Genomic DNA, 288358 nt, shown 5'->3' with positions numbered 1-288358 from the left:
AACAAATGATTTCGGCTGTACAGCCACAGCTATATTAAGATCGATATAAAAAATTGATCAATGTCATTCTGACGCCGCCAGGTTTCGACTAATCTCCATAAACATCCGTCAATTTATCCTTGTTAGGTTAAGCATCCCTCGAAGGTTTGGTCGATTTTTTGCGTTATTTTTTTGTTTTTTTTTTCGGTTTGCCGTCTACTCCCAAGATATTTTCATAATATCGCATGGATGTCACGAGTCGTGACGTTTTCATCAGGTTGGCTATTAAGCGGATTGATTTTGATGTTTTATATTCTCAAGTTAGGTCGACGGCTTTTTACACAATATTATTGGGAATGATGGATTTTGCGTTATTAAATTTACATGAACGCCGTCCTCTCACGGTAAGCTCTAAAATATCAAGTCCTCGCCAAATATTTAAGATAAAGTTAATTTTTTTACACTTCAGTCTTTCTTTAATTTTAATTTTACTGTTTCTAAGAACAAAAGTGATACTTTTGTTTGTTCTAGCTTAGTCTTTTATATAATAGCTATATTAATTATAAATTTAATACGTCTCTTTAAGTGTGTTTGGTCTTTTTATATCATCTCTATTTGGGTTAAAGCTATAGCAATTATTAGGTATACGCGATTGAGAAAAGTAATTAAGATATTTGGCATCCACTACTAAGGTAAAAAATAACTTTTCTATAAAAGGTGAGCGGGTTATTTATTTTTCCTTTTTAATACTCATTGATTAATATGAGGTTTTTGAATTCCGGAAGTCTGGATTTACCTTTAAAGCCTAATGGATAAGTTTTTAGAGTTTTTCAGTTAAGTTGGGTGAAATGCATGGTTGCGATATGATGGACAAACTATAAAATGAGTTATAGATAAAAAATGTCAGTATATCGTTGATTTTTTGTAGAATGTTTTTTGTCCCAATGTGCTGGTGCTGGCGGGATGACTAAAACGATCTAAGAGTTATTAATTTTAGTTGCAAGATTATGCTAACGAGTTAGAGAATAATGTTCTGAGGAAAGTTATCTTCAAAAATTTCAAGTTTCCAGTGATCGTCACATGGTTTCAGATAAAATTTAGTACTCCAACGTTAACAATAAAAATACTAATCCTCCTATTCCTATTCATCCTCCAGTCCTATCAAATAAACTTATCATATCGTAGTAAAATTTAAAAAGTAGAATGGTGTAGTGAATGAGAGTAAGTACCATACATTCCCATAAATGGAGTCGAAATTTCAAAATTCATATTGAATAACCAGATATGGCGCTATACAAATATTTCACTCTACTTCAGATAAGTCTGCCGGTAAGTCAACTAAAAACCTATTTATTCAAAGAAAGCAAACACCGCTTTATTTCCTAAATTACTGGTGCCGCCAAATGTTAACTCATATGAGCAGGGTCTGAAAATACACGCCGCAATTTTCGGAGTTCTTTGTACGTTGAGGATTGAACGTTATTCCAGGCATAACCGTTTTTAATTAAGCGCACAAAGAGATATCGGAAAGGTGGAAAATATGTCTTAATTAACAATTTAATTAAGATCGAAATGGGTGGTTTAGTGAACGTTTTAGTGTCGTTGAAAGTGAATAGATTTTGGGAGCTCTCTGTGTATTTAATGACTACAGGATACGTTGACCTAGATGCATAATTATTTTACAAATTCTTTTAAGATTACTTTATTTTAGTTAAAATTTTAGAATTATTTTTTATTGAATAAAATAAGATAGTAGTAAAGCGCGGGGAAGGTTTACGTGGTTGAAAATATGGAAAAATTGCGAGGAAAATTGTACAAATAACCATTTTGTTTCTTCAACCAAAGTGTCACTTTCACAAAGGGTAGACATTTTTGCTGGTTGTCAAATATTCATAGCTACGTTCTGAAATTTATTTTGAGGCTAAAGTTGTTGTCTAAAATCCACGATTGAAGATAATTTATCGCCAATGGCCTTTTAAAAAGGCATTCTTTGATAATACATCAATTCGATAACGTAAAAATCAAGTTATAATAGTGTGAAATATACTATGAGTATATATTAACGATAGTTTAGAGCCGTATTCTAATTGTGGTCGAACAAATATTTACCAAGCACAGGTTTGAGAGATGTAATGACTGTTTACGGTAAAGCATAAATTTAAATGCTTATTAAGTTATTATTTATTGACAATTTTTTAAACATAATTTTAAATCCCTATTTGGGCTACCTTATTTACTCAATCATACAGTATTTACATAATTTTTATTATTGCAATTGGCTAATTTTAATTACAACATTATGATAGGCTATATAAAATTGATATTATGAAAATGACTATAAATTCTATTTTACGCATGGGTAAAATAAACCGTAACTTTTTATTAGTGTACTGTATATGCATTTCAATCGATTTTGAATATATTATGTCCATTAATATTTATCCAGATTTACTCGCGTTCATATACGATAGTATAACATAATTTATTGCTTACAAAATATGAGATATTTCAATTATGATAAACATCATGTTTTATAAAGTTGTTCAAATTTTTTTTTAGTGATTGTGTAAAATTGAGGAATTTAAGCATCATCCATAATTTTCAAACTGTCCTTGCAATACAACGGTGTCAAATTGGTATACGCTTCCAGGTAGGAACGTCAATGTATATTGTTATATTTAGGTCACGATAGGCTTATAGGCCTGGTAGGCTAAATCCCATGGTCAGAAGAAGCCACCTATCGCGGTCTTGTCTTCGAGCGCAAGTTTAGGTGGAATTCCCAGATTCAAAGGTCCCTCCAGAAAGGTCAAGGTATTGTTAATTTGCTGTTCCCGCTTATCGCCTGGACCAGCAGGCTTCCTCTCTTAATAAAATCTCTCCTGTACAGGATGCTGGTTCAATCAGTCGTTCTATACGACTGGGGACGTCTATATAAAATGCGTCTCACCTAGCTAGGTGGAACGTCATCAAGTCTTTCAAAACAAAATTCTCAGGATTATAATCAATGCCCCCTGGTTCGTCAGGAAGAATCAAATTTATATGAAACATACGTCCACCAGTTCGCGATTTTATGTCCGCGTTCTACTCGAGATATTTCTCCTCTCTGCGTTTCTCGGACAATAGATGTATACCGAGCTTGCCGATATTTTAGGCCAATAACTCATTCGGCTCTTCTTGGCCTTATTCTCTCACAGCAGACACTATCCCGTCGTGCTCTAATTCCAAATTGTCTCAACCTTCTCCGGCGAGCGATTAACTCATGTACCGCAAGCTGGGTGGTGTGATAACGACGTCATGTCCTTGCCTGACCCTTGTGCTTCTTGACGGTGTTACCTGTTAACGGGTACCCTCCTTACTGACAGTAGGAAGTACCAGTTAGGGTCATTGGATTAGCTGATAGGGTGGAGTTTTGTGGGTAGCCTAGAGGCAGTGTATAAATAACCAGTCCAACTCGCTTATTCCTGCGGGTCTCCCCGACCAGGTATCCGTAACAAGATTCCTTTTCCCGGATTCAGGCCAACAGAAAAAGAAAAACTAACAGTGCGATTTGATTCCACCTCCATGATGGTACTAGAACAAAGAATGTGTCGGCTTGGTTGGTGCGGTGGTCAAGACGACAGGATAAAATTCCTACTGTTGCGATAGTCGCGGGTTCATCTCCTGCTGGGACATGGTCGTAAATGTATGTTTGTAACAGTTAATGGTGACATTCCTTAAGGCAAGAGTGCAAAATCCGACAAGAAAAATAATCCCAATCGCGCCAGTCGTCAAGCTGGGTTAGGTCGAAGGTGTTTTGCGATAATTTCTGGTCACTCGCCAGTCGGTAGACTTAATGCCGACAACCGTGATTCGGTGCCCATGTTAATCAGTCACGATAAACCATATTTAGTGAAAGGAGACTAAAATTTCACAAAAAAAATAAGGCTCGATCGAAGTTCGACCACAGATGGGGATTTTAAAGCATTAGTATTTTTATTACGATAAAGTAAAATTTTAAACAATTAGCAGCATTTATCTGAGAAGATGATATTGTCCTTCATCTGAGAAATCATTATTTTGTTAACTACTTTAATAGATTTTAATTAATATGTTAATGTTCAAAATATTAGTTATATTTTCATATTTAAAATTGTAATTAAAAAATAAATTCCCACACCTGGTGTATGCGCAAGAAGTTCCCGGAAAGTTTACTTTTTGAATATAAATGTGTATCCAGAAGGCGAAATATATCCCTATACGGCATAAAATTCGCGTGTTTTGCCATTTAATTTCACACTTTATTGTTTTAAAATAAAAAAAATCTAGGAAAATGCAGTGACATGCTCATAATTTCAATTTTAATACAAATAATGTTTCTTTATTTAATGTTTCTGATTAATAAAATTGATAATAGATGAGTTTGATGTCATTTCGGTGCTTTAATAACCCCTTCAATCAATCGAAGAAATTTACATGTTTACATTAGAATCATTAGTTATCATAAATCATCTGAATGATCTCCATTCGCCTTTTAAACAAAGTTGGTTAACCAAATATTACAGTAACTGTGTTGCAAACCCTGTCAAATTGGTACTTATCATACATGCGTATTAAAAAAAAAGGAAAATGAAGGACCAAATGCAGCTCTTAATCCAAATTGTATAGTATTACTCGCCATATATACATATAAATCTTTCTTAACAAAAATAATGATGCTAATTTGCTGAAAGTCACCGATATAATAACCTATAAAGACACCAAACTTACCTTAAAATATTAATAAAATCGCCATTTCGCATTCAAAGAAAATTGTTTATTATATTAACAGAATTTTATACATTTATATATATATATATATATATATATATATATATATATATATATATATATATTATTATTATTATTATTACTCAATATTTAGGCAATTATATATTTTCTCATTTTCCTATATTACCTACTTTACTGTTTGATCAAATATACAAGAAGACACACAAAAGTGTTCTACATTTAGTTCAACATATTTAAATGGCCCCCTTCCTTATCTATGGCCAATATGATATATTGATGCCCTACAAATTTTGCTCAAATATTCATCTAATAATATACGATAAAATTATATTGCCCCTTCTCCATTAGCCTGTGTTTTTTCAGTATCATTTTGTATTAAACAGAGATTTGTATGCGGTATGAGAAATTTATGCTACGCCAGGAAAAAATCCAAAACAAAATAAATGGCTTATGAAAAAAATAGAATAAAATAAAAGCATAGCTGGCGAAAACCCATGAAATGGGATTAGCGCACATACAAAAATGCAAATAATTTTGTTTCGGTCCCATTTAATTTCAAGTGTACGTGATAATAAATGTTCGCTTGGCTAGCAATAAAACGTCGTTTGTTTTAATGTAGTTATATTTTCTAATTCTCCCGTTTATGTTACAGGTAAGGCTCAGAAATGCTCTATATGCTGGAATTATTGGTACTATTAAACGGTATGTAATAATATATTCAATGTGTAGTGATTGTTAATATACTCGAACTTAAAAAATGCGATCTATTTATAATACACGCTTTTCGAAGATCAGAATGTTTCAAAAATTTAATTAACCTTAAAATTTTTTAGAGATATGAAAATTATTGCATAATAAGTATATTATAATTATAGGAATAGGAATAAAATATCCTAAAATAATATTAATGATATACTATATTATAATATATATGATATTAAGTTTTAATCAGTACATTCATACTTACAATTTCAAATATATAAGTACACATTTTAAATAAATATTTTATATCCAAGTTTGTCAATTTAATTTTTGCATATATTAAAATATTTTTAGCATATTATTGCAAACTTATTTTATTTACAAATCCATAGCGACCTTAGTCATTAAAATATTGTATATATTATGATAATTTGCGCCTTTAGAATGCAACAAAAGCAGCTGCAAGCTTTAGTTTAATAAAAGGGTTATAAAAAGTAAAGTACTCAACATTGCAACTTTTAATCCGATGGGACCTTATCTTGTTCATCTGCATCGTGTAAGAAATATTTACACTCAAAAGTCAAACCTTTTGACTTGCCTGTTTTCTCGTTCAGTAAATTAAATTTTCTGAAAATCTTTACTAAATTTTTACACCCTTTCACTCTGCTCATTTGTAATCACTGTACGATTATATCTTATGGCTATATCATGTCTGGCAAGCTCTTTCTATTTTAAATATAATTTCAATTTTGACGGATAAACGTATAACAATTAAACCGTATACCTGCGCAGTATGAGAACACATTTAGATCAAAAAGTTATTTTAACTCAATTTACCGCTCTTCTTATTGCTTGTAAATTTAAGTACCTCTGTTATTCTAAAAAAATTATGTTTTATTTTACCACTTGTTTTCCGAGGCAGTCACGAGGCTTTCTTGTCTTAGTTTACTCGTATTAGAATAGATTGGCGAGCACAAAATTAATTTTTACTACATTAATTTTAGCATATTTAAACTTTGTTGTGGGAAATTGTTCTGGTGCTAAAAGAGTATGAAACTATTGTAAATAATATAAATATTATTATTTGAGACGTATAAAATTTGCATCTATATTCAATCCATTGATATTTATATCGTAGATTAATTTAGAATCAAAAAGTAACTCGGCAGTACAAAGAACCTCAAAGAATATAATTTAGAAAGTAAAAACTTTTTTAGGTTTAATAGCATAACTGAAAAAAAAGTCGGCCAAAGTTGGTTTCTTCTATATCAAAATAATTTTTACCACTTTTTGTACAAATTAATTATTGCTAACCGTAATTGACCGTAATTTACAGTCCTTACAAATCTATCTTAACAAAACTCGTTTCAAAAGCGTGTCTGAAAATCACAATGTAGTAACTGAACTTTTAAGTTATAACAGTTTTACCATAAAAGTGGCAAAAAGTCATTGATTGAAATGGAGAAATAAAACCATTTTTCAATTTTTAACAAATTTTCAATGGATATAAACTACAGTTAATTATAAAGACAAAATAGTTGGTAGGTTAAAGCCGTTTTATTAAATTTACATTGTACTATTCGACACCATGTATGAGCTAAAGTTCTAGACCCGTATTATGCATTTTATCCCCTTTTATGTGGCATAATCCACCTAATTAGAAATTGTGTATCCGAAGCGTATTTTATTTTCATTGGAGAGCATATCTACCTTTTACTGTTTAGTTCACGTTTCCTTCATTGCTGTGTTTCTCTGTCAAGTCATTTTGATATCACTCTATTCCTCGTTGGTTTATTATGATAATATCTGTGTACATTTTTATTGATTAAATTAGATTTAGTCATTTAATATTCCCTAATACATATGCCACATCTACAAAACAGTATTCATTATATCCTTATACATTCAAACGAAATGCTCATACATATTCTGGACAATTACGCACATATTTATCCACAGAAATCTACAATACCATTTTTTACTGTTATTCTAAGTTAACTATATATACTTATCGTTAGTTATGTTCGCTCTCATCACACTACCTTGTTAATTATTAGCACTGTGAATAGAATAAAGACTTGGTTCATAAGTCTAAATCTCACTCAGTCACTAAATTGTTAGGAAGGGAGGCAACATTCTATCGCCTATGTCTAATCTACATCTTATCTTTTTCAGGCCTAATTCTAAAGCAGTAAATTATATAAAATTCAACTAAAAATTTCATTTATATTTACAGAGTAACTGTTTGAAACAGTGTACTCTTTAACGTCGTATTTTTAAAACTTAATTTATATTTTGTCCACACGTCAACGTTGTTTGCTCTGCTTTGGTGCATTGTACATAATAATAGTTGATGGTTTCTGCAAGTTATTTAACAGTTGATTTTCAAAGCAGAGGAAAATATAATATGGTTCATTTCTTCATAGTAGTCGTCATTGGAAATGGAGGAAAATACTAAATCTGCTACAGAAATAAAATAATTACTATTTCCGGCATGAATAACGATAATCAGCAATTTTTCTATGAACTATTTTAAGTCTTTAAAATATTTTTATTAGCGTCTTGCCAAGTCAGATTAAAGGTTCAATTTTTAAGTAACGAAATTGGAATAACCAATATTTCTCAGTTTTGTTATATGCTTTTAAAAATTATACTGTTTTAAAAGCTATAAATATCTCAACCTATAAATATCTAATAATAATCTTTTAGATTTCAGATATGAAACTACACGCGTGAGATAACAAAACATTAAAAACCTCTATAAATAAAATGTTCCCATCTGCAATAATAAAAAGTTATCTCTGGAAAAGTTCTATTTAATGGGAAAATGTCTGATTTAGGCTCTCCTCTGACCGAAACTGTTTATGCATGAAAAATGACACGAGACCAACATCTGCCCATGCCCTCGCTCTTTATAAATCCTTGTTTTTTTTCTATATATACATGTATATATTATATGAGGACGCTTCAAAGGAAAAGCGTCTTTCCTTTGATAGTAGGCACCATGTGCAAAGGTCTTGGGGGATATTTTAAAGAAGATTTATAGCCTGTAAAATTTCTCCAAAGTGAAAATGGGACGGGGTTTAGGGCCGGAATATGTATTGTAATGTTTTTTTAACGTTTTATATAAACGGCTTTTATGTAATTGCCCCCGGGATCGTTTTAGATTAATTAAATGTCACCAGTGCTAGAAAAAAGTGGGGGAGGACGAAAGGGAGAGACGGAGAGGGAAAGAAAGAAAGGGATCGTTTTCCATGACTGATAGATTATTGTCGCTAGAACCATTTATTTGAAAATTTTCTAGGTCTTTTTTTCGACAGTGATAAAACGGAATATAATGGATGTATATTTTTGTGCTTGTTTTAAAATAGTCCAGTTTTATCCAATTAAATTAATTAGTCAGTTTAATCCCTTGTCAGAAACAGTTGTTTTAGATGAAATATAGTGCCGAGATATTGTTTAATTTTGGAGTCAAACTAGAATGAAATAGCAACAAAAACTAGGGATATAATTGTAAAAATATGTTCGGTCAGTTTTGAAGATATTGGAGATTTATGCGTCCCTTTGCGTATTTTAATGTGAATCACAATATAGTTAAGCAACAAATTAGATCTGTTTTAATTGTGATTTAATTTTGTACATGTAACAAAATTTTATTATTATTTTTTAGTGCTTGAGCTCGGTACCGGTAAATCATTATTTAACTTTTTTAATATATTTCGCGATTGTAGAAAAAAAATCACTTGCTTGAAGATCTTTTGCTAAGTTTTATGTTTTTGATAAAATTCTTATTATTAATGTGCAATAAATCTGCTTTAGCTCGCCAAGATCATACTTGGAAAATTGTATTATAGAATGGAAATAGATTGACTAACAATTACAAATAAATCCTAAGAATAAGTGCTGAGGAAGTAAGTATGAATGTATGTATATAAGTTATAAAATTTGAAAGTGTCTTAAACATATTGTATATTGACAAAAACACAAATATGGTAAACAATATCGCTCAAATATTGCAAAACCCAAATTACCCAATTCGGTCCAGCCGTTCTCCAGTGGTCTCCAGTGAGACTAATGATCAGCAATTTATTATTTTGTATATGTGGAAGATTAATTTAAAAAATGAGCAAGAACTACTACATTCAAATTCAAATATTGAAAAGCTATTATAACATTTTAAAACAACAAACAAAAGTATATTTTACAAAGCGTTTAGTAATTTTGTCATATATATATAGGAGTAATTATTTTACTTTATAGTACTAAGATATTTCTTGGCTTGGTCCATCCACTTATATAATAGTGATGTTTACTTAGGTTCTAGGTCAAATATCTTGCTTTTTGAAATATTACGGCTACACTCTGGTCTACTCACCCTGCTGATAAATCAAGCTGGTTGCTCACTCCTTCAAAAAACTTTCAATGATTTTGGACTACAACTGGAGGGTTTCAGGAGAACACTGTGCGAAAAACGGCCGAAATACAAGCAAACACAAACCAATGTTATTCGTCAGCGTGACAACGATCATATGTTTCTAAACAGGTGAAAACGTACTGGGAAACATTAAAATTGGAAGTGCTACTTCCCCCTCCTCTCTATACTCCAGACCTTACTCCTCCTAGGGGTTACTTGTCCGATATAGCAGTTGCGAGCTGTATGAGTAGCGTTTCACTTATTATGAAGATTCCAAAAAATAAGGCGATCCGTAGATTGCCTCCAAAGATACATTGTTCCTTCAAGATAGAATCAATAGATACCCTGAAAGAAGAGGAACAAGACTGGCTATCGATGGACATAGTAACGAGTTTACACAATAAACCTTTAAATTCAAAAATATTTAAAACTGAATTCTGGTATATAGAAACTATTTAGAATATAGTAAAGTACATAGAAAATTGCAATTTTTTAACGATTATTTACATCAAATGTGATGTATTTTCACCAAAAAATATCACTGTTCAAAATATATCTATTAGATGATATGCTAGCGGTGTATATATTACGAAAATGTATAGTAGGTTTAACATTTATTTTATAAGACTGATTATCCATTAAAAAAGGCTTCATAAAGTGTACTAATTCAGACTGGGTTATAATAATCAGCCTGGACCATCAGCAAATTGCCCTTAAAATTAGGGAACCTTGAGAACTACCAGTTATGCTTTGAATTTTACTTTCAATTGTTAGTTCTATATTTTTCATAAATATTTTCCCTTGTAACTGAACTGCAACCATCGATTTCTGTAGAAATTTACAAGTTTTTTAACGTGTTAGCTGACATCCAAACCAATGATTATTGTCCCTCTAGTTCCATATTTCTATCTCAAAAGCTTCTGAATGCCTACCATGCAACAACTCATTCTGGTGGTAAATTACGCTGGTTGGTCCCTGGTTCAAAGAGGTTTCCTCTTTTAAACATACTGAACGAATACCAATCACGTGACCGAATTCAACTAGTTAAAATTTAATAGCGATATTTTCGATTAAATAATAAGCTTTGCTTTAATGAAGTCTTCTTAAGGGGATTTATGTCAAATTATTCGGAACAGAATTATATCTTCAATGTTTACGGTAAACGTTTTAGCGGCGATGTCGTTCAGTGAATATAATCAGGCACGAGACGGATGGAACTGAAAGGTTATTAAACCTTTATGCAAATCTCGGTTCGTTTACTTTGAGATCTTAATAGATCGTACCATATTTCCCATGCGAAATATAACATTTTCGTGGGAATTGCGTTAGAACCGCTAGTGAGGCGCCTCGGTTGCCAACAACAAACCCGACACCTGGAATTTCGTTACCGTTTCCATCGACCACGCTCACGTTTCATTCGGCGGAAACGAAACTGATTCCGACGACGCCAGAACGAATGCAAAAAACAACAAGGACAAATTGCATCAAATGCACAAGTGCGCTATGCACCGCTGATTTTTTTTCTTCTTATTTGTTGGTGATGCTTTGTTACTGTCCCGTTTTTATTTTCGAGCGAGCATTTCGAATGAGTTACGTTCACAATGGTCGCGGGGGTTGAATAGGTTTAAAATATTTTCTACCTCCGAGATCCGAAATCCCTTTATCATCGAAGTTATTGGTTTGGTTCAGTATTGTTTTATGCTTATTTTTCTCCAAAAAATGCATAATAAATTTATTCTGCTATCACATTATAGTAACTGGCTAGAACCAATTGCTCCTTTGCTGATTTCGCTTCGGTTTCAGGATGCTTTCGTTAAGATCAGACGACTGAGATACGACTGGGATTACGGTATTTTAATTATCCACCGCATGAGATGAATGGTTAAGGTTTTGATCAGTTGGTTTGCATGTTGTAAGGTTCTAACGGAGAACCTCACGGGGTATTTGTGTTTTTAACAAACCACGGGGCACTGAGAAACGCGCGATTTTTTTTTATTTGAATACTTGGGGTAGCGCAAGTTGTATCTCGGAGGCGTACTTGTACCTTACCTATGCTCCATAGAGGCAGACTGATCGGACCAGCACTTTATACAGAGTCGTTTTTTGGGGCAGAGGAAGTTTGCCTTTCTGCCTTTGGCTTAGGAAATAGCGTGTTGGATTTGGGCTGATAATTAGAACCTGCGATCGAACTGGAGACCGAGATATGACATCTTTTGGAGTGAAAGGATAGACATCTTTTCTATTAGGAAAGACACGAACTCTTTCTGACCATGGAACAGAATAGCCAGAAAAGAGTTGTTCCGGTTAATTTGCAGTCGTCAGAATTTGTACACTGCTATCGCCTGAGTGAGTTGTGCTTGAAGTCTGTTTCTAGTAGCATCGAGCCTATAATCGATGGAAGAGAACTGTGTATCGGCTGCATAATTTGAGGAGTGGGAAATCAGCCATGTAGCTTTTTCGGCAAGTTTGTTAAACTCTGAGCATGAAGTACTAATGTAAATAGATATGGAGTATACCCGTGCAGCTATATCAATGTTGTAAACTACCACAAATATTCTTTATATTTTGACAGTTAAAGTCTTTCCATTTATTATGGTGATTTTTCTACCCTTCTACCTACCCTAAAAACTAATGTTACATATATTATATATCTGTATTAGTTTGAACTTACATTCACGGTGTCGGAATCTACGTTTGAAAATTGTTTCTTTTATATTTCTTTATCTAATGCGTTCATGTATTAGGTGCTTGCATATGTGCTTATTTATTCATCACATAAAAGTATATATACGAAGAGCATATATTTATAAATTATTTCCCAAAATAGTTCTAAAAGCGTTTGAGGGGCTCCAAGACGAGATTTCCAAATATTAAACAACAAAAATGGTGAAACATATAATGGCAGACACCCTCTATCGATTTCAACATTCGATACTGAGAACGAAGATCCGAATGCATTACTCGATGAAGTCATCAATAGGGATAGCTACGGTCAGATTATGAGTAAGGTCGAGCACTGTGAGAAAAATGGCCAGAATACGAGCAAAGACAAAATAATATTTTTCTTCAGCATAGAAGCTATATAGAGTATAATAAAGCATATAGAAAGTTGCTATTTTTTAATGATTACTTACATCAAATGCGAAGTATTTTCACTAATAAATATCGCTTGGATAATATACTTGCCAGATATACGTTACGAAAATATATATTAGGTTAAAAATGTATTCCATAAAACTTTTTCATAAATATATTTTTTTTTTGAAAATGAACTTCAACGGTCAATTTTTTTAACGCCTTGGCTGACTGGATGTCATGGTCAATGATTATCCTCCCTCTAGTTTAATATTTATTTTCATTATCTCAAATGCTTCTGAGGGTCTACCATGCAAAAAAATAACAAACTCGCTTTCTTTGGCCTTTAAAAGATATATTGAATGTTAGTTCAAAACGGGAAAACAATTAGGAGGATTAATTGATAAATATTTAGCAAAGATTAACAAAAAATATATTTCAACCGAAAGGTTCGAAAAATCGAAAGAATAAAATTAATGGTTCTGAAAAAATCACAGATATGAAAATTGTTAAAAGTTATGATTCTTCAATTAAATATTAACGTTCGCTATTAAAAAATATATAATTTTTCAGATAATTACTTCAATATTTATTTTGTTTTAATTATATTTCTTTGTTTTGTCGTAGCAAAATTTAAAATTGCAATAATGCAAATTAGGTTTTATTTGTTTATTTTGAAAGACTTACAAAGATATCGAACTTTAATAATCGACTTAATTTTAAGGCATTATATTAGTAGGCATTAGTATCTAACCAAAAAATATTAAGTGCATTTTATTAGTTCATGTTATATATTATATGCGACGTTGTAAAATACATATGACAACTCCTTTAAATACATCTCAAAGAATTATATATAAATCTACAAAATCTATTAATTTGATATAAATACACCAATTTGAAAATATGCACAGTGCACCGAACTTACTTCTTTGACTATGAAACATACTCCTTACTTTTGAAAATTGTTAGCAACTATCAATTTATCACATTTTAGATGGATAAGCCTAGAATACCACAATGAGCAGCTCTATTTGTTTTGTAACGATAAAGTAAAGAGAAAAGAAAAACACCTGTAGTAGGAAGCGTATCAATTTTTTTAACATTAATTGAACTGATTTAAAAGAAGAAATAATATCTATAAAAATTGAAAGAAAGGGAATAATATTGATTTGCTTGAGAAGAATTGCAGGAATCTGACATAAATGTGTTTCCACTTATATATTTCACAATAGTATCTTATAAAAACTGGTGACTGCTAATGCAAAAAAATCAACGGTCCGATAAACAGTAATGATGAGTCTCTGCGCACAAAGGTTTCAATTTCGTAAAACTGAAAGCCGGCGAGCCAATATCCGCGATAAAGACCGCGTCGCGTATACTTTCAAAATTACGTTCACTTCACTCCGTCGTCTACGCCGAAAATTCCAATAGCCACGACAAAAGCCAGCCCGATGCAATCCTCCCTCGATCAGGCCCCAGCCGGCACTTATTTTTCATAAAGAAATTCCACCAGAATACCGGCCCCTATCGGTGCAACGTGTTCCGAATTCGTTTCACATTCCCAACCGACACGGACGTCCTCTAACGGTCACAAAACGAAAGCATGGACAACTAATGCGAACAAATTGATAGAGCTAGGATAAATCACTTGTACATTGCTTTTGTTTCGACTGTAGCCAGAAGGCTTTAGTTTAGAACGTGTATGTCTTTAAAAAAATGTTCATTATATATTCTTCAACATGATCAAATTTAAGAATTTATAAATATAACAAGATGGTCTCAACAACACAATCTACCCGTTAAGGATAATGTTAACACTTGGGTCAGGAACGACAATGAAATAATTTTTCTTTACACTTAAAAACCATATTTGCTCTATTCCTCTCCAAAATATCCATAGGCGAATAGAACAATTTAGCTGACTCTATTAACATTCTACTTCAAATGGATCCATCACGCGAAAAATGTACAGTTAGGGGAGGAAAACAAACTATTATAAATGAAATTGATGCTAAAGTATCTCCTGGATTTGCTATAATAACTAGAAGAAACTTACAAGAAGCCACAGAAAAGTTCTTCAGGTTAATAACATATATATTTAATACCATGTTAGGTTTAAAATACTCCCCTAGAAGGCACCGTGACCAAAATCACTGTGGCTCTGAAAACAGAGAAAAATCAGATGACGTTTTCCCCTAAAGTTCTATAAGTCTGATACTTGTGGCCTCCAAGGGCTTCGAGAAACTATACATCAAGAAGTTCAAAGTAATCACAGAAGAAATAAATGTCGCTTGACAGCGTCAAATTGAGTTTCCGATCAAAAACGGAACAACAGATCAAGTTTACAGATACGCCGACGAAATAAATAAAATCTTAACGATAAAAATATTGCTCAGCTACATTTCTCGATATATCTCAAGCATTTGATAAGGTGTGACACACTGGACTTTTCGGCTTCTGTCCCATTCATACATTCAACTAATAAATTCGTATTTCACAGACAGATATTTTATTCTGAAACAGGGAGAAGAATTCACAGAACTACATCCAATGTACACAGGTGCTCTGCAGGGATATAACAGATAAAACAATGGGCCAAGAATCTCCTGTATACGACTGAGGTACCGAACTCAAACACAACTACTGGGGAATCTTATGCTGACGGTGCAACGATTTTATCATCTCACATGGATCCAACATCCAACTTCATCTCAATAGAATCCATTTGTGGTGGAAAACATAGCATGTCGAGTTACTAAAGAGATAAAACAATGTTATAAATAAAATAAAATAAATATTCTCTCCTCTTTGCCTAACTAAATGCACAAAGGCGAGTTTCACTGACGACGGATGCAAAATCGCTACGCAATGGTGAAAAAATGATGAAATGAAATACAATTACGTCCGTAATTAGTAAATCGTATGTCTGGTCTGGCAATTGTTATTCAGTCATGGGACTCAACTGATGAGCACACGACATATAAGAATTCTACTGTTGTTGATTCTTGACTTCTACTGTTAATACTTTTTCTTCCTCCTTAGTTCTGATTATTGTTTCTATTCCCACTGTTTTTGTTTTCAATTCATGTTCTGTTCTTAGTTCTGTAATTCCTGCTTATTCTGATCATTATTCTCGATGCATAGTGTATTATCGCTAAAGCACCTTCCTTGGGTTCTTAATGGTGACTGAGAAGGTTGAAGGAACCATCTCCTGCATTCTGATTCGTTCAAAATTTAGGCGAGGGAAAATCTCTTCAAGGTAACAATATCTCTTCTATTAGATCTAACTTCTTACACGCTTGGTCTAGCCCCGATACCTAAACACCCATTATCCGGAACATTCGACATCGAAGCGATCTTTTTGACATACTTTTTGCTAGTCACGCGTTTTCTGTTTGCTCGTTACCTTTCTTATCTTAGCCTAGCTTCACCAGACATTCAATACAATGCGATATTTTAGTGTCTCAGGTCATAATTCTTGTCCCATGTCACAGATATTACAAAAATAGTTAAATGATCTAGTAAGGTAAACCTCTAAACTATACGGAAGAAAAAACATTATAATGAACGCAAAACTAACCACATATCTTAAATATAAATAAATATAATTATAAAGGAGACAAAATCTACTTACATGGCATTAAAACTGAGTAGAAGGACTTGTCCTCCGGTGGTAAAGTCATCCTCCTGTATGACAATGCTCGATTACATGTTGTAAGATATATTATTGTAGATCGATTGGGAAGTTCTGCTCCATCTAATCGACCACCATTCATGGCACCTTCTAATTACCTCTTGTTTATATCGACGCAGCAAGGTTTGGCTGACACACGATTTAGAAATGCTAAGAAGTGCGGATTTATGATTAAGATTTTCATGGTACCTTCTTCTGAAATTTCTGAAGAATTTTCTTACGTATATAGGTATTAAGAGTAAAAAAAACGTTGCATATTATATAGGAGCCGATTTGAATCTTACCACTTCACAGTATTTGTTGAGTGCCTAGAAGCACATCTCGACGACAAAAGAGATGACTCGTTACAATTCGTTGATGTAGGTTTATTCGAGGAATCCTAAGTACATAAAACTGAACACGAGAAATAGATTTTATTATTCAATTAATATCATTATTTAATATTATTTAAGTCGTCGTTTAACTTTCACAGAGTAGAGACGTGTTCGCAGCGAAACGGTGTTTGGCCAGTGAAAATAAACAAAAGTGCAAGATCTGTGTCATAAATGCAGCGTTAAAAAAATGTTTAACAATAACATTTTAAAGACTGGTCAAAAAGTGAAAGTGTGATCGGAAAAAAGGTCAGTACAGTAGAAAATAAATGCCAAATGCCATAAAACGTTAAGGGTCGAAAATTCAACATCTGGGCCACAAATGCGGATAGGATAATTTGAAACATGAAAATCACAGTATTATTTCAACAATATATTAATAATATGGAGAAGAACACTGTACAAAAAACAGATAAAATGGAAATATCGACATCAGGCGTATTACATATTGCAGTCTTGAATGTAGAGAACACAACCAGATCCCAGAACGAACAGGCACTCTACAATGCGTGGATGAACGAAAAATCGGCACGGGAGAGTCTTGATATTGCATTAACCAATATGCAAAAAACCAATAAATGCTCTCCAGCTACAACTAAATAAACAAAGCTCTGAGGTCAAGGACAAAACAACGATAAACCAACAAGTCAACAAAAGCAGTCCAATTGTTACATTCGAAACAGATGAAGAAGAATTGCAGAAAGAAGTAGGCTGGATAACGATTAAAAATAAAAAAAGAAAAGCTAAATAATTATCCAGGATCTTCACCACAGCAAAAAAAATAAAACAAATTAATAAATAAAATAAAGAAATTAGAATGCCCAGGCCACCCCCAATTATCGTAAGTAATGTTACCAATTTTGACTTGCTATACGAAACACTGAGGTCCAACAATATAGTATTCAAAGCAACGGTACTAAACAATGGACAAATAAAAGTGAACGCTGAATGTCGTACAACATTCGTAAAAATAATGGATAGTTTAGAGTTGCTGAAACTGCAATAGCACTCATAAGAAGACAAACAAACCAGAGACATCAAAGTTATGGCAAGAGGGCTTCCATCAACAGCTAAAAGTAAAAAAATTATCGCAGAACTAAACCAAAATGGGCTTAAATGCTTAAATGCGACAAATATTTTAAAAAAAGAAAAGACCAAAAATAACAAAGGAGAAATTTTAGTCCACAAGAAGCCATTACTTCTATTTATGTTAGCCTTTGAACATGATACGGACACAAAAACCATTTTTGGTATTAAAAGAAATTTAGGGATCGAAATAAAAATCGAACCTCTACAAAAATCGAACTTAATACTGCAATGCAAAAGATGCCAATTGCATGCACAAATAGAAATTCTGCAGAAGAGAACCTAGTGTAAAATGTTCAGGTAAACATATCACCACAGAATGTAGAAAACCCAAGAAGCATTTGGAAGAAAATCGCAATTATCGGTACATAATAAATTGCTACTATATAAGCAAATATTGAAACCTATATGGACATACGGAGTTCAATTATGGGGATATTCTGCAAAGAGTAACATAAATAAAATACAAATGTTTCAGCAAAGTCCTGAGAGGTATTGTGGGTGCACCCATATATTATAGGACTGATTATCTACATCGAGACCTTCAGATGTCCACAGTCAGTCAAGAAATCAAGAGAATTGTAAGGGGACATGAGGAAAGACTCCATTCTCATACGAATATTGAAATATTACAACTATTGGATACCACTGAACAGGATACAGACTCAAAAGAATTAAACCATCTGATCTTGTGTAGTGTTGTGTACGGAGGTGAATATATATTAAAAAATTCAGCAATGACATGTATAAATATTATTTCACCAGAGACTGAGATAGAGCCGATGAGTCCTCCTACTTATATAACTAGATTTAAGGTATCATAAAGACAAATTGTAGGTTAAGCGGAAACGACTAGAAACAATATATTAATTAAATAATAAAAAAATTATAATAATATAATTTAATTCTGAAACAAACATTTTTGTGAAAAAGTATTATACATAAAGGATATATTCTAGCATGTTTACTTATAAGTCGTGATATGTTATATATCGATTTTACAATAGAGTTTATAAAAGCTGCAATATGCAAAAAATGTACTCCATTGAAAAATATAATAGAGCCAAAAGTGGCTTTAAAAATAAATTGGGAAAATAAATATGTTCAAAAGAAAATCGGTAAAATACAGTAACTTGGAAATATCTTTCATAAAATATAATATTTGATATATAGTTCTTTTCGTATAGCGAGAAGTAAATTTAAGAAGACCTGAGAATGATAGATGTGATTCTGCCGACACATTAGCAGAAAAAACTAAATCGAATTTTTTAGATTGATTTGAAAGAATGGAAGAAAATAAATTAAAATAAAAAATTAAGTAACCTTTCAATATTGTGAACAGGGTTTGAATTAACCAATTATGGTAATAGCTGATTAAAATTAGAAACAGAGTTAAATGCTTTTTAATTTGTAGTAGTTTAGAGAAGAGTATAAAATAAAATTTTAATGTCTAGGGAAAATATTGAGACAAGAATTATGGGAAAATATTTTAGGAATATACTGCAATACTGGATATGTTAAATGCTGCTGTTAAGTTCACGAAAATGATTGAAATTTTCATAAACAAAAATAAAAAGCGGATTTAGTTATAAAGACGACATTGTTTTTAAGAAAAATTTGCCGCAGCTTTAGATTTATTCGTATTACTGTTTATTTGTATTTATATGTATTACTGTACCTGGCTATTGAGCTATATGGTTAGACAAACTTCAGTTCACTGATTGTAGTGATTGTTAGTTGACTATTGGTTTTATTCACATATTTTTCCATCTAAAGGGTGTAAAAGTTCAAAACAATTTTCGGAATCTATTTTTTATCCGCTTGGAGGGATCAGTGAATAAAATTCGTTTTCAGATTTGAACACTCAGGAGTTCCGCAAGGTAGTATATTAAGTCCAGTACTATATATTCTGTACGCAGCTGATCTACCTATAACAAAAATAACCACTGTAGCAATATACAAAGACGACACGGCAGTCTTAGTCTCTCATGAAGATCCAGCTATTGCGTCCTACAAACAAACATAAATTAAATACAAATGTGGCTAAAAAGATGAGGTTTAAAAGAAAATGATACAAAATCGAGTCAAATGACTTCTATGCTCCGTAGAAGAACAAGTTCTCCACTCTATAAATATAGTTATCAACTGCCGCAAGCAGAGGATACTAAATATCTTGGTATGCACATAGACCGATGCCTAACTTGGAAGAAACACATGGCCAAACGGAAATAACTTGGATTTAAACTCTACCAAATGAATTGACTGATTGGGAGAAACTCCAAGTTATTATTAGATAACAAGATATTATTGTATAAATCTATAGTCAAGCCTATTTGGTCATATGGAATCCAACTATGGGGAACCGCTAGTAAGTCTAATATATCCATCATAAAACGGTTCCAAAATCAAGTGATGTGTGCTATCGTCCATGCTCCATACTATGTCAAATGAAGTTATACAACACGATATTCCTCTAGAACTAATAACGAGCATAATTCAACGTTTGTCTGAAGTAGTTTGAAAGAGTGTCAGTTTATCCCAATGTTCCAGCTAAATGTGTGAAGTGACAGTGAAATGCGTAGAATAAAACGTATAACACCATCCGATCTGATTATTGAATATATATATATATATATATATATATATATATATATATATATATATATATATATATATATATATATATATATATATATATATATATATATATATATATATATATATATTATATATATATATATATATATATATATATATATATATATATATATATATATATAATTTTAAGAATAAAACTAATCACACTACAGGAGATCACTTAATGAAGTGATTTTCTACATGCCATGTACATATAATATAAACATAACAAATATTTATTACCCTCTGGTCAGACTGTGGAACTACTAAGAGAAATAAAAGAATTTCTGGATGAACTTATGCTAGTTATGTTTAATCTAAAAGATAGGCATTTGTTAGCTTCGGAAGTAAGATCTTCATAAAAGCATTATCAAAAATAAACCAATGTATTACCTTTCCGTAATTATATAAAATAATTACACCTAATGTCAGTAATTTTGCATATTGAATTTTCCACGTCACTGCTGCCAACTAAACTTCCGAAATGATTAATGTTACATAACCCCACGTCTGTATTAATTTATCCAACATTCGGCTTATTTATTGTTTTCACGCAATCATTACATAATTTAATTTACTCCCCCAGTAACTTTTATTACTAAATATAAAACAACTATTCATCAGCAGGAGCCAATTTAATAATGTCCTAATTTGTTTGTGTCCCGGCGTTAATTAATGATATTACATCGGAAAGTGTCAAAAGGAAACATTTGTTACTTTTTTTTGGGGCCATTACATCGTTAATTATTCATTATTATTGTGTGATGTTTTTGTTAAATCAATTAAAACATAATGTATTTAGTAATTGTGTAATAGATATCTAATAGGTTCTTTTTTAGTTTTTACATTAAATTTGACCTGAAATCAAAAACCGCAGAACTGGAGGTGCTTGTATTATGTGAAATTTTCACTCATTAAAACCTCCTTCAGCAACTACAGCTGATAAAAGTGAGAGATAAGAGGATCCAGCGGGACGTAGATGTCTATTTTTCGCTGTTGCGATGATCAAGGGGATGTAGAAAAAGAAAGCAATGAAGAAAAGTGGGACCGAACCCTTGTTACTGGAAAGCCAGGAAATCGGTCAAATCTCAAAATAAAAGTTTTTCCACGATTATAAACTTATTTTCCAAAATAATTGGAAGGTATATATCCGGACTCTTTCTGTAGACCATTCTGTACACCTCAAAGAAACCTACAAGAACTTAGAACTGGTCTTTCGCGAATTAAAATATAAGACCACGGTTGATAGCTTCGCTGCGATATTAAAATGTGCATTTTGTTCTGGCAACTGGATGGGTTTACCAAATTCTCTTGATCTCTGCAATAGTGGAGACCGAACATATCATTGAGTCATATGTCAGATAAATGAAACTATAAATCTATTTCGGCTGGAGTTCCACAAGGTAGCGTCTTATGACCTCCCCTGAATCTGCTCTACACTATTTGGAACCTTTGGAAAATGACATGTCTCTGCCTAGGGCAGTAGAAAAAGTACAAATTGCAGTCAACAAAATCTACAAATGGACGAAAGATTGGAAAATTCAACTTAATAGCTTCAAATGAGTTCATGTTAATTTTGTATTGCGGCGAAATAATAACCACTTAATTATATCACTCAATGGGTGCCGGATTCCTCAAGTAAAATCAGCTGAATACCTTGGCATCAATCTGGACGGTAGACTAAATTGGAAACATCAGAGCCAAAATAAAACAACTATATTGGTTAGTCGGAAGATACTCTCAGCTTGATCCAAAATCAAAGAGATTCATTTATCAGATCATCATAAAGCCAATTTGGACTCATGGGGTGCAAATATTGGGTGCACTAAAAATTCGAATCAACTAGCCATCCAACGCTGTCAAAACGTAACGTAACAAGATAAAACACAAATAAGATTACTAAATCATACTAACGTGGAAGCAACACCACCACTACTGAACAATGCTTCAATATTGAAGCGAACAAAACCATACGAACTTATGTAAATAGTATACCTTTAATGTAAACTATAGCTTAAGTTATTATAATTTTATAATTGAGGAACACATATTAATGTATTTACCTCGCACTCGTCTTGCTTGTGAATTAATTCAAGTATAAATAAAATTTAGTAATAAATTAATTTATAATTAATATTGGTCTCTTAGAAGCAGAGTCGAAAAAGGTGTTTTTGTCGGATCTTGAAACTGAAGGTGTCTTCGTCGTTTTGGAAATTGTTTTGGTAATTTGGAGCATGTAAGTGAAGAAGAGTAGGATCAATAATTTCACTAGGGCATTATAGAGGTGGAGAAAAGATACCAACAACAATGGAGTGACTCAACGATATCAGACTACTCTCGGACACTTCAGATAGATCTTTCACATTCTTCTCGCTAACGAAAATGTAAAAACTGGGGTCTTATTGGGAAGATAATGTTTTAGTGAGCTAGTGAACACAAATTAGATCAAAGTAAACATAATTAAGATTGAATCGAAATTAGGTGTGATCTGCGACATTGGCTGGGCAATATATAATATATTATTTTACATTAACGCTTGAATAACGTTAATGAATAAAAATATATATGTGTATAGCAAATTATAGAATTTATGTTCAAGACGCCGCCTACATAATCCGTGAAACTCATTCAAGCGATAATTAAATGAAATCGTTGGCGTCTGTAAATATCGGTACTTTTATTCAGGTTTGTTCATCCGTTAATAGAAATGAAGCCCAATGCAAAAGAAATTTAATCGAAAAACGCTTGAAAAATATAAGCCGGATTCGAGCCAGACGAAAAATAATTTACGTCTATTTCCGAAAAACGCTTGTGATTTGTGAAAAATGTTTGCATGTTTTTAGTGATGTTTATGATATTAAGGGGATGATATATGGCTCACTGATTTTCGTAGTTTATTAATATACGATCAATAGGTACAGATATTAGAATTGACGCCTTATGTTAGTTATTGACACAATTAGTAATATCTCACTGGGAATTTTAATACACTTTCTCACTATTATTATTTGTTAGCAATTTGATTCATTTCTTAATATCAACTGATCTTAATATAAAGCATATTCAAGAACTGTTAAATTTTAATAACGTACGTTTGTTAGTAGTTTCAATTCATGAAAGATATTGGGTTCTGCTATTGGTGGTAACCAAGATAAAAACTTAAGTATATAGCGTTTACGCAATTAGTTGTATATAGAACCAAATAAATTATGAATTGTTTCTATTATCCAGGTTGTTTGCTAGATGCTAACTCTCCAGGACTTCTAGCACTCATAGCTGAAAGAGTGATTATAGTATTTCTGGTCATGTTTTGGAGATATTTAATGAAGTTTTATTGAGAATTCTGGATTGATACATTAACGGGTAGTACCTTTATTTATGTTAAAGTTTTATTTACTAACTTTGTTAAAGTATGCAGGAGACGATATACGTTGCATTGAAAAAAAAGGTACTTTTTGTTTCTCGATAACTTTAACTAATCCGTCAAAATTTATTTAGTTTAATGTATTTATCGAATTTACTAAACATTTTAGATTGAAAAAACATAAATGAAGATTACCAAAATCATCGGTACAAATTGAAAGATTGAAAGATAAGGTACAATACGTCAAGTACTTACTAGTAAGGATCTGATGCTGTAGGTTTGGTACACGATTGTTGCTCTGATACTGATGAGAATCTATCTCAGCTGAATCTGGCTTCATTGACTAAAAATTTGGTATTAACAGAAATTGCTTTAATATTCGGATTTATTACTGGTGAGAATTGTTACTTTAATGATGTGCCTAGGATTTCTTAAAATATTCAAATATTCAAGAGCAGTATGCGTCGTGTACTTTACTTCTAATGTTTACAACTAAAAGATTCTTCCACCAGAGACTAAAGTGTAGATGAATGGATGTATTTTCGTCTGCTATACGTGTTCTGTTTTTCTAAATGGGCATAATTTACCTGAACCTTTACACTACTATTACAGATATAAAACTAATACTTAAACCATTTGGCTTTTTAAATAGATTTTCAAAAAATTAATTTAGCAATGAATAGCAAGCATGTTGTCTGTAAATTTGAGTTTAGCTTTGACCTACTTATAAACCATCCGAGATTGTTCTTCATTGCATTTTATATTTCGACCTGAGAGCAATTAGGATTACCAACATTCCGCAGCATAAACATATATATGACCATGTATCCTATATATATATATAGGAACCTCAAATACCCCATAATCTATTGAAAGCTTGAAGAAGACTAACGAATTTATTCTATCTTTCTGCGTAGTTATTATTAAATAGTTATGCGATATGAACAAATAGGTAAATAGGTCTAATTAGTTTTAGGTATTTATATTTTACTAATATATTATATAACTTAAGCGATGTAACAATCAAATATGATTTTACTTTACATGACATTAAATGCTTGCAATTAAAATTTTAAAATTTCAGTTCAACATAAATCAAATCTATCACCCTTTTTTTGTTAGGATAATATTTTTCTCGAATAATAGCAAATGATAAAGTATATCTTATCTCATTATTTATTTTTATTACACCCAGTAGAGGCAATAACCCAGAAAAGGATCAGTCTCCATCTTACAATTTTTTTTAAACATATTGAAGGCGACGTAAGTTTGAAGTTACTCAAAGAGTGAATAAAAATTCCGACGCGCTATCCGAAAGGAAAATCATAATACCTGCAAGCCCTTTAATCCGCCCTGCGGACCCTTTTTTCTTCACGATCCCTTTAACATAAATTTGGAGATTAAATGTAGTGAATCCAGTTTCGTTGAGTAAGGCGCGCCCGAGCCTTTTGTATAAACCCATTTCGGTTTTGTATAGAGGAATCTCGGATCGTAAACATGATCTTTTCACGGGACGTTCTTAAGAAATGTCCGGAAAATGGCCTCCGGTCCCGGGAGATATAAACGCGAAAAATTTCGCCTTTTTTTTATTCAATAATATCGAAGAAATGTCTGTTTTTTTATTTATTTTATAGCTGGTGGGATATTTATTTTACGTAATATGAAAGATCTCCTTACAACATCTTAAGTAAAGGTATCGACATTGATGAAAAGCTTCATCACATGCTGTAACATTATCCCTGATATTATTTCTTTATTGATCCTTATATGGATTACACACTGCTTTCTGACTTTTTGTTATGCTTGAATTATCAATAGCGTTTCTGTCAAACTATATGTAATTAATTATTGAAATTAATATTCTTCATCTATGATTATTTAGTATTTAATGCTATTAAGTGCAATTAATTTGAAGTATTTTATGTTGCGATTGTATAGGTACTAAGCAATCCTTAGTCAGCAGACCCTGTGCATTCATGTATAATCGTGTCCTCATGGCCGATTTTTTTGCAGCATACTAGGGAAGCAGTTATTTGAGGTTAAACTTCTGATAATAAAAGTTGTCTACTGTTTCATAATTTTTTTCCATGTTCATCATTGTATTTTTCGTGTTTACTAGTGGATATTAGATTAGTGATTGAATATTAAGCATGTTTGAAGAAGGAAAGGACATTTTTAAATTAACTACTTGGTTAGTTGATATTTAACTAAAAAATATGAAAATATTACTGAATATTGACAGAAGAAGAAGAGAAGCAAAGGTATAAATAAAAATGTTTATATAAATTTACAAATCGGTGCGTACGATGAAGAAGAACTATGAAATTAGTTTGGATCCACTTACTAAAGAGGACGCCTAGTTTTGGTGAGAATCTATATCTTGCTCTAACGGCGATTCTGTCGTCGGACCCAACTGCCGGTAACAAAGCGACTGGTAAGAAATCTACCATTCTGCTTGATGCTAGCTTCTATACGGATATATTTTTCCAATGGAGATGCTTTCTGCGATGAAAATGATGAAAATCGTCTATTTTCTGATGACTGTGACTGATTCGATGAATGCATCTTATAGCAGAAGAAAGGTTATGGCAAGGCTGGTTCAATAAACACCAGCCCGATTCGTTCAGATTTTCAAGGGGAATACTCTTCTAACTGCTACTTTCTCACTTGGATGTTATATGTGCGTTGTAAATTATTAAGAAGCTCGAATATTCAGCGGTAGCGTGCCTTCTTGAAGTGTTATGGCTACAGTTACAATAGAGGATCTTCTGTCAGGTCTACATTGTTTGGTTTGTTACACACTTCGTTTAGTGCCTGACACCTCTATCCTCATTATCTAGAACGCCTATATTATCTTTTAGATTTACGCCTTTTATTTCATTCCCTTTTTGTATCTAAAGTTTATATTGTGAGTTTTGGGGTTTCCTTTTTTGCTTCTTTCTCTCAATAGTTTCCATCGACAGTTTCCAAAAGGTGCATACGGAAAGATTATATAGAAATTACAAATTTTGGTGGAGGATTCATTATACTAGAATATCAATATTCTCATGAATCATTGATGTTTGTGCCATATGATATCAAATATTCTTCACCAACTCTCGCCACTGTTTTATTTTTCAGATTGCTTTCTTTGAAAAAACAAAACTTTATTCATATCAAAGTTTGTGGGACATTCGTTAATCTTTTAATCTAAGGCGCCAATTAGAAAGAGCTAAATAATAGTCTCGGTTTTTAATATTTCGTCTCCTCTACACGGACCATCTTGGAAAAGCAAAATTTTCTGTAAATTGACTGATTAGGCTTATTTCTTAAAACGTAGATTCCACTTCCTTCTTCTATATTAGTTGGTGTTGGTGTTGCTCAACTATTAATACTTTGTTTTTTCTTAATTATTTCTAAAACTATATGTATCTGTAATGCGTGATATATAATGGAGAAATTATTTAAATATAAATTTCTTATTAACTAAATTGACTTATCAATATTTCTCTGATTAGGCTCATCAGACATTATTCGTTCGAATGTTTTACTATTGCTTTTTTTAATAACATAGTATTTAGTCATTTTGTTTCACAAAATGTTCGATTAATAACAATTTATGACAAAATGGCGTAAGCTTAGAGTTGTACATCTACTAGTACTATCGGTTTCTTGAAAAAGTTCTATCATTAACCTTTCTCGGCATGTAAATAATTGGTCTACTACCGTGTACAAATTACGTTATTTACCGAAAGGAAATAGATATGTAAATTAGATAAAGCGAAAGGAAAAGGTAACATAGAAAAAGGAAGGTAAAAAGATAATAATTTTAAAGTAATCAAGCGTTTAATTCGATCGCCGTTGATCTAACAAATATGCGCATCCCCTTATCTGCCGAACTAATAGCATCAGAAAAGAAAGGAATAGGCAAAAACGCGCGAAAATTGCCAATTCCGATCTGGAAATTAGATTTGGCCAAAGAAAGAGAGCGGGTTTTCTTTGTACGTACCCGCACACTCTCGCACACGTACACAAGTATACATACACGCTCACACACACACCTACAACGTTGAGAAAGCCGAACTGGACCCGTCAATAAATGGATTTGGCGATAAATCCAGATGGTTTGGAAACCATTACGCCGGACTGACCGTATAAATCTTTAATTGATGTGTTTGTGTAATGTGTAGTGTCAATGTCGTCTGCATGGGGGCGACCTCACCGCCAGCCTGGATCCTTTGTTCCTATCGGGTTAATTGAACGATCGGCCGTTCGGCTATGAAACCATCCTAAGACGCACCAGAATTAATAGGTTAGATGGTTTTCTAGTTGAACTGAAAGCTAACATGCAAAACTAATTTACGTATAACATATTCCTAAATCAAAATGCAGTGGAATGGTGCATTTAGTTAAAAGACGAAATATTCTGAGATCCCGTAAAAGCCTGTCTTTTTAATTCATATGATACAAGTAACATAGTATCAAAATAGACATGGCAAATCGGTGCAAGATTTTTCGAGCAAGAGAGGTAGCAAATCTTTGACATAGTTTATGAGATTTCATAATATTATATAATAATTTATTATAATATAATAATATATGATATTATAATATTGTATGTAATAACTAAATTCTTGACTATTAATTTATGTGGAACCTAAATTATGCGGTATACATCTTCTTTTAATATTTACTATTGCATTTAGTTCCTTAGTGATACCGCAACATGAAACATGCGGCACATCTCGACATTTTAAAGATTATCATCGATTTGTCAACGACTTGTCATAGAATGGTCACACAAGAGAACATCATATAATTTTTGATGAGTCTACATTATATATTTACGTTTTTGCCAGTGAAAAAGCAAAATAAGATGAAGGAAACTTTCCGGAATCATTACCTTCGAGACATTATCAGTTTTGACTGATTAGTATGTTAAGCCATAGAATGGCGCAACCCATCTCGAGACCCCTGTGGGGGCTGCCAGAAGATTGGTAATGGTCGTCAACATTTTATGAATATATTATGCCTCTATGCTACATACCATACGCCATAAAGTGTAAGTATAAAGAGTGAAGCGCCGTGACTTAGAGTTTATTTGCAATTTCCTGCTGTCCAGTCTCTCTTCCGTCCACTCAGACCGTAACGTATGCAAAGTGTGAAGATGCAAGTTTTGCACTTCGATGGATGACGCCCTCTTCGGGGCAATTCATCGGTTTTAATGAGCGTTTTCATGTGAAGTTATAGCACGTAACAGTTGGCCTGCAATTACTCCATTTTCTCTTCGAGTTTTGTCATGTGACGGTGAGTAATTCGATCTTTAATATTTTGTCAGACCTTGGTACTTTTTGTAATAAGGTATATGTTAACATTACAGAAAGCCTTTCTTTAAAATTACACAAAAACAAAATAGAAATAAATATATTGATATATGGGCTCAGAAATCATAAAATATATTACTAAAACGTCACAACTAATTTTTTACGCCAGGTTTATTTTAAATTGATGTATTACACCAACTTTTTTATGTTGCAAAGTTTGGAAAGGACAATAACTGAAGAAAAAATATTCGAAGTAATAAATTGATATTTTGAAGCAAAATTGCTTACCTGGGCAAATTTTGTTGCAGTTTATACTGATGGCGTTGCTGCATCAATTGGTACGAATAAAGGGTTCGAAGGCTTAATTCAGAAAATGGCGCCTCATGTAGTATTTAATAACTAAGTATGATTCATCGGCAAACTCTTGTTGCAAAAGTTATAAATGAATAGTTACACGACAAATTACAAGACGCTGTTAGCGCAATTTACAACATGATAAGCAAAACCTTCAATACTCGTCTCTTTCTAATACTTTACAATGAGATGGGCTCTATCTGCGGGACATTACTGTTACACATCGAAGCCAGATAACTTTTATTTGGGGAATTACCAGCGGGAGACAGGTATTTCATTTGAGAAATGAAGTGTAAGTTTTAGTCGAAAATAAACATAAGTTTTTATATTTTATAAATGAAGTTTGGCTAGCAAAATTGTTCTATTTAGTTCAAATTTTGGAAAATCAAATTATTTACTTAAATTTGAGCTTGCAGAGTAGGAATTCAACTATCATGACTTATAACTCATAACTAACTGAATAAAAACAACACCGGAAGGTTTCCTTGCTTTAACTATCTTATCAATGAAAATAATAAAGATATATTTATAATTAGAAACATAATTTAGAAACACATTAAAAAGATAAAGGAAAATTATTCGATAAGATTCCAAGTTTTTCCTGAAAACGATATTTAATCTGAAATTGTAGCACAAGTAATTTAAAGTATTTTAAAACAGAGCTTATTATGACCAAAGTACTAAGGACAAATATATTTCAAAGGGGCCTGGCGTTGGTACTAGTTAATGTAAATGAGAGTTGAGAACTTGACAACTTAGCAAGCTGAGGAAATTAATAAACAAATTATATCCCTGAGATAGATAAAAGAAATAGTTTTGTACCAAACTGAACAATTTTAATAATGATTAAGTCATTATAACATTAATGGTAATTAGATCCAATTACCAATACGACAACATTACTTGCAGAAATAGTAGTATTTCGCTACTAATTTATAGTATAATACTGCTTGCCAAATTGCCCAAAAGATATTTTTAAAAAAACCTTTGAAAATTAGACTAAGGTTGGCTTCTTTACTACATATATCAAAACTAGTAGTGATGGAGCTTTGATACGAACATTATCAGCCTGTAGTGTATACCCTTCCACGAAAATAATGTTATAAAGTTTCACGGAAAAACATGGCGGTATCATGTTGAATGAACGATATTGGTTAGGCAGCAATCTAGCTATCGATTCCTTCACACTCACTTTTATTGGTCTTTTTGCAAAAATACGTCATTCTGTTCATTCGATTAACGTTAGTAAACATCTGCCTTGAAAGTTATATGGGTACATAATAAAAACTAACACTGATGGAACGGTGATACAAATATTATCATATATCACATTTGTTTGGATAAATTAAAAATAAAATTAAATGTGGAGCAAACACTACAAACAGAAATTGACCAACCCAATGACCAATTGAAATGACAAATATAAAATATGGCGCTATCATATTGAAAGAAGGATGTTGGTTTGGCATCAAATTGGTCATCCATGTCCTTCCACGAGAATAATTATACAAGGTTTTTTGCAGGTTATCACAAACATTCGTTTATGTGTGGAGTAAACGTTAGAAACAAAAAAAATCACAGGTTGTTGTCATGACTAATAAACGTAACAAATATAGATAGCGACCATACTGTCGCTTGTTTAAAAAAAGGAAAATAGTATTCATATACATAACAAATCATAAATATGCTATTTTAATTCATATTAACGTTGATGCAATACAAGCAAAATCGCTTTCCAGTTCAAAAAGTTTCGAACACCTTTCGATGGGTAATATTTATGATTTAATCAATTTTAAAACACCGTGTAAGAGCAATATTACAATATAGAATTAATGCGTATAAAATTTATAATCCACCACCGTTCGAACCACCACAATCTGTACAACATACATTAAAACCTTGGCGTCTACCCTCCTTCATTTAATTCTCGAATCGGGGGAAAAACCCATATATTTCCGATATTAAAGTAATTATTTTACGCGAAATAAAATATGGCGGTGCAGTGTCGCGTAATTAATATTAGTTTATGCCATTTTATATATATTTTAAAATGATCGGAATATTTTTGACATTAACACGAATATCGAACAGGAAAAATTATAAATATCGTTTGGCTTTTGATAAATAACTAGTTTTAATTGGCTTGCGTTGGAACGAAAATTGCTTATCTTATTTGTTCTGAATGATATAATGTATTAAAATAAATAATCGTTGTTTTTCGTGAATATTAATGTTTTATTTAAAAGCATTATAAATGAAATCTTGTTAAAGATATTCGCTATTACCAGTGTTCCCCTTTGCACAAAGGTCTTACGTTTCCATACATCCAGTAAGTTGTTTTAATAAATCATTATCACATGTTGTAGAACAGTTATGAATATAGAATATAATCTAAAATACCAATTAACTGACGTCCTTAAAATGTATAACGTCGTAATGTTGCCGTATCAAGTTTGACTTTCAGTTTAATTTGGCACTGACATATTATAAAATTTTAATGTAAATAAAATATTGAAACAAAAATAGTGTTATCAAATCAAATACAACTCATTTTAACATTACAGTAGATCTATTCCACATATTTTAGAAAGACTTAAAATACAATTATATATATATATATATATATATATATATATATATATATATATATATGTATATATATATATATATATATATATATATACAATAGAGATACTGCCAATAAATATTTAATGTTGTGTTTTTTTTGTCTTCTGAAGGCCTAATCCAAAAACCTAATTAGCAGTTTTATATCCAAGTAATGTCTTTTATTTTTATGAAAATTATTTTTACTTTTTTTGGTTTATTTCTCTTTTCCTACGTTGCTCTATTTATTTCCTTGCCAAATAATTTTGATATTATATATTTTCCATTATTTTCGTCCATTACTACCTGCGTGTAGTTTGCTTGCAAAATTCTACTCAGTTCCTCTATTTATTATTAATATATCCGGCCATAATATTTATAACTAAATTGGTATCCATTCTTTCGTCATACATTCCACGCAATTGCTCAATTACGTTCTGAATAATTACACAAATATCTCTAACCTATAGTTTTTTCCGCTCTTATCACTCTAGCTTGGTAACTGTGAACATTGGCCCATATGTCCACATCAAGGAAGTTGCGTTCAATCATTGTTCACTGTTCAAGACAATCACAATATCTAAAAATTGAAACAGAAGAAGGTGAGACATGCAGTACTAACTTTTATTCAAGGAATAAGAGACGTCCAATAAAAAGGCACTTATGATACATAATTCCAAATTTATAATCAAACACAGGAAGATGTCTCAGGTTCCTCATTATCTCAAATCTAGAAATAATACCTTATTTCTAACAAATAAACCCATTAAAACAATCAATGTACGTCATCAAAATTTATGACTTCAGCACGTCACAATATTGCCACAACAATTTAGAATTTTGGTTTACAACGTTTGCCGGCTTATAACCACCAAACATTAACACTAATGTTTTAGAAATGTTTAGAGGCATTCCAGAGCCTCCACAGACAAGCCCCTTTGTGTGGGGAAGTTCAAATCAAAGGTTTGTGAGATATGGAAACACCCTCCAATCAGATGAATACTGAATGAATAGTAGCCGCTATATTCAGTCAAGATTAACAATTAAATAACCTCAAGATTTCAGTCACTTTGCTATTTTGAACGGAAACATCTAGAGAGTAATTATATTTAGAAACTCTCGGTTCTTTATTTATTCAACAAATCAATTTCATTATCAGTAACACTAACACGAAACACACTCGTTATGGGTTCAGAAGGGATATCACGCTGAATCAATTTGTTAGAGACGTAATATTCTGGAACTTGTGGAGGGTAGCTATGTTTGATTTGCTAGTTGTACCCCACAGTTCAATACAATAGGTCTAAATGGGCCTAAGTACTGACTTATAGAGCAAAACCAAAAAAAAGCAATAAAAAAAAAGTCATGTAATGTAATTTATATTTACGTATTATCAGCCAATACATTTGGTTTAGTTAAAGCCCAAGCTGTTTGCCTTTGATCACTATATATTTTTTCCATGTCAAACGTCGGTCAAAATGCATTCCCAGATATTTAACGTTATCTGCTTGCAGAAGGTCTTGATTATTCAATTTTACTGAGGGTCATATTCTCCTACAAAGGGTGAGTATCACATGGGTATATTTTGTCCCGTTTGCTTTGATACGCCAAGTTTAAACCACAATTCGACTTTGTTTAGATGAAGTTGGAGGTTTCTTGCGGCTAATATTGGATCCTCGTGTAATGATAAAACCGCTGTATCGTCAGCATATGTTGCAACAGTAGAGGTTCTTGAGGTCGATAGGACAGCTGTATACAATAGGTATAAGAATGGGCCAAGAACACTAACCTGTGGAACACCCGAGTTTATTGGGTGTATGTCAGTGTATTCATCACCCTGTTTGACAATAAAATCTATGATGCGACGTATGATTTCAGCAGTTCAAATGTATGTATCAGTATGTATGGGGTAAAAGCTTCTTCAATTTAACATGCAGTCCAGTGTACCACACCTTGTTGAAGGCTTGAGATATATCGAGAAATGCAGCAGAGCAATACTTTTATAGTTAAAGTTTTTATTAATTTGGTTAACTAATCTATGTATTTATTCTGCTGTTCCGTGCTTATTAAGGAAGCCAAATTGATAATCTGAAATAATATTTCTCTTCTGCGATTATTCTGAGTTTCTTAATCTATAGTCTCTCAAAAAGTTTAAAGATCACAGGTAACAGGTTTATAGGACGATAAGAGGACGTCTTCTGTTTTTTTCCAGGTTTAAGGACCATAATGATTTGAGCCACTTTTCAAGTTCTAAAAAGGTGGTTTTGTTTTGTTGAAAATATTTGGGTTGACTCTTATAATAACTGGTGAGTGAACAGATGATAGATCAAAGCATGATTTAGCTTTGCATGTGTTGATGATAATATTTTTTGTAACAAAAAAGTCTATGGTTTCGGGAGTTTTATTTCTATCTGACCGCCAATGTGTTAGCTCACCAATTAAATTTATCTAAATAAATACCAACCAAACCAAACCAAACCAAAAAATTTACCCTGTGCTGCCGAAAATTTTGATGAATTCTTGGAGTAATAGACGCAAAATAATATCTTTTATATATTTTGGCAAATAAATATAATCGGCTTTTATAGTGTCAAATAACTAAAAGCAGGAATAACATTTAAAATGCAATTTTAGTATCCCTTCCGTGAACGTCCGAGCGCAATTAATAATTACATTAAAAAATCGCACGATATACACGAGAGTAGGTAAAAAAACACCTTATACACATCCATTTTCATTCTGGCTATCGTAATAGACTATTTTGCATGTTCCTGCCGTCGATATATCAAGCAGGACGGAGAAATTTGAAAAATGCCCCGTCGCCAGTGTTGAACTTTTGACGGATATGAACCCGGTAAATATTTACGTAAATCATTTGGACGTCTCCTCCGTATATATTTGCGAAAAAGGTTTTATAGGAAAGACAGTAAATCATGTTGCGGGGGGGAAAGCCGAAAGGACCTATAAAATTTCACTTCGGCAAATAGACGTTATCGGAGTCGTCACAGTTGTCCGACTTTATTTGATCTGCGAAGATCAAACAGCTACGGATATCGTTAGCCAGATGGATAGATATTGTACGTTCGTAAATACACGTAAATGCTTTGACATTAATAATGACATGGAGATCTACATTGGTTTTGTTGGTTCTCATTAATGAAACATGAGGCAATTATAGAGATTAATTTAAACTGTTCACAATTCCACAACATATATGTTCTCCCTCTGATATGTCGTTAACCAACGTAACACATCAAAACTTGTATGCCAGAATCCAATATGTAGCTTCAATATATGCTGTACTGATGACTGTTACAAGGCTCTTAATAATCGAATAATTTATTAAAAAGTTAATTTATTATATTAGAAGTTAGGTATTAGATGCTTGCATGTTGTTTGATCACTTTTTTCACACTAAACTATCTTCTATATATTGATCGACTTTTGTCGAAATTTTTGTCTACCTTCTGAAGATAACCGGGACACCTGAAGTTGTGAAATCGAGTAAGAATTATTAGGTCTAATGTTTTTGTCTACTAATCGCTAGAAATAAACGTATTCCAATAAACCGCAAAACGTCCAAATCAAGCAACCTGGTATAGCCCTTAGATTAGTGACACAAAATGTACTGCACCTTCCTGATCACATTATATTCGCAGCAATACTTTATGGCCTTGAATATTCTGCTTTGGTTTCAATAAGTGGGTTCTACTGGAGTAAACATATGTCTTTTTATACTTGGGTTTATCTTAGTAAAGCAACTTAACGTAGTCAGTCGCAATATGCTACTGGAAACTTCTCTTTTTAAGAGCACTGTCAATATATTTGCTTGATAGTAATTTTCCCACTTATTTCTATTATTTTTTCCATAAAGGTAAACGTTTGGAGAGAGTTCATGCATGAACTCCAACGCTTTCTGAAAAATTTTTGAGTGTTCGAGCTGGGTTTTCATCCAGTAATCATTGTTATTCATTGTCTTTGAAATCTTTCTGTCTTTTAGGCTCTTTTTTTGCGATTAGATTGGAGCAAAAATTGGAATAATATAGAGCAATATATAAGGTTTTGAAAATGTTTGATAAGCTTCAGCAACACATTTCTTCAAATCAAATAATGAATAAAGTTGTGAATATTTATTCGTTCTAGCGTTCTATTGAATCTGAGCCAATAATATTAAATTATTAAAATAATATTTAAAGTGACATTCTATGTAGAGGAATGTCAAAATCATCATCGAGTTTAGGTTAGGTTGTTTAACAATTGTTTACGTTTATACTTCGTATTTTCATCAACAGATATCGGCGATGAAAATACATGGGAACACCTAATATATGCAAGTATAAAATTATTATTGCTAAGTAGTTATTATCTAACACAATAAGCAAAATATTCAAAGTTTTCATTACATACATTGATATATAGATGACAGAGTCAGTCAATGTGCTGCTGGCAACATCATCCAGCTTGATAAAGTGCTACCTTTACCCTAGTTGTTACTAGGTCTTGATTTTAACTCGATATGTATACACAATATTTTATACTATCTTCTTCACTGTAATAGCGTAAGGGTTAAATATGAACCACAATTGCAAGCGTATTTTCTTTATGTTTGTATTTGATTAACTACCTTCGTTGTAGTTGTTGAATTGCCAATGGGTTAAGCTTATTCGTATGCCAGTTAATTTATTCTTCCTAAATGACTAGTTATAAATGTTTAGACTCTCCTTGTTCCTCAAATTATTTGGTCAAAATATCAGTTATTTTGAAACAGGAATCTATGTTATCCGGACCATATAATTAAATTTTTATTAATCATGAGCTATTAGCTACCAAATATTTTATGCTGCTAATACTTTATCTGCATGTATTCTTGCCTTTACTTACTTTGCCTTGGTAACAAATACAGTTACTTTACAGCCTATTGGAATTGCTATTTATATTAATTGACAGTGCTTAAGAATGACACATTATCACCCTAAAAATAATTAATTTCATTGATACACTCTTGTTTTATTAATCCAGTTGGAATGTTATGAGAATAATTGCATCGAAATCTTCACGAGATATTTTTTTTTGCCTGATATACATATATATAACTTGTATATACTGTAAACAACACAAATCGCGTTTTGATTTTAAACGTTTCTAAAGAAGTTTACGTTACCTGACATTGTTAAGTTTCAAATGAAAACGTCACATGGTATCTGACAATCTTAATGTATCCAAGGACATAGATATAAATTAGAATGTGTGTATAAATATGGCGATATATTAAAATTTGACGAAGTAATTTGAATTGAAGTAATTTTACTAATTTTCGTAATTTAAAGTAATTTTATACTAAAAAATAGACAAACCTGACCATATAAAAACTAATATATATTCAATTGGGGATAAACAGGAAGGTATGGCCTGATAGTAAAATCCTATATAGCCCTTCAAGAAGTGGCGTTTTTTCCCCCGCACTCAACAACTTTCGAGCACTACGATGTAAAATTTGCGGGAACTTTTCTAATTAGTCAATGCCATACGCACTGAAGGCGCTCCGGAACAGATGTACATGATTCGAAAAAGCGATTTCCCCGCGTGCCAGTTTCCTAAGAAAACTTTTTTACCTAATTAGACGGAAAACGGAGTTTGACTTTTCGAAAGCATCCGCAGAAAATTATTTCGATGCCCTCAGTTAAATGTTGTTTTTTGATTTTTTGTGTATTTTATTTAATCAACGTTGATTAAGTCGATACATTGAGCGTGGTATGAAATTATAGTGTGTTTTTCTAATATTTTCTACGGCTTGAACGAAAACAGACTATAATTAGAAGTTATAATATAATAGAGTTTTTTGAATAATTAATATAGTTTTAATTACAAATATATCACTGGTATTAACAAAAATCGAAAAACTGAAAACATACATCATGGAAGTTTGAAAAACTACAAATGTAATAACACAGATGGGCCAAGATATAAATACACACAGAAAATATCTTGGCAAGAAAACCAAGTACATATTGGAATATAGGTGTAAAATTTTGTAAATGTAGGTCTGGTTGCTGTATGTAGCAAAGAAAGACACTGACAATTAAATAATAAAAAATTGTCTGTTAACTCATAGGGAGGTGATTAATTAAAAAGTTTGTTGGAAACTTAAATAATTATTTGAAGATTATCTGATATCTCTTATTTTTAGCTAATTAACTGAAGAATTTGGAACTTGAAGAAACTCTTGGAGCTAGTTTACTATTTGAGCATTGATAAGCTCAAGGAACTTAGAATTTGTTCATTTAACTTATTTTATATATTGCATATTAGTATTTTGATTATTGGAAATATATATTTTGGAAGACTATAAATAAATAATATTTCGATGCTAGATGACTGATGATGATTACGGTAATTTTGAACATTTGTTCAATAATAATTAATAGTAAAGAGTGTGGTAATATCATAGTAAAATCTACAAAATTAATTACTCATCTAGCATATTATATATTAATCAAATTGGTTAATCAATTTCATACGTTTTTAGGAAGTTTTAATTTATTTGTAGATCAATATATATATATATATATATATATATATATATATATATATATATATACATGTATATATATATATATTTATATATATACATATATATATATATATATATATATATACATATATATATATACATATATATACATATATATATATATATATATATATATACTAGCTGACCCGACAAAGGTTATTTTTGTAAATAATGTAAATGTAAATAATTTCTAGAGAATTTCTAGTGTAAAAAAAAAATCTAACTTATTGGTAAATATGTGGTATACGGGTGAAAAAGGTAAGTATGTGGTATATGGGTTAGAGCGCTGTGTGCGCACCAAACATTAATTTTTTAATTTATTATAATTTACTTTAAGTAATAATTATTTATATCATTAATTCATTACATCATATTAATCTCTTAATGCCACAGCATGAACAATATTTTCTATTATCCCGTATTTACCTAATACAAACAAACTTGACGGTTTACCCACTGGAGAGCATGCAACGTATAATTGTCCGTGTGAAAAACATAGTGTGCTCAAATCTAAGCTACAAACAGACATTATTTGGTCTTGGGATTTATTAATAGTTATTACAAATGCCAATCTAAACGGAAACTGAATAGCCTTAAATTGAATTGGCACATCTGTGGGTGTAAAGGTATTCGTGGTATTAATATATTTTCACCTCGAAACTTGCCATTTGCCAGGAAAACGGTGTTATTGTCGTTATTCTAATCTCATGACTTCATTGGCGTTCAGCTCGTATATCGTCTAATTCTTCTTGACGCAATTGCGCCATTCTCACACGAGCTCCAGTATTTTCTTCCTGAAATTGTTCTTCGGTTCTTTGGGCTCTTCCATTTAAAATGCTCCTAGATTTTGTTGGCATTGTTCACTGTACAGTACAAAACACACATAAATAGAACTTATTGAATTATTTAATGTTAAAAATTATGAAGTTCTTAGAGCTCTTATGAGTATATACAAAAAAAATCCCAAATTTAACTTTCACCGAATTCGTTTTTCAGCATTCCCAACAGTATTTTCGTTATAAATAAGAAAGAATAATTTTTGATTTTATAATAAACCTTTAAAAATAATCTATAATTACAATTTAATAGCCGTTGTTTGGGGGAGGTCGTGACACGTGTTGAGTATATAACTTTCAAAGTGATAACAATTGATGTTATCCAGCGGGATAAAAAAATGATAAAAATTATTAAAATGACTATTAAAGAGTTTGGTGATAGAAAAGGTAAAATTTAGGGTTATATGTATTTTTTAATGACACATAATAAAAAAAAATTATCCAAAAAATTTTTAAGTAGACACCCCTTATCACCTAGGAGTTTGAAAGATAGTAGCCGATTCTCAGCCCTACGGAATATACATAAAAAATTTCATAAGAATCGCTCAAGCCGTTTCGGAGGAGTATGGGAACGAACATTGTGACATGAGAATTTTATGTATAAGAAGATGAAAATAACCTGGTGAATTTTGTATCACCTACCTCCATCTTACAAATTTTCTCTGACAGTATTAATAGCTACTTCGTCGGTAGACCTTAAATTAAATCTTCTCGGCTGTACACCTGGACGTTTTGTCAGGTCTGGTTAGGATCAGAGCAAATACTATTTAGAACATTTTAATTAAATTGTTATTGTGATGAAGAATCGTTTCCAATTATTATTTCACTCCAATGTTGGATTGCAGACACAACGCATCAACGCACATCAATTCTCGCATCCGGATTACCTATAAAATAAATTTATAAGAATTGATGGTTTACAACTGGTAATGGTAAATGGGTGTTAGATTATAGGTTTATTTACAAGTCATATAGGTCTTGTTATCTTTTATGTTATAATATATTGAAAGTGGACATTTGTTACTTTTCTACCGGAACAATATAACCCAGCAGATTGGCCATATGCCCTACAATATTGGCAAACAACTATCATTTCCACAAAACTGATTTCTTGACACCATAATTTATTTCTAGGTCGTAGTAATCGCTGCTATTTTTGATGTGCACGAACTCATTGCATTTTAAGTCCTACATATCCCCTTCTTTTTCAATCACTCTCGAACGAAATGGCGACATCAATATGTGTTATTCATATTCTGCCTCCCACTGGTTATCAGTGCGGTTAGCAATGCAAGTAGCTAAATCAGATCATCTTCTCAGTATTGTTAATAGCAAAAGTAAAGAAGGTTCTCGGTCCCTATTAAATCTGTGACTAAATAATAATAAATGTGAAATAGATATACAAAGTATGCTTTACCATAGTCACTAACCGTTTCACCCGTCTTCTTCGAAATTGCCTTTAGCAAAGAGTTATTAAAATTGGATCTAAGTTACGCTCGGAATCCCCGTGTAAGGGTCCTTACGCATGCGCCATATGACAGTTAGTTACGGCGGGAAATTTAAAAATGTTTAGTGAGAATTTTAAAAATTTGAGCGGGAAATTCAAAAATGTATAGTAAAAAATGTTAGCGGGAAATTAAAAAAGATCTGCAGTTCGGTCTATACAATCAATTTTCTGAACTAAGGACCAACATTTTAGGAGGATACTACTCCAGCAGCAAAAAAGAACCTTATTCAGTATCTGTATTAATATTGTTCTAGAAGGCAAGCAGAATATCTTCGATAACAGTTTATATTCTCTGCCACTGCATTTCAATAAGGATAAAACCATTAGTTTTTCATCCAACCTGAAACAAAGCTGATGGGACAGGCGGAGTTATGTGTGAATGAACATATGAATATTACGTTAGAACGTTTATTCTCTAATAATTAACATAAGTTTCTTATTATATACTTACTTCTGGGTCTTGTTGGCGTAGAAGAATCTTCTATATATCTATCAGCCTCAAAAAGCTTATGTGATTGTAATATTGCCATTGGGGGCATATTTTTCTTGTCTTATAGTAAAAGTAAAGAATCTCAATAAATATTGCTAAATTATTTCAATGCAATAAATCATTGCTATTTAACAAAATACTTTCTATTTATATTACAAACAGGAATTACATCTTGTTTCAGCCATGGCTTTCCACATTTTGGTCTATAGTCTTCATCTTTAAAATGGTTACAAACTTTCTTGGACCTACATAGGAGATCATAAGAGATCCCCTTGAGGTTTTCTTTTTATTACACTAATAAACTAAAATACACAGAATAATCTAAAGTAATTGTTAAATATATAAAAAAACACAACCGAAAATCTTCTCGTAAATAAACAACACAAATTATATCACCTAAAAATGGCCGCTGACTGCTTATATGTGTATGAAATATAAATCGTGATAAAATTAAACGTTAAATTAAACTTACAACAGTCAGTGTAGAGAAATTATCTTCAATATTTAACACATTATATGTTCTAGTCGTGCTTTTATAATAATGGGCGACAGTTTTAATCAGAACTCAAAATTTTTAGTCACCAAATAAATTTTTGAACGAACTCATAAATATATGACAACCAACAAAAGTGTCTATTCTCTGTGACAATGATATTGATGACAGTGAAAGTGACACCTCCTATGGTAGAACAAAATTGTGGCATTTACCATTTTCTATATCAATTATTCCATATCTTCTCACGATATACATCTTCCCTCGTCTCCAATATATATATTGAAGTTTTCAAATTTTTTTAATACAAACATATGCCAAATTGGCTATTCTCAAGTTCGACAGAGATTAACGAATAACAATTAGTTTTTTATAATCTTTTAGTCAAGGCTGTTGTTTTCGACAGATAAGAACTTTTAATAAGGTTTGGGGAATTTAGAGGTAATGATTTTCATTTTAACAAATGTACTATTAATATAATTAAATTATGATCTCATTTAATTAATTGCATTTAATTATAGAATTACTTCGGAGTGAAATGATGGAGCCATCCATTGTTACATATCGACGCAAAAACTCAGGTATATTACGCTTAATCATCTTCAAACGCTGCTACGAATTCTCAATTCGTCATTGTTTTTGGCCAAAAGTGAGCTCGCGCGACACCCACTTTGCACATAGCTTTCTCATATATAAATACTCTTGAATGATATGATGTACACGTTCAGTTGATATCTTGAGTGTCTGCAACTTCATTCAATTTTAATTTACGATCATTCAAAATCATTTTGTGGATTTTTTAAATGTTTTCGTCCGTAATAACCTCTTTAGGGTGTCCACTGCGTTCACTGTCTTCGGTGCTCATTTAACCGCAATCTAATTTCAATCTTTGGTGGTTGATTTTCCTGGGGCAGTGTCCGGAAACTCGGCATCAAGCCAAGTTTTTGCTTCAACTATATATTTTCCCTTCAAAAAGTAATATTTTATCAACACGCGAAATTCCTTTTTATCAATTTTTTTCACAATAACAAGAGTTGTTTCACTCAACATTCTATAATTCATAAGCTAATGATCCTACAGCTGGGAAATTTATAGACGCATCTTTTGAGTGTTAAGGCTAACTAAAAAACATATAGATTTAATTCTAGCAGCGCCATCTATGTATCAGTCCGGGAACTTTTCAATTGATTTGTTATATATGTTATACGTTCAGTGTAGAGAAATTAGCTTCCATATTTAACACATTATATGTTCTAGTCGTGCTTTTATAATAATGGGCGGCATTTTTAGTCATCAAATAAATTTCCGAACGAACTCATAAATATGTGACAACCAACAAAAATGTCTATTCTCTGTGACAATTATATTGATGACAGTGAAAGTGACACCTCCTATGATAGAACAAAATTATGGCATTTACTATTTTCTACATCAATTATTCCATATCTTCTCACGATATAAATCTTCCCTCGTCTCCCATATATATATTGAAGTTTTCAAATTTTTTAAATACAAAAATATGCCAAATTGGCTATTCTCAAGTTTGACAGAGATTAACGAATAGCAATTAGTTTTTTATAATCTTTTAGTCAAATGCTGTCGATTTCGACAGATTAGAACTTTTAATAAGGTTTGGGGAATTTAGAGGTAATGATTTTCATTTTAACAAATGTAGTATTAATGAAAATGAATTATGATCTTATTTAATTAATTGGTTCAGACGTGAAAAATATACTATATACGAGAACAAAAAAGCATTAGTTTTACTCTTATTAACCTTCTATATTAATATACTTTTATTTTGTAAACATCTCCCCAAATAAAAGATCAATTAAATAACAATTTACCCTGAAAGGAAGTTCTTGAATTGCAATTCTACAGGCCCTCATCGGCATCGACGAAAATTATAAAAGTTGGGGGACGTGTATTAAAAGTTATCGCTCGGTTTTCCTGTGGAAAAAAAAGGACCGGAATAACTTTTTGTTCCAGTTATTTTGTCAGTCTATAATTTCGGTCGTTTGGATGTCTATTTTTATTCGTTCGTCGTCCTTTCTTATTTAGGGCGGAAAATTTAAAATTTATAAAGCTAATTTTGGTTCGGAAACAAATTTTTTCTTACTACAAAAATACTTCGAAGGACATTATTATGTTTTACATTAATGATTATAATTTTAATTATATATATATATATATATATATATATATATATATATTTCTGTTGGATTATATATATATATATATATATATATATATATATATATATATATTCCAACAGAAAATCTTTTAATTCACTTTAACACATTATTTTATTTTAACGGAAGTTTTCCAAGTTTTGGAGACTTCAGATTCCTGAAGATAGTTGCAATAGAAGCTGTATACCTTTATTTGCAATTTCCCGTCCAAATTCTAGTATATATATTCTAGTATCTATATATATATATATATATATATATATATATATATATATATATATATATATATATATATATATATATATATAGATATATATCGACGGAAAAACTCAGGTATATTACGCTTGATCATCTTCAAACGCTGCTACGAATTATCAATTCGTCGTTGTTTTTGGTCAAAAGTGAGCTCGCGCGACACCACTTTGCACCTAGCTTTCTCATACCCAAATACTCTTGAAGGATATGATGTACACGTTCAGTTGATATCTTGAGTGTGTGCTATTTCATTCAATTTTAATTTACGGTCATTCAAAATCATTTTGTGGATTTTTTAAATGTTTTCGTCCGTAATAACCTCTTTTGGGTGTCCACTGCGTACTTCTGCCTTCGGTGCTCATTTCACCGCAATCTAATTTCAGTTTTCGGTTTTTGATCTTCCTGGGGTAGTGTCCGAAAACTCGGCATCAAGCCAAGTTTTTGCTTCAACTGTATATTTTCCCTTCAAAAAGCAATATTTTATCAACACGCGAAATTTCTTTTTATCAATTTTTTTCACAATAACGAAAGTTGTTTCACTCAACATTCCATAATTCATAAACTAATGATCCTACAGCTGTGAAATTTATAGGCGCATCTTTTGAGGGTTAGGGCTAACTAAAAAACATGTAGATTTCATTCTAGTAACGCTATCTATGTATAAGTCCGGGAACTTTTCAATTGATTTGTTATATATGTCATAAGTTCCCCACAATTCGTCAGGTATATATCTATTACGCTTTCGGGCGTTATTAGGCCTGTCATTGCAATGAAAGAACAACTTTTTTTTGTTGTAAGTAGTGTATGATCCGGAACAAACGTAGATAGAATGATCAAAAACAATTGTCAAATTGCGTAAGGAAAAACCAATGTTCACATCCTATGCTGAGTAGACACCTGAGCATTGATGATAAATGAATACAGAAAATTTAACATACACATGAACGAAACTGATTTTGGCAAAATAAAACTGCCGAAGATGGTTCAAAATCGATGTATGAGATATATAAGATATCAGAATCATAGAGTTGACTCAAAATGTCTCTCCCATATGTTTTCAAGTAACTTTTGTATTTGGTCTAATACTGATGCCTTCATAGCCAATAGTGCTCAAGGTAATTTTCCAGGAGTATAAAATTCATATCGGAGCAGGTATTTCACTAACGAAAGTTCCCTGGACCTTAAGTTGGACACTTAAGTTGGAAGTGGATTCTGTTTAGCAATGTCGTAGCTAGTAAGGAGGCACTGTGTAAATTAAACAAAAAAACCCTGATTCTGTGTTTTACCTTATAATGAAATCATACTTTACTAACAACAGATATTTGACTAAACCAGAAGAAGTTTTAGTAGGAACAAATCAAACGGAAACCGAATTTAAAGATATGTTCTAGAACTTTTAACTCGATTTTAAAATCCAAATATATCGTGATATTGTTAAAGTCGTACTATGGCAAATATAAAGACAAACTGCACGCGAAAGTTTTGGAATAGATCAGGAAAGTTTTCGATAAATATCAGTAAAGATCCATTAAATTGCGGAATACCGTAAACTGTACCGCCCAAAGTATACAAAGTAAAAATATCTGTCATCTTCGCAGGGGCCATATCCCATGACCAAGTTTCGTCGCCGAACTTTGCCAAATCTACTTAGAAGTTGCAAGACGCCGTCGAATTTGGAATCAATCTGATTTTTGCGCCTTTCCCGGAGATCGTGGACCAAAAACGTATAGTTTGCATAGAAAATGTCTAACAAATGTCGTAGCTCGCATACTTTCGGTCGGTCCTCCTTTTTCCCGACCCGAAATGGAATTTTTCTCGGTAACACTTTGGCTTTGAAATAGTTTCCTAATTTATTATTCTTACAGATACGACAACTTTATTTCCGGCTCGTATAACTTCCATTTAGTTTCGTAAGTATCAATAAAAAGACTGAGTATGTGATTGTTATAAAGATTAATCAAAAGTAATCAATAACAGTAACAGTAAATAACACTCTAATAGATAATGGAGTTAATATTATTGTTTTTGAGATGTTGATATTTTTTAAATATTCCCCTTTTCCTTGCTTCATACTTCTATCAAAATATCTTTAGTTATTGCTAGCGGGGGCTACTAATACTACTAGATAAACTTCTTCATAAATTGAGACGTCGAAAACAATTGGTGAAGTTCTACGATAAAACTAATTTACGAAATTTCCGATTGTACCAATAAAACCTATATTAAGAAGAATTAAGAAATATTAGTAGCTCTTAATTCAATGTATTGGCTCATTTTTATAACGCGATGGTTTATTCCAGTTTGTTTATGATGCAATTTTTGTGTACATTCAGCATTTTTGTGACGTATATTGTTTTCTACATAAATATAACAAGAAAAAGTAATGAACGCATTTCTCAATAGCAAAATCACATTGAAAGGAAATGTGATTATACTACATGAAAGGGATCTCCATTTTACGATCAAATCGTTGACAAAATCACTGATATTAAAAATGTTTTTCCAGTTACACCAGCAGAATCTAAGAAAAGAAAATCCACCAGTTTAATCATTTATTATCCATATGACGGTAGGCAGATTTTGTTGCTGATTAAAAATGGGAATTAATGGTTTTGTTAATGTTTCGAAATCGTATTGGGTTTCTAACAGTACCTCTTGATTAATTGTGTTGTGCACTAATGCACAACGCACAATGCACAAATGCACTAATGCACAATCCTAAGCGTTGCCTTAATACTAATTGTATTAATACTTTGTTGATAAATAGCAAGTACATGTTCTCAACTAAGATTAATGTTTCATTGTCCAGGTCTTCCTTCAAAAGTTAGAAAACTATCAACATTAAATCTTACGCGCCAGAAAAAATACACTATGTTTTTTATATGTTTTTTTTTAAATTATTTATTGTAGTTCGAATTGAATATTAATAGCTCAGATATGAGAAATCTGTAGTGTTATAACCAATATGTTATAAAATTTGAATGATGACTAATTTTGAAAACACTATAATAGTCTATTGCATTTACTATTTCCTAAAATATAGTATTATTACTAAAAATACCGTTTTCAGGGAGAAAATGTAAGTATTATATATCAACGTTTTCTCTTTCCGGTATTGGTATTGCAAACGTAATTCGCGTTGATTGGTATTTACTTATTATGGACTGCTGCATTTTCTGATTTCGTCTTATGAACTAAATTATCAATTTCTACCTTTTAAAACCTTTAATACGATTTTATTAGACAAATTGAATATTTTTGAAATTGTTGGTCAATGTCCCCTCTTTTATCATAATTCTTTCGATTTTTGCACAGAGATATAGTATACGGATCATTGTAGTGATTTTACTCTCAAAACCTAGAAATATTATTTTTCCTATATATTTCATGGCAAACTACTATATTTTTAAATTTTTTATATATATGTATGCAGTAGTCAGCACTTTCTCTAGATCTTGGTAATATGGCTACTTAGTCACATTATATGGTTGGACTTTTAAAGCTTTCCACGCAGACTTCCATAGATTTTATTTTGCCCGATCATGCATTTCATGAAGATTGTTTATGTTGTGCTCAAATGTGTAGATCACACGCAATTAATATAAATCATATTAATTTCGTTCTAGTTCAGTTCCAACCTTCGTAGGGTGAAGACGTATTTTCAATTCGGTCCAAGCTATAAAAACATACCTTTTTTTAAAAAAACCCAGTATTTTATTACGGTTATTTAATAGAGTGTTAAAAACGCATAACAGATGCGGCTATCCGTCTCACAGTGGACCTAAAGTGTAGTGAATACGTGTTTACGTGACCAGACAAAAGGACTGCATCTCATTTTTATTAGTGTTTAAAATTATTTCATCTTATTTTACAACAGTCCTTTTGAAATTCATTTATAGTATTTATAGTAAAAAACTAGTGCTAAAATAATGTAAGTGAAAAATGAAGTGCGTGAAATAAACAATGTATTTATTTTATTTTTTTATCCTCTGGAAGTAAATTAAATAAAATATTAAAAATTAAAAAATGGCAAACCATAGCGATTCAACCAAATCACCTGCACACTTTGATATAAGATTAGAACAAACAGCAATAACGCAAACTCCACCATCAGAATGGACTACAGTCATTAACAAAAAACGATTGAGAAGTCCAGAAGAAGAAATCGCGAGGAAACAAACAAGAATCAGTGACTATTGGTTGCAGAAACCGATAGAGACAAAAAACAGTTTTAGCAACCTGTCGGAAGAAATTGAAGAGAACATAAAACCAAGCCCTGAAAAAGTTGTTCCGAAACCACCACCAATAACAGTCTATAAGGTAGGAATAATAAAAAATATCCATGACTTATTGAAAACCATTACTACGAACTACACAATTAAAACAGTGAGCTATGAAACAATTAAAATCCAATTGTTCGAAGCGGATCACTTTAAAGTTCTTATAAAAGAATTGGATGAAAGAAATACCCAATACCATACATTCAGGCCAAAATCCGAGAGAACATTTAAATTCGTATTAAAAGGATTACATCACGGGACGGACTTTAACACCATCAAGGTAGCACTAGCTGAAAAAGGCCACGAGGTCGTAAATATTCACAATATACGACATCACACGACAAAAAAACCTCTGCCTATGTTTTATATAGACATAAAACCTAATGGAAATAATAAGGCGGTGTATGAAATCACCAAATTGGAAAATAATATTATTAAATGCGAACCACCACATATAAAAAGAATTATACCACAATGCACAAGGTGTCAAGTGCACGGGCACACAAAGACTTACTGTCGCAAATCATATAGATGCGTAAAATGTGCAGGAGAACATAAGACAGGAGATTGTACTCGTAAAGTTCGCGATGAAAAAGTGAAATGTGTTAACTGTAACGGAAATCATCCAGCGAACTACAAGGGTTGCGCAGTTCACAAGCAACTACAGCAGAAACTCTATCCTGCCTTAAGGGAAAAAAGGCATCAACAAAAACAATCCACTACTACCAATCTACCACTACCCACCAGAACAAGTCAACCAGACATAACTTATGCCCAAATAGTTGAAAATGGTTCAGCACAAAAACGAGAGACAATATCTCAACCTACTGAAACTAGCAACATCTCAAGATTAGAAAATATGATGGCCAAACTAATGGATCAAATGAGTACGATGCTTGGTCTACTCACAACCGTCGTCAGCAAACTTGCCTAATGCCTGAAACCAATAGCTACAAAATCGCCGTCTGGAATGCCAATGGGCTCCAACAACACGCCAGGGAACTAAAAATGTTCGTAAATGAACAAAATATTGACGTTATGATGGTTTCCGAAACACACTTTACGGACAAGAATTATCTGAAAGTTCCTAAATATAAGCTTTATCATACAAATCACCCTGATGATAAACCACATGGAGGTACAGCCATAATAATTCGAGATGATATAAAGCATTTCGAAAAAGAAAAATTCCGCAAAGACTACCTGCAAGCCACCAGTATAACCATAGACGAAGCCCATGGACCATTAACAATTTCTGCGACTTATTGCCCACCCAAACATAACAACAAGGCAGAACAATTTCAAGAATTCTTCAGTACGCTAGGTAATAGATTTATAGCAGGAGGAGATTATAATGCAAAACATTTAATGTGGGGTTCAAGAATAATAACCTCAAAAGGTAGAGAACTGCTCAAAGCCATAAGGAAAGATAACTTACAACATATCTCTACTGGTGAACCAACATATTGGCCTTCAGACAGAAATAAAAAACCAGATACAATAGATTTCTGTATTACAAAAAATATTGATCCAAAAAAGTGTCAGGCAGAATCATGTTTCGACCTGTCTTCTGATCATTCACCAATAATAGTAACAATTTCTTCAAAAATTACCATCAAAGATAAACCCCCTTCTCTGTGCAATAATAGAACTAACTGGCCCTCATTTAGAGAAAACTTAGACCAAAATATCTCTCTAAACTTACCGTTACAAACTGAAATGGATATAGAAATAGCAGCAATAAATCTTACAAAAAATATACAGGAGGCAGCATATTCCGCGACTCCCAACAGTGATACATTTCCAAGAAAAAATACACATATATCATGTACAATACAGAAAAAGATAGCAGAAAAAAGAAAATTACGACGAAATTGGCAACAGCAAAGGACTGAAGAGAATAAAAGAAAATTTAATAGGGCCATAAAAGAGCTGAGAGATCTAATCCAAATTGAACAAAACCAAGGCATTCAAGAATACCTAGAAAACTTGACATCAACTGAGGCTACAGACTATTCGTTGTGGAAAGCAACAAAAAAGCTTAGGAGATCCCAGCAGCATAACCCACCTATTAAAACAAGCGAAAATAATTGGGCGAGAAGCAATAAAGAGAAGGCCGACATTTTCTCAAAACACTTAAAAAATGTTTTTAAACCTTTCCAGTCTCAGCTACATAAAGATGACGAAAATAAAATTACTAGCTTTCTAGATTCGCCATTTCAAATGGATTTACCGCACGAGAAATTAACGGTCAAAAAAGTTAAACATACAATAATGAGAGAGATTAATATTAAAAAAGCTCCTGGTTATGACTTAATTACTGGCAAAATTTTAAAAGAACTATCAGAAAAGGCTATAAAACTATTAACATATATATTCAGTGCTATGCTACGAATTAATTACTTCCCTAGTATCTGGAAAGTAGCTAAAATATTAATGATACTTAAACCAGGAAAAATACCAGAAGATGTGACCTCCTACCGACCTATAAGTTTATTACCAATAATCTCGAAAGTTTTCAAGAAATTATACATAAAAAAACTAAACTATATAATAGAAAAAAGAAAAATTATTCCAGAACATCAGTTTGGCTTTCGCAATAAGCATGGGACTATAGAACAAGTGCATAGACTTGTAAACCAAATAAACGCTGACCTAAATGCCAAAAGATATTGTTCGGCTGCTTTCCTAGACATATCTCAGGCTTTTGACAAAGTATGGCATACGGGCCTGCAGGTTAAACTAAAGAAACTTCTCCCTCATCCGGACTATCAGCTACTAAAATCGTATCTCACTGACAGACATTTTATTGTAAATCAAGGCTATGAACATACCGAATTAAATCCCATATATTCAGTAGTTCCGCAAGGTAGTGTACTGGGTCCAGTACTGTATCTTCTGTATACGGCTGATCTGCCCACCACAAAATTAACTACTGTGGCAACATATGCAGACGATACAGCAATCTTAGCATCCCATGAAGATCCAGTCACAGCATCAATAAACCTACAAACCCACCTGGAGCAAATACAATTATGGTTGAAGACATGGCGCATTAAAGCCAACGAATCAAAATCCACGCATATAACGTTTACCCTGCGTAGAAGAACATGTCCACCAGTAAATATCAATCATCGTCAACTCCCCCAAGCAGAGCATGTTAAATATCTTGGTATGCATTTAGATCGACGCCTAACCTGGAAGAAGCACATACTCTCTAAACGGAAACAACTAGGACTAAAATTATATCAAATGTATTGGCTCATTGGGCGCAAATCCAAGTTATCATTAGATAACAAGGTATTGCTGTATGAGTCTATACTCAAGCCCATTTGGACTTATGGAATTCAACTATGGGGTACCGCTAGCAAATCTAATATATCCATCATTCAACGGTTCCAAAATAAGGTGTTGCGTGCCATTGTTGATGCTCCGTACTATATTTCAAATAAAGTGATACACCGCAATATTCCTCTAGAGCCTATAACGAGTGTAATCCAACGTGTTTGTGTGAAGTACTTCGAAAGAGTGTCAGTGCATCCCAATGTACTCGCTAATCAGCTAAATATGCGACGTGATAGTGAAGTGCGTAGACTAAAACGTTTAACACCACCTGATCTGATTACTGGACATATGTAGAGTTTAGAATAAGCATTAGAATAAGTCTAATTAATTAAGATAATATTTTGTACAGAAGATTGCTTAATGAAGTGATTTTCTACATGCCATGTATATATAATATAAACAGAAGAAATACTTATTGCCAATAGGGCAGATTGTGGACTCACGAAGAGTAATAAAAAAAAAAATTTCGTTCTCTTTGGATGTTTTAACTGGTCATTGCGTTATTCTTGTAAATTGAATCTAATTATATACAGGCTTCAAAATTTTGTATTATATTGCATTCGAAAATATTCAACAATTAAAATATCGGTATGCCTCCCTCAAATTCATCGATTACACTCAATTCCTCATGTCTCAATTGTATCGCTCCACAAAACCGTTCTTTGTTCAGCTGCAACGTTACCGAGGATTTAAATTTGGTTTTAATTTTTTTTCTCGTTCTTCTATTTGGACATCTCAGAAAAAATTTAATTTGCTATAAATTATATCCCAAATATTTTCCTAAAATAAATTTTCAGTTTCAATATTGGCATTTTATTTAAGTGATGTTTTTTAATTTTAAAGCTATAATAATCTAGGCAGATATTATAAATCTTCAATGAGATTTTTAAAACATAATATATATAAGAATTTACATAATTAAAAATGTAAGTTATATTTTATAATTTTATCGTTTATTGCTTCTATTTCCGTTTTATTGTCATTAATTTAAATATTGTACTAATTTTACTATTTTTTCCATATAGCTTAAAAGTTTCAAACTACGTTAGATGCATAACAAAAAAGGACAATAAAAGCTCAAACGGATAGACGAAATGGAGGATATACAATGGAATAACTTTTGTGAAATGGCCGACTATTCTGGCGATAATGTTTCCTGCTTGTCGTAGTGAATTTTCACAATAATAATAAGATATGGTCGCTGTATTCTTTAAGATCTTTAAAGCATTATTCTAAAATAGAAAGACTTTTTTTTATTGTAGGGCCTCTGTAATATATATATATATATATATATATATATATATATATATATATATATATATATATATATATATATATATATATATATATATATATATCTATATTTGTTTCTTAGATTAGTAAAATCAAAAGCGTTGTTGATTTTAATCATTTGATAAAATGACGGTGGATTTTCAGAGAATTAGGAACACAAGAAACATTCAGGACAATGGCGAATTCTGTACGGGTTTTATAATAAGCAATTTACACAATAGGAAGTTGATCATATTCTGTAAATAACATAATATATGATAGTTACGTACTATTCTCAGATGATTTGGCAAAATGATTTTCTCATGTACGACGGCATTTGTGTACATTAGACAAAATATAGGTGATATTTCGTCAACATACAATCCAATCCAACAAATGGTTCAAATAATTCAAGTATACAATTTTGAATCAAGTGTACAGAAATCAATATAAGCTTCATTGTTATATTTTAGAGATTCCTGGCGAATATAAGTTTATATAGTCTGGATTTATTGCTTAATACGGGTTCAGAACCAGGGTTCTCAATATTAATTCAAACGATCGGCAAGAAACTAAATTAAAGATTGTCTTTGATATTTTAGACCCCTGATTTTACACAGCCTGATTAGTAATAGAATTGGGATGGTGATTTCTCGAAAGTTACGCTCTTGCCTATGGGAAAGAATAAATGTAACATTACATCTACTCTTAGACTGTTAATGTCTCACCACCTTAACCACTCATATTGGGGTGTTCAATATCAATAATTATTTTTAAAATATTTTATTTGATTACAGTTTTATGTATTTTTAATTTTCAAGAAAATCATAGCGGCTTACTGTCATAAATTGGTTGTTTATCAAATATTGTTACTGTAGAGATATATTGTACACACATTTTCGAAGCACGGTCAGCTTTAATATATAGCACATTGCAGTAAACGTTTTTTCCTTCTGTCATAATCGATTAAAGTTGTTCTTGATATTAATTCTAAATATTCGGAATTTTCCGGCGATTTCTATGAACTCGAATAGAATCGTTGTACTTGATCTTTGGTGTTTTTGCATTAAGAAATGTGTGATGTTTTATCGTTTGTTAACGATAAAAGGATCGATACTCATAGACAGCGGATGGTAAAATATGCAACAAAGATCGTAGTTAAATCTAGGTAACCTTCACAAATGGTTCTTACGTCAGTGTCGATGCCAAGGAAGGTGATGAACTGATCTGAGGGGATTGTAAAGAAATTATTCATCATCATCAACTGCTCGAATCAGGTGAACCTATTAATTCGACTCTCTACTCTTAACAACTAATTCAGTTGATACAGGTAGACATCACAATGCTTTAGACTACACAAATCTTTAGTGACTCGGAAAAAATTAAGAGAAATTAGCTGGAAAGTTTTTATTGCTACTTGCTCGAGTCTCTTACTTCTTAAAGGCTTATGAAAAATATTTGAATGTCTACAGCGGTGCTATTATGGTTGTAACAGAAAGGCGGTAAAAGATAATCTATGAAACTGGCACATATATGATTGATTACTATTTGAAATATATTTGAATAGATTAATAAAAATTTAAAAAATCGATATTATATTTTGGATTGACCATAAATTATTTAACGAGAATGGAATACTAAAGAACTATTACAAGATATTTTGTAGATATCAAAACAGAAATATAAATTGCTTTATAAAATCTTGCTTCTCTGTTTCTATGTATTGGGTATTAGCGTTTTATTTTAAACAATGTTTAAGTACACTAACATTTCTGACATTATTCATCCAAATTCTACCAAAGTACCCTAATTGTGAATTTATTTATACGGATTACTTTATATCTATATAAGTTCTCTATAGGAGTAGGTGGTGATGCTAGGCATCATAGTTGTCACTATAAATTCTTTAAACTGCTCTATTTCCACTATTCTTACTGCTAAGATGCTCGCAATAACCTTATACACTTTCTTATAAACTCTCTTTCTATTAATATCCATGCAAAATCCTAGTTTATCTGACTAAACTCACACAAGTCAATGCAAACTATCGATAATATTTATTCTTCATATCCACTAGTGGTGCATATTCTTGAACTATACAATATGGCTACCTCTCGACAAAACAGCATTGTATTTGTTATGATCCCCAACCACAAGGACATACCTGGAAAGGAGTTTTCTAATAACTTCACAGAGGGTGCCAAACAAATACAAAGATTATTCCGCATTTGCAGATTTTATGATCCTGCTGCAGCTTGAATGGGATCTTCTGGAGAAGGACTATCTATCCTAATTGTTAGGAACCAGTGTTCGTGATCGATAATTTAACAAAATTCCGAAAATTGTTGACTTTAAATATCATGGCTTCTCTGATTCATTGGTGGTGTTTTCTGGCCTCAAATTCTGCCAAAGTTATGTCATTTCCTTAAGGAGATCGATCTTTATTTGAATGTCTAATTTTGCCTTGCTCATAGCTTTATCTTAAGATGAATTTTATTTATACATAATTTTACTCATTTATATTAATTACGTACATGTTATTGATTTTATTTATTTATTTTTAAATTCTAAACATTGGAATGTTTGTTTTAATGGTCAGGATTCTCTTGAAACACGCAACATAAGCAACATAAGCAACATTAATGTTTCTTAGTTTATGTTGATAGTCTCAAAAAAAATACTAAAGGGTTGGGCAGGCTCTAAACAAATAGTATTAATCAATTAATTTTCGAAAAGTAAACTTTTTAACGCACTATTGTATACTTAACTCACATTGAGAATTATATAAAATAATAAAACAAATATTTTTATGTTTCAATTCCATCTCTAGCAAGATCTTTAGTGCAAAACAAAAAAACCTGCCATGTGTTGAAACATTTCGTGTACGTAGACCGTCAGATGGCAACATCAGTTTAACTCAATTACATTTATGAAAGGCAACTCTGGTATTAATTTAAGATATTCTCGACCTTTCGTAATATAAATAGATATAAGACGCATAAACTTTCTGAAATTACTCCGGCAGTTACTCGTTAGTCAAATTGCAAGACGAATATCTCTCGAAACGAACTCGTTATACGCAGCCGGGTATCCCATCGTATTTTATTAAAGGAAAACAAGCGGCGCTTATCGGACGTCTGAGATAATTGTCGATAATTTAAAAACAAGGATCTGTTTGCAAGGAAAAAAGTTAATGAAGATGGTGTTGTTTTAGGTGGGGGGCGCCTGTCGATGTCGGTCGGCTTAAGCACGGCCGAATTGTTTTCGGAGCAAATGGTTCTGTTCTGCGAGAAGGCGATTCTTTCCCGTCGAAAAATTTCGAGAGTTTACTTAATTAAGAAAGGGGGTTTGTCTTTCAATTAATACCAGTGTTTATAGTCCTCTTGAGTCGATCTCTTGAAATAATTTCTTGTAATTTATTCCGCATATTTGCTTATTTCCAAGAGTAGAGCCCGTTTTTGGATCTCATTGATCTCATTCTCTTGTTAATAATAGTTTAAGACTGATATTACACTATTATTATATTAGGTTCGACCACCCCTACATGTTTTAGTATATGAGAATAGCTGAATGTCAGAGGAAGCTAATTCTGAGACTACAGGGAGGTGAACAATATGCAGTATACAATTTCTTAGTCGAGCCCAAGCTAACCTAATTACGACCAACAAGATTTTTTTTAATTTGGTTATGTTGGACGTTTCTGTTGTTTATTTGCTCGTACTTGATCGAGAAGGAGATTTAGTAAGGACCACGCATTCCAATTAGTACTATAAATATTTGAGGAACATTGGTAGAATTTAAACTAGAAAAACATTAAATCAAAATAAAATAAAATGTTTATCAACAGATACTTATTATCTACTCAATCAAGTAAAATTTTTTTAATATACCTGCCCCCATCATTAATAATCTAATTAAAATAATATAACGAAAAGTTTTTAACTGTCAATATCGATGTAAAACCATTAATATATTCAATGTATTGCTTCACATGTTATCTATCAGATGGTTTTTTCAACTGAAGGGTTCTTTTTGTTTTTTTATATATCTTGATTATTTTCTAGTAAGATTATATTTTTTGAACTAATAGCAATTATGTACCCCAAAACTATATATATTTGATAAAAAATACGTAAGACATGTATAGCCAATTCAAAATAGCATTGACACGGGAAACGTCGCAATGAGATATTCTGAGTTTTAGTACATTTAGGCTCTGACATGTAACAAAATTTTAATATAAAAAAAATAATTGAAAAAATATTCTATTAAATATAATATATTTTAACATTATAGTGCATGAAATGCATTTATTATCGAAGAACTTAAAACTACAATTAATCTTATAGCCACAATAATTAACAGGTTATAGAGTTATATTATTATATATACATTGACCTTTTTTCCACACTAGTATCGGTAGGGTTCTAGACGTGTTTTTGTATGTAGTGGTATCCCGCGGAGGCCTAATCCACTTAATTAACAATTGTATATCTGAGTAATGTATTTTACTTGAGAGAACATATTCATGTTTTACGCTTAGTTCTTGTTTCTTTCGATGCGATGTATCCTTGTAAAGTCATTATGATATTAATATATTTCTCTTTAGTCTATCCTGTTACTATCTGTATACATCTTTCTTGGTAAAACTACATTTAATCACTGCATTCTCCTTAATGCATTTGCCATATCTGCAAAACATTTAGTGTTATTTCTCTATTCATACATGTTAACCAAACGTTCATGTATATTCTGAACAATAACACTCATTCTCATAAAGCTTTCACACTCTATAATACAATTCCCTACAAATAAAGTATATTAATTGTATTCTGACCTTGAGTGGTTTCCTCTTTCATCACCCTGTCTTGGCAATCGTCAGCATTGGATCATAAACCAAAATTTATGTCACTTTCAGAAATACTATTCAAGTTAATAATCAAGCTGTTTATTTCCAATCTATTAAAACTTGCTCAAGATTCTACCATTTGTCAATTTCTTTTTCAGTGTGTCTGATCGAGCTCATACAAACCAAAGGTATTATTTTCGACAATGCCCCTTTCCATAAATCCAGACAGTTCTGGTTTGAATATCCTCCTCGACCTGAATATCTATTGTAATAATTCTTTGCAATACCCCATATGAACTCAGTTGGATTATAATTGCAGTGATGGAGTGGAGGGAGACACTGTGGTCATAACACTCAGTAATATGATCTACTATGTATGTTTCCTCAGGCTTAATTCCAAAAATGTAAATTACATAAAATGCAAATCAATATTTCATTTATATTTACCGAGTAATAATTTGAAATAGTTCATTCTTTAACATGATTTCTCCGAAACTTATTTTATGTATTTTAAGCCATTCCTTAATTGCAGCCTTTGTCGATGATATATATATATATATATATATATATATATATATATATATATATATATATATATATATATATATCATATAGTAGGTAGACATGGTGCATTGTACATAACAATAACTGATGGTTCCTCCAAGTTCTTTAAAAGCTGATTTTCAAACTACCGCAAAGACAAGTTATGGTTCATTTCTTCATGGTAGTCACCCTTGGACTTAGAGAAACACTATTTCTGCACCAGGAATAAAACCATTCCTGTTTCCAGCATGAAGAACTATATGTCTGCAATGAATAAATGTTATGACTAACAAAACCTAATCGATAGTTATTCCAACGTTTACCTTTTCCAACTAACCTTTGTTGTCTTTATACTATATTTATTATCATCTTGCCATGAGCACCCCATTGTACCGTTCTGAAATATTCATGGCTCTTTTAAATATATAAATTGATATAATTCTTCCTCGATTTTGTTATATTTTTAAAAATTGTATTCTTTTAAAAGCAATCTCTGGAAGTTCCATTAAATCCCTTCATGGGTTATCTTTATACCACCTAAATCATATATTATCCAACAACATATGAACGGATCTTCCACATCTCTCAAATAGCTGTATATCTTTTGGATCTTTGCGGATTAACAATTTTCTCTGAAATAATTGTATTGAATTACGTTTCGATTGAAAAAACTGGTTTAAAAAAACTGTATTATACATTTCATATAATTAATCTCTGAAACACTAAGATTGATTTTGATTCATCACCTGTTTCGCGTAAACACGGTTTCCTTCTGGCGAATTTAAGGTTATATTGTTTTTTTTTTGAGGTATTTTAGTGACCGTGTCCGTACTAATATACGATGCAGCCGCAAGACGCAAAAAATATGTTGAATAAAAACCGCGGCGATTGCAATTTTATTAAAACAAAGCGTTAAAACAATATTTGCCGGTTTATAACCCGTAATTATAAAATTTTTAAGAATTTTCAGAAGTTTACAGACCCAAAAGTGGTGCCTTATGATGTTTATGCAAGAAGAAACTTGGGCAGCTCTAAAAATTTAAAGACAACTAACTGAACAATATTATCGCATATAAACGAAGCTGTAACACCAAGTTACCAGCCAGTAAAAGGACGACTCGCTAAAATAAAATGCATTCATTGCAAATTCAACTCAAATTTCCAACAGAAATAACATATTTTTTAGAAATAGTATATAGATTACAATTATTACACCTATTAATAATAAAATAATTGTCTAACACTTGTTTTCTTATGAAGTGAAAAAATGGCTAAATCATGATGGTGACATTTTGTTTATCAGACATGGCGTGAAAGATCCATATTATTCATTTGGTGGATATAAAATATAGTATATAAAATTAAGTTATTAATAAAAATGGCTAATTGAAACTTCTAAAAACCTTTTAAAGACTCGGTTTAAAAGATCTATGTATCGATTTTGATTGTATCGTCGTTGCAAAATGGCGTTGGATTAGTCGGCAATTGTTTCGTCTTTCTATTAAACGAAAACAAAGTTCTACCGAAAGCCAAGACACTGGTCGATAATGTAAAAAGAAGCCGGCTTACAAAGCGAAAATTGATGAAAAGTATTTTGTCTTAACAGGCAGTCTATGATGAACTATCTTACGGTGAGTTTTTTAGTTCTTATAATTGTCTTGGGTAAATAAAATTACTTTTTTTTAGTAATTTGAATTTAATTATCAGTAACGTAATATTTTTCCTGTCTTAACACTAAGATATTTATAAAATAAAAGTTATATTTTGTGATATAAAACAAAATCGTAAAAGCTTTTGTAACCTTTATGTTAGCAATATTAATATCTAGTGGGTTCATTTTTCATGTATCACAGATCAAACATTGAATCTCTTCAGTTAGACAATGTAGTAGCAAGAATCAAAAGAGTAATCCGGTGAATATAGAAAATATGTTCCACTAAGGGGCGAAGGTCGCAATATTGCAAAATTAGGTCTTAATATTTCTACTGAATTCTTTATTTATTATCGAAACGCTTTAATCTTTCTACTAGATCGCCTTTTAATTTTTCTAATGATCAATGGTAGGGACTCTACGGCAGTTTTATTAAATTAGCTACATTAAAAAAAATTACGTTATAAAAAATGTCAAACGAGTAATATTAACTTTACATTTTTTCAACCCTTTTAAATACATGTTTTTTAGTCAACCCTAACCCTCAAAAAACATGTGTATAAATTTGACAGCTGTCGGATCATTAATTTGTGAATTAGAGCATTTTAAGTGAAGCAACTTTTGTTATTGTGCACAAATTGATAAAAAGGAATTTCGCGTGTTGATAAAATATTGTTTTTTGAAGGGAAAACATACCGATGCCGAGTTTCCGTACACTGCCCTAGGAAAATCAACCATCAAGTATTGGTATGCTAAATTCAGACAGTGCAGTGTACGCCCAAAAGAGCTTGTTACCGATGCAAGAATACAAAAAAACGTAAAATGATTTTGAGTGACAGTAAATTGAAATTTATGAAATAGCAGACACTCTAATGATATCAACTGAACATGTACATCATAACATTCACGAATATTTGGGTATGAGAAAGATCTGTGCAAAGTGGGTGCAGCGCGAGCTCACTTTTGGCCAAAAACAACGACGAGTTGATGATTCGGATCAGGCTTTGAATATGATCAAGCGTAATAAACCCGAGTTTTTGATCGATATGTGACAATGGATGAAACATGGCTCCATCATTTCACTCCGAAGTTCAATCGATAATCCTCCGAGTGGACTGCACAAGATGAACCCGTCCCAAAGCGTGAGAAAACGCAACAGTCAGCTGGCAAGGTTATGGCGTCTGTATATTGGGATGCACATGGAATAATTTTCATTGACTACCTTAAAAAATAAAGGACCATCAACAGGGACTATTATCTAGCGTTATTGGGCCGTTTTAAGAACGAAATCGCCGAAAAACGGCCGCTTTTGAGGAAAAAGAAAGTGCTGCTTCACCAAGACAATGCACCCTGTTACAAGTCAGTGAAAACGATGGCAAGAATCCATGAAGTGGGCTTCGAATTGCTTTCTCACCCAACCTATTCTTCAGATCTAGCTCCCAGCGACTATTTCCTGTTCTCAGATCTCAAAAGAATGTTCGCTGGGAAGAAATTTTAGTTGAATGAAGAGGTGATCGCCGAAACTGAGGCCTATTTTGAAGCAAAGGACAAATCGTACTACAAAAATGGTATTGAAAAGTTGGAAGATCGCTATAATCAATCTGTCACCCTTGAAGGGAATTATGTTGAATAAAAAAACAGTTTTTCCAAAAAAATATGCTTTACCATGGTAGGCCGGGGACTTTTCAATTGAGTTGTTAATACGTTTATTTGATAAATATTGTTTCATTTTTTTAATTATATATATTGGATAATAATTAACATAATATACAATAGTTAAGAAAGGTATATTAAAATAATTTTCTTAACAATCATTAAATGCATTAAACAACTATGTTTATCAGGTCAATCAATAAAGTAACAATTGTTTAAAAACATAAATTACCGAAAAAAATGTAAAGATGCATAATTTCCACTAAATGTAATATCCACAATAGACCATCAATATAAATTATGTGGTTAGTTCCTACAATATTTCTGTATATTTTCATTAACACATTCGAATAACCTACAATAAATCCTTACATTTTACTCCATAATTCTTTTCAGATTCGAAATAGTTCTGCCATTACTTATTTGATAAAAGCGCAATTTACCTATTATGAAATAAAATAGCACCTTCAAGGTAATAACTATCATATTCACTCATCCTTATTACGGTATCGTTTTATCATATTATATTATCACGTTATCATATATCGTTATTCACTCATTTTTTTAACCACTTTCTCCAATTTATTACATACATCACAGTTAATTTTTAGCTTTCGTTACTTTGTTGCTTCCAGGATTATTTTATTATTATATATTATATTATTATTATAACTTACTTACAAAAGAGCAATTAAAACACTGTAAATTTTTTATATAATCATTAATATTCTTTATAATAACCCTTTTAATTCTTGATGTTTAAATTATTGTATTTATTAACTGCAATAATGTTAGTGTTATCACGTTGTTACGTGTTTAGGTATTAATATGAGTAAAATTTACAGAAATATCTTAACAACCCTTACAAATACCTCTGATAGAATGTTATGCTACGTCTCCAGAATTACAGTGTGTACATAACAACCGATTCTTCTAATTCTCAAATTTTGTTACTGTATATTAGGATGAAATTTGGCATATCATATTTTTGCTCGCAGATCAATACACATTGCGGTAAACCGGAATAATTTCATATCTACAATAACGTAAAATATTACTATATATAATTACATTGTTCTTAATAGATTTCTGTCCCAACTTAGCATTACTTTTTAATAGTTCCTACATTACTGGGGTATTCAAAAGTAATACATCTTTCAATTTCTGAATTATTTCAACTTTGTGACAGATCAGCTTGTGTTATGTACCTTAGTTTCCCATAATACCCATGAATTTTAGAAATTAAGGAAATAGAGATGGAAAAGCACAATTATGTTTTTATAACCCTTTGTTGGTTTCATTTTCTAACATTGTAACATGTAATTGGATCAACATGTATTAGATATATTTATTAACTGTAATTTTTGGTTGATGATTTATTTATGCATTTATTTACGAAACTTGAGATTAACTAAGTAAAAGTATTAATGATTAAAATTTACAGTTACTTTCAATAAAATGTTTTATTGTACCAGGAGAACTATTTGGAGATTCTTGTGTGCTATGTATTAAATTCAAATGACTTAAAATTTAAAATGGGTTTCTAATAATTATATTATGACTCTGAAAAGATTATGATCTTGTGGAGAGCGAGAACAAATTATTCTTCTGTCCAGGCTGTTAAATCTAGGACAAGATGTTCGCATATAATATCTTTCTATATAGCCGGTACATTAATTTGCTGTTTAGACTAAAAATGTTTTAACTCTGTATGATGTTTTACAATGTATTATATTTTGTTTATGATAAGTTATGTGTAAAAGCCTAGGGAGCATTGAAAATGAAATAGTATTATTTAAAATTAAACCAAATCGTTTAATAGCACAAGTTTACAAATTCGGGTAAACGTTTGGATCCGTGTAGATGAGATTGCCTTTTAAGGTTATTTGGTGCCCTGAACTCAGATCTTCAAGGAGCCAGGAGAGCGGTTACAGCAAGATATGACAAAAATCGAAAGACGATACCAAGGATTTTGGAATGAAGGTATGATGAGCGAATACTACTGGACTCTAATGCGTAAAACTGATACCAGGCAGTGTAAAATACTCAGTTCAACATCTATTAATTTCTATTTCTGGTTTAAGCTCCGTTATCTCGTTCCTTTTCGAGATAACCTATTAAAGCCGCAATCAATTTGTGACCCTGAATAATTATTGTTTTCGGCATTTTCAAACAAAGTAATATGATATATAAGGCAGCATATTAAACTTTATCAAAATAAAGGGCTAAAATAATGTTTGTCGGTTTATAACCTGTAATAATTATAACTAAAATTTTGAATATTTTAGCGTACATCTGATAACCGGACGGCGACAAGCTGTCAGACGTAAGCAAAATTCTTGAAAGCAGTAGTGATAAGAAGTTTTAACTCTTACCTATACATTATTACGACTGTATAACTAACTGTATTTTTTAGATATAGTATAATGTTAAAATAAATTATGTTAGCAACATTTTTGTTCAATCATTTTATTTAGATTAGAATTTTTTTATATGTCAAGGCCAAACTGAATTAAAACTCCGAGTTGATGCGGCAACATTGTAATGTTTTAACGTCACAAATATCTACGACGCATTAGTAAAAAAACTTTGGATATACTATAAGCCTTAACCAGACCAAATTTTAAAAAGAGATTTAACTATTGGCATAGCGTGCTATTATATAAAATATGAAAACTTAAAAATAGTTAATTTCACATTAAGAAGATTTTTGGTGCTAGATGGAGTCGTTTCTTAATTTATGTTAATTGGATTGGCTTTAGTGTTTGATTCGATAGTAAAACTCAGGTTATTCTGTTCCACCGCAAAAAGGAGTTCCGCGTCCATCACCTCCGAATCGATAAAGATTCTATCGCCTGGCTCCAGAAGGTATCATACCTCGGTCTCCAATTTGACCGCAGGTTCGAATGGTCAGCCCATATCCAGCACTCTCTCTACAAAGGCAATGGTCTGTACGTTCTACTGTCTCCACTCCTTTGCAGAAAAAGTAAACTTCCAATCCCTCAGAAACCGACTCTATTAAATGCTAGTCCGTCCAGTTTTCCCCTTCGGAGCACAGGTGTGATACAGGTACGTCTCTAAGAGACAACTTGCACTACTTCAAGTGTTCCAATCCATAAAAGTCCGCGCATTACTCAGAGGTTTATGGGGCATTGAATAAAGGTTTATCCCGTTCGCGAAGAGTTTCACGAAAGTCAGTGTAAGGTTCTCCCTAGGCACTTTAGAACACGAATACGTCTTGATCAGTTGTAACCCAGGGTCTCTGTCGCCCGCAAAACACTTCCGGACCTAAACCAACATCAGCAAAAGACCATTTGGTTTTATCTTGTCATTCGGGAACAAGAAAAAAAAACCATTCAAAATTACAAGATATTGTTGTATTTATTAAAATGAACTTAAAGGTAATTTATCTTTATTTCTGTTTAACCTTTGATCGCCAGTTATCCATAATTTCGTTCATAAAAGTGTCGTCTTTATGATTTATGAAATATTAAAGATATAAACTTAGAAACTCCACTATAAACATGTTGATCTAGACAGGAGCCCGCTTATAAAGTCGGCTCTGAGAAAAAGCGGACGGTTGGACTTTTATCGAACGAAAACATACCATTTTATCAGACCGGATAATTCTCGATAATTGAAAAACAGCAATCGGCTTTTGCCGACAAAAAATAACTTAATGAAGAGGGTGGTGTTTTAAGGAGGGTTCCCCAATTTGGAGGAGAGGGTATCGGTATCGGCGAGGCTTAAATACCATCGAGTTGTTTTCTAAGCAAACGGCTTTGTTTAGCAGGGAAATTCGGGATGTTTTTTATCGATGGGAATTTCCGAATAACATAGAGAAGGATTTATGATAGTGGTTTAAAATTTGTTTTAATAAATTTATAAAAAATAGAAAATAATTAGAGCGAGAGGTGAATTTTATGATAAAGTTTCCTCTAAGGGATTGCTTGATGAATACGTTAAGTCAAATATATTTCTTTATCTTCATGCTAACAAGGTAATATTATAGAACTTTTAAGAGAAGTAAAGGAGCTAATTCATATCTATTTTGACTACCGAATTGAACAATATGAGAAGGTGTTTGTTCGTGATGCATTTTTTATTGCTGACGTCTTCAGTTAGTCCAGAGGATTATAATAATAATATAATTATTATAATTATTTTTTTATCAGCCGGAGGACTACTGTCATCATATTGATGGAAAATCAATCAATTGATTGCTGCCTTTGAATCCTCACCATTGTAAACGTTCTCTTGGAGTCACTCGGATTTCTGACATTTCATTTAACTTTCAATTCATCACATTGTCCTTTATAATCTTAATATCATTGTCTTTAATTCGATAATTTCAAAGTGATCATTTTGTTATAAGCGATAAAGAACAGCCTGGAGGAACAAAATGTTCATAGACAATAAATTGCAGGATTTATATGAGTAAAACCCTGCTCACACATTTAAAGAATTCGCAGAATTAGCAGTTGATGAGACGACTATTTTCAGAGGTCCATATGCGTTGAAAAAATCCAATAGGGTTCTGTTAATCCTCCTGAATTAACAGAAAATGCCATTTCGAGCCATTTGAATATTACGATTGCACTACTTGCCAGACAAAAAAGAACTGTTTCCCATAACCTGCTGAAACTGGCATTGAAAAACGGATCCACTGCGATAATTTCCAGCTCATCATGAGCTAGTCCAGCAAAGCTCTGTTATACCGAAACGGATTATACATGGGAAACAATAAGTCTTTTTGTACATATGGTAGGATTAACAAACTGCTGTGTATTACGAACTATATGTATTACGAACCAAATGAAAGTGTTACTGTATATATCCACTAACATCTACTGAAAGCACTGAATGGCATATTATTACTAAACTACTAGCAATAGCCAGTAGCAGACAACGTTCTCAGTCGTTGTGAAAGATACATTGTACGTTATTTGTAGGGCAACAATTTAATGTGTCTGTTTTAAATTTTAACTATTCTCTTTGCCCTATTACGAGAGAAACATGATTAACGTATAATCATCTAAGTCTTTTATTCTATGTAATTATATATACTATATTATATAATATATTATTATATAATATATTATTATATAATATATTATTATATAATATATTATTATATAATATATTATTATATAATATATTATTATATAATATATTATGGGCGAAGTGCGACTACAGAGCGATCACTAGTACTTATTAAACGACATATACTTGTTTCCAAACTTTTATATCTTACATTTCATTAAAGTAAGAACGAAAAAATACTATTTAAATAAATGACGACATTAAAGAGAGAGAATTGAAGCGAATTGAAGCAAAATCTATAAAATCGCGCTTTGGTAGTCTAAATTGATCTATTTAAGTGATCGAATGACATAAACGTTAAATAAAAATGATAAGTTGTCCTGGTAAGAAAAAAAAGAGACTAATGCCCATGGATTCAGATAAAACCCTTTCCGAACCATTCCAATATATCCTTAATGGGGTAGTTCTCCATTCGATCTGGCAGAAAAAATACACATAAAAAAATAAATAAATAAAATATATAGATATGGAGGTTGTGGGGTCGCGGGCGGTGAGGGGGACGCGGCGACGAAAGCGTTCGTGGGTGACCCCGTTACAGTTTGGGAGTTTTCAATCGTCTTTCGTCCGTTTGCAATTCAGATTCCCGCGGCTGGGGGAAGAGCAGTGGGGGTAGACTGGTGGCGTGACGGTGTTGTCGTCGCAGCCTGATCGAATAATGTCGATTTATTGAACGTCATAAAATTGAAATCAAGTCGATGTGACTGAAATTTTACGATTGACGAGCGAATCGGTGGCTGTAACCTGACGCTATTTCCGAAACAGAAATAAGAAATGGGATAGTTTTTTCTCTCCGTTTTGGGGATATTGTCAGCGTGGATGTAACGTTTATATCATGGAAATTGGAATTATATTATCATCATTCGATTCTTGTTATAATGTTGAATTCAAGCCGTATTTTATTGAAGCAATTTTATATACATTTAATACACAGTTTTATTTTGAGGGGGCATTATTTATATCTTCAGAGGAATTAAACCCTCTCGTATATTCAATTCCGCAATGGCTGAGTTAAACATAAACTAACGATTACTCTAATAAACAATAATCTGAACAGCTCTTAAATGACTGAGCGTCGGCTTGGTTGGTGCACTGGTAAAGGTAACATGACGATCCACCTACTGTTGAGGTAGTCGCTAGTTCGAATCACGTTAAGGTATGGTCACACATTTTTGTTTATGATTGTTTATAATTTTGATTGTCCAAAAGACAAGAGTGCAAAATTCGACAAAAAAAAGATGCCAGTGACGCCAGTAACCAGGCTGGATAAGACCGGATATTTTCTGGGATGATCTCCAAGTTGGCCACTCGTCAGTCGGTAGACTTAATGCTGTGGTTCGGAGTCCACCTTGAACATTAGATCCACTCCAGATAAACCCTCGTTTATAAAAAGGCGACTTTAAATTTAAACAAAAAATTACAGGGCAAAATTCAAAATTAAATATCTATAGTTATAAACTACAGTAATGTTTAAGTACATGGGATAATTTTACGTATAAAATACAACATTGCACAAATTTCTCGTGACCATTGTGTATAAATATTTCCTAAAAGACAGATAGTTCAGGAATCATGAGCACATACTTTCCCCACTACATAACTTTCTAAAAAGAAACAAAAACAATTGTTAATTCATCATATGTGATTTAATTTTGTTAAAGCCACATCGTTTCCCACATCAAACTTATTTGGTGGAACTTGGTTACTACTAATACTACTAGACCTGGCTTATTTTCGTAAAACTAAGGCATACTTACTCTACCTAAAATCTGTACCAAATAGTGACAAGTTTTTTTAATTCAACAAACTTTTCTCGTTGCACATGTCACTACGCTAAATTGTAAGTATAAAGTGGCAAATTTTTGGTAATTATACATTTCTTAACATGTGCAATTCACCATACCTAACAAGTCAAATTGGCGTTTCTGCACTTTTTGCTGGTCTTAATGAAAGATAGGTCACGAACAACAATTAAACGTTTGCAAAACCTAGATTGTGGTCTAAAAGTTTGGTGTTGTAGATGTGGTGGATCAGAAAGGAAGTCATTGACCATGAGCTACTTTCTCCTCTGTGAATAATAGCAAAAAAAATCTTATATGATGGAAACACCCAAACTTATTCATGATCCGACAGAAATTGCAGGAGCTTCTTTGGTTTTGATGTATCTACCGTATAATCTAGATACATCATCCTCTGGCAATATATATGATATAGTTCATAGCGTCAATCAATTGTTTAGATTGTTTGCGGCTGGTGTGGTATTTTGTTCTATCCTCTTGGACTTACGTTTGGTTGGGTTATGGTGGGTATATTCTGATGTGCATATGTCCCTTCCTTTAACTGCTCGGTGATTTCGTTTGATAATTATACGATACCAGGGCCATATGTTGTTAATGTGTTAATAATTTCAAAATGTCTCCGATAAAATTTGTTCATAGAATATTTATTTGCGTCGGGAGCAACTTCATACGGTTACTAACACAAGGTGTTTGTCTAAAATTGCTTTCTGGTAGATATTTTTAATGGTCTGTAGGTGTACTTCTGTATTGATACAATAATTTAACGATGAGTGCGATTAATAAATTATTAGTTATTAATTTATTTATTGTTAAATGTTTTTTACTGCGAAATGATTGTTATCTTTGTACTAACGTTTTGGTTTAACTAGCTTTAACGCTATAGCAATAATATTTATCAATTGCATACCAAATCTCAATACCAAACACTCAAATGAAAATAAATTAATATATCCATGGACAGTGATGTTTCTGGATTGATTTTACATACAGCCAATCGGTAGAGTTATAAGAAATAAGATAAAGATAAGATATAAATAAGATAAAAATAAGATAATAAGACCAGAAAGTTGTAACTTCGACAAAGATATTCATAGATTCTTGTAAATATTTACTCGCTGGTCACTGATGAACAGATATATAACAATCAAAAACTGCCGTTTATTTTTATCAAATTTTTGGCATTCAGAAATCTAAACACTTCCATGTTGACGTAGTTCTGGAGTATTTTCTGATGTAAATCAGTTAGTCTTCTGGTCTATGATCATATCCATTTCTAGATTGCGATGAGAATACACAGTGTACATGTCAAGGCGCATTCATAATATACTTTAGAACTTTATTTTGTAACCTTTGAATCACTTCATCAACATCATCATCAATCTATTGCCGGCACTTGGGCAGCTACTTCTTAACCACTACTCTGCTGTTCTATTCACAGTTGGCGGTTGAACAGCTCTTGTGGTCTCGGATAATGCTAGTCTCCGATTCTTTAGCTTCTTATGATTCTGGTCCATCTTATTTATGTATCGTACATCGAAAAGGTCGATTTTGTCACAGAAGTCTGAGTAATTTGTTCAAATTTTATTAGATGCACATGCCCAAATCACTGTAATCTACATCTTTGATTTTTTCTTTAATTGTGCAGTGATATTAATTGTCCATACGAATGTTAAACAAATGATAATTTTAATTTACGCTGAGGTGCCTATTCTGGTAGAAAAATGGGCAAAAGTCAGTAACATATTCAGTTATGGTCTCTGCTATTTCTCTGTTTTTTATTTATTATTATTTCCGACAACGAATATATTGGTTGCGCAATTTGATATTCATATTTGGCCATTTTAACCGATCTACCAACATATCATAACATATCATATTCGAAACTTTACTAATTCTCCTATCCACATTATGAATACAAATCACAAGTGCATTAGATCTCTAATCAAAATCAAAATTAAAATTGAAATAAAAATATGCTTGATAATTAATTTCTTGTTTATTACAGGGAATATCCGTTATTTGTACGTAGATTAAAGCAATTAAATTAAATATCTCTTGATAAGTCCCACTAAACACCGGTTCCAATCTAAATTAAACAACATTCAAAATTTCGTTCATTAACCGGTCCTAATTTATCGCGTAAAACTAAAACAAAAACAGTGTATCAGATTGGCCCAGATAGCTAATGATAAAATGGCCTGATGCATATATGCATGAGAATGCATTCGCAATAAAAGAAAAAATATATCTAGTGTATTTAATGGTTCGATCCATGGATAGGGAAAAATACTGCTTCGGGGCCATGATTTGTCCACAATCTGGGTAATAAAAACGAGAAACCCGAAGGCAATAATGGTCGGTGGGAAAAAAGTTTTTATTCATGGAGAATAATTTAGAAACACCCGAATCGGTAGGAGAAAAAAAATATGTGCGCAGAACGGATTGGAGCTTTCAATGCACGGATAACTGTAAGGGCATTTATAAAATAAATAGGATCGTTTGTGTTAGGTGCGTATTAGTGTTAATGGTTCACAATTGTGTTTCTGAGTTAATTAATTGATTTATAATTCTACGGTGAAAGTTAAATTGATTTTTAATCCGTTATATAGGTAATTCGAGAAAGTGTGTTGAAATTAAGAGCGATAACCTTAGTGCAGATTACACCTTGAAATATTTCATTATCACAGTTTGGTTTGTAAATCTGTGTTGGTATAATTAGGATGATGTTATTATGTTTGTAAGTATGTCTAAATTATCCCCCAAACTGATTATTTATTTGTTGAAAGAAAAATTAAAATTAATAAAATAAACGTGTTAAAATTTAAATATAATAAACGTGTGTAATAAATTCCAATAAAACAAAATATGTCCAAATCAAGCAACCAGGATTGTGGGTAACTGGCAGATTGGTGACACAGAATATATTAACCAATATTTTACGCTCTGGCTGAGAGTCTGCCAGTTCCAACTCGTATACCGTAGACTATTCATCGTTGCGTTTACTGTTACTGCTGAACGGTACCAAGACATGATTGGAAATCTTCTTGTTTCTGAAATGGAAGAGCAAGGACAGGAGGACATGTGGTTTCAGCAAGATGGGGCCACATCACACATCGTTCAGCAAGATCGTTCAATAATTCAATTATTTAAAGACGCTTTTCCATAAAAACTAATATCGCGAAGTGGGGATTTAGCAGGGCCAAATAATATTCGTCACGAAATTGAAGAAATTCAGCCTCAGACGTTACAGGATATCATGAAAAATGCCTTAAAAAGATCCAAGGTTGCATTACGGTCACCATTTAGCCGATAAAATTTTTCAATCATAAGGACAAAAAAATAAAGCCCAAAAAACATTTTATGAAAACCAAATTTACTTATCTCTTCTTTGAGCAAAGTTATATGCAATGAAAATGGTGGCGTAATGTACGACACAACAATAGCGATACATTTGTTTTATAAATTGAGATTGTAGTAGGCATATCTAATGTAGGATGTAACTAAAAGAAATATTTTGAGAGAATAGATTAAAAATAATAAATACTGGCTTGGTGGCGCAGTGGTAAAAGCGATGGGACAGTACTTCTACTGTTGCGATAGCCGCAGGTTCGAATCCTGCTGGAGCATGGTCGTAAATTTATGTTTGTGATTGCTTAAAATTTGTGAATGTTCTAGGCAAGAGTGTAAAATCCGACAAGGAAAATGATCCCAGTTATACCAATAACCAGGCTGGGTAAGACTAGATGTCTTCTGGGATGATTTCAAAAGTTGGTCACTCGCCAGTCCATAGGCTTAATGCTGAGGACCGTGGTTCGGAACCCCTGTTAAACTTTAGGCCCAGCCCAGAAAAAGCCGTATTTGGTAAAAGGAGACTATAATAATATAATAATGATAATAATAAATAATATCAGTTTTCAAATTATATTAAATTTCATTAGCTAAAGCAATCTCATGCTCAATTTAGAATAAATAATAAAACGTTCGTTATGTAAGAGGAAAAATTAAAAATTCGCGGATTATATACATTTTTCAGAAAAAAAAAGATTTGGAGAAAGAAACACCTTAATCTGGATGGTTTAGGGCTCATAGATAAGAATGTTTACAGCGCCATAAATCAAACGTATACAGTATTCAGCTCACACACCGCGGTACACTAACGCAGGCGAGGGGATTACGTTCGTTTTTTTCTTCCCCGTTCTCTGCAAACGCAATATTTAAATAAAACACGGCGTCTCGCCATTTCGACTTAAAAGAGAGCATCACGACAACGTTTCTCCCGTATCCCGGATTGTTTCTCCTCAGAGAAATCACGTAGTTCCCGGTCTCAAACATTCAAACAGTGTTTTAGCCGGGAACCTTTTTCGCTGCCAAAGGGCCCCCGCTGCTTCGCATTCCATTCTGCATCGTCACAGGTCGGTTTGTATGCCGGCCTCGAACCACTCGTAGGCTTTGGATTATTGAGAGGTAAATATTTCTTTTCCGATCGGTTTAGACTCATTCTCCTTTTGCTTAAAGTCGACATGTCAGCTCTTTTTTGCAAGGTTTAATGCGTGGTCCATTATTCAATTTCGAGACGAAAAATAATTAAATGTTTACATTGTTCTCTCCCAAAAATCTATGAGGGTTTCGTGATAACTTTATAAAAGACTTTCAAAGTTTAATTAATAATTTTTTAATAATTATATAATATATGTCGGATCTTTGTTATTTATAGTAATCGAATATATACAGAGCTGTAAAAAAACATATTTAATTTAAGTATAATTTACAAAATACTATCTAGCATGTAATAAAAATACGAAATTATTTCATCACTCTCCTTGTTCGCAAAACTAATAAAATTATTATCTTTACTAGGATTGATGGTCCTACGAAATATTTCTTTTTTTTCTGATTTGCCTATAAGGAATGAATTGTGCATAATTTAGAGTTTATTTCGTCTCATATGTCGTAACGCTTCTTTCTAACCAACGCATTTTGTATGTGGCACCATTTATTTGAGGCAAAAGTTTTTAAAAAAATACTAAATTTTAATTTAGCCAAAAACTAAGTTAATGTTGATTTACTTTTCATAAGTTGCACAATAGAATGGTGAAGGGAGTTCTAGCATCTATGTGAGTCAGGGATATCTAAGGGAATTAATATCCAAGACAATTTTTTTTTCTTCAAATGTAATTTTAAACCAATGGTATTTGAAATAATTACAGTGTTAACTCAGCTTGGAGTACTTGAAGCCCATGTGAAATTAATAAAAGTTATGAAAATGAAGTATTTAAAAACGGAAGCTTTAAAGTTGTTTTAAAACTATTTTATTTTACAGAAAGAAATGGCGAGTTGTTCAAATGACGGGATATACGACATTGTCGGTTAATTCTATTTAAATGTAAAGAAAACCCTTAAAATATAAACGCATGGCCCGTCATATCTCCTCATCAGAAAACAGGCCGAGTGTTTAAAATATCCACAGTCTCCTTAATAAAGTTCAGATGATCAGAATCGCAATATTTCTACCCATATGTCCATGGCACACCAAGAATATTTTTTTATAAGGTTTCCCAAATTCCAAGTTTTACTATCAGCATATTATAATAGACTACAGCTAGGCAATTGAGACACTGCTATCTGCCTTTGTTTTAGTAATTCTTGATTCTTTCGTAATTATAACAGTTTACGAAGACGACCATATATTTGGATCTTATTTTCTTGATGAGTTTTTTAAAAATATTTTCAAGTCTCCTTTTTGCCAACGAGGGTTCATCTGGACTGGACCTACTATTTAATGTAGGCTCCGATCCAGGGCCCTCGATATTACTGACTGGCGAATGGCCAACTTAGATATCATCCCGGAAAACATCCGGTCTTACCCAGCCAGGTTACTGGCGTGACTGGGATCATAATCTTTGTCAGATATTGCATTCTTATCTAGAACAATCATAAACATAAATTTACGACCATGCCCCAGCAGGATTCGAATTTGCGACTACCGCAACAATAAGTAGACCGTCCTGCCACTGCGCCAACCAAGTCGGCTTTCTGATGAGTTGTCGCATTTCGTACAAAAACAAGTTACCTAACTTTGTTTGTCTTAATGAATTTAAAAGAGAGCACTCTTTGGTTATCTCCAAAATCTTAGAGTGTGCTCTTCTTATGAATCCTGCAGAGCTAAACAGAAGAAAGATAAATGAGAGCTAATATTACGTCGTTGGTTATGATAAAAAAGGCACATTATAGTATTTTGGAATACACACTATATAATTTAGTGCTACAACGATTTAAAATATACTTATATATATTGCTTAAGAGCATCATAGATTTTTAGATACTTCGTCCGCCTGGTTTAATGTCTAATAGTTAGGTTCCAACATAGTCAAAATTGATATAGGCCAATTAAGAGTATTTCATAACAACATCTTCTTCAACATAGTTTTGTTCGTTTTCATTTATCTATTCCTGTCATTCTGGTCTTAATTGCACTCTTGTGTAAATGTGCAACTATATTTGTATAGAGTTATCTCTTGTGGATAATGACATTATTTAAGTACATTCATTATTTCAATAATCAATGCACAATCGAAATAGAAATTAATATTATATATTACACTTATTACAATTTTATGGTCATTAGGCCACATATACATATTTAAATATGTAGTGATCAGCCCCAAAAGCGATTAGCATAAAGAACATAAAGACATATCTGAAGAATAGACACTTAAAAGTGTTTAAATGCTGACTATGAAAATTTGCTACTATTACTATTATATCTAAACAATTATAATTTTCTTCCTTGATAAATTTTCCTGTTAATATTGCCAAACAATTATTTATGCAATATGCATACATCCAAAATAATTATTATAAAACTATCGGTTGAATTGGCAAAACAAGGATGCGCTTCATAGACGACATCTAAAGCGACAAAAAATATCGGTCTAGATAGTTGTATACTGTTAATGATAAAATATTTAAAGCCTTACGGTATAATTGTAAATATATTGGTTTAGAAGGAGTCACTGTATACGAATATTGGTTAAAAACTGATAATACGTTAAATATTACCAGATAAAAAATACATACTGAATAATTTAGTTCAGTGTACTCTTATTTAAAGATAAATTACTTAACACTATATTTTACTTAATGCACTAAAACTATTATGATATATAGACGTAATATTACGATGAAAATTTAATTTAATATATTAATAGTTAGCGGTAAAATGATAATTTATCATAACGCAAATATTCATTACCACGACCTAGTTATCTCGAAAACAGGCTGGAGTTTTGGAACTTTACCACTAACAGGGGATTCAAAATGTGCATAGTTGATGTACAGCTGAGTCACTATGGCATTTCTTTGTGCTATATTTTAATATAGGACGGGCATTATGGAAACGATCGGCGTTCGGCGGTTGGATGGATAGTTTCAAAATAATGTGCGGGTTAAAATATAATCCTCACCCTCCCGTGGCTTTTATTAAATAAAATGTAATGTGTCAGAAAGTTTGCTGTATGTTTCACGGTTGATTGGCCAACTGGCTGTTTCACCGCCATTGTTCACCTGTTGTTATCGCGAACAATATCACGGAATTAGGATTAAAAATAACTTAATTAGAAAATATAAAAAACAATAATTTTATAATATAACTAATAAGTAACATTTTATCTGTAGCATCAGAAAACTGAAATTTTCACACTCGTTTTTGTCACATTTTGGAATCTGCTTTTTACCAACTAGGATTTATCTGAACTGGATTTACTGACGAGTAACCAATCTATGAATCTTCCTAGAAGACATCCATTTCTAAGCAACCTGGTTAATGGTGGGATAGTTTTCCCTGTTGGATTTTACACTCTAGCATTTTTCAGAGTCACAATTATAAACAATCACAAACATCATTTTACCACTATGCACTAACAGAATTCGCACCTGCCACTATCAACTAATAACAGTTACCCTAACCCACCTGTCGTCTTGACCAGTACACCAACGGAACCAGATAAAATATTTTGAATACAAATTTAACAAAATATTTAAATATTTAAAACTTAAATAGTTTCTATAATACATAATCTTAGAAGTTGTTATAATCCCAACCATTTAATTTTATTTGTTTTACGATAACTCTTGTAATTTTTGCTCATATGCATATTCTTATGCATATGCATCTTATACATATCTATAACCAGTGTAACATGTGGGTTTTAGTCGAATTTATTATGGAGTTAAAGTTGCACCAAATTAGATTTAAGTAGGTATTCTCAGGGTATTAAATGTCTTTTAACAATCCAGTATCACCTCTGGCCGGCGCTATCGCCAGACCTCAACTAAATTGGGCTGTTTGTTATAGGGACGGTTTGGCGCAGAAATGGACTAACATTCCGTTAAAAATATTCCCAAACTCTATTGATCTAATACGGGAACAATTGCAGCTATTTTGAAACCATGTTAGCACCTTGTTAATACAAAATATTGCGTATATGTCAAGTGTTGTCCGCCTTCGATATATCAACCAAAAGCAAAAACACATAACCTATCTGACCACAACATGATGACACCAAAACGTGCGCCAATTAACAAGTAGCATACAAATTAGTTGCAATTCATTATGGATTTTTTTCACAATAAATGGTAAATTCTCTATTGAAGAAGGAAACAAAGTTATTTGAATTCGCAATATCATATTTGTTATTTAAGTTCAGTTCCAACCTTCGTAGGGTGAAGACGTATTTTCAATACGGTCCAAGCTATAAAAAGATACCTTTCTTTAAAAAAAACCCAGTATTTTATGACGGTTATTTAATTGAGTGTTAAAAACGCATAACAGACGCGGCTATCCGTCTCTCAGTGGACCTAAAGTGTAGTGAATACGTGTTTACGTGACCAGACAAAAGGACTGCATCTCATTTTTATTAGTGTTTAAAATTATTTCATCTTATTTTACAACAGTCCTTTTGAAATTCATTTATAGTATTTATAGTAAAAAACTAGTGCTAAAATAACGTAAGTGAAAAATGAAGTGCGTCAAATAAACAATATATTTATTTTATTTTTTTTATCCTCTGGAAGTAAATTAAATAAAATATTAAAAATTAAAAAATGGCAAACCATAGCGATTCTACCAAATCACCTGCACACTTTGATATAAGATTAGAACAAGCAGCAATAACGCAAATTCCACCATCAGAATGGACTACAGTCATTAACAAAAAACGATTGAGAAGTCCAGAAGAAGAAATCGCGAGGAAACAAACAAGAATCAGTGACTATTGGTTGCAGAAACCGATAGAGACAAAAAACAGTTTTAGCAACCTGTCGGAAGAAATTGAAGAGAACATACAACCAATCCCTGAAAAAGTTGTTCCCAAACCACCACCAATAACAGTCTATAAGGTAGGAATAATAAAAGACATCCATGACTTATTGAAAACCATTATTACGAACTACACAATTAAAACAGTGAGCTATGAAACAATTAAAATCCAATTGTTCGAAGCAGATCACTTTAAAGTTCTTATAAAAGAATTAGATGAAAGAAACACCCAATACCACACATTCAGGCCAAAATCCGAGAGAACATTTAAATTCGTATTAAAAGGATTACATCACGGGACGGACTTTAACACCATCAAGGTAGCACTAGCTGAAAAAGGCCACGAGGTCGTAAATATTCACAATATACGACATCACACGACAAAAAAACCTCTGCCTATGTTTTATATAGACATAAAACCTAATGGAAATAATAAGGCGGTGTATGAAATCACCAAATTGGAAAATAATATTATTAAATGCGAACCACCACATATAAAAAGAATTATACCACAATGCACAAGGTGTCAAGCGCACGGGCACACAAAGACTTACTGTCGCAAATCATATAGATGCGTAAAATGTGCAGGAGAACATAAGACAGGAGATTGTACTCGTACAGTTCGCGATGAAAAAGTGAAATGTGTTAACTGTAATGGAAATCATCCAGCGAACTACAAGGGTTGCGCAGTTCACAAGCAACTACAGCAGAAACTCTATCCTGCCTTAAGGGAAAAAAGGCATCAACAAAAACAATCCACTACTACCAATCTACCACTACCCACCAGAACAAGTCAACCAGACATAACTTATGCCCAAATAGTTGAAACTGGTTCACCACAAAAACGAGAGACAATATCTCAACCTACTGAAACTAGCAACATCTCAAGATTAGAAAATATGATGGCCAAACTAATGGATCAAATGAGTACGATGCTTGGTCTACTCACAACCGTCGTAAGCAAACTTGCCTAATGCCTGAAACCAATAGCTACAAAATCGCCGTCTGGAATGCCAATGGGCTCCAACAACACGCCAGGGAACTAAAAATGTTCGTAAATGAACAAAATATTGACGTTATGATGGTTTCCGAAACACACTTTACGGACAAGAATTATCTGAAAGTTCCTAAATATAAGCTTTATCATACAAATCACCCCGATGATAAAGCACATGGAGGTACAGCCATAATAATTCGAGATGATATAAAGCATTTCGAAAAAGAAAATTCCGCAAAGACTACCTGCAAGCCACCAGTATAACCATAGAGGAAGCCCATGGACCATTAACAATTTCTGCGATTTATTGCCCACCCAAACATAACAACAAGGCAGAACAATTTCAAGAATTCTTCAGTACGCTAGGTAATAGACTTATAGCAGGAGGAGATTATAATGCAAAACATTTAATGTGGGGTTCAAGAATAATAACCTCAAAAGGTAGAGAACTGCTCAAAGCCATAAGGATAGATAACTTACAACATATCTCTACTGGTGAACCAACATATTGGCCTTCAGACAGAAATAAAAAACCAGATACAATAGATTTCTGTATTACAAAAAATATTGATCCAAAAAAGTGTCAGGCAGAATCATGCTTCGACCTGTCTTCTGATCATTCACCAATAATAGTAACAATTTCTTCAAAAATTACCATCAAAGATAAACCCCCTTCTCTGTGCAATAATAGAACTAACTGGCCCTCATTTAGAGAAAACTTAGACCAAAATATCTCTCTAAATTTACCGTTACAAACTGAAATGGATATAGAAATAGCAGCAATAAATCTTACAAAAAATATACAGGAGGCAGCATATTCCGCGACTCCCAACAGTGAAACATTTCCAAGAAAAAATACACATATATCATGTACAATACAGAAAAAGATAGCAGAAAAAAGAAAGTTACGACGAAATTGGCAACAGCAAAGGACTGAAGAGAATAAAAGAAAATTTAATAGGGCCATAAAAGAGCTGAGAGATCTAATCCAAATCGAACAGAACCAAGGCATTCAAGAATACCTAGAAAACTTGACATCAACTGAGGCTACAGACTATTCGTTGTGGAAAGCAACAAAAAAGCTTAGGAGATCCCAGCAGCATAATCCACCTATTAAAACAAGCGAAAATAATTGGGCGAGAAGCAATAAAGAGAAGGCCGACATTTTCTCAAAACACCTAAAAAATGTTTTTAAACCTTTCCAGTCTCAGCTACATAAAGATGACGAAAATAAAATTACTAGCTTTCTAGATTCGCCATTTCAAATGGATTTACCGCATGAGAAATTAACGGTCAAAAAAGTTAAACATACAATAATGAGAGAGATTAATATTAAAAAAGCTCCTGGTTATGACTTAATTACTGGCAAAATTTTAAAAGAACTATCAGAAAAGGCTATAAAACTATTAACATATATATTCAGTGCTATGCTACGAATTAATTACTTCCCTAGTATCTGGAAAGTAGCTAAAATATTAATGATACTTAAACCAGGAAAAATACCAGAAGATGTGACCTCCTACCGACCTATAAGTTTATTACCAATAATCTCGAAAGTTTTCGAGAAATTATACATAAAAAAACTAAACTATATAACAGAAAAAAGAAAAATTATTCCAGAAAATCAGTTTGGCTTTCGCACTAAGCATGGGACTATAGAACAAGTGCATAGACTTGTAAACCAAATAAACGCTGACCTAAATGCCAAAAGATATTGTTCGGCTGCTTTCCTAGACATATCTCAGGCTTTTGACAAAGTATGGCATACGGGCTTGCAGGTTAAACTAAAGAAACTTCTCCCTCATCCGGACTATCAGCTACTAAAATCGTATCTCACTGACAGACATTTTATTGTAAATCAAGGCGATGAACATACCGAATTAAATCCCATATATTCAGGAGTTCCGCAAGGTAGTGTACTGGGTCCAGTACTGTATCTTCTGTATACGGCTGATCTGCCCACCACAAAATTAACTACTGTGGCAACATATGCAGACGATACAGCAATCTTAGCATCCCATGAAGATCCAGTCACAGCATCAATAAACCTACAAACCCACCTGGAGCAAATACAATTATGGTTGAAGACATGGCGCATTAAAGCCAACGAATCAAAATCCACGCATATAACGTTTACCCTGCGTAGAAGAACATGTCCACCAGTAAATATCAATCATCGTCAACTCCCCCAAGCAGAGCATGTTAAATATCTTGGTATGCATTTAGATCGACGCCTAACCTGGAAGAAGCACATACTCTCTAAACGGAAACAACTAGGACTAAAATTATATCAAATGTATTGGCTCATTGGGCGCAAATCCAAGTTATCATTAGATAACAAGGTATTGCTGTATGAGTCTATACTCAAGCCCATTTGGACATATGGAATTCAACTATGGGGTACCGCTAGCAAATCTAATATATCCATCATTCAACGGTTCCAAAATAAGGTGTTGCGTGCCATTGTTGATGCTCCGTACTATATTTCAAATAAAGTGATACAACGCGATATTCCTCTAGAACCTATAACGAGTGTAATCCAACGTGTTTGTGTGAAGTACTTCGAAAGAGTGTCAGTGCATCCCAATGTACTCGCTAATCAGCTAAATATGCGACGTGACAGTGAAGTGCGTAGACTAAAACGTTTAACACCACCTGATCTGATTACTGGACATATGTAGAGTTTAGAATAAGCATTAGAATAAGACTAATTAATTAAGATAATATTTTACAGAAGATTGCTTAATGAAGTGATTTTCTACGTGCCATGTATATATAATATAGACATAAGAAATACTTATTGCCAATAGGGCAGATTGTGGACTCACGAAGAGTAATAAAAAAAAAATATTTGTTATTTTTTTAAATAAATTTATTATCAAAACTAGTTTGTTAAATTAAGACAATTTGTTAAATTTATTAAATATAAAATACAGACGCAGGTAACACCTATAAATTTCACCAGTATAACACAGCATTTCTCTTCTTACATAAACTTTTTCGTTGGGAAAAATGCACGCGGTCAGTTCGGTTGAATCCATTCGAAACACACATACACCGAAATGCGATTTTCTTTATTCCATTTATGCAGTTTTACGTAGTTGCTGGTACGCAATATGCATAAAGTATTTTATTTTATATCCTGAAATGTCGACATCAAAAGGAATATTTTTGCCGCTGCACCGAATTTTATATGTTTTCATAAAAATGGAGAAGCCGGGTTAGCAATTCGGTACGGTTTATTTTACTAGAACATCCTCCACGAATGTGTGCAATGGTGGATTGCATGTACAATAACGGAACAGCCGCAACGAGATACGGGAGTTGTTCTTCGTATAAAGTAAACAAAATTCAGAGTTTAGGATCGACTTTTTTTTGCAAGCTAACTAAAAAATATGAGTTTGTATCGTTTTGAATGCAAATTTAATTTGATTTTCAGTAGATAACTTCTAAAGACAGGCTGGATTATATTTTATTAAAAAACATATAGTCCATTTAAAGTTTTTTAGTAATGCGTCAGTAACTCTGAGTTTTAGTTCAGTTTGTCTTTGATATACAAGAAAATTCTAATCTAAATAAAATAATTGAAGAAAAATATTATCAAATATAATTTATTTGAACATTGTAGTACATCTAATACATATATTACCGAAGGACTTAAAACTACAATTAAGAAGACAGGTATAATAGTTTGTAGGTTATATTTGTTTTGTTTACATTGAACTCTTTTCCACATCACCCATGAGGTAGAGCTGCTAGGTGCGTTTTTTATGTAATGGTATCCCATTGAAGGCCTCTCAGAGAAACGTATTTTACTTTCATTCGAGAACATATTTACCTTTATACGTTTGGCTCTTCTTTCCTTCGTTGGTGTGTTTATTTGTGAAGTCATCTTGGTATCACTGTATATTTTAATTCTTCTGCTACTAGGTGTGTACACAATTTTTCATAAAATTGATTACTGAACTATTTCTAATTAATCTACCATATGTACAAAACAGTTAGTATTCATTCTCTCCTCATACGTTCTAACTTAATGCGCATGCTTAATTTCGAACAATTATAATCAGATCTGTGCACACAAATCTTTCACACCCTACAAAATCATTTTCGACAGTTATATTCAATTAATTATGTGCATACCTTTGAAGACAATTTTTTGAAAGAAACGACATTCCTCTGTTTCAGGAATTTCCAGCATTGCACAGCATTATCACATATCCTCAGTCACTTTCAGTTTCCCACTCATTGCCCAATTCAATCACTAAACTGTTAATTTCTCTGTTAGTCTGGCTAAAACATGTTCATGATTCCACCATTTATCAATTACTTCCTCTGTATGTCTTATATAATTCATCCAAAGCGAAGTTGTTACGGCCAGCAATGTACTAACTATTAACTCTAAATATCAACTAATTATTAACAAATAAAATGACCAACAAAACCTAATCGAATGTTATTGTAACTATTAATATTTTGCATCAATTTTTGTTGTCTTTACACTTTTTTTGTTACTGTCTTGCCAAGAATTGCAACCATTTTGAAATATTCAAATTTCATTAAGATACACAAATTCAAATAGTTTATCTTCCTTGGTCTTATTTTATGCCATTAAAAAATTAATTATTTTAAAGGCAATGCCTGGAAGTTACATTAAACCTCTCCGAGAGTTATCTTTACACCATTTAAACCCCATGCCCTGTAGGAGTGTAGGAAATCATGTCTTAAATTCCTCAAAAAGCTGCATGCCCCTTTTTTACTACTCTTTATGTATACTTTCCAGACAAACAATTTTCGCCAAAATAATTTTATTAAATTATGTTTATATCGATAAAATAGTTTGTGTACTTACTGTTTTTATATATTTCGTATATTTGGTCCAGAATAGAGCCAATATCAAGATGGTCAAGATTCGTCACCCACTTCATATTGAGACGGGTTCTCTTGGGTGAATTTAACGTATTAGTCTTCATTTTGTAGGCGTTGTTATTCACACTACCCACACTAATATTTAGCGCGACAGCAACCCGCTAAAAACATCTTCAATAAAATTATCGGGACTTACTACTATACATTAGACCAACTGGTTTGATACTTTTGAATGACTGACCTGTTCTGGTATAGTCCAATGGTTTTAATACTTCGGTATTGATATGAGAATTGAGTGTGTCCACATGTCTCCTTGCTCTTATTTTTCTGCGTGAAAGTCGCTATACGCCTTTCCATTCTTGCTTGTATTATAGTAATTTATTACTTACTGATAGTTGCGATTTTCTGCCAATTAATCAATAGTTCTTCCCTTGTCTTCTGCATTTTCCTTCCATCGAAGTTTTGCATCAAGTTTCCGAAACTGTTAGCGTTGTTGCATATGCAATGATTGTATTATTTATTGTTATTGGGCCTTGTGGAGTCTGATTATACGTGAACTGCACTTGCACATATTTACTTTCGTTAATTTTTATTTTCAAAGTTTGGCTCTAATTATTTATATAGTCACTTGCCTGTTGTAATATTCGTGTATCTTCTTCGCCATTATCTTCAACAGCAAGCATCGCAGTATCATCAACAAATGTAGCCACCGTGATAGTTTTGTATTTGTGTTATCACATGTGTAGAGTAGGTAAGGTATTGGCCTAATACGATTAATCGATAAGATTTTCCAGACTCAGAACTGTTTTTTTTTTGTATTAAGTATACTTCACATGATGTTTATTTATCTATTTTATCTATTAATTTGGACAGAATGCACGTATAGTTAGTCAGTAAAGTTAATTGTTAAACAATACGTATAAAACAGTATGAAGTAAAATAAAATACTGCCGTAATATTTAAATATATTTAAGGTTGGATTTGAACAACTGCCTTATCTGTGAGGGGGCTGAAGCGAAAAAAAAACCAGGAAATGACTTAGACCCGAAAAACTTACGACCTGCCCCCCAAGTTCTTTTTCGGTATCAAAAATTACGAGGGCTTTTTATAAAAATTAATGACGGCCACATAAAAATTTACTCCCGCGCAACGTTTTCGTCTCATAGACGATTAATTCTGGTTTTGTAGCTCTCTTTTACCACTCCCACAGTATCAATTAACACGAAAAAAAAGGGATTTAAACCCCGAACGCATAAATGTGCCTTTTCTTGCCCGTAAGAAAAAAGAAACACGTAAAAGTTATTTATTCTTAAACTTGTACCTGTCTAATTTATTTAATTTAATGCCTCGGGAGGCAGTTTCGTTTTTTCGGCCATTCCCTATTCAGGAAAAAGGATTGTTTGAAATAAAATCGAGGAAATGCGCTGCCGGAGCATATATAGGAAACGAATAAAAGCTCGGTGATAGAAAGTGTAGCTTAATTTTAGAAGTCGTCTTTTATGAGGACATAAAAGGTTAAATGCTTCGGAAATAGTTAGTATGTAGTTCCAAAATAAAGCAAATAGGGATTCAACATTCTTAGATTTGAAATGAGGAATATTAGTATCAATATATTAATAGGTTTACCAATTTGAAAAAATTTGACATTTCAAAACCCTTTACAGAATACCCTTTGTTCCATTTTATGAATTGTTTAGAAGTAATATATTATTGCTATTTTTGATCTACATTATGTTTAAATGTTAAAACGTTATGACTGAGAATTAATAATTAATAATTATGACTAATTATTCTAGAATACATTATCTAACAAAATGAGACATTTTTTTCATACCCTTCATATACATTAAATTAATAATTAAAATACAAATAAAACCAATATCAAGGCGATTTATTGGTGGAGATCTGACTATTAAAACACAAATATTAAACAGTGATTTAAATTTTGTCAAAATTAGCGAAGCACAAAAACAATGTTTTCCAGTTTATAAACTGTAATTACTATCACCAATTTTTTGAAGAATTTTGCAGACTCTTGACAACTAGGCGAATATTATAGGTTACATGTTCGTATGCATCAGACAGCATTGTATCTCTTTATAACTAAGACAAAATGAGAAAACGATTTTACAAACTGCAAATGGAATAAATTTGACGTCATGATGACGTTAGTTCACTATCACTTTGGGCTGCCTCTAGAAACATATTGTAGGACTTACTATAATAATCACGGATTTGAATCCTGCCAGTGCATGCAGGTACTTCATGGCATCTCAGTTACGCCTGTGCCCACGCTGGGTAAGACCCAGATACGACATTAAACTATTATAAATACACCCTACCCTGGTAAAAAGAGGAATTTAAATAAAAAATGGAAGAAATAATAATAAGAATAATTATATCGAAAACAGTAGTTTATGGCGTCTAATATTAATATTATTTAAATATCATATACCATATACAATACAATAGAAGTGATAATAAAATAAACTTTAAGTTTTAGTTTCGAGTAGAAAATAAGGAGAAATAGTAAACTAAAAAGTAAATTTTCTCCAGCTTTTGAAACAACTGTGTTAACTTTTGACTAAGAATCAATAATTAATGACACACTTTTTTCATAACATTCATATACATTAAATAAATAATTAAAATACTAATAAAACCAATATCAACGTGATTTATTGGTGGAGATCTGACTATTAAGACACAAATATTAAACAGTGATTTAAATTTGTCAAAACTAGCAAAGCACCAAAACAATATTTGCCAGTTTATAAAAAACTCTAATTACTATCACTAATTTTTCGAAGAATTTTACAGACTCTTGACAACCAGGCGAATATTATAGGTGACATGTTTGTATGCATCAGACAGCATTGTATCTCTTTTTAACTAAAACAAAATGAGAAGGAATGTATGGTCTGGTTTCAAAACGATTTTACAAACTGCAAATGACGTTGGTTCACTATCAGTTTGAGCTGTCTCTAGAAACATATTGTAGGACTTACTATGATAATCACGGATTCGAATCCTGTCTGTGCATGCAGGTTACACCTGTACCCACGCTGGGTAAAACTGAAATACGACATTAAGCTATTATAAGTAAACCCTACCCCGGTAAAAATGGGAATTTAAATAAACAATGAAAGGAATAATAATAAGAATAATTTTATCGAAAACATGGTAGCTTATCCCGTCTAGCATTAACATTCACCAGAAAAATAATCCATAAGCTCCTTTCAAACGCATCAAGTGCAATATGGTTAATTGATAATGATGTTTTGTTTTTACAGCCTTATGATTATCCACATTTGATTCACTACGCTAAGCAAAGTGTTCTTTGTCGACTATAAAATTAATCGTTTTAAAATGTCTAAAGCAGCATTGACTTAATTTAGTTTGTAGAGTATGAAGCGTGACAATTTTTAAAAGTGTTTATCTATTATTAGTTAATTGCATGTATTCTGTTTTTTTTTTATATTAAAAAGATCAGTATTATATGTTAATCGAGATATTTTTCATGTATTATGTATTATAGTATTATGTATTACATTTTCTCATCCTTTCATCGCAACATGGCGATATCCTGTCAAAAGAACGATGTTGGTTTGGAAAGGATTAAATCTAGCGTTATCCGCTATTGATGGTATTTATGCAACACAACGTCCTTTAAATCGTTGCCTTATTTGTGATAGACTACATCACGCTCGCCTTACTATATTCACAGCAACACTTTATGACCATGAATATTCCGTTTCGGTATCGATGTGCTAGCCTGGGCCAACCAACGACTTTTGGTTTGAGATTGTCATATTTGATTCACTTTTTATAGATACTTGTAATGCTCTAGTGAAATCTCTTTCATTTTGCCAGAAAATCAAATAAACTGCGATGTGGAAACTTTTCGAAGTGGTACTTTATTTCATTTGGATTCTTCTGATAGTGTGTATATATTTGTTAGCAGTGGTTAGCATTTGATTGCTCAAATGCTAAGCTGTCTGAAAATCATTTGAGATTTTGAGCTGGGTTCCCGTCTTTAATATAATTATTGTCTACAAAATTTACCTTTCTTTTCCAAAAATTGTCGTTTTTTAATTGTTGATTTCATAACAATTATAGATATGAGGAAGATCACTATAAGTTTATAAAACGTTTTAGCGGCTTTCAACATTCTTCAAGTCAAACAATAAAAGCAATAAATGGTAAAATTCTATTTTAATTATTAGAATTTGTGCTTATTAAGCGGCTCAATAATATTAAATGGAAATCTCTTATTTTTGTAGATATATACCAAAGCCATCGAATTTAACGATCAGGTTAGATTGTTTACCAATATCATTTTCACAAATATATATCACTGATACACTGATATCACTGATATGAAATACATGTAAAAATCTATTAACTTTGACGTTATGGACCCTCCACTACCCTTTCAATGTGTTCTGTTATTCCTTAAATAATTTCCAATGTATATTTTTTTGTATTAACAGTTGGACTTTTTATATAAGAGTACTAGTTCATAATTTACACTATCTACTCTAAATTCCTTAAAGCTAATTGACAATCGAAATATATTTCATGAACCATTTTTTAAATAATATATTAAGTTGTGATCAATTTTTCGTTTTTTTTTTTCATTATGGGTTCCTAATTAAATGACTCCATCTTCCGAACCACCCTGAAACATCTTATAGCCCGGAGTGCGATTCTTTAACTTACAAAAAAGAAGTTGCAATGAAATTAGCTTCGACTTCATTTCATTTCGTGCCGAGCCGGTTTGGCCTTCCAGTCGCCGTTTGCCGGAAAAGAAATTCCTGGAATAAAGGGAAAACCGGGCTTAAATTAGAAGAAGAAACGGAATAGCAGAGAATCTTTGATGTACGGGAAAAATTTGAATTAATGCTGCGTGGTCCATTTATGCTTCTTTTACATTGGCCTTTGTTTCAAGTCAAGAAAAGGATTGGATGTAGTATATTAATATATGTTCGATGAAGTTTCGACATATATAGATGATTTAAAATTATTAAGGATTCTCAGTTAATTTTGTAAGATCTTTAGTTTTATTTCTGAATTAATTTCTTTTGTAATATTGCCATATAATAGTAATATTTTATTTAATTTACTCCCTAGAATAAAGAATAGTGAAGTATTTTGTTATCCATGCAATATTTATAGACAAGTAGCATTGAATGAATCTGATGAAGCATATAATTTCAAAAACTAAGGACTATATTACATGGAAAAAGCCTATAATTTTTAGCAGGACAAGGCTATGTCTTTATGTCATCACTCCTTTCCGTAAAATAAAATTGTTTTGTAAGTAAAATAAAATATTCTGTTATTTTTTAACCCTTTGCCTATTAGAAGTTATATACTTGCTGAGCATAAAAGAATTCATCAGATCTATTATGAATAGCAGATTATGGAGACGTTTTCTGGTAGTATGTTCTGTGTAATGCTCTTTGTTAAATATTAACTTCTGCTAATGAAAATCCTACTATAATTCATCATTATTTGTAGGGTTAAGGACTGCATGTGGTGTACTGTTAAACTATTGGTTAATATAGTTTTGTACTTGTTTATATGAATAGTTTTTTATTCTTGATGATTCATACAGGATACCAATCACAACCGTTAAATAGTAAAGACTAGCTGATGACTAAAGATGCAACAATGTAATTAAGTCACGCAGAAATGTATCGTATACCTTATTGGATATCGACAGCTTCATCAATGGACAATTGGGATGCCGTGAAGTATATGTAAGATAAATACCACACTCAAAACAGATACATATTATCAACCCTCGGAGAGCTGTTGGAGATGGTCGCTAATGTATATTATAAAAATAGCGTTCTAATATGCTTTGTCTGCCGTTTTATCGTTTTCTTTGGTAATCTCAATCCTTGTTAATAGGGATAGGATCACTGGTAATAAAGCTTCATAAACTATTTGGTTCGAAAATCGCACAGTATTATTTTAGAGCTTGAATGGGTTAGTGATTTTAACTTTAAATCTTAGGAAAAGTTTTTACATAAATGTCAGATTAGTAGAAGTGCCTCTGATATTTTTATCTTGATGGCTACCAAAGGGTAATAAATAAAAATATAGATACAAAGATTTAGGTGCAAAAGCCGGCGCCTTGTCTGGAAATCGTATAGTTTCAATAGAGTAATATATAGAGCGTTAACTTAATACATATAATTTCAGAATTGTTTTGCATGGTCTCAGCAGAAAGGCGCTGATAATGTCGTCTCGCAGCATATCGTTGGTTAGTTTAAATTAACATTACAGGCACCCACAAAGAAAATATTTTATTAGGAAGGCATTTCATTGCATATCAAGATTTAATAGAGTTTCTATATATTTGTACCCTTATATTGAAAGTATAACAGCACAGCTGAAAGTCTGCTTGTTAATATTTCACTTATTAGTTTAGCACAAAATATACCGGAGCAAGGTAGAGGAGTTAAAGAGACAATTTAAGGATCTATTAACAATATAATAAAACAATCTTGAGATACTCTCTTATCTATAAAATCATCTTGTTGATTTACAAATTGTATGATTTTATTTTGTAATAATGTATTTTTTAACATCATCGTTCAAATATCAAACAAAAAATCCCACCTTTTAGGAGGACGAAGAGCTTTAAGACAAAAGTATTAATTATAGGTATCTTAACCATACATTTGTTTCAAGGAAATAAACCCCCTCAATATAATTAAGATTTTAATTCGTGGCACTTAACAAACACTTTTCATAGGGCAACAAAATCTTTTGTACGAAAACTTTTCATGTAATATATACACTTTAACATTCAATGTAATTTTGCCATCGCCCCATTTGAACACTTTTTGGGTTTAAAGTGTCGGTAATATTTTTACAGAAATACGGATCAATATCAGACACACAAATGGCATCATAAACAAACCATAGAACCAAACAATCGGATTATAGAAATTTGCAAATAAAATATCTTTGTAGGGAAATTCAAATAAACCTATCGAGAAGTGGTCTCAGAGTCAGCATTAGTTGGACCACGTAAAATATTTCCTCGGTTTCGCCTATTTAAGTAAAACCTCTATATATACTCTACGATATTCACGTGAACATACAGAACTGTCACTCAACGTAGTAACTATATAATGGAGCTTTAAAAGTTCTACTAAAATAAAAAAAACAGCAAATTCTTCAAAGAAGTCAGATATTATACTAAACAAAATAAACATGAATCAATTTTAGTACCAAATAGATTGCGCAAACGCAGAAACATAAGAACGACTAAATGTTGCAAAAAAATATTAAGAAATATTTATTAGCGATGGACAATATTTCGACTACGTAATTTTTAATAATAAAACAAAATAGAAACATATCGTCAGCATCATTTTACAGTCCTTATATGTAAATATATATAAATAATTTATGTATAGTATACCTAATTATATGAGATTTTTAAGTAATTTTTCGCAACATTTTCATTAACTTAATTTACAATAAAAGGTTTAATTTATGTATGAAATTGACAACATTGACCAAAAAATGGCTGTACAGTAAATTTTATCTTACAGCTCATTAATTCTGCGTTTACGGTTCGCTTTTATTACGCCGGCAGCACCAATCAACACCAGAAAAAGCAGATTGAGGGCTCAACTGGTCCCTGACACGAAAAATGTGTTTTTTCTTCGGCGGAGCCAGAGAAAATCGTAAAACTGAACCGTAAAATTTAACCGATATCACCAGTTTAATTTATTTAATTTTCCGTAAAGGTCCTTTCCGCTATTTTCTTTTCTCTAATCAGGAAAAAGGGGGGATACTTTAAGTTGAAAACAGGGGAAGGAATGAAAGCTACTCGGAAATTGGCGTGTCGACGATACAATGTATTTAAAAACCTAATAAAAATGCAAGTTAATTTAAATATCGTAAATTTTTGCGGTCATAATTCCGTTCTTATTTCATGAATCAATCAATCTTGTCGTTATGTAATAATAAATTTTCTTTCGATGGTCGACTCAGGCATCGGTTGCAGTGAATTTCGGTCGATTAATAATGGCTCTGTTTGATTTAAGCTTATTTAAGCACAATTGTATTTATTTCTATTAATGGAATATATTCCCTGAGAGTTTTTATTTCATTCGATGATTTGTGATGTTGATACAATATGCTGAAAGGGAAATTACGCTAAAATATAAAGTAAATTGGAAATATTTGACATGTAGATGGTCTTTATTAACCAGCGTCTTTTATACTCCTGTCTATATACAATCACAAAAAAAACTTAAATTTACTACCATGACCTAGGATGGGATTATAACTCGCGACTATAATATCAGTACGATAATAATTTCGTCCTTTTGCTAATGCTCCACCAAGAAAACAAGATGTTTTTATGGTATGATATATATATCTCCGCCATAAATATCACAAAATAAATTGATATTATATTTTGTGATAGCAAAACGTAGTTATTTAGACTTGTAGATATCTAAATCACTGTCATTTGAATCTTAGGTTTAATTTCTCCACTACACTGATTATATCGCCTTAATAGAGTACCTTTAGCCGTAGCTTTTTATTAAATCAAATTAAGAGAGAATTGCACAGAATTGCCTAAGCAGCTTATTTGAAATAATTCTAAAAACAGATGTCAATAAAAATAATTGTGTTCAATTATAGAGAATTAGTTAAAATAATTAGTCAGCAGGTATTTTGGAGTTTGATATTCGTATTGTGAATCTTGGTCCTTCCTTTATTTACCTTTAAGACATATGGTTCGGCAATGCAAACTGTGTCGTGAAGAGTGCTCGAAGCCTCAACATCTTGATGGGAGCTTATTCCGTAAAAGTTTTCTGTCTTCAATTAGAGAAGCGATTGCTTGAAAAAACTGTTTATTGAAATCATGATTTTCAACTCATTTTAATAGAGGCTTAGATTAATTCAATACATCTCCTCACTTATTTATCTCATCTATATCTATATCTCAGCAGCTGTTGTATCAACTAGAGAGCTCCAATCTTTTTTACCTTACCAATGTGTAAAACATATCTTTCTGACGTTATTGCATGCTATATTTTATGTTTTTGTTTCCTTTTGTACTTAAAAGCCCAACAAAATTCAATAAACGATCACCATACTATTAAAATTAATGAGAATATTAGTTCGGTTGTAAATTAGAGTCAGAAGCAAAATAAGCATGATAGTTAAAATTCCATTAGTTTAAAAGCTCTACTTAGTAAGCTGTATAATTCGTGTAACTGGACATTCACCAATATTTTTAAGCACTGTTTCGATATTAATAGTTGTACGGCATATTACTAGAAGGCCAGTAACTTTAGCATATCATAAAGTTTTCCTAAATTCTTTAGTTACTTCTCAATCAATGCTTTGCCGTTGGTGCTGCAAGTCTTCCGTTCTGGACTTGGTCAGATCAGTATCAGTCCCCGATTTTTCAAATCGCTTTCTATAATCTTGAATCATGTTTCATCCATTATATTTTCAAAGCTGCTTGCTGGGTTTATCTTCTAAAATGTAGATCTCTCCGTAGAAATTTGTTGGCAATTATATCATCATTCGTTCGATAGACATTGATAAAATAATTGCAATCTGCGTTTTCTAGCTTGTTCCTAGAGCGTCCATTGATTGCCGCATCATAAGTGAATGACTTTACGTCTAATACTTTCAAGTTAATAAATATCAGAATATTATAGTATCCAAGATAAGCGTTCGAAAAAGGCAGATTCTATTGTTGATTGTCATATTTCCTCTCTTCCATGCGACCCATCTTAGAGAAGCAAGAGCGCTTGAACCCTGGCCGTTTCGGTTTATTACTTCAGCAGTAGATGCCAGTTTCCTGGATTGTATTAATATTTCGAAGTACTTGAATACCTACACTTGGTATAATTCCACACTGTTCATTGTTTATTGATAGTTTTCATCAACCAAGCTAAGTAATGCGAACTATATCATGAAGTATGCTATAAATCTTAAGAAATAATTTGCTAAATATAGTGAACTCATAGAGAGAAGAAACGTAATAGCAACACACCAGTTTGGTTTTATTAACAAGCCATCAACAATTGATCAGGTCCACAGAATAACAGATGTTGAAAAAAAATTAAAATGATTTAAAAATCCTATGAAAGTAAAAAAGTGTGCTCAGCTATATTCTTAGATGTGGTCCAAGACTACCATAAGGTTTGGTATAAAGGCCTTGTTCATAAACTACAGAAAATGTTACCAAAACAATACACGGAACTAAAAACGTACATTACAGCCAGAATGTTGTGTGCATGTGCAGTTCATCTACAATCAGACCGTAACATATAAGTACCAATAACATTAAATAATGTTATCATTCCATATAGCAACAACGCTAAATATCTTGGAAAGAATCTTTATGTAAAAGTTCGCTGGAATGAACACATAAAGAAGAAAAAAAGAACTGGAATTGAAATATAGGAAAATGTATTGGCTAAATTAAAGAAAATCACAATTATCAGTACATAATAAATTCCTATTATATAAACAAATATTGAAACCTATATGGACATACGGAGTTAAATTATGGGGATATTTAGCAAAGAGTATCATAAACAAAATACAAATTTTTCAGAACAAAGTCCTGAGAGGTATTGTGGGCACATACAAATATTACAGGACTGACTGCCTACATCGAGACCTTTAGATACCCACAATCACTCAAGAAATCAAGAGAATTGCAATGGGGCATGAGGAAAGACTCCATTCTCAAGAATATTCAACTTTTGGATACCACCAGAACAGGGCAGAGACTCAGAAGAATCAAACTATCTGATCTTGTGTAGTGTAGTGTAATGAGGTGCATTTAATAAAAAATACAGCAATGACATGTATAAACATTATTTCACCAGAGACTGAGATAGGGCCGATGGGTCCTCGGATATAAGACGAACCACTAGTAACAATGTAATAATTAAATAATAAATAAAATATATGGTAAAAGTTAGAGAGGTCAAATATTGCATAGCATCATATCGAACCCTATTGCACCATCAGCCTTTTTAGAAAATATCGATTTAGAGATTAAAGGATTTTAAAAATTATTTCATACTCTATTATATCGTAATATTTATTGGCTTTAATATAACAATGCAGTAATGATCGGTAAAATAAATAAATTAGCTACAACAGTTCTAATGTATTGTAAAAAATTACATAGATAAATTTAAAAATAGTTATAGTTATAAACATCTCACATATTCACAACTCGAAGAAAGGATTTTAGGAATATGACTTTTTAGTAATAAAAAGTGTCCTTTTAGTTGCAATGCGAAATTACGTTTATTGGTAATTGGGAAAGAAATTATTCCTAAAGTGTCCGTGATTTATACGACTCTGAATAATTATCCAAATTAGTATTCGAACGGGGTAAGTACACGAAAGCAATTAATATAATTGCTTTTGTCGTCGAATGCAAAATTAGTTCGCATTTAAAGACAAAAGCAAAAAAGATCGCTCCGACCGAATAACATGCTACGCGACCCCTCTAGAAATGAGCAACAAAGTTCTTTCGGAGGTACCACGTTCCACTTATTAGATACAAATGTTTAATTGACAATTATTTTGATTGATTAAACTGTTTTAATTAAAATTTAGCTTTGATGGCTGGATACAATAAATAGACAATTTAGTAGACATATTACCCCGTCAATTATGACATGTCTGAAGCAAAATATAGAACGGAGCAATTTTTTGAGATCCTTTATATTTGAGAAAATAGGAGCAAATAACGGTTACACAATAAGAATTACTGTCTAGGTACATCTCTAAGATCGCTAATATATATTAATTTAAACTGTTTTAATTAAATGAATTGTCTAGTAAAATTAAAACATTATTGTTACTATTGTTGTTTTCCAAACAGTAGAAGGAACTAGAAAGCTAAAAATTCGTGCTGAAAATTCTCATTTACCAGTTTCCTGATTTCTTGAGTCCCATTTGAATGTTTCAACTTACGTCTAATATCGACATCAAGAAAATCATAAAAACATGAGTATCTGGTATCTGAATATCGCTGTGTGAACAGTAAATCAGGAAATAATACATTATAACATAAAGTATAAGAGGAGACTTGCACAACATACCAAAGAGCTGGCCTTGACACTGAGTACTATGCGAGTGAGATAATACAAGGACAATATCGCGTGAGGCTCAAGAGTTGAGACTTCCCCGGTCTCAGAAACATAGTTATGTTGAAGGATGGAGGCTGTGTCCACAGGTGACTTGGCGAATAAATTAATCTCCACCAATTTATTCAACCAGCAACTTATACAATATTGATTTATTTAATATTACAACTGAATTAGTAACAGATATTTAGAGTACTTGCAATTCACGAGAAAAACCAACACAAAAGGGCAATCTATCACGATTAAATCCCCAAGATCGGACTGCGGCCTATTCATTTTTCACCGAAAACTCTAATTTCTGTTAGAGAGTGCATTAATTTATCAGCAAATAGAAGGGAATCCCATCCATAAATTCCGCCGAAATCAGATGGACGCTATTCAAATCGAATTGAATAATTAGAGGTCACGAGGTGGTTCGGGCTCTGCCGTCGTACACTTTAGAAATTTATGTTCGGCCAAGTGGAGATTCCGTAAAGGAAACTCGGCCTTCAGCCCAACGAAACAACCTCCTTCGACCCTAACCGCCCCCTTTGCCCGACCGCCGCCTGTTTCATCCGTCGGCCAATAAATAATCGCAATTTCTGTCGGCACGATAAATTCGCATTCGAATGCAAAATATCGCGTGTTTGTCGACGCGGACACGCTATTTTTTGCCGTCGTTGCAGCTCCTCATTATGCCACATCTATCGTTCCGGCCACGGTACAATTTTCCTTTTGCATCGTTTCAGGTAACCGCTTTAATTTACCTCGAGGCCAGAACGGACTTCCGACAGCTCGAGACTCAATTTTTTTCCATCTCATTTCATATGTACACTTGGTGAAGGTCACTTATTGTTTCTGTTCGTTTTTTAAACATATATCACCACCAATTTATATATATATATATATATATATATATATATATATATATATATATAAATAATTTTTAAAGGATATTTGTTTACTTTTGTTACAAAAAAACGCAATAAAACAAACATTACATAAAGTACTTACAAATAAAAATAAATCGATTAAACTAAAATTAAACAGGAAAACGTCGATTGAGAAAATAGTCGGGCGACACTTTTGAAATAAATGAAAAAAAGTACCTGAGCAACCAATTTTCGAGAATAAGAGTAAGATAAAAAGAACGTTAAATCAGCCGTATAATTATTAAATGAATTATCGTCTAGGTTGATTAACCACGGTGATGATACTGATAAATAAGGCCAATTGACTGGTAATTAAATTTATACGTCCGTCTGTTGAGTCTTCATTGCCGATAGTGATAACAATACCTAAATGTATCATTAGAGAATAATTATGAAAGACAATAGCGATATCTGATAGTAATAATAAACTGTGCTTGGATGAAGCATGACATGTGCACACGGTACGAAGGGACAGCACGCGACGTACCAGCTTATATCCTAACACTAACAATAATGACGTGCAATGAGATCAAAGGATAACGCGCGAGATCTACTGTCACTAAGGCTAATAGGCTTCGCTAGGATTTAGCTGAATTTTTAAAATCAATAACAAATTAACAAATGAACAGTACTTTTTCTAATGCACTCACTTCTCCAACGCCAGCTATAATGGACGTGTAATGCGTATAAGGGAGAAAGCTAAAAACCACACGCTACATACGCTGCCATCAAGTGCCAGTGTAAACAACTTTCGGTGGAATATATATAGATAAACGTAGTTAGTCTGACGGTCGCGGCTGCATAACTGAACTTTCATAGAGCTCGAAAGGCCCTTGGGCCTGCTAAGTTATCACATTTGGCAAATGCAGTTCGAGGAGGGGCTAATGATATTGCCAATTAAGGCAATTGTTCTTGTTGCTGGGTGTCTGCAAGGGTGGCAGATCTCAATCGACCAGAGGTCACAACCTCGCTCTTTTAGTTTCTTTACCGTTATGTCAATTTTCCCAGAAACATAAACTTACCAATAAAATATCAATTTACCCTTAGGAAATGTTTCGATGTATCTTTGTATAATAATGTAATGTAAATTGTTCATTATGTATCTTTGTAATACTGAGGATGTGAGCTCCGTTTTTGCTAAACTATGGCCGACGTAGATCCGATTAACAAGGTGAGATCCGAAAGCGGAGCTCCGGTTTTAATCCCCGCTTCTTTTTAGTGATTCGGAGTATATAAGGTTTAAAATGCGTAATTTTGCCGGAGCTCAATTTGTTAAAATTTTAATATTTTTATGAAGATTTAGGTTTCAGAGTTCACCGTAAGGGAGCCAAATAAAAATATATAGGGGCCATACAAGATGAACTCCGATATAAGCGGTAACATCGCGCGAGAATCGCTTATTAGTCATATCTTACATTTGAGTATTAGTTTCATAAAACAATATGAAAGCCTCTAAAGGAGCCAATTGTTTTGTATTATCAATTTGTGTCATTCCGACAAAAATGAATATTGATAAAATATATTATGTTGATTTTTATTTTATATTATTTTGAATTTTATTATAATGTGATTATATAATATTATATCTTATTAATAATGATCATTGAATTTAAGTGGTCTATAAAATAGAAGGAATTAACATTAATTAACATTAACAATCAACGATAACAATGATCTCTTCGTCGATTGTTGATGAATTAAACCTCCTGTCAGATGGTCTCAGGTTCAATATTATTTTGAACATTTTGATTAAATAGTTGTTTTGATCAAAAAACCTGTGTAGTTCTTGGACAATAGTTCGCTTCATTATTGGATTGTTAGCAGAATTATATAATAAATTTGTAAGTTTGGATAAACTGCATCTGGTAGTGGTAACAGTAGTCCTAGTAAGCATTTGCACTATTATCTGCAATTATCTAATATTTTGTTAATTCGTTTCTCATGCAAATTTGAATACTAGTGAAATAACCATTATGTTTCTGAATACGGACATAGAAGTGGCTGGAATCCCAGAAATAAATGAGCGCTACGTATTTGGTCGTACCAATTCTGGCAATTTTAGTTTTCCATTGGTACAACATAACCCAATAAATTTCTGTTGAGCGTTTTATTTAATCCTATATGTGACTAGTAGATATGCAAAATTGCTAAACATTGCAAGAATAAAAAATGGCAGAGGGTTGATTTGGCTAATTCACCTATAAGTAGCTATTATGCTAAATTGTGTGTATATGGTAGAATATGAAATAAGTGTAGTAAATAGGTTAAATTAGGTTTTTTTTTATTTATATTTAGTTATTACAATGATTATTATGTACATATTTTATTTCAAAATGTTTTTTATTCTGCTTTAAAAATCTAAGTTTGATTTTTTCAAATTTTTAGTGTCCCTTATTTATTTTTCAGATATTTTTGTTCCTAAAAATAATTTATATTTATCAGTTAGACTTTATCAATCATTTGCTTTACTACAATTAAAATTTTCAAGTTACAAAATAAACTTCGAAATATAAAGCCTTTGCAATATTTGAATAATTGAACAAACAATTTAAAATTACAATGTCTTAAAACAATTTATTTTGAGCATTCATTTCCCAATATTAATTGCAACTGTAAACTTCCTTGTATTTCTTTGTACAACAAAATTGTTTTGTTTTTCTGCGTGAATAGAAAAGTCGCGAAAAAAAAAACAATAAAACCCCGTTTTTTATTATTTAACCCACCGTGAATAAAGAACGCAACCAAAACAAAGAAAGTTATAAGTGGAACGGCAAAGACTTCTTACAGGAACTGGCATAATTCGTCGCAATGGTCGAGCTATAATTAGGACTGTTGCGGGGACTAACTTCAGCGTTCTAAATAAGAAATCTCAAGTGTTTTTGCATTTTTAATTTACGACCAATTTATTAATATTACGGCAACTCTGAAACGTAGAGAGAAAACTTAGGAACTGAAAAATAATCTTTCTAACATAATTAGAATAGCAACGAGAGATTATAAATATATACGCTTGCATTGATAAAATCTTGAAAATTGCCATCCTCAGGTCTTCTTCAATTTATTTTTGTTTGGTTTCCTGTTGTTGATCGTGATGGTTGATTAATTAATTTTGTCCTTCAGATATTATTTACTTAAGTATAATACTCTCCATAATTTTAGGAAGCTTTGCAAGTTATCTCCAATGTTCAAAAATAATTTTCTATTCTATTAGGTACTTGCATGTATGTTCTTTACCGATATGAATTAGTAAAAAACAAACCCAAAATATATAGGCCTCTAAATAGGTTTGAAGGATTTTTTTTCATTTAAATCATATTATTTATCCAACAATAGCCGCTACATTTCCTCATCTTTAGGGTAGTTTACAGATTTCGTCTCAAAAGAACCTCGTATCTTTTGAGGTTATTCAGGAATCAACCCATTCTTTTGTACCTTTGTTTGGAGAATATGGGGCTGCACTTCCCATTTTAAAGTCTCCAAGTATGGTTTCACCAATTTTGTAACACTTCATCAGTATTGTCATTCTGCAGAAAAATTAATATTGTTGTGTCATTGGTCGTAAACTGGCTGTTTTTCGTGCGGTGCTTGGTTCAAACCCAGCTTGACCGTGAAGAAAGCTCTTTATTTGGGTGTCAAAATTATAATTTTTAAAGCGTCAAAACCTGTATTCATATATTAGAGCCGTAAGTTTAACATAGTTTTTTATGACCTTCAGCAACTTTTTTCTTCATATTTAAGTAACAAAATCGCCAGTAAAAATTCAGACATTTTCGACGCTCTGAAAAAAAAATTGTTTATACTTACTGAAAAGTCATACTGAAAAGTGAATCCTATCAGAGAGGCTTCGACACAAAATACTATCTACCTTCCATTTTAAATCTTTTGAAATTATTTTGTAGGTCTAAAAATCTCATCAGTTTTGATATTTCTCTACATGAAATAAGTTATTCTATATATACACGCGTTAAACAAGAAACGACCAAATTATATTTTTGAAATCTATTATTTTTATTATTTAATTATTTTGTTTAGGAAAACCAGGAAACACTATTAAAGACGTATAGTGATGCTGTTTCAACATATCTCAATAATCGGTTTTTATATCAAAGATTCTGAACTATAGTTTTGACAGAAAAGACGAGGAGTGGCCTGGAACACCATACAAGTTTAAAGATAATGAATTGCAAGAATTATTGTACGCTGCACTTCGAATGGGATGCATTCAGTGTGCCCATCAGTTATAACGCTTTCTTTCAATCTATGCTGCATTCTTTGGCTGGCACACGGTTTTAAAAAGCAGAAGTGCGAAAAGACATCGATTATTTGATCAATATCAGAAATATGGTCTCAGAAATATGATCGGAATACATGAAATAATTGTTATACTAACTATTTTACTTGCAATATCAAAGTCCAAAATATATAAATAATTTTACAAGAATAATTTTTCCGATTTGTTTATCCTACGTAGACTTTGCAACTCATTGTAGACTCGTTGAATTTCTTCGAATTCTATTTTTGGATTGGCAGGGTTGTGCTAATTTGTCTGCCTGTATTGAAGATTTCTTCAATTTTATGTTTGTTAACAATTCTGCTCTATTAAACTATGAATCGTTATTATGAACCATAGGCAGTTCGTTTTATATGTTGGAAATAAGTTTTTTCTAACAGCCTTTCTTCCACTTTTGTGGTATATTCTGCATTATAGTAAGTATCTGTTGCACTTGTTTTTCGATTTCCTCTTTTTATATCCAAAAAAGAAACTTGTTATCGGTTATACTAGAGCATTATTTTGATATTCTTCTCGATGTGTCCGTATAAGGAAATTATAGATACTATTGGATTATTGCCATTTTTTAATATTTCGGTGTAAAGTTATTTATTACTTTATATAGCACTGAAGATATAGATGTTTTTTTCAGCTTTTTTAATCCTTTCTTACTTAAACAACGCAAAGGTATTTTTAGTAAGAACTGTAAAGAATTGTCAATTTTGTCCTAATAGAAAGAAAGTGTGAACATATTTAGGTACTATTTTTGGAAACATTTAAGTATATTTTAAGAAAACTTACCAGTTCTTCGAATAATCAATAACTGCAGGCAGTTTACTGTCATCTTTGTTATTCACAAAACTCTTAACAGAAAGCAATTTTTCAAGATTCGAAAGAGAAAAAAAGAAAAGAAAGATTCTAAAAGAAAAATTTAGTTTAGTAAATAAACAGATAGATGAATTGACAGATGCAATACTTGCAATTTTCCTTACTAGATGCAGTTACCTTTCATTCATTTGGTTGACAACATTATAAACTCTTCCAATGTTTTTTTATTTTATTTATGTTTTAATAGAAGCCGTTTTCTTTGAAATACATTTGCTTTCTAATTGGGAGTCAGAAGTCTAAATTTGGCCAATAAGCATGATGCTGATAACAATAGTTAAAATTTAATACACCATGTTACATTAATTAATGAATATTGCATAAACGTTAACATATTTTGTGCATAACGAATCAGCAGTGTGTACTGTTTTAGTTATTCCAGTTATCTGGATTCGCTAATTAGCAATTTATAAGACGTTTACCTCAATTAAGCTAATTTGTATCCGATCGAATCGAAATTAGCGTTATAACGGAAACTAATTTATTATATATCAAATTATTCGAGGTATTTAGTGGTCATAACCGCAATACTAACCGTTTACCTTTATCATAATCAATAAATTAATATCACCGGGCGGTAATCAGAGCATTACATAATATTAACTACCTCCTCTATCTTTGGTATTTTTTTATCTACCAAAGTGAGATGCGTAAAAAAAGGCCCATGTTACTCTAGACTGAAGCCAATTTTTGTTTTATTACAGAAGCTGAAGAAAGTTTAAGTGGCAAAAAATTTCGCGACTTTCTTCACGAATGGCCAACACCGGGCACAGGACCATACTTTGATACCTCAGTGGAATCTAATATAACTGGTCTTGTGGGCAACACAGTTTTACTTCACTGTCGTGTCAAGAACTTAGGAAATCGTACGGTAAGTTAAAATAGTACTTATTGTAATAGGTCATTAATAATAATATAAGTGTAATAAGTGTAAACATATTAGTAATTTACAAACAGGTTGTCAATTATTGTAAATATAAACTAAATTCATATTTGGCCTATAATTAGTATAACTAAAGCAAAAGTAATTACCAATTGAGCACAGTACCATACTGTACTATCGAATCGGCATTATTACGTGTTATTGTTTAATGTTACACTAGTACAAAATTGGATCATATGGTATGCTGGAGCTAGACCCTTAATGCTAATGTTTAATTTTTTTATTAATATCTTAGAACTTCAACAATCTGGCCATGGGCAAAATGTATTATGTTATTTCAATTATATAATATAATTATCCTGACATGTCGCTCACACATCCTGACATGACTTATAATATATAATCTAAATAATATAACTATAAAATATGGTTTATAATATGATTCCAATGTCCGCTATAGTATCCTTTGATGACTTGTATTCAACTAATCCGACTTTCAAAGACTTGGATGTTTATGTTTGTTTCAACGACCAAAGCCCAAAATCTGTAATAAACAGTGACCTTTCGGGAACACATGATCACGAGATTAATATCGTGTGATTTGGGATTATTTCATACTTGGTTACTATTCTTGCTAATATAACAATGACCCGGGCTTCTAAATCATGTTTTATGGAGAACAAATAAAAGTTTTGCTGGGAAATGTTCCAAATTTAAGCCTGTGAAGCCTGTTCTTGTGCTACGGACAGAATTAGAGATATTAGTAAATACAACATTCAGGACAAATTTTGTTAAAATTTAGTTCTATATTGCTAGCTTCCTAGCAATTTAATATTCTAAAATTAATTAGTAACATTCATGACTTCACATACATTATGAAATATTTACTCACTGCACTGTTGTTATCTTAATTTACGTGGCATGCACGTTCACGTTCATTCATTCTTCTCACGTATCACCGATATCAAGTATTTTAACTCCTGCATTTACTCTAAATGAATCCCGTTGATACAGATAAGTGACAAACAAAACTGAAACTTTATTTATACACCGTATAACTTCAAACGTTTGAAGTATTCAAATAATACAAATAATTCAAATAATTTAAAACGTTTCAAGTTACAATATCATACTCATAAATCAACTTATTTTGAGCACTCATTTCTCGATATTAATATTAACTGTTATAGTTCCTTGTAGTTCTTTGTACAATAAAAATATTTTGTATTTCCTCATAGTTAAAAAAGTCACAAAATCCAATAAAACCCCTTAGGGTAACTTATAGCGAGATATCTTAAATAACAACTTTCTCTAAAATATAGTTTTATGTTACTTGCTTCCTATGATTTAGGATGCTACTGGCAAATTCAACATAGCCACCCTTCACAGTTTCCGAAATAATGTGCTATATGCCATTATCGGCTGTATGATATGGCCGTGATATATTTGTAACAAACTAGTTCAACGCTATATCCCTAGGGAGTGTGATTCAAAGTTTCAGTGTAAATTACTCTGAAATACTCTCTCACCAACGCACTTCTAGCTCCAAAATGTATACGGTAGATTATTCTTCGATTATGTTGTACGCAAATCAATTACGAATGCGTCATTTTTAAAATCAAAATCTGGCAATGTCGTATCGCAAAATGCCTAGTGATAATTTTGCAACGGAAAGCATATCCCTACATATTATATTTGACACAGTATAACTTCAAATTTTTTAATTATTCAAATAATTTAACAAATCGATTAAAATTATAATGTTTTAGTTTTAGTCCTAAAACAACTGATTTTGAGAATTAATTTCGTGCGTCGTGTATTGAAATGAATGTTGCAAAGCATATTAGCAATTACAAAATAGCTCATAGTACTTTAAATGCTCATTTGCTGGTGAGTTGTTAGTTTCTACGTGGGAACGAAAGTAGGCAAATTAAAGATGTGCTATCTGCAGGATTAAGAATGAGGAATGCAATAAATAAGCAAAGAACGGTGCAATTTTATTTATGAATTTAGATTTAGATTCCATGCTTTGAATTTATTACTGTTCTGAAAATAATCTTACTTGTGATACTTTATTATAATGTTCAGTGGAATATTAATTTATACTTATTAATACTTTGTTGATTATTAATTAATTTAAATTAGGTTCAATTAAATGGGATTTAAATATGTTAGTGAGGTCTAGTCAATAAGATAGTGAAAACAAGTTTTACTAACCTATCATTATTAAATTATTCTCTTTACCCTTTTATGATAGAAATATTATTAGTGTAATACATTCGATCACTAGTAAATTGCTATTATATAAGCAAATATGGGGTTGCATAAATAAATCTAATATTAACATGATGCAGGCTTACTAAAACAGAATTCTTCACCGTATTGTCAACGATTTTTGATACATTAGAATTGAGGATGTCCATAAAGATTTAAGGGTACCAACGGACCGCGAAGAAATTAAACAATTTAGGAAATACATCAAGAGAATGTGCGTGATCATAAAAACGTCGAAATACTACAGTTGCTCGATAACAGTGATACAACTGATAACAAAGAATGGCTTAGACTAGTGGTGTTGGCCACACAAAAAAATATGGAGATTTCGATATATCGTTTTCAATATTTTTAAAAAATCGATATATCGATATATCGGAGGAAGAGAATATCGATATTTTTAAGAAAAAATAAAAATAATGAAATATTAGCTTCAAAAACAAAAGCTAAACCTTTAAAATTACCATCACTAAAAATTTTATTTTAATTTATTCTGAAAAAATATCGATATATCGATATATCGATATTTTTTCGGCATTCCCAATTTAGACAAAAACTCTTGGAATTGATATAGTTATTTGTTCACATAGTAACTAGTATTATGTGTGATATGTGTAATTTATATGACAAAAATCATTATGTTCTATTATACTTAAATAGAACTAAATATAGGTCGGTGTATTAATTTTCCAATTCAATGAAATTTATCAAATAATTATGGCGTTTAATTTTTGCACATATTTCGATATCCATCAAACCTGAAATGTAATTAAATACGCATTAAAATCTAATTTCAAATAGAAGGTGGTATCGTCGACAAATCAGATATTTAAAATTTAATAGCCGCATTATATACGCCATATATTGTTTTATGACAGCATACAAATTTTAATACCTGAAAAGTACACTCAATAGGCAAATCTACGATAAATTTCAAATATTGGAAGCCCTAATATTTATCAAAATGTAAATTATGAGCTGCATTAATACGAATTACGTGGCAATTTTCAAATTAACATTCATCTTTTTTTTGCTGTTGTTTTAGCGTTTCAAAATCTCACAGGGGAAACATCACAAATATTCCCCTATTTTCATATTAAATGCTTTGAACAAATTATTCCGGCCAGACCGTTATTGGTTTAAATATGTTGAATATATTTGGTAAATGCCGATATTGACAGCTTCTTTAAAATCGCTAAAGCTCTTTCATAGATATAAAGGATGTATTCTAGTCCACAAATGCGAAAATCGATATTATAATTTTTAAAAGCGCAACTGCATTTACCGTTGGCAAAAATATCGCCCGAAACAAAGAAGCATTCCAGAACGAAGTGCGATTCTTCTCCAGGAAAATGCGCGCCCTCGTACCGCGTGTCTCTCGCTCGATACAATGTGGGAATTATGGTGGGAGGTACTAGAACACCCTCCCTAGAGCCCTGATTTATCACCCTGCGACTACCTCATGCTTGGACTGAAAGCAATCCTCGGAGGTCAAAGATTCAACACCGACGACGAGGTAGAGTAGTTCGCGCCCACGTGGCTGTCCAAGTTGCCCAAGAAATTCTTATATATGCATAACTAGTGACGGGAAATACCTAGAATAACTGTACATTTTAGCAATTTTTTTCAATAGTAAATAAACATGTCTGACTATTTGTCTCAATCATATTTCAACCACCCTCGTATTAGTTCCTAAATCAACGAAATATGAGATTGTTAAAAATCTAAGTTATTCTCTAATTAACTCAGTTAATATAAATAACTTTGCTACAGAATAGAATTCAATTACATTTTTGTTCTATTCAACATAATACAGATTTGTTTAATTGAAATATTATAATAGAACGTTCTTAGAATTCACGGAACTGTTATTTTATCCAATATTTATGAATACAGCTAGCACAACGTAGTTTAATATTCTTTTGCTTTGCCATATAATCAACTCGAAGTCTCGTTTCAATGAAAATCTCATATTAAAATAATGTATATATCGCGAAAAGGCTGACGCTTTATGTGAAAAGTTCAACAGCGACAAAGTTTTCATATCATAAGTTGAAAATCGTCGACGTGTTTGAAAATACAAAAGTTGGATTTTCTCGTTATTTACTTGTATTAATATTATAAGTAATAGTTTGGATTTCATATTTTAATGGAAATTCGATATGAATTAGAATTGATTACAAAATAGTATATGGAAAATCCCAAAGCAGTGCATTCTGCATTTTATCTGAGTTTTACTAATTATGCAATTTACATATTACATTAATAGAATATATAAGGCGTCATTCATATACAATGGAACTTTAGACATTTAAATAATATTAGTGATGCTTAGTCGTCCGTCTGGATTGTAGTATTCATTCTACGGATACATAATTAAAATAAATTGAAAACATATTTACTAGCATATCAGGTGTGTTGGTAATTACGACTCTTTGTAACAGATTTCTCTAGTGATAAGTATGCAATGTTATGATTGACGCTTATTGTTCCCATATATATTAGTCATTCTATCATACTGAAATTAGACCAAAACCTATACAAGTTACGTTTCGCCAAAATATTGGCGTTATAGTTTTGTACTGTACTTTCCAATTCTAACTCATTCCGTCTATCACCTTTTCCTATCGATGCGGCACGAGATAACACTGAGTAGCAGTTGGTTGGTTTCGAAGGAGTTAGAAAATGGCTCGATGAATCTTGGATTTATTAAAATAAATCCATATCTTGAGAAATTATTTAATTCCTACAGTTCGACAATTAAATTACAAATAACAATTAATATAAAACAACAAAAATTATAGAACTGCCAAAAATCAAAACTTAACCTTTTAAATATTGTCATAAATCTAAACTAAATTCTAGTCATTCGTTAGGACATAGGATTTTTTAAAAATATATAGCCAGGGTAATATGTAATAATCCCAGTAAATGTCTTATATAAAAATTATTTCATCCTCTTATATGAAAATACTATCTTAAATATAAGCATGATGCAAAAATTTTAGAAAAATATTTTTTTGGTCATAATACATGCATATTTAAAATATTAATATTTATAGGGCAACTGTTATTTGTATTTGGTATTATACATGTAACTTCTCCAACTAATAGTCAACACTTGATGTTGTATTAATAAAAGTTATCAAACATCCATCAAAAAACACTATAAAAAGAATTTGTTAAAAAAATAGTAAAATGAAAATTATTGTACAGACAAACACTAGTTGTAAAAAAGAGTTATTTGTTTATAGAGTTTTTTTGAGAGAGTTCGCATTTATAATTGTTAAGTAAATTATTAAATTATGCTATATAACTATTATATATACCGCGTTTATAAAAAAAACAACTTGAATATAATTTGTGATAGAGGGAGCTATTTCACTGAACGCCACACATTTCAAGAGAGCTATTTTAATAAATTCCGTTTCGTCTAATACAGTGAACATAAATTATGAAAAATCCTCTGTAGTTTACGTCCCAGAGCGCAAAATTAAATTAATAAATTTGGTAGGAAGCCGGAAGATTTGCTTTATTTAAGTGAGTTTCGACTTTTTGATAGGGATATACCCAGTTTTAGGTTATGTAGCACAGTTGTCCCGTTTCATATTTATACACCCACAACTAGCAAAGTCGTAAAGTTTCCTCGTGTTTTACCATGTAATGAGAGGGAAGATGTGTTCCAATGAGAATAGCAAACTGGAATAACATATGTACGTACTTAATATTATTTTGATAATTTTGATTATGTAATTATTTTGAAGATTTTATGTATATTTAAATAAAAGTTATTTTACGAAAACATATGTATCAAGAGTTAATATGTTTTATTATGTTTATTAAATATATTATAATAGTGAAATCATATTTATTATAAAAATTGATTCAACAAGTGTGTCTAACATATAATTTTTTGTTAATAATTAGCAGGTCTGACAGACGTTGTTCTTTCAGAGCATTGTCTTTATATATGAGTTAGTAATCCCCCAATTTATTAAACTTTCTATCATAAATAGTAAAGAGAATAATAAAAAAATGTGTTACTAAAACCTATTTTAATAATATCTTCATACAGCATTAAGAAACATTAATTTTTCATAATTTAGAAATTCAGAAAATAATTTAGGAAAGGAAATTACACAATAAATTATTTATTCTTGTCATATCTTACTGATTGATGAATAATTAATAAAATGTCAAAAGTGTAAAATGGCATTTATATAAACAGATTCGAATCATTTACCTTCCATGACACATATGACATTAACAGTACAGACTACCTTAATGATAGGAATATCCGTTACCAATGCAGGCAAATTTTGAATAAAAAAATAAAATCAGATTTAAAATATAAAAAAATACTTAGTCACATCTGACAAATTCCGGGTTTGTCAAGGGAATATACAAAATATTTTGTAAGTGTTACATGTTAACAATGACCTGCTATACATGAAGGTGAAATAAAAAAAGAAAATTTATTTTAAATATATTAAATTTGATTACTAACACTAATTCATCATTATCTGGGGAATGATTCTATTTCAGAAATGGTATAGCTTATACGTTATTTAACCATATTTGTGTACATTGAAAAGGATTTCAATTTTTTTTGGAGGAATTTCATTTAATTACGCCCTTGAACAAATTTTTTTTTTAGTTTGCAAGTAAAATCCCGTGAAGATTTATTCTATTGAAAGACGGGAATATTCGTTATTTTTAAATTCCATTGCACTGAAGTTGACGAGTAATGTGAAAAGTTCAGGCTGTTAAAAAGTTTTGCCTTTAACTTCAATATTGTCTACAAATTTTAAACTGCATAGCTTAGTAAATTTTTTTCCAAGTATTTCTTTTCTCGTCATGTGTAGTAAATAAATGATATTATATAACATAAATATGTTATTAAAATATCACTTTTTTCATGGGTGTGTGTATAATTATCAACAATATAAAAGTTTTTATATCATCACGAGTTTCCTCTATACTTGTTTACGAATTTCATCTGTTTATTTGACTTTTATCAAACAATTACTAAATTGACAGCTGAATTGAATATATTTTTGCTTTTTGTATAAAAATTAATTTAATGGTAATATGATTATTTTGGAATCTCCTATTCACTATTTAGGGTTTACCTGGCGTGTGGCCACTTAATATTAATCTTACAAATAATTCTCTCTTACCAGGCGTAGTTAATGGCATAACTAGGATATTTCTCCCTCATCGAAATCTATACTCTTGTTAATAGATTATCACAATTAAAAAGAATCGCAAACATGATACATTCTCATGCAGTGATGCATGATTCGAACCCTCGACTATGACGGTAATGGAAACTAATAATAGGTTGAAGGTCATCTGGATTCTTTAACAACTACGATGACAAGTCAGCAATAATAAATTTAATAATTTCTTAATGAATAAGTTTTAAATATTACCCATCTCTTCTACAAGTTTGATACATTTCTAATAGTTCCTGAATTCAACACTGAAATCAGTTTAGAAAATCTGGATTTACAAAATTCAACCCATTTTTATGTATTTTTATGAAGCAAGTCTTTCAAACAAGTAGGATGCTAAAACATATATATAAAAACAGCGGTTGGTTATAACTTTATGTTTTATGTACATTATCTATTGGCATTCATTACTCATGTTTAACTACTAGTATTTACTTTCTGCTTCGCTTTTGTTTTGTCAGTGCAACTGATAGTAAGCTACTTGCAGCTGATTGATATTAGAACTTGTTGATGCTATCCATGCAAGCTATGGACTTAGTTGTTTCTTGGAGCTGTAGACGGATAATTATTTTTAAAACATAAATAACAACTTTCGACATTTTCAGTTTTCAATTCTTCAAGATATTCAAATATCAAATTGAAAAAAATTCTACGATAAGTTATCAATACTCTTTATGTTAAACTAATCTAACCACTAAATCAACTATCCAATATCATATATGAGGTTACAGGTGAATAATAAAGATTACTAACAATGGAGCAATACATTTAAAATTATATAATGGGGTACAAGACAAATGTCCATAACAAAGAAAAGTTTTCACATTATCGTACCACTACAACTATCTTGGACAAAGAATTTTACCTAATTAACTGATATTTAAATTTAATGACTCGCTGAGTATATCTAAGGATTTCTCCACTACTATAATGTAGGGACCCAAAATATCTTTGATATTCTACGTAGTATAATGCTGGCCTGGTCATTGGGGTGGCTAGAATACGTTTTGGGTCTTCGTACAATAATTTTCTGTGTCCAGTCTTTAGTTGTTTATTAAGTATTGTTAAGTTTACTTGTAGGAAGGAAATAAAAATAAAACAAAAATGCCTACCTAAATGGCTATAAGTAAAATTATATTTAAACAGCTAAAAAAAGGTGGGGAAAAAGGTAATATGTAACTCAATCGAATTTTATCAAATAATCAGTTGATTTATTCATTGTCCATCTGTCAAGTCTCCATAATGTTTTAAAATTATTTTTAAAAGTTTCTAGAAACTTATGACATTAAGAATATCTTTATATATTTTATATGATTTTTGAAAGTAATCATCAGTTTCTCCTACTTCTGTATACTAATAAACACCCTTTCAGGATTTTACATATAAGAGTCACCACTTTTAAAAACCTAACCCACTATTAACATTTTTATCTAGAGCATGAGTTGCATTACTAATTATGACTTATTAACGGCTAATACGTTGATCTTCATGATTCTATTTATTAAAATAGTGATAAAATTCTTGACAGAAACATTTTATTATCCATACAATCCGGCGTATTTATTGAAAATAAAGACTACTGTTATTTAAATTGACATTTGAGACATTGAGATAGAGTTATTCTGGCGAGACTATATTATTTCAGGGAATTATTATTGGGCTATATTGGCTAAATGAATTACAGTCCTCCCAACTAAACAGCCAATACACCTCATCAAAATTTATAATGCAACGTTGCCGCGCCAGATTTAAGTTTTCGTTTCTTCTGAGTACTAAATACTAATGTAAATAAAATAACCAAACAAAAATAACATTATAAAATATAATCTGTTTTAACATTGTTGTACATCTTATGAATATTTATTTAAGAGCTTAAACTATAGTTAATTAAACATCCACAATTGTTTGTAGGTTAAAGTTCGTTTTATTATATTTACACTTACCTGTGACAACGGTATCGATCAGAACCATCACAAATCGAATTTTATGATCGATCTATAAAATTTCAAATAATGGTTACATGTTCGGACGCATCAGACTTCATTTCGTCTCATTTTAACTAGACTTGTTAATTAATAAAATTAGAAAAGAAATATTACGAGTTTAAAAGGAATTTTACCTTTTTATAAACTGAATTTGGCAATACGTCCGACGATGGTTGACATGCAGTAGCTGTTTTATTATAAGGACTATATTTCCAACACTTAATAATATAGTTGTAATTAGCACCCATTAAGAAACTATACGGTAACTGAAAAAATTAAAAAATACCCATTTTTAAATTCAAGTCTATAAAAAAGGTAATTTCTTGTTTGGAAATTAGTTTTGCTTTTCTAGACTATTGAATAAAAGAAATAAATTTCCAATAATTATTCACCCTTAAGCAAATAAAAGAGCAAGAGGAAGGAAATATAAAACTGGATTAGAAGGGAAAGAAGTGAAAACTATCTGAAATATTTATTGGAATTCTTGATATCGTTTCCTTTTTTTTGTGAAACGTAAAAAATTTTATACACGAACGAGAATTTCGATATAATAAAAATTTATATTCATTGTCTGTAGTTTATATAACTGAGAAAATAGCTCTTGAACAGTTCAAAAATTGTCCCGCCTCTCCAAAGAAATAATAAGAAGTCCCCCCTTCTATCGTTCGGTAAACGGAATAATCCTAATGAGTGGCTTCGACAAAGAAAGTCCAATTTAAAATTTGCCAAAGACGTCGAAGACGAATTTTTCGACGAAGCAAATTTAATCAAGGCGCAGGAGAATGGCTTTACGAGCGAATTGCAATGGGCGAATATTACAAGGGAAATCCTGCCGGTTGACTTTAAAATTAGGGAATTTTGGCAACGAAATTCAGGAGGCCCTTTCGGTAGTCAGGTGGCCCCTCTCGAACAAACACGAACGATTTCTAATTAAGAAGCGACAAAAAGGAACTCGACTTTTTGTCGGGGAGCGAAAACGATTTCGGATATGGTGAGGTTCGAAATGGAACGCATCATCGAGCCGACGGATCTGGTGGCGAACGTAATTAACGAAACTACGGTGCATGTCTCTTGATTGAATTCGAATCTCAAACTCTATTAGGTGAAATTGGATATCGAGACACATACGTCTGCGTTGCTTACCTAACAACTCCACTCGTCGATCTTCACGGAATTGTTCAACCTATTGTAATGTCGTACCCCATTTGGTTTAGAATATAATTATAATTTTTATGTATTGCTACTTAAAAATATCACTCAACTACAGTAGAAGCAAAGGTGCCTGAAAAAGTTATTGATCATTTCATAGAGTCTCTAAATCTGCAAATACTGAATTTTTTTGGCTGTTCTGAACGTTCTTTGCCTTCGTTGACAAAATCAACAATTTTTGAAATGTCGAAACCAATATTCACATCTTTAGATCGATGAAGCATGGTTGCTGTAAGGTTCACACAGCATTTGAGGGCTTTCAGGCCTTTATCACCTTTTCTGCTTTTTCATCAAGTCGAAGTAAAAATGTTAAAGTTGCCGAATGTAATTTACTCGGTTCAAATTCAGACATTTTGAACACACTGAAAAAATATTTTGTTCACATTGCCATAAGTAGACATATATTGAAAACTGAAGTCTGTCAGTGAAGCTTCATTTTATAGGCCCAATTTCGAAAAAATCACTTTTGAAATTTGGTTTTAGAGGCCAGGTCATTAAAGCACCGATATCTGCAAAAATAATTTAAATTTAAAAAAACACATTGAAGAGAATATTTCTTGAAGGGTTAACCCTTCGGACATTTTTATTGATTATATGAGGTCTCATAAAATCTCATATATAAAACATAGTGTTATTATTTTATACAGATAGGTGAAAAAATACATTCTTATCAAAAACTATATAGTGTTTAGTTACTACTTAACGCTGGTAGTAAGTCATTCAAATTGCTTTTTTTTTGGAAAATGCTTGGTGGAGAAAATTAACTTTTTATAATTACTGGATATATTAATTACAAAATAATATTAGGTATTCGCATCTATTTTGATCAGCAATAGGTTTTGGTAAAAAAAATTATCTACCAAAATTAATAAGTATTAAATTAATAATATTTAATAATTCTCTGTATAAGTAAAATTTTCTATATGGTATCAGTGTATAAGGGCGCTAATCATGGAACGTCCAGAACTTCATTTTCAACATTCATTTTGTTGAAATTTTGTTGTTCATTTTATTTTGTTTTTTTTTGTTGTTGTTTTATATGAAGAAATCTATACTCCCATCAAAAACGTATGGTGATATTGCTCTATCATATCTATGTCACTGATAGAGAACAGTCCGATGGATAAAAAATGTTCGATGATAATTAATGAAACTACGGTGCGTGTCTCTTGATTGAATTTGAATTTCAGACCCAATTAGGTCATGTTGATTGGCGAGACACATATGTCTGCGTTGCTTACCTGACAACTCTACTAGTCGATCTTTACTGAATCGTTCACACTATTGTATTGACGTATCTCATTTAAAATTATAGTGATCACCTCAATAGTAACATTTTGATGACAGAGCATAGTTGTCGTACGCCTCACAAAGATTTTGATGCCCTTCAACTGCTTTTACTCCTCCGTGACTTTTACTGCATGACTATGAATAGAAGAGGCTGGGAATACCATAGCATCCGTAGTTAATTTTGGATATAATTATTTGGAATTGTAAATATGTTATATGATATTTTAAGCGAGGCCTTTAGTTCTGAGTGAGAAAAATATTATAATAGTTACGTCTTTGTTAGTTCTGTTTCTGGTCTCAATGTGGTTCTGCTTCTATGTAAAGGATTAACCAACACTGACCTAGAAATTTGCCATATATGTGATTGTATAGGTACGGAAATGAAAATGTTTAGTAGTTTACGTGTGATATTACCAGAAACTTAGAATATTTCGCAGAATTTAAGCAAATTGTAGCTAAAAAAATGTTTCGAAGGCGATTATTAAGATTATTAATATAGTTATTTTTCGGTTTCTTTATGCCAAAAATAATTGGTAGTTTTAAGACAGACATCTGGTTACGCATTTTACAGTAATTATTCAACACTGTTGTATTGGTGGGCAAGTTTTTAGTAAACTGAACACAGATTCATATTATTTGAAAGTTTTTAATGGCTGTAAATGTATAAACACTAATGTATATTTACTTGTCGCTAGTCGCTTGTTGTAAACGCTAGTAAGAAGAAACTATTTACACTTTTCTATAATATGTATATTTTCTTCCGGTTTAAGTTTTATAAAAATTAGACTCGAGAACACCAGTGATACACTGTGGTGATCTTCCATGAGTATTTTATTCCATATCAGTTTATAATTCCATGCCTTCAGTCTAGATTAAGCCAGTTTAAGTAAGATCTCAGAAACAAAAAGTTTGTTTGCAACTAGACGTTCTCAAATGTGCAAAACAAATATCTTGCGAAATGCCTTTTTACGCCATCCAATTTTGCCTATATTTAATGCTAGCTTAAGAATTATTACTCTCAACGTTATTATTGGATTGCAATATTTAAAGTAGTTAAAATTTACCATATTAGACATGTTCAGAGACATGCTCAGAAACTGTAAGGAAAAACTATCCCAGTAACGCCAATAAGCAGGCTAGATAAGTTCATGGTTCTATGGTCTCTAGTTGTTACTAGTAGGGAGTATAGTAGAAAGTTATTTCTAAAACTGTGAACTATATCACTATTATTACACATAAAAATATTTTATTGATTAAATATATCATAAAATTTTAAACCCAAATAAAATCAAATAATAGGTTATGTACTGAAGTGTCAGCGCGTTGTCTTTTCGCAACAATAATGCCCTTTGTAAAGCTATTCGGTCGTAACGAGTCAATTCTCCGTATCTTCCGTGAAGCTCCTTAATTCCAAAGTCAACACGGAGGATTTCTTTTGTAATTTTCCTCATTGCATTTCACCAGTAAAACGATTTCTTTCGTTTTTCTGATTAAATTTGCCTCGAAAAATCGTCGTCGATGTCGTTCGCAATTTATAAATTGAACTATCGTCGCCGGATCCATTTACGGAGACTTTTGCTTTTTGCAGTTCGAGTCTCCGAACTATTTAACTGAATTATGGTATCAGTTTTAACTCTATCAAGATTAAAATATGGGAGACCCTTAATATATATTAGACGGGCTATTTAATTTTAAAGTATTTAAAAAAAAAATGAAAGGCCGTCAAATACTGCATATGGCTATATGTCAACAATATGTGGTAATATTCCGGTATTTTTTTATATTTCAGTTCTAAGGTATATTTTAAGAGTCTATATAATAATATTGGGAATTTTTATATAACCGCTAGCTTTTCCCATCCTTCAAGAATTTTACAGATTCCATATCGAAAGAACAATGTATCTTTTCAGGTAATCCACAAATCGACCCATTGTTTTGGTATCTTAATAATAAGTAAAGGTTAGAGCTCATATATAGCAACAAATAGTAATCAAATGATAAAAATATCACTCAACCACAGTAGAAGCAAAGGTGCCTGAAAAAGTTATATTATGAAGATATGTTTATATTTTCTATAGAATCATGGGCCTATAAAATGGCTTTAAAGGTTTTTTTTTATTAGAGTGTTATTGTGAAATATCGGTACAATATATTTTATTCAAAATATTGGCCATCTATAACCGCTAGCTTTTCCCATCCTTCATGAATTTTACGGATTCCATATCGAAAGAACAATGCATCTTTTGAGGAAATCGACAAATCGACTCATTGTTTTGGCATCTTAATAATAAGTAAAGATAGAGCTCATATGTAGCAACAAATAGTAATCAGAAGGAGCTAGGTCTGGAGAATAGGGCGGGTGAGGCAGCACTGCACTTTTTAATGCTTCCAAGTATGTTTTCATTGGTATTGCAACATGTGGTCGAGCTTTGTCATATCTAATCAAGAATAATGCCCTTGGTAAAGCTATTCGGTCGTAACAAGTCAATTCTCCGTATATTCTGTGAAGCTCCTTAATTCCAAAGTCAACACGGAGGATTTCTTTTGTAATTTTCCTCGTTGCATTTCGCCAGTAAAACGATTTCTTTCGTTTTTCTGATTAAATTTGCCTCGAAAAATCGTTGTCGATGTCGTTCGCAATTTATAAATTGAACTATCGTCGCCGGATCCATTTACGGAGACTTTTGCTTTTTGCAGTTCGAGTCTCCGAACTATTTAACTGAATTATGGTATCAGTTTTAATTCTATCAAGATTAAAATATGAGAGACCCTTAATATATATTAGACGGGCTATTTAATTTTAAAGTGGAAGGTAAAGGTGAAAGATTTAATGGAAGGCCGTCAATTAGTTATATTAAAATTGTCTGATGTAATGTATTATGATATAACATTGGCTATATGTCAACAATATGTGGTAATATTCCGGTATTTTTTTATATTTCAGTTTTAAAGCATATTTTAAAAGTGCATATAATTATATTGGGAATTTTCATTTTACATTTTCATTTCATTTATATGGTGTTCACAGATACAAACCATTAGAAACATATAACTAACATGAGGAACACTTATATAGAAGATTTAGTGGGTGAATAAAACTTAATATATTGTTATTCCAACATTAACCAAATTACCATATATTTCCTGAACAATTACATACATATCTATGCACACAGTTATCAAACAGTTATCATATATTAATTATATTATTACCTCTAGTTGTTTCCACTCTCATCACACCATCTCGGTAATTCCCAACGCACTGAAAAAATGTTTTGTTCACATTGCCATAAGTAGAATATATATATATATATATACAAACCATTAGAAACATATAACTAACATGAGGAACACTTATATAGAAGATTTAATGGGTGAATAAAACTTAATATATTGTTATTCCAACATTAACCAAATTACCATATATTTCCTGAACAATTACATACATATCTATGCACACAGTTATCAAACAGTTATCATATATTAATTATATTATTACCTCTAGTTGTTTCCACTCTCATCACACCATCCCGGTAATTCCCAACGCACTGAAAAAATGTTTTGTTCACATTGCCATAAGTAGAATATATATATATATATATATATATATATATATATACATATATATATATATATATATATATATATATATATATATATATATATATATATTCAGCCGCCATTTTCTCACTCTCTACCACAAAACTCCCCACAACGGTTCAATTATGTACAGGCTTGGTGATTATGCTGGCCAGTGATGATATATGATGCCGTTCTATGTTGAAGATATGTGATGATATGACTTGTCTAGGACTCCTGCTAGTCTCCTTTAAGAAAACATTAATTTTCTGCCAGGAATATAACCATTCCTGTTTCCAGCAGGAAGTACCATATATCTGCAATAAATTATCAATAAATGTTATGACTAATAAAACCTAATATATTGTTATTCCAACGTTTACCTTTTTCTATCAACTTAGATCCATTGCGTCTCTGGGATGCTTTTCAGGTTAACAGTTTCTGTTGAAATAATTGTATTATATTATATTTGCATTCAAAAACTACTACTGCTTTTATATACTTCATATAGATAGAGCTAACATCAAGCTGATCTTGATTATATTTTTAATTTTTTGAGATATTTCAGTGATCGTGTCCGTCCTAATATTCAGTGCAGCTGCAACTCGCTACAAATATTATCAATAAAAACCGCAGCAAATTAATATTTAGGGGTAAAAATGTTTAACTCGCTAACGAATTGTACGGGTCAAAGGTGGCTTCCATTATCTCGTTCCCGTTCAAAGTAACTGATTAAAGACGCAGTCTATTCTGTCTGGCTTCGGAATATTTAATCAGAGTAAAAATAAGCAGCGATTAGAAATTTATCAAAACAAGCAAAGCATTAAAATAAAATTTGCCGGTTTATAAGCCCTTATTACTGTTGTTCTGAATAATTTAGCATATGTTTGACGACCGGACGTCTTTGGGACGCTAGTTCGGTTGCACGTTTATACTTATCAGACAGCATTGTGTCTCTTTTTAACTGGAATAAACTAAATAGCGGCAGGCAATATCTTAAACATCTTGACATATAGACGTATGTACAAAATAACTGAATAGATTATAGGTGTATATTATCTGAAACATTATTGCAAAACCATTTTTTAATTAAAAAAAAAGAGAAATCTATGGCAAATTGCGATTTATATAAAAATCTCTGTGTTAAATTTCGCGGTTTTCATTTAATATTCAACAGATAAAAAACATTGGTACGCCGAGGCGTTTCATTTACACTGAACGAAACTGATATTTTATAAATTTTCGTGCTTTTTTAATCAAGTGTAATAAATATTCGCTTTTTTACCGGATGATATTTTTTTATATCGTCACGATCGAACGCCCGATCATTCGATACCGCACCCACGTAAACAGAAGCGAGCGGCCATTGTTAAATTTCCATGTCTGCGAAAAACACGTACATTTGCGGGATTTCAAATACAAAACGATATATATCTATATATGTATTTGTTCGTGCATAGGAATGTTATATCCGTGGTTTTAAAACTAATGTGGGATATCCTTCCATGAATTTATCAATAACATTTTGTTGGGCAGTGTAGACATATTATCGGAAACAATAAAGATACTAGCGGACCTAAGAGACGTTCTACTTTTCAAACGCCTTTTTTATACCAAGCTATGTGTAATGAAGTTTGCCAATTATTGTAATTTTGGTTTGAACAAGTGCAGTGAAGTGAAGTAAAGGTGATAAACAGATCTGGCCAACCATATGCCCATACAAAAGTCATGATGTTTCGAAAATATTCTTGTATATAACGGGGACTACCAGTATGTGATGATAGATAAATATATGCTATACCAATAATCAATAAAACAGTGAACACACGGCGTCTAAGTTTATGATGTCAAAATGTTTCAAAGTTGCGCCATCAATTTTGAGTTTTAGTTCATTTTGGCTTTGACATTTAACAAACTTTAATCTAGATAAAATAATGAAACAAAAATAATATTTTCATATATAATTTATTTTAACATTAGAGTATATCTAACGCATATATTACCGCAGGACTTGAACTGCAGTTAACTCTATAGCCATAATATTTGTAGGTTAGGGTTGCGTTTTACTATATTTACATTGAACTCTCTTCCCCACCAGCTTTGTGGAGAGTTTAATGCGGAGGCGTACATTGTCTTGGAAGACACATTAACCAAATGACCATATATTTCCAGAAACATTACATACATATCTATGCACACAGTTATCATACAGTTATCATATATTAATTATATTATTGCCTGTAGTTGTTTCCACTCTTATAACCCTATCTCGATAATTGTCACCATTAAATCATAGTCTCACATCCGGAAAATTTCATGCGGTCCCTATCACTATCTGAGTCGCTAGTTAAATCAGTAACTAAGCTATTAGTTAATATCCCACTTATCTATAATTTCTTTGTTCAATATATATAACGTAGTTCAAACATTTGCTAGTTTCTTATTCAGTGTTTTATAAAGTTCATCCCAACCAACGGTGTTACCGTAGAAAATGTTTCTTTCTTTCCATTTACAGACAGTTTCTTACGACAGTTCTTGTTTGCGTGTAATTATTGACCTGCATGTTTATTTTAATAATTATTTGCCACAGCCCATATTAATTCAATTGGGTTGAATATGTAGTGATAGGGAAGAAGAAATAATATTCTGAGGTCATATTGTTCAGCCATCTAATCTACCATTTATCTATTTGAGAGCTAATTCTAAAAAAGCTAGTTACATAAAATACATTTAAACATTTTATTTACATTTACCAGGTAATAGTGTTTAAACCAGAGCTTAAACATATTATGTTTCATTTCTTATGGTAGTCGACCTTGCACTTGCGGGAAACTATTAATTTTCTTCCAGGAATATAACTATTTCTATTTCCAGCGCGAAAAACAATATATCTGCAATGAATTGTTAATAAATAATATGACTAACAAACCCTAATCAAATGTTATTCTACCTTTTACCATTTTTAATCTTGTAAAGCAACATCAAATATATCTTAATTCGTCACCCGCTTCCGAGGAGAAAGGTTTCATTTCAGTTAATAGATATTATAATAGATAATATTGTTTTTCATTTTTTGATATATTTTAGTCTCACTGTCCATACTAATATTCGGTATAGCTGCAACACGCTAAATCTATTTCCAGTAAAAACGATATATCTATACTCACTAACGCATTTTACTGATAAGTTAACCTCCGCTTTCTCGTTCTTGTTTGAAGTAAATTACCATAAACAACATTTTCAATACGTGTAATAATAAACAAATCAATTGTCACGAATCTCACCCATAACACTAATATTATGAAGAATTTTGCGGGCGTTTGACAACCGGGCAACTTATGTAGGCTGATTCGGTTACATATTCGAACGAATCAAAAAGCATTGCATCTCCTTTTAACTAGAGTAAACTGAGATGTAAAATATTGTCTGATTTTAAAACAAATCGTGAATTTCAAATCGTGTTGTTAATTTTCAAATTTCCATAGGCAATAGATTAAATATTTTCATGATGTGACTTCATTGTTATTTTGAATAGACATTCAAGAATAGCCTTTCATTATTGTATCAGTCGCAATATGTAATACGTTTAAATAAACACTATACTAAACTAGTATCAGTATAGAAAATCAATTAGTTAAACTAATACTCTATAATTCTATCGTTTCCATCAGGATTAAATGATCGAATGTAAAATATATATCAAGAGACTTCTATCTAACTGTTACAACGACCGTTCTATAATAAAGACAGAGAATATCAAAGATTATCCAAACTAATTGTCGATCCTGCATTAAGTATGGATTTTCGCAATTAGTCAACAAAGCCCATCGCCGTCCGAGCCATTTAAACCTCTACGCACATATGAATCCTCCGTAATCTGTTGACGAATTTTGGGACTTGTTAACCCTCGTCACTTGTAAACGCCTATTGGCGCCCATCGAATAGAAATGAGACAAATTCGTCTAAAAGTACCTTTGGGTAAAAAAACACTATATAGGCCAATGACCTTTAATTTATCACTAAGAAAAATAATAAGATTTTAACGGAAGATTTTCACTCAAAATAATGATCTCTAAATTGCTTATCAGTTGTAATCTTATGTTAATTACATATGTTAAACTCTATGGGAACTCTGTGGGAACCACATGTTAAAAATGTAAAGAATTCCAGCTAAAGTATAAAAATGTACTGTATGTACGTGATAAATTATTGGATATTCAGATATTCAGCCTTTTTAATATGTAATAAGATTTTGCTGTACCAAGAAGTCTTGAAACTAGTGTGGGCTTAAGGTGTTCAACTCTGGGATTGTACTAGCCAAAACAAGGCAAATATCACAGCAAGATTCCTACTACAAGGTATTTTTGATGCTCCATAGTACATTCGTAACAACAATATGCATAAGATGTTGAAGGTAGAAACTGTCCATAATGTTATGACTAATGACATGAACAGAGGCTCCATATGAATTTCAACCATATAACATATATAAAAGGGATATATGAAAATATATGCAAAATATATTATATATTGTATGTATTATATAATATATATTATGTACTGAATTTATACATATATATTATTTATAGCTTTCAATAAATTTTCATTTTTTATATTTGAATTTCAAATATTATTTGCACAGTGTGGTTTAGTCAATATTTGTGATAGGAGATTGAATGTTATTTTCGTAGTAGTGAAGTGTAAGTTTAAAAATGTTCTCTTGAAAAAGTCAACTGAAAATAAATAAAATCGTCCACTTTCAGCACTATGAGTTTCTTCTGTGGATGCATTCTTTGATTCGTGTCTAATGTATGACATTTTTATTTATCGTTGACGCTATAGTATATACAGCTATTTTCAAAATATATTTGTGTGCATACTGTGCACTTCACAGATTTTTCTTGCTATTAAAAATGCTCAATTTTTACCTAAAGGTTTTAGCCTTAATAAAAGCAAATTAAAATTATTTCTAAAAATTTGACAAACATTTGATATTAGAGCTTTTTCTCTGAAATATTTAAAATGCTTAGTAGATATTCGGAGATCAAATAAAGCGAATTATTAGGATCGTGATGTGGCCTCGAAATATACCAGTAAGGCACTTTTACCGATAGTTCTACAATTTCTTTGCCTAGATCCCTCTGAAATCTTCAAATTGATCTTTAATTACGCTATTTACTTACGCTAAACGCTTACGTTACGATAATTTAGAAAAGCCTTAATTAGGGGGTAAAGTAGAAGGATACATTGTCAAAAACCGCAATCAAAGTGAAGTAAGCACATCCTATGTTACTTCCTTAAGAACTTATAAAAATATTTTGAATAAACCAAAGTTTACTAAAATTGTCTCGTTTTACAATTATTGTCTTAATTATTTGGACTCTTTTTTAAATAAAAGTAAACTAAACCATTTCCTCTAATATTAGCGTGTATCAATAGCGCCTTGCTGTGAATTTTCATGGACATCCAGTAGACCAGCAAAATATTTCGTTCCACCGAATCATCTTGAAAGTTTCGCGTTATCGAAAAGTATGTTACCTTAAAATGATGTCTCTATATCTGCTCATAGCTTTTAGAAAAACTTATAATGGCCTAGTTAAAGTTATTCATTATTGAGTCCCTTAAGCGATCGCTATTTCTTTATCCATGGGACCCTACTAGATTTAAACACGCTGAATTATGTTCAATTTTCCCTTCTTAGCAACACTCTATATTAAATAACTATACCTCCATAGGACTTAACAACTTGCTTATACAGAAGAACTTTATTATATCTTGATACACTAAGAAATCATCAAAATAGCTAATATATTTTTCTAAATTTGTTCTTTCATTTTCATACAGTTTTTTTTGTTTCTTCTTTAGGGTAGATTGGTGTCTAATATAATTCCTAAATATTGTGACACTTGGAAACTATTTATTTGAACAAGGATATGCTGATCATTGTTACTTGTAAAATTAGCGTGAAAAGATTTAATCTCACTTAATTTGACTCGCTATTGTTTGGATTTTTATAAATTTATTGTTGTAATTAATAAAAACAGGAGTAGCTGTTTTATTATGTTGCTACTGAGGAATATCACCGATGCACATCAAGCAAAAAACGTACAGGTAGGCCTGAGGTTATTAATAAGCACTTTAATCAATATATTTTCTGAAATGGGATATTCAAAGAAACCGGAATTGGACACAGGTGTTATGCGCTATGAGCCATGTTTTACAATTATATTTTATGTATAATTTGAAGAATCTTTTTAACAATTAAAGTTTGTTTGGTCTAGACCTACCACTTAACGTGGGCTCTGAAGCATGGTTCTCATCATAAAATATACCAACTGATCAGTGACCAATTTCCCCGCCCAATATCCGACAATGCATTCCTGAAGACATCCGGTATCTAGGCTAATTATACCTTTTCGAACTTTACACTGTTGTTTAAAAAACTTTATAATTACTATTACACACACAATGTATGTTATGTCTAGGCCCTGACAGGATATGAACACAACTATCAGAGCAGTACAGATATAGTGCTGCTTCTGACTGGACCACAAATAAGGAACCGGAGATTGAATTGTAGATTTTGAATTTGAATTACCTATATACAAATATTAAATTAGTTTCATTTGACCTGGAGGAAGAACTAAATCAAAACATATTTTCGATATCTGAGAACATTTTAACTAATCATTAATTTTTTATATCTAATTTAAAACTATTATGAGTATCAGTTGCCAGTTTGCAGGAGGAAATAAGAAATTTCCACTAGAAACCAGATTCAGAAAGACACATAGATATATTTCTTTTTAATTTCCGTCTCTGTGAAATTTACGATCGTACACGACAAAAACTGTCAATTACACACATCCGGGTGCTAGAAAGAATTCATTAAAAACATTAATTAAAGAGATGAACGAGCGAAAGAACGGTGAGAGCAGAACTTAATCAACGGTACGTTAATTCCATAATGGATAGAAGGACGATAGAAGCGGGTGATGGCGGCGCTGGGGAGGGCGGGCTACAGGCGGTGACGGCGCGAAACTAAAATAGAAATCTGCATGATTTTTTCCCCGAGATTCGACGCCGCGTTCGGATGTCATAAAAAAGATCCATTAATCATTCTCAATGTGTGAGATATAAATCATGGAAATACCATTTCCCTGCTACCTTCAACGTATCAGTTTCGCTATGAGCACATTATTTTCTTGCAACTTCGAAACGCCTAGTGGTAGCAGTGACTTTCGGCCGCCTAAGCTTAGTTTTATCATTAAAATTTATTACATTGTAAATATTGTTTTTTTCGTTGTTGTTTTTGATCAATAATGTTACAACTTTGATAAAATGGTTACATAAAAACAAACCTGGGAGTGGCATATTATTACCCATTATTTGTACAGGATTAATATATTTCAAATGATATCGTATAAACTAAAACAAAGTTGATTTTAGTTGTAGAATTGAGCAGACGAAGCTTGAATGAAAACTTTCAACGAAACTAATTGAACATTTTTGTAACATACACTTTTACATAACAGGTCAATTGTCAAACCCACTATAGTAAATCACATTTTTTTTGACAAAGTTATTTTTTTTACTCAACATAATTCCCATCACGGTTGATATACTGATTATAGCGACCATCCAAATTTTCAATACCATTTTTGTAGTACGATTTGTCTTTTGCTTCAAAATAGGCATCAATTTCGGTGATCAACTCTTCATTCGACGAAAATTTCTTCCCAGCGAGCATTCTTTTGAGATCCAGGAACAGGAAATAGTCGCTGGGGGCGAGATCTGGAGAATGCGTTGGATAAAGAAGCAATAATCATGGCAGTAATCAATATCGAAGCCTAATTCATGGATTTTTGACACGTTGCATTCTCTTCGTGAAGCAGCACTTTCTTTTTATTCAAATGCGGCCGTTTTCGGCGATTTCGTCCTTCAAACGATCCAATAACGTTATGTAACAGTTGTTATTGTTAATGGTCTTTTTTTTTTCAAAGTACTCAATGAAAATTATTCCATGCGCATCCCAAAATACAGACTCCATAACCTTGCCAGCCGACTGTTGCGTTTTCCCACGCTTTGGAGCGGGTTCATCGTGGCAGTCCACTCGGATGATTGTTGATTGGGCTTTAGAGCGAAATGATGGAGCCACGATTCATCGATTGTCATATATCAATGTAAAAACTCGGGTTTATTACGCTTGATCATCTCCAAACACTACTCCGAATCATCAACTCGTCGTTGTTTTTGGTCAAAAGTGAGCTTGCGCGGTCCCCACTTTGCACAGAGCTTTCTCATACTCAAATAATCGTAAATGATATGATGTAAACATTCAGTTGATATATCTAAAGTGTCCGCTATTTTATTCAATTTCAATTTACGGTCCTTTAAAATCATTTTGTGAATTTTTCCAATGTTTTCGCCGTTAAAAACTCTTTTGGGCGTCCACTGCATTCACCGTCTTCGGTGCTCATTTCACCATGTTTAAACATAGCATACCAATCCTTGATGGTTGATTTTCATGAGGCAGTGTCTGTAAACTTGGCATCAAGCCAAGCTTTTGCTTCAACTGTATTTTTTCCCTTCAAATATCAATATTTTATCAACGCGCGAAATTCCTTTTTATCCATTTTTTTACAATAACAAAAGTTGCTTCACTCAAAATGCTATAATTCACAATATATGTCATGTTATTTTTATACATATTTGGAACCTTCGTCGACGATACAGTCATCATGTTAAAAGATTTACCTCTATCAAAAGGTGTAGAAAAGTACCAGTAGCAGTCAACAAGATCTACTAATGGATTAGAGACTGGAAAATACAGCTTATTAGCTACCAAACTGTCCATGTTAATATTGCGTTGCGGCAAAATGACAAAAATCTAACTATATCCCTTGACGGGTGCCCGAGTTCTTAAGCATAATCAGCTAAATACCCTAGCACATGTGTCGATGGTAGGCTATATTCGAAGCATCAGGTTAGACAACAAACGAAGCAAATTAGATTTAAAGTCAAGCAAATTTAATTTTAGGACCAAAGGTATTCTCAACTTGACTTAAAATCAAAAGGATTGTTTTATCAGTCAATCATATATTCGTTTTGGGCATAAGGGTTGCAAATATAGGTTTGCACTAAGACCCAAAAAATGTTTTATGATTAATTAACAATTCTTATCGCTACGTAACCAACAAAGAGCTACGAGATTGCCTGGAAATCAAATGAACACACGAAGAATAAGGTTGCTGAACTACAGCAACCTGGAAGCAATATAGTCAATGGACAACACGCAGGATATCAGAAGATTGAAATGAACTAAACTATATGACCTTGTATAGTGTATAAGTGTATTCTTAACTTTAGCTTAAGCAGTTTAGTTTTATATTAATTTGGGAAATACATACTGATGTATTTATCCCGTATTCACGTTTCTTGTGTATTAATGTCAGTAAAACAGAGCAGTAGTACTGAGTTAATTTTTAATTAAGATTGTATTAAGTATATATAATGTAAGATGTAGCAAATAAAAAAAATTTAAATTCAAATTAAATTAGACTGCTTTAACTAAAATTAGTAGTAGCACATAGTTCATGTAGTTTGGTTGGCTTCAATCTCCTAATTTCCTGCTCATTATCCGGTGGCTGCATCGCTTTTATTTTGTTGGTGAGTCAATTTAATTTTAAAGTAAATATACTTCGTTGATTATGTAGGGATAAGCAGTATCAATGTTTAATCCAAGAACATTGCTTTGGCAGCATTGGATTACTAGTCAGGATGACGTTAGATTGCTACACTATTTTACGCCCCATAAGTCGAAATAGTCTTTATAAACCGTTAAACCAAACTCTTTGTTCTTAAGTTAAGTTGTCTGTATTTCGTGTCTAAAAATATAATAATACTTACAAATATACACGTATACAAAAGAGCAAATGCGTAAAAATACATAATTAGTACATATAGAACCAGATAGTGGAATATGATTTTAACCATCTTATTTTATAATGACTTACTGCCTTCGAGAATACCATAAGTAATTCAATGTTTATAAGGTTCAGTTATTCCTCCATTTTTTTAACTATATTCGACTGATCCAATCGTTATATGTTCTGTGAGTTTTTTATTTAGCATGGAGAGAATTTCCACAAAGAAAGTGTTAATGGCTCCACCTACAAAGAAACAGTTGCAATTAAGTAAATAGCAATTTCTTTACTCTTGTGATAGTAAATATATTTAAATATTAATAATGGAAGAAGAAACTTATTCTCTTGTTTTACCTTCATTAATGTGCCACAATTCAGTCACAGTATCAGGATAACCCTCCGGACAAATAGAAGGCATAGTTGTTTATATCCACGTTGAAAAAAAGTGATACTATCAAGCTGTACTATTAAACTAACCAGTCTGCTTTATATGACGGGCTGAATGAATGTCAGGATGAATGGATGATGTCAATAATAATTTAAAGGCGTTTGATGATTTAAATAGACATGTCACTTTTGCTTTGAGCTTTGCTGAGCATATTTCTTAAAAAAATAATTCTGTAGAACGGGCGCTACCTTCACTACCTGTGAAACCCCTTAACAGTATTGCGAATTGAAATTTTGTTTCATATAACAATTAGTTTTGCCGGTTTGGTAGCTGCAGTGGTCAAGGTAATAGCTCCCTAATGTTCTCTGGCCTCTCCCTAAGCAAAATTGTAAAATCCGCCAAAGATTTCAATCACCCGAATAATCAGGTAAGGTAAGACCACCAGATAATTTTTGGGATGCCTTTTACTCCAGTCCCAGAGTAGACACTCAGTCGGTAAGGTTAATATATATCCTAGTTGGTAAAAAAGAGGCCCTCAAATATATTTTAACATATATATAGTCAATTGAAAATAGCAGTAACACGGGAAATGTCGCAATGTTGCCGCAGCTACTTTGAGTTTTGGTATATTTAGCCTCTGACATATAACAAAATTTTAATATAATTAAAATAATTGAATAAATATTCTATTAAATATAATTAATTTTAACATTATAGTACATCAACTGCATTTATTATCGAAGATCACTAAACTAGAATTAATTTTACAGCCACAATAATTTATAGGTTAGAGTAATTTAATAATAAATACATTGAGTTTTTTCCACATTAGTACCCGTAGAGTTATAGACGCGTTTTTGTATGCAGTGATATCCTCCGAAGGCCTAATATACTTAATTAACAATTGTATATCTGAGTAATGTATTTTACTTTCATTAGCGTGCATATTTATGTTTTACGCTTAGTTTTTATTTCTTTTGATCCAATCCTTGTTAAGTCATTATGATTTAACTATATTTCTTTTTTGTTTGTCCTGTTACTATCTGTATACATCTTTTTTGATAAAACTACATTTAATCACTATATTCTCTTTAGTGCATATGCCATATCTGCAAAACAGTTAGTGATATTTCTCTACTCGTACATTAACCGAACGTTCATATATATTCTGAATAATAACATACATGCTCATAAAGCCTTCAGACTCTATAATACAATCCTCTACAATTAAATTATATTAAATGTATACTGACCTTTAGTGGTTTCCTCTTTTATCACCCTGTCTTGGTAATCATCAGCATTGATTCATAAACCAACATTCATAAAGATTTATTCAATCACAGTCACTTTCCGAAATACTAGTCAAGTTAATAACCAAGCTGTTTATTTCCAATCTATTAAAAACTTGCTCAAGATTCTACAATTTGTCAATTTCTTCTTCAATGTGTCACAGAATTAGATTAAAAATGATGTGATAGAGAGAGAGCTGTAATACTCTGTCGCCATAACATTCAGTGATCTGATCTACTATGTGTCTTTTCTCAGGCTTATTTCTAAAAAAATAAATTACATAAAATGCAATTAAATATTTCATTTATATTTACCAAGTAATAATTTTAAATAGTTCATTCTTTAACATGATTTCCTCGAAACTTATTTTATGTACTTTAAGCCATTCCTTAATTGCAGCCTTTGTTGATGAACTTTCTCCACCAGTGTAGTGTATATATACGGTAGATATGGTGCATAGTACATAACAATTACTGATGGTTCCTCCAAGTTTTTTAAAAGCTAATTTTCAAACTACTGCAAGAAAGAGTTACGGTTCATTTCTTCATTTTAGTCACCCTTGGACTTAGATAAACACTAATTATGTACCAGGAATAAAACCATTCCTGTTATGAAGTTCCAGCATGAACTGTATGTCTGCAATGAATAAATGTTGACTGTAATGACTAAAAAAATCCAATCTATAGTTATTCCAATGTTTACCTTTTTCCATAAACTTTTGTTTTCTTTACACTATATTTATTATCATCTTGCCATGAGTAACCCAATGTACCATTCTGAAACATTCATGTTTACTTTAAATATATAAATTGATATAATTCTTCCTTGATTTTGTTATCTTTTTAAAAATTCTATTCTTTTAAAACAATCTCTGGAAATTCCATTAAACCGCTTTGTGGGTTATCTTTACACCACTTAAATCCTCTATTATCCAACAATGTATGAACGGATGTTCTACATCTCTCAAATAGCTGCATATCTTTTGGATATTTGTGGATACCTTACAGACTAACAATTTTCTCTGAAATAATTGTATTAAATAATATTTCGATTTGAAAAAACTACTTACTGCTTTATACATTTCGTATATTTGATCTCTGAAACACCAAGAATGACCTTGATTCGTCACCTGTTTCGCAGTAACACGGTTTCTTTTCCGTGAATTTAAGGTTATATTGTTTTTTTATTTTTTGAGATATTTTAGTGACCGAGTCGGTACTAGTATACAGTGCGACTGCAAGGTGCAAAAAATAGTTTCAATAAAAACCGGCGAATTCAAATCTATTAAAACAAAGAGTTAAAAACAACGTTTGCCGGTTTATAACCTGTAATTATAACATTTTGAAGAATTTTCCGACGTACGACGGCAAACGGACACCTTTTGCAGGGTCATTCCGTTACACGCTCGAACATCTCTAACAGACTTCTATCTATTTTAAATAGAATAAAATGACAAGGATAATATAGTCTGACTGTAGAACGAATTTACAACTTTAGACAGAAATATATTGACACACATATCACTGCTATTTTGAATTGACTGTAGTTATTGTTAGCCTTTACAAAAAGTTCAAAATTCGCCAAAAATAAAACGAAATTTACTATATTTAATTATAATAATTTTTACCAACAACGGTTTTTCTGGACTGAACCTACTGCTTAAGGTGGACTCCACGGTTCTTGGCATTAAACCTGCCCAGACTTACCTAGCCTACTTACTGGTACAACTGGGATGATCATTACTTGTCGGACTTTACAGTACCGCTTAGAGACATTTACAATTAAAACCACAAACATAGAGTACATCCATACCATGCGGGATTCGACCACGCCACTATCGCGGCGGTAGGAGGATCGTCCTGCCATCTTAAACACTGAGCTACTAAGCTGGAAAATATTCTAAATAACCGTTCATAACTACAAAAATCGCGATAATAATATTCATAAACATGTTATTTATTATGGCTCCTTCCAGTTCCGTATCTGTGTAGAAAACCATAATAATAAAACTATACATATAAGGTACTTTTTCCTGTTTTAATTAATTTTACATTTTAATCTTCAAAACCCGTTGCTCTGAAATAAACGCTTAAAACTGACGGCATAAAATATAAAGTTATACCGTTGCACATGCAGAGAAAAGATTAATGGCTTTTTTTCCTGCTAAAGCTTGTTTTCCGCCAAGCAAAAATAAAGCTATTTCCTCGGCTAGTAAGCAAAAATTCTGATGGGGTCTATTCGCCCACTGTATCCCAGAAAATGCCCCTTATTTATCCCATTTAAAATTCTTACACGTATTTTTAAAATACCTGCGTTCCTGTTCTGGTAATTTTTACGATATGAAGCGGACTTCCAGGAAATTTATCGTGGCAGATATGCACATTCCAGCTTTAATGATCGCCGGTAAATGGACGCGGAGGAGATAATTGTACGTGAGGATAGTTTAAAATATTTACTGCATAAACATAATTAACTTTCGTAATATAAATAAAGTCACTTTTCAACCCTCTAATGCCCTTCCAATTGTAGTATTAATTTGATAAAATATAAAGCTTTTTGTTCCTAAGCGAATAATTCTAAAAGAGAAATAATATACCTTCATTCATGCATTTATAGTCATTTTGAAATAACAATGGACTTACGTCATCAAACATTATGACGTCACAATGTTGCCGCATCAACTTTTATTTAGATTCTTTAATTCTAGTGTAAATAGAATAATGTGCAGCAAGCTTGAGGCATGTCGAATTTTACATCGTGGAATAACTGTCTACAAAATACCCAGAAATATAATCCCAGATGTTGAACACGGGCGGTGTGCCAGCAGAACATGATAACGAATAGCTGGCAACACCGAGACGTTTATCTGGGAGATGATTGAAGGATACTTTCAATCATTCAGTAACCGACCATCGCTTGCTTTAGACGTGTCACCATCGACTGCCCAAAACTCCTCATCAGGTCACATCGCTGCCAGCCTTTCTTTACTACTTGTATTTTCACATTTTTATATTACCTCAATATATAACGGTTAAATAATGTGAACACCACTGTTTCATTTCGTCTTTCCTCCATTCACCGAGCCCATACCTAAAAATATCTTAAAAATGAAACAAAAATGATATTATCAAATGCAATTTATTTTAACAATATGGTACAGCCAATATATATTATCGTCTTAAACTTCAGTTAATTATACTGCCGCAATAGTTTATAGTTCACCTAATCAACAATGTATTTGTGTGTGTATTACCCATGTGTTTTGTTTTTATTGGAGAGCATATTTAGTTTCTTATTTCTAGTTTTTGTTTCCTTCATTCCTCTGTTTTATTTTAAACAATTACGCACATAGTTATGCATACAAATCTTACAATCACTATCTGAGCCAGTATTTAAGCCAACTACTAAATTGCCAATCTATCAAAAACTTGTTCACGATTCCACTATTTGTCAACTTCTTCTGTGCGTGATGAGATTCATCGAAACTGAAGGTATTATTTTAGTTAATGGTTCATTCCACAGGTTCAAACAGTTATTCATTACTTCTCCATCTCGGCCGACATGTCTATTATAATAATTCTTTACCACCCTCTTCCCTATCTCAACTCAATAGGATTAAGTATGCAATGATAGCGAGGAAAGCGCTATGCTCTATGACCATATTTTTCTGACATCTGATCTACTCTGTAACTTTCTGCAAAATTATATCTAAAGAAGTAAGTAATATTTAATTTATATTTACGGAATGACAATTTTAAATAGTTCCCCGTCAAAGAACTACATATTTCTAAGTTTGCTGAAAATACTTCCCAAATTAACAGTTTCCTCTGAAATAATTCTACTATATTATGATTATATCAAGAAAATAATTGAAAAAAAACAATACTCACGTTTTTCATATATTTCACGTAATAGATTCCGAGTTGAGGCAAGTCCACGGTAATCTAGATTTATCAACCGCTTCGAATGTGAACCACTTTTCTTTGGCGAATCTAACAGCATATTGTTCTTCAAGAAGAGCTCTTGAATTTAAGAGCTCTTAATCGCAGTGTCCATATTAATATTCGGTGCGGATACAACAGCAAAAATATATTTCCTCTAAAACCACAGCACCTTAATACTTAATAGTATCAATTTGTACTCCCTTGTTCCTGTTTTGACTAACTTATTAGAGACACAATCTGTAGCTGATTGACTATATATTAGCTTCGGCATTTTTATTCGGAATAACAAATAGCGTTTGTTAGTTGACAACCTCAAATCATTATTAATGATACGTATTTTGAAGAATTTTGTAGACATTTTAAAACAGGCGAATTTTATAGGTTGATTCGGTTACATGTTCGGACGCATCAGATAGCATTGTATCTCTTTTTTCATATATCAAGTAATAATAAAAGTACGGTGAGATTTTAATAAAAATTTAAAAGAGACAATAAACAGAACATTCGATATCGGAATGACGTGAGATTACTCTTATTTTGCAGGCGCTATATGTTGTGTCGCGAGACTGACAGCGCCCCAGTTTTGATGACTGTTTATTTGAAGGAACGAGGTTGTGTATTTTCGTTAAAACAAATGGCGTGATGAGTAAGATGTCTAGACATAAGGGTTGGTTTATATAAGAATAGATTTAAACCCCCCTATTACTTTTCAACAAGTGGCCTTAAAACAAAGTAGTTTTAAAATAAAATATTCTTTTTTTTATTGAAAAACCTTCACATTTTATGACTTCTGTTCACTCTTAGTAAATTTAATAATATTAACGAGACAGCATCAAAGAATAAATTTTCTGAAAATATTTTAAAACATTTTTTAAAAAAGTGAACAATAATGTAGCATTCAGCTAGATAAGGTAACATCAAATTAATAAGGTGACTGAAATGATGGACATCTTATTTAAATGATTTTGTATAATTTTTACAAATTAGTTTTCATATAAATAAATAATTCATATAATTTTCTGTCGATACCGACATCCCTATAGTATCCGTCACTGAATAATGACGTAATTTGCTCTGATTGGGGTTCAGCTTATCATGGCGTATTGCTGTATTTTCTGGTTATACTTTATTAAATAAATTATCAATCTCGACTTAAATATAAAAATAAAAGTATTTTTATAATTCCACTAATCCGATTTTATTAGGCACATACTTTGTTTTGGTGATTTTTGATGACGATGATGATATCCCAGTTCTTACTTAAAGATTTAGATTGAGTAGGATTGATCTTTGTGCTGTTTTGATTGGAAACTGTTCTTTGTTAACTCTATGGAAATTACCACCTCAAATATATTACTAAGTGCACATAAGATGCAAGATTTTACTCTATTTCCATTAATTAATCATTGCAGTAATTCAATAAATCTATACTAATCCTACTAGTAAGTGTGTATGGAAATGAACGAGTCATCTAGAATTATATATAATATAGTAACCATCCCTTTTAGAAATAACTATTTTATTTATTTTATTGTTTATATATCATATTTTATGTGTTAACATCCTTAAACTTCATTTTATGTAACTTAATTTTCCGTCAAATATCACAAATAATAAATAAGATGTTCAATTTTGAGAAACAAACCATTCAAGGTCAGAAAAATTAACGTGTTAATATAATAAGCATCCAATGAAGTGAACGAAAGAATGAAATGAATGAAAGAAAAGTGATACAGTGCGATGTCAATCTGGTAACAGCGTGTTAAGAGCTTCGAGAAAGTCAATGGTCTGTGGGTCTGGATCTGGGTATGTATAGAACAAGTATAATAAGAAATACTTATTTAACATTGAGCATATTGTTGAGCAATCAAGAGTAATATAAATAATTGCAATAAAATTTTCCCAACTATCCGACAACATGGTTATACACGGTCGAACGAATGATATTGGTATGGAAGCAATCCAATCATGCTATCATGGTAATGATGAAATGGTAATTGGTGTTATGTTTGTGTGTAGTGGGTACTTCTTATTCAAGCTACAACAATGCATCCTTCATACTTTTCCAATGCGTTTTCGCCCACTAAGTAATTCTTCATCAGATTCTCCAGGATCTTCTGAATATACATTAAAATTGCCTATCATGTCACCATAAGTTTCTAAAGGTGTTCAATAGGCTGATGCTAAGTAGAGTACCATAATTTATTTCTAAAAAAATGTTAAAGCCATTGAATTTATATTAGTTAGATTAGATTTTTTGACATTCATTCACAATGATACTTCACATTGTTACTAATAAAAATCTCTGATCAAAATACATGCAGCCACAGAATATATGATAACTCGGTCAATTTCTTAATATTATGAATCTAGCAGAATTGAGCCGGATAGAGAAGTAATTCACCTGGTCTTCCAAACCGTATAACAAGAGGAACTATAATTACTTAGGATAATTAAAATATTATTATAGCAATGTATTATTACCAGTATCCATATATTTAAGATCAATAATGTTTCTATAAATTTTAATCATTTTCGAAGAATTTTTAATAGTAATTTGACAAAAATGGCCTTTTCCAGAAACTTCATATCTTTATTTCCGATTTTCCTTCAAAGGCAATTTCTCGGCAATAAGCTCGTATTTACTAGGAACAAATAGAGCTTTCGTAAATACAAGTTACTGAGCGACAGAGCTAATACCATTTGGTGACAGCATATTTCGCTTTGAAGTAGAATAAGGATCTTTATGTATCTGGAAAAACGTAATATGAAGTGCGTTGCGTAACAGCCAAGTAGAGATGTTCCAGAAAACTAAAACAATATCCTTCGCCGCTATAGCGAGTGAGCAGTCAGTTATGATCGCGTTATGGCATCTGATACGTTCAGCATGGCGACGTTATTTCGTTTTACAATTGTATTATTTTGCACTGTTTCTTAGTTTCATGGTATTGAAAGAGAAAGAGAGTATATATTGTAGTATCCGAACAAGGTGCAATTTCCTGTATCATATGGTGTTATGTAACATAATCCAGTTTCGTATCTTCAACCTTGTTATAATATACTAAAATACCAGTGTTCTCGCTTTTATTTTTTCTTATCTAAAATATAACATTCATAGCCAATTTGTATATGTTTAATAATATGATTTTTTGTATCGAGCGATTTTTTTCCAAAAATCTCAGGGTGTGTATAGTGATAAAATGACAGTTATCTAGAAAAATTACAAGAGGCTACCGACGAAGGCAGTACATATATTATTCATTTATGTTTGAAATTTATATGAAAAAATTCACTTAAGAAATTTCAAAACCAACCGAAATTTTAACAACATTTTAAACAAAACATTCGATATTGGAATGAAGTATATATATATATATGTATATATATATATATATATATATATATATATATATATATATATATATATATATATATATATATATATTACAGCTTATAAATTTATATTAAAACCTCACGGTACTTTTATTGTGACTTTGTTGGAAAAAGAGATAAAATGCTATCTGATGCGTTTGAACATGTAACTAAATCAGCCTATAAAATTCGGGTGGTTGTAAAATGTATACAAAACTCTTTAAAACACTTATCATGAATAATAATTCGTGGTTATTAATTGGCTAACGCTGTTTGTTATTCTGAATAAAAATACCAAAACTAATATATAGTTAATCAGCAACAGATTGTAGATGGTAGGTAATCAGCAACAGATGAGTTGGTTTAAACAGGAACAATGTAGTACAAGTTGATATAATTAAATATTAAGGTGCTGTAAAGGAAATATATTTGGTGTTCTATCTGCACCGAATATTAATATGGGCACTCCGACTAAGATCTCTTAAATTCTGAAGAACAATATAGTGTTAGATTCGCCAAATAAAAGTAGTTCACGTGCGAAGCGGTTGATGAAACCAGATTACCTTGGACTTGGCTCTACTCGGAATCTATAATGTGAAGTATATGAAAAACGCGAGTATTGTTTTTTTTTTGATTATTTTCTTGATATAATCATAATTTAATAGAATTATTTCAGAGGAAATTGTTAGTCAACTATTTAAAATTGTCATTGTATAAATATAAATAAAATGGTACTTACTTCTTTAGATATAATTTTGCAGAACGATACAGAGTAGATCGGATGGCAGAAAAATATGGTTACAGATCATAACGCTTTCATCCCTATCATTGCATGCTTAATCCTATTGAATTGAGATAGGGAAGAGAATGGCAACGGATTATTATAATAGACATGTCGGCCGAGATGGATATACAATGAAGAAGTATTTGAACTTGTGGAATGAACTATTAACTACAAGAATACCTAGTTGGGATGAATCCCATCAACCCCAGACAAGTTAACAAATGGTGGAATCGTAAACAAATCCTTTATAGATTAGCAATTGGTAATTTAGTAATTACATATATATATATATATATATATATATATATATATATATATATATATATATATATATATATATATATATATATATACCTTTTTTGGTGTTCATTTGACAAAATTAATGAAATTGACCTTGGTTAAGCGAAAATATTCAAATGGATGCGATTTTGGATAATTAAATAGAAAAATGATTACAGATGCTTTAATCCGGTAAACATTGACTTTTGGGCATCGTAATAGCCTAATAATGTATTGAACTAAGATAATTAGAAGTTCATATCGTGGGGATTGTCAGTTACGTCATCAATATTAACCGTAATGTATAGTTATGGATAGGAGTGTATTTATTTGTAGTGATTTGTAATACTAACTACTTCAATCAAATAAAACCAGTTCAGTTTTGAACAACTCTAGACAAATTTGAATAGTTTATTTATTTTCATTATTAGGAATTCGCGAACAATTTTATACTGGTCTTAAATATTTCTTAAATAAGGTGACGGGAAAGCATACCTTCCGAACCTGCTCATCTGCAGATCCAGCAGGCTGTCCACAGCAGTCAAGTGTCAATCTATATTTTTTACGGATCAAGCCTCTACTCTAAGTTCATTAATTTACCTCAGGTTTTTCAGAAAAGGTTCTAAGGTGCATTTTGAATGTTCCCAGATACGCAATTTATTTCCTAACTGTTCACGTTACAAGTACACAAAAAAATAAATTCATCAGTAAACTGACAAACTTTACTTAATATATTTGCGCTAGAGTCAACGAGTTTATTTCGTGGAGTAGAAATTACATGTCAAATTAGATTTTAACGTAGCTTCTGACCGGCCCAGGTACAACTTAAAAAAATGTTTCTACACAATAAACAAAATTTTACATATATGCGAATATATTATATACGTATCTACTACTTTAAATATTTGCTTTAAAATATAGCTTTCATGTTTATGTTTACTTATCAAATAATACATTTTTATAGAAAAACAAGACATTCCATCATATCATTTATAAAACCAATAGTCAGAATAAAAAAGAATAAGGCACACATTGTTGCAACATTCATACTATTTGTCAGAATTATTTATCTACCTTCTATTACTCACATTTCTTATCTCCCAAAATATCCCAGCTTAGAAAATTATTAAAAAAAGGTAATGCAATAAGGACTTACGCAAGAAATTGTATGGAATTAATTAAAATTAAACAATGTTGTTACAGGAGTACCGCAGAAATATTCGTTAAATGCAACCTCCACCTAAAAACAAACACGTACTTCCGTAAAACGAATGCACAATTCATAAATACAAGCAACTGGAAGACCTTGATAATACAGCCGAAGTTTCTTTGACGTTAAATGACGCCCTTTATTTCGAGAAACCCAATCAGAACTATGTTAGACAGGGAGACAATTAAGACGAAATCTCAGACTAACGATCAAGTTGTGCGTTTTCGTTATTAAAAATAAATGAGTTTCGTCACAGCTTAACCGGATGACGTTCATGTTTGATTACAAAACCTATTAAACTAAATGCATAAGTATATACTAAGTGCATGTTATTTTTGTTAACCTTATTTTAATTTATAAATTATAAAATAAATGAATAAACGTCATAATATAATCAGCGCTTTATAGTACAGCTTGATAAGCGATTGTTATTTTCTGAATTCGATTGTCTCATAAGCTTTATCGTTTATTCTATTTTAAGCTTAGTTAGTACAGCGGTAAATTTCAACACAAATTTTAAGAAAAAAAATACAATTTCAAACAATTCAGAATTTAACTACAGTGTTGTTGGTTGCATACTTATAATTCCTTTTAATCATACTGTCCAGTTCAGGCTTTCGTTATTTTAAAATAATTTGTTCTGATAATTTACCCGAAATTAAAAAATTACAGATCCACATAAGAACAAGACATCCCGTAATATAATTTATAAAAACAATAGTCAGTATAAAAAGGAATAACGCACACATTGTTGCAACATTCATACTATTTGTCAGATATATTTATTTACCTTTTACTACTCACATTTCTTACCTGCCAAAGTATCCCAGATTAGAAAATTATTTTAAAAAGTTAATGCAATAAGAACTTAAGCAAGGAATTGTGTGGTGTTAATTAAAATTAAACAACCTTGTTACAAGGAAACCATAGAAATATTCATTAAATGCAACCGCCACCTAAAAACAAACACGTACTTCCGTAAAACGAATGCATAATTCGTAAATACAAGCAACTGGAAGACCCAGATAATACAGCCGAAGTTTCTTTGAAGTTAAATAAAGCCCTTTATTTCGAGAAACCCAATAAGAACTATGTTAGACAGGGAGACTATTAAGAAGAAATCTCAGACTAATGATCAAGTTGTTGTGGGTTTTCGTTATTAAAAATAATTCAGTTTCGTCACAACTTAACCGGATGACGTTCATGCTTGATTACAAAACCTATTAAATTTAATGTATGTTACAATAAATGTATAACTGTATTTTATTTTTATTAATCTTATTTTATTTTATAAATTATAAAATAAAAAATTAATTATAATATAATTGAATGAACGTAATAATATAAACGGCTTTATAGTATACGAGGGTCACTATTTATATTTCGGGAATAGGAAAAAAACAAATAATTAAGCTGGGTATATATTTTTATTGTTTTTCAAAGTACTCGCCACGATGATCGATACACTTTTTCATACGCTTAGACTAATTTTCAAAGCATTTATTCCATTTCGAATGAAGTATCTTCAAAACATGATTTTTGAACGATTCAACAGTTTCACGGATGGGAACAAAAAGAAGTCACTGGGTGTGTGCAAATCGATGTTTTGAGTGCTCAAATAGTCTCTTGATGATTAAGAACAATCCGGTGTCTCTTTTTTTTTCCTATTTCGCCGAAGACTTCTGGCAAACAAATGGTTGTGCACCAATCAGAATTTACTGGTCTACGATCCTCTAGAGGCGCTCTTGCAATATGACCAGTTTTCCCAAAAAATTAGGCAATTTTCTTTGAAGTGCTTCTTTCGCCAACAACTTTTGTTGGATTTGGTGTCTCTTGGAACACCCATACAGTCGACTGTTGCTTACTTTCGGGCTCATACGAATATATACATGATTCGTCACATTATATAAACGTCTTTCGAATCAAAGCACCGCGATTAAATTTCTTAAAGCAAAAAAATGCAAAAATCGACTCGAGCCTTTTTTGAGCGATTGTCAAATTGTGTGGGATCCAATGTGAACATTACTTTCGCACTGCTAACTGTTCATGTAAAATTGCATATATGCTGGTAGAACTATTGCTTAGGGATGCCTCAATCTTACGATAGGTGACATGACGATTAATAACGAAAATAATCATCAACGAATCACAATCATCGAAACACAGCATCGATGTTTTCTGATACAACATCCGATTGTGGACAACCTTCACGAAACTCGTCGGACAGTGAACTACGATCACGATTGAATTCACTGAACCAGCGATATATGGTGGTTTTTGATACAGCTTCATCGCCAAAAGTCAAATTAAGTTGATTGATGCATTCCTATTGTGATAATCCACGTCGGATATCGTAAAAAGCATCGCACGAAAATATTCACGTTTCAGTTCCATTTTTGCCGAGACGAAACTTTCAACTAAATATAAAATAAACAAATAGCGCCCGTGCGACAAAATGTTCTGAGTACATATATCGTCAGAAATGTCAAACTTTACGATAGTACCGTCAGATGGACTCACAGTCTCAGTCGTAGTATGATTCGCGCTTGTTATTCTCTGGAATTTATTATCTCATAAGCTGTAATGGTTTATTATATTTTAAGCTTAGTTAGTACAGCAGTGATTTTCAGCACAAAGTTTAAGTAAAACTATTCAATTTCAGACAATTCAGAAATTAACTGCGGTGTAGTTGGTTGCATGATTATAATTTCAACAACACCATTTTCTGGCAATAATATGCATAGTTTTATCAATAAAATACCTGATATAATTTAACGTTCTTTATTGTATTAAGGAAACATACATATTGTTTTCGAGAATCTCTAATTCAGCTAGTGTTTCATAAATTATATATTTCCGACACATTTTGATAAAATGCACTAGATATTTCAATAAACTAAGCTAATAAACATTCAATAAGAGAAAGACAAACATTTTTGGTTTGAAATACATGTTAAAAGGTACACAATTTAAATATTTTATTCATTATAATAATTCTTGAACTTTGATGTCGATAGAAAGTGAAAATCCGACACAAAGTACATTTTCAATAAGAAACATTTTATTTTTTAAATTATGAAGAGAAGTCAAGGTGAAAAAAATTCGGTGAATGGGGTGACTACTATTAAAATACATTTGTTTTCCTAGAATTTTTGATCCGATGAAAAGAGGTTTCTTTCTTCTATAAATCAGGACATATTACTTTCAACAAGTCACAATAATACTATAAGATTATCTTTTGCTAAATTCTAGGATCATGGACAACATTCCTTTTGCATTCTAAATCATTTAAACTATGTGAAAATGAAAAACTAAAACTTCACTTACATTGAGGCATTGGATTACTGGGTTTTTAGTCTTAATATCTAGAGTAGTGTAATGATAGTATTATTAGTATCGAATACAAAACTTATTGAACAATCTATTAAAATTATAGCTACTATTATATTTTATTGTTACATCACTAAAACTACTATTTGTTATTTACATAATTTAATTATATAATTACACACGTATTATCCTATTTAAGCTATACGTCCATTTAATTTCAACAGGTTTTTGCTTAACACTATAAGCAAACTACCCTGTGACAACTAACCGTTTAATAACTTCTGTATTTTGCCTCTGGGAATGTTTGAAACAATGACTATATCGTCGCGGTGCTTGTTCGCCGTTTAGTGCCAGCTGTGCTATAATTAAAAAAATTCATAAACCCTCACGTCTTTACTGGGAAAGTTAGAACTGTCGGTGCGTGTTTATAATAATACAGGGCCGCTTTTATTCCGTAGGAAACTACTTAAAATTTCCTGTCACAAAAACACAACTTTATAACCCAGTTTGCTGAATTATTAAGTTTCTAAATATTATTAATTTAAGTAAATAAAAATGTTAAATTGTAGTAAAAATTATATTTGACATATAAATACCAATAATAAAAAAGTTGTCTCTTTTTATTTGATTTAACAAATTTTCCAAACATCATTTGGTAAGCGCAGAATTAAAAAAACTATTTATGAACTCTAAATGATCTGGATCAACAATACTTTTACATTTTAATAAAGGCTCGATCATATGAGTTTATCTTGAACAGTATCATAAAATTGTTTATTTCGACATGTAGCAAACACGAACTTTTATATACCTTAAATATACCTGAAACACTGGATATGGATTGAAAAATTGTTAATAAATCGAATGAGATTTAATGTTGTAAGTCTAAGAATTTTATTGGGAACATTTATTAACAAATTGAGTGAAATTTGTTATAAAAATATATTATGGTTGTCTCATTTGTTAGCTATGCAATAAAAGGATGTCCGAGTTTGGCTTTGCTAATAATATTTGAATCGTTTTATATATCAATAGCGACTGCCTGCCTTCATAATATTGAATCAAAATCATTAGAATATAATAATCAATCTACTTGGAATCCGAAGCTACACGTTCAGAAATCGACCTAGAAATATTAGTACCAATTTCTTTCGAATGGAAAAGAAGATATTGCGATCTTTTGAACTAACTGAATAAAAGCATTAATAAAGATTTACCATATGCCTAAAAAAATGCCTTTTTAGCAATATTATCCAATATATATATATATATATATATATATATATATATATATATATTTATATATATATATATATATATATATATATATATATATTTATATATATATATATATATATATATATATATATATATATTTATATATATATATATAAATATATATATATATATATATATATATTTATATATATATATATATATATATATATATATATATATATATATATTTATATATATATATATATATATATATATATATATATATATATATATATATGTATCTCATGATTTTCTTCTATATATACCATAACTATATCAGTTAAAAATGTTAATTAAATATATTAACAAATTAGTTCCGTCCTTACTGAACCTTCTTATATTGCTTTGCTATTTTCTATTATTTACTCGATTCTTTTAAAAACTTACTAATAAATAATTAGAAATAATAATATATAACTAATAATTACTAATAATAGTAAACTAATAAATAAGTACATGTATAAGAAGATTTTTCAACATGACTGCATGTATGAATTACCACTACACCAACAGATTAGTAGGGCTGCCTTTTTCGCAATAACATTAAACATTCATCAAAATATCGATAATACCACAGAAGTCTATAAAGAAGTTCTTAGAGATAAATAGATCCTCAGCATAGTGCATCCTGAAGTACGCTTCCCTCTTCAAACCAAATCCAAACTTTTGAATCTCGAAGCTGCTAAATATTTCAAATATCAGCATTTTATAAATAGAGTACGTTGTACTGTACTCTTATGAAATTCAGTTGGTAGATGAATCTAAATCGCAGGATGCCGGTCAGATACTCACCTCGAACAAGGTAATTAAGCGATTCGTCGATCTTTAACAATATCTAATTTTTGAATGAAGCTCGTTTTCATATTAATATGTACATAAATAAACGGAACTGTCACTGCTGGAATATAACAAATCTGCGGATATCGCTTGTGTATTTACTCTCTATCGGAGTTCAGCAAAGGCGGCAACCATCTTGTGCAGAACTTTCGCATCCGCAGCTCTTTCTGTAACATATTTCTCATGATTTTCTTCTATATTTTTGGAGCTTTAGCCATCTTACTCTTCTTGTCATACAGAATGACGGTTTCCGATATGGTTGTGGTATTTAACAGCTATCTTGGAAGAAATTGCAGCCATTTTAAAAATCAGCTATCCAATAGTTGGCGTGGATCGGGTATAGCCATCGTAAAGTTTCATTAACTTAGTGAACTAATGAACTTAGTGAATTACCTTATGAACTTCCTTAGTCGTTAATTCTTCCGAAACGAAGAAATATGTAACCATATAATATTTAAATTTATCCATTAAAAAAAACACGCAAGACGTCTCCTTAAAAATTCGTATAAATGTTGCTCTTAAAAAACTAAGTAAAATTAAGTAAATTGATATTTGTGATACGAAATAATAACATGTGTACTAAGATAGTAAACATACAATATTAGCCTTTCGAACTGCTCGTGTCAGGTCGAGAAATATTCAACGTACCATCGTAAGATATTTTTTAATATAAGTGTAATTAATTTAATTAAAAAACAATAATAATGAATTAATTGCTACCCAAAACTATTAATACCAATACTACTCAAAAATGCGTTTTTATTGAAAAAGAACTTTTACGACAGTTGTTGGTTTTTACGTGATTTACATGAAATTAAACGTGGCGATAAAAAAACAAAGATATTCTGCTTGAAGGGCGACCGTATTAGCACAATAAAAGAAATCCGGACGCCGTAACTCTAATGGATTAACGGGGCCCACGAACAAATAAATTACGGGGGTCGTTACTCGTGCCTATTTCCATGTGCAACAAGCGATAACATAGATTTAAAAAGAAAATCCGGAAAATTGTTTTCGTCCGAAACGACGACTTAAAAGCTTATGAGCGAGCTGCGGTTTTTTTTCCGACTGGGTCAGATTTGAATTGTTTGTCCGTACGAACGTATTGTTGTCGGAGTAGAATTATGTGGCGCGGTATTAAGGCTTAAAGGGCTTAACTAGATGTTCTTTTATTCGCTGTATAATTTTGAGATACTTCGTTTGAAACGTAGGAGACGTGTTGGTCAAAATAGAATATTCATTGAATATCTATTGTTACTAGTCGTTTCTGACTAACCTACAATTTGTCTTTATGATAATTTAAATCTAGGTATATAACTAGGAGGACCCATCGGCCATATCTCAGTCTCTGGTGAAATTATGTTTATACATGTTACTGTTATATTTTTAATTAAATGCACCTTACTATACAACACCACACAAGACCAGATGGTTTGATACTTTTGAGTCTGTGCCCTTCTCTGGTAGTATCCAAAAGTTACAATACTTCAATATTCTCATAAGAATGGAGTTTTCCTCATAGACCGTTGCAATTCTCTTGACTTCTTGACTGATAGTGGTTATCTGAATATTTCGATGTAGGTAGGGTGCGCCCACAATACTTTTCAGGACTTTGTTTTGAAAAATGTGTATTTTGTTTATATGACTCTTTGCAGAACATCCCCATAACTGAACTTCGTATGTCCATATAGGCTTCAGTATTTGCTTATATAATAGCAATTTATTATATACTGATATATACTGAAATACGCCATAACATTTAAATAACATAACAAACATAACATTTTCCTATATTTCAATTTCTGTTCTTTTCCTTTCATCTTTATATGTTTCTTCCAGCGTTTTGCACTATATTATTTAATGTTATAAGAAGAGTATTATTTAATGTTCTAACTGCTTATACGGTCCAATTGTAGGTGGACAGCACATGTACAGATTTACTTTCGCTAATTTTTATTTTCCAATTTTATGTGTAATTATTTATATTGTCACCTGCCTGTTATAATTTTCATGTGGTTTCTTCTATATTGCCTCTGACAGCTATAATCGCAGTATCATCAGCAAATGTAGCCATCTTAATATTCTCCATTTGTAGTATATCACAAGTGTAGTGTAGATAAAGCATTGGCCTCAGTGCACTTCCTTGTGGTACATCTGCATTAGCATCTTTTATTGTAGAGTAAGCTTCTTTTTGTAGATCTCTAAACATTCTAGCTGTAGTGTACGATTTTAATAGTATGATGTGTTATTTTGGTAACATTATCTGTATTTTGTGATCAAAGCCTTCATGCCATGGTTCACCAATTCATCAAAGAATATAGCTGAGCATACTTTTTTACTTCCGAATGATTTTTCAATAACATGTATTATTCTATGAACCTGGTCAATTGTTGAATGCTTGTTAATAAACCCAAACTGGTGTGTTGATATTAGGATTTTTCTCTCTATGATGTGTTGTGATATAATGAGAGATGTATTCATATTAGAACATAATTGGACCGGCAATGCCTCACTAGTTCCTTCTCTTAAAATTTAAATAATTTCGAGTAAATTAAAGGCTCTCGTATATAATCCTACACATTTTATGCTAATTATGCTATTAACTAATGCATTCGGTAGAATTAATTAAGTTATGTTACTTATCAAGAATAGAAGTCAGTTTGGTATTTTATTGGCGATCGTTTTGCAGTTTTTCGAAAGATTCCTCGATATGGTTCAGTATTTTTGATAAAATTACGGTAGTTGAGACAGTAATGATAAAAAAGTAGAACTGAAATCGTGAATAGCTCATAAGCTATGAATTAATAAAATTGGGAAACATCAATGCTTGCAAAATCATAGTCTGTGAATTCCTGGCATAAACATCCCAGTTAAGGATATAAAAGTATCGATGGCTTACTGTAGTAGTTGCTGTGAACTATACTAGTCTACTGTAATTTGGGTAGATTATTGCAATTGAGGGCATACCACCACCAAAGAAGGCTTTCAGTAGCTGAGTTTCGCAGCCATAAAATAGTGGAAATTAGGCAGTGGGAAACCATTCCAAACTGGTGTAAAATTAATTTCTTTTTATTACATTATACAGTATGTTAAATCACAGATAAGATTTTAAAATTGAAATATTATCATCATCACTTATATTCGCAATGTCCTTAATAGAATTTTGTCTGATCGTTCCTGATAATTTTAACTTAAAAATTACTTATATATGGCTGAGCAAAAGTTCCGTTTCCATTTTGAATACGCACTATCTTGATTTTATGCCGTTTAGCTCCGTTTTGCTTTAACCATTCTGTCGTGTAAAAGTCCAAATTTTATTATGAATGAATATACGCCACAAGAAAGATCAGACATAGTGACAATATTTATTAAAAATAATAGTTCCATTATTGCCACTCCGCGAAAATTGCGTTAATGGTAGCGGGACTTTTGCGCCCCTATATTTATATGTAAGATATATAACATATAAATATAATGATATAAATATAACAATAAATATTTAAAACAAAATGCGATATGCATTAATATCCGATTTTTCGATACACACCTAATACAGAATTAGTTCGTAACTATCGGTTATGATAAATAGAGCGACAGAAGGATACTTGATGGATAATGTAAATTTAAGGGACCTGGTTGTAAACATACGTGTAAATGAACGATTTAGTTTTAATAGACTGAGACAACGTCGTGTTTGAATATCACGCCGAAATAGGTTATTCGTCATATGCAGAAGGCGTCAAGGATAATATGAAGGAAAAAACGCCAACATTGTCATGAATATAAGTACAAAAGTGAATCGTTCGACCTTTTTAAACAGCAGGACATGTTTCACGGCCTTTATTCTATATGCCACCAAAACCATTGAAAACACTATTTCTTGGAGCCACATCTCGAGCTAAATTGTTTTTGCATAGAGTTCATAAAATCAATTATTGCTTCCAAAATGATATGATCATATAACAAATATCATACAGAATGATGATGGTGATAATTATGAATCAAAATCAAGATTCAGGGCCAAGTGAACCATCAAATTGCTTCTTTGTCGCAAAAATTAACCCATGCTGTCTATATATTTACATCGGGCAGGGCAGAGAAAGCATAGCAGCATTTGGGGAAGTTTTCGATAAATCATAACCAATCTGTTCAGTTCTTTACCGTCATTTCCAATAAATTATAAACCGACAACTACGAAATTTTCATTAAAATAGATAAAATACTGTATAAAAAAGCGCTTAGAACAACATACCAACTGTTTATGAAGTTGCAATTGTTAAAGCAGGCGACCGATTTAAAAGCAGAGATATACCTATACAACACAGATATAACACGGTGTGAATTATTCAAAACTGAGAATCAGTAACAATTGATAAAATGACGTTCGAATAGGACGTCCGTCGAGCCCGCTTTTTCAAAAATTTTCTTATAAAATATTTTAAATACGGACAAAATTATTATGATTTTTCAAAACATTACTTTACTTATTTTAAAACATGTTTCTAAATTTACGAAGCTTATAAAGAACATTTTAGGAGATGGAGAAAATCTCTTTAATATATAATAACATATAATAACCTCTTGTCCTTGATATGTTTGGACTGACGAAAGCATTTTTCGTTATCAATATGAAAATCAACACTTAAAAAAAATGTAATATTCTGTCCCTTCCTAAGAATCGAATAATTTGTGTGCAATTGTGCAATGGCTGTGATTGCTCACAATAACTGACTATTATCAATAGCACAGAAGCTGAAAAAAATATGCTGTTTGTATTTCAACTATATTTAGAACTTTTCAATTGGGAAGAATCGATGTCGGTAGCCAGTGGCGATAATATTATTTTGATAGCGTCTGTTTACCTGTTTTTTGTTATTCAGCACTCCTACGTAAAAGAAGGATTGGCTGACATCATCAGTTGTATTTATAAGAGAACCCGAGGCAGTTAATTTCTCGTTGTGCACAATAACTCAGTTCCGTTATTTGTATATACTTTTTCGAAATCGACGTAAGTGTAGGTGTTCTACAGGACTGACTTGACGGTTTGGTATTGCAGAGGTGACGTTAATTGGCCACCAAACCTGTGAGATTTAATCCCAAACTTGTTTTTGTGGGATTTTCTGAACTCTCTTAATCCTGATTGAAATACATTTAATATCAATAACTGGTGTTGTGTAGGTTTTCTATCTACTCTATTAATGCATGTGTTGTGTGCACATTTTAAACTGAATTCTTAAAATCATTCCTAAGTTTTCATTTCCGACTGTTTGTCCTTTACATTCGTCCAACTCTATATCAAATTTCTGTGTTAGTGGTTTTTAAACCATAAAAGTTTCCATTTAATTAGCTTTCTTAGTTAGCAATTGTATTATATATGTTCAATTTGGTCACTTATTGTAACAGCCAATTTTTGCTCAACGTTTTATTCTTGTTATTTATTACACCTTTCTCATTTTTCCTCCCATCCAACATATATTGCATGATAGATTATCTTTTACGCCTCTTGTGTATTAGCACAGCACTAATATCAGCACCAATAATAGAAAATAACAGTTTCATTCGATATTACAACAATGCTAAATATTTTGGTATTAATCTTGACGCAAAACTTCACTGGAAAGAACGTGTGAAAATAGAAGAGAAATAACTGCAGTTCAAATTAGTAAATTGGAAGAAAATCACAATTATCAGTACATAACAATTAGCTATTATACAAGCAAGTATTGAAATACATATAGATATACGAAATTCAATTTTGGGGCTGTTCACCGAAAACAAGTATCAATATAATATAACTTTTCTAGGACAAAGAAAACTACTGTATGTGCACACAGATAATACAGGACTTAAACCAAGACTTTCAGATGCCGACTGACACTCAGAAAATTTAGAAAATCGCAAGAAGACACGAGAAAAAATCATGTTAATATCGAAGTATTACAAGGCTTGGGTAGCGTTAGAATAGAACAAAGACTCAAGAGAATCAAACAATTTGAATCGGTGTAGTGTGGTACAATGTTAATGCATAAAAAATATTACAGTAGAGACTAAGAAGGGCCCTCCTAGTTTATGAAGAACAGCAACAAGAGAACAAATTGTAGGTGTGTCGACAACGACTAGTAACAATGTAATATATAAGTAATAAAAAAAACATCCACGACTTTCCGTGCTCGAAAACCCTATAACATGAAAGGTAAATCCTACTAAAATATTTCTAATACGAATGAGAGAGAGAGAGTATGAAGATGCATTAGTCATACAACTAGTTAAAAAACATAAAATAAATAAATACATGAAATTCGAAAATCGCATAATCCAGTAAATCCTTTGATTTAGAGCAACTAAAAAAAACAATTTTCTCATCACCAAAACGGATTTGTTCGAAACTAGACCAGGAGGGTAATCCCGGATGCAATCTAAGTTCCACCGAACGTAAGGGGGAATATTAACATAACTCCTTTTTGTTTCGTGTTTCATAGCCGGGAGGCGAGAAAGCAATAGCAATTCTTTTCCCCAAAAACGAAACAAAGTAAGGAATTATGCAGCTTGCCAGCTGAATATTCCGGATTTAAATCAACGTTAAACGAAATATCTCAGCTTAATGCCAACTCCAGCTGCATCACGTTTTATCTTAATCCGTCTTTGTTCGCTTTTATTTTTTTCGTATTTATATCCGTACATTGTCCAATTCATTTGCTATGATGATGTTTTGTTCCAAAACTAGGTATCAACTACTTTAATCCTGTAAAAGTGCGAATAAATTTTATAGCTTTTAAAGTAGATTCCTACTTTATTAAAGGGTAAACAATATATTTTTTTCCAAAGGTTGTTGACTTATGAGTCAGCCATGCATTATTCACAAAAGAATGCATTAATTTTAAGGTATTTGCAACAGATGATGCTACTGTCTATTAAATAGACTTCGGCTTCACTTTCCCGTATATGTCATTCTGTCGAAAAGTGAAGAAATATTTCTTTCAGTGCCTGTCTGAATTTGTACCAAGGAAATCGCATTTACAGGAAATACCATTTTACTATGAAGAGTTTCTTTTGAATTTGTATATTTGCTTTACATCTATGAAATTACTTGTTATTTTTAATTAGCAATAATCGCTGAATTAATAAAAAACCTAAAAATTAACATATTTAATGCCAGAAAAGAAGAACATTCCCTGATCTACGGTTAACTTTGTTATAGACAAGAATTGTTCCCGTGTCAGTAAAATTAATTTATTTCGTACTGATGCCAAGAAAATAGTCCCAGATGCAATTTAAGTTTACGAACTCGACGCTTGATATTAATACCAAACGTTTTTGTTTTGTTGCTAAACAAAATGGCAGAATTATGGGAGCACAGTAATCGAGATAGTACAGGACGATGAAATATGATGTTGCGTCTGCCGAATATCGATATATTATCTATAGTTCTGATACCATGCCAGATAAAGCACACATATAATCCTTTGAGAAAACAATTATATTTATTAACATAACAATTCTAATTGATGTATTTTATGCTAGTTTTTTTTACAAAATATACTTGCAAAATAAATATGTATATATATATATATATATATATATATATATATATATATATATATATATATATATATATATATATATATATATATATATATATATAAATGAATGTTTCTCTCATCTATTCTCTGAAATGATAGTCCGCCATAACTTTTAAATAGCTCCAAACTTTGAATGAGACGAAAAATTTACTTATTTATGTACCTTTATACCAAAACATTTGAATAAAAATATTATACAATTCTAAACTCTTATATTATGTGACATTGTAAGGCATGCCAGATATAGTTAGTACGTAATATTGTAATTATAACACTAATTTATTGATAATATTAAAATTCTAAAATATGGATCTGAAAAAATATTTTTCGACTTGATAGGTCATTAATATTGGTCTGAAATTAAATTAAATTATCAATATTTAATTTAAGCTCTGACTATATGAGTCATCATTATTGAAATATAGAACGGATTTAGGAATTTGATATTAGTTTATTACTACACATAAAGTATAAAAAACAATAAAACTATTTAATATTGTGAACAACTATATACGTTCCTCTAATATTCTATTATTGATATGTTTATAATTGGCAGCTGCGCTGATTTCTCATAACAAAGCCAATATCTGTTGCAACCCCTACACCTCTCAGTTTATATTCCTTCAATGTATTATAAAATGGTAATGATAATAATAATAATAGTTATAGCAATATATTTTGTTCTTAAATAAAAATATTTTCTGGTGTAAATATTCTAAGCAACATAAGTTTATCACAGGGTAGTGTCGAGTACTGATGAAGTCAAGATTTAAAATATAACGTAGAAGTAGAATTCTGTGTTTTACACACCAAAATATTGCAACAGACTTCATCCTCTTTATCTGTTTGAATCTCTTGGTGACTCTATGTAGAATTTGTTGTCAGATTAAGCCAATTCTTGTTGTTATCGATCCATATTGTTTTTTATTTTGCAGGTCGTCTCCCTCTTCCCAGTTACTTTTCACCTATTACCTATTATTTTTTGAATGCTTACTTTTTATACTTCTTGGCCACTGTTAGGCCATTCATAAGTTCTATACAAGTTAGTTTGTCTGATTAGGATAATCTTAATTATTCTTTTTTATAATTGTATTTGTATTTATTATTAATCTCCAGATGTTGCACATTAATGTTCTTAGTATGAGAGTTTTATTTACAATAAGTTTTTATCAGCTATTATATCGGATGATTTCCAGTTCAACTGTTTTTTCATTATTCAAAGTATTAATACAATTCTGTATGTCTCAAAGTTGTGAATCAGGGCTGAGTTATTTGAAAACAGTATGTTGTTGATATATCGTCCGTTGACTCGGCTGCCAATCTGAGTTAGAAGTTAAATATATGGGTAATTGACAGTGTATAATGGATGACGGATAATTGATAACGAATAATGGATAATGCATAATAGATAATGGATAATCGATAATGGATAATGGATAATCGATAATGGGTAATGGGTAATGGAAAATGGATAATGGATATTGGATAATGGATAATGGATCATGGATCACGGATCATGCATAATGCATAATGGTTCATGGATAATGGTTCACGGATAATGGTTGACGTATAATGGTTCATGGATAATGGATAAATAACTTAATTCAGAGTTGTCCTACATACTGAAACATAATTTATACATACCAATATTTTATTATAACCTTATTTTGAATTTTGTAAGGTTTCACCTAAAGCCTACATTTAGCTGTTAATCTAAAATAATCCATAAGTCAACGAGGGAAAATTTCCTTCATTTATCTACGTTTTAAGATAAACAGGGCCTAGCCTGTCGGTCGGTAACCCGATTATTTCGCTCTATTCAGCGACATTTCATCGCTTTTTAATCGTATCTCGTTGGTTATTAATTTCGACTTCCATACGGCTACAAAACCTTTCCAATTAAAACTGACTTTGCATACATTCCATGGCTTGTGCAAATTTAGTTTTACGATGCGTTAAATGAGTGGATTTAATTCTCGCCCTTTTGCCCGTCAAGAGATACAGGAAATATTGTTATAACTGTAAAATGAACGTTAATAGGTGGAAAATAGTAGGCTTGTTTTTAAATAGGAACCATAAAACTACTATGGCAGTCTTTTGTTTTCTTAATACTTAGTAAGTGTTAGTTCTTGAGATAATTTCGGTTATATGTCAATTATATTTCTGATATTATATTAAGAATATTGTCAAAATAAGTTTTAGTAATATTAATATAACAGTTTTAAGTTATTCTCTTTATTGTATTGTGAAAAAAAAATCACTTTTTAAATTGTGTTAGAATTTGGACGACAGAGCGATGATTAGTAAATAATAAAGGGCTATAAAATGCCTTCTAAAACGGCGATATTTAATAGATATCTGTACCAGTGTATATGACATATCTTCCCTGTAGAACATTCTGTAAATATCTTTGAATATAGTATATGCAAATATAATAAGAACCGGATGGAGAGTTTTATATGACTTTGTTCTATAAATGGAGAAGTTTAGAAGGTTTTTTGAAAGTGGCCGTGTCTCTTAATAGATCGTTAGTTTATTCATTTATTCATTGTAATTGGCAACAAAGAAAAAAGTAAAAAAGTGTTACCTTATCTTGACTATTTCCCAGGTATGATGCTTTGATGTATTAAGTTCTGAAATGAAATGAAGATTGACATTAAGGTATATTAAGACCATATATATAGTTTAAATAATTTTTGCCAACTTTGACGTGACAATACTTGAGTATTCTCTCCAAAGGGTAACATACACTACTAAAACTTAATTGAGAAATTGTTAAGCATTTTGTTTAGTTATCAGAGTTGAAGAGGAACGAATCTTAGTAAATTCAGTAAAAGCCTTAAAACCTACAACACTATATCGACACGATGTGATTATGATGCAAGAAATAATGACAAACGAACTTAATATTCAAGCTGTTGTTGTCTATATTTTTTCTCTTCAAATTTTTTTTTTCATTAATTTACTGTCAATTTTATTTCTTTAGTCTTCTTTAAAAATCTCTTTGGTATTATGTTTTAACGCTAATATACTAGGTTGCTTTATTAGGACTCACCACACGTTTGTGTGTTTGAGATTCTAGTAAGAATTTTATTTTAAACTACATAATATAATGTTATACAACAAGTCTTTTTATTTCTAGTTTTTATAAATAACTTGTTGTAGTTGGGAATATTGCACTCCCTTATTATAAAATGTGTAACAGGTCAATTGAAAAGTCCCGGGCCTACCATAATAAAACACATATTTTGGCAAAATTAGTTTATTTTATTCAACATAATTCCCTTCAAGGGTCATACACCGATTATAGCAACCCTCCAAAGTTTCGATACTATTTTTGTAGTAGGATTTGCCCTTTGCTTCAGTTTCGGCGATCACCTCTTCATTCGACGAGAATGTCTTCCCAGCGAGCATTCTTTTGAGATCTGAGAATAGGAAATAGTCGCCGGGGGCTAGATCCGGAGAATACGTTGGATAAGGAAGCAATTTGCTTCGAAATTCATTCATGGATTTTTGCCATCGTTTTCACTGACTAGTAACACGGTATATTGTCTTCGTGAAGGAGCAGTTTCTTTTTTTTCAAATGCGGCCGTTTTTCGGCAATTTCGTCATTCAAAGGGTCCAATAACGCTACCTAATAGTCGCTGTTGATGATCCTTCATTTTTCAAGTTAGCCAATGAAAATTATTAGATGCGCATCCCAAAATACAGACGCCATAACCTTGCCAGACGACTGTTGCGTTTTTCCACGCTTTGGAGCACGTTCATCATGTGCAGTCCACACGGGTGACTGTCGATTGGAGTTCGGAGTGAAATGAAGGTGCGATGTTTCATCCATTGTCACATATCGACGCAAAGTCTCGGGTTTATTACGCAAAATCTACGGTTGATTCAAACACTGCTCCTAATCATCAACTCGTCGTTGTTTTTGGTCAAAAGTGAGCTCGCGTGACACCCACTTTGCACAAAGCTTTCTCATACCCAAATATTCGTGAATGATATGATGTGGACGTTCAGTTGATGTCTTTAAAGTGTCTGCTTTTTCATTTAATTTTATTTTACGGTTACTCAAAATCATTTTGTGGATTTTTTTAATGTTTTCGTTGGTAACAATCTCTTTTGGGTGTCCACTGCGTTCACCGTCTTCATTGCTCATTTCACCATGTCTAATCTTAGAATACCAATCCTTGATGGTTGATTTTCCTGGAGCAGTGTCTGGAAACTCGGCATCCAGCCAAGTTTTTGCGTCAACTGTATTTTTTCCCTTCAAAAAACAATGTTTTATCAACACGCGAAATTTCTTTTTATCCATTTTTTCACAATAGCCAAAGTTGCTTCACTCAAAACGCTATAATTCACAAAGTAATGATCCGACAGCTGTCAAATTTATACACGCATCTTTTGAGTATTAAGGCTAACTAAAAATCATATGCATTTAATTCTAGTAGCGCCATCTATGTGTCAGGCCGGGGATTTTTCAATTGACCTGTTATATAGTTATTTAACGTTTTTTGCTTTTATTGCGAATGAGTCCTGTAGTATAACTTAAAATTCGAATTTTCGAAACTTCCCTTAAGGAATTGAGCCCGATAACTTCATTATCATGAATTGTTAGTTATTTCCTTTTTAAATAAAATATTAATACAAAAGAAAATCTTTCTAAAAATCGAAAAACCCAAAATGAATTAACTATATTTACTAACCAATGTCTCTCAATAAATATTTACTCTAGTGAAAACATGATTACTAATTAGTTCTAAGACCGAGCATCAGAATCTGAAGCGATATTACATGACATCGGTTTAATTTCGCCCAATTTTGTAGTATGACTGCAAAACTATGCGCCTAACGTGCTCACATTGTTTTCTCCGCATAAAAATTCGAACACGATTCCAGAAAAATTCTCTACAAAGCATGGAACTGAAATAGAACAGACCGGTACGGGTTTCTTTCTGCATTCGCGTCATTCTTGCCGAAGCCTTTGTGCTGCAGAATTCCTGCCGTAACGCCATGTATTTGCCATCAGCGATGGAATTGTATGTATGCAACTCTTTATGGACGTGTTCATTTTTTACTTCATGTTTAATGAACGGTAATATTACAAAATTGTTGTCCTTATAAAATAGTCTGTCTTTATACAAGAAAAAATACCAAAGAAATAATGGCCTTAGAAAAAAAAACAGTTTTTTTTATATTTTGCATACTCCATTTACATACACATATACATTTCAAACACTAATTAATAATATATGTGCCTCTTTAATAAAATATTCTTAGCCCCTTTGATAAAACCATAATAAGATCACTATTAAAATTCCGGACCCTCTGCGAAAAACTGAATCTAGCGAATTTCAGTAACCTCCTTTGAAGATACTGAAACCGAAGCAAACGGTAGCCGGAGAAGGCAAAAATCGTGTTACACGGCGGATGACATATAAATTTTTCAGCCAATCTCTCTATTTTTTTCTGCCCAAGGTATATCTATTTTATATCAATTATATCTCGATGATCAATTGTATTTATTTTAATCATTCAATAATTTGTTCATGATAGTAGGGAGTCGAATAAATTGTTTGACTCAGATTGATTAGTCCATGATGAACAATCTCTTCCTAATCTCATCAAGGCTTAACCAAGGCCAAGCATTTTTATCTGGGCTTCTCAGATAATCCTTTTAGATACGGTTTACAAGGCAACCACGTTCATTGAATTTTAATGCTAACTTATTATTTAACGATATCGGGAAATATAAAAAAATCATCGACATTCTAAAGTACCTAAATCTCAACTACCGGGCCTAACTATATAATTGCTCTTAAAATACTCAGCCAAGTTGGATCCATGACAGAAAAGATTCCTGCATCGGAGTGTGAATAATGGTTACATAATCCTCATGGATCACACAGTTCTAGCGCTTCAAGAATATGACCAATAAGTCCAAAAAAATGTCTTACCAAAGATAATCACAGACACGTTTTTGCGGAAATTTGTGATGAACTGGATACTAATTTATAATCTAATACCCGTACCCTTATTGACAATTAGGTGATAAATCAAAATTAATCCGACACTTAAATATGAGCAGAAGAGATTGAGAATCACAACTAGGGGCAAAACAGTATTTTTAATGCAATATGAAAGGAAAACGTTGTTGCAATTAACAACAACAATATACCAAGGAATTTACCACTGCCAACAAACTTCAACTGCAACAAGTGAAATATAGAGTAAAAATAGAGTATACATAGAGTAAAAATAAAGTAAAAATAGAGTAAAAATAGAGTAAAAATAGAGTAAAAATAGAGTAAAAATAGAGTAAAAATAGAGTAAAAATAGAGTAAAATATAGAGCAGGGTAGTAATTACAATTTACATAATAAACAACAACATAATTTAACAAGAGTAATCTCTTAGAGTGAGAGCGTTTAAACCACTTACCTCTTTTAAAATAAAGGAACTAAAAATCTCCTCTACGACCGTCTGTAGATGTAAATCTCCTGCCATTACCCTAAACTATATTATTCTACTGAACTCGCCGAAGTACCTAAAATCCATCGAGAAAAGAGTACTATCGAGCCTTTTGAACCGGTCTACTTAAAAGTTAGCTTTCGAAGCTGTATCAAAGAAGAAACCAAAGGGAATTAAAAAACCAACCACCAATAAAATGTCGAAAAAAACCCTTTAAAATTAAAGTTTATTTTTAAAGGAAAATTGTGCCAGGAATAAAGAGTTGACGACTGATTATGACTTCTCAATTAAAACAATTAAAACTCAGTGATAAAGCTAACTTTAGAGTTAGTAGAATAATTTTAGTCATCATTTCTAGAATTGATCGTTTTTATTTATAAATTATTATTATAGGATCATTATTACAGTATATTTATCATTTATGGAATTTCCGCACTCTGCCAGCTGCTTAAGACTCACAAGTAATCATGAATATTAATTAAAAATACTCCTTCTAGAGTGATATTTCATCACCGTATCAGTGAGAACACTTTGTCATCTTGACCGCTGCATTACTATGTCGGCGGCAATTGATGTTGTATTTTCAAATTATTATTAATACAGAATTAGGTGCATTATTGTCATTTAACATTTTTGTCAAACTGCTTAGTCCTTTTGTTTATTTAGTTATTTCCATACTTAGTTGTAATTATATTTAATTGAATTATCTTTAATTCGTTAGAATTAGTATATAAAAAATATGTTACGATATTCATATTTTTTGTTACCTTCATGAAACGAAACTATTCAAATTCAAATATTCTGCCCACAGTTCAAAAGTTCTCCATTTCCCGCATAGAAATGATGAATTATTGTATTTTCAACAATGAAGTTCTCGATAGTTCGCTGTGTACATAGTTCTGGTAACCAGTTCAAGGCAGTTTGAAATAATATTACTAATGGATTGAACTTGAGATTATTCGAACGATCGGCTGGGTAAAGGGGCATCGGTGAAAATCGAACATTCGAACGATTCGAGGGGTTGAGTTCGATAGGGTTGGCCTTTCTCTGAGTGGTTTGCGGCGGTCAGATAATATAACGTTGATACGGTCCCATCAGGCTGCTTTGTTTTATTTTCCATAATAATGCACTTAATTTTCGGCCTGTCTATATCAATACAGTTGGTCAAAAACTAGTTGTGAACGATTTATGAATTATTATACAGTAATAATAAACCCGCAGACTATAGAGTAATATTGTTATGGAGAATGCAAGTATATAAAAATTGATATAATTTCATGGTATTAATAGCAAAGTTCCTATAGACAATTAGTTCACGTCGATTTTTTTACTGAAATGTTTCTACCCCTGGATACGTCTATGTCTATAATTTTACTTTAAATAAGTCAATGCTTTGTTTCAATCGATAGAGATTCTAGAAGAGTATGAAAAATCTGTGATAATTCATAATTATAACGAAACCATTGCAAGCGTAGACCTAATGAACTCTTCTACTATTCGAACAAATATGGTGCACACTAACAAATAATTGTAAAATATCATACAATTTGGAATGAACACAAACGATAAACATAATGAACATAAACGTTTTTGTTTCTTTGAATAACCTTTTTTTTGTTTAAATAAGATTTGATAAACAATATATTTTTTATATAGTAATATTAGATATTTTCCTGTATTTTCATCAGCGATATCTACTGATGAAAGTGTTAATATTAATCTTATTGTTAGAATCTATGATTTTTTTATTTCTCTATATAAAATAACAGTTTTTCATTTAGTAATATTTAGTTAACTAGTGTATACAGACGTTTGTTATGGAACTATCAAAATAGCATTTTCTACATTTTTGTAGTTTTTGATCTAAAGAAACCTTCAGCAAAAGCCCATCAATATCTTCAGTTACTCCGTCATATATTAATTATAAGTGTGGCTTTGAAGTATTCAAAAATGACTATTTTGATGTTAATAAGAAACAGCGACCTGGAGAATCAATAATAATTAATTGCCAGAGTTATTACCCGTAAACCCAACCCATATGCTCAAATTATTTTGAGATGGCTAAGTCATATTCGATTTGATATATTTAAATGAAGCAAAAATAGGTACCACATGTACTGTAATGTGGTGATGAAAAACTAATCTACCCATTCGCAAAAATGCATGGGTTTAACAGAACCGACTACATCAACACGGCGAAATGGGAGATTCAATGCCATAAAATTTAAAGCTTTACATATGGTGGCATCGGCAAGGTGTAGTAAATTACGAGATGTTAAATCCTAATGCTATTATTACTGCAGCTGTCTACTGACACTAATTGAACTAATGAAATAATGAAGAACGTATTTTTCAAAGACGTACTGGAACAAAAAACAGCTAGATAAAAACAGTAACGAATCGGGCTACGCTATTGTGAAGGGCACACTGTTGCAACTTGAATGTGAAGTACTGCCGCGCTTCGAAAAAAAATCCAATTACAAAAGAGACGCTGTTAGAGTTAAATAACATATATAAGAAGAAATTGATTTTATATTCAGGGGATTTAGTATCATAGACGAGAGAAGTTCTCGGTGTGAGAATGAAATGCTGTTATGTTCAATCAAAAAATTATTTTATATTTCTACATGATATCTACAGAGTTTTCGCAAAATCGATATTCCTTCCCGGAACTGAAAATCGGGAAGAGTGTAGAAGTATTCATTTACGACGTTCTCCACATCTTGACTGAATAACCAAGGCCTTCTGTAGAAACAAATGTCTTCAAGAACAGATTAAAGTATGAAGATGTCAATGGCGAGGTTTTCCCAATTGCCTACTTAACCTTACGTAACCCACTAGGTTGTCCTTGTCAGCGATGCTTCAGTTAAAATGTAAGAATCTGATATTCCGTAAACTTTTTGACAGCGAAAAACACATAAGATGACTTTTGTAGATATTGAGGTACACAAACGATTTGAACAATATTTCACATATGAACCAATGGCGAAATATAAGGAAACATAGGTTTACGAGAATGCTGACTGTAGGGCTCTTGCAATTGGAATGGTGATACCTAATAAAACCACGAATATTAATATAAGAAGAAATTATGACTAAATAATCTCACTATTAAGGTAAAAGTGGAGTAAATTAAGAGCTATAAACACGTAGAGAAAGAATTATTTACTATTTTAGTGATGAGCAGTGAACCAATCGATACGCGATTAAAACGAATAAGATTAGTATGATCATGTAAAATTGTATTTTACATTTTTTATAGAGAGAACAAATGAATGTGTTTGCCTTATCGGAATTTATGTGCATCAGTGAAAGAAAAACCGTACATATGTGAAACATAGATTAACAGAATTTGAGAATACTAAGAATCTAACAAGAATACAAAACCTAAAGTCAAATATCAATTTCTTTTTTTTTCTTTCTCTTTAGAACTTCATTTATTATTTCTTATTTATTTTTATAACATAAAAGTAATGAAAGATCATATATTCTTCTACATTGTTACAGTTCTAAAAATAGTCTTGTTTACAATACTTTATTATAACATTCGGTGGTGTGTTAATTTAAACTTAACAATATATATTTGTTGATTTCCTTTATCCTGCTATGAGAGAATCATGAGTAATTTAAAAAATTGTGCTAAAAGACGACCACTAGTATGTAATGAACGGCCGAACATATTTATAGCTGAGAATTGGGGCTTGAAATTTATAATTCGCAATATGGTAGCTATAAATTGTAGTACATTAATTAGGATTTCGATTTAATTTCATATAATACAGTTAAATTTATATTATTTTGTATCTACAAATGTTCTAACAATCAAATCTAACAGCTCTATCTTGCATATCAAACGACAAACAAACGATCGTGTTTAAAAATACTTAAAATCTTTATAACATTGATTATATTCTTTCGTGAGCCACTTGTATTTCATTTTTACTCCGTCGCCGCTTAAACGAAACAAGTTGACACGCGCTCAAACTGTTCGATCTGAAGATAAATCATCAATATTTAATTTGAGCTCGAAAGTATTAAAGAACGAAAAAAAGCGAAAGAATGAGCACATATTTTTTCGTATTAGACGACAGGGGACAAGGAAAAAAAGAGACAAACAAACGGGGCTATCTGGCACATTCTATTCAGGTCACGAACAATAATACCTTGTTCGCTGAAATGTTGATTAAAGCAGTATGGCGAAGAAAAAAAAAGATATCATGTAAGTCATCATTTCTGCTCTGGGGCCAAGAAGCTTTCCGCTTTTATTACATGACAGAAGGATCCCATAGAGAAAAGTAATGGCCGGCAAGAGTTGAGGCAATCGGTAATGTACAAGATTGCGAATTGATGTTATTATGTGAAGTGTGGAGTTAATGTTAATGCCTTCATCGTTTTATATCTTGAAATATTGTGGTTGCTATGGCTAGATATAAAATAATTGACACGTTGATGTATCTTTGTGTCGTTCAGTATATCTGGTAAATTAATTAAATACGAAAATTGACTTATATTTTGGGCCTTGATATCAACATGCATTATTTATGAGTGTGGTTAATATTCCATTTAGACATATTTAAATAGAATTTTCAATACAATCTTTATCTGGAATTTATCTATTTAGGTATTTTGTGAATAATGACAAGTAGTTGAGTACGCTCTCCATATTGCACTTTTGCCACTTGTCTACTAATCTATTAATATCAAATATATGCTGGCTTATTTAGTTCTCTTGTATGCTATCTGAAATTGTTAGCAATCTGAAAGGTTCGTGGCGGCAATTCTGACGATTTCATTACCTGTTCAAACTCTGTGCTTATATAGTCGCAAAATTGATAGGGATCTTCGTTCTATTATTATATTACATAATTATTTGTAATACCTAGAAAGTAGCTCTTTTACTTGCACATGGTAATTCCAAATAACTCATCCTTGATAGACTAATGGTTGTAACAATATGGAAGCGATTTTCCCCTCAAATAGCTTAAATATCTTCATAGTATAACACTCAATTTAATATTTAGTTCAACGGATCAAGTGGCCAAATTAATAAGTTTAGTGAATATATTAAAGTATATTTCTATTATTAGTGTATTTGATGTTTTTTATAATTTTTAGACTTATTCTTTTCCCTTCGCATGGATTTGTGATCTGGAGACATACGGAAAAGAGTGAGGTGACTGGCAGAAGCACAAATATGATCAACAGATCAGGATATATAGTACATTACATATATAGAGACAAAGAGACATTACAAGTCGTAAGAAAATAAGGGAAATATTAGGCAAGTGATGGTTAAGATCAAGGAGGAAAGAGGAGAATAAATAAAATGCAATGTAATGTAACTCTATTAGTTAAAGTTAAACAGTGTAGTGATGAAGAGGGTAAAACGCAGGAGCATAAAGAAAGTAACAAAGAAACGAATATGAATTCAACAAAGGGAAGATTAAATATCTCAAACTGAAAAGGTGAAAAAGCATGGAAGATGGGAACATGGAACATACGAAGACTTACGATTTAGAAGAATGAATTGGAGGAATTATTTTAAGAAGAACAAGTCCTTTGGAGAAACTTTTCTAGACCTCTTAAAGATTATAATTACTAATTATATATATATATATATTATGTTTAATTTTAAATTTATATGGGTTAACAGAGATTATGAAGGGTAACATGACCAAAGTTAATATTAGCATTAGTATTTTATACCCAAACCATAAATCGTTTATGAAAGCACATAGTGACTATTCATCATATCGCAGCTATCGAACTTGATTTCAAAGATTTAAAAGTTTATGGTAATAAGTTGGACGTAAACCCATCTATAATGAACAAATATTTTGAATAAGAATGACCAAGAAGCAGATGTTGACGATATTTTTGGATACAAATCGCTGGATATTGTAACTATGAAAAGCAGATCAGCATGGGGCCATTAACTAAGGACTGCTAGAGCTGCCACATTACTGTCACTGTTGAACTTTTCAACAACAACAACATCAGGTATAAGGTATCAAGGTGCTCACAGAATGCTGAAAAATAAGAAAATATTTCTCAACGAATGACTGTTAAAGCGAACAGAATTGTTAAAGTTAGTTTTAAAATAAAATATTTTTTTTCACACAACAGGACTCTTTAGCTTTTATCCATGAAGAAAATCAAGTAACCGTGAGGTTTATAGGAACAAATGCTTCAGTACCATGATAGGTATTAATATATATTATAGTGATCCTGTTTTATCAAATAACACATTTTTTATGAATGTTTTACAGAGCTAACAATCCCTTTTCATCAACCGACATGAAAGTCCCTTTAATTGTTGCATTTTATCATAAAACCAAGCAAATAAATCATTATTAAGCAGTTGTTTTTGTCGATATTAGTGGCATTACTAACATGCTTGCTAATTATCGTATATTATACCCTTGTTTATACAAAATCACAATAGTGTGTAAAATGACATCTATATTAACTTAAGAGGAATAATTACCAAATATTATTATATTTCGGAGAGACCGAAATAGTCCGAGTACATATATAAACAAAATACTACTATTTATTGTGTACATTTAATCGTATCCATAAAATATAACATATGAAGTTCAAATACGCAACATAAGTACTTTAAATTAGTTAACACTGACATAGCCACATGTAAAACTTTAATTAATTTGTCTATATTTACGAATTAAAATGTTATTTGTACATAATTGCATTTTCCTTATTTACCAAATAATTGGTACTTCCTAGAGGGTAATTTCCTCTAATAATTAGACCTATGAATTAAATCTAATTAGAATCCGGGTCCCAATCAGTCGGTATCTAAGCTGGGGTAAACGCTATATCATTAAGAATGTCTTCTAATTTGGCTACTTGCCAACTGATAACATTATCCAGGGTCTAAAGAGATTGACAGCACACTGTAAGGGTTAATCACTAACCAATAAGCGTAGCTGAAGGGTTTACCGCGTTACGAGACCAATATAATTCTTCAATCAGTACGCCATACATGAATCCCTATGAACTATGATTAGAAAGATAATATATTCTATTTACTATACAAAACCTAACACATTTCAGAGTAATGCCTGATGATGTCAGGTCTATAAATTAATATTAAATGTTTTGCAACAGATCGTGTTGATGTGTATTAAATCGCATCGAGCCATTTGTAACCAACTTCATATTGAGGCCTCACTCAGTCTTCGCTTTTCAGAATATGTCATTTCGTTGAAATATAAACAAAACAAAAATTCAATGCGTTAAAATTGTCTGAACTTATACCAAACCAAACTTATATCTTTAACCTCAATTTCATAATTGAGGTTAATATAGAATTTTATAAGAAAAGACCCTTTATAATTAAACAATGAACGAGACAGAGTGCAGTATGTCATCCTATTGCAGGAATTTTTTTAATATGTTATTTTCACGGCCCAGTATAATAGATAAGAATATAAAAAATTCTAACTATGCTATGCTATTCGAATGCTTATGTACATGAATACATGTGTAATTTAGTTTTGGACACTTCTTTCACACTTTTCTTAAAATTTCACAAAAAATGGTCGCAAAATTTTAAATTAATCCTCTCATAAATAGATTAGTATGTACGTGTTAAATATTTAATACATTTAAATATTAAAATCTTAGTCTATTATTATTGTCGCAGTTTTCTTTACAAAAACACACTGTTCATACATCATTCAGCGGGAGAATTTCCATGAACCCGACATGTAGTGTCCTCGAGAGAATCTGCGCTTCACGTACTTGAGGTAAGGAGACAAACAATCAGGTTAAGGAGAGGGAACAGTGGCGGATCCTTTAATAACGCTGACCAAGTTTATCTAGCATGTTTTAATGCATCTGCAAAATTGCATTATAGAGGAAATAGCTCCTTTATTAAGTTTACTTTATGAAAATATAAGACATTATAGATTTAATATATTTTAAATATGTTGTATAAGTAACGGAACATGTATCTAATAAAAAAAGATATACCATTTAACAGTTGTAAATCAGAAGCTTTTAACAATAAACGCTGAAATAATTTTATGTATAATACAACAAAGTCACACCTTTCTAATAAGATCATTAATAGTTAATTATATAAATGCAATATGCCTTTTTACTTTATGTGTGTAAAACTACAGTAATTAATATTAGATTGTGCAACATCTTGCTAACCTTCTGACCAACAAGAGACGATAATAAAACTGTTTGGCAATTTTCAGCAAGTATTTAAAGTGCTGCGTTGGTTTCGATCTAACATATTTGCGAATCTAAACACTTTTATGGAATATTTATATAAAATATTTATATAAAACTTATATAAAACTGTCTGCAATATATCAGGTTAACAAATTATTATAGACAGAAATATCGTACTACATTTTCCAACAGACAATTAGATTAAAGATTAATGCAATGACAATATATTAATTTTAAGATGACCATATTGAATAATGCTTATTGTATAATTAAATTTTTAAACCTTAAAAATAATCTTGATTAAAATAATAAACCCTCATCCTAAGGTGATAGGATGGTCCTCCTACTACTGCTATGGTCGCAAGTTCAAATATGTGTGACTGTTTAGAATTCTGATTGTATATAAGGCTAGAGTGTAAAATCTGACAATGAAAATCATCCAAGTCTAGACCAGATAAACCCTAATTTATTTAACCGGAAAAACGAATGAAAGTTCCTTTTAATTTAACTTATAGATATATATCAAAATCCAAATTACAACTAATTTCAGCTTATTTTAAACTAAATGTTATCTATAAGTTGTTAGCTTGCTTCAAATACTGTATTAGTGACCCGAAATCATTTCCGATTCGCGAAATCTACCAGCATTTACCATTTTGAAATAAAAAAAATTCCATAGTTTACGATCAGTACTTCTTTACATCTTCCTTGAGAAGCAAAACAAAGTAAGCAAATTTATTCCAATAAATTAGATTATGAAACAGTCTCGCTCTTCAGTTAAAGACACTCTCGTTTAAGACATTTTAATGAATGTAACGATTATTAAAGAATATAGAGTGCAAAAGAAGTCAAACATTAAAGAAAAAATACAGATTGTCACTCTGAAATTAAACTGGAATTAAAAATACTAAACTGCAACGAAGAGGAGTCCAAAAATTATGATATTAACGAATCACTTTTATGCAATTAAATAGAGATAATCAACCACTGAACAATGAAGAAGGCCGCCCCATTAATTCTGGAAAAAATTATATAGAACTCAAATTCAGGGTTTACGAAAACAAGTCTGCAACAGTAATAGTGAAAGTAAAATCACTCAATAGGAATACAAATAAACTAAAATGTCACTAAACCAAACTAAAATAACGGATATTTATGAAATACAGACAAAAGCAGACACGACATCCCTTTTATTTGGTTTATTTTTCGTCAAAGTGCCAAACGTGGTTTGCGTTCGACAGTGATGCTCTTACTGAAAATTACTCTCGGAACTCAATACTTCCAGGAAAGTTACACTTTATAAAACGTTTTTCAGCATCTATTTTTGTTTATCGGCGCCTTAGCTTGCTTTCTTTCAAATAACAACTCTCTCGTACAAGGACGCTAATCTTCTTAGAAGGTGACCGAATTTTTACAAAAGGAATTACAAGATATTATGTTGCTATTCCTGCGAGGCTTCAGGAATATTAAAGAAAATTAATTTCACCGCAATTTCATTATAGTTAAATTGACAAACCGAATTAATTTGTAATAAAAGCTATAGGTTCGGTAATTGCTATCAAATTATTTTTGTTGATCAAAATTACTCTTTATAAATAAAATATTATTGTAGTGATTACATGAGAAGGTTTTTTACTAATCTATAGTTAGCATTTAAATATTAGGAAGAAAATAATTGACGTATCCTACAACAATATGTTATTGGCAACAAATATATCAGTGTATATTATTCACCTATATATTAATATATTTTATTTGGCTAGAGTAAATACCAATAATTTATATGATATTAAATAAGAAACTGTACAATATATAACACCTTGGCAATCATATCAGCTTTAGATCTAGTATATCAGCAATTAATAACAATTATTTGAAATGTTAATAATTAATAAAATATCAACAATAGGCAAAGGATCAAAAGCTTTGAGATTAATTAACAAGGAAATCTGAGAGATTGTAAACTGAAATAAATAGCGTATCCTGTCATGTTTTCAAGATATTAATTGAACTACCAACAGTTATTTATAATGTCGTTAAATTTCACTTTAAACAAACAATTTTACAAATAAATTCAACTAATTTATTGCAGTATATAATACAAGTGGCGAGCAAAATATGAACTTGATTAAAATGTAATAAGCTTAATGAATATTCTATGTTTATATATTTGGTCTATTAAATGAAAGATAAATAATGGACAATTACTCGAAGAAGCAAAGCGGTATAATTATTATTGCAGCTACAATCAGCACATTTAATAAGTTACATGCTAAAGTAAGCCACAACAGAATTAAAACAATTAATATATTATGAAGGAACAATACAAATAACAATCAATAAAAAAACAGATGTGGCAGAAAATAGAAGCTGAAAAAAAGAAAGGACCAATCGCCTACAGCGATAATTACAAAAATAAAAAGTATAATTACAAAAAAAAGAATATTCTAAGAAAACCCAGTTATATGTTAAGGAATTTTTAAACAAAAAAACAACGTAAAATAATTTTAACAATTTTTAACTGAGCTAAGTGAAGGAAAGCGAACAATGATAATTAGAATTTTTTTTCTTCTCAGTGAGAGAGAGAGAGGGGGGGAGAGATAGAGAGCGGTGAGGCAGAGAAAAAGAGATGGATAAATAGATAATATAACGGAATAACAAACAGATTATGGGCTCTAGAGCGTAGAAAATAAAAGAAATTGAGAAAAAATAACGCAAATAACAAGACAGTCACAAAAAAAAACAAAACATGGAATAAAGACAACGAAAGATCAAGAAAACGCAAGAATTAAAACAAGAAAATAATAAATAAGGAACTACTGTTCGTTAAAATAAAGAGAAAATATGGAATAATTGCGAGGAAAATACTAGCACCATAATTTTGTTTTTCCATACAAAGTGTCAGTGTCACCGTCATAAATAACTTCATTGTTAAACAGAATCGACATTTTGATGGGAGGTAGATAGACGCTGTTTTCACAATGCAAAACTGAAACGAACTATTTCCCAATAACTACAAACGTTTCTTCATTACGACAATATTTAATCAAAAAGTGCAAAATAGCATTGGATAGTATGCTATCTGACAGACATAATATCATCATTTGGTCTGTTAAAACACCTGAGCACACGAGGAAGTCGATAAACGACGAATAGTATGTTGTTATTCTGGGAGAAAAATTGCAAGATGAATATAGGTGGTACGACACCGACTCATCTAGTTTATTTATATAATATTTGTGTATTATATAGCGTTATTAATAGCAATATGATACTAAATCTTAGTATAGAAAACACTCAAACTACAATATCAACTGAAAACAACACCCTACACGCCAAACAACGTAGACAAAAGTTTCCGGACAAACAATTTTATATCAGCGCTAAGCGAATGTTTACTTCGAAAACATATTTTTCTCCCGCGTGATTCCACAGCAGGTCCTGCTGGTTGGGCCCGGAGCGTTGGAAAGGACTCCCTCGAGGCATTATTTACAAGATACTCGCTTAGAGTCCATTGTCGTTGCGGTAGTTTTAGGACAAATTGCTTCTGCATAATGGAAATTTTCGGGAAAAGCCGAGAAGGAGCTCGCAGGCGAAGGCTGCGGGGCAGTTAGAGCTCAAATTAAAATAAGAAAAGATATTCAATGAGTGGATTTCACGTAGGCAGTGGGAAGTTGATATATATTTTGCTCATTTGCATTTCCTACTGGATGTACAAATAGTTTCACCTTTTGCACTTTTCTATACAAATATGTTTACTTAGCGAAATCAAATTCTTCACCGATAATTTCAAGGTGCAATACCTGATGAATACAATAAACAGGATATTGAAATCGTTATGTATATTAAGCTGTATAATGTTTTGTATCTTGCCGCAAAATTAAGTTATTATACGAGTATATGTACAAATTATCGGTCTAATTCTAGCAATTCGAGCATTTATTTATTAGCTCTTTAAGATAAAAATATTACCTATGAAAAATACATCCACTTTTCTAAAAAGCATTGAGTATTTTGTTATAAAGTAAATTTTACTTTAGCGATGTACATGTAAAAAAAGTAGGTAATTTTTGTAGTACGTGCTGCTTTACTATTACGCTTAACATAAATTCTTTATTACTCTTGGCTCTTTCAAAAGAATTGTAAAATATATGGGCTGAATAAAGAGCAATAGGCAATGTTCAAAAATATATTAAAAGGGACATTCCTTATTTAAATATTTAGTTCTAAACATATTTTTGGAAAACCTGTAATGAAGTATCGTTGATAAACAACTACAATCTATAAGGTAATATCAAGTTGAAATTATCGAAATGGTTAATTATATCAAATAAGCTAATAATATAATTTATTGACATAGCTTATCTACAAAGTTAAATTCATATTTTAATTATAAGACTTTATAAGGCAATTAGCTTTGATTTCACATATGTGATAACACAAGAGCTTTTTAAAACATGTACCTCTAGAAAATAGGAGTGAAAAAAGGCTTTTTTGCTGTCTACTTCTTATAGATAACTGTTTTCGATTGTCTACAAGATTATGTTAATATAATACAAAAAACTCCATGTTATATTAAGGTACCCTTCGTTTAAAAATGGTCTAAAAACGTTCTATGTTGGCTTTTAATTGATCGATAAATATTTAACTGTTTATTAATTAACTGAGATAAAACTGATAATGACAGGTATATTAACAAGAATATGGCTTATTTGGCAATTTTGCCATAGCGTGTGAACATTCCCCCAGTATTATCAAGTAAGCTAAGAAGAACTTAACGGATTTGTCTCTATTGTCGATTTTTCAATCTGCTACCAATATATTTGGATAAGATTAATAACAGAAAATAGAAATACCATTTATTCATATATAGCTCAGGTAAATATATTTTTATTTGAAATCTTAAAGTATATCTGTTCACAGCGAGATTACTTAATCTCTTCTAAGGACAAAAACTTCTAAATTAAGTCAAATATATGCTATGTGGATCTCCTTTTAGATTGGGTTTGGGCATAATGATGAAGAAGCCATCAGCTCACAAAGAAAACATAACAAATTTCTCATTGACTCAGAAATGTGTAAAAAAGTAGAGATTTAAATGGAAACTTGCTACTAAGCCAATTAAAAGATACTAATAATAACTTGCAAAGGAAATTAATTGTCCAAAATAAGTAAAAAAGTATTTTACTGCAAACAGTGAGTGCATCAGGTTTGAACCGCACAGACACCCTTTATATATTAAATAAGTTAAGGCTTCATCTTAAAATTTGATTAATATCGTATATTACTGATTTCTAATAAATAATTTTTTCCGTTATATTGTGGGTTATAATGGTATTTAACAGGTCAATTGGAAAGTCCCTGGCCTACCATACCTTCAAGGACGAACTTTCCGGTGCCATTTTTGTAGTACGATTTGTCCTTTGCTTCAAAATAGGCCTCAGTTTCGGTGATCATTTCTTCATCCGATGAAGAGATCTGATTTGAACACTGGAAGAAGTCGGGAGCGGGGGGGGGGGGGGGGGGTAAGGTCCAGATCTGGAGAATACCGTGGATGAGGAAGCAATTCCAAGCCCAAATCGTGTATATTTATGTATTTTTGCCATCGTTTGCTCTAACTTGTGACACGGTGCATTGTTTTGGTGAAGCAGCACTTTCTTTTTCTTCAAATACGGCTGTTTTTCGGCGATTTTGTACTTCAAACGGTCCAATAACACTATATGGTAGTCACTTTTGATGGTCCTTCCTTTTATAAGGTATATAGAGTAACATATAGACGGAAAAACTCGGATTTATTATTCTTGATCATCTTCAAACACTCTTCCGAATCACCAACTCGTCATTCGTTTAGGACAAAAGGGAGCTCCCGAAGCACCCACTTCGCACAAAGCTTTCTCATACCCAAATATTCCTGAATGATATGATATACACGCTCAGTTGATATCCTTAGAGTGTCTGTTGGTTCATTCATTTTCAATTTACGGTCATTCAAAATCATTTTGTGGAATTATTTATTTATTTTCTTTGGTAACAACCTCTTTTGGGCGTCCACTGCGTTCACCGTCTTCGGCGCTCAATTCACCACGTCTAAAATAATCCTTGATTGTCGATTTTCCTTGGACAGTGTCCGGAAAATCGGCATCAAGCCAAAATTATTCTTCAACTGTATTTTTTCACACTTCACTCAAAATGCTATAATTCACAAATTAATGATTCGAAAACTGTCAAATTTCACAAGCATCTTCTCAGAGTTAGTGCTAACTAAAGAACATCTGAATTTAATTCTCGTAGCGCCATCTATGCATCAGGCCGGGGACTCTTCAATTGACCTGTTGTACTATCAGATACTATAATGAAACTCTAAGAATATATTTCCTTTCAATTCTATTCAATAAATAATTATTAAAATAATTATTTTGTATCAACATGTTTATATATCACTAAACAATGATTGAACTAAATAAGATTGGTATGCAAGCCTATACGTATTATACTTAAACACCAGACTATTGAGACAAACCCTACATTACCCGTGAAATTCCAAGATTATAATGGAAACGCTTATTTGTTTAATGGATAAATAGAAACCATGTTTGTTCCTGAACGATCCATTCAAAGTTATTATGCTCCATCGCTCCCCTGCTGCCAAACAATACCCCATCCCGAATACAAATTCCTGGTCAGATTGCTTGCTCGTTCAAGCTGCTCGCTTCACTCAAGATTACTCATTACCTAATGTCTTGTTAAGTTCCTTTATAACAAGAACGTCCACTGTTAAAGCAGCAGCTTTTTCGGCCACTCCAATTTAGTTGCAATTTACGATGTTATGGTGGAGTAATTTAGTTTGTCTGAGACAGCACGGCGTATTACGACGACAATATATTGCAGCAACCTGTTAATTGTTCCACTTTTCCGCCTAAGTCATTATTAATTTCCTTTGTGCATTTTAATATTCAGTTGATTTGTAAAAAAATCATAGAAAATAATATCTTACCCGTAGACTCGGAATATTCACGACACCAATATCAATCAATATTAAAAATTGTCTGAAATAAAATTGAAAAATATGCAAGGCTCTGTAATGCAAGAAAAGGGAGGAACGTTGGATGAAATATCTTAAATCTCTTTACATTTTTAGACATAGTGGATTAATTTTCATATTTTTTATTAATAATGTGCGAATTATATATTTGCAATTTTGCTCATAAAATTACAATGGAATCTCTATGTATGCTAAAATTAGCTGTTTTAGTTTAGAATTTGAAGGCAATATTAACAGGATTCAATATAGTGGACAAACAAATAGTGTTTTATCGAAAAGAATTTTAAATTTGTCTGCTAGATTAACAAAAATTATTATGTGTACAAACATAAAATATTCTTTGACTGATTTATTTTAACTGAGTATTCTAAAGTAGAAATTTGATAAAATTGATTTTTCCTAGGCTTTAAAGTTTTACTATACAAGAAAATATTCCTAAGTATATTTTTTAAAATTCAGATTATTTTCTGAGATACTGCTGAGATAAGTAACACAGTATCTGAACCAGTACTTTAAAATTTGAGAAAACTTCGTAAGAATATATTCAATATCCATATTTATATTTTGGGGAAATACATACTGATGTATTAATCACGTACACGCTTTGCTTGTATATTAATGCAAGTACAATAGAACAGCAGTAATATATTATTTTGTGAATTAAGATTGTACTAAGCATATCGAATGTAGAATGTAGTAAATAAAAAAAAATTCCTATTAATGTGTTAAACTTTGAAAATATGAAAACAAATCGAAGAATATTTGAATTTAGACAAGAATAACCTCTTAAATTATACGAAATTGTATTGAAATATTAAACTAGTTATTATAATATGAACAATTACTACAATTTTCGGAGAGGTTGAGTCATCAGATTTTAGTATTCTATTATAATTTGACGCTGAACCCAAGGTCCAGGTAAATATTAATGATTGAATTTATATTTTCATATAGTTCTATGGCTTATATTATTATGATTAACGTATATATAATAATACAGAAACATTAGGTGAAGAGAGACTATTACAATGTTGTATCACACCAAACCATCCCACATACAAAAGATTTCTCGAAAGCTCAAAACGTCAATATTATGTTTTAAATGTAGGTACATGCGTATAGGTATAAAAAACTATCCTAGTTGTTACAAGTCATTTCAGAGATATAGTTAATAGTTTTTCATAAGTTAGTTTCGGATATGATTTTAATTAACTTCTTGGCGCTTACTTTTTTGGATCTAAACAACTCTTTATTTCAACTTTAAGCAATTAATAATAAAAAATTTACAGGTTATCGTCCCTCAAATTATTAATTTCCGCCTTGATTGGCCTATTAGTCGAGGCGACAGGACAGTCCTGCTACTCTTGCGAGAGCCGTTGGTTCTATTCTTCCAGAGACACGGTCGCAAATCTATGATTGGGATTGATTATTGCAGTGGTTGATGATCTCTAAGTTAGTCGCTTGATAGTCGGTAGACTTAATGTCGAAGAGCGAGATTCAGAACCCACTTTAGGCAGTAGGTTCAGTCCAGATTAACCTTAGTTGGTAAAAAGGAAACCCTGAAATATATCAAAAACTTAATCCTTAATTACAATGGTTATATCTGGAAAGCCTTTAATAGGGTGTTTCACATGCATTTTAAATACGGTCAGACAATCGAAAACGTAGTGACTGAAGGTGGAAAAAACTACGAGAACTAATTCTAAGCCTTATTATTTCCAATAACCTATACAGGAACTACGCACTGAATTAGCTGAAATCTAAACAAGTAAATGTCTTTTTTATTACACCTAGTAGTAGTGACTTGCATTTTATTAAATACTTATATTAATCAAATTGAAAAGGTAATTGTAAACTATTCCTTGCTTACTGAATCTTATACTGGATATGTTGTTGAAATTTTAGTTAAAAGTATAACTATACATTAAGAATGCCAAAAATGCCAAATGGGAAAAAACCAAACTAATTGAAACATTTGATGTTATATATATATACTGTTATTTACTATTATTTTGCACAAAATACTTGACACTCATCATATTAATTGTAATAGTTTAAAGTATGCTTTTATCCTGTGAGTATTAATTGATTAATTCATTTTGCAATAAGCCTAATTTAAGTCTATATAAACCATAAAAATAAAAAAGGAATTAAATTAGTAAGAAACATAATGGAAATTGATGAAATATAGGGACATTTTGATAACAGAATAATGCAATCTACTTGATTAGTTGAAGCGAGTACACCATCGCCGTGATATATTTTGCTTATACCTAATAATGCTTGAAAGCAGCCGCAAAAACGAGGAAGACAGGAAACAAAAACTGATACTGAATGACAGTGAATGAACAAGAAAGTCTATTATTTGACAGTATATTTATCAAACTCCAAAATAAACTTCCATTAATAATAATATCTGGGAGAGCTTCCCTCTTCCTTTTCAATAGGTCACGGCCCATTTATTTCGAATAAAATTGACAGCTTAGTTGTTTTTAAATCTGGTATACACAGGATGCCGTTTAATAGTTTTCGATCTAAAGTGCCGAAAGAAAACAATTTATTTTATAATCGAACGGCTTTCGAATTGGGACGCGATTGATAATAGTAGGCGGAAACGTAAAATGTTCTGTTTGAAATTATCAAATAAATTTGATAATTTATAAACTATCAGAATTGAGTGTAATCATGTTTATTCATTCATTTAAACATGATATGCATTCGATGTATTTGGATAATGAAATGGTTCTCATGTACAAACAAATTATGAAATATCAAAATGTACATTTCTGAGACTATCCACTAATCGATCCAATTTTTGGTATTTTTATAAGAAATTGAACGCTGCTTAAATTGATAAATTAATAAGTTAATTATTTAAAATAATATTGTAAACAGATAAATAGGTTTAGGTAAGTATTAAGATAAATTGTGTGTATATATAAAATACGTGTATTAGATAGGTTAAATAAGTTTTTTCTTTTTTTTTCTTTAGTTTAATTTTTAATTTTTAGTGAATTCTTTATTTATTTTTTGAAGTCGGTTCAGTTTTTTTGTTAAACATATTTTTAATATTTCTAAATAGGTATTCGCCAGTTTTGCAACGTCAAGCATAGTCATGCCGAGGAATAATATTGTTGTATCTTATTATGCGTTATTTTGAGACGTTCGCTGTCTCAGCTATCTCGCGCTATATCATTTTCAATCGGTGGTCTACTAATATGAAATTGTGGATTTTTAGTCACGTTATTCTTCGTAGTAGTCGTTTTCAAGACATCTGGGCGTGGTGTGATGCTTAAGCCGCCGTACAAAGCATGCATGCTCTTTTTGATTTCACCGCGCGACTTGCCTTCCAAAAACAAGAATTGAATCACCGATCGATATTGCTCTTTTTTATTTCTTTAGACCAGGGTCAAAATAACTAGTCCAATTCGACTGAAGTTCAGACAGTAGAGGTGGGATAGCGGCACTATTGGGAGGTTAAACTAAGTGCTTATCAGACCTCCGACTGTCTTTATTTATTATATATTTTTAGTGGTATTACTTGTATAAATATCCTTATATCCAGGTTGTATCTTGTTTTCTAGATATCTTATTGTTGAAATAATATCTATTTTGTCTCTCTAAGTACTAGTTAGCACCCAGTCATTAAAATAAACTGGGTGCTATTCCAGTTTATCTATAAATTTAATATTATAAATTGTTATTAACATTATATTTTACGGCAAGGGTTCAAATGCCCTTATATGAAATATAAATTCCTATAAATATTGGGCGTTCCTATCAATGTCCTCAAAATAAAAAAAAATAATCGAACTATGCTTAATCATAACAAAAGCAAATAATTAAAAATTTAGGACGTTGTTCGTCATAAGTAATAATAAATACAAAATTTAAATTGAATAGGAGCTATCGACTTTAAATCGAAACAGAATTAAATAAAATGTTAGAAAAAAACGGACAGAGTCGCTATTTTAGTAAGTAATGCGGCAGGAGGTTCCAACAATAAGTTACTGAAACGGAACAATTCATCGGTTTGCCATTATTCATCACAATTCGTTCAAAGAATTCTTTTAAAATGGTTTTGTTCGGGTCATCTTGATTCTCGAAAAGTTATTTCGGACGGACGTTGAAATACTTTTAGGATTCGTTATTTTTGGAAAAATACCAAAAGTTACTTGGGCAAATATGTCTGTTTCACGTGACCTAAATAGAAGCTTTAATTAAATTTGTAAACATTAATTTATATCTTTAGTTAAATATATATATTTACGGAGTCAATTGCCGGTTTATTTCAATTAAGGCAAACTTTTTTTGATAACATATTTATTAGATACGCTTAATACAATCTTAATAATAAATTAAATTATTACTACTGTTCTGTTGTACTGGAATTAATTAACATAAATATCCCACATAATATAATACCCCACAGTTCAATACCATAGGTCCAAATGGGCTTAAGTATTAACTTATACCGCAAAATATTCTTATCTAATGATAATTCAGATTTACGACCTATCAGCCAATATATTTGGTTTAGTTTAAGTCCAAGCTGTTTGCGTTTTGTCACTATATATTTTTTCCATGTCAAACGTCGATCAAAATGCATTCCCAGATATTTAACGTTGTCTGCTTGTGGAAGTTCATGATTATTCAATTTTCCTAAAGGACATATACCTTTCTATAAAGAGTGAATGTCACATGGGTAGATTTTGTCTCATTTGCCTTGATAGGTCACATTGTCAACCACAGTTCTACTTTGTTAAGATGAAGTTGCAAGTTTCTTGTGGCTTATATTGGATCCTCGTGTGATGATAAAACAGCTGTATCGTTAGCATATGTTGCAACACTAGTGTTTCTTGAGACCGGTAGTTCAGCTGAATATAATATATATATGACAGTGAACCAGGAATACCGCCCTGCGGAAAACCAGAATATATTGGATAAAGGTCACTGTATTCATCACCCTATTCCAAAAAGAAATGTCTGTCTGTGAGTTATGATTTGAGTACATGAAAATGCATATGGGGCAAAAGCTTTTTGAATTTATTATGCACTCCAGTGCGCCACACCTTGTCGAAGGCCTGAGAAATATCGAGAAATGCCAAGCAATATTTTTATCGTTTAAGTTTTTGTTAATTCAAATTAATACACATGTAATAGGTTTACAGGACGATAGAAGGAAACGTTTTCTGATTTCTTACATATAATAAACTAAAACATTTTATATCTTAATTTTTTGTTAACTATATCACTATATTCAGGGAAATTTTGCTAAAGTAATATTTTCATATTTTATTTTCATTATTGATATTAAATCAAAGGAAATCTCGAGATCGTTTGAAAATTAGCAAAGTGATTTTTTATCGCTCAAATACGCCTTAAACATTATCCTGAGAACCTTTAAAACTCGACGAAGACAAACATAAAATAGGGCAAGATAGCTAAATAATTATTTGTAAAACGTCTCTCGTCAGATTTATTTAGCGACAAAAAGAGTAAAAGTAAACAAGAGGCGTATAATTTAAGGGCCACCAATCGACATCCTCCCAAAACACTTTCGTATTTTTCACGTTTTGGAAATGACAGGATTTGTTTATTTATCTCCGGGACTGCGTGAAACAATAAATTCAAATTGCCAACGTTTTCTTGTCATCTTTTACGACCCCGTTATTCCATTTAACCTTGGACGGAGTCTGCTTGCGTTGTGAACGGCCCCATTCCCCGCCCCGTCATCGTCCTGACACTAATGAGGTGTTTTAACTTGGAGGTTCCTTTATTGTTTCGAAGGAAATTGGTCGGTAAACTCGGAGCCAAAAAATACGTGTTTTTAGTACCCGGTGAATTTGGAAGGAGGCAGTAAAGTCGCCTTAGCAATTAAACGTTTTCGGTTTTTTTACTGCTTTCTTATTAAACGCGTTCTATTGCGTCGATTTTACGATGGCCGTCTCTGTTTTGTTTCGTTTAATGGATCAAAGCTTTTACCTGCAGGCATCCCTAGTTGCTATCCCAACGTTAAATGTGGAGGATTTGGCCGTAGGTTACTGAAACATTCATCAATTGTTGTAGAATGTATATTGATGTCGTTCGTTAGAACGTTTATTAATTTATATAGAAATATATATTTATTTTTTAATTTTTCTATTAATACATAGTAACTAGTCATTGACGACTAACCTACAATTTTTGTACTTTATACCAACTAATCTTAGTCTGGAATGGCTGGATTGACCTAATGTTTAAAGTAGGCTCCGAACCACTTTCTTTAGCATCGTGACTACCGACTGGCCGACTTGGAGATCCTCCCTGAATACATTTGATCTTACCCGGTCTGGTTACTTTTGGGACAATAACAATTGTAAACAATCACAAACATAAATGTGTGATTACTAGTGATTTATTTATGGTCGAAATTCGAAAAGAATGTATTAAGTTAAGCGTATTTTCCTCATAATGGACTAAAGAATATAAATTAAAAGTAATATATTGATATTACTATGTAGTGATATATAACATTAAAATTAAATTTTAATAATATTCACTCATTACTCCAGTTTTTCTCAACAAGTGAGGCAAAATTTTCGCTAAGCCGATTAAAGTATAGAAGATAACCTCAGTAGGATTCCAACTCATGACCATTGCAACTGTACGAGGACCGTCCTGTTGACTTGACCACTGCACCAATCAAGCCGGCTACAATATATATATATATATATATATATATATATATATATATATATATATATATATATACATATATATTTATATACATATATATATATATATATATATACATATATATATATATATATGTATATATATATATATATATATATGTTATTGTATGTAACAATTTCATATATATTTGTTTACTTACTGGATTATTAGTTTTCGCTTCTGTTTTATTTTCAGTTTGTATTTACCATATTATAATATCTTTTATATTCAAAAATTGTGATAAAACTATGATAATTACTATTATAAGCTGGCAATCTGGATGCCAACTATGTTAATTAGTTCTATTTTATATACCACTTAAACTAAATGATCACTATTAATAAGATATAATATTATATAATCCCATTATAATAATGTTCAAAATAATATAAAATAAAATTCAACATAATGGGGTTTATCAATATTCATTTCTGTACAGAATGATACAAATTAATACTACATAACAAGCGGCTCCTTATGAGGGTTTGATATTATTTTATGAAACCAATACTAAAATAAGCTGTGGCTAATAACCGAGCCGAAATAATCTCGCGCGTCGTTGCCACATAATACTCTTAACTCTTAACAAAGTGAGCTCCAGCAAAATGTTTGCCATTACACGTTTCGCACCGTATATACTCCGAATCACTAAAAAACGGGGATCACAACCCGAGCTCCGATTTCGGATCTCAGCTTGTAAATCGGACATCGGGTTGTACATAGTTTAACAGAAACGGAGCTCACCTTGTATTACAAGGATATTTTATTTGGAAACCATTAACGATGCTTATTATTTTTTTCTAATATACATTTACCAGCATGCGATAAAACTTTCTCCTTTTTCTAGTATAATTTCAAACGCTCCATATTTTTGTTGGTATATGTTCTCTATCTCTAAATTTCTGGTGAAACAGTTCACCTTACTCTTCACTCACATCTCCTAAATTATACTGAAAGTTGTCGAGAAAGGAATGTTCTTTAGACTCATTAGGCCACCTAAATCTTGAAATGGTTTTAACATATTTTTGATGATTTGTATATTATTATGGTCTTTATGGTTGCTGCAAATATCTCTATAACCTCCTTAAAAGCAATCTACCATTCTCTTTGAGGATCCATCATGATCATTATTAATTATGTGTCATTTATAAGCCGTCTATTGTTTGGTGCGAAAAAACATTTTTCTTCGCCTTTCTTCTTCATCTAGAAAGTATACGAATGTTGTTAGAGAGTTTACTATATATAATAATTTCTCTGACTTTTTGATTAATATATTTTTAGTAGAAATCGGTCTTTGCTTCGTCTCTATAGTACTAATAATAATTTTTTTATTGATGCTGCTTTTTTTGTTCAATAAGCTTCATTGCACAAAAAGATCTAAAGGTCTAATTCTTTTGAATCAATGTCCTATTGAAATATTATTCATGTATTGAATTACGATGGTTACGAAGGTATGTAATTATTCCTCTAAATCAGTCTTGTAGTATCTGGTTATACCATGACTCTTAGGGCAGTTATCGAATATTACCGAATATATTCTTATATTACCTTTCGCGGGAGAAAGTGGTAAAAAGTGGAAAAATTAAGTAATGTGTTAATTTTACAAAAATATATAAGCAGTGCATTATGTAAAAATAATAAGATATTACTACTAATTAACTATTCATGCCTTTCTATTTTATTAATTATGTATTTTAATTATAAATATGTACATTAACTTTTTTGAAATGTATTTGGTAAAAGTAGCGCAGTCGGTTTTTATTCAATGGAAAATATAAATAGGCTTTACTAATGAAAGGTATTAAGGTTAATAAAAGAGGGTAATTAACTCTTTTATACAGCTTACTCAAAGTTCTAAAAAGACTTCTTTTAGCCGTTCTGACAGATCCAACGTTCACAAAGTTGTTAATATTAGTTATTTGGTTTTGATATAAAAGTTACTCGTTTTCAGTATCCATTTCTCATCCAGTTCTATACCTCATTACATATTACGCTTTAATACGTTTTTAATTAGTAAGAACGTTTGATAATTTTAAATAATTTTTAAATTCCTATTTATATTTTACAGCTTTTATACGACTAGTAATATAAATTATGAAACGTAGTAGGAAGTAGTAGGATGCTGTTTCTCTGAAAACTTTTTTAAAATATGATTAAAATCTTTACATTATAAATATATTTTACTTAACAAATATTTTCTACGACTGCTTGATAATCAAATATCTTATTAAAGGGATAATAGTTCAAAAACAATTTATCCACTAGAAGGTTTTAGAGATTGCGAATGTACGAATACTTTTAAGATATCTGCTATATCTTGAATTAATCTCATATTATTTTTTTTAAACTCAGGTTTAGGTCCTCGTATCGTCACCGTTTATATAGAACATTAAAGAAAGTTTGTTTAGATATAATGTTGTATATGTTATGAAATAACAGATGTAAAACAAAAATATCAGTATTATCATTAGGGGATTGCACCTATTATGATACTGTTGCGATCCGAAAAGGCATTAATTGAGATATAATGGTACAATTAATCAAAACATTTCTCATCATTTATGGCAAAATATTCCCGTTTTTCTAACGACATGATATTTTGACTTCCTTTCATAGTTTTATAAATAAGTAATAAGTAGCGATTAGACAATAAACCAAAGATTACGATAGTTTTCATATCAATTGATATTATGATAATAATAATAGATAATATAATAGAATTTTATAACAGTTCACTTGAAAAGTCCCCGGCCTACTCTAGTAAAACACATTTTTTGGCAAAAATTTTTTTTGTTCAAAATAATTCCCTTCAAGGATGAAAAACTGATTATAGCGGCCCTTTAACTTTTCGATACCATTCTTGTAGTACGATTTGTACTTTGCTTCAAAATATGCCTCAGTTTCGGTGATCATCTCTTGATTCGATGAAAATCTCTTCGCAGCGAGCATCCTTTTAAGATCTGAGAACAGAAAATAGTCTCTGGGGGCCAAATCTAAAAAATACGGTGGATGAGGAAGCAATTGGAAGTTCAATTCATGTACTTTAACAATCGTTTTCACTGACTTGTGACACGGCGCATTGTCTTGATGAAACTGCTCTTTCTTTTTTTTTTCAAACGGTATGTAATAGTCGCTGTTGATCGTCCTTCTTTTTTCAAGGTAGTCAATGAAAATTGTTTCATGCGTATCCCAAAATACAGGCGCTATAATGTTGCCAGCTGACTGTTGCGTTTTCCCACCTTTTGGTGCGGGGTTCATCGTATGCAGTTCATTTGGATGACTGTCGATTGTACTTCGGAGTAAAATGATGGAGCCATGTTTCATCTATTGTCACATATCGACGCAAGAACTCGGGTTTATTATGCTTGATCATCTTCAAACACTGCTCCGAATCATTAACTCGTCGTTTTTGGTCAAAAGTGAGCTCGCGCAGCACCCGCTTTGCATAGTACTTTCTCATATCCAAATATTCGTGAATGATATGATGTACAGGTTCAGTTAATATCTTTAAAGTGTCTGTTTCATTCAATTTCAATTTTCAGTCATTCTAAATTATTTTGCGGATTTTTTTAATGTTTTCGTCGGTAACAACCTCTTTTGGGCGTCCACTACGTTCACCGTCTTCGGTTCTCATTTCACCACGTCTAAACTTAGCATACCTCTTGATGGTTGATTTTCCTGGGGCATCGCCCGGAAACTTCGCATCAAGCCAAGTCTTTGCTTCAACTGTATTTTCCCTTCGAAAACAATATTTTATCAACACGCGAAATTCCTTTTTATCGATTTTTGCACAATAACAAAAGGTGCTTCACTCAAAACGCTATAATTCCCAAATTAGTGATCCGACAGCTATCAAATCTATACACGCATCTTTTGAGGGTTAGGGCTAATTAAAAAAGGTATGGATTTAATTCTAGTAGCGCCAACTATGTATCAGGCCGTGGACCTTTCAATTGACCTGTCAATCAATGTTATCAGTCCTGTTTCTGTCTTTACTTTTAATATATTTAAATAGGAATTTAAATAGGAAAATTGAAGTTTAATCAGATGTAGAGCCGCTTATTTAGTAGGAGATTTTTTCAAGTTAACTTGATCTAGACTAGACCTGTTGCAAAATATAGACTTAAATTACCATCCTCGGCATAAAACATACGACTATCAAAGGACTAAACTAGAAACTTTTGCTTATAAACAATGACGAACACCCACAGAAATATATAAAACATCGTACACCCAACTAATTTTTGAATAATTTACAGAAGTTTATTGCGTTAATAATAATTAAGAAAATTTCCAATGTGTGTTTACCAGTGACAGTATAACAAATTGTATGGGCCGGCACCTATCGATCAAAAAAATAATGTATTCATTTCTTAGTACACACTCCATTCGATCTGAAGGTTTACGTAAAATTTATTTGTTGTTGAATGAGTTTTTTGATAGTGGCAGTTATTTCACAACTATCACCACTTGTATTAAGAGTTTCATTTAATTAGGCATTAATATAGTTATTTTTGATTTTCGCTTTATTTTGGTTCTTCAAAATGCTACCAATTAGACATACTAACTTTGTTCTCATGACTCACAACGCTGCAAGTCAAAGATATATACGAACAAGTCAAACTGACGAGTAACGCAGAACTGGAAATTATTTCGAATGGAATGAATTTAATCGAAATGAACAACGTAGTTGTTGCCGTTAATCCTCGTCGTAAAGTGCGGTAACCTATTACAATTTACAAGGTATTTAGTTTAGAACTTTAAAATTGAAGCCTCTGGGTTGTTATACTGGGACAAGTGAGACTGGCGCCATTCATGCAGCCACCAGAGCTACTTCATTCATTGCTTTCCAGAAATTGCCTTTTTAATCAATTAGATGTTAAAACTGGCTTCCTAGTACAACTATTACTTCATTCATTCTAAGCACCTACCATTTCTAAAATAACTGCGTCAAAACGTCTACATCTGCAGTTATATATGCTGGAAATGCTTTTTGCCATCGTGCAATCATCTGTTTATTTTGCTGCAACACTATACTTATTGCAGAGTTACAACACTTGAACAACGTAGCCACAATACTTGATGAAGCAAGTTTAAGTGAAATTTCGTTTTGAGATGAAATCAATTATATTAAAAACCTATTACAATTTAAGGGTTTTTCCAGTTACACCAGGAATATTTAAGAATAAAATTGCTCGAACGCCACCGTTCACTATCTTTATGAGCATATTGTATGCATATTTTTGGGACCAATTCGAAAGGGAAACATTTCTTTTAACGGTCTATTTCAACCACTCTGAATCGTATTGGGGTTCGTGTATGAACTCTTGATTAATTAAATTGTTGAGCATTGGACATTACCATTCCTTATTGTATTAATCATTTATTGTTAAGCATCAGGTACATGTTCTCAATTAAAATTTCTACTACTATTATTATGACCCATTGCGAATATCCTCGTTAAAAAATAGAATTAGATATAGCCTCAGAACAAGAAAAAAGACATTTTTGAAATATGTTTTTGTATATATTTATTATAGTTAAAATTGAGTATTGATAACTCAGATAACATCTACAGGGTCGGCTAGTAAATAATAAATAAATGTAAAAGAGCTAATATGATAAATAAGATATAAATAATATGGGGCTTATTGTTTTTTTTTAATTTAAAGCTTTATTGTGAAAAATAAGTACAATGTATTTTGCTAAAAACATTGTCCATTAATAGCGGCTACTTACACCTCTTAGGTAATTTACTAATTTACTAGTAATTTTATCTTTTGGGGCTATCCACGAAGTAATATATTTTATGGTATCTTCATAGGAAGTGAAATACTTAGACAGGTTACAAATAAAATACTATCGGAAAAAGTAGTAATCAGAAAGAACAACGTTTGAAGGATACGGCAGGTAGGGTAATACTTTCCATTTTAATGTTTACAAGTATATTTTCAAAGATTTTGCAACAATTGTTCGAACGTTATCATGCGAAATAATAGCAGTGTTCTGTTTTTGTTCATATACCGGTACTTTTTCTCAAAGTTTTCATCCGAAAATCAGTTTTAGTTGACATTTCAGGTTTTATTAAGTTTTAGCAGTTTATCGTATATCAAACCAAGCTGATCGCATATATTCCACTGGATATTCCACTTTATCGTTGTTGTTGATAGGGAACAGGTGATTCCTATGGTTACCTTCGCTTTGTTTTATCGTAATGGATTCACTTTTCATCACCGGTAACAATGCGATACAAAAACACCTTTCCCATTTTGCCGGCGAATTAGTATTTCGCATATGACCAAAATCCTTTCACTGTTTCTTGACTTCTATTCATATCGCAGAAAATATCCAAGCTTCTCCAGGTTCCTCCAGCATTTCTAAATGTGTTACTCCCAACAATTCTGCATATTAGTAGTTTTATACACATCATCATTGAATCCTGGTCTTCAAAATGCTTTGATTGTTCTGAACGGTTTTTGCCTTCTGTATCTAAATAGAAACTTTTAAAACGTTGAGATTTACATAGTATGCGATGATGTTCAGCAGTATCTTTCTTTAAAATGAAGTAAAAGAGTCAAAATTTCTGTAAATTCGATTTATTATGCATAAAGTCAAATATATTCAACACACTGAAAGAAAAATTTGGTTCCCACATCGACGAAAAGGTAAATTGAAAGTTAAAGCATGTCAGTGAGGCTTCAACTGCAAAGGTGGTTATAAATGTACCGGGTGAGATTTAATACACAGCAACACCCTCTGTTCCAAATCATTTAAAATAAAATTATAGACCTAATACAATAAGCAAATAAGCTAATAGTAAACAAATCATACGTTTCCAACAGTATAATCATTCGGTCGACTTAACTATTATGACGCCAAGTTGACTATATTTACGGTTAAAACATTTACATAGTAAAGAACACTGGTATAACCTAGAATGACCGAAATCATAACTCTATTTCCCCAAAGCGTTGTTAATTGTAAATTTAGCGCATCTTGAATATGCTTGCAAATACCTCTTGTACCAGTATGTAACAAGTTTACACAGATATCCATAAACGAAACGCTGTCGCTAAAATTCGAACCTTTGTTAATGAAACTGGAACCGTCTAAACTGAAAGCTTTACGGCACACAATGCAACTTTGACACGAATAATTCTCCGTATCGGGCGAGAGCATCTTTTCACCGCCTGTCTAAAACCCTGCCGAGCTACAGTTAGCTATTTCTAAACATTTAATAACACAAAAACCTCCGAAATTCAATTTACTGCGACCCCGTTTTCTCGCTCCCTTCACGCGATGCTGCACAACAGCCGTCGCTTTACCAAACTCGTTCCCGTATGCATTTTATCCCGTATCCACACTGGAAATGGTATTCGGCGAGCGTCCTTTGCCGACACGGCTCTCGACTAGCCAATGTAAGTTAAATAAACCGTTCCCGTGATCGTTTCATTGTTTCGTAAAATAGATAGAGTTCGCGTTTGTAGCGTGTTGTAATAAACAATTAATTGCACCTGCACAGTTCAGATAATTGTGCATTGTACTAAATATAAATTAGATTAATTTGCTGGTGATTCAGGTTTATATCTGTCTGCGAGTTACATATTTTAAAAACTGGCATCCTTTAAATTAAAAAAAAAATTTATATTTTAATCGGCTTATCGAAAATTTTGCCTCCCTTTTTAGAGAAAAACTGAAACATTGTGTGGCGTGCTATAAGATACGTTTCAAGCTTATATAATTTTTTTAATCATCTCTTTGAACGTCAACAATCTGCCAGTGGGCAATAAGTATTATTATATGATTTCCGTTATATATAATAACCATCCTACATGTAGAAGATACTGCTGTACAATTTATAATCAAAATCTTGTTCTAGATATTATTCTATAGAAGTCTATCCTAACTTATTCTAAAGACTATTCGAACTTATTCTAGAGATTATTAAATCTCACTCTATATGTCTATTAATCAGTTCGTATGGTAGTTTGCATTTGAGCCTACGCATTTCACAGTCATAGCGCACATTTAACTGTTTGGCGAGTTCACTGGGGTGCACTAATAGTATTTTAGTATATAGTATTTAGTAACACTTCGAATCACACTCATTATGGGTTCTAACTTTATTCTGGAACCTCTGGAGGACATCGATGTTAAATTTGCTAGTAGTAACATAGTACGCGTAGAACTTCAATATCATAGGTCCAAATAGGTCTAAGTATAGACTTATATAGGCCGTGATAAACTTTAAACTGTCCTTTTCGTCATAATTATCTATATTTGCGTGACCTGCTGACCATCGTAAACAAGTCGCTTACATTGCGAGGTACTTAACAGTTGCGATAGATACTTAATTTCAAGCTTATTATTAAATGTATTACTATCATTAATTATATACATGCTACAAGCTGCTAAAAATATATTTTATAAAATATCTTATTCTCAGCTACTGTTATATATCTAACAAATTCTATCCTTTATATTAGATTTATTTTAGTAGAGGTCTAATTTATTTTAAATTAAAATAAAACTTATTTCGATAACATTCTGTGAATATTTAAATTATTTTAGAAGTATACTGTGCCATATTCGAATTCGATGTCAATTTTATAGAGTCATAAAATGCAAATCTGAGTGTGATCGGAGTGCAATTAATAAGTTGAGTTTATTTGAAGTTAGTTCCTATTTCAGAAATATGTCTAAACTTTATAATATTTTACAATAATGTACATATTCTGGAGTGCTTTTAACTTACACGTTATTTCTAAATAATTTTTCTAGTATATTTTCACTGGATTAAACTGAAAAATATTCTATTTGCACTATTTTATATATCGCACCATGTATTCCTTCACAGTGAAATTCTGTAGTAATATCAAATCTGATTCAACCTCAAGTTAAATAAGTTTTAATTTAAATTAAAACCTAATACAGTAACAAGCTAATCCTCTACTTTTAACAGTTTAATTTCTGGTTTAATTTTGAAGCTAATTAACAAACCATTCGCTGATAATTGGACATATATGGAATAATAAATCCGTTTATTAATTTTGAATTATGGCTTCATATTGCGTTAGCAAGGTTAGTTCGCGTAGTTTGGTTTCCAACATATTGCTATACTGTTAGAGCCATTTGTCATGATATAGACATATATGATGTTAGAGAACATCAAATAGGTTTTGCTGTATAAACACTGGTGCTGTATAAATTGTATGAAATGCCTTTCATATCTGACAAATATCTATTTTATTTAGGGATAAATTGCATTATAATATGATTTTGATCTCTGGTGTCAGGGTCTCCGAGAAGCGAAGTGATAATACTATACATATACATATAGACATAATTTTACTTGTTATCATCTCTCTTGGATTGTGGTTTTCATTTAGACTTACGGCTTCATCCGATATAATCCTACAGCATGCTTGATGCCGTTTCATAATATTGTTTCAAACATAAAATCCTTGGATAATTTACTAGTGAATTCAAATAGACGCCTGCTGCTGCTAAATAACACATACGAGTGCAAAACGAAACCATAATAACAATTGCAGAAGAATACAGAGATATGTAAGTGAAACAATTAAAATATATGTAACAATTATTTCGTGGTAGTTAGATATTTTTTTTGTCAAGTTTTTTGTCAAGTTTTTTGTCTATCTGTTTGAAGTTAAACACTTATTTATATGTTTCAAAAAATCTGCGGAAAAGCGCAATTTTAAGTTCTAAAATCCGTGTTGCTTTCTTTGATAAAACAGCCGAGTGTATGCATTTTTTTGCAAATAATGATTCAACATAAGAAATTATTCATTTTCTCTTACTAAACCAGCTTTTGCACGTGATAAGATTTGATCTGTATTCAAGTAAAACGAAACCCAATACTATTAATTTTTAATTATCTGAAATTGTTAGGATGTCTTCTAATATTTAAGCCTCTTGATTGAGTTACTCTGCGATATGATTATTCCGAAAGTTTCCTCCAAGTTTGCGCCTTTACAAGTCCTGCGCTTTCCTGCGAAAAGCTGCAAATTTCAGCAATTCTTTTACGTTCTTCGGCTGAGATATTTTAAATCTTTGAAAACAATATCTGGCAAATAAACTGGATGATGAAACAACTCATTGAGTTTATTGATTTTAGCAATACCTTTGTCTACTTCCTGGGCACTTATATCTTAACGAAAGCAGATTTTTCCTCTCTCAAACATGCCCTTAAAAATATTTGTATCCAGTTATTTTAATAGACCACAGAAATATTAAATTTTCCTGGTTCTATTAATTTTGGGACAATTCACAAAATCTTCAGATCAGATTTCAGGCCAATTTCAGATTCGAATCCCATTCATAGCAAATAAATTAGTTACAAAATTATTAAGGTCATCTTCAGACCTGCACCCGAGCTTGTTTTTATTCCGTTGCTACATGTTGTAGCTAATGCGGCACTGACAGCATACACAGCTTGTTTTGTGAGTATACTTTTATGTAAAATGAAATATTAAAATGGTGAGGAAGTGTTAATTCTATTATTGACGTACAGATGCCGCTACACAAACTTATTGGCCAACGTAATAATACTCATAGGTGCTGTGTTATCCTGTAGATGCTCGTGCTTATAAATCTGTCTATCAATTACTCCGAAGTTTATTTCTTCACACAGTTGAGTTGAATTCAATCAAATCATGAACTGACGGAATAAGGAAACATAAGTGCTGCTAGTCTTTGGATTTTTTGGCACAGGCATAGTAGTTCAGTATGTAAGGCTACCAAGGGAAGAACTGAATTTATTTTAAACTGATCTAGCTATTGTAATTTAGAAACAGGTTTAGAGTCCAATGTGAACGGTTACCAAAGTCTGTTGTTATAGCTCAACTGGGTGTAGTGGAATTTGAGGATACCAAAAACCCTAGTAAATTATTCTATATAGACTATGTCATGAACTTTTCACTGCTGTTAGAAATTCAGAGATTGTCGGAAACAAAGTTATGGACTAATATGTAATACATAATTAATATACCGAGGTTATTGACTAATGTTACCGATGCACGAACGAATTTGGTTGTTCTAAAAACAAAAGTATATGATGAATAAGATATTAAGGGTTTCGGTTATAATAAAACTAATTTGGAAATGGAGTATCGTTTGTTCAATTAATTTCTACTATTAAATTCCTACTTCCTTCATTTAAAATAAAACAGATTTCAAGCAAAATGAAAGTTCTTCTTTTTAAACAACCCTTCAACATGAACGCTATGTCCTTATCAACTGACAACTGACATAACAAAATACTAATGCAAATAAACAATGAAAAATAAATAACATCAATAAAATACCATTTATTTGTATTAATTAACATTGTAGTACATCTAATACATATACTTCGTAAGAACTCAACCTACAGTTAATTAAATAGCGACAAAAGTTTGTAGGTTAGAGTTCCTATGAGGTAGAATTCTCGGCACTTTTTTGTTGTAGTATCTCCTGGAGGCCTAATCTACTTAATTTACAGTTTTATAACCAAGTAATTTACTTTACTTTCATTAAACATTTTTACGTTCAGTTCTTGTATCCTTAATTTTTGTTTTGCATTGTTCAGTTACTTTCATATCTCTTAATTTCTTCTGAGTTTCTTCTGTTTCTATCTCTGTACGTTTATTTTCATAAAATGAGATTTAATCGCTACATTCTTCTTAACGCATTTGCCATATCTGCAAACAGATAGTATTATCATTAGTGTTAGAACAATTTTCCAGACATGTGACAACGCTGTCTACCATTATCTACTAGAGACCGATTCGGTTACATATTCAGGAGCATCGGACTTAATTATGTTTCTTTTAAGTTCGGTAATTCTAAATAGTAAAAAAACTCAGGCAAAAAATTAGCTTCTAAAACGGATTTTATGCTTTTATAAAGTAAACTAGGCAATACATTTCGTGGCGTTGATGACGTACATTGGCACATTTATTAAGACGGCTATATATGTAAAATTCATATATACATAAGACAAGAAATGTGTATTTAAGGAAAAATACTTACAATACATACGGTATTAGGTCCAAATGTCTTGATAAGCCGAACTTAGCCGGTAGTCGGGAATTCCTACGCAAATTAGATCGCCGACAGTGACACATTTTTCCGTTGGGCTAGTGCCCAAATCTCCCTCGCGACTCGGATTAAACTGTTTTATTTAAATTATTCACGAAAGTTGCGGCGGGATATAAACTTATCACTGGCTTATATCGCGATAAAATGCAAATACTAAATACGTTTAGTATTACCTTGAAGAGGCAACGAATGCACTAACGCGAAACACCGCGATCGACTTGGCAACGTTACGATGAGGCCTTTTATGAATGGAGGTATTTGGTCTAGAATTAGACTTTACGTATTGTTCATGCATACAAATAATTCATTTCATATAAAAATGTAAGAAGCACTAAATATATTTAGCCTTTCGAAATTATCCTTTCTAATAACGTATTTAGTTCAGATTTTTTCATTTTTAGAAATATTTCTTGAAATTTTGTTCTTCTTGAAATATGTACATGAACGAATGTGTCTTGAGTGTATGTCTTGAATAATGTGGATTATTAAAACAGGAGTGCATCTAGCAATTTACTTGTACTGTTGGCGATGAAGTCCCATCTCTTGTCAATATGACTCGTGGGTATTACGAATTTACCGTAGCCCCACTTCGCCCACGGCGGAAAATTGTGAATACTTTCTTGCGCTAGAATAAGATATTGCCTGAATATTTATTCAGCTTTGAAATAGATTTGTTCTCGATGGATTCTCTATAATTTGATAAAAGCTCCAAATGACGTTTGTGTCAACTGGTGCAAAAATGATCAAGAAATGCTTACATAGAGACCTGCAGATACCGGCTGCCGCTCAGGCAATGAAGGGAATAGCAAGGATACATGAGAACTGACTTCATTTTTATGTGAATCTCGAAGTAATACAACTCTTGGATAACACCAGAATAGGATATAGACTCAAAAGAGTCAAGCAATTTCATCTTGTGTAGTGTAGGCTAGTGAGGTGTATTTAATAAAAAAAAGTCGCAGTGTCAATATGTAAACATTATTATACCAGAGTCTAAGATAGAGTCGATGGGGCTCTTGGATATATACCTAGATGTAAGTCAGTCGGCAACGAGTTGTATTTTTGAATTGAGTTTTGTAAAATATCGCTGTACATCCAAATCTGGGTATAACATCTGCATAGGTGACGAATGGCGGATCTATAGTTAAGAATCCCAAATAGAATAACAGTCTACAGTATGGGTCTTTCAAAACTAGTAAAATATGCACTATGAAGCAAATAATATACTGTTTCCTCGAAATAACGGGAGATTTGACAACCATACAATTTGAGAAACTTAGAATGGTGAATTCCGAATGGTGTAGTAACGTTTGTTTACCAAAAGTGCCTTGTGAGATACGAAAAAAAGAAGCGGCAGTGAAGAATCGTTCTTCGCCATGACATGTCAAAAGGTCGAATTCATGAATCTTCTTCTGCGCAGCTCTGATTTGGCACCATGGCAAATGACGTTTTTGGTTGCTTGCATATTAAGAGTAAATTGCAAGATACTTCAATCAGAGTGAAAAAATGTTAAGAAAATTGGCTCAAGCGCATAAAACGCATTTTATTAAAAACAATAAAGTAATTCTTTTAATAAAATCGCTTCATTGTTAGGTTTAAAATATAAATATTAAACATCGTATCCTTTTTCACCAGCTTCTTCATCTTATTGGTCAAGAAGCTTGCAACCTAAATTAAACTGATTATTTAAAGAATTCAGAGATACAATATACTTGCAATATTCCTTTTACGTCCTCAAAAACTGATCCAAGAATTATCCACAACCACTAGACAAATGTACAAAAGCCGCTTTAGAATCGCACTGGAATGGAATGTGTGCGGTTGTTAGCGAATGGGGGAAGTTTTGTGAGCCATTAAAAATTTCAAATTAAGTTAAATTAAATTTTATAACAAGGATTTGGTTTTGTGATTGAAAAAGATGAAATATTTAATTGGGATTAGGCTCTTAGTTGAGTTTTAGTTAATGCATTTCTGAAATTTTCATCACGTTGGCTCATCAAGTGGGGGCCTCAAAAATAATAGCGCGCTATCATTGATACCATTGCACCCTTCCAAACAATCTTAAAACAAAAAAAATACAATTCTTAATATAGAGAAGTTCGGTGTATAATTTTTTGCAATTTTTTTAATATTTCCTAATTTTGCTATATGCTAAAAACGTTGTTACAGTTTCAGTTCTATATGATAAAATAATGTATCGAGTAATTTCACGCGAAATTTGAACTAAATCGGTTCAGCAGAACTTGAGATACCATGTTAACCTTCTCTAAACAATTAGTTTTGAGCAAAACGGCCTTAAAGTTCTTAAAGGGTAAAGTTTATAAAATATTTATTTTTTCAAATTTTTAAAGTAATACCCCCGATTAGAATAATTCATTGTGTTATAAAGTATTTAGTATCGCTTCGCACCAAAGCTCACAATTTAAATTCAATGGAATACCCGTAGTATTAATATCCTGATTCCCTATGATTTATTATAGAAAATCATAATTGACAGTAAACTATTTAAATTTAAAATCACGTTACGTTGACTATATTATACTATACATAATATTATATATATTATATTAATATTAATATTATTCTCAATATTAAATTCATCACATCATCATCTAGAAAATATATGAATAAAATAATGAGAACAATGGGAACTAGATATTATATATTAGTCTAAATTTTTCCGGGAATATCACAATAAACTAACATCAACACAAACCCTGAGAGGTTTTCGACGACAAAATTATGATTTTTTTTTTTTCAGTAAACATTTATGCTATATTGATATACAATATGTGATATTGTTCAATTAATTGAGTGCAATTCGACCTCTAAATACCAATATATTAACAAAATGTTTTTTCTTCCTACATGATTGATGACTTAATGCCCTTCAATAAGAGAATTAATATGGGAATCATTATGAGAATTATGAGAATCCATATTAAATTTAACTGTTTTACCTATTACGAATAGCCACTTCGTCGATCCTCCTTGCCTGCTCACTGACAGGTGTTTCATCAGATCTGGTGGTATATTATAGTGATACATTTTGACTAAATCGTTGTTCAGATGTATACATGTTTAGAGTTGGACAACAACCCGCTTTGTCCATGAAATAAATTTGTAGAATCTGGTAGTGGTAACAACATTACTAGTAAGTGATAAATTTGTCCTTATCTCTGTTAACTCATTTCTGATACTGATTTAAATGTTATCCAAAAATAGACGTTGGACTACAATCATTTCCTAAGCCAAAAATGGATGAATTACAATCATTTCCTAAGCCAAAAATGGATGAATTACAAGACATACTTAGTCTAAATTATTCAGGGAATATCATAATAAACTAACATCGACACAAATCCTGAGTCTTGGTTTTCGACGACAAGATTATAATTTTTTTTAATAAAAGTTTTATGCTATATTATACATTGAAACAAGAATATTGGCTGTACTGGAAAAACATATCACATAAAATATCTCCTCCTCCAAAAATGTACAATATAAGATATTCCTCAATTAACTGAGTGCAATTCAGCCTCTAAATACCAACATATTAACAAAATGTTATTTCTTCCCATATGATTGATGACTTAATACCCATAATAACTCAATAAGAGAATTAATATGAGAACCATTATAAGAATTATGAGAATCCATATTAAATTTAATTGTTTAATATATTTGTTTGTTACAACACGCAAAAAGAACCAATATAAAATCATTTATAAAATAATAAATATATTTAATACATCAAAGTGTTATTTGAGGTCAAAGGAAGCTTTTGTTCTAATTCAACTTTCATAACGAAATAATCAACTGTAATCATATCCGGTAAAAGGGACAACCACAAGTGGAAAGCTACTTTGCGAGACACTAAACGTATCTCGAGGCTTTAGCTTTCGCGTGCAGCTTGCTTAAAAGCACGGCACAGAGTGGCAGGGCTTGATTTAACTGATTTACTTACCTACACGTTTTCCTATATGAAACTAACTTTACTATTAAGATTATATTATAACGAATCGGAGAAATAAATAAAATAATTACTGTTAAGATAACCGAAGCTAACTTTTATATTCGACAGTTTTGACATATCTGTTCATAAGATAACATTTTCTATATACTGTAATTGAGTTATTGAGTTTATGTAGACGCTAATCATGGAACAATCGAATCGAAATACGTTTTCGTCAATCATTATTTCTACTGTTTTATTACTAGAAATCTGCTGCCACAGAATCAAAAAATTTGAAGGCAATCAGTTGCAATGCCCATTGGACGAAACCGAAACCCAATAACTAATAAACCCAAAACCTCTGAAAGTGCCATTTCAAACCGATTCTATGTCGTAATTTCATTACTTATGAGGCAAAAAAGAGTAGTTTTATGTGGTGTATACTGGGAATGAAAATTTTCTCAAGTACTATAATTCCAAGACTAAGAGGTAGAGGATACACCAGTAGAGATTCAAATCGACACCGGAGTGGAATAATCAATACCATTAATTCTTGGTGTACATATGGTGGAATCACCCAAAATGTAATGAAACTATTTGAAACAAATGAAACCAAAGAAAGTAAATGAAACTATTACTAGATATGTTTACCGCCAGTTAAATATATTTAATGAATTCGTATGTTAAGATATATATTGAGGTATTGAGTAACAGAGGGAAAATAATCTTCTTGCATGATAACATAGATTGAGCAGAATTATTCGATATGCAGAAAATATGCAAATATGCATTGTTGAATAAAATTTAAAATTGTTTGCTATATATAGTCTATTCAAAAAACAGCCAATGCACGTCATAAAAATATATGACTTCAACACGTCCCAATCTTGACTTTAGGTTTGCCAACTTGCAATCTCTATAATTGTTGTCACTAGTGTTTTCAAGAATTTTGTAGGCATTTGATAATAGGGTCGACCAGTATAAACACAAATCGAATTTTATAGAAACACTCAACAAATATCACTCAACACTCTGTCTCTCTTTCACTAGGAGACTTTAACTTCTAAAAGGTGATGGAAAAATGATGGAAAAGTGATGGAAAGGTCGCTCCGAACTTAAAACACCTGTTAAATTCAAAAGGCGAAAATCAATTTAAAAAAATTAAATATTCAATTTTTTTCCAGAATTGTTACAAAGGATAAACTAAATAATAAGCAGGAAACAGAAATATTAACACACCAATATGATAAAGATATAATATACAATATATATCGAAGAGTATTATAATAAAAACAAAATAAATAGAAAACCTTGACATATAGTAATACATTGAATCGAATGAGAGTTGGATACTTCAAGATCAACCAATAAATTATCCAGAAGTAAAATTGAATATTCCGTCGTTCCAATTACTCACCCGAACTCAGAACCGAGACCGAATAGATGGAGATATAAGAAAATCGAATCGGAAATTGAAAAAAAGCTGCCGCATACCGTAGAGAAATGGAAAATGATATACAATGTAGCAGTTAAAATATTCATAGGCAGAAAGCGAACATAAAATATATCCGGATAGAATTGAGCTCGACATAACAACAACAGTGTTGTTGGAAAACACAATATCGTTTAGTCTGGTTGTGATTGCGTCTACAATTGGTAACGAAACTGCCACAGTACCTATAGGGAGGTATAATTTTGAATCTATAGATAGACGAATAAGTTTGATTTTTTTGTAACTTTGATTGGACAAATGGACTACAATCTATTTTATTCATAGTATTGTGCATCCTTAGCTATAATTTTTGTCCTTTGACGCTACTTAGAAACATTGCTCTTGATTCATAAGCTGAAGCAAGTAGTTGTTGGGAAGTCTCCTGAGGAATATGCTGGTTTAGGTATGTTAAAAATTGTTATGTAGATTAATAAATATCCTACAAAATATTTTTATTTGATCGCATTTATACTTTATCTATCATTATATGTACCAGTATTACTAAGTTCCTTTTAAACTTTCACTTATAAACTTTCCATAATTTTATACATTTCCAACAACTTGTTTTACTTTAGTCAACATTGCTATGAACTTCTAAAAACAAAAAAAGGAATATACATTTATTGCTAATTTACAATCTTCTGACAATATATTGATTTGACATAACTTAGCTAGCAACTTGTACAACGAAGACGTTGTACAACTAACGAGTGTTTGTTAGCAACACAAAACCCGCATGTAATGAACATAAATATAATAAATAATTAATATTATTAATTCGCATATATTATTAGGTCGCATATATTTTGATCAACGATATCTATTGTCTCCTTTTACCAACTATGGGTTTATCTGGACTGGGCCTAAATTTTAACGTAAACACGGTCTTGAGCATTAAGCCTACCGACTGGCCAGTGACCAAATTTAGAAGTCATCCCAGAACACATCAGGTCTTACCCAGCCTGGTTACTGACGTGACTGGGATCATTTTCCTTGTCGGATTTTGTACTCCTACCTAGAACATTCACAAATTTACGACCATGTCCTAACAGGATTCGAACCCGCGGCTATCGCAACAGTAGGAGGAGCGTCCTATCGCCGTTATCACTGCGCCACCAAGCCCACTAAATATTGCTGCTTTAAATATTCATATCCGCCATATACAATTTTAAATAAAGAAATTCGTATTTATATGCCCTAACGCTTTTGACATTTTTCCGTAATTAATTTGTATTTTTTTTTTTCGGGACTATAGAGATAATCTCTACTCAAAACAACATAAAACTCACGTCTGTTATAGCTAAAAATAAATTTAAAAAATGCTGATAAAATAAAACCAAAATTTTCCTATTGATCACTAGATAAAAACAATATTTGTCTTCATACCATTATGTGCTAAAGGCCCTAACGGTTTTAACGCTGATCCAGAATTAATTTGTATTTTTTATACAGGATTATAGAAATAATCTCTGCTGAAAATGACATAAAACACATGCCCCATGTACCAGAAATAAAATCAAAAAATACCAATACAACAAAGCCAAAAATATCCAGTTTGATCGGCAGTTAAAAATATTCATATTTTGGAAGGGAGAAATGCGAAATAAATCGGTATAAAATACGACCAGCACAATTGCGACGAAATTGATTCCAGTTCCGATTGGTGGGTACCTTGTTAATGCAGAGGTGGTAAATTAGTTCACAGAGAACGTGTAATTTCGGATAAATTTTAGAGTACGCCGTTACAAAGTTTTATAATTAAATATAACCAACTGAGGTTTGAATATATAGCAGATAATTTGGAATTAATTTATAGTTTGTTATAGAAAGGTAGTTTGTCGAGTAACTTTTGTTCATTTTTATCTGTGATAATAAAGGCAAACCGTTTTAATAAATACGTAATTGATAATTTAACAAAGTTATATAAAGTATATTATATACTAGATAAGCCGGTGAATTTTCATACACATACGAATAACCACTTCGTCGATTCTCCATGAATTAAACCTCCGTGCCTGCTCACTGAAAGGTGTTTTATCAGGTCTGGTGGTATAATATGGTGATACATTTTGACTAAATCGTTGTTCACATGTATACATGTTTGTAATAGGACAATAGTCCGCATTGTCCATGAAATAAATTTGTAGAATGTGGTAGTGGTAACAACATTACTAGTAAGTGATAAATTTGTCCTTATCTCTGTTAACTTATTTATGATACGAATTTAAATGTTACCCAAAAATAGACGTTGGATTAGGATCATTTCCTATCTCAAAACCTAGTGAGTCTAAAGGATCTAGTTGTGGGGCCAATTGTGACTATATCACTTTTCTACCGACACAAGATAAAGGAATAGATGCTTTACAATATTGCCTTGTCTACGATTCTCATTTCCCCACTTGTGACTGCTTTATTGGTACTATATCTACGAGAGTGTAGTGAAGTGGTGCTGATTTCTGGATTACTGGAACAAAACTACGTAGTCTCCGGAACAGCTCAATTACATTGTATTGTACTAGCAGCTGTTTTGTTACATTATGGCAAAACATACACTGTTTTATGTCATTATTTTTCACTTGATGATATTTTCACAAATTAGTCTCAATCAGAATTAAACATTTTTAATTGAAGTATATATTTCTGAACGCACAATAATGTCGATCCATATTTGTGACAGTAAACATATAGATGACATTGATAATGACACCTTGCTGGAAAACAAAATTGTTGTTCTTATTCTTTTCCTCGCAATTATTCCATATTTTCTTACCATGTAGACATTCCCTAGACTTGTTTCACCGACTCAAAAGTATTGATTTTGATGTTTACGACAAAGAATGGCTCAATCATGATTAAAAAAGTTCGAAATAAATTAATTACAAGACTTACTTAGAACCAGCTCAAACTCTCAATGATATTCATGTAACTTGGAAATTAATCATTCAACTATTCTGGGATGTTAATATTTAATGGAAGAAATCCAAAAGGAGAAAAAATATCTATCGCACGTACTGCTTGAAAATACTATTTCAAATAATTTCAACATCGAGGTTTTATTGCGTACTAGGCTAAACCAACATCGTTTTCTGTAAGGTATTATAATTGAAGGCGAAAAGTGAATCTACTATAACAACGCCAAGTGCAAAAGTCAATCGATGAAGGCCATCGCCATCGATACATTTTGGATGCAGATAGATATTCATGAAAATGAATTTTTATTTTACATGTGTGTTTTTAACTAAAACCCAATAAAACAATAATCCCGATATCCACGAACATCAGTTAAATAAATTGACAGGTGTGTGGTCGCAAAAGAGGCCAGCATAAGGTAGCGCTTAAAGGTGCAATAAGGTGCTTTAAAATCAAAGTAATCTTTTTTCACGGCAAGTCTCAGTCACACGTTGTAAGAATTCCGAAGGATATAGCATTCTCACAACGCCTAGCGTCTTCTGGTTGTTATTAGTTCAGATTCTGTCGATATTAATTATCAATTATAATAATACATCACAACAAAATTACTGTCACTGGACCTTATTGCGTTATCTTGAAAATATCTGTTCGGTCGTCTGACTTTAATATAAATGATATTAAATTATATAGAAGTACACAGAAGAGACATTGTTGTCGCAATAATTGACGAAAACAAACTTACACCAAGTTTTGAGAGCTTTTAACACATCACAGAGTTAACTTAAATATAAAAATGCCAAACTTAAACATCAACAAAAATTATATCATATTATCTTTATTCCCAGGATATTAAAGATTATTTCAATTAGTAAATATTTCAATGTCCCCTATTCCATAGTTGAAAATTAAGACTATTAATGTGTGTAAAAAAATTATTAATTTAAGCTGTATCAGTTTACTGCTGTCGATTTTGTTCATGTAAACGACTTAATATTATAAAAAACGTTTTGTTATAGGTATCCTGGGTTAGACATCGAGACATACATCTATTAACTGTTGGCAGATATACCTACACTTCGGATCAACGATTCGAGGCTATTCACACACCACATACTGAAGAGTGGACCTTGCGAATACGCTATCCTCAAAAGAAAGACTCTGGTATTTACGAATGCCAGATAAGTACAACACCACCTGTCGGTCATCCAGTTTATTTAACAATTGTTGGTATGTACTGTCCATTATTAATAATATAATTGTTATATTTTCTAATACTATTGCTTGAATACTTTTACTTGCGATTAATAGTTTTCTCTATAATTAAAAAAAACATGTCATTGAAAACATTATATGTTTTCAAAAGTGCGTTATTTTAATTTTGATTTTGACTAACTCTCATCGCTGAATATACAACATTATCTTTTAATATATATTAAGTTGCAGCTATGATTATATGATTATATCGATACGAACGAGAACGTCAATTAGTATCTATAGAAGAGCTGAAAATATCTGAGAACAGTTTCAAAAACTTCAATTGCAGAAATTACCTCACGAACACAGAATTGATGTGTCCCATTTGAGCTCCATTAGTATGTTCTTTAGAAATCTTGCAACGTATTCTTGAGCTTTGTCATGAAAGGGAATAGCTTTCGCGTCTTTGCTTATTTATTGTTTATAGGCAACTGTGATAATGTATCATTTAATTTTAGTGGCTCCTAATGTACTACACACCATCAAATATACAAATACACATCAATTACACAACAAGAGAAATTCTTCGATTTTAGTTTCAGTATTTAGGTGGATAGCTGATTTTTTTTTGCTACTCACTTTTCACCTTCAATTATAATGAGCTACAGAAACCCTACACACTCTCTTTGTTGTGTCCGGCCAGAAAGGAATTCCAATATGAACTGGAATTTTTAGTCAAATGGTATTGAAACTATTTTCCCTTGTTTTGAATAATATTTAGACATCTGGATACAGTTATTTCACCAACTGAGTAGCGGTCTAAAAGTTGTTTGGGAATTCGAGCTGGATTTTCGGTCTGATCCTACATACTGTTCTTTGTTCCTGACATCAAAATCAGTCACTTTTAAACCGTTCAAACTCAAAACGGACAATTGCATTTAAGAAGGATTTCATGCGTTTCCCAGATGATTTCTTCAGATCAGACAGTAAATCTAATTACTGTGGAAAATTCTGAGTATACTAACATTAGCGTCTGTACTGAGTATCTCATGGAAAACAATTAAAATGTCTAATAATAAAATACAAAATTTAGTTTTGAGTGTTCCATCACCTGCGTCTGTATTCACTGAGTAAACCTATAATACCAAATGGAAAACTATTGTATTATCTAGAGACATGTCAAAACTATACATTTTAAAAGTTAAGTTAGTTATTAAACACTTGTTTATATTGCTACTGGTTTTGCTAATACATCACATGAAAGACATGCCTGGCAACCAAGAGTTCATTTTATTTATAATGTTGTATCTACTAAACATATTTTTATATAAATCTATCATATTTTCATCTCTAAGAGATAATTATACGATATTTTGCTGCAACACGAATATTCATTCAAGCTTTCCTTTTATAAAAAAAAAAACAGATATATTTATGTCGGAACGTATTTTGTTTTTCGACGAAAACAACATTTCATAAAAACAAAATAAATGTTATCACGGTGCGAAAATACTTTATACCGACCATATTGAAACTGATATAAAGCCGTAATATGAAAACTAGAAAAACGTAAATAACTTTCTGGGACTCGGTCGAGAAAAAAAAGCGGTTAACTTTTTTTACCCCCTTTGAAAATATTACGCAAACAAGTCGGAGCTCTCACGCCTCAACAAAATATCTGACAAAAACGAGGTAAAAGAAAACGCGCGCAAGGAAAAACAGAACACTCTCGTCACCAAAAGCCTCCCCAGTTGGTCCGAGCTCTCGTTCCGACATGGAAAATGGAAAATATCCCGCAGATTCCGAAAACCAAGAAAACACTTAAACTTTGAAATAACTTAGTTTCAAATTCACCTGTCGTGTTCTTTAGCATACATTTTCCAGTTTCAACGAGAGGTCTTGTAAAAAATATGACAAAAAACACAAATTGGTAACAAAAATTTAAAATGTTCAAGTTTCGCACTTCACCCGAGTATTCAATTTATTTTCCAGTTGTTATATTTGACCTAGTAAAACTAAAACATAATTGTCCGCTTGGTTGGCGCAGTGATAAAGGCGACATGACGGTCCACCTACTGTTGTTATAGTCGCGGGTTCGAATCCTGCTGGAGCATGGTCGTAAATTCATGTTTCTGATTGTCCTTATTGAAGAGTGCAAAATCACTCACGCCAGTAATCAGGCAGGACCCTGATTCGGAGCCCTCGTTAAACAGTTGGTTCAGTCCAGATAAACCGTCGTCTTGAAAATGATACTTTAAAATATAAAAAAATTAGGTACGTCTATTTGAATAACATATGATTCAACAAGCTTCCGAGTTAACTAAAAGTCTTAGAGTTAACAAGAATAGGACAATGCTGTGTTTTTTCAATAATTTTTTGTAAAGAATTGCATGAATTTTCTGAACGATGTTTGTTTTTGGTCATTTCAGATCAATTTCTGCTAGACACTGAGGTGATGATATTTTTATCTAGTTATTTGGTACTGTAACAACGTTTTGTGCAGTCGTGAGCCATTATCATATAGAGACAGAAATGAACTATATAACTAAGTAATGTATTATATTTTCATTAGAGAGCATATTTACCTCTTCCTCTTTGGTTCTTGTTTCCATCTTTCCTTGTCAATTTATTCTGATTTAACAGCATTTTCTTCTGTTACTACTACGTACATTTGTCTTGATAATATTCTAGATATTCTAGATTATTATCTATTCATTATCAGGCCTATTTCTAAACACAACCTTTACCAGTCATTCCTTAATTACATGCTTTGAGGATCCACTTGTTGGGATCTTTTCCACCAATGTGCCATAATAGGTTGTATTATTCACAGCAAGAACTGATGGATCCTTCAAGTTCTTTAACAGCTAATTTTCAAACCAGAGTAAAAATATATCATGGACCATATCTCTATGGTAGAATCTTCGGATTGGGAGGAAAACACTAACTCTCCAAGAACAACACCATTCCTATTTCCGCCAAGAGGAATATCATATCTGCAATGGATTACTAAAAAATGTCATAACTGGCGAAATCTAATTTAATAATATTCGAACTTCTTTATGTTCTTCTTCTTCTTCTCATCAACTTTTTTCCTCTTTTGTCCTAATGTCCCATTTTGATAATATTGTTTTGTCTATATACACAAATCTAACAACGTTTCTTCCTTAATTTCATTTTGTGCTTTTAAAAATAGTATTCCTTCAAAAACAATGTGTGGAAGTTTCATTAGCCTTCTTAATGGATTATCATTACACCATTTAAAACTGATGTTACCTAGCATTGTAGAGAAGGATGATCTGAACCCTTCAAAGAGCTGCATATCAGCTTCCTAACTAACTGCTTCGTCTGAAATAATTTTACTGAATTGAAAACCACCCACTCTTTTAATACATTTCATAAATTTCGTGACGAATAGAGCTCACATCGGGATTATCTATATCCGTCACTCCCTTCGTACTATATTAGTCTTCTTTTTTGAAAGGTTTTAGGTACAGTAATATTCAGTGCAGGGGCAATATGCTAAAATATTTCCAATTGAAAAACACCAGCAATTTAATTTTTGACAGTACAATAATCGCTTACATCTATAACGCAGACTAATGGAAAGATTAACTCATTAACCCAAATCGAACTTTACTGACTAATACGGTCACATGTTCCGATGCATCAGATATTCCATATAAACCTTTATTATTGAAAGGTTATTAATAAATTAATACGTAGTATAAAATAGAGAAATACTGTGATATTTTTCAAAATAATTTTATATTTTATAAAATAAAAAGGGTAAATAACACAATATAAAATAATTCTAAGCCCGAGCAATTCAACAAGGTAATTTCCATTCGGGGCCCCGAGTTAAGAACGCCAATCGTTGGCCAGAAACGTATCTCAAAACAAAAAGTTTAAATGGACGACCCTTTGCAGATATTTTTCGACATCACCCTCACGTTTTTGTCGGGCTCTTTGTCTGCTGTCGGTAAATTATCGTCTTTAACACAATTAAAAGCTCCAAAAGCAGTCAGCTTTGAAACTAACCTAATAAAATCTGGAGATAAGAGAATAAAAATTGGGACAAAAGCGTCTTTATATAAATAAAAATTGCATTATTTTATAAAATCTGGTCGTTTATGATGAAATAATTAGATATAGTTTCAAGAATGTTGAAGAATATTAATAATATATTTATGTAGTTTACATATTAACATCTTATAATTTTCTTAAACAAATATATATTTTTATCAGCAATATATGACGATGGTGAATTTGTTTTCAGAAAGGAGCAATTTTTTTGATTATTTAGCTTTTGAAGACTATTTATCCGCATTAGGAACTATTTACTGGAAACAGTCGGTAGTTAAAAAACTGGCGACTGAATGAATGAATGAATAACTAGCGTGAAGAATAGGAATTGATTAATAATCCCAAAACTGCTTCATCTTATTTGAAAATTTGTAAATATACAATTTGTAATTATATAATAATAATTTTATTTACCTTAGTTAGAAAATATTTTAAGATTACTATTCGTTGAAATTATAATGAACGAAGTTTTAGCAGCCAAAAGGATTGAACCAACATGTAGAGACTTAGAAAATTGAAAATACTTGCGAAGATAACATAAATGAGGTAAAAATTATTTTACTATTTATGAATGAAAATGTTCTTTTTATCCAATTACATTAATAAATAGTCTTGAAAAATCGAGTTCCAAAATGCTGCTATATTAATGTACTCTTTATTGTTATTTACAATAACACTAGAAACAAATTATAATGTCATAAATATTAACTATGAATCTATGTAAGCATAAAATCGGCACACTATTTTCAAGGACGCGGCTAAGACTGCCAAGTGAAAGAGTAAAAAACTGTCTTATGAATCTAGCCGGACTAAAAATATTGAACTGAAACAGTCGATAGTCGATTTTTTTCTATTTTTAGTTATGGGATAGTGTGAGAGGGTGTCTATATCTCAATAAACACGCTGCTGTTGGTGCTACAGTACTTGATTATTTCGCTACAGAAGTCATACTTTCATTTTTCACACATGTCCTATCAATTACAATCTACATTTATACATTGTATCCTCAACCGTGTAATGATTTACGTATTTTAATCGAATGACTGCATTTCCTAATAAGCAGTAAACATCAGTAAGCGGACCTTGCCATTACCTCATCATTGCTATACTGCTCTTTATCTATTATTATTCATCTATTCTTAAACTGACTATTAACATATAGATAATACAAAGTATATTTTAGAATCATAACTTGATAAATTTGACATGTTATCGAAAATAAAATCAGAAGTAAATTTATTAATAATATGGAAACCCTATCTAACTGAAATTTTGGTTTATGTTTCACTGGAATAGGATTTACCGAACTAACCCTAAATATGCAAACAACGCCTTCATTTTACCAACAAAAATATTTACATAGTCAGATTTACCGATATATGGTAGTATACAATAAACAAATGATGACAAACAGAATTAAGAAGTTGAATAATGAAAACAAGATACATTTCTAGAAAACGATATTCAATAGATAAAAGTGTGACCAAATTATCATTACTTCCTTCAGCTAACTTAAATGCGTACAGGTATATTAAATTGTATTATTAAGTATATTTGAAGTGTTGTATTTGATAATAATATTCATTTATAAATTCATTTTTAAAAGCATACATGTAAAATTGCGGAATTTTATAAGTTTTTTACTAACACGGCAATAGTATCAACCAAACCAACTGATAATAATCAGATGTACTGACATTACACAAAAGAGGGAGGGGTTGCCCAGTAAACTGGACTATCGTTTGATATTGGGTATCGTGTTATGTAATTAAGTAATATCAATTAAACCATTAAGACCGGAATATGTTAAATTTCTATATAATTTCACAATAAAAGAGCATTGAGAGATATATTGGCAATTAGGTATAGTTACGTAACATACTGCTCTAATAAAATGAAAGAAAAATTTAATTAATGGATTTAACTCACCGGTCACTGACCAAATTTTTACCATCCGTTCAAGTACCGGGTACCCGGGTACCCACCTATAGCGTGGCAGATGTACAAATCATTAGTGTACTGAATAATTTTTTTTCTCTATAAACTGGCTATTTGGCATATGAAATAACTATAGGGACACAGTTTATAGTCCTCATAGAAATAACAATAGCGAAATGCCAAGCCAATCGATAATTAGGTAACTAGATTCACTCAGTATATTCCGTTAAAGACAGCTAAATATGGAATTATAGTATGATGGATATGTGATGCTGAAAATTCGTATCTACTTACTGGATAGCTTTACACTGGAAAATCTAAAGAAGTTCGTAAGAAAAACGTTGGTGAAACAGTTGTCAAAGACTTGGTGGCACCGTACAGAGGATTCGGTAGAAATATTACAATGGATAATTTCTTCACTACTCTTCCACTGGCAAAATTTTTACTATCTTGGAACTTGACAATTGTTGACACCTTGAAGAAAAATAAAGCATACATTCCACCAGCAATGGGTGTATCAAAAACGCAAGAAGAATTATCCACTGTATTTGGCTTTCATGAAAAAGTTACCCTATGTAGTTATGTACCAAAAAAAAAACAAGGTAGTAATTACGTTATTATCAATACATCGTGAAGCTAAAATTATTGATAGTGCAAAGAAAAACACCGAAAATATTGAGTTTACCACAAAAAGGTCAACTCAAAGGTGGCCTCTAGCATTTTTTTACAATATTCTCGATATTGCCTGCCTTGCATCATATCTCTATATCATCTATATAAAATATAACATAGTTTTTTCAATATGAATAGATTCACATTAGTACATTTAATCTGTTATTATTATTTAGTCACTGGTGCTATGATCATTGCCAAGTTATACGATGGATCGATACAGCCATGTAATTAACCATATTGGGGATTCAAACTTCTGTAGAATATGTAGGATACGTATAACGTTTTCCAAAGGACGACTACAACCCTTTTGGTGCAGTATATAATTTTGTCGATATAATTCTCTTTCTAGGCATGTTAAAGGTTTAACAGGAATTTTCGTCTGCTCGTTCCCAACTCATTAATTCAATTAAATTTGAAAGTTTCCTGTCTAGATTCCAGCAGACCGACATAGTTAAATACTTTTTATTTACCGCATTGAACACGTAAAACACACTTTCCGAACAAACCGTATAATAAATTAATTGATACGACTAACAGAAAACAGCTGCTTCTGGCAAAGTAACTTCTAATTGCGTCTTGTACTTTGCAAAGTTGAGGTTTTAATGAATAATAAGCGAGGAAGCTGGATCGAGAATACATTAATCGTCAGTTTATGGCCGGCACGGGTGGTATTACGGCCGAGCCGAGCCTGTGCAGAAGAGTTTGCTAATTTTTAATTTCCAAAGTAAATTTGTTGTCTAGACGTGAGAAATTGAGTTAAACATGCTGGATATATCAAGAGTTATGTTATTAACGGAATATCGTCATATATGACAAGAAAACACACTCAAGACGGCCTCCACAGCTTCCAACTATATAGAAAGACAGTTTAATAGTTGTAAATTACTGTAATAATTTGTGAACCAATTTAATTAAAGGCATGTATGAAAACATTATTTTTCTTTATCCGGCAAATATTATTTCACGATAAAGGTCGAATTTTGCAGTATAGACTATGGGAGTTTGATAAGTCAGTGGCTTTTTGAGTTTACGGCGCAGCCACTTTAAATGCATCTTTGCTGTCCCCAACCGCCAACTATTAGTGGGATCTACATATATTAGTGGACTACTGTGAGATATTGTGTAAGCTGACTCAATTAAATTATTTTTAACAGCCATTAACAGCAGACAGCCTCTCCAATTAAAAAAATTGAAACAGTTATTTTCGTCGCTGATTAAACACTAGTTTTTAAACAGAAAAATCATCACCGAAACGAAAGAAAGGCTTGATAAATATTATGGGGATTCTACATCATCAAAATGGTTTAATGAGTATTATTGTGTGTTAGTCGTACCAGCGCAAATGACGCCGGACGTTCTTGTCGTAGATGTGTAGTCGTCATGGCAAAAATCCATAAATTGGGCTACAATTTAATACCCTATCCTCCATATTCTCCAGTGCCTCCATAGTGCGACTAATTCCTGTTTCAATATCCGAAAATAACGAAACGTATTATTTGGAAGAACCAAAAATTAAAAAACGTTGTACAAAATGTATTGAGTTAAAAGGAGAGATAAAGTTGTTTGGAGAGATTATGTTGAGAGATAGAGAACTTATTTCCAATACAAATATCTTTCATTCAAAAAAATCACTGACGTAGACACTGTCCCAGTGTTCGGTCGAGTATAATTTGTTTTTTTTTAATTGTTTTTGCCCTCGTTCGCCAGCTCGCCGATCATTTTTAGAGTTTTTAGGCTATGGAGTATTTTACTAAGCTTCGCTGTAAATTCGTACTATTTCTATCGATTTTCTTCTACCTAAAATATAATAAACTATATTAAGAAATACATACTGTAATCTGGTACGATTAAATATCCACCACCCAGCTGTGGATATGCCCTAACTGAAATAATTTCATCGACTAAGTCATTTGTTATAATGATAAAAAGCTTTTTTGCTAAAAGAAGTTCAAGTTAAAGAAATGGCTATTGATTTGTTAAATCGTCCATAAAACAAACTGTCTCCAAAATCATTCAACATTCCTTGAATGAGTAATATTTCCATCCAGATCTGCTCAAATTACCAGTGGTTCTATGGAACAATAAATCAGAAACAAGGTAAGAATGATTCTCTATAACGTGGTTTTGGTTTCAAATAAATTGCTGATATTGTTATTATCCGAAAACTGCTCAGCTATATTAATCAGCAGAAAATCAGTTCATCGTCAAAAAATAGCGTTAGAATACTAACACTAATTGTTTATTTTCTAAGATGTTGTAAGTTTACTAGTTATATCCCCGTCATAATCCTGTCCTGAAATAGTTCCTGTCAACAACCATTTCGTGGTAACCTAGCAGAAAAATAAGCAATTTATAAGTAATGAATAACAAAAGAACTTCTGCAATATATCAAAATTCTTTCTAAAATTATTGGTGAACACACTGTGATCTATTGATAGAAATATATAATCTATTCAGAGGTAGTGATGACAGTCTTTAAAACTACATAAAACTCTGACATAAGAATAATGGTTATAAAAGCAGAAATTGATAAACGTAAAACTGTGACATAGCAAGAATAGACTACATAAGTATCAATTATAGAAAACATAAATACGTGAATGTAAGTAGTTGAATATTTTTAAGAATTCCTACCCCATCTATTATATTCACCAAACTTTGCAAGTCGTTATCTTTGTTGTCTGTTTCACTCTTTATCTAATTTTCATTGTGTTACGTGGAAATTTATTGCGCATTATCAAAATCAACTAACAACTATCACTTGGTTTAGCCAATGATTTATAATAGAATATTCTAATAAAATAATCAGACACGAAGGTTATGATATTTCCTTATTCGTTTGGAGGGAACAAATAATTTCGGAAATAAAACAAGTATTACGAGATCATCACAATTACAAAATCACAATGACATCCAACTAATGAGCCACATGAATATAACGAATTATGATGTTGATGATAAGTTCGTTAATTAATAAATTTCGACCTCTGAGAATTTTCGACACACGGCGAAATAAAAGACAATTTTTTAGACAAAATACTCAATAATCAACTAGGGCAAAAATGATTTCATAAGTTTTTAATAATTCGATTTTACTGGCTATTTATTAGAATATGGTGTATTGTTAAATGACACATAAATTAGTCTTAATATAAAAAAATGCATTATACAGTAAAAAACAATACAATTTAATCACTATTTAAAAAAATGTAAGTAAAATTAAAATTAAAATTGGAAACAGCCATTTTCTTCATCACGATTTTCTCGTTAATTAAAAGATCGAACATGTGTAGACAGGAGCTACTCGAAAGCCCCAACTTACACCTACGTGGTGCGAGCAAAAAAGCCAATTAGGAATTCTAAAATTCTCTTTATCTGTCCACGTCCGACACATTTCTGTCGAATAAATCCGACCCGTTCCCTGGACTAATAACAGTTTTCCCACCGACTCGCTAATTAAGTCTCGAACAAGCCCCGAACCCCGGTCGCCTATTCCCAAGTCGCGTCCACCCGCAGAACGGACCACAGTGGACTGCCCTTTTCCTGCAGACCGTAGGCCGAGAGAATTGTGGACACGTTCCGCTGTGGTCGTGTCCGAGATTTGGGACCGTTCAATAAATACGGTCAGGTAATTGGGCCTGATTGATGTTTTATTATTTTTTGTCCTGTATTCATTTTTGTTTAAGTATGAACATGTAACAGGTCAATTGAAAAGTACACGGCCTGACACATACATGGTGCTACTAGAATTAAATCCATATGTTTTTTAGTTAGCTCTATCCCTCAAAAGATGCGTGTATAAATTTGACAGCTGTCGGATCAATAGTTTGTGAATTATAGCGTTTTGAGTGGAGCAAATTTTGTTATTGTGAAAAAAATGGATAAAAGGGAATATCGCGTGTTGATCAAATATTGCTTTCTGAAGGGAAAAAAATACAGTTGAAGCAAAAACGTGACTTGATGCCGAATTTCCGGACACGGCCACAGGAAAATCAACTATCCAGTATTGGTATGCTAAGTTTAGACGTGGTAAAATGAGCATCGAAGACGGTGAACACAGTGGACGCTCAGAAGAGGTTGTTACCGTCGAAAATATTTAAAAATTCCACATAATGATTTTGAATAACCATAAATTGAAATTGAGTGAAATAGCAGACACTCTACAGATATTAATTGAACGTGTACATCATATCATTAGCGAATATTTGGATATGAGAGAGCTCTGTGCAAAGTGGGTGCCGTGCAAGAGCACTTTAGACCAAAAACAACGACAAGTAGATGATTCGGAGCAGTGTTTGAAGATGATTAAGCGTAATCAACCCGATAATCGATATGTGACAGTGAATGAAACATGGTTCCATCATTTCACTCCGAAGTCCAATCGAAAGTCATCCGAGTGGTCACACAATGAACCTGCCTCTACAGTCGGCTGGCAAGGTTATGGCGTTTGTATTTTGGAATGCGCATGGAATAATTTTAATTGATTACCTTGAAAGAGGAAAGACCATCAACAGCGACTATTATTATTATTGGACCGTTCGAACGATGAAATCGCCGAAACAGTGCTGCTTGACCAAGACAATGCACCGTGTCACAAGCCAGTTAAACCGAATGCAAAAATCCATGAATTGTGCTTCGAATTGCTTCCGCATCCACCGTATTCTCCAGATCTTGCTCTCATCGATGAACGAAGAGGTGATCGCCAAAACTGAGATCCAATCGAATAGAAGCGACCCATGTCTCCCTATATATCTATAATCTGTAAAAAATTTAGTAGGGCCCATTGCATTTTATATCGTTATTAACAGCTTACGTATCATCACAATTTTTTCCTTTCTGCATTTACTTCCTATAACATACCACATACAGCCCTTGTACTAAACCGACTAGAAAACATTGTTGGAGAGACGTAAAACAAAGAACATTCACATAACAAAACTGCGGTAAAACAAGGGAAGCAAAAAGACCGAACAAGTAATGGGGGACTCACTTCGCCTAAAAATGATCCTCGCCATCACCGATACAAATGGCCAATTCGGAAAGATGACGTTAAAAAGATAATCTCGAGTCAAGCAGTCAGATTTATAAGGGTAGACACATATGCATATGGGTAGCGAGGGGGCTTATGTGTTTCTTATGTGAGGGGTCGTAGCAAGCGGGGCGTGAAATTATACGATCGCGAAAAATGAAGCAAGGGGTGAGTGTTTTTTTGGTATGAATGCGTGCGGAGCTGTCGGTGTAAATAAAGATATACGAGGCCGATCCTGAACAGCACATTGAGATTTTGGACGACGACGGAGAGTCTGTATGTAGATTAGGACGGCGTTTCTTTTCATCAGGACAAAAGTAAGCGATAAAAAAGGAAAAAAGAACGGACGCGTTAAGGAACAAAGTTCTTTATTTATGAGTCTGTTATTCGGCTCATTACTCGATTATTAGGATTTAATACTACACGAGCAAGAAATAACCATATAAAAATACAACGAAGGGGTCACCACAGCCATAGTTTGTGAGCCAGTAAAATTGTGAATACACTTAATATATATTTAATCCTAGCATTGGAAACTATCGACTTAAAATAGTAGCATTCGATTGTCGGGAATCAGACGGACTAGTCGATAATAAAAAATCAAGCGACTGAGAAGAGTAAATACTATTTCAGTTAAATATACAAGTCTCGTTTGTTTTTCTACTCGTGATAACGAAGATGTATGAATTCCTTCCCATACTAATTTTGATGGATGGAGGACAGGATGGAGATAATTGTTAGATTATCTGTGCTGTTTGGATCGGTTTAATCATTTTAAATATTTTTAAATTGGCAAATGACATTGTGAAACATGGAATGGAATTATGATCCCATATATATTTAAATTCATTATAATATTCCGAAAGTGACAATGACCTAACATAATGTAAGTAAACAGTTTATTTCTAGTTCATTCCAACATACGCTAATTGCTTTTATTTCAACCGTGACATAAGTGAACTTTCTGTGGGAAAGATAAAAAAGAGATAATTGTTGTAATTTATTACCTATCAAATAATAGCATAATTTTGAATGATGTAAAGTTATTTTTATATTTTATATATTTTACTTGATTGCAAAGAAATGGAATAATGACAACTAAATGTTTGTGTCGTTTTTTCTAAATTAAAATTTTCCAACTATTTAACTTAACATGTATAGTTTTAGTATTAGCAGAATAAATTGACATAGGTATTATATTGTAATATCGCATACCTATAGTATAATGTATACGAATGCATACCAACATATTTTTAGATGGCATCTCTATTCACAGGAATGTTTGTTTGCTGTGTGTATCGACTTATAACTATTTGGTAGAAAAATTTATAAAAACTGTTAAAGTTTACATGTGTTCGACCGGAGGATTCATACGATATTAGGTTAGGTCATGGTTATAAGGATATATTAAAGGGTAGGGATGCAGTTTCGAAATTTTGGCCTATATTTTAGCCGATATTTTTCGATATCTTTTCAAAAATTAAATTAAATATAATTATTAAAAAACCTTTAAGATTGGCACATAATTTTAAAGGTTTTGTGAATATTACAAAACGAATTAACGGCTGTCGACAATGGTTGTGGTGATAGGACGATCATCCTACTACTGCGATAGTTACGGTTTCGAACCCGTAGGCAATGCCATCACTATTATAAGCCAGTATTTGGCTAGATAGTCCAGCCTAAGTCTTAATAAGCAAGTTTTTATTTCATTCAAGCTAGTTTTCGTTGATTTGGATTTCTTGTGAAAACTCCGGATTCGTATTCACAGATTTCTTCACAAATCTAGGAGAGAAGGTGCTCATCACTTGAGATCTGTAGTCATGAATAGTATACAATATTTTTTACTACAACAGCCTAAATATTACTTGTAGTTCTATGACACTAAATAAACTGTCATACGTATTTTTTCAGACATCGTAGAAGAATTGAAGTTATTTGATTAATGTGAAACAATAAATGCATCTACAATTAATAAACATAAAGGTGCATAAACTACAAAAAACTGAATTATTATCTTACAGATAGCAGGAACACTCAAAATGCGTCAACAATTGAGTGACACATATGACAACGAAGGGTTTTGTATCAATACACCACAGCTATTTCATCTATTCAGTTAATTTTATAAAATTTTTAGTGTATAGTGGATTAATGTGAGTACATAGCAATGCTTAATTAAATTTAACCCATAACATTATTTTGAACAGAATGTATTTGTAATATATTTAATACCCAATAAGGAACTTAGGTATTAGATATGGAAAGGCATATCATTAAAATGTAAATTTTTCAAAAATGGTCTCAAATACTGCACATGGAAAAACTGCCAAATAGTAAAATAATCTTTCAGAATAATTCCCAAATAAGCAGCAAATTTCTCTAGTTCCTTTTAATTCGCTATGACTGAAGGTAGTCGGACGGTAAGACGGAAAAGCAGAAAGACCAACAACTTCAACGACTCTATTAAAACTATTCGTCCCCGCAGAATGGTCCGCGAACTTTTAATTTTTACGGAATGAAAATGGCACCCTTGCGGTCGCGGATAATTCCTCTCATGTCGTTTTCATTAAGCACACTGCAGACACCTATTTTTATTTGCAGTCGCATCCAGTTGCCGGTTTTGATCTTTTATTCATGGCGCTTTGTTTTCCAGACAACAAGCGGATCTCATAGTTGCTCCGTTGTCGTTTTTCTGCTATATTTTTATTAGTCCTTTGAGCACGGCATTCACCGTTCTTCCTACTAGTCGCTAGTAAACATTCGGCTGTTCCATTTTACGTTCCAAGTTTAAATCAGTGTATTTACTAGATCACGAAGTATAATTTCAAATTTGTAAACCAAATCAGGCTGTACATATACGAGGGCTGAATAGTTTATTTTAGTAAGATTTCTTCTATGCATAGTAGGAGTTAAATTTAATGAAAAATGTTTTATAAACTCAAGTCTTAATTTTGTAAATGAAATCCTCACTGTATAAATCACACTTTATGGAAAATACATCCGGCAACTATCAAAAAAATATGTTATGGATGATTTAATAATAAAAGTTAAAATTTTAGTTGAGTAAATAAACCGCAAACTCAATATCGATCAACAGAAATAATGCTCACCCTTATAATAACAACATAAAGTTGTTTAGCAACTTTAATTATTTAGCTCTGGGCACCGGAAGAATTTAACTTCAAACTCCAAATACCGAGCACGTTTAATATCTGTCATTAGAATCGTAGAGCTGGCAATCTGACTAACTTTTGGAGGCTAAATGCTAGAGGCCAAATCGTTAGTCTCATGCACTTCTTTGTTGTAAATTAGTAAAGTGTCAATAAAATTAAAGTTATTCTGTTGGAATGTGAGTTTCCAATGAAAAAAATCACCTTAGCTGCCAGAGAAATATAACTAAAAGTTTCTTAATATTGGCTTTATTTACACTTAATCTTTGACATTTGGGTTCAAATTTAAATTCGTTCAGCAACGAAAATTTATGGAACTAATTTTTGCGTGGTTCAGAATAAAGTTATTATAGTTAAGGTGGTTATTACATCATTTCTCTTTAGGTGAGATTTGGTACATAAAACCGACCTCATTCAGAGCCCAAGTCTTGTAGTCACTTATATTCTTCTGCATCTTTACATCAATTTCATAACTGATACGACTTTCCCCAGCAACATTGTATTAGACTATATAATTATATGATTATCTCTCACGGCGTACTTGATTTACCAATTATTATTTTAGGCCTTCCAAAATTAATTTATTTTGAGTATCATCAGGAAAATCAACAGATCATGTGGCACCGATGAAACTAATACAAGTACCTTTGCGAACCCTTGTGATTAATTACATTGATTTATATATTTCGATTAACTAGACAGTTCCTTTTAGATATATCAAAATCAGAAGTAGCAAAATAAAAAGGCTATAAATTAATCAAAATTGGAGAGATTTATAATTTAAAAAATATTTCGATTCCATAAAATTACTCAAGACTCATGTATTTTAAAAATATCATCGCTGAAGTGGTCCTCCGATATTTGCAGAATTAGATCAGAAAGCATCAGAATTGCTAGAAATAAGAGGAACTAAAATGTGGAGAATAATTTGGGGATTTTGAGTTTTATGAGTTATCTTGGTGCAAAATGCTTTTTTCTATTGTTCAATTTTTCACTTAGTGCGTCAAAATCCATTTACGTCCATCTATAGCTTTTTCTTAATTCATGATAGGTATGATGACGGTAGTGATGAAGGCTTATCTTGAAACAATGCTCGAATATGGTTTTATATTTATATACTCAGATTGTAATATTCAGAAATTACTTAAAATTTTACCATTAAATTTGGCAAAAGTTGAAACAAAATTAAAATATTTATCAACTTTTCCTTGTTAATTTTGTGATAGATTAGAAGAATGCTATAATAAAAAAATTTTAAATTTACCAAAATATATTCCTGAACCTATTGAAATTTTCATATTCAATAAGATTTCATCCTTCAACCAATCATATTTTTATATTCATATCTAAAAATATATGATCTATAAAGAAAACTGTTATATCTGCATGCAATTCTACCTTTATCAGCTTTCTTCAGTATCAAAATCTTGTATGTTGGCTCAAATTTGTCACGCTTCTGTTTCCTGTTTTTTCATAAATCAAAATATTTCAACTACAACTACTGACTTTTAATCTCTACATTATAGACATATTTGAATGGCATATTAAAGCCAGCGAAACAAAATCCACATATATGAATATTACGCTCCGTTAAAATAATGTCAATTAATCTACATCAACAATTGTCAACTCTGTGAAGTGCGTAGATTTAAACGTCTAATACTGATTATTGGATATATTTAGACTTTAGAATAAATATATATATATATATATATATATATATATATATATATATATATATATATATATATATATATATATATATATATATATATATATATATATATACTTATGTATATACTTATGTATATAATGTGTGTGTCTAGAATACTAAGTATTCTAAATATAGGATGTCGCACCTATATTAATGGTTATATTAAAACTGCCTCCTCGGTTCACCTTGATCATTTTCCGGTCTTCAACCACTCGCTCTCCATCCGCATTGGTATGCAAGAAAACGGACGCGTCCTCACGCCATCTGGATAACGAGACCTGCGAGGGTCAGGGCAACGGGCGGCGGGAGAACGGGGACGTTTCCCTTTCCATCCGGTTAATCCTAAGACGACCGACAATCCGAGGAATCTCGCCGGCTCCTACTGGATGGGACTTAATGAGTCTATGCCGTGTGGAAACGTGGAACTATTCCGAATTAGTGCGGTCCTTATTTTTGGAAAGTTTACTGTGCGTACGGGGACTTTCTCGAGAATGAAAACGACTGGGGAAATTAGGAGAATTAATGAGCTCATTATTCGAAATAACAAAGCGTGAATACTCCATAAATTTACATTAGATATTTCAAAAAGTGTATTATTTTGTGTATGTTTAGTAAATATATAATACTTGTGCTGAAAATTCCAGAGCGTCACAAAGAAATCGCGTTTTATTCGTTCAACATTGCCTTTATTCATTAACGTAACTTCAGCGCCCTTCTAACATTTCGTTCCTCTTTTGTAGAACGACTTATCTTTTGCCTCAAAATAGGACTTAGTTTCAGCGAAAACTTCTTCATTCGAGCAACATTTCTTAACCAGTGTGCATATTTTTGAGGTCTGCGAACAGTCACTAGTCGCTGGGGGCTAAGTCTGGCGAAAACGGTGGATGTGAGAGCAATTCGTTTTAGTTCAAGTTCAATTATTATAGTTTTGCTATTGGTTTGATTGACTTGTGTCACGGTACGTTGTCTTGATGAAACAATTTCCTTTCCTTGCCCTCGTTTATTCGCAATTTCTTCTTTTGCAGCGATCCAATAACGTTATATAATATTCATTGCTAATGGTACTTCCCTTCGCAATGTAGTAAATGAATATTACACCGCGCATATCCCAAAATACCGATTCCATAATCTTTCCAGTTGATTGTTGTGCTTCCGGGCGCTTTGGACGAGGTTCACCAGCTGCTTTCCACTCAAATGACGATGGTCTTGATTCCAGAATGAAGTGATGGGTCCATGTTTCACCCATTGTAATATATCGATGCAAGAATTCCGGTTTGTTGAGTTTGAATATGGCCAAGCGCTGCTGAGAATCACCAACACGTTGTCTTTGGTCAACAGTTACCAAACCGGGCACCCACTTTGAACAGAGCTTTCTCATAATCAAATGCTCATGCATTATAAATCCAACACGGAACGTTCTTTTATTCTATCTACGTTGTCAGCTAACTCACGCAACTTCACTTTTTGATTATTTATAACGATTTTGCGAATTTTTTTTAAATTACCACCTCATTTGGACCTTTACTGCGTTCTTCATCATCCGTGTGTCTACAGCCATTTTTGAAGTCACCAAACTGGCGTTTTATTATCGATTCTGATCGAGTAGAGTCCTTATAACACTTTTCAAGCCGTTGTTTCGCTTGAACAGTATTTTTTTCATAAAGAAGAAAATCAGGAATCATCATTAAAACAGGAAATTGTTTTTGATCTATTGTTTTTTAAGTAACAAAATTAGTGTCACACTTAACACAATAACTCACAAACGTAAATGAAATTTTAACAAAATTCTTTTAAGTTTTACTACTAAATAAAAACGCAGTGAATGTAATAAAACTAGTTCTATCTATGTGCTAGGCTCGGGACTTTTCAGCCCATTTTTCATCATTATATACAATTTTTTAAGGTGTGATTTTAACTTAACTAAGAGACCACTGAGAGATCTGTTATTGTTATTTATTTGTTACGTTATTTGTTCTAACTCGCTGAAATATCGATTGAGTTACAACTTTATTGAAAGAGTTGAAAAAACACAATTAACACCCTAAATTGTATTTTCCAAATAAAGACTATTAACGGAATGCTTTCCTTTGAATTTCAAATAGTTTGAACTTTAATGATTCTAAGCCTCTTTATAAACGATATTTTGCGAGCGACCTCTCAGCTTTTGGTAAATATTTTTGGCCATTATAGTCGCAGAAATAAAATGTCAAACCATCGATTGATCTCCGAGCAACCAAAATAAATTTCCAACTCTGTCGGGTAAAAAGATAGAAAGAGTAAAAGGTTGAAAGTATAAATGCGTTAGTAACTTAAATATGAGATAATAAATGTAAGTAGCACTTTTTTTATAATAAAAGAGAGAATATATGAATAAACTAATTTTTAAATTGATATTTGATTTTAGCATGTATATTAAAACAATAACGAATGCAATGTAATATTTTTTTACGATTTAGAAATGTTTTTTAAAGGAACGTAATTACAATCGTTAATTTAGCTATTGTTTTTTAAAAACTCGGATCTAAAAATGAATAATCATACAAAGTATATTACATAATTTGTATAATGTTCAAATAATATAGTTTCATACAATCACATATCTTATTACATTAATCGTTAAACATCTTAATATCTATCAATACTTTAAAATATTTACACGTGTACTGTTAATAATTCATAATTTCTTCTATTTGTCCTAAGTTTTCGTATTTATCTATGCAAATTATTTAATTAGTTTCATTTTAATTCCTGCATAACTTCATTACCTCAGTTATGTATTCAAATAGCCCTGAGCTTTTATGCAAAATATTTATATTGCATAAACAATAAATACACCAGGCTGATTAGAAGAATAATATCTTTACCCTTACCTCAAAATAATTAATATAATTGCATCATTCTTTGCTTATTTATTTCACTCTTATCTTTGCAGATAGCTGATCTTTAATTTGCCTTGTATTTGGTATCCTTTCATTGATCTATTCCTTCTTACTTTGTCTTATATGGGACATAGGAACTAACAAGTTACCAACAAATTAGGAATTAACAACAATCATTAAAATAAATGCATTCTTGATGCACAAATTAACGTATTTATTATCTGCTATTTTCTATCGGAGCTTTGTTAGGAAACACAAATAACTCTGAAACGAATCAGAAGTTAATACCATTAAATTTTACAGAAAAATCTTAACAACCTTTTGAATTGTGTCTAGTACAATGATTTACTATGTCACCTAAAGAGGTTAATCTATGTTGAGATCAATTTTTCACATATGTCGGGTTTTTCTTTCAGAGCTGTAATATAAGCGGCTCCCGCTATAGTGAACACATTAATTTTTTTCTCTATAATAAGTATAATATATAATTCTACGTGATCGTATCTTCCTTAATAATTCTATTTCTAAACTTTCCGTAACTTTTTAATAGTTCCAACAATACGGGAATAACCGAAAATAACACAAAATCCTAAATAACACTTTTTAAAATTAAAAAAAAACCTCCTTTAATAATGTTATAACATATTCACAATGATTCATAAAAAGGATCATCAAAAAACAATTTTAAAAATAGGATGAAATTTATTCAGAGAAAAATTAAGCTTCCAAAGCTATAAAAGTTGGAATGGAAAATTTTTTTTTCATTGATTTGATGGCTATTGCTGGTTGCTAGATTTGAGCGTATTTAATTTTACTAGAATATATTTATTTGTAGCGCATATTATATAAACACTTTAGGCTTAAAATGTCTTCCTCGATACAAACCTTCACCGAGCTAAATTTAAAATTTTAAAAAGGGAAGCAAAATTTCGAACAAGCCAATTAATAAATAGATATTGTTAAGTTGGGTCTTTTTAAGAAAGGTTGACACTTAAGAGAGATACATTTCACCTCTTTAGGAACTTTATAATCTCCTTAAGGTACTGTGTGCAATATTTTGCGTAGCTTGATTTTTTAACACATCTCACTGATAGTGAATAAAAACATAAAAACATTCAAATATTACTATAACATATTTGAATAATATGTTTAAGGGATGAGTATTCCTCTAATAGGAATTTTGTTCACATTTTCCTCCAGATTGGTAACATAGTTAACTCAAATTATTTGGGTATCCTTATATATTACTTCTTCTATTATTTCTGGGATGAAACAAGCGCGGTGATATCGTACTAAACCTACCGGAGTAAATCATTAATTGCTGGTAAAAGCCTACGGTGAGCATGTTCTAACCTTAAAACATATGAAGCGTAAATTTTTCTAATTCAAAATTGAAAATTTCGATGTGCAAGACTCTTTGTTGTAGTTGTGTTGTGGTGTTGACGTTGTGATAGATCGAGAAATTTTGAAGTTGCGAAACTGCAAGATTTGTAGGATTAAGATCCAACCCAAACCCAAAAACAATTAGCAGAAACGTTAAATGTGGCCCAAGAAATAATTAGCGACCGATTACAAGCAATGGAGAAAATCGAAAAGATGGACATATGGTTGCCACATTAATTAAATGACAACTAAATCGAAGATTTAAAAAATCATGAGAAATGCTGCTTCAAAGATACGTAGACCATTTCCGGATTGAATGGTGACGGGTGATGAAAAGTGGATTTATTTTGAAAACCCAAAGCGTAAAAATCATGATAACCATCTGGCGAAGTTAGTCGATCGGCTCCTAGGCCCAATCCATTTGGTTGCAAGACAATGATCTATGTTTAGTGTCAGCAGAGTGGCGCGGTGTATTACGAACTGTTGAATCCTCATGAAGCAGTTAATAGTGATCGCTAACGATAACAAATAGTTAATATAAGCCATGCATTGACAGGAGAACGTTCAGAATGGACACGAATACAAGGTAAAGTGATCTTTCAGCACGATAACGCATCTTTTCGTAAAGCAAAACCTGTCAAGAAAGCGTTGGAAGCACTTGAATGGGACAAATTAGCGCACTCGCCGTACTCTCCAGTGTTTGCCCGTCTGACTATTAACTTTTCGCATCAACGGGACACGCGCTTGCGGGGCAGTGCTTTTGGACCTTTACTGCGTTCTGCATCATCGGTGTCTCTACGACCATTTTTGAAGTCAGCAAACCGGCGTTTTATTGTCGATTCTGATGGAGCGGAGTCCTTATAGCACTTTTCAAGCCATTGTTTTGCTTGAACGGTATTTTTTCTCATCAAGAAGAAAATCAGGAATCATCATTAAAACAAGAAATTGTTTTTGATCCATTGTTTTTTAAGTAACAAAATTAGTGTCACACTTAACACAATAAGTCACAAACGTAAATGAAATTTTAACAACATTCTTTTAAATTTTCGTACTAACTAAAACCGCAGTGAATGTAATAAAACTAGTCCTATCTATGTGCTAGGCTCGGGACTTTTCAGTCCATTTTTCATTATGATATACAATTTTTTAAGGTGTGATTTTACCTCAACTGAGAGATCACTGAGAGATCTGTTATTGTTATTTGTTTGTTACGTTATTTGTTCTAACTTGCTGAAATGTCGATCGAGTTACATCTTTAATAAAAGAGTTGAAAAAACACAACTAACACCCAAAAAAGTGAGTAAAGTGATCTCATAAAGCAAAACCTGTCAAGAAAGCGTTGGAAGCACTTGAATGGGACAAATTAGCGCACTCGCCGTACTCTCCAGTGTTTGCCCGTCTGATTATTAACTTTTCGCATCAACGGGAAACGCGCTTGCGGGGCAGCGCTTCTTCAATTTCGAAGAAGTTAGAGAGGAATGGCTGAGAAAACCACTCATGGTTTTGTTCAAATACCAAACAATTTTTTTGGGATGGCATCCATAAACTGCCTAATTTTTTCCCTTCAATGTCTGATGTAGTGCTCTGAATAAAAAATATAAGATTATAAGGTAATCTATTGTACTATGATGTGTTTGGTAGATTTTCAGTATAACGTAAAATTCGAAAGATAATCACTAATTTTTCTTATTTTACGAATATATGTCGTCTTGTTGGATGTCCAGTACTCGTAATTCATCATGAACTCTAATATAACGGCAATAAAACATATCTCGTCTATACTCTCAATACTTTATATATTAAACATTTTATTGATCATTTCCTTATTTCAATATAAATCGAAAGCACCCTGCAAAATTATCTTACAATATTCCAAATTTAAAAGATAATAGAAATATTTACTGCTAAATATTCAACCCAAGTTTTAAACTAAGATATATTTTAATTAAAATTGGTAATTTTCATCCCGATTCAAATTGTATAATAATAGTAATAACAATAACAATAAAAGAACCAACAAAATAGCGTTCACCTTCACCTCCGCGCAATATTCTACACAATAAATTAAAGATCGTTTACTGACAAAGTTCGGACTTTCGGCGTTCACTTCCACCACCAACTTCGGGTCTAACGGTGTTATTATGCGCTTGGTTCACCATTGAAATTACAAATTCCTATTTCGGATACGTAGGCCAATTATCACCATTGGCGGTGTAACGCAAATGAGCGAAGTTTCCAAAACATCTTCTCCTTAGTTCGCAGGAAAAAGTTTTATGCTGGATGGTGAGGGACTTGCCAGCGAATTCCCTAAGTTCAACAGCCAAGACAAGAAGTTTAACTAAACAAAAGCTCTTCGTGCATGAACCACAACTAATATATATAAGTTACAGTATATTATTTACAGTAACCGTCATACATATTTTTATTATTTAATTATTACGTTCCTACTAGTCGTTTCTGGCTAATCCACAATTTGTCTTTATGATAACTTAAATCTAGTTATATAACTAGGAGGACATACCGGCCCTATCTCAGTCTCTGGTAAATCAATGTTTATACATGTCACTGCTGTATTTTTTAATATATGCACCTCACTACACAACACTACACAAGATCAGATGGTTTTTTTTGGGTCTGTGTCCTGTTCTGGTGGTATTGCAAAGCTGCAATGCTTCAGTATTTTGCCCCCCTCAATTCTCATGCCACGCCCCCTGCAATTCTCTCGATTTCTTGACTGACTGTGGATATCTAAAGGTCTCGATGTAGATAGTAAGTCATATAGTATTTGAATGCGCCCTCAATACCTCTCAGGACTTTCTTCTGAAAATTTTTTATTTTGTTTATATTACTCTTTGCATAACATCCCCATAGTAGAAATCCGTATTTTCATATAGGTTTTAGTACTTGCTTATATAATAGCAATTTATTATGTCCTAATAATTGAGATTTTCTTCCAATTAGCCAGTACATTTTCCTACATTTCTATTTCAGTTATTTTCTTTTCTCCTTTACATGTTCCCTCCAGCGAAGTTTTACATAAAGATTCATTCCAAAATATTTAGCGTTGTTGCTATAAGGAATGATAGCATTATTTAATGTTATAAGTGCTTGTACGATCTGATTGTAAGTGAACTGCACATGCACAGATTTACTTTCGTTAATTTTTATTTTCCAAGCTTGTGTCCAATTATTTTTATTGTCACTTGCCTGTTGTAATTTTCGTGTGGCTTCTTCACTATTGTCTTTGACAGCTATAATCGCAGTATTATCAGCAAATGTAGCCATCGTAGTATTCTCCCTTTGTGGTGTATCATAAGTGTAGAGTAGATAAAGCATTGGTATCAGTACACTTGCTTGTGGCACACCTACTTTAGCTTCTTTTATTGTAGCGAAAGCTTCTTCTTGTTTGACCCCTAACATTCTGGTTGCAGTGTACGATTTTAATAGTTGGGTGTGTTGCTTTGGTAACATTTTCTGTAGTTTATGAACAAGGCCTTCATGCTAAACCTTATAGAAGGCTTGTGTTACATATAAGAAAACGGTCATACATGAACAATGCTGTATTTAACAATTTTAAGTAGTCGGAAAATAATTGTTACTTCATACGGATATAGTTATCCTTTTGGTAGTGCATGTGTAATTTTATTTTGAAAAATTACTGCATGAATCTAATACATTTTTTCAATGGAAAAACACAATATTTAGAAATTATATGGCTCGATGAATGGAGGTAATATGAAATAAGACAGATGGTTTACATGATGTGACATTTATTTATTGACGTTACATGAATACAGAAAACATAATAGATAAAAGTGATCATTGCTACCTGAACTATGTTACCTGAAGCAAACATTTGGACAGTTGATGGATGAACGTCTAAACTAAACGATGGTCAGTAAATGAGTGATCGAAAGTTCTTCAATGATATTCAATGTAGTGATCTTCAATGATATTCCAGATAAACATATCGGGTTGCCAGACCTTCGGTATCGTTTACTGGAGTTCGGTGCTGGTACGTGTTCAACATCTATGATAATATTTTCTGGGTATTTTGTAGGCCGATATCCTAAGATATAAAATTCAACATGCTTCAAGGTCGCTACATATATTTCTACCATCTAGTTTTAAATTTTTTGCTCTTTTTCGTTTATTATTATTTATAGCAATGTAATAATAAATTAATGATGAATATTCAACATTTATATGTATTTAAATAGGAAGGCTTTGAGAAAATTAAAAAAACCGAAATTACTTCTTCCCAGCCCATATAATTTCATATATATTTGTCAAATATCTGACTACTACCTACATTTACACTAAATATAACGTCAAATAGAACAAAGTAACAACACTTTTACAATATAAATAACAACATTGTTACTTTATTTTATTTTATACCTGATATAAATCATACGCACAAAACATACAAAATATATTGTTTAACCTCCGATGTTTTTTGCGAAATCCCCACATCTGAATGTTCGCGCTTGATATGCATGGAAAAATAGCCCGAAGCCAATGTAAATCCTTTTTTTAATTTCGAGATTTTCTACCGTGATCATGCATAACCAATATTTTAACAGAAAAAAAAAGATATCCGAATAAATTTTGGAACGTTTTGTTTAGGGTTTTTAGCAACATATGGGACCGACTGGCGTTTGTTAATTGGAGCGTTTACTATGACCTCAATAGATTTTATCAGTTAGTTTCAAAATAAAATTAATTTAGCTATTTTATTATTTTCTTCTTTGTTAATAACTTCATTTAAAAATGTTTCAAGATTGTTTCTCATATAACGTATTTTGCTATATGAAGTATCTCTGCATTATCAGTGATAATTGGTGCAACCATATATTCCTTACCCGAACATACCAAAATACTTGGGCATCACACTGGATACTAATCTCAAGTGGAAACAGCATAATAAAAAGAGACAAGTATAGCTTTATTTGAAATTCAAAAAATGTGGGGGTTGCTTAGACGACTATCTCAATTCATACTAAACAAATTATGAAGCCCGGCTGGACCTATGGTGTGTAATTATGCACATGATGCAAATTTATTAAACCACAGTTCTTAGCTGCATGATTAACGGTCCATAGCTATTTGTACAAGGGGATTTCCATAAACATCTAAGGGTACCAACAGTTAATAAATTAAATGGTTTGGGCAAAATATGAAAAGATTGCCAGAATATAGAATGGTCGAAGCTCTTCAACTGTGTAAGGAGAGTGGACTTACCTATTTACGAAACAAAAACCCTTTGAACTAATATAGTTAAATAATACGCGAGAATAAAAATTGGTAGTGATAATTGTGGCTACAGTAATTCCTTACCCGAACATACCAAAATACTTGGGCATGACACTGGATACTAAGCTCAAGTGGAAACAGCATACTAAGAGGAGACAAGTATGCTTTATTTGAAATTCAAAAAATGTGGGGTTTGCTTAGACGACTACCTCAATCCATACTAAACAAATTATGAAGCCCGGCTGGACCTATGGTGTGCAACTATGCACATGATGCAAACTTATTAAACCAAAGTTCTTCACTGCATGATTAACGGACCATAGATTTTTAGACATATGTAATGATAGTAGACTTACCTATTTACGAAACAAAAATCCTTTGAACTAATATAGTTAAATAATACGAGAGATTAAAAATTGCCAGTGATAATTGGAACTACAGTAATTCATTATGCGAACATACGAAGCTCTTAAACCGTATAAAGATAGTGGACTTAACTGGAGGGTTAACGAAACAAAAACTCCTTGTACTAATATAGTTCATTAGATAGTTATTACTAGATAGATGTTGTGAATAATCACTTGTAATATATGTTCGATGTTATTTCTAATCAAAAAAAAAATATCGAGATAATCTTTTTATTATTAATTATTGAATAACCATATCAGCTGCTCCTCTAAAAATGTACGTCTTTAGGACCATTTCAATAATGAAACTTTGTAAGCTGTAATATTACTGACAACAAATTTGAAGAAATTAACATTAATTTTGATTAATAATTAGTAACATTAACAATATAATTTATAAACTAAGTAAATCTAATCTGCTTATTATATATATCATAAATGAGGTACTGAGGAAGGAATAACAATATGTACAATAAAAAGCTAGTTAGTATGATCATGAAAGTAAATATTTAGGAAAAAAATTAAATTATAAATGAAATGAAAAAAAGGTATTTAATTGCCCCACAATAGAAATTTCCAAAAAGTTTAAGATAAAGAGATGTAAATAAATAAAGCTAATGAATTAACAAATATATTCTAATACAAGTGTAGTTTCTTGGAGTAGATGTTCACCTAAACTTTTTTTAAGCTATATAGCATACATATGTATACTGAAGACGATTTGGATAATGCTAACAATTATTAATTAATTTAAATGTATATTAATATACGTTATTATTAAGAATATAGTGGAAAAAAATTATAAGCTGATTAAAAATTATTTTAATTATTTTACTCAAAATTATCATTTGGACTTTAGATTAAACGAAGGATTGTGGGGTTATATTGGTATGGTTAACAACTTCCTTTAGTGTTTTGATTATTAAGGATTTCAGCTGTACCTTAATGGGCTTTTATATATTAATTACTATAATTTCGATTTAACCGTGTCTAAAAATGAACTACAATATGGTCAGTATGTTATCATGATGAAAATACATCTTAAAACCTCAGAACTTATAATTGTATGATATCACAGCGATGCTAGTCGAAGATTATGCTTAGATTATGCTAACCTAGTTGATCCCGACGTCAATGACTAAACAATAACAATTTTCAAACCTTCGTAGACTTTTTGACCAAATCCTCCGAGGATATCCGAGAAAATATGTTTTCTCGTTTGATATTTTAACAGGTTTTTGAGCTCAATTCAGAGCAAAAATACCTACAAATCAATTATTTAAGCAACTGTCTTAACTGAAGTATACCTTATATGTTTAATAAATGCATAATAAATAGAGCAACTCTTTAAAATTAAGCTCTTAGAATAAACTATGCGAGATTCTCAATTTTCCTTTTGTTGCAGAGCCCATAACTGAAATTCTGGGAAGTCCCGAATTATTCATAAATATGGGGTCAACAATTAACCTGACCTGCGTTGTCCAATACGCTCCAGAACCACCACCAGCAATGTCATGGGCGCACAATTCCCAAACCATCAACTTTGACTCGCCAAGAGGAGGTATCAGCTTAGTAACGGAAAAAGTAAGTTGTTGGAAATACGCAGCGCCAAATCCAAAACGAGCTTTGGCGTTTGTTTCAGGGATTTACTACTACCAGTCGACTGCTTATCCAAAAAGCTGTCCAGAAAGATTCAGGTTTATACACGTGTTCTCCGTCCAATGCGAACTCGGCTACAGTACGTGTTCACATATTAAATGGTAAGTCATTGAGAATTTCTGCAAAATTAAAAAAGTATACCTACACATTTATCAGTAGTTCAAATCAGTTCATGTAGATTTCACGAAAGTGAATTTGTGTCTTTTTATTAACGGAGCCTCCTCTCGGGACGGGACTTATATGACATATTCTTATCGTGTAACTAGCCATTGAGGAATGGTGTTTAAAATACTGCAAAATTTCACAAAAAGTGTGCTTAAACTTTTATTAATAGTTCAATAACAGTTCATGTGAATTTGACGAAAGTGAACTATTGGAAAATATATCGTTAACGTCACAGCCCATTAATTGGAATTTTTCCTAGAAACATACTCTATCTGCAAATGTTTAAGCAGATAAAAATATGATACCAAAAATACTGCAGGCTTTTATTGACATTATGTTAATGGGAGATGACTTTTTTACTTTATTTGTAACGAATTTTGAGAAAGCTAGTAATATTCGCCTGTAATTGTTGTATCTTTGCCAAGGTGAACATTTAACCCGATTCTGTATCCCAAAACACATTTTATATGACATTTCTTATGCTTTTCACAGGAGGCATCAAATCGTAGGCACATTTATAAAATATTATTTTACCACAAACGAAAAATACAACAATTGTAAAATAATATATTATACACAGATTGCAAATAAACGTACTATGGATTTCGACGTTACATCAGTAGTAACATCAATTAAAACCCTCAAACTGCTAGATCCTTTCTATCATGACAGTTGGCAGGCGTGTCAATATCTAAAAACCAATTTCCAACAAACTTAAAATGTAGAATATACAAAAAATAAAATATCGCTCGCTTTTTAAACTAAAAGTAATCGATAATATTTAGGAAATTTTTTAACTCAACTCATGAAAATACTTGAGAATGGACTATTTTTGAGCAGCCCCAATAGGTTTAATTGTTAGTGTTTTATTGTAAGTGTATGATTAACATTATGTATATTGTTATTACCAGTCTTATTAAAGCATCCTATTTAGCAGTATCTCTTAAAAATAATATTATCCAAATATAGATACCATTCTGAACTTGAAATGAATGGGAATATAGCTCGAAGCCAATGTAAATACTTGTTTTAGTTCCGAGGTTTTCTACCTTGGTCATGTAAAACCAATATTTTAACAGAAAAACAATATATATCTCAATAAAATTTGGATAGTTTTATTTGGAATTTTTGGAAATGAGAAGCCCCAATAGGTTTAATTGTTAGTGTTTTATTGTAAGTGTATGATTAACATTATGTATATTGTTATTACCAGTCTTATTAAAGCATCCTATTTAGCAGTATCTCTTAAAAATAATATTATCCAAATATAGATACCATTCTGAACTTGAAATGAATGGGAATATAGCTCGAAGCCAATGTAAATATTTGTTTTAGTTCCGAGGTTTTCTACCTTGGTCATGTAAAACCAATATTTTAACAGAAAAACAATACATATCTCAATAAAATTTGGATAGTTTTATTTGGAATTTTTGGAAATCTTTAAAAAAGGGTCAATACATTTTCGCACCGACCTAGCAGACTATATAGCAAATCAAAATATTATTCTTCAGGTTGGAAATCGTTTCAATAGCAACATTTATCATTTTTTTTACGTATTCATTAATTTGTAAATGATCGTCATCTAAAAACAAGATTGAAGCAAATGTTGAAAAGCATTGATTTTTCTGAGGCATTCATTCTTTACCCATTGAATTTTGTGCTGCGCCCTTGGTCCAGGTCTTTTTGGAAATAAAAGTGGAAAGCTCTCATTACCACGAATAAGCTGATTAAAACTTCCTGAGTTTTTACCTTCCTGATAACTTCTCTCGAGCTGAATTCCCAATGGTGATTTTTGTGCACTAAGAGGAAACCTTTGCTTTCTTTATGCAGTATAATAAACAAATATAAACGAACTTTTGAGGCATAAATTCGAATGAATCATTCTATATGGGAAATGAATAAATCTATGAATTTTTTCAAATGAACAAAATATTTTTTTAGGCATAAATAATTTCCAATGCAGTTTATTTTATGATGACATCCTAGTAGAAGTAGTAAATAGTAAAATACTATTATATTAAATTCTATTAGTATTAACCTGATAGTCAAATAATTTGTTGGCTGTTTTAAAATTTTGCATTAGTGATAATAATAATTGTAACGCTTTTGGATCCAGTATTCGATTATATAAAATTTGATTTAAAAAATGATTAAAAAACTAGTTTAGACGAATATTATCAAAGAAAAAACAATATCTACGAATATTATGGAGAGATTCAAATTCACGTATCAATTCAAACGTGCAGACACGTTTTGATTAAAATAGCGATCCTCTCGGGACTTATATGACATATCCTTATCGTGCAACTAGCAGCACACATGGCCATTTCCTGAGGAGATAATAACGCATTGTTGATCCGCGATAAGCCACGCCTTCATAACAAAGAGAAAAACGTGGCCCATACGTACCGTTGCTCTATTGTTTCCCATTTTCTTGTCGAAGATGGCCGTTCCATGCATCAGAGGCGTCGGTTATTGGACCTTTCCGGAACAAACGACGTCTGGAAAACGTGTCGGGCTCAATGTTGCATTAAATAACAACCCCGGCATCCGTCATTAGTCTTTATGGGAATGGTGTTTCGGCAAGTGGCGATACAAAAAGGATTGGATTTTTGGCCTTTTTAATATAATGTATTTCTGACATTATCGTTACGGGTATACGGGGATTTACGTTTTAATACGGGACCTGGTCGCCCATCGAAATTATTACGTGTAATAGAGGAACGTTTTTCTTTGCCATCTTATTTTCGATTTCACTTATCTTTATTTCGATCGTTAGCTATAAATCGTACTTCATCGGAGATAATATTAAACGGGTATTTCTCAACCAAGATAAAAATGGCATTTTTTTAAAATATAATAAGTGATTTTGATATGCTAATAAAGTACACCTTACATAGTGTTAAGTTCTGACATTTTATTCCACTTAAGTCAAGCTTCAAAGCTATATATCATAGGGTAATAGAGAAGCAACTCAATAGGGGACTCTGGCGCAAAGTTTTGCTTTGTCCAGCATCCAAAGGGCGCATAATTGGACACTCAAGTAATTTGATTGGTCAATTTAAATCCCCATTATAGGCACCTGTAAGAAAAATATTTTACTGTGAAGACATTTGGTTGGCTCATTAGTAATGCTTGGCACGTGACAGCCTTAACGTTACATTTAATTGACCAATAACATTTAAATAAAAAACATTTTTTTTCTGAAATAAATTTATTAAATAAAATTCAATTAAATATAAATATAATCTTTTAAAATAAATATATATAAATATAATCGATAACAATAAATATATAATGTAAATTTATCTATAAAATATAAATGTTATATACATTATATATATATATATATATATATATATATATATATATATATATGAATAAACTTACCCCAACTTACAACAACAAAACATGCTGTAACGATGATAAATTTCTTTGATACTTAGCCCAATTTGTTTGGATTTATTAATTTTTAACATTATCAACCACTGTTTAATGACATACAAATACTTCTTCGATAATCGATCGATAATTCACTTTACTTTTTGTACTACCGACTTGTATATACTAATGAACTAATAATATAATCTCTAAATGCACTATTCCTTATATCAGCCATACTAAAAATGGCGGTAAAAATAAATAGTAACAAATGTACTATAGAAACGAAGTGAACCAATCAGATCCCGTCGCGGCTTATGGCGTTACGATTAAAGCAAGTAATAAGTTAAATATATCGACATCTAGATGTTGGACGTCGCGAAACATCTCCCCAAAATTTCCTATCAAGTTAAATCTCTATTTCTCTATGCTCTATATGTTACATTTTGCAAAAGTAACACCGTCACTGATTTATAGTATTCTGAAAGTATTGGGAAAGACTACATTTGCGACACCATTAATCTTTCTCAATAAAAAGAAAAAAGTCGCTGAAAGTCACCATTTGCTGGTAAAAACTTATGCTGAGTATGCTCCAACCTTAAAAACAAGTGAAGCCTGGTTTCGAATATTCAAAAGTGGTGGTTTCGATGTGCAAAACAAAGAACCTTCTGGTAAACTGAAAAAGTTTGAACCGGAAGATTTATTGAATGTACACCCAACCCAATCACAAGAACAATTGGCAGATGCATTAAATGTGGTCCAGTACATGATTTCGATTGATTAAAATCCATAAGAATTGCAGGATGGATGCCACAATAATTGATTTACAAGCAAATGGATAGAATCAATCGATCAATCGAAAAATCGTCTGTAAAATACTGCGTCAAAAGCATGATCGAAAGTCATTTCTGCATCGAATAGTGACGGATGATGAAAAGTTAATTTACTTTGGAAACACTAAGCGCAAAAAATTATGTTATCACCTGGCGAAGCCCGCCGATTGGCTCCAAGGCCAAATCGTTTTGGCCGCGAGACAATGCTCTGTGTTTGTTGGGTCAGAGTCGTGTGGTGTATTACAAATAGCTGAAACCTGGTAAAACAATTAATAGTGATCGCTACCGACAACAAATAATCAATTTAAACCATGCATTGATCGAGGAGCATCCAGTATGGGACCGAAGACACGGTAAAGGGATTTTACAGCACGATAATGCGCCGTCTTATAGAGGTTAACCGGTCAAGGAAGCATTGAATGTACTTGGATAGGATATATTACCGCAACCACCGTATTCTCCAGGCCTAACCCCGTCCGACTTTCAACTTTTCGCAACTATGGACACGCCCTTAGAGAGCAGTCGGTACTTCCAATTTCGCCAATTTCGAAGAGGTTAGGAAGTGACTTGATGAATAGTTTTGCTCAAAGGACAAACAGTTTTTTTTGGATGGCTTCCATAACTTGTGTGAAAGATGAGCATGAAGGGCATCTAGAATGAAGTTTTACTTTCAGTAAATCAATTTTGCCATTTTCTTGAAGATTGCGTAGTTTCTTTCCGAAAAAAAAAACTGTAAGGACATTCCGGTACAGCTGGTACACTTTATCTTTTGAGATTTAAAATAAGTATTTAAAATTATTACACCTTTTCATATATTATAATCTTTTTTGCACATTTATAATGCTTTTACTGGAAAAAGATAGAGTACATATCATATATTGATTAAAATATTTTTCAACATTTTTTACAACTTTTCCCCAATTTTCTGGCAACATACTTATTTATTTTAGTTATTGTCCCGTCCGAGAATCGAACCCGCGACCTCCGTTTGAAAGCTGAACGCTTTAACCACTACAACATAGTGGCAGTTGTCTACAATATTTATACGAGGTCTTATACGCTATAGTTAGAGCTGAAAAAGCCAACTGAATGGCTTTTGCACTGGACGACTTCCGATTTTCCATCACATCAGCTCAGCAATAGCATTATACACAAATCTCTGATTATTTTAGATAATTTTAGATGAAAACTTTGTACGTGCGTTTGAAATTTGAGCATTTCCGTCGATTTCTTCCCCTTGCCCACACAGATCCTGATTTGGTTCTAATGGGAGGACTACCTCGGAAGTTCGCTCCCTCGAGTAAAAAATTAATTTTGAAAATAGGCCCTCAATTGACACAAAAATGGGGAACATACATTAAAAAAATACAGCTGAACATATAACCTCCTCCTTTTTCGAAATCAGTTAAAAATAGGGACCCCCATTGTGTAGTTTCTTTCCGAAAAAAAACTGTAAGGACATTCCGGTACAGCTGGTACACTTCATTTTTGAGATTTAAAATAAGTATTTAAAATTATTAGACCTTTTCATATATTATAATCTTTTTTGCACATTTATAATGCTTTTACTGGGAAAAGATAGAGTACATATCATATATTGATCAAAATATTTTTCAACATTTTTTACAACTTTTCTCCAATTTTCTGGCAACATACTTATAACATCGATCCATTTTCTTACTTTTTCAGCAGTACTTTGTAGTCGTCAATATAGCGCTTCGGTGTTAATATTTGCGTTGCGTTTACGATTATCATAATAGATCCACTTTTCATCGCCAGTCATAATACGCCACCTAATTTTTTTTCTGCTTGGCAAGCAATAAATCTGCAATGTTGAAATGGCGCAAAATGGCGTTTTTATCCGTCTTCATCCAGTGGTGCCATTTGCCTCCTTTTGGATCTTTCCTAATGTGTATTAATGACAGTCAATAGTTGTTTTGTCAACTGCTATTCTGTCCGAAAATTGTTCAAGAGCTTATGGTGGAAGTCTTGCAAAGCAATGTCTTTAAACTTTTTTAGTCGCCGTTTTTGTAGTTCTTTGTTAGATGCTAAAAACATTGAAGTTAACAGATAGGTTAGATAATTTAATAGTTGTTTATAATGATGCTTTATTAATAGATATCGCTAATCAAAATACATCTCATATTAATAAAGACATAACAGGTCAATTGAAAAGTCCGCGGCCTACCGTAATAAAATATATTTTTTTGGCAAAATTAGTTTTTTTATAGAGCATAATTCCCTTCAAAGGTGATATACTGATTATAGCGACCCTTCAACTTTCCGATACCATTTTTGTAGTACGATTTGTCCTTTACTTCAAAATAGGCCTCAGTTTCGTCCATCATCTCTTCATTTGACAAAAATTTCTTCCCAGCGAGTATTAGTTTGCCATTTGAGAACAGGAAATAGTCGCTGGGGTCCAGATCTGGATAATGCGGTGGTTGAGGAAGCAATTCGAAGCTCAATTCATCGATTTTTGCCATCGTTTGCACTGACTTGTGACACGGTGTATTGTCTCAGTGAAGCAGCACTTTCTTTTTCTTCAAAAGCAGCCGTTTTTCGGCGATTTCGTCTTTCAAACGGTCCAATAACGCTAGTAATAGTCGCTGTTAATGGCCCATAAAATGGGACGCAGCGTGAGTCACGATGATTTTGTGGGTTTAAAGAACGATATCTACCGTGCAATATTGCTCCGCAGCATGCCGTCACAATTTTTTCGCCTAAAGTCACAGTGACTGTATAAAAATGGAACAAGAATTTATCGGAGCTGTGCGGATGTGGGATTCGACATGTTTTATATGATACAGGTCATGTAGACTACATGAGGACTAAATTCTTAATTAAAATTCTTCGATAAATTATTTAATTAAAGAAAATTCTCCGTGAGTCTTTCTTCTTTTTAGATACAACTTCTCAGTTACCTTTTACGAGCCATTTGGAAGATAAACATTACCAATTCAGATTCGAATTCATCTTCCGAATCAGATTCAGAACTAAATTCCAGTTCTGTTCTTATTAGTGCAGTATCAATTGCCATTATACCAAGCTTACTACTGTGTACAACTCTACTGTGAAGCGAGAACTGCAATCGTATTTTAGCGGTTTCGGCGTCTGGGAGTTTTATCCCGCGTACACACGCCATCGTCACTGCGTTAGCTCACCAAGCTGCGTCCCATTTTGCTCCTGGCTTAAATGTCATCACGCAGCGAGGCAACATGGTGGCCACCGAGGAGTTCATGTTAGACGTTTGAATATTTCTGATGAGGTTCTTTGAATCAAAAACGCGATACTGGAACGCGGTAATTGAAATTTTAGTTCCAAATTGAATGGACGGAAAGAAGTAAATGGCATTCCCTTAAAATCTATTGTTTTGTATAAATATATATTTAATTTTCAGTGTTTTATTTGATTGACGTATCCTTCTTTTTTAACATAAATATAATGCAAATTGATAATACTAAAGATTGTAGAACTAATCAGTCTTTCATTCAAAAACGACTATGTTACTTAACTAACAATTAATCTTAATCAATCAAAAATCAACCACCGGAACGAGATTATTTTACAGTTATACAATCGCGGTTTCCGGGGAACATTAATTATAAAATAGCCCCGAATAACCAGCAGGATTATTATACACGTCAACGTAAATCGGTTTAAATACAGATATTTCATTAATACTACGCTAGTCTTTTACCTGGAATAATTCTTGCGGATGTGGCAAAGGGTCAAAGTTGTAAATCGAGCAATATTTTTGGTTTTAATAAAGCGCTGAGTGATAACTGAAAATCATAATCAAAACTAGTATTTTACGAGATATTCAACAAGGTCAACATATTTGATCATATGTTTCTATGTTAAAATTTTTTTTTTATACTGTTGTAATTAACACAGCTCCTAAATGTACATCTTAAATATAATATAAGCCTTGATGGCTACAGTGCTTAAGGCTACAGCGAACCCCCCCTACTGGACAGTAAGTATGGCTATGCTTTATGTTTGTGATCATAATTTTAAGTGCTTCTAAACAACAGTGTAAAATTTAGCAAGGAATAAACATCCCAGTCGTGCTAGTAACCAAGCGGGATACGACCAGATTCTGTGATAATTCATCTAAATGACCAGTCGATGGGATTGAAGTTAAGGACTATGGCTCGGTGTCCACGTTAAGCAGAATATCCAGTCCAGATAAATCCTAGTTGGTATAAAGGAGACTTGTAATAATAAGATAATGTAATATAAAAATATAATGACATAGTACATAATATTGTAGAGTCCAACAAGCAAAAAGCATTATAGGGTTAATTATTTACAACCGCTATAAAATAAAAATAATGTCGATATATTTGTGCTTATGATTTGGCTGTTATATAAATTATATATAATAAGAATTACTACTATTTTTACTTAGGACAAACCCTCACATCCCAATTTTGTGTTGGTAAAAATTATGTTAAATTGATGAAAAAAATCATCGATGCACTTTTATCACATCAAACATAGTAATAATTCACCGTAAAACATTTTAGTTCACTTGGGTTTCAATAGCAATCCTTAAACCTTGGTTCATTATAATCACCTGTTTATAATCAGATATTTGAAGAAAATAATATAAATAGAATAATCATCTTGACTTTACAAATTGACCTAATATTTTTGTTGAGAGCCAATTTAAAATATTATTATATTTTATAAAAAATACATTAAAATATATATGTTTTGTCGTCGCTGATAATATAAAAAACGTAACATGAAGATTATTTTATAAACTTGTCTCATTTTGAAAAGAAAGAGACAACAAAACAATGCGTTATTATTTATCAATGCATAAAAAACACATTAACAAACCAATATATATATATATATATATATATATATATATATATATATATATATATATATATATATATATATATATATAAATATATATATATATATATATATATATATATATATATATATGTATATATATATATATATATATATATGTATATATATATATATATATATATATTCTAGAATTCAGAAATTTACCTAAAATCTCACTTGAAACTAAAGTTCTAATTTAACTCATTCCACTGAATTTTATTTTAGGCTTATATATTATATCTAATTAATTCTTATAATTAACTAAAATTAACTTAAATTCTACTTAAGCTTTTATACACATTTAAGTCTAAAAGTAGCGACTTCAAATAAAACAACATATAGGGTAACAAATATAATTAAAATATATATGTTTTTCGTCGCTGATAATATAAAAAACGTAACATGAAGATTATTTTATAAACTTGTCTCATTTTGAAAAGAAAGAGACAACAAAACAATGCGTTATTATTTATCAATGCATAAAAAACACATTAACAAACCAATATATATATATATATATATATATATATATATATATATATATATATATATATATATATATATATATATATATATATTCTAGAATTCAGAAATTTACCTAAAATCTCACTTGAAACTAAAGTTCTAATTTAACTCATTCCACTGAATTTTATTTTAGGCTTATATATTATATCTAATTAATTCTTATAATTAACTAAAATTAACTTAAATTCTACTTAAGCTTTTATACACATTTAAGTCTAAAAGTAGCGACTTCAAATAAAACAACATATAGGGTAACAAATATAATTTATACATCAATATATAAAATCCATCCATTAATCTTTAAATATATTATTAGCACTAAATACTAAAACAGATTGATATCACTATTTAAGTCTAAAAGTAACGACTTCAAATAAAACAACATATAGGGTAACAAATATAATTTATACATCAATATATAAAATCCATCCATTAATCTTTAAATATATTATTAGCACTAAATATTAAAACAGATTGATATCACTATTTATTAGCTCGTGTTTCATCCAATATAGCAGCCACTTGAATTTTTGGCAGATAATTTAGCTAATATGTACATACTAGTCGTTGTAATAACTAAATAGAAATAAACAAAAACCTTATTTAACCTATCTGCTATACGTATTTTACCTTATACTATATACATACAATTTAGCTTAATATCTACCTAAATCTATTGTAAATAATCAAATAGGCTTAGTTATGTATTAAGCTAAATTGTGTGTATTAGTAGAATATAAAATACCTGTCGTAGATAGGTTAATCAATGTTTTTGTTTATTTTTTATTTAGTTTTTGCAACGATTGTTATCACTAAGTGTTTTTTTTATTTTTCAGTGAGTTTCTTATTTATTTTTTGAATTCGGATCAATTTTTTTGTTAAACATATTTTATTTTTCTCTTTTTAGATAGTTAGTTTTATTTAGTTAGTTAGATATTTACCCGATAATTTGCGCAGTTATCTTGTTAAGTATTACAATGGGTAGACCAAGCAATGGTGAGGCCCTTATGAGGATAAATAGGAATAAAGAAACAATGATTGAAAATAAGGAGCTAACTAACCAATGGGATTTGACAAGTGTTCTAACTAAACAATAAGAAAAAGTTATTCCCCGTCCGAGAATCGAACCCGCGACCTCCGTTTGAAAGCTGAACGCTTTAACCACTACAGCCTAGTGGCAGGTGTCTACAATATTTATACGAGATCTTATATGCTATAGTTAGAGCGGAAAAAGCCAACTGAATGGCTTTTTCACTGGACGACTTCCGATTTTCCATCACATCAGCTCAGCAATAGCATTATACACAAATATCTGATTATTTTAGATAAAAAATATGTGAAAACTTTGTACGTGCGTTTGAAATTTGAACGTTTCCCTCGATTTCTTCCCCTTGCCCACACAGATCCTGATTTGGTTCTAATGGGTGGACTACCTCGGAAGTTCGCTCCCTCGAGTAAAAAATTAATTTTGAAAATCGGCCCTCAATTGACAGAGAAATGGGGAGCATACATTTAAAAAAATACACCTGAACATATAACCTCCTCCTTTTTCGAAATCAGTTAAAAATAGGGACCCCCAACCTTAAAACTCCTTGAGGAAACTTGAATTTCAATGCTGTAGATTGACTATATGATCAACGAGCTGTGATTCGGATGAGATTTATTCATAAGAAGAACATCAAGTCATATTTATTTGAACTTTTACTTTATGCCTATGCGTTAAATATAAAAAATTTGGTATATAATTGGATCCAATTTGAGAAATTAAAATAATAATTGAATTCATACGCACCTGGATGGAATGTCCGGATGGAATGATTGATGTCATATCTCTAATAATCTATAAACAATACTTGACCTTACACTGCAGAGTTCTTACCAATTCCAGGGTCAAACCATGGAATTCAGCCTCTCGATTACTTCGTCGTCGAAAAAATGGCAACGTCGCATAATCAGGTGGAGACTACCGAAGTTTATCGAATACAGCTGGGATTCTCCAGAAATAGAAATTTGAATCAATAATGTGCTGTTTCAAAATTAGCGCTTAATTTTTAAAATGGTATTAAGAAAGTTAGAGCCATAAATATTAAAGATTTCTTCAGGAATATCAAATAGCATCTAGCACAAATTAATGCTGACAAAGCTCGATATATTATCAGTGCCCTCTCGTAATTTAAAACGTAATGTTTTTCAAATTACAGTTACGCAAGGTGAAATTTGACATTGTCAAAAATAAACGACCCTATCCGAATATAAACACTTTTTCCTCGACCTAATATTAAACGAAAAATATAATTTATTTCACCCTTTTATACCCCTTGCCTTTCTAAAATCAACACGACTAAATCCGATCTATCGAATTAACCGTGAAAAAAATTGACGAGGCAGTCGAGTGGGGTGGGGGGGTACCGTTGTTACCGTAAATGTTTGCCGGCGAACCCACCGTAAATTTAACCTTTTCAAATATTGTACGGTTGCGGTATTAAAGCAAAAGCACAGGACCCAACGAAAATATTTTGATGGCCTATCCCCCACCCTCTGCCCCTCCAAACGTCCCGCTAATATGCCTATATGATTTTATTCGCTCAAATATTTATTTTATGACCGACGGAATGGAATTGGAGAACGGTGGGGAATGGCGTTTATTAACGGATTAGCGATACGTACTGCGAATTGGGGAATTTTTCAAGATCGTTTTCATAATGGGAAATATGCCGGTCTGCAATTTTTCATCAGATCGGGATAAATTGATATAAATATTTATGTAAATGATTTCGCTATCAATTTTGGGAATGTATTTTAGGGACTACGTAAACAGTTTAGCGATTTTATTACGCAGCTGCTTCATATTTTTTTCTAAATATTTGAAAGATATTTTTGTAAAATCGTTAGAGTGGCATAGAGTACTGAAACTATATATAGTCCTTCCAATAAAACAGCCGATGAACGTCATCAACACCGTCCAACCTTATTGCCAAATTCGATTTGTAAAAAGGTAATATTCTTTTTAAGCTTAGAAAGGATATTTCCAAATATGAAGTATGTTAACGTTTTCATATGCCTGCAAATGTATTAAAAACCTTAATAATAATAATCTGAGATTATAAACACAATTTTGACGATTGTCGTATATTGAAGATTTAACTTTCAGGTCTTTCGTTGGTTAATTTGAAAAAATATAAATCTGAATCCCATCAAGAATTTTTAGTTACCCACCCAAATTACCTGAAACCCACCCAAATTACCTGAAAATGTCTTTTCGAACCGTTTCAAAATTGTGGTCTTAAATTTTGACGGTAAATAAACTCAAGAGTTTTTTGTAGTTGTTTTTGTAGTAAAACCAAATGTAGTTGTATATGTTTACCAGATTCAGTTGAACAAATTTGAAGACGTATTGTTTCATGAATGTCTAAAACAACGATTAACAAACGTAGAACCTGTCACTGAAGTGAATAATTCTGAAGAAGTGCGAAAATAGATGGATGGTTGGATCGTCGCCAAACTAACGTTGTTATTCCGGCATCATCCTAAAGATTGGAAAAAGTTGTAAAAGATTAATCAGCCTGGGTCCTATGTTATATTGTTTATGATTTTCTATTATTTTTAATTATTCTCGTTTTGTTGGAACTATTAAACAATTATGGCAAGTATAATCATGTAAAGTTGTATTATATATTTGTTTGTAAAGAGAACAGATTCTAGAGAATGTGTATACTTTATTGGAAGGTATATTCAGTTATGACAAAAAAACATGACCTATGTGATAATTTCATTCAAATATGGATTAACAAAATTCGAAACTAACTAAAATCATCTACTCTCATTGTTTACAAGATATTTAGATTTTCACAAGCAGCCATTTCAGCTAATCTAATGTTTTTGGAATATAACAGCTGTAGTAATTGATATGGTTTTAGAGACATAGTATACCACTGTACAAGAGATAATTGCAAAATATATTAAGATTTTTCGGTAAATTTTATTGGCTTTAATTTCTAATACAATTCAAGTTTCATTTCAAATGTAAATGCAAGGCACTAAGAATGTTTAACATCAATTTGAGCGTCAAGACTTAATTAATTCCCCATTTGTAGGTGAGTGTTAGATCCTATGTCATATACAAGACAAAGTAGAAAACAATAAATTTAATAAAGCCATAAATATTATAGAGTGCTAGTAATTAATATAATAACTTTAAGTAAATATGGCTATTGTTTTATTAATGGTAGAAGATTAGAATCTAGAAGTAACACAACAGTGCAATTTTGATTATTTAAATTATTCTTTTGTCAAATAAATCTGGTATAGCTATTGAATTTCCATTTATATTTTAGTTAAGAAATATCGGATAAAAAATAAAAATTATATGAATACATGAATACAATAAGAAATATATGAAAAATTATGAAGGTATTTAAGGATTAACGAAAATAAATAACTATTATATAACATTTTATTCTTTGAACCATTATAAATCCATTATTTTAAGTATTTACTTTATAAACTTATTTTGCAAAGCCAATAGTTTATATAATGATTTCTAACGACTGATGAGTCTTCTAACGCTACTAACTCGTGGACTGAAAAGACCCTAATATATGGATGGCGCTAATTTGCTCGATTCCTGCCTAACTTTCAATAGAAAGCTGCTAAAATTTCAAAATATTATCAAACAAATAAACCCACAAGTTTGTAAATTATTATGCTAACAGTGGCACTAGATTTTTTTGTTTTTAAAACAATGAATTAAAAACAATTTCGTGTTTTAATTTTGCACTGCTTCTTGATGGAAAAAAATACCGTTCAAGTGAAGCAATGGCTTTAAATGGTCTTTAAGGACTTTGCTTTTTGGACGACGCTTTATCAGAAATAACAACAAAATGTAGATTTGCTGACTGAATTGGTTAGTCAGCGTTGACTGAAGTCGCGTTTAGTCACTCTTCACCAAAAACAAAATATTTTAAAGATTCTGAGCTTTGTTTAAACGTTACAAATCAGTATTTTTGTTTCAATATGTGACAATGGATGAAACATGGGTCCATCACTTCACTCTGGAATCATAACGATCTTCATCTGGGTGGGCAGCAACTGGTGACAGGCCTATTTTAAGGAAAAAAGTAAATCGTTCTACAAAAGTTGCACTGAAATTGTAGAGCGGCTCTGGAATTATTGTGTGGCTTTTGATGGAGATTCCGTTAATGAATAAAGCCAATTTTTAACAAAAAAATCGTTTTCCTTGTTACGTGGTTTTCGCTACGTTAATACATTCTGTTCGAACTTCGACTATTGAGCGATCCTAAGTTTTAATCAATATATATAGTACTGTATTTATTCAATAAATAAATGCCTTTTAAAGTAAATATCATCAATATACATTTAAATACCGAATATGTCTCGCCATTGATATCGATGGCTTATCGATTGCTATCCTTTGCTAAAATTATAAATGGTAGGTTAATCCCGTGGATACGATTCAATGAAAATTGAAAGAAACCTTCAGCAGAGGCAGCCATAGATTAGAGCGTTCACCGTAGTTTAGAAACTTGCCCATTAAGTACAGGCCATGCCCCAGTGCCATCGCCGAAACGATTTTAATATCACTCGCCTCTAATAATTATTTATAACAACTTTAAGGGCTTAATGAGGGGCGGTTCAGTTTGGCCAGTTAACTGCTGGCTCCAGCCGATTTCAATTAGGCTCGCTCCTGCTGCGGATATAAATTTGCCCTTTTCAGACCTTTAAACGTTACTTTATCATGGTGCGTTAAAGTTTGAAAGTTGCGAATTTATGGGTGGCGCGTACCAATTATGGCTCCGCGAGACGACTGTTGAAGGAGTGGGCGGAAAGCGCCGGCACTATGGATGATGGGGTGGTGAGAGGGGTACGGCGGGAATGTTGGAGAAAATTCGGACTAGGTTTTTTCGGACTCTCCAGAAAGATATTTATGGATAAAGTCCGGCGAAACATGGAATATAAAATGCGATAAAGTAAGAAACGGAACAACTACCAGATTTCAGATTATTTTGTTGTATAAGTTGTTTGTTTCACAGATCATATATTACGGTTACATTTAACATAATACTGTGGCATTCCTACTATGGGTAAATACCAACCCACGCCCACTAGAACTAAATAAGTGGACGTTTTACAATTTGAAGATATTTTAGTTCATAACCACAAAATACTGCTTTTGTAAGTTCTCTCATATATTCTGGAACACAGTAATTTAAAGTTAGATAATTTATTCTCATCCAAAAACCTAATATATCTATTCATAAAGTATCTTTTTTTTTAATTAATTATTTGATTTAAGAAAATTTTATATATGTTCTATTTTAGTTACATCAATCAAGCAATCAGCAATCAAGTGGGAAGTCGTGCTAGTAGTCCGTTTTATAAAACAGTCAATTCACGTCATCTAAATTTATGACGTGAAAACGTTTCAATGTTGCCGCATCAACTTTAAGTTTTACTTCATTTTGGCTTTGTTATGTCAAAACATTCTAAATTAAATAATATAATGAAATAAAAGTAATGTTGTCAAATATAATTTACTGTAAAATTATAGCTCATTTTAACGCATATATTATCGACTGACTTAAATATTTAATTACACGCCCACAATAGTTTATAGGTTAGAGTTGTTTTATCATACGTATTTCTTTGTTTTTTTTTCTTCCTCACACCGCCTACGAGATTTCTAACCTACAGCACTTTACATTTATAGTTACACTTAGAGTAAACACAAATATTAAGCAGCGATTTGAAAATGCGCATCGAAATCATCACGCATACGATATTAAAATACGCAAAGCGTTGAAACAACCTTTTCTGGTTTACCTCCAATTATTATCACTAATGTTTTGAAGAATTTTGAGAACATTTGACAATCAAGCAACATGTCCGACATAGTAATGATGTGAGTTCAATTTTTTTTTGAGTAGACTATATAATAATTATAATAAAAACAGGAGTTTTTAGATTTAACCACCGATTTAGAATCATCAAAAGTTGGAGAAAACATTAGAGGTCTCGCTCAGGCAAAAAAAATTAATGGAGATTAAATGTGGCGATAAGAACATAGGTGGATAAATAACTAGGTAATGGTTGAAATCATGGCACCTCTTGAAGACAACGACAAGACAGATATATAAATTGGCATTTGCTGTAACAATATTCGTTAGACCGTAAAACTAACGCGTTAAATAATGTAATTTGCTGGTGATATTTGTTCAATTGAAACAATATTGCATATCGGAGAAAATCTTATGCATAATATAATGTCGTGAAGTGTCGAGACAGCTGGTGACGACCAATATCAAACAGAACATAAGCCACTTAGGACATCTAATGTTGGCGGTCGGGACGAGACACTACGAGAGAGAAAACCGCCCTATCTTAGCAGGATGGCCCGCAATGGCAGGAGATTAGAGTGACGAGAGAGCGTAGAGGCGTAGCTAAACCCCTAATATGGTTTAATTTAGACCCGGTTACGCTTTCGGCACTTCGCGGCAAAATGGCGGACGCGACTGTTTCGGTTGCGGTTTCGGTATGTTGTGATAATCTGTTTCGATGTCTCTAGTAGTTGTCTCGTCGGAGTTTATCTGACTGTTATGGCGTTTTCAAAATGCAGATTTAACTAATAGCTTGTCGAAGTTAGATAGCATTAAGCGCGTATAATGAGAACTTCCCTCCCTACTTTCCTGTCACCCCCTCTTTTAGTCTTTAGAGTAAATTATAAGATCGTTTTTTATTCTGTACGGATTTGAATAAAATATTTAAGTTTCATTTAAAATTAATATTTTTAATGGAAAAAATTAGGTGAGTTGTTGAGCCGAGTGAGAATGCAGATCTAGTCTCATTCTCTTAAACATTAAACATATATAATTAATTGTTAGATAGCTATATAAATGACATATTACAATAATATATCATGACGAGTTTGTTTAGTTTCTTGGTACAATACAGTTGTACCATTTTCTTTTATTACGAGAATTTAAGTCCGTTATTATTTTACTAAGAAAAATTTAGCATTTATCATAAATATTATCTAGTTAAAACTATTTTTACATATTGGTTTAACACAGATGATAATTTTAACCTAACAGATAGAGCTGAGTATATAAATGTTACAGGTAGTGGATGAGAAAACGGTGGAAAAGCATTGTTGATAAGTCAACAATTTCCAGATATTTGAAAGCAATTGATATCATATATATGCAAAGTAATTAGATGCCAATTGAATTGCATATTAAAAGCTGCTAACGTCGAATAACGCTCTTCATCCTAACGATATTAGGGTATTTAATTATATACACATTCTTTAGAATATAGTCCTAAGAAATTGGTTTGATATATTTCTAATTGTAAATTCTTTGGGTTGAAAGAGAAAAAATTGTAGGTCTGTTTTTAAAATCGTAGCATACTTTGGATTATGTATTTCGCCATACTACAATATTGTCCTGGAGCATCTTTGAATTTTTGGAGACTCTACTCTAGGTTATGTGGCAAACCATTCCTACAACTATAGACGATTAGAGATCAAGATTTCAGTGTAAAAGATAGAGCTGATTATATAATTGTGAACGTAAAGAATTATATAATCAATGGATATAGATGGCGGTGGATCATAAATGTTGATCAATCAACTACTTCCAGTAATTTAAAAACAGTTCATGTAATTCGTATGAAAGGACATTGAAAATTAACTAATTGAAGCCCAGGGGGAATATTGGAGGTCCCTGAATAATGCTGTAAATCTGATGAGGTTAGGTACTTCCTATAATGCTAAAACCAACAAAAAAACGACTATTCACCATTGCGATAATAGCACATTCAATTGAATAAACTATTGGTGCCAAAGTTAAGACATTAATTCATTACATACTCTTTAAAATTCAAGTTGTAAAAATTGGTTTCTAACCTGGAAAAATTGCAAGTTTTTGATGTAGGCCCCAATAATTTAAATTATGTAATTATCGATATTGTATTATTATGGAAATTTTCCAGGTTTTCATAGAAATAAAAACGGGTATATTTAATATATTTTACATATATTGAATATAATTTCTATCGTATTTACAAATGTTCATTACAAATATGGTAGAATTTTATTTATACACCCTAATAGGAAGTACATTATCTTTAAATGTTATTCGAAAGTTAAATCTTGAAGGATGGCCGTAAAACTATTTATTTTTTATTTCTTCTGAATAAACTAAAATATCAAGAGGTGTTATTCGTGTAGGCGGTACAGCCACAGGTGTGTGCAAAAATCAGGCAAAACACTAAATAATTTAATTTTGAAACATCCTTTACTTTACAGCTATACGATAGCTACAGATATACTACGTAAATACAAGAAGAAAGTATAACAGTTCTGACAATTGAATATTATGAATTAATGAACAAACAATATCACATTATATTATATATTAAAAACACGTTTTATAGTATTAAAATTTTTAACTTATCATTACAATATTGCATCTATCTGCGCTTTAAAACAATTAAATGACATAATTCTGTTGTCCGGGGAGTACAACTTACATTGTGCTCAAACTATAAGTTAAAAAACGAAAGTATATAGCCTCTTTTGCCATATAAAACATAAAAAATATTACCCTCTTCTGAAATGAACTTTATTGACCCTTGAAGTAAAATAAACCTGCTCTGTCGCATAAACTATCTGATTCAAAAATTATGATATATTTTAGGTGACTTATTCGCCTTAAAAGATTGTAAATATTAAGATCCTACTAAAAATATTTTACTGCTCTACCCTTTTGATCATCGATCGTTTTTCCCGTCTTACGACCAATAAAACACAATACTAGTTTCAACTAAGAAATGATACACATTTTAAGGTTATTTTACCAGTAAAATTCGAAATTTACGATGGCCTTAGTAGTCCCGAGGGAAATCACCGACATTTTAGTTGATATTTCCGCAACGCATGAAAATATGATATTTTTCATATAAAATACATAGTTATTATAATACAGGATTTCTTTTTTTGCAGGAGAATATCCTGCAGCGATGCACCACGGACACGGAACGCTCACCAGGAGGTCACACGTCACCATCTTGTTGAGTTTAGTGCTGATTTTGCTGATATGGCCAATTACGTAGCGCCATATGTGGTAAATGTGTTTTGAAAACGGAATTATGATGTGCATACAGGCACTGCATTAGAATTTTTTACTTTTGTACACAATGTGCATAAATTGGTTAACGATATAATGTCAGAAATATTGTAATTGTTATACAATTTTGTCAGCTCGATGAGAGAATTTGTTAATTATAACCTAATTAGAAATATTATCGTAATATTTGTAATAATCCTTTTGTTACACAAAATGTAATATTTACTAATGAGACTAATTCAACAACTGGTACTAAAAGTTCTTGAAATGAAACAAATATTTTATAATAATCTGGAATAAATTCATGTTTATTTACCTAAATTAACCAGCATCTCAATACATTTATTGTTTATGACCACCGCACTTCTTGTTTCTGATGGAATTTGTCTGGTTCCCTCATGTATTCAACCATGTATGTGTATTTAAGTAAGTGACAATAGAATTTAAGGAAGTTCACTGTATCGCACTTCAATGTAGTGTCACCCTAAAATCATTGCCTAAATCAATATTATATATATAACAAAAGATAATCGCTCTAAGACTGCATAATAATTATATGTACTTGAACTGTTAACTTTTTAAAGAAATTAGAACAGTGATATAATCTAGCCCTTTACCTGCACCAAAGAATCAAATTGTAAAATCTGTACATAAATGACGATGAATTAGTTATGTCCACAGTATCTTTAACACAGTAAATTTTTAATCGAAAATAAATTCAAACATTACATAGTCAGCAGTCTTTTGGCTAAAGTGTTCCAGTAAATGATAATCATGTGGTTGTAGTAGTACACAACAGCAAATTTTTAAGACAAAATTCATCATTATATTAAGCTTCGATAATGATATACATTCAGTTCGGTACTCTTCAACTTTTTATACCCGTTTCGTAAAACTATTTGTAATTTCTTCAACAATCAAAATAGATTTCAGCTTCGGTAATTACTTTATAGTTTGAGCCAAACCTGAAGTTCCCCTGAAGCATCCTATTAAAGGCACGTGATCAACTGTTCATTCAACCACGTTTAAAGGTTTTTTTAAATCTTATATTTAGGAAATAATTTCTTTCCATTCTTTTTCCGTCTTCAGTTTTGATTATTCTACGAAACAGAGCTCGAATTCTTTTGCAAGGTGATAATATAGCAATGGTTGTAAGCGTCTTTTTTCATAGGCTTCCCTACATTTACTATCCCTTTTGCAGCGAATACATGAGCATTTTAAATAAAACTTTTGAAAACTATGATTCCATATTCAGTACTTTATTACTTGTTAATCCTAGTTTATTAAAACCAAGTTATTGAAAGTGATAAAAAGCCTGAAAATTATTTATTTATTGTTATTTTATCAGTTCCACTGAAAGGATTATCTTCACTCCTTAAATAAACTTTTCATTTCCATATTCCTTTATTTATACGTCAATAAATTTTCAAATATAGTAGTATTTCCACATTTTATATTTAAATTGACATACCACTTTAAATATATATTTCTAATAGATAACAAAAACCTCACTCAATTTTCGAAAATTGAAAATACCTAAATTTAATTTAAGTTACCCACAAACCAATATTATATTTTTAAATCAAAATTATTGGAAAAGGGCATTTTTTAGCAATTAAAAAATTTCTTGTGCCAATAATACCAGTGCAGTAACACAAATGCACCTACATTTTGATTTCGTGTTAAAAACGTGTTTGGATACAAGGATAATTTACCATACAAGTACACGCGAATTTTCTAAGGCCCCCAATTGATTGAAAATCCTATAAAAATAATATTTTGCGTTTTTGGCTAATAAAACACTTATAATGCGATTAGTATAACATTTTCTGTCGGAACATTGATTTAGGCAACTTCAATAACAAAAATGGTTGATACGTTTTAGTGTATCTAATTTTGTTCCGTTTGTTTCCTTGCATTTACACTACTCAGGCTGATAACGAAACTAAACTACCTTATTAAACCTAAATGTCACCTAATCTCATAAAAGTAAATATTTCATTTTGTATCGATAACGTTCTACACTATCCCCAATGCAATTTCAATTAATATTGTGGGTCTAAGAAATGAATAGATGAAAATGTCAACAAAATATGCGAGAACATGAGGCACAAATGACACAGTTGCTTGTAGTTCTTGATAAAGAAAAACAAAATTGAATCAAAATCTGTATATAGTTTAGTGAATATTTAATAAATACTTTTCAAGGAAACGTTGGTTAACTTTCTACCGAGCTGACTCTTATAATGTGTTTGAACTTGAATTTTATTGTTGAATATTTTAACGAGCATAATAAAAGATGAAAATAATTCTTTTATATAAATTGTTTTAAATATAGAAGCAGAGTTATTGGCTAATTCATTTTTATTATCTGACATTCTTATTGGTTTTTGTGTATTTACCATTCTATTCTCTCTCTCTGTCTCTGTAGAGGAATATACCCAATGGTAATGAACATTTTACGACATCGTTAACATAATTACATGGTCTGTTGTCATTTTCCCAGAAAATCATCCAAATTCGTATAATCGAATTTGTTATTTTTATCAATTTTTGACCATATGTAAAAACAGAAACGAACATTTCTCACGTGAATGAAGTTAATGGTAGTTACAGGTCATTAAGTGGACTCAAAGGTTACAGTGACTTATCACGAAATATATTATTGTTGTTAGACTACTGCAACAATTTGTTCGATAATAACTAATCAATTTTGAGAAGAAGGAAAGTATTAAGTAAAGTATTTTCAACTAATACTATAGGATTAATGCCATACTTGGAAATAGCTTACTTTGAAAATAAAAGCTAAAACGTATAAAGATGGTATACTCAGTATTAAGTGTTCGTGATGATCAGTACCATGTAAAAGAGCCTGAGAGTGAAAGGGCGAATTCAAAAGAAATATTAATGTGTCTGTTATATATAGATATATGCTGGATTTTTAAAAAATATTAATTTTTAATCAATAATCTCTGTAATATCGTCTAGAATTAGAGTAGCAGTGGCACGAATTTCCGAATGACAATTTATAGTTATGATTTATCACTATTCTTACCATCCTTTAGGAGAGGGCTACTGTGTTAATCTTAAATAAAACACGACAGGCAACTGTAGGAAATCCAAAGAAATTAGTACATCATTTTCAATTTTGTGCATTAATGCTGCAGGCAAAGAATACAATTTATTCGCAAATGATACGTACTCATCTTACAAATATCACTTGTTGGTTATACCTATATTGCTATAGTCCCCTAATTTAGTTTATATCTGTACAAAAACTGCAAGCATTAAACCTATATTTGTCAATAACAAGAAAACAAACTGGGAATCATGATTAAATCATTAAAATTCTTAACAAGTGAATTTTGGCGTTCTTTAAAAATGCTTTTATCATTCAAAAATAGCATCAATTGGAAACTTGTTATACGTTCCTGTCAATTTATTTTTCACACTTAGATTGTTCGAGAAAATTGAATTTCGTCAATGTTTCAGTTAGTTTTTGTGTACCGTTATCTATAGAAGACGTTATTATTCTAACTAAAGAAGATATCTTACAACAACATATACAAGGCCATAAAAATATAAGTAAATATATTTATTAAGCTTTCTTGTTTTTATACAAGTTTAATGGTAAATTAAAAATATCTCTTGAAATATATACAACACGCGAAACTGCTTTTCTCTTCTTTTAACGAGGGCTGGCTTTAAGGATTTTAACAATATTCTCATTTTATTCAATTTGTCAAAGGCGTTACGACGCAAACCAATGACCACTTTAATTATATTATTTATTAATATTATTTAAAAATTTTATATGAATAAAGCTGCTTTTTTATTCTTCCCTCATCGTATTTTAATTTATTTTTTTTACTGCGTTGCTATTTAGTAAAACAGTAAACTAACTAAGTAAAATTATTTCAAACAATTACAATTTTGTTGATATATCTAACTGGCCTGGTAAGATGTTGAATGCTAAAATATTGGTCGATATTAAAATATATTTGTCATTTTCCTTGCCAATAACTAAGTATGAGGTACCTATAATGAGATTACTGTGGCAAATAAATTATTATATAATAAATTTAATAAAGCCTTTATAAGCTCTAAGAGAAAAGATGAAGAGTGTGTAAGAACGAAAAAGAAACAGAGAGAGAGAATAAAATAAAAGCAAGAAAATAAAAAAAATACAACAGAAAATAATTTATATTGATTTTTCAAATTTAATATTTTCTTACATTATTCATTTTAAAATGAATTAATTAATAACCTAATATTCATATTACAAATTTGTATTGTAAATTCTAAAATAATATAAGTTTTTTGTGATAATTATCAGTATACTAATAACGTATATTTGAAATATAAACATATATTTAATTAAGATAACCAAAAAATATATATTCAACTATATATTTTTCGGCGTGTGTATATGGACCAAAAAGGATGAGTTTTGCTTTGAATTTCAAAATTGAGAACTAACTCTGTTTTAAACGAAGTCCATTAACTAATTTAATATGTTAAATACGACGTAATTTGAACGTTAAATTGAATTAAACGCATAAACCTTCGTTTATGTCTAGGTGATGCATTGGCCAAAAGGAAACAGAATTCATTTAATTTATAAATATTATTCGGGCTCCCCTTTGATATTTATTGTAAATAGTAAAATTACGGAAATGTGTGTACATATCAGCGTATTCATGCAAGTTTACTAACTTATCGAGATACTAATTAAACGATATAATAAAATTTGTCTTTTCTAAATAGATTAAAAGTTACCACATTAGTAAATATATAAATCAGGAAAGTGTAAGTATTGTAGGTCGTTTATGTAAAAAGTGTAAAAAATCATTTTTAGATTCTAAGGCCATTCCAATATTTTGTATATAAAATTATCACTTGATGTTCGTTCGAATGTAAAAATAAAATATATACAAAAACAATAAATATATCTATTAATAAATTACTAGTTTTATTTCTCAATTTTTATTTTATCTATATATTAATCGGCTTAACGAAAATTTTGCCTTCCATTTTTTAAATAAAAAATAAATACGCCCAAATCAAGCAACCAGGAATAGTCATCAGATCGTATACACGAAATATAAAACCAAATATATTAGGCTATAGCCCACGCGCTGCTAGCTGCAACACTTATATGGAGGATACATTACACAGCAACATCTCTGGATTTGCGCATGCCCATATTGGCTCCATTTATTTTAAAATAGAGAATAATCTGAGTTTGGTGCATGTGTATATACAGCTTTATTTACCTATTTTTATCGTGATTATTAGATTTAATGTCGAATATATTAAGCAAATAAACACGAAGGAAGTCAATAAAAATGGTAAAATTTTGGAAATAACATATTTTATTTAAAAAAGTATTAAATAAAACGAAATAATAAAAATATAAATATATGTCCAGCTATTCTATTTTTATAAAAACATCATATTACACACTATCATTATTTTTTATAAATAAAAATACACAAATATGATAAATAATTCATTTAATGTTGAAACTATATATAAGGAATGAAATAAAGAATGAATTTTTTTTGAAATAACACATTTTATTTACAAAATTATTGAATAAAATGAAATATTAAAAATAATTTTTATATGCCTTTCTATTTTTATAAAAACACAATATTTAAATAAATTTACATATCTGAACACTTAAGAAGAACTCCAACAACCATATAAATAAACATTAATATAAAAAAGACCAAAATCTTTTAGATCAAATACAGCCAATATAGTTGAAACCAAACCAAAAAGCCAATACTATACATCAAAGCAGTGAAATTTTCCTAAATATCTCCAAATATTATCGCTACTATTCTTGATCCACAAACCCCATTAATAAATTGAGTACCTCGAGAATAGATAATCGTATAATAAAGCTGACAGACATCTCAGTTAATACATCATTATATTCACAAAACAAGAATTTATTTATCTATTCTCTTACATAACAATGCATTGTGTTTTCCTTGTCATTACATCACTATGGTGTCGATAGTTGTATATTTTGTTTATTCGGCCCAGGTCTACTTTTGTTAGCAAATTTAGTTATTTCAAAATATCATTGTACACTGTTCTTATCTCTTGCCAAAATGCTGTCCTAATTTCTTCTTCTATGATTCTCTGAATTTTACATTCTTCGACTTTTAGTCTCAACAAATTCTAGCTACATCTTAGCTATAAAATAAAATTTAAATCATTACTAAAATATATTGTGTTTAAAATAAATGTCGAACTATTACAGTTTTTGCTACTATTATTGATGGAAAAACCTCATTAATGACTTGACAACTTACAACACAACAAGAATCATTTTCTTCTCTGATCTTGTTATCATTAAATTTTGGCATATTTTGACTATTCTAGGTCATCTAAAATGATGTGTATATAAAGATATTTGAACTTAATATGCATATATGCATGTTCTATAAAATTGTTAGCATATTTCTTCAGTTAAAGTAAAATAATTATTATCTATTTGATTTAATCACTATTGACAAGTAACGATATTCTTCCTTAGATTCATGATATAAATCATAACACAAGGATATAAAGGAAAAAAATACTGTATATTTACTTTTACTTTATGACTTTCCGAATATAAAATTAGAAAATAAAATATTACAAATATTTCTATTAATAAAACAAACTCTTATCTGAATTCACCTCTATTAAAGAAATGTTTCCTCTTTCAAAGCATATAACTTAATATTACCGACTTCAAAAACATCTACAAAGGCGAACAGCCCTCTCTCTCCCTCTCTATCTCGTTCGCTTGGAAAAAATACCCTTCCATTTTCAATTTATATTAATTTAAAGGATCCTTTTGTTTCTTTATTGTTCCATTAATTCGACCTCCAACTCCTCTTTAATGTTTCCCAACCAAAAAAAAAAAGGAATAAAAATTCATCTGTTGAACGAAATATTAAAAAGCGAAAGTTAGGCAAGCGATGAGAAACGAGTAAATCCAATAGAATAATGTATATAAAAAGAGAAATTGTGCCAAGACATATAGCTTAAGCTTTAAAATTATGTCTATCAATATTTAAACGAAAAACATTAGGTTTGATATGGAATATCTTCTGGGGAGTCGTTACTTCAGTTTTCACCTTTTTATATTAATAGAAATGTCAATCACAAAGTCTTTTATTGATCTAAAAAAACCCAAATAGTTTGAAGATTAAATAAGATTTTTATAAGAAAAGTTTCGAAAAATATAATTATTTATTAGTTGTAACTTAGAAAAAACTTTGTCGAATGAAGGTTTGTTTTTGAAAAAACAGCTTTATTTATCACATTTTAATGGCATTTAAATGTTCAAACAAAAAACTTGTTTAAACTATCTACTCTAGGTATTTTTATATTCTATTATATACTCAAAATTTAGCTTAATACCTACCTTTAAAATATAGATATATTTATAAAATAGATTTACAATATTATTTTAACAAATTAGATTTGTTTTGTTCGTAATTTATATTTGTGTATATGTGACAAAATGTTATTATCATTTCTTGTACACTTTGGACTCAGCATAGACTTCAGGCTGATCAGTTGGTAGTAGTTAAAATAATATTTTAAGTAGATAATTAGGTTTAGGTAGGTATTAAGCTAAGTTGTGTATATATAGTAGAATAAAAAATCCGTGTAGTAGATAGGTTAAATAAGTTTTATGTTTATTTTTGTTTGGTTATTACAACGATTATTATTTACAAATTTATATTTTATTTTAAAACGTTTTTTCTTGTTAAAAAGTTTGTTTATTTTTTAATTTTAATTAAGTTTTAAGTTTTTATATTAATAAGTCAGTTAAATTTTTTTGTTAAAAATATTTTCTTTTTCTCATTTTAGTATCAGATATTTAGACAATAATTTACATAGATATTTTACTAAGTATTATATAGGATAGCCAAAATAAAAATGCAGCACATATTTTACTATTTAATTAATATATCGTTACTAGTCGTTTCCGTCTAATCTACAATTTGTCTTTATGATAACTTCAATCTACATATATAACTAAGAGGACCCATCGGCCCTATCTCAGTCTCTGGAGAAATAATGTTTATACATGTCACTGCGGAATTTTTTAATATATGCACCTCACTACACAACACTACACAAGATCAGATGGTTTGATACTTTTTGGTCTGTGTCCTGTTCTGGTTGTATCCAATAGTTGCAATATTTCAACATTCGTGTGAGAATGGAGTCTTTCCTCATGCCCCCTTGCAATTCCATGGATTTCTTGATTGACTGTGGGTATATGAAGGTCTTGGTGTAGGTAAACGGTCCTGTAGTATTTGGGTGCACCCACGATACCTCTCAGGGCTTTATTCTGAAAAATTTGTATTTGATTTATGTTACTCTTTGCAGAATATCCCCATAATTGAACTCCGTAGGTCCATATAGGTTTCAGTAATTGCTTATATAATAGCAATATATTATATACTGATAATTGTGATTTTCTTCCAGTTAGCCAGTTCATTTTCCTATATTTCAATTCCAGTTCTTTTCTTTTCTTCTTTATATATTCCTTCTATATAGTTTTGCATCGAGATTCATTCCGAGATATTTAGCGTTGTTGCTATATGGAATGATAGTATTATTTAATATTATGGGTGCTTGTACGGTCTGTTTATAGGTGAACTGCACATGTCCAGATTTACTATCATTAATTCTAATTTTACAAGTTTGTATCCAATTATTTATATTGTCACTTTTCTGTTGTAATTTTCGTGAGGCATCTTCACTATTCTCTCCAACAGCTATCATCGCAGTATCATCAGCAAATGTAGCCATCGTAATATTTTCCATTTGTGGTATATCACAAGTGTAGAGTAGATAAAGCATTGGTCCCAGCACACTTATTTGTGGTGCACCTGCTTTAGCTTCTTTTATTCTAGAGTAAGCTTCTTCTTGTTTGACTCTAAATATTCTGGCAGCGCATATGAGGAAAAATACGAATATAGAAACAATGATTGAAAATAAGGAACGCTTCAGGCGCAGGGATCCGCTACCTAGTCTAAGTGTTGACAAAATTTCCAAGCAAACTAGTACAAAAAAATCGCGCTCCCATTGGGAACCGGACCAAAAAATCTAAACTTTCTAACCATTACACTATAGAAATAGTTGCGCGCAAGATTTGCAGGACTTGTCACATGATATGATTTGTGCTTAAATACAAATAGAAAGGCTTTTATACTAAAATACTTTAGATTTTTTGTCACATCAGTTAAGCAATAACATTATACCCAAATATCTGATTATTTTAGATAAAAAAGTGTATGAGAACTTTGTACGTGCCTTGAAATTTGAGATTTTCTCTCGATTTCCTCCCTTCCCCCCGTTATAACCTGACTTGGTTCCGACGAGACCTCCTCAGAAATACACTCTTTCGAATAAAAAAAAGAGTTTTGAAAATTAGTCCATAATTAACGGAGAAGTCGGTTAAAATCAGCGGACTACTATATAAAATCTGTAGGGTTATATATGATGCATAAAATGTTAATGAATTAAAGGGATATTTTATATTTGATTTGATGATTTGATATAGATTGGATAATTGATATATATATATATATATATTGTGTCCCTTAATTTTTGTGTGTTGATTATCGCCACCTAATTTTTTCCCATTGCAAGTGTTAGTATTCTGTGTTAAAAATCTTCTTATCATTTAAATCGAGTCAAGAATCAATTCTATAAAATATGCGTGTGAGGTAAAGTTTTTATTTTGAGTATTTTCATATGGATTTTCACAAATTTTGTCAGGTGATACAGAACAGCTCATATCAGAACAATATGAATCATTTGATCACAATAACTTGTATCAGTGGTATCAACTTATATCAGAAACTTAAATTTCTTGGTTTTGTAATAACTAGTTAACTTATTTGGTTGTTGGTAACATTCAACATTCAGAAGTCAGCAGTATTACGCGGTTTTTCTCCACAAAACATTTCTCCCCAAATGATACCGGTTCCTTCCAGTTCAGGTTAACTCAGAGAAAAGTTCGGTTTTAAAAAGGCAGATAAGAGAATATGATATCGAAACAAGATCACGCAATTGTTCAACCACATTGTAGTAGGATTTGATGTCTTAAATCAGACATCACTACGTTATTTAGTTGAAGGCATTTTTATTTATTGGGCTGTAGGGACTTATTTCTATACGAAATATTATTAAGTTAATACATTATATATTATACATTTGCGTAGAATATGCATGCTGTTGTACATTTTTGTTACAGCCACATTTTACATTGTTACAAATATCATTTGACTACTGGGTAGATTTTTGAATAGCTTCAAAAATTTGTCTACAAAAACAGATCAAGCAAGATCAGAGGGATGTGAAAATAAATGACTAGCATTTTGAATGAAAAAGTTGTCAAGAGCTAACATTGCATAAGAAGCACATTATAACGATAACAAAAAAAGAGGGAATAGCTTGAAGTTTCAGGATTTTCAGACAAATAATTTCATATAAGCGGTATAATTTCATATAACGCAAAATACTCCCATAATATGTTTCATTGACAATTTCACTCTATTTAAGGAATCTATAAGGAAAACACTAGGAATTTCTACTTTTCTATTCAGCATTTCTTACTACTTTTTGATCACAACATTTCATATCCATATTCATTTATTTTACAATGATACCAAATAATGGATTTACCTATTAATAAAAGAAAACTAGTCTTTTAACTAGCTTTACTAAAAACAATGTTTCAAATTCTGAGAAAATATAACTTCATAATAGTGTTTCAGTCAGCTACAAAAGCGAACTCATTTTTTATGGAACAAACCCTTCCATTTTCAATTTATATTAATTTAAAGCATCCTTTTGTTTCTCTAATGGTTCATTAATTCGACTTTTTACATTCTTTTTCATATTTCCCGACCGAAAACTGGATCAAAATAAATTGGTCTGAAAATTTCGTTGCAAATATTCTGAAAATAATTCAAAATTAGAACTAAAATTAGAAGGAGCACTTTAATAGTCTTATTACGGCTTTTGCATATTTATATTTCTGTTTCTTTTTACCTTTTTATAGATTTATGTAAAAATATTGATTTTTATTCTGTTTTTGTCTTTATATACTTTATAGCACATTTTTTTTGCTTTACTAATTTTCAACTTTGTAGTGGATTTAATTATAAGAAAGATTTTTTCAAAATATTTCTTCACTACATTTGAGCAGTTGCATTGTATTGTAGCTTTCTCAACTAGAATTTGACTGGTTTGCTCTCAATGGCACACCCCAGACAAATTTAAAACATGGCATTTTTGTCACATATTTAATAGACCAGTTGAAAAGTCCACGGCCTACTATAGTAAAACACATATTTTTGCCAAAATTATTATTTTTTATTCAACATAATTCCCTACAAGTGTGATACACTAACTATAACGACCCTTCAACTTTTCAATACAATTTTTGTAGTACCATTTGTCTTTCGCTTCAAAATAGGCCTCAGTTTCGGCGACCATCTCTTCATTCGACGAAAATTTCTTCCCAGTGAGCATTCTTTTGAGATCTGACAACAGAAAATAGTTGCTGGGGGTCAGATCTAGAATACGATGGACGAGGAAGGAATTCGAAGCCCAATTCATGGATTTTTGCCATGATGGATTTTTTCAATGACTTGTGAAACGGTGGATTATTTTGTTGAAACAGAACTCTCTTTTTCTTCAAATGCGGTCGTTTCTCGACGATTTCGTCCTTCATACAGTCAAATAACGCTATGTAAGAGTCGCTGTTGATCGTCTTTCCCTTTTCAAGGTAGTCAATGAAAATAATTCCATGCGCATCCCATAATACACACGCCATAACTTTGCAAGCAGACTGTTGCTATTTCCCACGCTTTGTAGCGGGTTCATCGTGTGCAGTCCACTAGGATGACTGTCGATTGGACTTCGGAGTAAAATGATGGAGCCATGTTTCATCCATTGTCACATATCAGGTAAGCCTGATTATTCTCTTAGTCATATAAAAAACTTTCTATTTTATCTTTCCAACACAAATATTATATTTATGCACTGCCCTATAACACAAGCAACATCCCTTCTCTTTCATTAATCCTATTAGATTTAGCTAAAGAATCTCAAATGCAAAACTCTCAAATGTTGTAAACTCTCATGAATTTATCGGAGGTAGATTACATTCATGCATTCCAAAACACCCCTAGCCTGTGGATTATCGGCACATACCTTACAGTTCATGTTGAAAATCAATCAAAGGCGGACTGAAGTCGTGAATACAGGCTTACAGTTTGGTGTTTCGGCACTTAAACGCAGATTACAGTAGCTAACCTGTTCATCCGCAGACTATTGGAATTTGGATTCACAAAAACTAGGAAAACCTTTCCATACAAAAGTTAGGATGAAAATTTGGAAAAACGAAGGAATTCAGAAGAATATCGCAAGGAAAATTATTCAGACAATAGCCAGACATTCTTTTAGGATAGTAAGATACGTCACTAGGCATGTGACTAGTAATATGTCTACATTTAAGCGTTTTGTTAATATTTGGATAGAATTAAACGGTCAGTGTCGTGTGCAGTAGCTTAAGAAAGTGACCAAAATTTGTAAGCCACTAAATAAAATAGGTTTCTATTAAAATATTTTGAACAAAAAATTGAACCGATACTTCAAGAAATAAATAAGGAACTCACTCACTCAAAGTACGGTAAGCCCGTATGATGAAAAGTAGGAATTAAGAAATAATGAAAATAAGGAACGTTTTAGGCCCTGAGGTCCACTACCAATTCTAGCCAAATTTTCAATCAAACTAAATAATTTAAAATCAAACTCCAGTTGGTAATCGAATACAAGACCTCTGCGTATGAGCTCAATATTCTAACCATTATACCACATAAACCGTTCATATGATGGTTAGTGGTTAAAAAGCAAAATTACTAACTTTTACACTGATCTACTCCTGATTTTCGGTCACATCAGTTCAGCAATAATATTATACACCAATATCTGAATAATTTAGATAAAAATATGTGAAAATATTGTTCGCGCCTTTGAAATTAGAGGTTTTCCCACTATGTCCACTCCTTCCTCCCATCAGCTCCTAACTTGGTTCCAAAGGGAATACCTCGGAATTGCACTCCCTCGAATAAAAGAAGAATTTTGAAAATTGGCCCATAATTGAAGGAGAAATTGGCGAACATACATAGAAAAAAGTATACAAAAGAAAGACATTATTATAGCTTTAACATGGGGAAAACATATTTATGTAGTCAATTTTCTCCAAAATTGACTGAGGTTTAATGTTAATTAAATCCGAAAGTGACAATACAATTTTGTATAATTTATGTCTTAGAGCTCTATAAATTGAAATTTTAAATAATAAATGTATTGAAAATTTAAATGTTTTAAAGGCAATTTGGTTTTGCTCGTAGAATGCCCCCAATTTCGTTACTCTACTTGAATTGTCTTTCTTTGAGTGTCGAAATTTAATAATAAAAGTTATAGTACATTATATCTTCAACGTAATATACACTAAACTGATGTTTTGTGAGACCTAAGTCAATATAAAACTTTAACTTTGATGTTCATCTCACAAAAGGATACTTTATAATATAATACGGTTACTGACTTTTTAACTTATATCCTGTAGTTTGTCAACTTTTCTATTTACCATTTTATGTTTTATGTTTACAACTCATTTAAGTATTAATTGGAAAGTACGCCATTCCGTATGGCGTAATTTATAATATTAAATATTAGAGCACTATTGTATTTTATATTTATTGACAGGTAATTTATTAATAATATGGCAATTTGAATTTTATACTATTTATGAAATATATTTGAAATGGAATTCGACATCTAAAATCTTATACAAAAATATTAAAAAACATATTAATATTAGATATATTATCCGTTCTAATCCCACAATTGGAACCACTTAAAGTTAACGTTTATATTCTTAATAATTATTGATGGTTCAACTTGATGGGAATCTGACGAAATATCTGGTAAATATAGTAAGTGGCACAAGAACCTAATGTTTCCTACTAATTCCTCTGGACCTAATATGTATTATAGATTAGACAGAGAGATAACTAAAATGTTACCCCTGATTTTGTTTAAACCAAACTTGTCATTGTTACATTTCACCGATATGTATATCCTTTAGTTACACTAACAAGCATATTTATTACATTTAAAAAGCATTGGAAGTAGAAAGGATATTGAAAGTTATAGCAAAATATCGCAAGTTTTTAATTAATTAAAATACAATGTATTATGTGAGCTGCAAAATTCTAGAAAACACCTTAAAAATATGCTTTATTAAAAATAATATCAACAGCATATCTTTAACATATAGGGTCATTTGATTGATATATTAAGATAAATTGACAAAAAATTCTAAAGAAACGAAGACAAAAATACAGGTGTTAGACAAAATAATATGATGCCTTAGTATTGCTTAGTTGACTTAAAAAGTCTTGAAGGTTATATTTCGGTCTACGCGCTTTGCTCTGAAAGTGTTAGAATAAGCGAGCGGTAAAATTGGTGATCCCTCAGATGTTGATTAACGTTTCAAGAGCGACCGTACGTACGGTAATGAAAGCATACACAAAACATGGTGAAACATTATTGGCGAAGAGGAATTTTGCAAAAAACCCCAAATTAAATGACAGAGACCGACGAACATTAAAAGGATTGTGATAGTATAACATAAAACAACCGCGGCTAAAGTGATAATAGAACTTAAAACTCACTTGAGTGATACTGGTTCGATGAAAACTGCATGGCGGAAGCTTTACAAACCAAACATTTTTGAAAAGACTGCCGTTTCGAAAGTCTTTTTAATGAAAATCGATACCAAACCACGAAAGCAGTGGCCCAATGGCCATTAAACCTGAAGATTAGATGATTTTAAAAATGTAATATAGGTCAAAGAATCATAGTTTGCAATGTTTATTACCAAACCAAACTTATGTAGAGTGAGTATGAGCGGATGTATGGAGAACTCCAAAAGAAACCTACGATTCAGATTGCCTGCTTCCTACGGCCAAGCACTATTGGCCGGATTTCTGCTATCCTATATTTCTGCTAAACATTGACATATTCCAATATGAAAATGGTTACATACCCAGAGACAAAAATCAATTGTGGTAAGGTTAACATCTCCAACTTCAAAATCAAGGTACGAGAATTCCATTGGAAATTATTCAGACAGTATTCGGGGAATAATTGCAGCTATTTTAAAAGCAAATGATAACTCAACACCTTATTAAAAACTAAATGTTATGTAAATGTAAGGTGCTCGTATTATTTTGTACATCCTCTGTAACACTAATGCAATCAATTACTACTTAAATTTCTGCAAGGACATTTTTACCAATCCAAATATGTTCAATTTATTATTAGCCTATCAAAGTCAGAGATAAAATCATCAGTTCGGTGTCCAAGTTGGAAAATATCACTCATTTCGAAAAATAGTCGTATAGGCATAGCGGTATACGAAATAGTCCAAAAACGAATACTATAATGAATTGAATATAATCAAAAATTGTCGAGAGAATAATTCTTTACAGGAAACTGTGAAAACGAAAAATCGCTCTGAAAATATAAGGCTGTGAGCCCTAAAAGGTTTGATATTTTAGATTCTATTTGAATGGCAAAGAAAGCATTGAAGACAAATGTGTTCTAGTTCCAAGTTTAATCTAAACGCAACCATCGAACTTTTTATAAAACGAACTTCGGGCATCGACAGCCATCTGATTAAATTAGTCCCTTCTCTGCTGAAAGAGAATCGTGTCAAATCTTAAACAATCACAACCATAAGTATACCACAATGTCTCAGTAGGATTTGAACCCGCGACTATCGAAACTGCAGGAGGCTCCCTGCGCCAACCAACCCGGCATGGATGTACAATGTTTGATTATATGTCTCTTAAAATCACCATACATTTTATTAATTTCAATTTAAATCCATATGAGTAATTTTCGGCTTTGTTTAATTTTTTCTGAAGTTAAATGATGATTGAACTGTGCAGTTACGGTGAACCATTTTATTTAAAAAAAAAATCTTATTAGAAATATTAGTGTTTTTATGTTACTGTTTTTAAACCGCCACTGGCGACGTGATCGAAATGCACAGTGTTAAAAACTCCAATAACTGGTGCCAGACACATAAATCAATTATGTTGCGCCAATGACAACGTACCAGAGCCATAGTACATTCACATTTACAAGCACACTTATTCGGCGTAGGTAGATTAGTGGGCACAACTAGTTTTATATCGGACTTTTAATTTAAGTGTTGTAGTAATATACGACCGAACGTTATTAAATTCAAAACTGCTTTGTCCGATTTGCGTTTATATAAAGACTGTTTTTCATTTAATGTTCAGCTCAAACACACTAGTTGAACTTAATAGCACCGGTTGGCAAAAAAATCTAAGAGCTGTTTGGGTTGTGTTTTTGAGTATGCTGAATTCGAGAATGACTTCCTCTTTGTCCTAGGACGTTTATTGTCTTAGACACGTTTATCGACAACAAGTCAACAAACTAAAATAAATGATAAGATATATTGAAAAATATTATTTTATTTACAAAAGATTAATGATGATTATTTATCTAACACATGTTCACTAGCACACTTTAATTTTTTTTATTTTTTCCAGTCAGGCTCCTCTTTATATATTTTGGCTTGTGAGAAGAATCTGAAAGATATCTCTGATATCTTAAATGTTCTGTTAAAATCGTTCACCTTGCTCTTCACTCACATTTCCCAAATTTTCCGAAATGTAGTCGAGGTAAGAATCAATAAAGCGAAGATTTATTTATATATGCAACAGTCATATTTCTATTCACAAACATTATGCTCCCTCGGCGGAGGATTTTAAGTGCAGTGATTTGCTAATCCATAGAGTTTTGTTCTTATTATACTTTATATGCTCGTTTTTACCAACCAGAATTTATCTGACCTGGATTTACTGCTAACGCAGGCTGTAAACCAAAATCCTGGACTTCATCCTAGATGGCATACGGTCTTACCCAATCTGGATACTAGCACGACTGGGTTGGTTATTCCTGGTCGGATTTTATATTGTTGTATAGATACATTTACATGTAAAGCCACAAACAGGACATCCATTCTATGCAGGAAGCTGCTAACCCCTGTAAATAATATTGTGAAAAATAAAACACAAACTGTTATATAGTATAGGATATAGTATATAGTATATAAGTATAGGGTAGGACCCTTGTAGTAAGTGGGTAGGTTATGATCCAATGCAACATTTTTAATTTAGATCTTAAAACATCCAGCCCAACAGGCTTGAATGATTCAATGTTAAAGGTGACAGGACAGTTCTCCTACTGTTGCGATAGTCGTAGTGTTGAATACTGCTGGGTTATGGTGGTTAATTATGTTTGTGATTGTTTAACATTTGTGATTGTCCTTAGGCAAGAGTGCAAAATCCGACAAGAAAAATAATCCCATTCCCACCAGCAACCAAGTTGGGTAAGATTGAATATCTTATGAAGATGGTTCGGAGTATACGTTAAACAGTAAGCTGAATGTTGTGAAAAAAACTCCCAATTTAAAAAAAATCCAATCCAAACTAAATCCAGCTGGTAAAAAATAGACTTTAAATTACTACAAAAAAAAATACATTTCATCACGGTAGAAGTTTTAAACAAATTTAATTATGATTTAACGGAATATATAAAAAAATACATTAAATAGCATATATGGTTGAGAAAAGTCAATTATCTATTAAATTAAATAGTTTGTACCATACGGGATATAAAAAAGAGACCATACATACAAATAACAACATGGGCCCAGTGAAAGCCACTATGCGTCCATCAAAAGAGGTATTATAAATTAACATGGGCAAAAAACCAACAGTCACCGTTGCGTTCCGCAAAATAGAAATAAATTTGAATGGAACTAAGGTGTATTTAATTAATAAATGGAAATTGTTTCCATTTATAAATTAATTTCCATTAGTAGCAGTCATTTCTCTATTTTGATTACTGTTGTAAATGTAAAAGTCATTTTCTATAACGAATATTATTCAATATTCCACTGTGACATTAATTTTAATTGGAAAACCGAATTAATTATAAAATAAAACATTTTTGTTCAACGTTTAGCGTTATATTTAGTAACAATACATAAAAGAGATACAAGGATGTGTTCTAATAATTTAGTGAAATATAATAATTATAGTGTAACATGGTAAAGTCAGATTATTCAATATGTTATCCTGTTCGGCAAGACATTAAATATTGTTAGATATTTAGGCTTAAAATAGGTAAAATTTTTATATAGAGTGCAATATTTCAATTAAAGAAAAGGCACAAATATAGTGCATAGTTAAGTTGAAGTACCTAATATTCATTTATTCATAGATCTTTTACCTTCTGAACCAATCAAAAATTAAATAATTGCCGCAAGTTCAGTAGTGAAATCAGCAGAAGTTGTCCAGTCTACATTAGAATCCCCGAAAAGAATTAGAAATATATAAAATATAATTTTTTTTCAATAATTACTTTATTGAGAAGTTCAAAAAATTAAAATTATAACATGAGTTTCTGCATATAATTTAGATTAATTAACCATTAATTATTAATAACATTTGATATAACAGAAACCAGAGAGAGTACACAGAGTACACCAAAACTAAATGAGAAAGTTAGTATATATGTGGTATTATGTATGACTAGATTACGTATATCTTTATCATTCTACTAGTGTATTTATGCCACATACTGCGAAATAAAAAACCTGGTGACAATATTTTGTTGCAATATATGGTTGAGAAAAGTCAACTGAAATAATTTCGTTTAGGTCGTAAAAGCCAAAATTTAATTCAGTGAATGTGATTTGTTGAACATATAAAATATTGCATCAGGGAGGTTAAAAATACACCCAGCAAACTAAATATTTATGGTCTGGTTTCTTTGACAGTTTAACAACGTTTTCCATTAAAAATATATCATGAGGCAGCCGTTATTAGATAAGTCAGTCGGTTGTTAGAAATAAACGTTTAGAAGGATAAATCAAAGAGGACTTTTACAAACTCTGCAAAACCAACAGAAATAATGGTCTCCTTAAATCTCGTTTCAATACATAAATAAAATCCTAAGAAAATTTACAGAAATATGAGGTCATTGAACACAATTCTTTCAGTTATTTTGCTATATAAATTATGATATTGTTATGTGTATTTAGATAACTTTACAACTATATCTAACCAGGAAGTTCTGGGGCTTCATCTTTATGCTAAAGATTTGTTACCGTGATTTAAACATTAGAGCCATTCTCTTGAATTAGATTCACGCACAATACCTTTTATTCAGAACATTGCTTCATTCATTCTAATCTGTCGATAACTCAATAACAGAAACAAAAGTACTTTAATGATGATAAGCGCAAACGCAACTAAAGCACAAATGATACTAAATTTTATTCTGATCTGATATTCGTTGATGATGAACAGAACTATGTAATGACATCGAGCTTTTATATAAAAGACGCAGTGAGCGATAGCAAAAAATTATATAGGCCAAGATCACAGAGAACGATCTAAAATATTGGAGACCAACATTGGCCGAAGACAAAATAATTAAAGCCGATAGTCAACAGTGGCGAAATTTGGTGAAGAATATTCGGCTTGCAGCAGCAACACCAGCTCATTGGTTGGGATATAGACAACTTCTCCTTAACTGATTGCTATAAAAATAACTTTTAGATTGATTATTAATGTCTAACGACTTTGTAGCAAAGAAATATTTAATTATACCTCAACTTCCAAAAAAACAAAACATCACGGAGGAAATTTGCTGAAACATACCAAATTAGAGGTTTAAAATAAATTTAACCACACAAGCTGCTATAACATTTCAAAATAACTCTAGTATAAATAGTGAGTTAAATTTAATTTTGATTTTAGAAAAACGTTTTCCAAATTGATTATGGTTAATAGACTATGCCACGATATAACCAAAAAGGAAACTTTTGAAATACTCGAGTAATATTGCAACATGCAACTCGAAAAATGGTAATTGAAAATGAACGAAAACATTATTAGAATAGAATGAACTTAATATTTTGGATACAAGCATTGAAACAACGGTTGTTACACATGCTGGTTCTTTTAAAAAGTATTTCTTTGAAGAGTACCTTTTATCATGAAAAACGGTAAGGTGAACTATATTACACAATACAAAAATGAAAATGTGTACTCTATTTATTTACTATATTCATATATATATATATATATATATATATATATATATATATATATATATATATATATATATATATATATATTTATATATATATATATATATATATATATATTATAGACCCATCAGCCTCCTGGACTATTTAGGGTCTTTTTAAAGATATACAATATACAACACATTTACATCAGTTAAAGTATACAATGATTTTACAAGTATAGAATGCAAAGATAAAGAATACATATTTCAAGATGACAAGTAAAATATGTAAAGGCATACCGACGCATGACTATGTGAATGCTACAATAGTCGCACAGCCCATAAAAGTGATAAGAACACAACATACAAAATATGTAAATGAACATGGATGATATTACATAGACGCACACTATTATATTTCTAAAAAAAGTTTGAGGGATTACACACTTTATCGATCACTTGTTTTAAATGTCACAGCAAAAAACTTATAACCAACCAGGTGAAACAGCTTCACGTTTTCTAAAATAAGCTCCTCAGGAAAATCTTAAATGCTCCTTGGTTTGTTATAAATAATCAAATTCACAGGGAAACTAACACTCCAGAAATCAAGCAGTTCCTATCTCAATCTTTCCATAAACAACAACTCAGCTCAAGTTCTTCTGAAATCGCTCTTGTTCGCGAGCTGGTGTAACATACTTCCTTGTGGTACACCAGCTTTAGCTTCTTTTATTCAGCTTCCTCTTGTTTAACTGTAACATTCTAGTTGTAATATAAGATTTCAATAGTTCAGTATGTTGTTTCGGTAACATTTTCTCTAACTTCTGAACAAGGCTGTCATGGGATACCTTATCGAAGGCTTGTGCTACGTTTAAAAATATAACATATATTCTGGGAGCTTAACACCGCGTTACCGCTAACCTCTCCTTTTCCAGGCTGAAACGACCTCATCCGTCACTGCAGTCATAACTTTTGCTCCCATACGACAGCATCCAGTCGTGTGTTAACTCAATCTCGTGAATCTATACTTAGTTTTATTATCTGTTTTTTCGCCGGGTCCTCGTGCTAAATAACGGTTGCCCGGATGGTGAGTGCCATATCCCCAAATTTAACGCAGTAGCAGTAGCGACCCACAGGGATCAACTGTAAGGCGGTTTCGGTTTAGTGTATTGCTAAGCCCAGAGGCAGCCCCACATAACCCGGTCCAACTTGTCACTTCAGGGCAAGTTTCCGCAGCCAGGTATGCGTCACGCATTCCACCGCCTGGTTTTAGGCCAGAATAAAAAAAAACAAAGCAAAACTTATAATACTAATTATATTTTAATTTATTATTTTGATTGTATAAATTATATATTGGCGCTTTAATAACTATAACAATTATCAAGATTTTATATAAACGTTTTTGTTGTTTAATAATAAAAAAACATACAAAAAATTAATCATAAAACTGAAACAAGTATTTAATAATATGTCTCTGTAACTTGTGTAAACAGTAATCAAACTGACTGAATTTCAGCGAACAATTTTTTGCCTCATTTGCATTATTAATTAAACGGAATGTAGATCGGAAATGTTTGCTTCATAACTTGGGAGTTCCGTTTAAATGGAACTTTCAACGTAATGGAAATCGCGGGTCGTGCTCAGCGAAATGGAAAGTGAAGCACTAGTTTTAACTTAGTGTAGTGTAAAAGTGGATCTAGATGTTTAATTAAGTAGAAACAAATATCGGAAATCAACAAGGTAAACTTATTATAAGACAGTCAAAATATCTTCCGTTTCAGATGGTTTAACGAACGTATCCTGTTGTACTGTCCGTTACTATATTATGTCAATTTGTTATTTTAATGTATTTTTTTAATGAAACACCTGTAGTTTTTCCAAAAAGCGATGAATATACGTTATCGAAATTTAAAAAGCAAAATTGCCACATTAAATCAAAATTTGGTGTCTGTTGACCTGACTGAATGCAACAAAAATTTGTTTCCAAATATATCTTATTTAACACTGAACTTCTATTGCATGCATTTCTGAAGGTCCTCGACGACGGTTACAATTTATATACCTCAATAGCAATTGTACATCCAAGTAATATTTTTCACTTTCATTAGAACGCATATTTACCTTTTTACATTTAGTTCTTGTTTCCTTCGTTCCCTTGTTTCCTTGTTAAGTAATTTTGGTATCTTATAATTTATCCTGCTAATCTTCTATTACAACTTGTGTAAATTTCTTTATGAAATTAGATTTTATCTTAAAGTCTTGAGTTTCATTATGTTTATGTTCGAAGTACCTGATTAGAGATGAAGTCAGTTCGGACTACTTAATGGTTTTAGCATTTTTCAGCAGAATTATCACAAATTTTATCAAACAACAGTTAGAAATACATCAAAACAAGCGCTAAAATAATATTTGCCGGTCTGTAACCTATGATGATTTTCACATCCGAATTTTTAACAAACATGCACATTTTAATTGCATGCCCATTTTAATATTTTAAATAATTTTTCAGACATGCGATAACGGTGTCGACCCATACCAAAACAAATCAAATTTTGTAGACCGATTCGGTTACATATTAACGCATCTATTCATTCTATCCATTTTTCACTAAATTAATGCTAATTAGTAACATGGGAAGGAAAGCTCCGAGTCTAAAACAAATTTTATGATTTCACAAAATCAATTTGGCTAAGTATTTGGGAGCATTAATGACATATAATGACTCAAGGTCTGGCACGATGGGTTGATCCCAAAGTGTGTGCGGTTAGGCCTCCCAGAAGACCTAACCGCTTTCAGCAAGTCCTGTCTCTCGGACAGATCTTTCCAGGTCAAGATCAAGGAATCACTTTCCAGCCGTAAACAAATCGATGCTGGCGTACCTCAAGGTTCCCCGCTGACCCCAGGGCTAGATAACGTCACGTACCTAGGTCTTCACTTCGACCGGCGGTTCGGTTGGCATTCCCAAATCCAGAAAGCAATCTAGAAAGGTTTGGGGATAGCAAACCTGCTGTCTTCTCTGATCTGCTCTTCTAGCAGACTTCCCGTCTCCTTCAAATGCTTATTTTACAAGATGTTAATTCGTTCCGTACTCCTCTACGGGTCTAATGTCTACTTCAACTTTGTTACACCCAACCAGGTTCAAGTTTTCTAAAATAAGCTGCTCAGGAGAATATTAAACGCTCCATGGTTTGTCAGAAATAATCAAATTCATAGGGAACCTGACACTCCAGAAATCAAGCACTTCATATCTCAATCATTCCACAAACAACAGCTCAGCTCAAGTTCTTCTGAAAACGCGCTTGTTCGCGAGCTGGTCGACATGCTGGGAACTTAGCACCGCATCACTGCTAAACTCCCCCCTTCTAAGCTGAAATGACTTTATCCATCGCTAGAGTCATAACTTTTGCCCCCATACAACAGCTCCAGAGTTAACACAGGTTCGCGAATCAATAAAATCGCCGGGTCCTTGTGCCCAATAACGGCTGCCCGATCAGCGAGTGCCATATGCCCCAATTTAATGCAGTAACAGTAGCGATCCACAGGGATCAACTGTGAGACGATTTCGGGTTAGTGTATTTGTAAGCCCGGAGGCACTCCAGGGCAAGTCTCCGCGACCAGGTATGCGTCATGCACTCCACCGCCTGGTTTTAGGCCAGAACAAAAAAAAACTTATATTGACTATTTTATTGGAAGGACTATAGTAGATGTCAAGACGGAATGATCCGAGCTACCTGTAAGGTAATTTCTTGTTTTAGTTAGTTGTTAGTTAAACATTATATATGTTATAGAAGTCTAATTTTCAATGAATCTGTCGCACAGATCTGTCTGAAATTGCAGGACGGTTGACCATAAGAACAATGATCGGTCGCAGATTATCATCATAGACCTACGACTTCACAAAGATGTTACAAATGTCTAGCATAATAAATTCACACGAGTATGGTGACAACTTCACCTCTTATCTGCAAGAGTCATCCGTATACGGTGCACGTATCACCGTACTGACAAAGATAATCATTTACCATATTTGTATAGCGTATGCGGTTGTAACCGATGATAAGTCAGACAGACCCAAAAATCTAGTAATAACTTGTGTTAAATACAATATCAATTATGTTGTGGATATGTTGTTCAATCCTAAGTACAAAAGTCATGGTTTGCTTCTTGTAGAAAAAACAAGGTTTACTATATTTTCAGCTGCTAAAACTAAATGGACCTATTATTGAAAAGTAATTTACTAATGCATTGTTGCGAAAAGAATAGAACGCGTAAGAATAGAAGACACAAAGTCATCCTCTTGACATTCACAAAGACAACGCTCGGTCAAGCATTGCAGGAGTTGTAAAGAAGACAGTCACTTTTGCAGTTCGAATAGGTAGTTCTGCTACACCAAGTGTAATCACTAGACATAGCATGAACGTAACATGGCTTGTCTGTACCACAGTTTAAAATATTGACCAAACCAACATCGTTTTTTCGACACGTGATCATGATGATGAGTTCATGATCTCCATGTTGCCAGAATAAGAATAATGGGGAAGAATAGTAGAAAATGATGGAAAATGTATTATTATCAGAATACATTCAAGCATCTATTATAAAGATTTATACCAAAACATGACATAACTATTATATAATAAGGTGAATTGAAGAAAAACTTTTAATGTCACTCCGAGAGATGACAGTTCAATGGTGCTTTAACAGTAACTCGTTAAATAATTGAAAGATAATTGTAGTTTCACAAAAAAAACAGTATTACAAAAATGATTGGGAAATATTATTCAGGCTTCTAAATGAGCACAAAGTGTTGTTCACAATTATTTGAGACTATTTCCCACATTTCCAAATAATCAATTTCCTTTCACCTACATCTGAAAACAGAATAAGTACAATATAGAATATAAATCCTTAATTAATAGATATCTCGTAAATCAGTCGTAAATCAGGAATATAGTCGGCAATAAATGGAGATATTTATAGATAAGGACAAATGAACGAAATTCGTCAACATCATATCGGGATTAGAATAATGCCATCTATAAGAACCCGAAGCAAGAGCAAACTTTAAATTTCATTTACTCGAATATCTGCTTTCGCAAAATGAATCTAATTTGTAACCGTCATAGCTGGACGTGAACGCAATCTTAGAAACTTAAAATGCAGGATTATTCGTTCATTTATCAATTCTTGTCTACTGGAAATCGTTCGTATTAAAATTATTTTATTTTATTCGAATGCTTAATCACTTATAAATTAATGGATGAAGAATGCTGTTACGCTAAAGAATATATCTCTTTGTCTAAGGCCCCATTCCCACACAATTTTGACGCGCGTTAACAAAAACGTATTGGTTTATTTGAATCGCTATACTAAAATCCGCGAAAGAATTCGATTGCTTCATTTCATTTCTATGGTGTATTCAATCAGTATTAGTTCATTATGGTTCAACCGAAATCTAAGAACTGTTGTGTAGAAGTTTGTGACTATTTGAAAAAGATTGAGCGTGTTAAGAATTAAAAACTTTCTGGATAAAGCACGTGTGGTGTGTAATTCAGATTTGTTTTTACCTCGTATTTATACAATTATTTATATAGAGCATTTGAATAAGCTTTTTTTTAGTAAATTAACCTATTTTTCGCAAAATTACCAATGGGGTTAATTTATTTAAAGATATTTTTATTGGCTGACTATCCAAATCAATATATTGGTTTAGAGTTAATTAGTCAAGATAGTTGGGAATCAAAATATACATTATATCATATATTTTACATTCAGTTATGACTAACTCTACAATTAACTAACTAACTTACCAATATTGTAGATTGCAAGCATTTTGGATCGGCCTCAGTCATTGAATAGTTAACATTGATTAACAATTGCGACCAACTCCATTTTAAACAATCGTTGTGGTCTCAAATGATGTCATATGAAAGAAACAATTAAATGTATGAATTTTATATGAAAATCGTTTTGATTAAGATGCGGTTCGAGCCAAAAGTGTTCCCAACGGTTCTAGAGGTGAATCCAATGTTGGCAGTAAAACTGTTCCTGCCAATTCGCCTTTGTATTTGAATGCATGAAACTGTTGGCATCTTTTGTACATAATGGTGACAATACTTTAGGAATGTGGCAAATAGTTTACGTCCGATTTTTATTCGGACGCACGGAGGAGAAATAAAACACACGTCAGTGCGCTATATGCTTGCAGGCACTGTGCACCTATTTCATCCAAAAGCCAAAAAAATAAATTAAAAAGTTCTGAGTAGTCTGTAATTTTTTATATGAATTTTTATTTGAAATATAAAAAACTGGCATCCTACGCAGTATCGCCAATTGTTATGTCTAATTATGAATCTAGACCCTCTAGAGATCTATTCAAACATACATGAACACAATATTGTTGGTGTCAGGAGGTATCCAATCCAACACTATCTTCAACATAGTGACTAAATCGTTGTTCTGATGCAGAAACATTGGTGGTTCTTGGATAACTGTTCGTTTTACTGTTGGATTGTGAACACGGCGCCTATCAATTTCCCCATATTAATTGTCCGTAAAAAACATTTGTAAGAATTGATGATCTACATCTGGCAGTGGTAACCACGTCCCTAGTAAGTGATAAATTTATCCTTATATCTAAAATTATTTCCTATAAGTTATTTTCGGTACAAATTTAAATTTTACCAAAAACCCTTATTCTATAATATCTTAAAAGTGGGAATGAAATTGTCCTGTACAATATAAATTGTACGAAACGTGATTTAAAAAAAAAGTTTATCTAATGGAGGACTTAATCCGGTTTTAATTATACAACCACAATAGCTTGTAGGTTAGAGCTATTTTATTGTACTTGTATTTTCATTGAATACTTTTCCACACCATCCGTTACGCGCATTTTTTTATATAGTGGATATCACTATCTTTCTCCTTAGTATCTTGTGTTAATATCTTAGTACATTTTTCATGAGAAAATTAGATTTAATCACTTCGTTCTCGCAAACAGATCTTGCCACACAACGGTCCGATTTTCAAAAGTTATCCCACATTAATTATATACACATCATTACTTGTTTTCACTCTCAACACCATATATTGGTCATTGTCAATATCCTCTAGATACATAAATTAACACATTTCTCTTGGTTTTATTATATGCTTTCAAATGCATTCTCTGGAAGTACCGATAGGCCTCTTCGTAGGTTTTGTTTGCAAAATCCTGTTCAATGTTCAATATTCTCCAGCAGCCTATTAAGAGATGATTTACATCTATCGACAGCCAAACCAATTTTATAGGCTGATTCAATTTCATGTTACAGAGACGTATCAGATATAATTCTATCTATTTTGAACTGGAATAAAATGAATAGTAAAAACTTTTGTGTTAGTTTATAAACAATTTACAGATTGCTATGGGCAATAAATTCAACATCGTAATGATGTAAGTTCACTGTTATGTTGGCTAAATATATCAAATTTGACATATATGTCTCTATAACACTTGATTTTTACAAATAAAACAATGATCCTTTCTGCCAGTGAAACTATTGATGACAACGACAGTAACAATGATACTTTGTATGAAAGAAAAATGTTACTTTTACTATATTCCTCGTAATTGTTTTCTATTTTCTCACCATAATATCTTCTTTCATAAACATTTTAAAACCACAATTTGCCCAATAGTCCATTCTCAAATTTTAGCAATGTTAACGAAGAACAAATAATTTCTATAACTACTGTTAACTATAACTATCTCAAACCCCGTATGATTTTATTTTAATGGCCTACAGGAAACACAAACCTACTATTCCTTTTTTTGAATATATTTGACCTTCTTACGTATCGTAACCTAGTTTCCGCGAACTCCATCAATCTAACCGGAACAAAACTCATAACTTTCTGTATATGGATCGGGCTGAAACAAGTCGCTTTTAGGCCCACTATCATTTTTCTTCCTATGAATGGAATGATGTCTTTACGATGCCGAATGTGAAACGTTCCCTAGTTCCAACAAGAAATCTCCAACATAATGACGAAATAAAAACTATTGTGCTTTATATCCTCCTCTTTCGTTGCGTCTTTTTTTTCTCGTATCTCGTCTGGCGGTCGTAATATTTCGAACAGACGCATGAAAAAAGGAAGCCATCGCGTTTTTGTTAATTGCTTCTAGTCTACGCTCATCCAGTTGTCTAAATTAATGAACGTTTTCATTTTTTTAAGTAGCAATTTTATACTCGCTGTTAACAGCGTGTAATCAACTTCAGTAACAATTAAAAATAGTTTTTTTTTCTATAGTGACGAACTATATTTAGATGATAGGGATTATTACAACGTTGTTATTAGATGCTCTAAGGGATTGTTAATTTTTTGTGCCTTTTTTCGAAAAAGTTCATATTTTATAACGACTTATATGATCAATATATAATGCTGCTTTGGCTATAAGTTTAAAAATTGTTTATAAAACTCTATCTGATACCATTACAAATATGTCTTAGTATTAGTCGTTTTATTATTGATTTTTAAGTATACACGACACTACTCTTCGATCGACGAATATCTAAACTGTGGTCTATGCGTATCAATACTTCAATGTGTTATTATTAGGTGCCTCTTAATATTAAGCATTGGGATTAAATTAGGAGTTTATTAATGTTAGAGTGTTATAGTATTAAAATCATGAAACCATATAGAAAAATTAGTATACATTAGAGTAATTTTTTCTTTCTTCATATTAAAATAATGATAGGTTCTGCGCCTTGATATTGGTTGCTTATTTTAACCTAGGAGGGCTCTTTATTCTCCAATATTAATAATCCAAGCTTCATAATTGGAACTATATACCCTGGAAAAGTTTTAAAATAACGTTAATCTTTTAATAACAATAATCTATAAATGTTAACTGAAAATGTCAGTGTTCAAAAGTAAGCATTGTTAAGAAGTACTAAAAATTGTATCCGAAATAGGTACAAAATAATCTCCTCCTTAGTCTTAACTTGCATAAAGATACAAAACTGCATCACTGCCACTCCATACGAAAAACTTATTATTTGATGTTGTTTTTGAATTGCTGACAATAGATATACTTACATGCTGACTTTGTCGTTAGTGAGTACTTTACACATTTTTATAAATATTCACTTTGAATCCAAAGATTCCTATGCAAACGATGTATATGAAAATAAATGCAAATATTTACTGAATCATCTAGGAAATAGAATACAAAATAATTGACAATTTATTGGAAAAATTGGCTTAGCATAACGTTTTTCATGAACAGGGTAAAAATAACTAGGTGCTTTTGTATAGGACGTTAAAAGTTCATAGAAATAAAATGAATAATTTCAGAAGCGAAACTTAAAAAATTGTTTTGTAGTTATAAAAATTAATTAACTTTTAATTATAAAAAATACGATATATTTTTATGAATTGTCTAAAGATCCAGAACAGCTAAACCTGATCAATAATATTAAAATAATTTATTTAATTGTTTTATTTATATATCCAGTCGTGGTTCCAAGCTTTATCGAATGCTTACGCTATGACAAGGAAAACTAGAGAACATATTTGTTTTTGTTCTGAAGAACGTTCAATTATATCCCTCATTCTATGAGCCTGCTCGAATGTTAAATATTTTTATCGGAATTCAAACCGGATAGTGTGGAATTAAGTTGCTTTGTTTGGTATTGGACTTATTCTCTTGAGTACGCAATTGTTATTAAAGAAATATGTCTATACAAATTTTAGGTTATTCACCTGGCCTTGGTATCATATGCAGAAACATAATTTAGTCTAAAACTGCGTTAAAAATATTAGTAAGCTTTACTTTGGCTTTTCTAGGCCGATATTTTAGGACCTCTCCAACAACTAAACCGAATCCTGGTTACTTTTTTGCGTTCAGGTTTATTCTTATCTCATTGGTTAGTGCTCTTGGGATCATTTATGTAAAAAATTGTCACCACTAATTATGAGTGTTCGCGAGTATAGGCTTCAGTCAGATGTTCAGCAAAGAGTTTCAACTAACAATAATGTAATTACTCTAAAACAAAAGTAAAATATTAATTTTAGAACGGCTTATATTTTAGGACGGTTTATTTTGACAAAAAATAGTTTAAATATGGAACAGTCAACAGTTTAGATAGATACAAATTTAGATACATATAAATAACATATAAATAAATAACAGCAAAAACGTAACAATTATAACAAATAATTATGACATAACAAATAATTAAATTATTTTAATTTTTTTTTACACCGTTATAATTAAATCAAAATAATATATAAAGGTTTTTATTGACATTTTCGGCTTTTAAATATCATTAATGTTTTATTCAAGTAATTCTAAATATTGTATTAAAATGATTTACTTAACTAAAAATTTACTTTATACTTTAACTTTCTCTTCCCAAACAAATATCTTCTAAAATTATTTTACTAATTGTATTAGTTTTATAGCTATAAGTTTACATACTGAATTATTTGTTTCTGTTTCTATTTTATTTTCAGGTTGTATTTATCATACCATAAAATTTTTATATTAAAAAATTGAAACTATAGAAATTACTGTTATTAACCTTGCAATTTCGATGACACCCGTGTAATTTTTTTATAACATCTTTATTAAATACGATTAGTACAATCTTAATTTACAACTAATTTATTACTACTTTTCCTATGTACTTGGATTAATTAACAAGCAAGACGAGTGCGAGAAAATACATCAGTATGTATTCCTCAATTATAAAATTATAATTATTTATTAATTATTAACTTATAGCTATAGTTTACACTAATATTACACACTAAATATTCACACAATTTCGTATGGTTTTGTTCGTTTCAATCTCCTGTCATCCTGCGCGCTGTCCAGCAGTTGTATTGCTTCCACGTTAGTATGATTTAGTAATCTTCTTTCGTGTTTTAAGGCGAAATCCTACACAACTTCGCAAATCCATTTGATTTCCAGGTCATCGTGCAGTTCTTCATTGGTAATATAGCGATAGGCATTGGTAATCAATCGAAGAACCTTGTTTTGACAGCGCTGTATAACTAACTGATTTGAATTTTTAGTGCAACCCTATATTTGCACCCCATAGGTCCAAATTGGCTTTATAATTGTATTATAGATCAACCTCTTTGATTTTAGATCAAGTTGAGAGTATCTTCCGACTAACCAGTATAGTTATTTTAATTTGGTTCTAATGTGTTTTGCTTTTTGTCTAACGTGATGGTACCCATGTAAATTATTTCTATTTTATGTATTACTTATCTTGAAATGATTACTATTAAAAATATATACTAATGAATTAACACTAATTAAAAATAATTACAATATAATAAAAGTTAAAATAAATAAAATTCTATCTAATGAGTTTTATAGACATTAATTTCTGTACGTAATGATACAAATTAATAATATTCGGCGCCTTATGAGGGTACAACATTCAAATTAGCGTTGGGAACTATCGATTGAAAACAGTCAAAATAGTCGATAGTCGCAAAACAGTCGAAACAGTCGATAGTCAGGAAACTAACTTTCAATAATATACTATAATAATTATAAAGGATACAATAGAACTTAAACAAAACCTAAATACTAAAGATGTACAATAACCATAAATACTAAATAAAATTTAAACATATACCTAATCATAGAAAAAATAAATTCATGACATAATTAAAAATGATCGCACAATAACTATTAGAGCTTTTTTAAATAAAATAAATGCTTTATTTAATATTGAACGGACATATTTTTTAATACAAATCGAGAGAGTAATCGCAAAAGTATTTTACTATTTATCTATCACAATTCTAATCATTATTTAAGTCTATGTAAGCATAAATTTGGTAAATTTTTGTCAAGGTCGCGGCTAGGACGACAGAGGCAGAACGCCTAAAAATCAGTCGAATGAAACTAGTAGAACTAAAAATAGTATTAGTTACTATTTAAATAGTAACTAAATCAGTCGGACCGAAAATAGCGACTGAAAACAGTCGACTGAAACAATCACTGGTAAAAAGTAGTAAAATCAGTCGAACCAAAAAGAGCGACTGAAACTATCGATAGTAAAAAGTAGTCAATTACTAAACAGTCGATAGTTCCCAACACTAATTCAAATGTAAGCTATGACTAATAACTGAGCCGAACCATTCTCGCGCGATTTTGCCGCCTATATGGGAGCTCATCTTTTATGTAGTCTATATATTGTTGGTTGGCGCCCTAACGGTCAACTCTCGAATCTACATCTGTATATAAATTTATCTCTATATAGTACTCGCAGAGAAAGGTAATAAGATAGATTGCCAATTAATTGTGTTTTTAAAATTTTATGAGATTTCACAAATACAATAAGAGAAACTTTTAAACAGCAATGAATCATACACTAATTCATTTCCGGCGGAAGAAAAGTTCCAGCGGCTACTAATAACGGGAACGTAAGACATACACATCTATCGTTCCCGCGTGAAGGCGGGCGATTTTTCCTAACGAATTTCGCCTCGCGCTCCCGAAATTAATTGCAGGAAATCCCGCCCTGCGAACAAACTCCGAATTATTCAATAAAAAACTCACGTCCCGTCCTAATCTGAAGTGGGAAGGAAATTCGGGAAGGAATTCCATTTGCGAACGGCCACAAAAGAAATTTTAAACAAATTAGGATAAAAAATCGGCAGGAAAAATTTATTACGTTCAAAGTTCTTCTGCGAGAGAAAGATTGAATCGGTCCGGGCTTTGAAACAAAAGACAGAAAACAAATTATAAGGATTTAAATTAGCCGATCTCGGGACCTTTAACGAGCCAGCCACGGTACAGGATCGAGTCCGGGCCCATCGGTCTTCCGCCATTTATTTCCCGGATTTCTCATTAGCATTTCCGCTATATTTCTTCAAACTATTTACAAAATTAAATACTACGAAATTATGTTTAATTATTATGGATGTAAACAGATTTACAAACATTTTGCTCTAGATAAAGTAATTAAACAAGCAGAATTCTTGTCGAAATTTCTACTAATTTATAAATGTGGCACTTGAATAAGAATTATAATAAGTGAGTGCTCACGTAGATATATCGTATCTATAGACGTTCATTAAAACACTGAACTCACGTTATCTAAACTAATGACGCCAAAATGTTGAAATGTTGCCGCATTAACTGTAAGTTTTATTTCGTTTTGGCTCTGATATCTGACAATAAAATTCTAAGCTAACCAAAATCATGAAATTTATTTTACCATTATCGTACATCTAATGCTTATACAATGGAAGGACTTAAAATGTCCTTAATTATACTCTTAACAATTTGTATGTTAGGTTTGTGCTTTATTATATTTACACTGAACTATATTTCACACTACCTATAAGGTAGAGATCTAGGCCCAATTTTTTATGTAGTGGTATACCCTGCTGGCTGAATCCACCTAATTAACAATAACATTCGAGTAATTTATTTTACTTTCTTTAGAGAGCATATTTACCTTCTAAAACATGGGGCAAAAGTCGCGCTAACATTTCAATTGCATGTAACTATGCTCAAAAAATATGGTTTCCATAAGAAGTTTATATGGTCTTTACATTTTTTTTCCTTATGATTCAAAAATTATATCGGCTAGATGGTGTACGCAATTCGCTATAAAATTTTCGGTTCTTTTTTAGGCATTTTTCAGTACGCCCTGCAACATCTGAAGCTAAATATCTTCAATTTCATGACGAATATTGTCTTTAAGATGTTGAATCGTTTGGGGCTTATTCACGTAAACTTTTGATTTTGAAAAACCCTATAAGAAAAAATCTGGAGATATAGCAGGCCATACTAAATGGCCACTTCGCTAAATTAGTCTTCGTGGAAAAACTTCACTCAAAAATTTAATTGTTGAACGAGCTCTGTGTGCTGTTGAAATATCTTGCTGAAACCACATGTCATCTATTCCTTGCTCCTCTATTTCAGGCACAAGACAATTTCGAATTTTGTCTTGGTACCGTTCCGCAGTAACAGTAACAGCAACGCCTTGATCACTTTCACCAATTATGTTTCCAGCATGAATACCACACCATAGACACCATTGTCTTTTAGTGGATGCAATATTATTTCAAGAATTAATTGACTGTTCTGTGTTCCCCATAATCGACTGTTCTGTTTATTGACGTGGCCACTCAAAATGAACTTTATCGCTCATTATCAATTTAGACGAAATATGTTCAATTTCACCAGGCAGCGTTAGGATTGCATTACCTCACTCAACTCGTTGATAAGGATGTCCGTGTAGCAATTTTTGGACTAATTGAATTTTGTAAGGAAACATTTTCAAATTAGTTTCAAAATCGCCTTAAGCTGCTTGCAGAAATGTGTAACTGGGAATTACCGATTTGATGTTTCTAAAGACTCTGCAACACTATCACACACCAGAGCCACGTATTCAGCGTCACGAGACGTCCGTTGTCTTCCAAAACGAAGCCTGCTCTCCTACTGTAGTGTCGAAAATTCACATGTATACAATACTTTGGAGTTCAGTTTCCGTTGAGTGGCAATAATGCAATGATTGCTTTCAATAAATATTGACACTATGTTTGCTCGTTCTTTTAGCGTATATTTATCCAAATAACCACGATGGCGCACAGTTAAAATGGTACCGGGACTTTTACCCTACCTGTTACGTATAGTCATTGTTTCCTTTCGTGCAGTGTTTTCTTGTAAAATAATTTTTATATCATTATATTTGTCTTTAATCTATTCTGTCACTATCTGTATACATCTTTCTTGATAAATCTAATGCATTTGCCCTACCTGCAAAGCAGTTAGTATTTATTCTCTATCCATACATTTTAACAAAATGTTCATATACATTCTGAACAATTACAGGTATATAGGAACATACATAGTAATACTGGGAGGCCATAATCTTCAGCAATCTACGATGTACCTTTTTTCAGGCGTGAAGGTAATATGATCTATTACTTTGATTGTTCACTTTTTGTATACGAAGATATCAGTTCATTTAAAGATTGTGAATACATTCCTTTAATATACATTTCTAAATTGTGAAAATTAAATTAGCTAATTTTGTTCTTAATTGTTCTAATATACATGAAAAATTTAAATATCAATTTTAAAATAGTTTTTTGAGTTAGTTATTATTTTTAAATTTTCACATTTTACAATTTCGGTTATGACATTTTTCTGATAATGTTCATTGATATATTGATTTAGACTTATCAATACTTTATTATTGATTATTGCAACTTATCAGAAATTAGAATGAAATAAATGCAATTTAAAAATGTTTAGTGACTGTATTGAAGTACTTGCATATATTTTAATATTCTTTAATTAAGGCATATATTACGTTAATAACTATTAGATATCAAATATATTCCCAATTTTATGTTGAAAATATTGTCAAATTAAGTTTTATAGCATAACAACAACAATTTTTAAATTATTCTCTTTAATCTATTAGGAGAGAAAAATGATATTTTAATAAATAAAGAAATTCTACAATTAATGTTATGCCATCTCAAACTTTCCACTAGGCTCAACGACTCTTCCAAATGTATCACGTATCAATATTGGGACGCCTTCGTATTTATTTGCAAGGGAATAACATAAATTCAATAACAACACAAAGTTTAAAACAAATTAAATAGTAATTCCGAATGACGGGATTTGTTTTGAAACAATTATCGACCTTGAACATTCCCACCCCCGATGGGAATTATTTACGACCTAATTATACATTGTTCCATTTCGCCCGAGACTTGATTACCATCGAACAAAATGTCGCAAATTAACCAAAACCGAACCATAATCCGAAATTAAACAATAAGAAAGTTGTGTCGGGGGGACGGGCTGAGAGGTAGGGGGGAGGCGCGGGCGGTACAGTCACCGCCACGCTAAAATTACAACTGAATAATTCAGAATCGGCATCGAATCAGAATTTCTGAATACATATTAATGAAAGTAGTATATTATACATAAAGCGAATGGGAATACGTAATGTTCGAAAGTTGAGGGGAAGCAAACATAAACATCGACAATTTGACTGATGAAACGGTTTTCTGATCAACTTTATTACGACGAATTCGGGCGTCGGATATATATTTTTTTTCGCTCGTCATTTTTTTCCCGGGGATTACATAACCGGATATTAAAATATTTCCAATTCATCGTGTTCTCATTTGCATCGACCGAAATATCGTGCAAATCGATATGTGTACGCTTTTGTTTTAGTTTTGTTTTTAATTTTGGTGTCAAGCTTATATTTACGAGGTCTGTTCATCAATAAAGTTTGGTCCATTACCCATATATTAACAAGCCTGATAAAAGAGAACAACTTAATATAAGAACAACAGTAACCGTTAGAATGGAGCTATGGCTATAACTATAATAATTTTGTTACTTGATTCTTGATCCGTCTCCAGTAACTGAAAATATATAATAACTTGTGTTCTCCCACCGATATTTCAGAACCCCTTCATTATCTACTTAGCGCAACTGCTTTCCACAGTCCTTTTATTGTTGCTAGTGATCGGCCTGCTGTCGAAATTCTACCACATTTTATTAGGTTAATCATGTTTCTTCAGAGTTATTTAATGTAAGTTAGTCATATTTGTCCAATAGAGTA

At 31.6% G+C, this 288358-nt stretch overlaps 1 protein-coding gene across 1 annotated transcript; it reads left to right on the top strand.

The window, feature by feature from the left end:
* The first annotated feature begins 98599 nt into the window (after positions 1–98599).
* On the top strand, positions 98600–251570 carry dpr8 (defective proboscis extension response 8). Its single transcript, XM_076403995.1, has 6 exons — positions 98600–98626; positions 103287–103481; positions 203195–203405; positions 231318–231496; positions 231555–231672; positions 251369–251570. Exons 1-6 carry the CDS (start codon positions 98600–98602, stop codon positions 251476–251478), a joined length of 840 nt encoding a protein of 279 aa, XP_076260110.1. The 3' UTR covers positions 251479–251570.
* Positions 251571–288358: the final 36788 nt, after the last annotated feature.

The sequence above is a fragment of the Rhynchophorus ferrugineus genome, unplaced genomic scaffold (genome assembly GCF_030347505.1).
Source record: "Rhynchophorus ferrugineus isolate W39M unplaced genomic scaffold, kcgeb_rfMv2 rfM4, whole genome shotgun sequence".
NCBI lineage: Eukaryota > Metazoa > Arthropoda > Insecta > Coleoptera > Curculionidae > Rhynchophorus > Rhynchophorus ferrugineus.
Note: the sequence above shows the minus strand (reverse complement) of the source record. Positions and strands in the feature narration are given on the sequence as shown.

Bases quoted from the DNA above. Each gene is read 5' to 3' on its own strand.
- dpr8 (XM_076403995.1), top strand. From the start codon at position 98,600: ATGGCCGACGTAGATCCGATTAACAAG. The intron at 103,482-203,194 runs GTAAGTTAAAAT...GTTTTGTTATAG, and splicing joins AGAACTTAGGAAATCGTACG to GTATCCTGGGTTAGACATCG. The intron at 231,673-251,368 runs GTAAGTCATTGA...CTTTTTTTGCAG, and splicing joins ACGTGTTCACATATTAAATG to GAGAATATCCTGCAGCGATG.